The sequence below is a fragment of the Chiloscyllium punctatum genome, chromosome 10, assembly GCF_047496795.1.
Source record: "Chiloscyllium punctatum isolate Juve2018m chromosome 10, sChiPun1.3, whole genome shotgun sequence".
Lineage (NCBI taxonomy): Eukaryota > Metazoa > Chordata > Chondrichthyes > Orectolobiformes > Hemiscylliidae > Chiloscyllium > Chiloscyllium punctatum.
The window spans coordinates 12,819,410-13,065,818 of NC_092748.1; the positions used below are offsets into that span (position 1 = coordinate 12,819,410).

Sequence of the window (246,409 nt, forward strand, 5' to 3'; positions counted from 1 at the left end):
TCTTCTCATCCTGAGAAGACAGCCCCTGTGTTTTCCAACTTCTCTTATCGTTTAGAGGCTGAACATGGACCTTTTTCCCATATCATGAATACCCCTTCCGATGCCAATGGGGGTCTTCTGGCTTCGAGGCAGCGAGTCACCTACTCACCCTCTGGGTGCCCATGATCAGTCACTTGCTTTTTCCTAGTGACGTGTCCAGCAGCACTTTGAAACGAGATTCTCAGGCAATAAATGTTGATAGAAATTCCACTGAATTTCAGAACTCCTTTTCAATCTTCCAGCAGCAGGTAAAAGTTGAAAGTTTATTATATTTGAGGAGGGCTCAAAATCCTCAGTCACTAAAATAGTCTGCAAATCACACACTGAACAAGTAGACTGAGACCACCCAATTTCCTACTTTATAAATTGTGTGTAAATAGGGCGTTTGAGGGTTACAAAGAAGTCAGGAAAGACCTAAAAAGAGAGCTCAGAAGAGCCAGGAGGAGACATGACAAGTTGTTGGTGAATAGGATCAGGGTTAACCCTAAGGCTTTCCATAGGTATGTCAGGAATAAAAGAATGACGAGAGTTAATTAGGGCCAATCAAGGATAATAGTGGGAAATTGTGTGTGGAGTCAGAGGAGATAGGCATTCGGTGTCTTGGCCTTTATTAATAGAGGGATTGAGTTCCGGAACCAGGAGGTTATGCTGCAGTTGTACAAAGCTCTGGTACGGCCACACTTGGAGTATCGTGTACAGTTCTGGTCACTGCATTATAAGAAGGATATGGAAGCTTTGGAAAGGGTGCAGAGGAGATTTACTAGGATGTTGCCTGGTATGGAAGGAATGTCTTACGAGGAAAGGCTGAGGGCCTTGAGGCTGTTCTCGTTAGAGAGAAGAAGGTTGAGAGGTGACTTAATAGAGACAGAGCTGAAAATGTGTTGCTGGAAAAGCGCAGCAGGTCAGGCAGCATCCAAGGAACAGGAGAATCGACGTGAGCCCTTCAGGAATGAGGAGAATGTGCCAAGCAGGCTAAGATAAAAGGTCGGGAGGAGGGTTAGATAAGGTGGACCGGGAAAGCCTTTTTCCAAGTTTGGGGACAGCAAACACGAGGGGACACAACTTTAAAGTGAGGGGAAATACGTATAAGACAGATGTCAAAGATGGTTTCTTTAATCAGAGAGTAGTAAGGGTATGGAATGCTTTGCCTGCAACGGTAGTAGATTCGCCAGGTTTAAGTGCATTTAAGTCATTGGACAGGCATATGGACGTACATGGAATAGTGTAGGAGGGATGGGCTTCAGATTAGTATGACAGGGCGGTGCAACATCGAGGGCCGAAGGGCCTGTACTGCGCTGTAATGTTCTATGTTCTATGTAAATGACCGTGAACTTAGTGAATGCAACCTGACCACACATGATCTGTGGAATTGAACACAATGCAGTTGGCCTTTATGAGCGGCATGGTGGCACAGTGGTTAGCACTGCTGCCTCACAGCGCCAGAGACCTGGGTTCAATTCCCATCTCAGGCCACTGTCTGTGTGGAGTTTGCACATTCTCCCCATGTCTGCGTGGGTTTGCTCCGGTTTCCTCCCACAGTCCAAAAATGTGCAGGTCAGGTGAATTGGCCGTGCTAAATTGCCCATAGTGTTAGGTAAGGGGTAAATGTAGGGTTATGGGTGGGTTGCGCTTCGGCGGGTCGGTGTGGACTTGTTGGGCCGAAGGGCCTGTTTCCACACTGTAAGTAATCTAATCTTTGTTTATTTTCATGTAAATTTGGGACACCTGCATTTTAGAACATAGAACAGTACAGCACAGTACAGGCCTTTCTGTTGTGCCAGACTTTTACCCTACACTAAGATCAGACTAACCTATGCACCCTTCATTGCATTATCTTCCATGTGCCTATCCAAGAGTTGCTTAAATGTCCTGAACGTATCTGACTCTCATAACGCTGCTGACAGCGCATTTCACACACCCACCACTCTCTGTGTAAAGAACCTACCTCTGACATCTCCCTTAAACCTTCCTCCAATTATCCTAAAATTATGTCTCCTCGTGATAGACATTTCCACCATGGGAAAAGATCTCTGGCTGCCCACTCTATCTGTGCCTCTCATCATCTTGTACACCTCTATCAAGTCATCTCTCATCCTTCTTCACTCCAAAGACAAATGCCCTAGCTTTCTCAGCCTTTCCTCATAAAAAATGCCTTCCCCTCCAGGCAGCATCCTGGTAAATCTCCTCTGCACCCTTTCTAAAGATTCCACATCTTTCCTATTCGGAGGTGACCAGAATGGAACACAATATTCCAATAGTGGTCTAACCAGAGCGCTTTAGAGCTGCAGAATAACCTCACAGCTCTTAAACTCAATCCCCCGCTAATGAAAGTTAATATACCAAGAAAGTTAATATATAATAGAGATGCCTCCTTAACATTTCTATCAACTTGGGTGGCAACTTTGACATGAACCCCAAGATCCCTCTGTTCCTCCACACTGCCAAGAATCCTGCCTTTAACCGTGTATTCTGCATTCAAATGCAACTTTCCAAAGAGAATGACTTCACACTTTTCCAGGTTTAATTCCATCTGCCACTGATCAGCCCAGTTCTGCATCCTATCAATGTCCCATTGCAACCTACAACAGGCCTCCACACCTTCCACAACTCCACCAACCTTTGTGTCATCAGCAAACTTCCACTTCCACTTCCTTATCCAAGTCATTTATAAAAATCACGAAAAGCAGAGGTCCCAGAACAGATCCCTGCAGATCACCACTGGTCACCAAGTTCCAGGCTGAATACTTTCCATCTACCAAAACCCTCTGTCTTCTTTGGGCCAATTCAGTATCCAGGCAGCCAGATGTCTCTGTATCCCATGCCTCCTTACTTTCTGAATGAGCCTACCATGGGAACCTTATCAAATGCCTTGCTAAAATCCGTGTACACCATATCCACTGGTCTACCTTCAATGTGTTTTGTCATGTTCTCAAAGATTTCAGTAAAGCTTGTGAGGCATGACCTGCCCCTCACAAAGCCATGCTGACTATCTCTAATCAAACTATGGTTTTCCCAGTAATCATAAATCCTATCTGTCAGAATCCTCTCCACTACTTTGCCCACCACTGACTGGTCTGTAATTCACAGAGTTCCCCCTATTCCCCTTCTTTGAACAAGGAAATAACATTTGCCACCCTCCAATTATCTGGCACTACTCCAGGGGACAGGGAGGACACAAAGATCATCACCAAAGATGTAGCAATCGCTTCCGATATAAACCTATGGTGTATTCCATCTGGTCCTGGGGATTTATCTATCCTTTATGTTTTTCAAAATTCTCACCACATCCTCATTCCTAACATCAACCTGTTCTAACATATCAGTCTATTTCACACTGCCCTCAGAAATGTCAAGGTCCCTCTCAGCTGTAAATATTGAAGCAAAGTATTCATTAAGGACCTCCCCTATTTCCTCCAGGCGCAAGTTCCCTCCACTGTCCTTGATCAGACCTGCCCTCACTTTGGCCATCCTCTTGTTCCTCACATAAGTGTAGAATGCCTTAGGGTTTTCCTTAATCCTACCCACTAAAGCTTTCTCATGCCCCCTTCTAGCTCACCTAAGCCCATTCTTCTGTTCATTCCAGTCCACCTTGTAACCCTCGAATCCTGTCTGATCCTTGCCTCCTCAACCTTTATGTTTTCTTCTTCCTCTTGAATAGATGTTCCACATCCCTTGTCATTCAAGATTCTTTCAACCTATCATCCCCTTCTTGCCTCAGTGGGACAAGCCTGTCCAGTACTATCAGCAAGTGCTCCCTAAACAACTTCCATATTTCTGTCGTGCATTTCCCTAAGAACATCTGTTCCCAATTTAGGTGCTCTAGTTCCTGCCTAATAGCATTATAATTCCCCCTCACCCAGTTAAATACTTCTCCATACCGTCTGCTCCTATCCCTTTCCAATACTATAGTAAAAGTCAGGGAGTTGTGATCTCTATCACCAAAATGCTCTCCCACTGAGCGATCTGACACCTCCAATCCTAGCAACATCCTTGTAAATATTTTCTGCACCCTCTTAAGTTAAGCAAGACCTATAGAAGCGAGACCAGGATTGTATGCAGTTATCTAAAAGTGGCCTCACCAATGTCCTACTCAGTAGTAACATGATATGCCAACTCCTATGGTCTATGTTCTGACCAATGAAGACAAGCATACCAAAAGCCTTCTTCACTACCCTGTATACCTCCTGCTTTCATCCTATGACATTCCAGCCAGGATTCTCCACTAAGGCTGAAGAGGTAATGGTAAGCTCCTCAAATCCCTAGCCTGACTCCTGAGGTGCTTGACTGATGACGTTGGCAAACACTGCTGCACCTGCCCCCATGCCTGTACCAGGACAGACTTGCCAATTGTGGAACTGAAGCAGCAAAAGACAAGGCATCACTCTGAAGCCAGAAATATTGAGTGGATGATCCACCTTGACCCTTTTTCTGAGGTCTGCAGCATCACAGATATCAGTCTTTAGCCATTTTGATATCAAAAAGTGGCTGAAGACCCAGAATTCAGCAAAGGCAACAGGTTGTGAGCACATTGTTGGCAATTGTATCAAAGACCTTAGCTCTAGAACTAGCCCGATCAGAAACCAGGTAACCCCAGTACAGCTGGAACCCTGGCATCTACTCTACAAAGTAGAAATTTGTCCAGGGAATTTCCATCAAAGAAAAAGTAGGATAAATCAAACCCAGACAATCACGGCAACATCATGCTACCAGTTTCTATACATACAGACAAAGCAGAACACCACTTTGACTGGAACAACAAACACAGCCTAGGACAGGTGAAAGAAAGACATGCACGAGAACTCTTAGAGGCATAGCATTCTAACCAGAGCTTCATCAAATGACATAACGATTTAGATCCCATCTACCTTCCCTTGAAAAAAAACCCAGAAATGACATCAGGATCGGTGCTGGGTCCTCTACTTTTTGTCATTTACATAAATGATTTGGATGTGAGCATAAGAGGTACAATTAGTAAGTTTGCAGCTGACATGAAAATTGGAGGTGTAGTTGACAACAAAGAGGGTTACCTCAGATTACAACAGGATCTGGACCAGATGGGCCAATGGGCTGAGAAGTGGCAGAAGGAGTTTAATTCAGATAAATGCGAGGTGCTGCATTTTGGGAAAGCAAATCTTAGCAGGACTTATACACTTAATGGTCAGGTCCTAGGGAGTTTTGCTGAACAAAGAGACCTTGGAATGCAGGTTCATAGCTCCTTGAAAGTGGAGTCGCAGGTAGATAGGATAGTGAATAAGGCATTTGGTATGCTTTCCTTTATTGGTCAGAGTGTTGAGTACAGGAGTTGGGAGGTCATGTTGCGGCTGTGCAGGACATTGGTCAAGCCACTGTTGGAATATTGTGTGCAATTCTGGTCTCCCTCCTATCGGAAATACGTTGTGAAATTTGAAAGAGTTCAGAAAAGATTAACAAGGATGGTGCCAGGGTTGGAGGATCTGAGCTATAGGGAGAAGCTGAACAAGCTGGGGCTGTTTTCCATGGAGCATCGGAGGCTGAGGGGTGACCTTATAGAGGTTTACAAAATGATGAGGGGCATGGATAGGATAAATACACAAAATCCCTGGGCTCGGGGAGTCCAGAACTAGAGGGCATAGGTTCAGGGTGAGAGGGGAAAGATATAAAAGAGACCTAAAGGGACAACGTTTTCACGCAGAGGGTGGTACGTGGATGGAATGAGCTGCCACAGGATGTGGTGGAGGCTGGTACAATTGCAACATTTAAGAGGCATTTGGGTATATGAAAAGGAAGGGTTTGGAGCAATATGGGCTGGGTGGTGGCAGGTGGGACTAGATTGGGTTGGGATATCAAGTTGGCGTGTACAGGTTGGACCGAAGGGGCTATTTCCATGCTGTACATCTCTATGACTCTGAAACTCTATGACACACCTGAAGAAACCAAGACCCATAAATAGACTGGTTGGACATACCACCAATGCTTCAGTAGAGACTCTCACTGAGGATGTTACCTAGTCATAGTGATGAAACAACTGAAAACAAGCCTTCCAGCTCAGCGAGCGAACTCATGTACTTAACATCATACTACTCTCAATCATCAGCCAAGTGATGGAAGGTATTGTCAGCAACACTTACTCAAAATTGCCCACTCAACAAGGGGTTCCACCAGGGTGGCTCAGCTCCAGTACTGCACCTGTATCCTTTGGTCTTTATAAGAATGAGAGATGATCTCATTGAAACATGCTGAGTTTTTACAGCGTGTGACAGGGTAGATGTGGATAGACTTCTGGATGCAATTGACTTCAGGAGATTATGGAAACAGTTAGGCTTAAAGGTAGATGGTCCGCCATGATTTATTTGAATGGTGAAGCATGCTCCTTGGGCTGAATGGCCGACAACTCTTTCGAGCTTCCTATGTTCAATTCCATTCACAACTTCTCAAACACAAAATCAAACTTTGCCCACCCACATCAAGACCTGGACAATACTCAAATCTGGAATGATAGGTGTCAGGAGTTACTTCCACCACACAAATGTCAGGCTATAATCATCACCAATTACAATCTCCATTTAGCAGTCAGTGGTATAACTATCGCTGAAATGCCTATTATAAGCAATCAGGGAGGTATCATTGACCAGCATCTTAAATAGACTAGCTATATAAATACTGTGGTTGTAAGAGTAGGTCAGAGACTGGCAATCTGTAGCAAGTAATACACCTCTTATCTCCCCAAAGCCTTGTCCAACATCTGCAAGGTACAAATTGAGAATGTGATGGAATACTCCCCACTTGCTTGTCTGAGGGCAGCTCCAACAACACTTAAGAAGCTTGACACCATCCAGCTCAAAACATCCCATTTGATTGGCACCTCATCCACAGCCTTCAAAGTTCAATTCCTTCAAAACCGACCCACAGTGGTGACAGCGGGTCCATCCACAAGATGCAGTGCTGTAACTTACCATGACTCCTTTGGTAGCACCTTTCTAACCCGTGACCTCTATCAGATAGAAGGGTTAGTGCAGCAGATACGTGGAAACACCTTGACCTGCACGTTCCCTTCCAAGGCACACACCATCCTGTTTTGGATCGACATCACTGTTCACAGACACTGGGTCAAAATCTTGACACTGCCTTCCTAACAGCACTGAAGATGTTGTAACAGATGGACTATTGTGATTCAACATGACAGCTTACCAGCACTATCACCCTGGCAATTAAGGATGGTCAATGAAGGCTCAGTGATATTCATGAAAATTAATAAGAAAAAGTCTTATCTTTCTCTTCATTCACACAGAAATACTCAATAAAACATCCAGAGAGTAAGGAAAAGCAAGATGAAGCAGCAGCGAGCTCCACAAAACCTTCACTTTCTCAGGTAATTATTAATTGCCTCAACTTGGATCTCACTTCATTGATCCAATAGTGAAATGATTAACCAATAGGAAGGGGATGTGTGCACTGTTTAACAACGTTAGTCTTTTTACAAGGTTGCTAAGCACTTGAGTTTTTTTCGAGAGAGCAGATAACTGGCCAGGCTTTAACTAGGCTGGGTTTGAAATGTGTATTGGGGCCTTTTTTGTTTACCCCTAACAGATAATGCCTCTGGCCTAAGGCTTTTATATCTTTTAAAAAGAACCCAGTATAATCAAAGGGGAGTGGCCAGTTAACTGTGTAGCTGGCCTTCGATTAGATTAGAGTTTTTGATTCAGTTCAGCAGCAGTGTGTGTGAAGAAAGGCTGCTGGTTCTCTCCCTCCTTCTGCCCTTCTGACTTCATAACCTGTAAGCTTTTTGGGTTATTTTCACTCTTTGTGCTAAAGCTCTGTTTATTGGGACTGTTGCAAGTATTTTCAGAACAGCATCATTAAGTCAGGATAGTCTGTCAGGTTTTTGGATAGAGTAAGCTATCTGATGTTCTATTTTCTGTTCTTTGTGTTTCATTTTATAATTTTGTAAATAAATTCTGTTTTTTTTTAAGTTGGCCGTCTGACCCAGCTAATTCCCTCCGGGAATATCCACTATGCACTTACCTAAAACAAACAGCAAAGTGACAGTCTGGGCTACCTGCTGAAAAATATTTAGAGGGGTCAGGCCTGGTCCATAACAAATTGGAGGCTCTTTGCGAGATTTGTTTGTAGTTCCAAATTGGGATTTGGGATTTGAATTGTTTGGACTCTGAGGCAGCGAGTGGTAGGTGTTGGTGCCTTTGTTCCAGGTGTTGATTTGATTGGTTTAAACAGCACTGGGATAGCAATGGCTCCTTCAGTCACCAAGAGGTTCTAGGGGTGGGAGAAGTGACCTTGGGAGTTTTACAAAATGTAGTTAAGGCCAAGCTGCAGGAATGAGCAGACAAGCTGGAGCTGGAGCTGCCTCCTACTGTGAGGAAAGATGAGCTGATTACAGCAGGAGCTCAGCATTTCAATTTGCTGGAAACACCATCAGGATCTGTAGAGATGGCTAAAGTTCAATTGTAAATGAAGCAGCTTGAGTTAGAGGTGAGAGATGAGGAAAGGGCGGCAGAAATGAAACAGTTTGAGTTATAATTAAAAGCAGAAGAGAAAGAACACGAGAGAATTTGAACTTCAGAAAGTGACACTTAGAAAGGAAAGTCAGCTTAAAAGGCTGGAGATTAAGGTAAATGGTGAGGAAGAGAGTGAGGATGATCAAACCCATAGGAACCAAAGGCCTGGTGAAAAACTGTTTAAATATATTCACACGTTGCCTAAATTTGATGAGAAGGATGTGGAAGCCTTTTCTCATCTCCTTTGAAAAAGTGGCTAAACAAATGCACTGGCCAGTGACCATGTGGGTTTTGTTGATCCAAACAAAACTTGTGGGTATAGTTAGTGAGGTATTCACATCACGATCAGAGGAGGTATCTGGGGAGTATGAGGAGGTGAAAAAAGCCACATGAGCTTTTACCAGAAGCCTATTGACAACATTTCAGGAATCTAAGGAGGGACCCTGGTCAAACCTATATTGAGTTTGAAAGGATCAAACAAAGTAATTTTGATAGGTGGATTTCAAAATATAGCAAACTTATGACGCTCTTAGAGAGACAGTTATTTTGGAGGAGTTCAAAAATTCACTTCCTATAGTTCTGCGAACTCATGTGGAAGAGCAGAGAGTTACAGCAGCAAGGTTAGCAGCTGAAGTGGCTGATGGTTATGAGCTGGTCCATAAAACACGGTTTGGCTTCCAGAATCAATTTCAGGCCATGAGGGATAGAAATTGGGGAAAAGAGAAATCCTCATGTGGAAAGGGGAAGGTAGATCTCGGTGAAGATCATAAGGATAACTTATCACAGGGGAAAAAGGAAACCCTTGAGGGGACAAAGAAGGTAAAAAGCTTCAGTGTTTTCATTGCAATAACGTGGGCCATATGGAATCAGAGGGTTGGTGGGCTAGGAAAAGCACTGGAAAGCCAGATGTAGGAAACCAAGACGTGCCTGGGAGTTTTGTTGGAATGGTAACAGAAAGCACAGTGGAAGCTAGAAAGCTGCAATAGAGTGGACAAGCTGATCGGAGGTTGGTGAGGGAGGAAGTGCCAGATCTTCTTAGAAAATGTACCTGCAAAGGTAAAGTTTATTCACATAGACCAGGAGTAGCAGGTAAAGAGGTGACAATATTAAGGGACACAGGATCCTCTCAGTCTGTGACGCTGAAAGAAGAGGAGATATGTGCTTCTGAAGGACTATTGCCAGAAAAGGTATTGGTAACAGGAATTCACGGTGAGACAAAAAGCGCTCAGTTACGTAAAGTGAGATTGGAGAGTCCAGAATAGAGTGGAGAATTTGTGGTATGAGTACTGGACAAATTCTCAGCTCCAGGAATACAATTTGTCCTTGCGAATGATATAGCTGATTTACCGGTAGGCATGCTGCCTACTCTAGTTGAAAAGCCAGTGGAGACTGAGGCAACTGAAGCAATGCAGGACTCTTACCTGGGAATCTTCCCTGATTGTGTAGCAACCAGGTCACAGAGTCACCGATCGAAGCAGGAGAGATCAATGGGTACGGATAAAGAAGCTGGAATGCTATTAGCAGAAACTGTGTTCGCTCAGATAGTTGAGACAAAACAGGAGCAAATAGATAATCTTTAGCTCTGCAAAACACATTGAGGTATAGCGGAAAAATGAACATTTAAAGCAGTTGTATCAAAAGGCCTGTACAGAGAAGGAATCTGAATGTATTCCTGGGTATTATTACCTGAAAACTGATGTCTTCACAAGGAAATGGAGGTGTTCAATGGTGGGAGAACCACCGACTGAATCCAGATGTAGTTGTGCATTTTTTCATGTCTAAAGTCAGTGAGTTATATGTGTGTTTTAGGGTACTAACCACTATTTTTGGGGGTTTTGAAAAATGGAGCCATCTTTGGATATTGATAGCTCATTTTTTTAAGAGGGGGAGATGTCAGGGGATGAGTGCAATGTTTAACAAGGTTGGTCTTTTTACAAGGTTGCTATGCCCTTGAGTTTCTTTTTCCAGAGAGGGGGGTATAACTGGCCAGGCTCCAACTCGGCTGGGTTTAATAGGTTTATTAGGGCCCTTTTCCTTTACCCCTAATAGATAATGCCTCCGGCCTAAGGCTTTCATGTCTTAAAAATAAAAACCGGCATAATCAAAGGGGAGTGGCCAGCTAGCTGTGTAGCTAGCCTTTGTTTAGATTCAGGTTTTAGATTCAGTTCATCAGCAGTGTGTGTGTGAAGAAAGGCTGCTGGGGCAAGTCCATCCAGGTTCTCTCCCTCCTTCTGCCTTTATGACTTCATAACCCGTAAGCTTTCTGTGCCATTTTTCACTCTTTGTGGAAAGGGGTTTGTTTATTGGGACTGATGCAAGTTTTTCGGAACAGCATCATTCAGTCGGGATAGCCTGTCAGGTTTTGGATAGGATAAGCTATCTGGTATTCTATTTTCTGTTCTTTGTGTTTCATTCCATAATTTTGTGAATAAATTCTGTTTGTTAAAACATGGCAGTCGACTCAGCGAATTCACTCCGGGAATATCCACTCTACACTTACTGCAAATGAATATCAAAGTTTCCTGCTTAAAATTGTATTGAGGGATTGGTCCTGGTCCGTAACAAGTGATTATATACATATACAATACAATGCAGTTTAGGCATACCTCTGTCAGTATCATTTCAAGTTTTGTGTTCCTTTGGTGTTATTTAATTTAACCAATATCTTAAGTAACTGCCTCGGATCATTGATCAGCAGTTTTATTATCAAATGTAGTTATAGGCTGCAGATTGAAAGTCCTGGATTTCTGATCAGGACCTAGAGCAGGAAGGTCAGGATGAGGTGTGTTCTGGCCAGTGTTCGACTTACATAGCATGCACGTGAAATAACTCCACAGAGGCTGGTATCCCATCACCAAGTCACCCTTTATTTACACGTGCATAGTACTTGACACTGGTCTAGCTTCCACAGAGCCAGCTTTCAGAGTGAACAGAACCTCTGGCACTCCTGTTTATATCTGTCAGCCACGTTTCCCTGATTGGACCTGTTAAACTGATCCAATCAGTGAACTCATATTCTACTCAGGCGGCACGGTGGCTCAGCAGTTAGCACTGCTGCCTCACAGCACCAGGGTCCCTGGTTCAATTCCAGCCTCGGGCGACTATCTGTGTGGAGTTTGCACATTCTCCCTGTGTTTGCGTGGGCTTCCTCCGGGTGCTCTGGTTTCCTCCCAGATGTGCGGGTCAGGTGAATTGGCCATGCTAAATTGCCCATAGGTGTTAGGTGTATTAGTCAGGGGGAATGGGTCTGGGTGGGTTACTCTTTGGAAGGTCGGTGTGGACTGGTTGACCGAAAAGCCTGTTTCCACACTGTAGGGAATCTAATATGAGGTCCACCTGGTTTACCTTGTAAAAATCACTGCAGTAATGTGTGGAATGCTATTCATATTCCTGTAGAAAACTTTGTACTTCCCTTATATGTTCACCTCCAGCCTTTTGTCATACGCTGTCTTTGAATCTTTATTTGTCTTTTCAGTTCCCTCCTGACCTTTTATGTTCCGCCTGGTTTGTCATTGTATTATCCACCTGACAGCTATCATAAGCACACTTTTGCTTCCTCACTTTAATCGCTATTTCTGAAACCAATGATATATGGGTTTACTTGCTGTACCTTTAACCTTTGAGGGGCTTGATCTATCTCTGCCCATTCTTCAGATATCATATTTTCTGGCCAATCTTTGATTCCAATTTATTCAGCTCAGATCCATTCTTACCCTATTGAAGTTGGCCTTTCTCCAGTTAACTATACGTACTCTAGATTGTTCTGCATCCTTTTCCATAATGCTACAATGATCACTGTTCTCTAAATGTTCTCCCATAGTCACTTGATCCACCCCATTTCCATGAGCCAGATATAGCAGAGATTCCTTTCCCAATGGAAAATTCCTCTGAACACACACTAACAACTTTTTCCCTCTCTACCCTGTACACTGCACTCCCAGTCTATATTTGAATAAAGCTCCCATGATAACTATTCTTTAATTATTGCGCATCCACGTAATTGCCTGAAAATTTGCATCCCTACACCCTTTCCACTGTTCAGTAGCTTATAGATTACACAAAGTTATGTAATTAGTTCCTTAGCTTTACCGAAATGGATTTTGTCTATAATGCTGACCTTAATCACCATTGTCGCTCCTTCTCGCCCTTTACTAGCTTTCCTGAGTGCCTTGTGTTAAGGAAAATGTAACATCCAGTCCTGCACTTCCGTAAGTCCTGTCTCTGTCAGAGCTAATCCTTTTAACCAAAGTCGGTGCATGTCCATACATACATGCTCAGCTGATTTAGACTTTATTACTATCTCCCTCATGCTGTCCCCTATTTAAGATCTTACTATTCCCTGTTATGTAGCTACCTATCTCTCTTCTAGAATTCTGTATACCTTGGTACACTCCTTCTGGTTCCCATACCCCTGCCAACACAATTATAATTAACACAGAAAGTGTGTTCTCTCCTACCACAAAAGGAACTAACAAAATGGCAAGGATCTCACTGATAAATATCTTTTATGCAAAATAAAGTTGTACCCAGCTCAAGACAGCAGCTGGGAGCAGAAAGGGATGCGCTGGGCTGCCCATTCTCCCCTCCATTGCTGCCAATCATGGGGAGGGGCAGGGTTGAAGCCATGGAGACCAGCGATGATGAAAAAGATGTCACTCAGGGCTTCTTCACCTCTAATCCTCTCTGCCCCTTCAGATTTCTGCTTCACCCTATACTCTCTGTCCCTATGTCTCTTTCTTACTGTCTCTCTTTGCTCACCTTTCACATTAAAAAGTAATCTGTGATCTTCTCTTTCACTTTATGTTTGGAGAATGTGGACATTCTGAGGCCCCTAGGAAAAGACAAGGGCATCCCACAGGAAGATCAGCATTTACTCACGATAGACTTGGTAAGTACTATCTCAGGTGCTTGCTCCACTTTGAATGTTAGAGGTTGAGCTGGTGGAGATGGCTGTCCATTGTCACTCAACAAGGCTGGAGTGCCCAAGAACTTACCAGGTAGATAAACTGCCACAGGTTAAGGGAAGGGAGAACAGTTGGGTGTCTTTCTCTGTGGAGTTTGCACATTCTCCCTCTGACTGCATGGGTTTCCTCTGCATACTCTGGTTTCTTCCCACAGTCCAAAGATGTGCAGGTTAGATGGATTGTCCATACTAAATTGCCCCATAGTGTCCAGGGATAGGTAGGCTATTGTGGTTCTGTTCGCCGAGCCGGAAATTTGTGTTGTAGACATTTCGTCCCCTGTCTAGGTGACATCCTCAGTGCTTGGGAGCCTCCTGTGAAGCGCTTCTGTGATCTTTCCTCCGGCATTTATAGTGGTTTGAATCTGCCGCTTCCGGTTGTCAGTTCCAGCTGTCCGCTGCAGTGGTCGGTATCTTGGGTCCAGGACCCAATATACCGACCACTGCCACACCTGGACCCAATATACTGACCACTGCAATGCCTGGACCCAATATACCGACCACTGCAACGGACAGCTGGAACTGACAACCGGAAGCGGCAGATTCAAACCACTATAAATGCCGGAGGAAAGATCACAGAAGCGCTTCACAGGAGGCTCCCAAGCACTGAGGATGTCACCTAGACAGGGGACGAAATGTTTACAACACAAATTTCCAGCTCGGCGAACAGAACCACAACAACAAGCACCCGAACTACAAATTTTCTCACAAACTTTGAATTGGTAGGCTAGGTGGGTTAGCCGTGGTAAACGCAGGGTTACAGGGTTGGGGTGGGTCTAGGTGGAATGCACTTTGGAGGGATTGTGTAGATGCAATGGGCTGAATGGTGTCCATCCAGACTGTAGGCATTCTATGATTCTAATATGCATCAAACCACTCAGAGTAACGGTCATGAAAATCACATGGTTCAGCCGTGACCATGGTGTCCTGTTTGGCAGACCACAGATCGCACTGGTCTTCCCTGTTCCATGACAACACATCAGGGAATTCTGGGAAAGGGAAGAGGGTAGCCATGGCCCTGGAATGTGGAGGAACAACAGAAGCCATGCTCAGATTTGCTCTGTTCCTTAAGATATTTTCTCACAAACTCTTTATTCTTTAAAAATGAGTTAAACTAACTCAAGAATATACTCTCTCCCCAACGAGTTAACGGTGCCGGCTTATTTGATGGATTCTTGCTCCAACTAAAATCCTATTTTTATGGCATGAGTTTCACTGGTATTAATAACCAGAAGATGTTATTGTGGACAATTTTAGAGTTGTTTGGCCCCTGTATGACTGTATGAAAGATGGATCCCTAGTTACTTGCATCACGCAGTTGGTAATAATGTGGAAGAAGCAGATTAGAATGTCCTGATTTGATAACTGAGGGTCAATACTACAGAGTAATGAAGGATCCAACATCAAAAAGCAAGTTGTTCTATCCATTAAATAAATTTCCTTTCACCATTCTGAAGGTATCTGGTGAACGGGTTTATGAAAAGTGTCACATGTTTGCACTGAAAGTTCCTTGAACAATAACCTGTGAAACAGTCACACCAACAGTTCTGAAAACTGAATATCTCAGTCAGCTTCTTGTTTAACAGTCAATAAACAGACCATATGATCACACTGGTCTACCTTGTTTTGTGTACAAGGCAATGCACAGCAAGAGAAAAGTAGATGCTGCAGTGTTAAAAATAATAATATCTTTCCGTTTAGAAATACTTGAACATACCCAGACATTCAGCATCATCAAGTTCGGGTTCAGAGACTGACTTGGAATTTGATTTTGTTCCTAAAATGGCTAAGAAAGGCTCAATTTCTCAGGTAATTAGTGAACTCTCCTAAACTCGGGCTGTAGCTGAAAAAGGCAAATATGAAGATGTTATCCACAAGATGGGGTAGGTAATCTCTGTGTCTTAAGGTCTGAAGGGGTGAGATGTTTGTGAGGTGATTTTACAATATTTTCAATCAACCAGAGGTATATCTGGGACAAGGTGGTGTACGGACCCGCTCCTTCTGACTCAGAGGGAGACAGTGAGACATAGAAACAAAAGTAGGCCATTCATCCATCCCACCTACCCTGCCATTCAATCCATCCCATCTACCCTGCCATTCAATCCATCCCATCTACCCTGCCATTCAATCTATCCCATCTACCCTGCCATTCAATGAGATCACAGCTGATCTAATAATCCTCAAATCCACTTCCTGGCCTTTTCTCCTCATTAACATTGATTCTCAGAATGATTAAAAATCTTTCTGTCTCAGCCTTGAATACACGGAAGACCTAGCCCTGTGAGTTAAAGAATTTGACAGAATGACTGCCCTCTGAGGGAAGAAATTCCTCCTCATTTCAGTCCTAACTAGGCAACTCCTTGATCAGGGATTATACCCTCAGGTTCTAGATTCTCCCATAAGTGGAAACAATCTCTTCACTTTTACCCTGTCAAGTTCCCTATGAACCTTGCACGTCGAGTGAAGACATGACCATATTGAGCCAGATTCCCGTTGTGGTTTTGTATATGTGCAGTGGAACCTGTTTGAACCCTGAGTGTGATTTCAGGGTATTCCCTGTTTTGGTGAAAGTTAATTTATTCATAATGTTTCGATCCACTGCAATCTCGGCATTGCTAACAATAATTAGCAGCAGTCGACTGAACGATACATTGACATCGGCCAGCCCAGTACAGCAAGGCTTCACAGAGGCTCTTCCAGAATCTTGGATGCAATAAAATAAAAGCTGTGGATGTTCGAGATCTGAAACAAGGAGAGGAATTTCTGAAGAAACTCGATAGCTTTGTGGATAGAAAAGCAGAGTTGATGTTTTGTGACCCTTCTTCAGAACTTCCAGAATCTTACCTCACAGCTGAAGTCCCAGACACCTCCATCATAATTCCTATTCCACCAGAGATGATACAGCGGGAGGAAGCAACACTTGCAGGATTCAGCATTGATTTTCCCTGTAGCGTCGGAGACTGAGGGCTGATCTTATAGAGGTTTATAAAATCATGAGGGGCACGAATGGGATGAATAGACAAGGTGTTGACTCAAAGGTAGGGGAGTCTAGAACTAGAGGGCATAGGTTTAAGGTGAGAGGGGAATGATTTAAAAGGGATCTAAGGGGTAACTTTTTCACACGGGGGTAGTGCATGTATGGAATGAGATGCTAGAGGAATTGCTGGAGGCTGGTAGCATTACAACATTTAAAAGGCAGTTGGATGGGTATATGAATAGGAAGGGTTTAGAGAGATATGGGCCAAAAGCTGGCAAATGGGACTAGATTAATTTAGGATATCTGCTTGGCATGGATGAGTTGGACCGAAGGGTCTGTTTCCGTGCTGTATATTTCTGTGACCCTGTGATTGCACACTCCATAAAGCCACCTGTTATCAGGGCAAAATCAGACATGGAAATCACTGGCTGGTTCTTTCCCCCTCTTCTCCCTCAACTGCTGAATCAATACTCTCTCATAATGGATCACATTTATTAGTGACCATCGAACATTCATGTCACCTTTTTTCTTGAGTCCACCACAAATGGATACATTTTTACCAACTTTTTCATTTCCTTCTGACTTTCATTCCATCATTCCTCATTCCACCTTCTTTTCTATGTATCAGCTTTTTAAGGGAGTGCATTACCATTGAAGGCTGGGAGATGTCCAATGGGCATCTCACATGTCCCTCATCAGATCATTGCCAGGAAAAGCTGCCTCTTGCAGGTTAAGTCCTGTCCTACAGGAGACTCCAGCATTTCAGGACAACTTAGCAGTCAAGGAAGTTAAAAATCACACAACATCAGGTTATAAGACTTATGATCTTATACTCCACAACCACTTGATGAAGGAGCAGTGCTCTGAAAGCTAGTGCTTCCAAATGAGCCTGTTGGAATATAACCTGGTGTTGTGTGATTTTTAATTTTGTCCACCCCAGTCCAACGCCAGCACCTCCAAATCATAGCTATCTATGCACTCTCTGAAATATTAAAAGGTTAACAATGATGGCAAGATCGAAAAGAGATTCCTTCGAATTTATCTCAAACTGCTTGCTATTCTGAGAGATTTCACTGCACAACACTTGAACATAAGACTGACTGAAGCCTTAAGAACTATACAACATCAGTTCACTGTTTCACTGACTCTGACTGTTATACCCAAATGAAAAATGTAACACGTAGATATCTGAAAATGAGGCCAGTCAAAGAGATCACGCACATGCTTAGATGGATAACAAGACAATTATTCAGCAACAGAAAAGGAAAAGGACTGCAGAAGTAACATGGTCCACACGTTCACTTTGCAATGCAGGAGCTACTTGCTAGGTTAACATCAGAATAATAAACAATTGAATTAAGTCCAAATACATCCTGGGAACCAAGCAGGTTTCACTCCAGATCTCAGTGACGTTCTCACTCAACAACACATTGTTCTGTTACACTGCCTTGGTCAGCCCTCCTGATCAACATTCTGATCATCAGCACTACCTTCATCCTCAGAAGACTGATATCAATCATTTTGTCTGCATTCAGGATATTCTCTGCCACACCCCTCCTCCCAATCCCTTGTTGGCTCCAAGCATCGAAATCTCACCCCAACGTGGCCTGTCATCTGATACGCTGCGACCCTATTGGAATGTGAGCATTATATCTTCATTCTGTGAGACCTGCAGTATCTCAGAGCCATGGCAGCTCCGCAGCACCTGGAACAGACTACACCTCCCGCCATGAACAGGCATCGATGGTCACTTACAGAAAGTTGTGTGCACAGCCCAGACCATCATGGAAGCCAATCCCCCCCATCCATGCATTCCAATTCTCGTTGCTGTGGAAAAGGCTGATGACATCATCAAAGACCCCTCCCACCCTGGTGATTCTCTCATCCAACCTCTTTCATCAGGCAGAAGACACAGAAGCTTGAACACATGCACCAACAGGTTCAAGGACAACTTCTTCCCTGTCATTATTAGACTGCTGAAAGGACCTCTCTAACTTCAAATAATATTGACCTTACTGTGTGCAACTCCTGTGCAGCTGGAACCTTGTATGCCTCACTCTGCCTAAGCACCCTAGGATCGTCCTGTACGACCTGGTTTGCCAAGATTTGCCTGTACTGCTCACAAAATGAAACTTTTCACTGTGCTTAGGTATATGTGACTACAATAAATCAAATCAAATCAACCCATACCATTGGAGCATTATGGAATAGAAGTCTCTTCAATCGAGGGACTCTACAGATTGGTGACAGGGTGTTGTCAAAGCAAAATGGGTGCAGTCAGTAGCACCCTGCATCTAGGGGGATGCCAGCATTGCTAAATAGTCCCACTGCCTAGACCGCTCAACTCCCCTTGTTTCAGGGGAAGGAGAGAAACGGCAGTTATCTGCAAAAAAGTGGCATCAGTCATATCCTGGATACATTTATGGGCTAAGGATTGGGAGATTCCACATGAGTTCCCAGTTATTCCTTGAAATGAGCCAGTGGCAGAAAGATTCAGGGCAGCTGTGACCTTGACAGCCATTGGGACGGGATTGCCATCCAATCCTTCTGATAGTTTGGCGATGAAGTTCCAAACATCCTCAGTCGGAGCTGTCAATGTTTTTCAGAGAGTTGAAGAAAGTGATAGTGAGACCTGTGGATCCACACAGCCCCTTGGTGGACCTTCACCTGCTGCTGTACAACAACCAGCCGAGGTTGCAGCTATCACTGGGCTTTCTGACAATGTTCCTGTCTCCTTCTGTGTTACCTTTGAAGTTAATGCAAGGCCATTCAACCACTATGAGGTTCATATCAGATGGATGAGCAATAATCCGTGAGGAATATGAGAAAAGTGACCATTACTGAAGGAACTCCTAAGCCCTCATGTTCATCACAATGAAACTTCATGTTACATCCTCACAGAGTGCAACTGGGAGGCTTTCTGAGGAGGTCAATATCATGCCTCTGTAAGGAGCTCTGAGATGTGTCACCTGATCCAAATGTACATTAAACGACCGAAGCTTGTATGTCACATTGGGAGCTCTAGCAGTCTGCCAGCCAGCCAACATGTTTCCCCAACTAAAGAAATGCATCCATTGCAAATGATAAATGGCATCCATGCATACTTATGTGTGCAAATATGGTAGCTGAGAAGTGTTTTCCAGGACATAATTCTTTGTGTTCATTATTAGAGAATGAATTATCTGCCAATGAAGTACAAATTAAAACCAAACCAATGGGAGGGCACTGCTGAATGAGTGAGTGAAGGCATGATTACTACAATTCTCCCAAACAGAGCCTCAAATTTGAAACATTCTACTCCATTTTAAACTAGCTCACAGGGGAATTTAAACTAATTCAGCAGGCGAAATTATAGTTCAATTATACCAGAGGTTGAGAGTAGTGAAGTCAGAATGAAGATTTCAAGATCACAAAAAGGCACCAGTAAGCAAGAAGTTGGTTTGAAGTGTGTCTCTCAAACACCCTAATTGAGCCATCACATTTCAGTCTAACATAAGCCTTCTTCTTCCTCTTGACAAGAGATTCAACTTCCTGAGTAAACCACGGCTCCTGCGCTCGACCGGCCAGGGACATCCAGAATAAGGTGGGTGAACTTGCAGCATGGGTTGGTACCTGGGATTTCAATGTTCTGGCCATTTCAGAGACATAGGTAGAGCAGGGACAGGAATGGTTATTGAAGGTTCTGGATTTAGATGTTTCAGGAAGAACAGAGAAAATGGTAAGAGAGTGGGTGGTGTGGCACTGTTAGTTAAGAACAGTATTATGGTTACAGAAAGAATGTTTGAGGACTCGTCTACTGAGGTAGGTTGGGCTGAGATTGGAAACAGGAAAGGTGAGGTCACCCTGTTGGGAGTTTTCTATAGGCCTCCAAATTGTTCCAGAGGTGTAGAGAAAAGGATAGCAAAGATGATCCTCATAGGAGTGAGAGTGACAGGGTTATGGGAGACTTTAACTTTTCAAATATTGACTGGGAATACTATAATTCAAGGAATTTAGATGGGTCAGTTTTTGTCCAATGTGTGCAAGAGGGTTTCCTGACACAGTATGCAAACAAGCCAACAAGGGGCAAAGCCACATTAGATTTGATACTGGGTAATGAACCAGGCCAGGTGTTAGATTTGAAGTAGGTGAACACTTTGGTGATAGTGACCACAATTCTGTTACGTTTAGCGATGGAAAGGGATAGGTATATACTGCAGAGCAAGAGTTATAGCTAGGAGAAAGGCAATTACGATGTGATTAGGCAAGATTTAGGATGCATAGGATGGGGAACGAAACTGCAGAGGATGGGCACAATTGAATTGTGGAGCTTACACAAGTGCCAGCTACTGCATATCCTTGATAAGTATGTACCGGTCAAGCATGGAGGAAGTTGTCGAGCGCGGGAGCCATGGTTTACTAAGGAAGTTGAATCTCTTGTCAAGAGGAAGAAGAAGGCTTATGTTAGGATGAAATGTGATGGCTCAATTAGGGTGCTTGAGAGTTACAAGACAGCCAGTTAAGACCGAAAGCGAGAGTTGAGAGCCAGGAAGGGACATGAAAGGTGGATAGGATCAAGGAAAACCCTAAGGCTTTCTATAGGTATATCAGGAATAAAAGAATGACAAGAGTAAGATTAGGGCCAATCAAGGATAGTCGTGGGAAGATGTGTATGCAGTCCAAGGATATAGGGAAAATGCTAAATTAATACTTTTCATAAGTATTCACACTAGAAAAAGACAAAGTGGTTGAGGAGAATACTGAGAAACAGGCTACTAGACTGGATGGGATTGAGGTGCATAAGGAGGAGGTGTTAGCAATTCTGGAAAGTGTAAAAATAGCTAAATCCCTTTGGCCTGATGGGATTTATCCTAGGATTCTCTGGGAAGCCAGGGAGGAGATTCGCAAACCATTGGCTTTGATCTTTATGATGTCTTTGTCCACAGGAATAGTGCCAGAAGACTGGAGGATAGCAACTGTCGTTCCCTTGTTCAGAAGGAGAGTAGAGACAACTCTGGAAATTATAGACTTGTCAGCCTTACTTTGGTTGTGGGTAAAGTGTTGGAAAGGGTTATAAGAGATAGAATTTATAATCATCTAGAAAGTAATAAGTTGATTAGGGATAGTCAACACAGTTTTGTGAAGGGTAGGTCGTGCCTCACAAACCTGATTGAGTTCATTTAGAAGGTGACCAAACAGGTGGATGAGGGTAAAGCTGTTGATGTGTTGTATATGAATTTCAGTAAGGTGTTTGTCAAGGTTCCCCACGGTAGGCTATTGCACAAAACATGGAGGCATGGAGTTGAGGGTGATTTAGTGGTTTGGATCAGAAATTGGCTAGCTGAAAGAAGATAGAGGGGTGGTGGTTGATGGGAAATATTCATCCTGTAGTTCAGTTACTAGTGGTGTACCACAAGGATCTGTTTTGGGTCCAATGTTGCTTTTCATTTTTATAAATGACCTGGATGAGGGCATAGAAAGATGGGTTAGTAAAGTAACGAATGACACTAAGGTCGGTAGAGTTGTGAGTAGTGACGATGGATGTTGTAGGTTCAGAGAGACATAGATAAGCTGCAGCACTGGGCTGAGAGGTGGCAAGTGGAGTTTAATGAGGAAAAGTGTGAGATAATTTACTTTGGAAGGAGTAACAGGAATACAGAGTACTGGGCTAATGGTAAGGTTCTTGGTAGTATAGATGAGCAGAGAGATCGCGGTTTCCAGGTACATAGATCCTTGAAAGTTGCCACCCAGGTTGATTGGGTGGTTAAGAAGGCATACGGTGTGTTTGCTTTTATTGGAAGAGGTATTGAGTTTCGGAACCATGAGATTATGGGGCAGCTGTACAAAACTCTGGCACGGCCACATTTGGAGTATTGCGTACAGGTCTGGTCACCGCATTATAGAAAGGATGTGGAAGCTATGGAAAGGGTTCAGATGAGATTTACTAAGATGTTGCCTGATATGGTGGGAAGGTCTTACAAGGAAAGGCTGAGGGACTTGAGGCTGTTTTTATTAGAGGGAAGAAGGTTGAGAGGTGACTTGAGACATATAAGATAATCAGAGGGTTTAGATAGGTTGGACAGTGAGAATCTTTTTCCTCGAATGGCAATGCCTAGCATGAGGGGACTTAGCTTTAAATTGAGGGCTGATAGATATAGGACAGATGTCAGAGGTAGTTTCTTTACCCGGAGAGGAGTAGAGGTATGGAATGCACTGCCTGCAATAGTAGTGGACTCGCCAACTTCAAGGGCATTTAAATGGTCATTGTATAGGCATATGGACAAGACTGAAATAGTGTAGGTTAGATGGGTTTCAGATTGGTTTCACAGGTCAGTGCAACATGGCGGGCCAAAGGGCCTTTACTGCACTGTAATGTTCTATGTTACCCCCCAAAAAACTAAATAATTCCACTTCTTTGCATGTGGTGTCAGTCATTTTATTTTGTTAGTGCACAGTTGGCTTGTGATTTGATTGTGGATTAGTGGTGCTGGAAGAGCACAGCAGTTCAGGCAGCATCCAAGGAGCTTCGAAAGTGAAGTTTTGGGCAAAAGCCCTTCATCAGAATCTTTTGCCCGAAACGTCGATTTCGAAGCTCCTTGGATGCTGCCTGAACTGCTGTGCTCTTCCAGCACCACTAATCCAGAATCTGGTTCCAGCCTCTGCAGTCATTGTTTTTATCTTGTGATTTGATTGGGCAAGGTTCTAATTTCACCTCAGTATCAGTGACTTGCAAGTTCCACCAGTGACACGAGAATTCTCCCCCTTCCTTCATCTTCCCTTTTCTGTTGTTATCCCAGTGGTTATGATAACCTTCCAGCTGCCCCCTCCCCCATTTCTGTTGAGCCCCTTTAAGTAATTATTAATGTCCCCACTTTATCCCCAGACCCATGACTAAAGACCATAAGACCATGGGATATAGGAGCAGAAAGTACACCACTTAGCCCATTGAGTCTGCTCCAACATTCAATCTTGGCTGATAAGTTCCTCAAGCCCATTCTCCCGCTTTCTCCCGTAACCCTTGATACTCAAGAACCTATCTATCTCACCTTGGAAATTGCCTGTGAAAACACAGGAAATCTTCATCTTGGCTGCGGATGTTTGGAAACCCAACAAGCTAATCATTAAAAAAAGCAGTAAAACTCAACTTAGCTATATAAAAATGCAGTGTTGCCATTGAACACAGTGCAAAGCTTAAAAGAATTAATATAATATAGTTTTGTTTACTGAATTTAAAGCTTTAATGTAAGAGTTACATGTAGAATTGTCATTAGAAAGAAATGAAAATCTTATAGACAAAATACTGCAACATTGCAATAATGGAGATTAAAAATTTGATGAAAATGTAAGACCATAGAATTTAAAAGGCATTGATTCAATACAAGAATACATGTGTGAAGACAGCAGATTATAAACAGCATTGAGATGCTACAGATTCAAGACAGCTTTAAATGAATAAGAATAAACACATTAAGAATAACTGAACAAAAATAATAGTTCACAAAAATTGAGTGCCAGGGATGGGCCAAACAGAATTCAGGATGGGATATCTTGGGGAAGACCATTTTTAAAATCTGGAATTATTCAAAATTAATCATGAAATGTGAAGCTGAACAAGTTAACACGTTATTGTAGTCAGTATTGTGATATTGTTACATTACATTTATAATTTACAAACCCATTCTACCAATTTTTTTAGCACTTTCTAGATTTTTTTCTTGTGCAGTTTTCTATATCACAGTGTTTTCTCAGCAATTTGATATTTTCCCCAACATTTCAATTTTTAAAAAACAATTACTGCTTTTGTACACCTGAGGCCAAACTCCTTCTGTAACTGATGAATAGCAATGTTCCTTGTACTCAGCTCAATGGACCACCCCTTTACATCTACTATCTTTTCTGCTCTTTCTTCCCTGACTCCATGTTTTGACATTAATCACAACACCATTAGGTGGTGGATCAGATTGAAGGTTGATTAAAAATCCAAATATATTACTCCAGTGAATTAATCTTATCTTTCCTTCAAAAAAGGTTCAATAATTTATTTTTCCAGCGTGAATTTGCTTTCAGAAAATCTATTCTGTTCTTCTTTGTAACTTTAATTTGTACAATTTTTACAAATTAACACTTGAAGAAAATTTTCATTTTGCTTCCTACCATGATCATTAAGCTGGTCTGTAACTCCCGATTTATCTATAACTTAAAGCTCACACAGAAAGCATCAGAATGACACCATGACAGGTACACAACACTTCACAAGACTCTCACAAACAGACCTCATTCCTGCAGGAGGTGGGGACGAACATCGTGAGAAAGCAGGTTAGCTCCAGAGGTAATAAAGCTGGCCAGCGAACCCTCTTCCCCCCACTGCCTCTTTGTAGAAGGTGAACTGCCTATCATGGGCAGAGACACCTGCTGACTGCCGGAGTAGGGTATCACACAGGGCCAATCCTCTTCATCCCTTCAAATTTCGATTCTATCCTACAATGGTGCCCTAAATCCTTGGCAATGACTTGTTTCCTCCCAGTCGCTGTTCAGAAAGGGTGTTTGCTCAAATATTAGATGTAGAAATGCTGTGCAGCCTCTTTAATGAGTGTTGCCAGGCAACTCAGTGACAATCATTTCTTTAAGCAACCTCCGGATGGTCATATCCCAGCATGTGCTTCAATTCCCTGACATGGTCGGCACAACATCGTGGGCTGAAGGGCCTGTTCTATGCTGTGCTGTTCTATGTTTTATGGTCACAGTGAGGTAAATCGGTTTGCAGATCAAGAGCCATCTCGGAGGCTCTTTTGCGCATGAAGTATTTGGGAAAAAATTGCCTCTTATTATTTAGCCTGAAAATGAAGTTGTTAACCAAATGATGTATTTTTCATGAATATCAGTGATCTCTGTCTGTTTATACCCAAACTATCTCTCAGCAATATTTTGAACTTCTGCCTGAAAGCCTGTTTTTCTGGGCTAGTCTTCACCAACACCAGCACCAATCTTTGTACTTCTGAATGATGGCTAGAATCCAAGTTACTTGTCTGGTAATCACTTGAAACGAGTCGACAGAAACATCCTGAGTCAATTAACCCTCTTCAACACTCGAGATAAAACTCCAGTCCAATGTGTAATTAATTCTGTCCATTTTACAAACCTCCCATCCCACTCACAAGAAAGCCAATGAGCAGATTTGTTAAAAGGGTTCTGCATTCACAATGAACATTCATCACCCGGGAAACGGGGGATCACTCACCTAGAGCCATGGCTCAGCTGTTACCTCGGATACCAACTTCCCAATGAGGAAACAGATCCTAGAGCTCATAGCTCTGTCTTATTCAATGTAGGAGATGGGGCAGAGTGTTTGGAAAAGATGAAAGCATTGTGAAAAAAAATACCTTTTTGTTTAATGTAGAAATATTCAGATAGATCTCCTGACTCTTCACCAAAGACAAGCTCAGATCATGAAATTGCCATTCTCGTGTCAGGTGGAGATCTCACAAGTGAAAACACAACTGATGAAGATTACAATAAACACAAGGAAACGGTCAGTAACTTATGGTGTTGTAAATGGATTGTGGTCAGGAATGCAGTTTATTTGTCCTCTGGGTGAGATTCTGGACTTTTATCTCCTGTGGTAGAAGTTGATTTATGTTTTGATCTGTTCCCTCGGGTGATTAATTAAACAACAGGTGGATCAGTGACGATATTTAAAGCTGGAAACAGCTGAACATCTGATTGTCTCCAGCAATGGCCATGCAGAGGGTGAGATGTGAACCGCACATGCCTATTAAACTCATTGAGGCAGCATTCCCACACTGCTCACTGGTGTCACGCCTGTAAGTGGTGACCAGGTTTCAGGTATACATGATCCCACCTAAAGGAAGCCAATGGTTCTTAAACAGATGGCTGCACATGCCCTGGAGAAACGTGTGGGTGGAGAGATGTGGCTAACATTACTCCTGAGGGGGCATGGTTCTCTTCCAATGGTGCTCCAGAGGCCCTGGCTGTGAGGAGGGAGGAATCTGTTCTCTCCACGTAGTGGCTGGAGGCCATCCAAACATCAACATCAGTGGGAAGACATTGCTGGGTTGGTGAGCAGTAAGGAGTCTGCCAACTCCAGATCTGTCCTTGTCAATCCTGGAGTTGCAGTGAATCATGCAGACTCCCTTTGAACTGAACAGTCAGCAATGAACCCCTGAGTTTTCCTTGCATTTTCATTGTCCTAGAATAGAAGAGCCTTTCTTGTCACTTGCACTTGAATGAATGCAGTGAAAGGTTTGTAATGTCACCACTCAGCGCCATCTCAGATACAGAGTACCTCGGCACAGATACTTTAACTGCTGTTACTGAGTAAAAAAGTATAGATCAGCACGCGAAGAGAGTTTAAAAAGTCCAGAAAGATCCTGGAAAGTGACCATAAAGTACTTAAGTTCCAACCTCTCTCCAACATGAGCCGGTGCCTGCCATCCCTAGAACACTAGGCCATGCTGCCTCTAGAGGCCGGTCCAATCCAGGACACACTCAGCCACCACTCCAGCTCCGGCTCTGGCCCACTCCACTGCCACTCCGGGAATTGCCTGCTCGCTCTGCTGCCACTGTGGGACAGCTATAAATCAGTCCCTCTCAATCCCTTTGCTCCTTCACTTTGTTTAGATTCAGACTCTCTAAGGAATTGTAACTCCTTCATTTCCACTGCCAAAACACAGGCTCCGAAAAGAATCGATATCAATCCACTTAGTGGTCGAGCTTATTATTCCTCCCGGTATTTTGTGGCAGTCCTCTACAGTAGCTCTATGTCCTGACTTGATGCCAGCCACAAATCTTGAAATCCCACTCCATATTCCTGAGTCCAGATCATCTGTATGACTCACAGGCACCACTTCCCAGAGCACAGGGCACTTAGAGATGACACCACACGTACCAGTCCTGAAAAGAGTGAGATCTCAAACATCTCTCGCTGCGCGGAGCTCTTGGTGCTGATTCTGAGGGTTCTAGATACCAGGCAGATGGCCCGGTTCACTGGGCAAACCAGCCGGTGAGTTGACACACACCACAGCATAGAGTAGGGAGGACCTGGCTTAAAGCTTTACAAATGGAGACCATTCTGTTCAATCTGTACTGAGCTCTAAGGCTGCCTCCATGGAGTGCAGAGATTCTGACCGCCTGCAGTGGATGGCCAAGGTCTGGTAATGTGACCAAAGGAAAGCAGGTAGACTGCAGGGTTACAGATCCAAACTGGGAGACACTCTGTGCTTCTTAGATGTTCTCCAACAGAACTGTTAGCATGCTGTCTCCAGGTTAGCATGAATACGTCTTTTCCTGAAAATATAATAATACCAGTTTTTTAATGTATTTTTTTCTGAGCTATCTCAGCAATATCGACCATTTAATCTCTTTTACTTTGATCCTACTGAAATCATAATTTCAGAGCATATTCTTTTTATGCACTGCACCTGATCTGCACCTGAACAGGATTGGTTAAATATCCTTCCAAGGAGGTGTGCTAGTGCCACTTGAGAGGGTTTAAACAAGATTTACAGGTGCAATGGGAACCTGAGTGCAGACTTCGTGTAGGGAACGTGAGGCAAAGCTTTAGTGTGTGAGTCTCAGAGAAGAAGCAAAGGTCAAATAATATACAGCACTGGAATACTAAAAGCTTTGGATGTAGGTTTGCTTGCTGAGCTTGAAGGTGCATTTCCAGACATTTTGTCACCCTACTAGTTAACATCTTCAGTGGGCCTCATGCGAAGCACTGTTGAAAATTCCAGCTTTCTATTTATATGTTTGGGTTTCTTTGGGTTGGTGATGTCATTTCCTGTGGTGATGTTATTTCCTGTGGTGAAGTCACTTCTTGCCCCTTTTCTCAGGGGGTGGTAGATGGGGTCTAACTCGATGTGTTTGTTGATAGAGTTCCAGTTGGAATGCCATGCTTCTAGAAATTCTCATGCGTGTCTTTGTTTGGCTTGTCCTAGGATGGATGAGTTGTCCCAGTCGAAGTGGTGTGCTTACTCATCCGTATGTAAGGGTAACGGAATGTCTTGAAATTAATCTTCAAGCTCAGCGAGCAAACCTACATCCAAAACCTCAATCTGAGCTACAAATCTTCTCAAAACTCGCTAATACTAAAAGCTATAAAAGTAAACGCAATAAAGCTGATGTGCTGAGGGTACATGCAGCATGCTAACGTTGTCATAATTCATGACTACATTGACTCAGCTTTCTCAAAGGAGAGGGATGTGGGAGATATTCTAGTTAAGGAGGAATAGTGTGAAATAGTGAGAATGGAACTGCTGGATGGACTGACCTTCCGGAGGGTGAATAAATCACCAGTGCAGGATGGAGTGTAACATAAACAGAAATTGTGGGAGAAGCTCGGTAAGTCTGGCAGCAGCTGTGGAGAGAAATTAGAGTTTTGGGTCCAACAGAACTTAGAAATTGGATGTTGTGAAATCCTGCACATAAATTAGTCTATGTGAGAGCCAGGGGCAGCAACATTGTTCACATGATCTTTCGATTGATCAATAAGCAAGTTTAAAACTGTATTCTTCAAAGTCAGGGCGGGAATAAAGACAGCTCTGAAGATTGTTTTGAACTTGAATTCACTTTATTGTCAGATGAGTGGAGTGAAAAGTTTACAAATCATCACTTACGGCGCCATCTTGGGTAGAAAGGTAACTCAGTAAAGGTTCTTCAGTATAAATTTTTAAAAGAAATTTGAAAAGAAATTGTCAGCATTACAGTCCCACAAAATCATAGCAATAAATTAGAAAAATAAAGAAATAGAAGTTCAGAATAACAGTCCTCCACAATAATGTAATTAAAACAATAAATTAAAAGAAAGAGAAAATATGAGAGGTTTTCCAATCCTCACTCAATACAGTCGAGGTCCCCGACACTGGAACTCTGCAAATATTGTACCATTATTGAAAAAAGATGTGAGGGCTAGGCTCAGTAATTAGAGGCTTGTCATTCTGACTTTGATGGTGGGCAAATTATTAGAATCAAGACTGAGAGATAGAATTAGCTGTTATTTGGAAAGGCACAGATTAATCAGGGATAGTCAGTATGGTTTTGTTAAGGGGAGGCTGTGTCTTACAGGCTAAATTGAATTTTTTGAGGCAGTAACATAGAGGATTGACGAGGTCATGCAGTGGATGTTGTCGACCTGGATTTGAGGAAACTATTTGACAAGGTCTGGTATATCAGAAAAATTAAAGCCAAGTGCATACAGGGGAATGTGGCAAAATGGATCCGAAATTGGTTCAGTGACAGGAAACAATGAATGATGTTTGACAATGTTTTTGCGAGTGGCAGGTGATTTGCAGCATTGTTCTACAGGGATCAGTGTTGGATCTCTTGCTGTTGTGGTATATATGTGGTATAGAGGTAACATTGACCAGGAGGCCCATGTTCAAGTCCCACCTGGGCCAGATGTGTGTAATTATTTCTCTGAACAGGCTAATTAAAAAATTGTTCAGATTTAAATATGAGCGGTGTGTAACTTTTTTTATTGTTCTATGTTCCTTGCTGAAATCAATGGTTTCAAAATTAGCAAAATTAGAGGGGAGACTGCCTCTCCTGAGGGGAAAGGGAGAGGGGGGAGATGGGGAGGGAAGACTGACCACTACCCCCCCGACCCATCCTGTGAGAGGCCACTGCAGAGGCCCTGCCATCTGTGGGCCTGGACACATCATCCAGATCAGGAGCAAATGCTCTGGCCTCAGACTCATGTAGTGTGTGTGTCAGGTGGATTAGCCACAATTAAAATGCGGTTATGGGGATAGGGTGAAGTCTGGGTAGAATGCTCTTTGGAAGGTCAGTACAGATTCAATGAACCAAATGGCCTCTTTTCACATTGCAGGAATTCTATGATTCCTATCTGCCCAAGTATTCCAAGATCTCAATGACCTTTCTTGTTCAGAGTAAGAGTCTAGAGTAACAAAAGAAATAGAAGCAACACTGCAACAAATAACCATATTCTTCTCTTTAGGATCTTTCAGACAGCGATCCCACGCTGGATTTAGTCACGAAAATATCATCAGGTTCAATGAAAGAGGCAGATCATCCAATTCTGAAAAAGGCCTTAAAACACAAGGTAATCCTTCAGCCTAAGCTGGGCCTGCAGCTGATGAAGCCAAACATCCTGATACAATGGGAAGGAAGCAGTGATCCCTGATTATCCAAAGTTGGAAGGATGGGAAAGCTGTGCAGTGATTCTGTACATTCAAGCTCAGCGAGGTAGCTTTGTCCCCAGGTGTGATTTTGGACTTTCCTCTCCTTTGGTGAATTTGGTTTATTCACGATGTCTCGATCTATTGCATCAGGGCACCATGAGAGGTCTGGGCATCTGATTGTGACCAGAAATGGACAGTAAGGAGGGGGACACAATCTGCACATTCCAGTTGGAACTGACTCAGGAATCACAGCATCTTCTAATGAGTGGGCTGTGCAGTCAGCACTCCCACACTGCTCAATGGCTACACATGGTCTCAAAAGCATAAATATGGCCTCGATCTGATGGCTCTGTCTTGGTCATTGTAGCAGGAGTTGTACAGTCAGAGAAATCTACATGCAGCATTTCTGAAACTTTCTCTTATCACTGCAGAGACGTTCAGCAAGACGTCACAGTCTGGAAAAGAAGGGATCTGACAAGGACCAAGATAAATCTAAATTCACTAAACCTACCTCAACGTCTAAGGTAATCACAGAACTGCCCAAAACTGGGGCCACACGCGTGTAAGGGCTCAGCAATCTTTGAGTATTAAAGGTTGAAGGGGTGGGAGTTTATTTATACCTGAGTGCATTCCCAGTGTTTCCTCCCTTACGATTAGTTGATCTATTCAGATATCTTGATCAACTGATTTGGGATCATCTAACAGAGTTGCGATCACCAACGATATGTACAGACAGTGAAATGGAAACCATAGCTATCCAAACATTTCAGAATTGAAGGCACACAGAGGATGGGGTATTGGAGTCCTCACTTTCTCCTAGAGGATAGGGTATGCACTGCACCCCCTGGTCAACTGACTCAGACAGCTAGTTCTACTGGTTGTATTGGAGAAATGAGGAAGTGGAGATGAACTTAGACAATCATAAATCTACAGGTGAACAATAACAGTCATTCATAAAAAGTGGTATCACCCAGTTATTGTAAAGAGATATTGCAGATGGCACATAGATTTTCTAAGGCAGAACATGTAGGAATACAGGAAACACAGGCATTAAACACCACTATGTTACATGGCCAGGACTTCATAAAGATGTCATGCAGTTCTGTGGAACATACCATATATATGTCAGATGGTAGGAAAACTTCAACATATAATCAGACCAGCCCCTTTGACATCTCAACGAATTTTTGAAGAACCATTTGGTCAAATGTCAGTAAACTGTGTCAGATTATTCCCAAAAATGAAAACAAGACATCGGTTGTGGATATGACTGCCCGAATCCCAGAAGCTATTTCTTTGAATTACAAATATAGTGAGGATGGTAGTGCAAAAGTTAGTCCAGCTCTTTACTCTTTTTTTCATTCATGGGCTGTGTACATTGCTGGCTGGACACTTACTTATTGCCCACCTCGAGTTACCCTTGAGAAGATGAAGGTGAGCTGCCTTCTGGAACTGCTGTTGTCCATGTGCTGGAGATACACCTCAAAGGCTGTTAAGGAGGGAGTGCCAAGACAGTGAAGGAATGGCAATACATTTCCAAGTCAGAATGGTGTGTGGTTTCAGGGAGGGGATCTTCTTGAGTGTTGCTCTCGCTGCATCCACCCAGGCAAGTGGGGAGTATTTCATCTCAATCCTGACTTGTGCCTTGTCGATGGTGGACAGGCTTTGGAGACAGAGGAGTGAGTTACTGTCTGCAGTATTCCTAGCCTATGACCTGCTTGTGTAGCCACTGCATTTGTATGGTGTGTCCAGTTGACGTTCTGGTCAATGATGTTGATAGTGGGGGATTCAGTGATGGTAACACCATTGAATGTCAAGGGACAGTGGTTAGGTCGTCTCTTACTGGAGATGGTCATTTCCTGGAATTTGTGTGGTTGAAATGTTATTGCCACTTGTCAGCCCAAGCCTGGATGTTGTCCAGATCTTACTGCATTTGAATATGGACTGCTTCAGTGTCTGAGGAGTCACGAGTGGTGCTGAACATTGTGTAATCATTGGTAAACATCTCCACTCTGACCTTATGATGGATGGAAGGTCATTAATGAAGTAGCTGAAGATGATTGAGCCTAGGACACTACTCTGAGAAACCCCTGCAGAGATGTTCTGGAGGTGAGATGATTGACCTTGAACAATCATAACCAACTTCCTATGTGCTAGGTATGACTCTAACCAGTAGAGAGTTTTTCTTTGATTCCTATTGATTCCAGTTTTGCTAGGGTTCCTTGATGATACATTTGGTCAAATGTAGCCTTAATGTCAAGGCCTGTCACTCTCACCTCACCTCTGGAATTCAGTTCTTCTGTCCATGTTTGAACCAAGGCTACAAGGAGGTCAGGAGCTGAGTGACCCTGGTGGAACCCAAGCTGGGCGTCACTGAGCAGGTTATTAACTACCACTTGAGATACCATTTATTCAGGGTTCTAACTTTATGCCCAAAATATTCCAGGAAATCATTAGCAATTTGTGAATAAAACAATCATAGTGAATGGGGTATCATCTGTAAACACAGGGCACTTTGAAGAGATCACATCAGTCTAAAAACCTCCAAAGGATCCTTCCACATCTGGCAGAGATTTTTCTGCACATCCAAACACCTCATCTACTGTATCCATTGCTCCCAATGTGGTCTCCCCTACATTGGGAAGACAGGACAGCAACTCATGGAACGCTTCAGGGAACATCTCTGGGACACAGGCACTAACCAACCCCACCGCCCAGTGGCCAACCACTTCAACACCCCCCTGCCCCCAACTCCGCTAAGGACATTCAATTCCTGGGTCTCCTCCACCACCAAGTCTAGCCGGGAGGAAGAACACCTCACCTTCCGCCTTGGGATCCTCCAACCACACGGCATCAATATCGACTTCACCAGTTTCCTCATCTCCTCTCTCCACACCTCCTCCCAGATCCGACCCTCCAATCCGACACTGCCTTCTGGACCTGTTCTACCTTTTCATCTTCCTTCCCACCTATCCGCTCCACCCTCAACTCCAACCCATCACCATCACCCCTCCTACCTGAATCTAACTATCACCTTCCCAGTTATCTTTACCCCAGCCCCACACCCACCCTTCTATTTATCTCTCAGACCTCTTCTCTCCCAGCCCACATCCCTGATGAAGGGCTTATGCCCGAAACATCGACTCTCCTGCTCCTCGGATGCTGCCTGACCTGCTGCATTTTTCTAGCGCCACATTTTTCAACTCTGATCTCCAGCATCTATAGTTCTCACTTTCTCCTAACCACGTTTAAGGCACATTATCATGAATACCCACACCAGTGAGACAAAAGATGACATTTTTTTATAATTTCTTGCTTCTCACAATAGATTCTGCAAATGAATCTACGAGGTTTTGCTTATTGAATGGATTTGTGGCCATGAGATTAGAGGTCCATTAAAATTAATTCAGGAGAAATTCTTAAAGCAAAATAATGAAGTCTCAGTGTTGAGTTATGTGCCCATGTTTCAGGGAAGACTCATAGGAACATGTAGTGTATCACAAGAGCATTTCAAAGTTTCACAAGTGAAAATAAAAGAATAGATTACTAAACGTTCAATAACTAGAACATTACCAGCAGGAGGTGAATATTGTTACTTTAGCAAAGTGAAACTCTGAAAGGAAAGTTTAGTAGTCGACACAAGCTAGCTGAGGGAACTCGTAAAGAGACGTATCTAATAAATACTTCTGATAGTGGGAAAAAGAATTGGTGATGCTAAAAAAAGGAATTAAGAGTCCACTGCCAAATATAATTACCTTTCTGCTTTCAAACAGAAACCTTTAGGGAAACGTTTCAGTCTTGATTTATTAAGCTATCAACCTTCATTGACATCAATTCTAAGTGTAGAGAGTGATCACGATCTAGATGAAAGGAAAAGCCTCTCCACGTTATCTGCCTCTGATGTCACCAGACTACATTCCAAAACAAAGGCCACGGCTGAGGAAGACGAGCACCAGGGGAGTTCCCAGCAGGAACAGGTCAGTGATGCGTGTTAGAAGTTAAAGGGTCTTGTGATAATTCATACACACATAGCACAATGGAGTTTGTTTGTACTCTGCGCATGATGGAGGAATCATTTTCATTTTTTGATGAAGGTTAAGTTATTTAGGATTCAGGGCCTTGGTTCTTCGAGCACCTTAGTATGGCCAGCAATAATGAGAGATGGCAGTTCGAGAGACCTGGATAGCATGTCATGCCCAGGAATGGGGACACAGGGCATGGGACACAGACTGCATACTGTGTTGTAATTGACCCAGGTAACACATAATATTTGCACCATGTATCGTTATCATGAGTGAAGCAGACAGTGTCTCCTGCACTGCTTGTTCGGATGTGGGAGATACCAGATTGCAGTGGTCCCACTTCTGTCTTCATCTGTCCCCCTCCTGTGCTGGCAGCTTCTCTGCCTTTGGACAGCTCAGCTTCTCCATCTTCCTCTCACGCCCATCATTGCTCCTGTAATTTTGTCATTGTCCAGACCATATCCTTGAGACAAATTGAATTCCTTGTCAAAACTACTTCATGCTTCCCTCTCTCAGCCTCTGCATGGGTCAATGCCACAGCTTCAATGTTTTCAACCTCCATCTTAACTCGTCATCACCTCCCCTCGTTACACTCCTACTCTCTCTTATCTGTCCCTTCTATTATAAGGTCCTCTCTACATATAAATGATCATACACTCCTGCAGCTCTCTACTGACACTAACATTTCATGTGGCCCCGCTCTACAATTGTGACGATCACAGATAAAGCCAAAACTATACTTTCTATACCTCTCCAACATATCCCTCTGCTCCCTCTCAACTCCATTTGCTTTGATGACTTTCACAAATCATTTACAGCAGCACTAAAAATTCCCAAATGTTTTTTGTACCAATCTACTCCCCTTCTACCCTTGTGTGCTCTAGGCTACATTTGCTTCTGATTGGTCCAAGCCTCGGTCTTAAAATTCTCAACCCTGCCTTTGAAACCATCGATGGCCTTTCCCAGTCCTTTGTCTGTCACCTCCTGTGGGCCTCTAACCCTCCAATTCCTCTGATTTCTTCCAATGCTGGCCTCTTGCATCTCCCCAATTTCATCACTTCACCACCAGGGGCTGTCACTCCAGCTTCCCAGATCTAAGCAATGGAATCCCTTCCCTAAAGCTTTCCAAGTGTTCCTCCTTCTTAAAACCCACTTCTTTGACAAAGGTTTAGATAATCCATCCCTAACATCTCCTCACATGTCTCTGTGTCCAATGTCTTCGCAAATACTTCTCTGAAGGGCCTGGAGGTCACTTTACTGCAGTGAAGATGCCACACAAATGCATGTTGCTTTTGTAAAGGCAGTGCAGAGTGATCGATGAGGAGGACTGTGTTTAGCAACGCTGGGTATATCATTTTAATCTCAATACAGAAACACATGGCACAGCATCTCAGCCTGTATTTGGCAAGAATTTTCCCTCATTCGTATCAATCGCAAACTCAAAGAATGGAAGTTTGAAAGAATGGAATCACGACACCGTTCTTGGCTTCTAATTTTAAAAAAACCTGGCCAATGTCAGGGCCACCTGAGGTGAACCCGTGAAGAGAATGGCCAGAAGGAAGATGTTGTTCATCCTAAAGGAGGGAAGCAGGAGGAGGCCATTCGGCCTCTTGAGCACGCTTTGCCATTCAATAAGATCATGGCTGAGTTTCCAGCTGAAAGTGCACTTTCCCCATACCTCAATCCCCTAAAATCCAAACACTGGATCAACCTCTGTCCTGTGTATAATCAGTGAGTGAGCATCCCTTGTATCCTGGGGTAGAGATTTCAAAGATTCATCAATTATCTCCTCCCCTTAGGGTTAATGGAATCATGGGGGACATGGATAAGGTGAATAGCAAAGGTCTTTTCCCTTGGAAGGGGGAGTTCAAAACTAGGGGGCATATTTTTAAGGTGAGAGGAGAAAGATTTCAAAGGCACCTGAGAGGCAACCTCTTCACACAGAGAGTGGTTTGTGTGTGGAATGCACTGCCAGAAGAAGTGGTTCATGCAGGTACAGTTACAACATTTAAAAGACATTTGGATAGGTACATGAATAGGAAAGGTTTAAAGGGATATGGGCCAGGAGCAGGCAAGTGGAATGAATTTAGTCTGGGAAATTTGGTCAGCATGGACGAGTTGGACGGAAGGGTATGTTGCCATGCTGTATGTTTCCAAGACTCTAATTGTCCAACCCTTTATCCTGAGACTATGGCCCTCGTCCTGTAGACACCAACCAGAGTTACAGATCCAAAACATCCATCTGTCAGATTCTCTCTGAATTTTCCATGATTTGGTGAGGTCATCACTAATTCTTATAAACTCTAGAGAGTTTATCCTACCAAATTTCTCCACATGGAACAACTCTCTCACCCCAGAGTACACTGCCCCTAATGCAAATATATCCTTAGACTCCAATACCAAATTAGTATTTCAGGCCTGGCCTTACCAAAGCCCTGTATATTTGCAGGAAGATGCCCTAACTTAAAGTCTTGAATTCTAGCCCCTTCCCCACAATTAAGTCCAACAGACCATTTGCTCTCCTAACTATTTGCTGTGCCTACAAGTTACTGTTCTGTGTTCCATAGGCAATTCCTCTGTATGCCAACATATGTAATTGGTTTTATAAAATAGTCTGCTTTCCTATTTGTCTTGCCAAATTGAATCATCTCGCATTTTCAATTTAATACACTAACCGTCACCACTCAGTTATCTATATCCCCTCAATCAATATGCTTCTCACAGCTTAACTTTCCACCTACATTTGTGACATGAAATTTGAATACATGAGTGAGGCACACAATAGACTGTAAATAGTTGAGACTCCACTACAGTCCCTTCGCAATGGTTTGTTTCAGATTGTCAACCTGAAAATGGTTTGTGCTTATTATTTTCTGTCTGTTAATCAATTCTCTGTCCTTGCTAAAATATTACGCTAACACAGTGAGCCCTTGTTTTATGCAGTAATATTCCATATAACGTATTTTTGTTTGCATTTTGAAAATTTGAATATTTTCCATGCAGTTGTTCCATTTGTCTGGCAGTTACATCCTCAAAGAAACAGTAAACCAATTACCAAACATGATTTCCCTTTCATGTTGCTTCTGCCTAATTATACAATGATATTTTGAATGACTTGTTATCTCTATCTGTATAATGGATCCCAACAGTTTCCTGGTGACTGCTGCCAGTCCGAATTCCCCTGGAGTTTCCTGTTTTTTTTACCTTCTTCCATTTCTGAAAGGAATGAATGTTACCTTTGCCGACCTAAAATTATCTAGGACCCTTCCAGAAAAAAAAGGGGAAATATGAATTCACTGTGTAGGAAATGAGTGGCACCAGTGCATATCGGTGGTACCAGTAATAGTGGCACCAGTAGATATGGCTGGTACCAGTAACACGAGCCATTACCTGCCTAACCAGTAGGGACTGCCAGTAATATTGGTTCTATGCTATCTTTCCATTTTATCCAGCGGTATTCATTGCTGCTGCACTTTTGTGTTGCAGGATCAAATGAAGGCCAACTGATGTCAACACACAACTGAAAGTACTTTCTACTTTGCCTGCGTGCATTATTTGTGTGCGACAGTGAGCGTGAAATCCTCTGGATTAGTAAACGCGATTTAGCAGATTTTGAGGTTATAGCTCTCCGTATGTCCAGTCAAAATATTCAGAATAAAAGTTTAATTCAAAGCTGTGCAAATGTTATTGTGCCGGGGGGAAGAGAAAAATACAGGCACGGAATGAAAATACAGGTACTGTCTACACCAACAATGAGATTGAAACTGACATCAGTCAATAAGGAAGCCAAAACACTCAGAGTAAAGGTTTGGGTGGCGTCAATGCAAGTGTTTTTGTGTGTGAATGAGAACCAATGAGCCAGGTTTTCCTAACACTGGCCCCTTCAATCGGACTGACTTTCGCTAACCTTTTATTTTAATCAAACACGACAGAAGATTTCCGCTTTTCCACCAGGAGGTACCAATCGAGAGTCCTTCAGAAAGGTGAAGCTGCACTTGTGTTCTGATAGGTTCCCCCATACTGCCCCCATTCCCTGTTTCTAGCGGCAGCCACCTGCCTCCTTGTGAAATGTGAAGGTCTGGGAATCTGGGAGAGCCGCTGTGACAGCTCCCTTGAAAGGGTCAGTGTGAAAGGCAGGGGTGAGGTGGGAGAGCTCCTGGCAGGTTACCTGCAACCCATTAACCTGTTGCCACCTTAACTTCTGCTGGTGGAAGCTGCTGCTGGGGACTTACCTCGGAGGTCCCTGCAGCACGGAACACAAAAATATCATTCAGGTGAAACGTCGGGGGCTAGTGTGCCAGGTAGGTACAGTGCCAGGAGGGTAGGGGTCAGATGCCAGTGAGTAGGGTGCCAGGGGGCAAAGGGGAATGGTGGCTTGCACAGGGCAGATCTGGATTGGGTGGGAGATAGCGAGGTGGGCTACTGTTTGAAGAGGGGAGTGTGGGGTCCGGACTATGGGAGGAGGGGTCACAGCCAAGGTGGGTGTGGAGTCTGCTGGTGGGAAGTTACCCCTGGGGCAGAGTGGGGTTTGCAACTGGGAGGGGGGGGGGGAATGGAGAGGAGAGGGAGGTGTGGTAGGTTGTGTGCAGATGCAGGGCACATGCCCAGTGAAATCTTCGACACCACCCCTGATAACGAAGTCTAGGTGAGACTCATTTACAATTCAGAAATGATTCTGCTGGCCGCTAAAGTGTAGGCCTATGTGCCTGGCAGTTGTGCAGTAGCTTCACATATAAACAAGGACATCCCAGCTATGACAGAACTCATCAGGGATGAGATGCTTCTCAAGTGATTATCCAGAATTTAAAATTGGAAGAATAAATCTGAAAAGTGGGCTGGAATGAGCTAAGATAGATTTAGAAATGATCTGTTTTTTTTTAAAAAACTAACTTCGAGTGAATAAGAGATGAAGAGGCTCAAGTTAGAAGAAAAGCAGAGGGAGATGGAATTATAAGAATTTGAATTCCAACCGATAGAGAAATGAGAGAAAATGTTGGCCATGAAACAGCTCGGGGGGGAAAAGTGGATGGTCAAGGTGCAATTAGGTTTAGAAAGCAGAAAGTAATGAAGGAAAAAGGGTAGAACCAAAATGTGCTATAAAGAAACATGATTCTGTTGTAATAAGACTGGACGTACCAAAACCAATGGCTGGAATTTAAGTGGAAGACCAATTGCAGGAATAGGAATGTTTAAAGAATCCTCAGAAAAGGGGTCATTAAGAAAAGAAATAGTTAGTAAAACTGGAGCAGGAACATGAAAACGACATGTGTCCCTATAATGCACTAAAAGAGAGAGACGGCTAAAGACAGTCATGATGATTCCTTTTTGAAGACTGACAAGGAAAATGAGACCCCTGGAGGTTCTGAGTATTTCATTGCAAAGCAGGAGGTATTTCTTTACAGTTTGAATCAAGGAGGTAGACCAATAAAGTTATTGAGAGATGCAGGAGCAAGTCAGTCCATGATGCTGGTTAATGATATTATTTCGGGGAAAGTGAGGACTGCAGTAGCTGGAGTTCAGAGTCGAGAGTGTGGTACTGGAAAAGCACAGCAGGTCAGGCAGCATCTGAGGAGCAACAGAATCGACGTTTCGGGTGTAAGCCCTGATTCCTGATGAAGGGCCTATGCCCGAAATGTCAATTTTCCTGCTCCTTGGATGCTGCCTGACCTGCTGTGCTTTTCCAGCACCACACTCTTGACTAATTATATTATTTGTCTTCCTGAGGGGTTAATGGAGGAGAAATATTAATTGGAGTACACTGAGGTTCCAAACTAGTCTCATTATGCAGCGTTCAGTTAAAAAGTGACTTAGTAAATGGAGAAGTTATAGTTGGACTCATGCAACAAATTCCTGTAGAAGAAGTTACTTTTATTTTAGAAAATGGCCTGGCAGTTTGAGAACAGTGGCAACACTAAGAATGCTAGAAAACCCAGTGGGTGGGAACAAGAAACTGAAATGTTACAGGAGAGATCTCCTGGAAAGCTTTCTTTCCATTGTTAAATCAAACAAAGAACTGCAGATCTGAAACAAACAGAAACAGAAATTGTTGATGGAACTCAGTAGGTCTGGCAGCACCTGTGGAGAGAAACTGGATTTGAAATGTTAACTCGGCTTTCTTTCCACAGATGCTGCCAGACCTGCTGAGTTTCTCCAGCAACTTCTGTTTGTGTTTCAGATTTCCAGCATCTGTAGTTTTTTGTTTCCTATTTCAAAGCTCAATCCACAAAGATTGGCACCAAGTGGGGAAACGGATTAAATTCACGATAAACAATGACAGCGTTGAACCACATCGTAGTAGCTCGAACTCACCTATCATGATGGTGCTGAAACAGTCTGGCTCACAAAGTATCTGAATTATTACAAAATCGACACGGCACCAAAAGTAGGCTCATATCCTGTTCCAAGATTGGAGGATAGCACTAAACAAAGTGGATACGTACAATTTGTCACAAATGTCGACTTGATATTATTGGTGAGTTTCGTTGACTGATTTGGTATGGAATGTCATCTTTTGTAACATCAGGTGGACTTTATCAATGCAAAGTCTTGCCATTTGGAATGAAAAAATGTACAGCAACATTCCAATGATTAACCAATAACGTAATTGAAAGACAACATAAATGTATTTTCTTCATCGACATTTCATCTGTTTTTAGCCAAACTTAGGAAAAACATTTACACCACTCGACTGTTAGGCTACAAAAAGTCAAACTGTTAGGTTCTTTGCCTAACAGTGAAGTCGCAAAAGCAAAACTGACTTACTTGGGTCACACCATGGATCAATACCATGTACCATCTGGGAAAGTGAAAGTGAGGGCTAGTTTGGATTTTCTTGAGTCTAGAACAAAACATGAAGTTTTACATTAGATCGGCATGAATGGATTTTATTGAAAGGTTGCCCCAAATCTCAGCACTATCGTTGCATCTTTAATGAATCTGTTGAAAATTTGAATGGAGTGTCAGAGGTGCCTTTGAAAGCCGTGCTGACAGCTACACATATTTTAGTCACACCAGATTATGAAAAGCCATTCAAATTAGCTGTCGATGCCCATGACAATAGTGTGGGAACTGTTTATTACAAGATGATGACATGGGGATTGAACAGCCTATCAGTTATTTCTTCAAAGAAACTGACTGCAACTCAGCAAAGCCACTCAGAGGTTGAGGAAGAGACATCGAGTCTTATTGTTGGCTTCACAACATTTTGAAATGTACATCACCAATAATGTTGAAGAAACTTGTTATTGATACAGATCATCACACATTGATTTTCTTTGATAAATTTCAGAACAAGAACTTATGAATATCTCAGTGGCGTTTAGTACCCTATTGATGTGATTTTCAAATTATTCATCTGCCCAGAAAACAAAATGTTATAATGGACAATTTATCAACAGCACTTATGAAGGACACAGTGCCCATGGACACTTGTAAAATATGCTTGCTGTGTTACTCATTAATGCCAATACGTTTCTACTGTTAATGTAACATGAGGTAATATTAGGATAATTTTGAAAAATAATGAAAATATCTCTTAAGGATACATTTCATGGTTTTTTGGGCATAGGTGTGATGTAAGGTGTGAGAGTTATATTTATTTTCAATAAATAACTTGTGGATTTTGTTCTGCATGTATGCAGGGTTCTAATGATTAACTTATCAGTATTTTTGCAGCCACAGAAAATGAGTGTTTTTAAGCCAGAAAATGAGTGTGTGTGTGTTTCTGGGGTATGCATGGGAATTTATTTGCACTGTGAGACTTTTACAAGCAGATAGAATAAAAAATAGAATAAATATTGAACAGCATCGGCTTTTTTTCCAGTTTAAATAATCTGGGATTGATTTACTTTTGCTCGAGTAAAACATCCATAGTTTGGAACCTTTTTGTTTTCAGTTTGCAGATGTTCTAGTTGAATTTAGATGAATAAAACATTTCTCCTGAAGCAAGGAGTTAGTTTAGAAAAGGTAGAAATAGGTTACCTCCGTGTAAAAGTTTAGTTTGTAAGTTTCAGACCAGATGTGTTTGGGAACCATCCTGAAGGGCTATTTGAAACTAAGAAAATCTAAGCTCAGTTGTGTGAATATTTAAATAACAAGCTTTCAGACTCTGAAGACCAGGAACTGAAAGCAACAGTTAAATCAAATCTATAGACATGACAGAGAAAGGAATTCACTCTGGTATTGGAATAAAGATAGACTACTGATTTAGATAGGATACTTTTTTACTGTGTGTTTTGACATTTCTCAAATTCTGTTAAATGTAAAATAGCTTAGTTTATTCTCATTGATCCTTTTTTGTGTCTACTAAATGTCAATCACCTACATCACTGCTTTATTGTTCTAGAGAAAGATCACCTTGCTAAATAATTTTTAAAAATCTATTAAGCCAAATTTCAGTCTGGAATCTGATTTGTCCAGTAATAACATCAGCTCATATCACAACACTTTACGAAGCAAAGTAATGGTGACAGAAAGAGAAACTCATTCACTAGTAAGGTTTAAAATTGATAAGGAAGTGGTATTTGACATGATGTCAGTATTTAAATTTGATAAGGCCCCAGGACTCAATAAGAAGCACCTAAAGATATTAAAGGAAGGGACAGTGGAAATTGCAGAGGCACTGGCAATATTTTTCTAATCTTCTCCACATCCACGGGTGGCTCTAGAGGACTGAAGGATTGAGAATGTAACATCCCTGTTCAAAAAAAGTAATTGCAGACCAGTTCATTTAACTTCAGTGGTGGAGAAACTTCTTGAAATAGTTATGCAGGATAGAATTAATAATCTGGAAAAAATGTGTTAACTCGGAAATGCTGGCAAAGATTTCTTCAGGGAAAATGGTGTTTAACTAACTTACTGAATCTTTTTTGAAAAGGTAACAGAGAGAGTTGCTGATGGTAATGCTTAGATGTCCTATGCCTACATTTTCAAAATGCCACACAACAGATTTGTGAGAAAACTAATAGCTAAGAGTAAATGGGACAATAACAATATGGATAACAAAATTGGCTTTGGGATAGGAATCAAGGAGTAATATGAATGGATAATGTTTGGGTGGAGAAACCTTTCCAGTGGAGCTCCCATGTGGGCCCATTTTGGGACAGTGCCCTTTGCTGATATAAACCCAAATGACCTCGAACTTGGTATGCAGGGGCTCAATTAGCAAGTTTATAGTTGATTCAAAACTTGGGAGGCACTATAAAAGGTGAGGACAGTGCAAACGTACAAAAGGATATTAATAAAGTTGATTAAATGGGCAGAGACATGGCGGATGAACTTCAAAGCAGAAAAGTGAGGTGATACAAAAAAACGTGGTGAGACAATACAAAATAGAGGGATCTACCCTAAAGGGTGTGCAGGAGCAGAGAGACTTGGGTGCATACACATGTAAGTTACCCAATGCGACAGGACAGTTAAAATGAGCAATTAATAATGCAGATAGTATCACTGGCTTTGTTAGTGGGAGAATTGAGTACAACAGCCGGGAAGTGATGCTGAGCATATATAAGACACTGATTAGACCTCAGATGTCTACTGTTTTTGGACACTACACTTTTGGAAGAATGAGAGGCTTTGAAGAAAGTGCTGAAGGAGATTTTGAGAATGTTTCCAGGGATTTGAAACTTCAAGATTTTTTGGATAGATTGGAGAAGTTATGATAGTTTTTCTTGTAGAGGAGAAAGCGGCAGGCAGATATAATAGAAATTTTCAAAATCACAAGGGAGCTAGACAAAGTAGACAAGGAGAAACTGCTCCTGCTTAAAAGGATGGAGAACCAGATGCAAAAGAAGCAAATGTAATACGAGAAAAACCTTTTTCACGGTGTGACTATTTAGAGTCTAGAGTGCTATGCCTGGAAATATGGTGGGGGAGGTTCAATCAAGAGGACATTGGATGACTGTTTAAATAGAAACAGTATTCATGGTTACGGGAAAGACAGGAAGGTGGCACTAAGTCACAATGCCCATTCTGAAGGCTGATGCAGCATGGCCCCCTTTCTGCACCTCAACAATTCTGATTCTGTGAAACAGCCTCTCACTGAAATTTTTACCTATTTCTTGCTAGTTAACCATCAAACTCCACTTTCCCCGACTTCACCAATATTTTCACCTCCTTCCCGCAACATTTGCAGCACAGAACCCTGTTCACTAAAATTTGTACTGAAATTCCCAAGTTGCAGATATTCAATGTAGATGTAGGTGACTGGGGATTTCCTGACATCCAGCAATTTGTGTTCTCAAACTGCAGTTAATTTACAATACCTATCCTGCCATCCCTACCTAACCTGGTTTGATAACGTTAGTTATAGACAGTTTTACTGACTTGACAAATTTTAGTTCAGTTCTATCACTTACAACTAAACTACAGATTCCCAATGATACAGATTTTTTATCAATAAGGGAATCAAGGAGAGAAGGGAAAAGGCAGGAAAGTGGAGTTGAGAATTATGGGATCAGCCATTGACTGGTAGAGCAGCTGAATGGCCTAGCTCTGCTCCTATATCTTATGGCAATTAATTTCTCCATTGCCTCCCAGTACCTGCACCCAACCTATCAAACTCACCACCACTTCGCCTTTTTGTTGGCCCAATGTAGTTTGTTAAATCTACATTCCTGCCACTGGAAAACTATGCTCCAAGATTATAGAATCGTACAGAAGAAGGCATCCAACTCATGCCTGCGCTGGCTCCCATACAAGTACCCATCTAGTCACACTGTGCAGCCCAATCTCCACAGCCCTCTAAATTCATCAGTTTCAAATATATACCCCAGCTCTCTTAAAACCTCCAATAGAATCCACCTCCATACTCTCCCAGGCAGCACATTCCAAATCCTCACAACTCTGAGTAAAGACATTTCTCCTCATCTCACTCCTTGCTCTCTTGCTGACAATCTTGAAATCGTGACCCCGAGTTACTTATTTATCAACTAATGGAAATAGCATATACTTCTATAACCTGTCAAAATTGTTCGTAATCCTGAACAATAAAGTCATCTCTTAATCTTCTCTGCTCCAAAGAGAATAAACCCAATTTCTCTAATTTTTCCTCATATCTAAAATCCCTCATTCCTGGTGTCATTCTAGTAAATATCTTTTGCACTCTCTCCAGGGCTTTAATGCCTTTTTTTAAAATAAGGTGTCCAGAACTGAACACAATATTCCAAATGTGGTCTGACCAATGATTTGCACTTCCTTGCTTTTATACACTATGTCGCGGGTTTATAAACACAAGGAACCTTTAAACCAAATTAAAAACCAAAATAACTGGATGCTGTAAATCAGAAACAAAACCGGAAATTGCTGGAAAAGCTCAGCAGGGCTGACAGCATCTGTGAAGAGAAATCAGAGTCAATGTTTCAGGTCCAGTGTCTCTTCCTCAGAACTGATGGCAGCTAAGATCTTCCTAGCGTTAATTTTCCCCCAAACAGAAGTGACACAGGGTTCTCTCAGCAGTTCTCCAATCAGTGCAGAAGACTTTGTAGCATCACTGGAACAAAACTTCACCAATGAAATTGTTCCATCTTGGATTTTTAAAATTCTTTTCCTCTGTATATATTACAGCTTTTCACAAAGCCTTTTTTTAAAAATATATACACCCACCACTGAATCACCTACTTCAATTAAAAGAATAATTAATAATCACTGCCTTCCAGGGCAATACAACAACAAAAATAGGGAGGGTAGGAACTAAATTAAAATGGAGTTGGAGGGATAAATAATACACTCTAATCCCTGTATTGACCATCTCTCTCTTTAAATCTTTTATCTTGAGATGACTTGACTTGACATAATGTGGGTTCATTAGCTTGTAGGATTCCTACACAACTGCTGCAACATTGATTGCAGATGGCAGAGGGTTTGCAGCTTTTCCATATTTCCCTTGTGCTCAGTGTTAAATCTGGCAAGACAGCCAGTAAAGCCAAAGTTCCAACAAGTCAAGGGAGCGAATGACCATGAATGACACTAGGTGCTTAGGATTCAATGGTGAGTCTAGCATCTCTCAGTAGTAACATGGTGTAGATAGTACTCTTTGTTTCAGAGCCTGGCAAAACATTATTATATAGAGAAAAAAATTAAACTTCAAAAGTAAAGAGTATTCTTCCTTCCTGCCAGTATTAATTGCTCCTCCCTTCATAGGCCAGCACTTCTCCTGAATTGAATTTTACCTAAACAGAAAATTACAAGGGAGCCCTGTCCTATTTAAAGAACAGACAATATTTAGAACTTAATGCTAATCACTAGTGGTCAGGGATTAGCGATGAGAATCATAATTTTAAAAAGTCATTTTTAATTAATTCTATTTTGCTAATCCCTTCCAATAATCCTAATTTAGTTGGTTTAGTTCAATCAGTAATCTCTAAACAATGTTCAAAGTTACAGAAAAGCCAGGCATCAAATACATTTTAGTCACATACTTTTTCTGTACTCATTATGTGGTGAAATAGACAAAAAGAACTTCAGTACTGATTATTATTCCCTTTATTTAAAAAAGAAAGGGATCATTTGACAACTGGTAACAGATGTAGAAAAGTGATTTTATTTCCTGAAGTAATGGAGACAGACCGAAAGCTAGGCACCCTGGGCTTTAAAATGCACAGAAGTGTATTAAGACAAGAGAAAGCAGTCGATAAAAAAACACTGCAAAGCGAAGGCAGGATCCAAAAAAGGAGCACTCCGGATTTCCTGATGAAGGGCTCCGACCCAAAACGCCGACTCTCCTGCTCCTCGGATGCTGTCTGACCTGCTGCGCTTTTCCAGCAACACACTCTCGACTCTGATCTCCAGCATCTGCGGACCTCACTTTTTCCCACTCCCAATAACAGACAATGTGCAGATATGTATGAAAGAATGAGCCTTCTGTGGAAAGGCCGGATTCGGAACGCACTGAATATGCCCTGTATAGATAATACAGTCTGTGCCTGGGGTGCTGATGCAGAAGGTGTAGCTAGCATGATACCTCACAAGCAAGTTACCCAGCTAAGTGATGGCGAAGTGGTAGCCCAGAAGACATCATCACAAAAGCCGTTCTAAAAAGAAAGACGCCTGAGATGATGGAATAGAGTTACCTGCAATACAAGATAGCTGCCAAGGAGGGGGCAGATTTTTGCTGAAAACATAAGGATACACTATGACTTAAATTTCTCTATGTAATCATCTTCTGAGATAGGGTGGTGTCTTGTGTTAGTATTTTGACTTTGATAAATCTACAGGGTGTAATGTTAATTGTAGCTTGAATCTTGAACAGAATGTAGTTTTGAATCTTGCTGAAAAGACAGAGTTGCTGGAGCTTTTTCTTTTGTACTCGTCAGGGCAAAAGTAGGAATGTATAAATTTAAAAACTTATTACAACAATTTATAGAATAGCGGTACTAATTGGCTAAGATGCTGACTTTAGCCAAGGCATGGCAATGCAGAAAATAATGTAACAGGCTTCCTAAGCTTGCAGGTGATCCATAAAATGCACAAGGCTTGAATGTATTTCATGTTTAAACAGGTAGAAAAGCAACTTTGTTACCAACTATTCCACTTAGTTATTTTACTTACGAATGCTACGCTAAATGCTTAAGGAAAGCATTATGTTATCTTCAACTGCTTAAGATATACTTGAGACATTAAAATTACATGCATTCACCAATTACTTTGTTTGGCAACTAACTTCTTAATGGAATAAATACCTGGCTGTGGAAAATGCTCTTGTATCATTCAACTGTTGACTTTAATGGGGAGGATGGAGGCTTCCGTCATCTGTATGTTTCTGAAAAGATTGGCAGAGCAAGTGATAAATAATTGTGAAGTTAGTCACAGCCATGGTACAATAGCAGACTTGCAAATACCAACATTTGTCAATTGTGACTATTTAGCACTCTTGCCTTTGAACAGGTTGATCATGCTGGCTGGCTAGCTCAGCAGCATGGTGCTGACACCAAGGTTGCAGATTCAATCACCTCACTGGAAATATTGTTGGCTTCCATGCCAGACTTTAATTATAAAGTCTGCTCTCGTGGTGCAGTCCTTGTATCCCTACCTCTGGACCAGGAGCCCCAGGTTCATGTCCTCTAGAGGTGTGTAATAAGACCTCTGAACAGGTTGGTTAGAAAATATATCAATACTGAAAATCAAGTCCAACTCCAGAGAATAAAGTACAAAAATTAACATATGATACTCCCATAATTAGGAAATCTTTTACTGTCCAAGTTGCCATCTTTTAGCTGTGATATTTAATGGAAGTCCTGTCTGCCCTCTCAGTGGGTGCGAAAGATTACATGATACAACTCGAAAAGTGGGAGTTCTCAGAGTGGCTTGGCAGTGGACTGATTTGCCTGCTCCTCAGATGTTGCCTGACTTGCTGTGCTTTTCCAGCACCATTCTAATCTAAACTCTGATCTCCAGCATCTGCAGTGCGCACTTTCGCCTAATGGATTGAAAGGTCTGTTGCTATGCTGTTTGACTCTCGGTACTTATAGCTCAATCAACATGCCAAAAACATTATCTATCATGTTGTTTGCAACTGCTTCCTACATTCAAACTAACTGCAAGGGTTTCTAATGCAACATATCAAAAGTACTTCATTGGTTATAAAATGTTTTGAGGTATCCTGAGGTTCTAAAAGGCATTAAATAAATGCAACTCATTGTGGAATAGCAGCCGGATCTATTTATACAATTGGACCTTTGAGATAGTAATAATTTTAGATAATTCTCTGATTAAAAGTAGTATAGTGAACTCCTAGCACACTGACAAATGATCACAAACAAAGAGATTGCAGTCCAAATCATTCAATCACACCAGAATACAATAAGTTTATTAGGTCATCTCTACCAGGAAAAAAATGGTTACCACAAAAAAAAATCATTTTTAATAAACCAACTGTGCTGTTCTTCTTAGGGAATGGACTAAATATATATGAGTGTAAAATTAAAATGTTTAAAAAAGTTCCTTTATCTCTCACCAAAACAAACAAAATTGACTGAAATTAGATGCTTTTGTTTTAAAAGTCAGGATCTTAAGCACTTGTCAACAAACACAACCAGCATCATGACATGTCTCAGACATACAGCTGAGGAGAGGCTGTTTGGCCCATTGAGATTATGCTGACCTATCTATACTAATCCCACTTTCCAGCACTTGGTTCATAAACGTGAAAGTTATGACATTTCAAGTGCTCATCCTTGTCCTTTTTAAAAGGTTGAGGCTATCACTGCTCCTACCCTCCCAGACAACGCATTCCAAATTCCCTCCAGTGTCTGGACGGAAAAGACTTTCCTCAAATACACTCTCAAACCACTGCCTTTCACTTGAAAATCATGCCCCTCATTACCGACTCTTCATCTAAGGGTAACAGCTACTTCCTATCCAACCTGTCCATGTCCTTATATACCTCCATCAGGTCCCCTTTCAAACTCTGCTTCAAGAAAACGATTTGGACGTACCTAACTTCTTCATTGCTAAAAAAAGGATTATTCTGCTTTCACGCATCAATCACCCACAGCCAGTCATGAGTTTAGCAACACATTCCACAAGTTGTTTTATTGCATTTTATACAAGTTATATATTGTGCTTACAGTAATACATTTATACAAGAAAAAGAAGTGGTCCACAGCAAGATACAAACTTCAGCATTACTTGTGTTGATCCTGAAATAAGTTTCCTTTTTAAAGTGCAACTTTCCATAAGTTATCACATTAAATCATAGCAAAATTTTAAGGCACTTTCATTTGCAGAATAAAATGAGCAAAGCTTAAATTTACTTTGCAATTTAACAGTTTTGAAATATAAAACATACTCGACAATTAGGTTTACGTATCTCCAACAGAAGGGGCCCATTGGACATAAAGTTAACAACTGAAATATGTTATATTGAATCATTCCAGTAAATAGGCCTTCATTGAGTATCAGTGTTAAATATAAATTCCTTCAGGCTTGTGTGAAGGATTTGTCCCTTTATCTACAACTTTATGGCATACACAGAACTTAAAAGTTGTAAATGCAAGATATTCAAGACAAAGTCAGATTGCTCCTAAGTTGAAAACAGTCTTGTAAACAAATAAAACATTTGTGTGTTTTATCTGCTTGTTAAAATTTGTTTCCTTTCACTACATATCACCAGGTGCATGACAAATAAAATTATATTTGGCAGTAAAATGTAGACTACATCCTACTCACAAGAACCTCTGTGACACCCTGTTTATTTGGTCCGTCTTAAGCATGTATGCCCTATATATCACAAGCTATTATCTAGTACTCTTTATCTATTATGATAGTTGTTATAGCTTAACCCTGTCACAAATACTTAGCAACACAGTGTTGCTGCATATTAAAGTTGTTCAAATGCCTTTGATGTTTTACTGATATTCGAGAATACTCTAAATGTTAGATTGTTTCCTAATGATCGAAGATTACAGTACTTATTCCTATACTGACTACACTTGGAAAATGAGACAAGTAAGCATTTTGAGATACATGGCGGTTGTGGAAGGTGCTATTGATGAAAGCTTTCAGCTCTGTCATAGATGTGTCTGTTTGATTGGAGGTAGGGATGTAAATATCTTTGAGGGTGACCACCCTCAAGGTGGTCTGTCCTGGACTGTGGACGTGATGGTGTTGGAGCAGCAGCAATGGTGGGTGAACAGGCTTTCTCATTTCAAGATTTCTGATTTTTTTGTTTTTCCAGTTTGCTGGTTGAAAGGAAAAAAATATTTATTGTGCAGAACCAACTGTCCTGTGACAGTGTCATGGCTTATCTACTTTCTACCACAACTGGTAAATTTGAAGAGGCCTCGGGGCAACGAGCCAGCTCATATTCATTAAGATTTTGTGACAGAAATGAAGTAAAAGAAAGTTTAAAACACCTTGCAGCAGCATAAATATAAAGGTCAGATGCACGCAACTGTTTGGGGAAGTGATGACCCCATCATGAGGAGGATAGACAAGGGACGGAACACCTGCTGGACAGGTGGGGGGGGATGAGTCTAGGAGTACTGAGTGGGACAGGAAAGATGACATTCACCCCTTCACTGCTCCCGAAGCACTGCAGCCAACATAACATCTCAAAAGTCCACAAAGTGTGTACAGGAGAGCAACAGTGTGTGTAGAGAGTGAGGGAGTGAAACTGTGCATGCTTGTGCAAAAAAAGAGGGAGTGAGAGTGTTGTGTGGGAAAGGGCATGAATGAATGCATGAAAGCACGTGCAGGAGAGTGTGTGTGTGCACAGAAGGGAATGTGCACATATAAGCATGTGTAGATGGGAGTGAGTGGGAATACATGCTTGAGGTAGAGTTTATGTTTCTCTTCAGCTCTGTTTCTTAATCAGAGTGGCAAAAAGAATTTTATTAGTTACCTCTGCTGCCTAATACTTTCCAATGGCCAATTTTGTTATTTATTCAGTTATTAAAATTATTAATGCATTGCTTTAGACATTTTCTTCAAATGTCACATTTACTGCTATGCCAAATCTTATCTGTCTGAAATTTGCTGACCAGCCCTCCTGAATAAAACAAAAAATTGAAACATGGCTCTCCAGTTGGACAGCAATGCTCTTAAATATAATCGGGGAACATATTTTAATGAGAGTAAGATAAACAAACTTTTATACTATAATATACTGCCTGGTTGCATTAGTTCATGTACAACATGCACATGAGCTTGACCAGAAACTTGCATTGTATATTCTTTTTCAAAAATTAGTCCAATTTTGACTGCAATCTGAACCAAAGTGGAATGTGCACTCCATGGTACTTACAAGAACTACCACCAACACTGTTTAACAGCAAGAAGACTCACATTTAATATGGATATCAGCAGATATGTTTTCACTCAGAGGGTCACTGGACTGTAGATTTGTCTTCAGAAAGCTCTAGACTCTGGTCACTGAATTTACTTGAATCTGACAGAAATACATTTTTGATAGACATCGCAGTCAAGGTTCTGAGGGGATGCAGATGGGAGGATGGAATAGACACAATAATCAGATCAGCCACGATCTTACTAAGTGGCAGAGTAGGCTTCAAATATTAATGGCCTACTCTAGCTGAGTGTTTATCTGAGATGCTAAATATTCTTTACTGGACAGAGAATAAGATTATATTTGAGACCATTAAGTTTTTTGTTAGCAATATGTTTAAAAACGTCAATAGTAACCTCAAAAATGATAGAAAAACATCTATTCTCTGAAAGAAATTCAGCATTTAACTAGGATACCAAGATACTTGGAAGACCCTGATTTCACAAAAAGAGAAAATAAAAAATATTTTAGAAGTACTATACTAAAGGTGAACCCATCTGCAAACTTCAAAAAGGAAATGACTGAACTATTTATCGGTAAGACAGTTCAGTTATACATAAAGTAAAACAATCAGGAACTAATTTTACTTTGGTAAAATATAAAATGCGAATAATTCCTGCTCCTTTGACAACTGATAGTGGAAGGGCTATTTTACTGGTGTTAAACAACAGAGACACTTCAGGCCACACTTAAAGTTAGCCCCATTAGGTCATGATTACACACCCATTAGTTCAAACTTCAACCATTTAAACTGAACAGGTTACATATAGGTTTATGCAATTTAACCCCAATTTTCTCTCTTAGCCCTTGATCTTTCTGGTGATTCTGCATTGAACTAGTTCTAAAGCCAATTTTATATCTTTCCTGAGGTTATGACAAATGTCCAAATCTCAAAAGTACAGCAGATGAGACTTCAAGTTTTATCCAAGTGAAGCCTCACTTTTGAATTCCAACCCTTGTGAAAAAGATTAACATTCCATTAGTACTCTTTTACCTTCCAATTAATTTTTAGTTATGTGAAAATGGACACCGAAATTCCCTTCCTCCTCCACACGTAATATGCCCAATTCCAAAAATATTCTGGTGACTTTCTCAAACCCAATGTGAATGGCCTCACTTCCTCAACTAAATTCTTGTCTGCCTTATGGTTATTTGCAACTTCCTTTTCACCCTCATCTGTACAACATATCTTGCTAATCAGGTGTAGCATCAGTATAGGTCCTGCAAACAAAACCCTTCCCACCCCCAATCAAACAATCTAGTCATTACTACGAATCAGCTGGGTTGAACTGGTTAAATACCTTATTTTTAAATAAAATACTTTGCTCATGAAGATGGGTTCCACTGGAAAAATCAGCTAGTGGTATTAACCTGAAAAAAAAAATCCGCATTAATTTCAGGTTTGTGTTTGAACCCAAAACCAAATTTCAGGACCAATTGAAATTCTCATCCTTCCACACAATATCCAATAATAGCCAGGTTTTACAGTAATTTACATCTCACATCAAGAACAGATTGAAGGCACTGTGTACACTCTTGTTAAACAATGCAAAATATAGTGTAAACACAATGCACACATCTTTAAAGTTTGGGTCCCATTTCAAACAACAGAAGCACACTGTACTAACACTTTGTAAACCTCTTCTTCCACTAAACTAGGAGAAAAGGTCCTCACCTAAGCAAATAGATGAGAATGCTTCAGTGTAACCTTCATTTGCACTCCTCTCTCTCAACTTCTGCTCAGTGTTTTTCTTGCTGTGCTTAGTGCCCATCTCAGCCTAATACTAAATCCCAATAAAATTAGAAACCCCACCGGAAACTTCAAATCCAAATCTGTATTTAATCGTCTAGGGCATACAGAGCTCACTAAAGCATCAAGTCAGCATGCTCTCTAACACATTCAGCCCTAACTTTACCGTTAAACCTGTAAAGAAAATACAAAGATAAGTTCAAAAATATATTTATGCACTTGTACATGCAGCCAGTTTCAAGGAAATAATCTAACATTGAACTAGAAAATAAATCCAATCTGACTGAAGGATCAATTTGGATTAAGCTGTGTAAATGTATAGTCTATTTACAGAAGTGAAGAAGATCAAGAACATTTTGTACAATGTACAAAGTTACATACATGGGTAGTAATGACAAATACCCAATTTGATACAAGATAATTTTCCACACTTTCAGTCACCTTAACGGACTTAAGTTGTCTCCAATTCAAGCCCATTTTGCTTTTTTCATATATATGAACAGGGAGAAAAGTTGGAAGATAACAAGAAAATTCAAAATTCCCAGCCACCATCTAGCTCTTGTAAGGGACTGACTGAATCATCCACCTGCGACTGTGGCACTTCTTTGGCAGGAGAACCAGACAGTGGCACTGCTGGTTGAAGCAAACTAATCAGTGTCTTCCTGGTCTGTTTCTTAACCTGTAGAAAGAAAGAGAGAGAGACAGACAGAGAAAAAGTGGGAAAATTAAAGCCAATTACAGTGAGACACTCTGCAAAGGTTTGGGCTTTCAAAATGACAAAAGCAAGTCACCAATGCAAGAGATAAAGTTCTCTAGATTCAAACTTTCGCACTAAGTAAAACATTTGTCAGCATTTTCCAACGAGTGGAGGAGGAGGTTTGTACAATTACAACATGTTAAAGGTACCTAGATGGGTACATGAAGAGGAAGGGTCGAGAGACAGATGTGCCAAATGCTGGCAAATGAGACTAGATTAATTTAGGATATCTGGTCGGCATGGATGAACTGAACCAAAGGGTCTGTTTCCATGCTGTACATCTGACTCTCTCTAGCCCTTCAGCTTTATGAAAGAACATTTCTGTGAGGAGATTCCAATCATTGCTCTTTTGGAAGTGTGCAACCATGCTTCCATTTTGATACCTCCTTTGTAAGGCAGAGATGTCAGTAGAAAGCAAACCACTCTCCATTTTTACTGCAGTCAGCCACAATATTTTTACACTTAAAGGTCCAGACAACCACTTTGACAGTTGCTATCAAACACAAAGTAAATCAGTTAAGTATGATGTTAGGGTGCTAGCTTGAGATTCAGCAGTGTTTAGGTGAAGTCGGATGAGACAGAGGGGTTCTGGTGTGACAGCAAGGGTTGTGGTTGGAAGCGGGGGGTGGGGGGGGTGGTTTTGGGTTGTGTTGGGTCCAGTGATGAAGAGGTGCAGTGGCAGGGGATCCATGTCTGAATGGTTCTGGCAACAAGGATTTCAAGTCAGATCTGGTCTGATAGCAATGAGGGGGCAAGTTGGCTTGAGTGAAGCAGGTGGGGAAGTAGGTCCAGAATGGTCCAGTACAACGGCAGAGGTGATTGGGGCTGTGCTTGTATCAGATCTGATGGCAGTTTGGTTGCAGACCAGAAAAAAAAACAGGAGACCATGCTGGGTTAAGTGGTGTCTATTAAGGGCCAGAGTGGCAAAATGGTGGAGGATCAGGATCTGAAGGAACATAAGGGAGCTGAGGGAGTTCTAGATGGGGGATAACAGAGCTAAGTATGGGACCAGTTGATTAATTTCTCAAGGTTAGTTCTAATTTCATTAGAACTCTCCAAGTTCTTCAATTTAAATGGAGACTTTGAGGGTTCCACACAAAGGAATTGCCCAATGCAATCTTCAATATCCTAGGCAATTCCTTCAAAGTCTGCTAAGATGGGAATTCGGCTTGCACTACTTTGATCTATACTGGAATAACAACAGTCTGGCCAGTAGTAAATACAAGCCAATAAGTGGTGTAGAGCAAAAAGAGTGCTTGCAATAATGAATATTGAATTGTACATCTGCTTCTGAACGACAGTAGTTGAATTCAACACAATTTATTGATATTCATAAGCCACACTCACTGGCCCTCTCTTTATAAATTGTGTTTTATTCACCACATGCATTCTTTATTATAAATTAACTAAATTATGACAAATACCTAGAAAAACATTTATTTTGCCACAGATGGATTAGCCATGGTAAATATGCGGTTACTCTCATAGTATGGATGGGGTTGGGGGAGCAGTGGAGGAGCTGGGTGTGGGAAGAATGCTCTTCCAGGGGTTAGTGTAGACTTGATGGGCTGAATGACCTCTTTCCACCTTGTAGAAATTCTATGATTATCTTTTAGTACTTGGGGATGTAGATCAGTTCCAGGGAATTTATGTATTAAATCTCATTAACTTGTCTATTCATTTGCTAATATTGATATGCTGCAGATCCTCATTTTCCCTATTTGCTTAATCCAATGGTACGTTTGAGAAATTTCTTGTCTTTTTAACATTCTTTGTCATTTCTAAAAGCCACATTACAGATTCTCCCAATTCCCCTTGTAATGGACCCACGGGACTTTACTAATCATTTTAGATACCTATAGAAGTTTTTCAAGTCTATTTTTATTTCTCAATAGTTTAGTCTTGTCAGTTTTCCCTTTTCTTGATACTCTGTCTTCCTTTGTAGAATTCTAGAATGTTTTCGAATCCTTGGGTGGGCCATTTCTTTTGGCAATTACATCGGCTCTTTTGATCTACTAAAGTCCCCTACTTTCCTCTAATATATTTTTCATTAGATTTCTGCATATGTTTGCATGCGATATGTTCTTCAAATGACAATAGTTTCCTATCTACTTTGTAGCTTTTTTTTTAATTTGCTGGTCCACCATTGTCCATTTGCACCCCCTTAGCGGCTACATTCATGGTCTCTTTTGTCCAGATTTAAAATTAGATTAGATTCCCTATAGTGTGGACAACAAGTCCACACTGACCCTCTGAACAGTAATCCACCCAGACCCATTACCATCTGACTGATGCACCTAACACTATGGGCAATTTAACATGGCCAATTCACTTGACCTGCATATTTTTGGACTGTGGGAGGAAACCGGAGCACCCGGAGGAAACCCACGCAGACACGGGGAGAATGTGCAAACTCCACACAGACAGTTGCCAGAGGCTGGAATTGAACCTGGGACCCTGGTGCTGTGAGGCAGCAGTGCTATCCACTGAGCCACCATGCTGACCCTCATTTCTTTCAAATATCACAAGGATGTTGTGAAACTTGAAAGGGTTCAGAGAAGAATTACAAGTTGCCAAGGTTGTAAGGTTGAGTTTTACGGAGAGGCTCATATATGCTGGGGCTATTTTCCCTGGAGTGTTGGAGGCTGAAAGGTGATTGCAGATGTTTACTAAGTCTTCAGGGGCAAGGATAGGATAAAATAGACAAGGTCTTTTCCCTGGCGTGGGGGGAGGAAGAAAGAGTCCAGAACTAGAGAGCATAGGTTTGAGGAGAGAGGGGAAAGATATAAAAGGGACCTAAGGGGCAACTTTTTCACTTGGAGGCTGGTTCGTGTATTGATTAAGCTGCCAGAGGAAATGGTGAGGCTGGTACAATTACAGCATTTACAAGGCATCTGGATGGGTACATGAATAGGAAGGGTTTAGAGGGATTTGGGCCAAGTGCTGGCATATGGGACTAGATTAAGTTAGGATACTGATCGGCATGGTTGAGTTGGACAGTTCCATGCTGTACATCTCTATGATTCTATGACTCGATTCCAAAAACTGTTATATACTGGAAATCTCAGAGCTGTCTTAACCCAGTTATATTCATCCCTCTTTCCTCTCTTTCAGGATTCAAACCACCTCCCCTGTCTCCTTTCAACATTTTTTCAGTCCAGAATAAAGCCAGAGTCAATACTCACCTGTCTAAAAAAGGGGTGGGTCAACAACATACTTGCTGATGGCCTGGAATAGATGAGATGGTTATTATTCATTGAATACAAAATAAGATTATCATATTAGTCATTGCAAAAAACAATACACAACAGCCAAATATGTTAAATGATGAACATACAAAATCAGAACAGAAGGAAGACTGCATGATCTCACTGAGACTTCTTCATTATTTAATATGATCTAGATTCATTTTAGCAAGAGAAATTAACCACGATTAGGCAGACAGTTAGATATTTACAATGCAAACCGCTGTAGTGCCACCGATTCCTCTGGAAAGTTGCTGACAGATGGTTTAATTTACTTTACTTGAATTCAAGGGACCAGTTGCACTTGTCAGTAGGATTTCGTGCAACTGATTCTAGAAACACAAGTGCAATTTTCTTTTCAATTACATGATATGTTTAAATCTATGACAGTCATGGCTTTATGTGTTTGAAATCTTCAAAATCAACCCTTCACGTAACAGCAAATAGAGGCAAGAAACCTACTGCAGGCAAAGAATATAGGCAGATGACACCTAGCTAAAACACATCAAATGTGTATGGAAGAGAAATATTGAAACGGATTTAACCTAAATCAAAAGTTAATATACACACCGATTTCCAGGCTCTCTCTGTAGACAGAGCTCCACAAAGCTGTGAAAGGCTGAGGAGAATGTTTTCTTCATTGAACTCTGAGATCCTTCCTTTGCGCTTGTCCTTAGCCTGCTGCAGGGTGCAACACTCTCCCCAATTCCAGAATCCACTCCGCAGCGATAATTCTTCATCATTACATCCTCTGGAGGAAAACTCAGGTCCACTAGACACAATGAGCCCTTCAGTTTCTGAAGGAGCATCTGTGAGGAATGAAATGGAAAGTTGAAAGTATTTTTCTTCTCTCTCTTTTCTCTACATCCATTGGTCAGGCCCCATCATATGTAACATAAAAGTACAATGCTCTACATTAAAACTTAATTGGTTACCTGTGTGGGCAGCATATTTTGAAAGGGAACTTTGCCTCTAGCTAACTCACACGCTGTGATCCCAAGGCTGTAGATGTCAGACTTTGCATCATATCCATGCAAGTCCTAATATGGAAGAGAAGACAAGTGTATGACACTCAAAAAGGAGCATTACTTTGTATGCTGCAATTCATTCGAAGTGTAGATATTGAAAAGCAATTTATCATAAACCATAATCCAGTGAAAACATAGGCTCCTGTCTGAAATAACTTCAGAGGCTGGCATTCCATCATCAAATCATCCTGTGTTTATATGTCAAGAGACCCTGACACTGACCCAACTCCCTCAGAGCCAGCTCTCAGGGTGGACAGAATCTCTGGCACTCCCTGTTTATATCTGTCAGCAGGGGCTTCCTGACTGGACCAGATTAACAGCCCCAATCAGGGAACTCATTCTATGAGGTCCACCTGACTGACCTCATTACTATCACTACACTGTCTGCACTGAATCAGTCTCCTTTGACTTTGTTAGACATAGGAGAAAGTGAGGACTGCAGATGCTGGAGATCAGAACTGAAAAATGTGTTGTTGGAAAAGCGCAGCAGGTCAGGCAGCATCCAAGGAGCAGGAGGATCGACGTTTCAGGCATAAGCTGAAGGCCTTATGCCCGAAACGTCGATTCTCCTGCTCCTTGGATGCTGCCTGACCTGCTGTGCTTTTCCAGCAACACATTTTTCAGCTTTGTTAGACATAGTTGGGCTCACGTTCTGCTGAACTGTTTTTATCCTAATTGACTTGTTTTGATTTTATTATTGTCACATGCATGGAGATAAAGTGAAAAATATTGTTTTGCATGCTATCCAGGCAAATCATACCTTAAGTATATCATGGTAATAGAACAGAATGCAAAAGATAGGGTTACAGTAACAGAGAAGGTGCAGAGAGAAATCAACTTTAATATTTGAGGGAGCGAAGGTTCATAGCTCCTTGAAAGTGGAGTCGCAGATAGATAGGATAGTGACAAAGGTGTTTAGTATGCTTTCCTTTATTGGTCAGAGTACTGAGTACAGGAGTTGGGAGTTCATATTGCAGTTGTACAGGACATTGGTTAGGGCACTGCTGGAATCTTGCGTGCAATTCTGGTCTCCTTCCTATCTGAAAGATGTTGTGAAACTTGAAAGGGTTCAGAAAAGATTTACAAGGATGTTGCCACGGTTGGAGGATTTGAGATTTAGGGAGAGGTTGAATAGGCTAGGGCTGTTTTCCCTGGAGCTGAGGGATGACTTTTTAGAGCTTTATAAAATCATGAGGGGCATGGTTAGGATAAATAGGCAAAGTCTTTTCCCTGGGGTCGGGGAGTCCAGAACTAGAGGGCATAGGTTTAGAGTGAGAGGGGAAAGATATAAAAGAGACTTAACTGGCAACATTTTCACGCAGAGGGTGGTACGTGTATGGAATGAGCTGCCAGAGGAAGTGGTGGAGGCTAGTTAAATTGCAACATTTAAAAGGCATCTAGATAGGTATATGAATAGGAAAGGTTTGAAGGAATATAAGCCAGGTGCTGTCAGGTGGGACTAGATTGGGTTGGGATACCTGGTCGGCATGGACGAGTTGGACCAAAGGGTCTGTTTCTATGCTATGTATCTCTATGACTATATAGGTCCATTCAGGTGTCTGATAACAACAGGGAAGAAGCTGTTCTTGAATCTGTTGGTATGTGTCCACAAAAATGTTAGTAGGCAAGAGACAAAAATTAGACCATATCCATGCCAAATGTCTTTTTTTTTCAAATTGACCTCTTTGGACATGTGATGGCAAAGCTCTGGGACAGGTGGAACCTGAACGTGGGCCTTCTGGCTTGGAGGTAGAGACCATCACTGTGCACAAGAGCCCCAAAATACCAAATTTCTATGCTTTCCCCACCACCCCCCCCCAAGTCAATACTCAAAGCTCAGTACACTACACTCACTGAAGAAACTAAAAAAAAACCACAGAATCTTTTCATGGGGCATTACTCTCTTAGCGAGTACCTAGAGTTTTAAACTTTCTGGGTAATTCAAGATGGAGGACAGGAAAAATTTCTGCTCCTTTTTTTTGAGATATTTTAGGTGCTGGAGGTGATTTCCTCAAATTCCAGGAGCAGCAATTACTGTTTGAAATGCTATTGCATTGTTTTGGAAATTTGGGGAAAAAAAAAGTCAAAACAACAGCAGTTTTAAAAAAGGAGAAGAACAGACAAAGGAAGCACGTGGTGAGGACAGTGCAGGAGAGAGAGAGAGAGAGAATAAAAAACCTGCACAGTTAATGCCTTTGCTGTTTTTGAATTCATGTATCGCTGGACATCGGAGTGCGTATGGGGAAATTAACAAACAGTGAAATTCACAACTAATCTTAGAGGAACCTGTTTGGGCCAAGTTCACAACACAGAATCAGATAAGTTCATCGTTGTTTTAACTGTATCCAATAGAAAGGCTGCAGTAGTGAGTAGAGTGGGTTCTTTCTTAAATATATGTTTTTGGATATAAGTCTCTTGATTAAACTTAAAATATAAGCCATAACTATTAATTTAACCTGGGACAGTGTTTTGTAAAGGAATAAGACAATGTTATTTTCTGGGTCTGTAGATTGTGAAGGAGTGAAAATGGCCTTTGCAGTGACATGTACTACTTGTCAGATGTGGGAGTTTAAAGAGAGTTTAAGAGTTCCTGCGGATTATATCTGCCATAAATGCTGCTGGATGCGAATCTGATCAGATCGAATGGGTCGGTTGGAGAGACAGTTAGAAGCGATGAGGAATTTGCAACAGCAACAGTATGTGATGGATGGCAGTTATAGGAAGGAAGGGGGGGGAAGTCTCAGATACAGTCATAGAGATGGGTTAACTCCAGGAAGGGTAAAAGAGGTAGGCATGTAGGGCAGGAGTCTTTTGTGGAAATACCCATTTCAAACAGCTAGGCTGTTTTGGAAAATGTAGGGGGTGAGGGATTCTCAGAGGAACGTAGCCCGAACTGCCAAGTTTCTGGCATTGAGACTGGCTCTAATACAACGAGGGGTACGTCGGCTTCCAAGAGATCAGTTGTGTTAGGGGATTCTATAGTCCGAGGTAAAGACAGATGTTTCTGTGGCCAGCAGAGAAAAAGCAGAATGGTGTGTTGTTTCCCTGGTGCCAGGATCAAGGATGTCTCAGAGAGGGTGCAGAATGTTCTCACGGAGGAGAGGGGCCAGCAGGAGGTCATTGTCCACATTGGAACCAATGATATAGGAAGGGAAAAGGTTGAGATTCTGAAGGGAGATTAGAAAGAGTTAGGCAGAAATTTAAAAAGGAGGTTCTCAAGGTTATTAATATCTGGATTACTCCCAGTGCTACGAGCTAGTGAGGGCAGGAATAGGAGGATGAATGCAGATGAATGCATGGCTGAGGAGCTGGTGTATGGGAGAAGGATTCACATTTTTGGATCATTGGAATCTCTTTTGGGGTAGAAGTGACCTGTACAAGGAGGACGGATTGCACCTAAATTGGAAGGGGACTAATATACTGGCAGGGAAATTTGCTAGAACTGCTCGGGAGGATTTAAACTAGTTAAGATGGGGGGGGGGGGGGGCGCCCAGTGGGGAAAGAGATTAATCTGAGACTGGTACAGTTGAGAACAGAAGTGAGTCAAACAGTCAGGGCAGGCAGGGACAAGGTAGGACTAATAAATTAAACTGCATTTATTTCAATGCAAGGAGCCTAACAGGGAAGACAGATTAACTCAGTGCATGGTTAGGAACATGGGACTGAGATATAGCAATCACAGAAACATGGCTCAGGGATGGGCAGGACTGGCAGCTTAATGTTCCAGGATACAAATGCTATAGGAAGGACAGAAAGGGAGGCAAGAGAGGAGGGGGAGTGACATTTTTAATAAGGGATAGCATTATAGCTGTGCTGAGGGAGGATATTCCTGGAAATACATCCAGGGAAGATATTTGAGTGGAACTGAGAAATAAGAAAGGGATAATGACCTTATTGGGATTGAATTATAGATCCCCTAATAGTCAGAGGGAAATTGAAAAACAAACTTGTGAGGAGATCTCAGACATCTGTAAGAATAGGAGGGTGGTATGGTAACTTTCCAAACATAGACTGGGTCTACCATAATGTTAAGGGTTTAGATGGAGAGAAATTTAAGTGTGTACAAGAAAATTTTCTGATTCTGACTGTGAATGTACCTACTGGAGAAGGTGCAAAGCTTGACCTACTCTTGGGAAATAGGGCATGGCAGGTGACTGAGGAGTCAGTGAGGGATAACTTTGGGGCCAGTGACCATAATTGTATTAGTTTTAAAATAGTGATGGAAAAGGATAGACCAGATCTAAAAGTTAAAGTTCTAGATTGGAGGAAGGCAATTAGGCAAGAACTTTCAAAAGCTGATTGGGGGCAGATGTTCGCGGGTAAAGGGACGGCTGGAAAATGGGAAACATTCAGAAATGAGATAACGAGAATCCAGAGACAGTATATTCCTGTTAGGGTGAAAGGAAAGGCTGGTAGGTGTAGGGAATGCTGGATGACTAAAGAAATTGAGTGTTTGGTTTAGAAAAAGAAGGAAGCAAATGTCATGTATAGACAGGATAGATTGTGTGAATCCTTAGAAGAGTATAAAGGAAGTAGGAGTATACTTAAGAGGGAAATCAGGAGGGCAAAAAGGGGACGTGAGATAGCTTTGGCAAATAGAATTAAGGAGAATCCAAAGGGTTAAGGACAAAAGGGTAACCTTTGTGTGGAGCTGCAGAAAATGGGGGAGATACTAAATGAATATTTTGCACCAGTATTTACTGTGGAAAAGGATATGGAAGATATAGACTGTAGGGAAATAGATGGTGACATCTTGCAAAATGTCCAGATTACAGGGGAGGAAATGCTGGATGCCTTGAGATGGTTAAAGGTGGCTAAATCCTTAGGACCTGATCAGGTGTACCCGAGAACTCTGTGGGAAGATAGAGAAGTGAATCCGAAGGGACAGGATGTACATGTATGTGGAAAGGCAAGGACTGATTAGGGATAGTCAACATGGCTTTGTTCATGGGAAATCATGTCTCACAAATTTGATTGAGTTATTTGAAGAAGTAACAAAGAGGATTGATGAGGGCAGAGCAGTAGATGTGATCTATATGGACTTCAGTAAGGCGTTCGACAAGGTTCCCCATGGGAGACTGATTAGCAAGGTTGGATCTCATGGAATACGGGGAGAACTAGCCGTTTGGATACAGAACTGGCTCAAAGGTAGAAGACAGAGGGTGGTGGAGGAGGGTTGTTTTTTAGACTGGAGGCCTGTGACCAGTGGAGTGCCACAATGATCAGTGGTGAGTCCTCTACTTTTTGTCATTTACACAAATGATCTGGATGCGAGCATAAGAGGTACAGTTAGTAAGTTTGCAGATGACACCAAATTTGGAGGTGTAGTGGACAGCGAAGAGGGTTACCTCAGATTACAACAGGATCTTGATCAGATGGGTCAATGGGCTCAGAAGTTTAATTCAGATAAATGCGAGGTGCTGCATTTTGGGAAAGCAAATCTTAGTAGGACCTATACACTTAACGGTAAGGTCCTAGGGAGTGTTGCTGAACAAAGAGACCAGCGCCTTGAAAGTGGAGCCGCAGGTAGATAGGGTAGTGAAGAAGGCGTTTGGTATGCTTTCCTTTATTGGTCAGAGTATTAAGTACAGGAGTTGGGAGGTCATGTTGCAGCTGTACAGGACATTGGTTAGGCCACTGTTGGAATATTGCGTGCAATTCTGGTCTCCTTCCTATCGGAAAGATGTTGTGAAACTTGAAAGGGTTCAGAAAAGATTTACAAGGATGTTGCCAGGGTTGGAGGATTTGAGCTATTGGGAGAGGCTGAACAGGCTGGGGCTGTTTTCCCTGGAGCGTCGGAGGCTGAGGGGTGACCTTATAGAGGTTTACAAAATTATGAGGGGCATGGATAGGTTAAATAGGCAAAGTCTTTTCCCTGGGGTCAGGGAATCCAGAACTAGAGGGCATAGGTTTAGGGTGAGAGGAGAAAGATATAAAAGAGACCTAAGGGGCAACATTTTCACGCAGAGGGTGGTATGTGTATGGAATGAGCTGCCAGAGGAAGTGATGGAGGCTGGTACAATTGCAACACTTAAGAGGCATTTGGATGGGTATATGAATAGGAAGGGTTTGGAGGGATATGGGCCGGGTGCTGGCAGGTGCAACTAGATTGGGTTGGGATATCTGGTCGGCATGGATGGGTTGGACTGAAGGGTCTGTTTCCATGCTGTAAATCTCTATTACTCTATGACATAATACACCTTACAATAATAGTAATTTTAAAAGGTCACAACACTGTCAAGTATTTTACAGGTCTGGATAATGGGACCCACTCAAAGCCCTTCCTCCTGTTCCACTTACAGAAGAAAAACACAAAGCCAGCCAATATCAAATTCTGCAGCTCAGTGAAATGTTATTTCTTAACAAAATAAATTTGGTGTACCTATATTGGATTGCTCAAAATCCATAGCAACAGGCAGAGAATTCTGCTTAAGTATACTTGTGAAAATAATCTGTATTATCTCAGCTTTTATTTCCATTAAGGGGTGATATAACTGAATTTTCACTAAAGAATCTGTTTGGGTAGAGGCAGAGACCTACTCTAATGTAGGAACAAAGAAGGGATAACACCTTAAAATTAATGTGAAGCTATTCAAGAATGATACATATTTCACACAATGTATGAAGTGATTGCAAACACTTTGATGAATTTCTTGGTCACGAAAAGCACTATATAAATTCAAGCCCTACCTATTTATATAAAACTCAAACATGCAAAACAAGCTAAATTTATAGGTTAACACATTATCACTGACATGGATAGAGGACTGACTGGCTAACAGGAAATAAACAGTATAAAATTAGCTGGCTAATAGGATGCAAAGAGTAGGCATAAATGGCTTGTTTGCCTGAGTGGTGTGCCATAGGGATTGGATTTGGGGAATTAACTTATAAATTACATAAGTGACTTGGATGAAGGGACTGAAGGTATGGTAGGTAAATGTGCTGACGACACAAATGTAAGTAGGAAAGTAAGTTGTGAAGAGGATATAAGGATGACACAAAAACAAATAAAAGGTAGATTAAGTGAATGGGGAAAAGATCTAGTAAATTGGAGCATAATATGGATAAATGTGAAATTATCCATTCCTGAAGAATGAAAAGGAAGCATATTATCTAAATTACATAAACTTGCAGAGGTCCAAGGTGCAGAGGGATCTGGGTGTCCTGGTGCGTAAACTACAAAAGGATAGAATGCACGTAGAGCAAGTAATTAGAAAAGCTGAATAAATTTTAGTGGTTATTCTAAGAGTTATGAAATGCAAACATGAGGAGGTTTTGCTTGTTATACAAGGAATTAGTGACACCACATCTGGAGTACCGGGTAGAGTATGATTTTCCCTATTTAAAGGAAGAATGTAAATGTATTGGAAGCAATGGAAAGATTGTTGGAGTTTAGAATAGTTAACAGATGACTCAAGATGTGTTGCATGAAAATCCAGATTAGGCATTACTGTTTAAAACAAAAAAAGGAATTGTCCACTTAAGACAAAGATGACACAACAATTCTTTTTGCAGAAGGTTGAATGTCTGTGGAACACTTTTCCTCAGAAGACAGTGGACGCAGAGGCCTTGGATATTTTTAAGGCAGAGATAGATAGGCTTTTGATCACAAAGGACTTGGAATATCATGGCTAAGTGAGAACGAGGATTAATCAGATCAACCATGACATTGTTGAATAGTGGAGCAAATTCAGGCAATTCCTGCTCGTAACTCGTCAGCTCATATGTAATTCTCCCACAAATAGTTGTTAATGTCACAATAATTGGAAACGTGAAAACTGGACTTGATAAAATTTCACTAAATTTTAGGAAGTAAAATGGAAATAAGGGACATAGACAGGCTCAGAATGATTTCACAATGGAGAGGTCTTGGCTCCTGGCTGCAGAGCTGGAGACAGACCCACATTTGCTCTCTTTGTTGAGGGCCAACACATTAACAGCTAATCAGGTAATTAACGGTCACTAGCAAGGCAGGATATCCTGTTTGTTGAGAGCTCCAGCTTGAGGCATAGGATTGTGAAATAGCTCAGATGAAAGGTAAATAAGGGCAAGAAGGATTTTGCATGTTTGGGTTGTAAGGGAGATCATAGAATTATAGAATCTGATGGAAGTAGGCTATTTGGTCCGTTGAGTCTACTTGGGCCTTCCGAAGAGCACTCCACCCAGACTCACCCCCCTAACCTCCCCCTGTAACCCTATATTTCCCATAGCTAATCCATCCAGCTGCACAGCACCAGACACTACGGGCAACTTAGCATGGCCAATCCATTTAATCTGCACATCCGTGGTTTGTGGGAGAAAACCAGTGCACTCAGAGGAAACCACGCAGTCACGGGGAGAACGTGCCTACTCCACATGGTCACTCACCCAAGGCTGGAATCAAACCCATGCCCGTTGACACCATGAGGCAGCAGTGCTAACCACTCAGCCATCATGCCACTCCAAATAGATTGGTGCAGAGATCAGCAGCAACAGTCGGGGACTGGATAGTGGCTCTCGTTCCCAATGTCAAGTCCTTCAATCAGCCAGTTATGCACTTTTAATGAGGCACCTCCCACCTCACTCTACCAACCCACCCCCTCCCCTTATCAACACCCACCTCCTCCACTGCATAAGCAACAGCCACAGATTTGCTTGTTATCTGCCCTGGTATTGATGGCCTATCAGTGGCAGAAGGATGACTCCCTTAATTGAGCATTAATTGCCCACTTATGGGCTTCAATTTGGTCCAGGGCAGCAAGGCAGTCCAATGGTGTAATCAGGGTAGAGATGGGAAGGCGGTGGATTCCCTACCCATCACTATCCACCCAATTGGATGCCTTCTCCGCCTCCAAATTGGCCTTGGAGGAAGGGCATAAAATACTGCCCAGAGTAAAGATACAGAAATCAGCCATGAACTAATTGAAGAGTGGGACAGGCTGGAGGGGATTGCATATCTTCTTCGTTTTCTTTTATTTGTGAATACAATTATTCCAAGGAAGTTAAAAAATATTGTTTCTATTACATCACACTGTTAAGTCTATTCGAAACCCAGCATCCAGATCAACAATTGCAGACATTGCATTCTAAATGGTGCAGTTATACCATTTGCAAAATACAGTGCTCAGTTAGATAAATCAATTATTCTGTATCCTTCATACAAAGTTAAGTGAGTAGTCAAGATAGTAAGTTGTGATTACACGCAAGCAGACAACTAAGCAGAAAATGTACCTGCTGGAGAATCTCAGGGCTCAGCCATGGTAAAACAGAAGCACTGAACTCTGGGAAGTCGTACACAACCTTTAACCTTTGTCCATCTGTGATCATATTGCAGAGACCATGCAGACCAGTGAGATAAATATGACCCTCCCTAGATATTAGCATGTGGTTGGGTCTAACACATCTGTTGAAGAGAAAACAACATTTTTGGAACCTGATGAGCTTAGCTTGACTGCATCTGAAAGTATTTTCTTAAGAAACACAGGAACACAGAAAATGGGAGCAAGAATAAGGCATTCGACCCTTCAAGTCTGGTCTGCCATTCATGGCTGATCATCCTACTTGGAACTCTATTTCAGTTTTTCCCACTTATCCTTTGATCCCTTTAACCCTATAGTGATTATAGTGTAGAATAAATGTAATACAACTCTCATAATGCCTATCAAAATTCACAGATTGGTCCATATCAGTTCTGTCTCTTGCACTTCTCAACAGAATTCAAGCCTGCACCGCACTATCCTCGAAGTTTTACACCAGCAGACTGCTTCAACTGTAACCAAAGGGAAACTATACAAACTCAGTCAGTCAATGTGAAGGATGTTTTTTGGGATTTTTAAGAAGTCTTTTGTGGGTTATGAGCACCCCAAACAAGGCCAGCATTTGTTACTGCCCCCTAATTGCCATCAAGATTATAATGATCTGCCTTGGATGTCATGTAGTATAGATATACCTGCAGTGCTGTTAGGTATGGAATGCCAAGATTTTGAATCAGTGATCATGAAGGAATAACAATGCATTCCCAAATCAGGATAGCTATAGGAGAATGATGGTGCAGGGTAGATCTTTCCTTGTACCTTTTGCCTTTACCCTTCTAGGGAGAGAGCTCTTGGGTTTGGAAAGTGTTGAAGGAGCCTTGGTGAGTTGCTGCAGTGCATAATGTTGCTGGTACATACTGCTGCCATTGTGCATCTGTGGTGAAGGGAGTGAATGTTTAAATTGGTGGATGGAATGCCAATCAAGTGATCTGCTTTGTCCTGCTGGGTAACTTGACAACTCCAAGCCTTGGACCTGCTCTTAGAGTCATATAGCATGGAAACAGGCCCTTGAGTTCAACTCGTTCATGCCAACCAGGTTTCCTAAATTGAACTAGCCCCATTTGCCTGCATTTGGCCCATATCCCTAAACCTTTCCTATTCATATACCTGTCAAAATGTCTTAAATGTTGTAATTCTACCTGCCTCTACCATTTCCTCTGGAACCTCATTCTATACATGCACCACCCTCTGTGTGAAGAAGTTGTCCCTTATGTCCCTTTGCCCTCTAGTTTTGGATTCTCCTACCATGAGGAAAAGATCTTGGCTATTCACCTTATCTAATCTGCTCAATTTTATAATCCTCTAAGGTTACCTCTCAGCTTCCTATGCTCCAGGGTAAAAGGTCCCAGCCTATCCAGGCTCTCCTTACAACTCAAATGACGGAATCAGTATAGACAGACAGGTTAGATCTGACTTATTGCACAGCAATGGAAACAAATATTAAACAACTATGCTATAATATAGTACATGCAGTTTGCATTTTCATATCAGGCAATTGTTCAAACCAGGAAGACAAGTGTTATCAATGCACCGTTACAAAAATATGTAAATGTATACTAATAGACACATGCTATTTTTGATCCTGGGAAAGCAGCAATGCTTAAACTGCTTGAGAAAAAGCATTGGTTTAAATGGGATAAATTCAGATTTCATTAGCTCCTGACCCAAACTGAACATTCTCCATGATCTTATTGCTCTTATTTCTGTGACCTCCCCCCCGAGTCTCTCAATCCTCCAAGATCTTTGTGCTCCTTCAGTCAGGTACCTTGCATGTGCCTGATGTTCAGCACTCCACCATCAGCAGATGTGCCTTCAACTAACTCCCAAGCTTTCAAATCCACTGTTTAAATCTGTGCCTTTTTGAGTGCTCTTTAAAGTGCTCCTAAAAACCTCTCTTTGACCAATCTCTTAGTCACCTGTATTAGCATGATCTTAGATGCCTTGGTGTCAAATTCTGTTTGCAAGCTACTTTAAGGTATTTTACTATGTAAAGGATGTTAAATAAGTGCAAATTGTCATCGATTGAGCAAGGTTAAGGCCTCTCACCACATCTCTGCGAACTATTACATACTATTTGTCTATTGCATCACTTACCAGCAGCTTTTCTTGGTAATTTTAGTCTAAAAATCTTTATAATGGACAACTACAAGAACACATGATAGGGCAATTTGCATATCTGTCTCTAAAGAGTAGAAGTAACATCATAGAGATGTACAGCACGGAAACAGACTCATCCATGCCGACCAGCTATCCCAACCCAATCTAGTCCCACCTGCCAGCATCCAGCCCATATCCCTCCAAACCTTCCTATTTGTGTACCCATCCAGATGCCTTTTAAATGTTGCAAATGTACTAGCCTCCACCAGCTCCTCTGGCAGCTATTCCACACACCACTCTTTCTCCTCTCACCCTAAACCTATGCCCTGTGGCTCTATTTACCCTGATCATTTTATAAACCTCCATAAGGTCACCCCTCAGCCTCCGATGCTCCAGGAGAAACAGCCCTAACCCATTCAGCCTCTCCCTATAGCTCAAATCCTCTAACCATGGCAACATTCTTGTAAATCTTCTCTGAACCCTTTCAGGTTTCACAATATGCTTCCGATAAGAAGGAGACCAGAATTGCACGCAATATTCAACAGTGGCCTAACTAATATCCTGTACAGCCGCAACATGACCTCCCAACTCCTGTACTCAATACTCTGACCAATACAGAAAACCATACCAAATGCCTTCTTCGCTATCCTATCTACCTGCGACTCCACTTTCAAGGCACTGTGAACCTGCACTCCAAGGTCTCTTTCTTCAGCAACACTCCCTAGAACCTTACCGTTCAGTGTATAAGTCCAGTCCTGATTTGCCTTTCCAAAATGCAGCACCTCACATTTATCTGAATTAAACTCCATCGACCACTTCTCAGCCCACTGGCCCAACTAATCAAGATCCCACTGTAATCTCAAGTAACCTTCTTCCCTGTCCACTACACCTCCAATTTTGGTATCATCTGCAAACTTACTAACTGTACCTCTTATGCTCGCATCCAAATTATTTATGTAAATGACAAAAAGCAGTGAAGCCAGCACCGATCCTTGTGGCACTCCACTGGTCACAGGCCTCCAGTCTGAAAAACAACCCTCCACCACCACCCTCTGTCTTCTACCTTTGAGCCAGTTCTGTATCCAAACGGCTAGTTCTCCCTGTATTCCATGAGATCTAACCTTGCTAATCAGAATCCCATGGGGAACCTTGTCGAACGCCTTACTGAAGTCCATACAGATCATATCTACAGCTCTGCCCTCATCAATCCTCTTTGTTACTTCTTCGAAAAACTCAATCAAGTTAGTGAGACATGATTTCCCACGCACAAAACCATGTTGACTATCCCTAAATTGCCCATGGCGTTAGGTGCATTATTCAGAGGGGAATGGGTGGGTTACTCTTCAGAGGGTCAGTGTGGACTTGTTGGGCCGAAGGCCCTGTTTCCACACTGTAGGGAATCTAATCTATTCTATTCTAATCTAATCAGTCTATGCCTTGCCAAATATATGTACATCCTGTTCCTCAGGATTCCCTCCAACAACTTGCCCGCCACTGATGTCAAGTTCACCGGTCTATTGCTCCCTGGCTTGTCCTTACCATCCTTCTTAAACAGTGGCACCATGTTAGCCAACCTCCAGTCCTCTGGCACCTCACCGGTGACTTTCAATGAGACAAATATCTCAGCAAAAGGCCCAGTAATTACTTCCCTAGCTTCCCACAGAGTTCTAGGGTACACCTGATCAGGTCCTGGGGATTTATTCATTTTTATGCGTTTCAAGATATCCAGCACTTCCTCCTCTGTAACATGGACATTTTTCAAAATGTTGCCATCTATTTCCCTACATTCTGTATCTTCCATGACCTTTTCCACATTAAATACTGATGCAAAATATTCATTTAGTATCTCTCCATCTCCTGTGGCTCCATGCAAAGGCTGCCTTGCTGATTTTTGAGGGGCCCTATTCTCTCCCTAGTTACCTTTTTGTCCTTAATGTATTTGTAAAAACCCTTTGGATTCTCCTTAATTCAATTTGCCAAAGCTATCTCATGTCCCCTTTTTGCCCTCCTGATTTCCCTCTTAAGTATACTCCTACTGCCTTTATACTCTTCTAAGGATTCACTCAATCTGTCCTGTCTATACATGACATATGCTTCCTTCTCTTTCTTAACCAAACCCTCAATTTCTTTAGTCATCCAGCATTCCCTACACTTACCAGCCTTTCCTTTCACCCTAATAGGAATATACTGTCTCTGGATTCTCGTTATCTCATTTCTGAAAGTTTCCCATTTTCCAGCCGTCCCTTTACCTGCGAACATCTGCCCCCAATCAGCTTTTGAAAGTTCTTGCCTAATTGCCTTCCTCCAATCTAGAACTTTAACTTTTAGATCTGGTCTATCCTTTTCCATCACTATTTTAAAACTAATACAATTATGGTCACTGGCCCCAAAGTTATCCCTCACTGACTCCTCAGTCACCTGCCATGCCCTATTTCCCAAGAGTAGGTCAAGCTTTGCACCTTCTCCAGTAGGTACATTCACAGTCAGAATCAGAAAATTTTCTTGTACACACTTAAATTTCTCTCCATCTAAACCCTTAACATTATGGTAGTCACATTCTATGTCTGGAAAGTTAAAATCCCTTACCATAACCACCCTCCTATTCTTACAGATGTCTGAGACCTCCTCACAAATTTGTTTCTCAATGTCCCTCTTACTATTCGGGGTTCTATAATACAATAAGGTGATCATCCCTTTCTTATTTCTCAGTTCCGCCCAAATAACATCCTTGGATGTATTTCTGGGGATATCCTCCCCCAGTACAGCTGTAATGCTATCCCTTATCAAAAAATGCCACTTTCCCTCCTCTCTTGTCTCCCTTTCTGTCCTTCCTGTAGCATTTATATGCTGGAACATTAAGCTGCCAGTCTTGTCAATCCTTGAGCCACGTTTCTGTAATTGTTGTGATATCCCAGTCCCGTGTTCCTAACCATGACCTGAATTCATCTGCCTTCCCTGATAGGCCTGTTGCACTGAAATTAATGCAGTTTAGTTTATCAGTCCTAACTTGTTCTCTGCTTTGTCCCTGCCTGCCCTGACTGTTTGACTTGCTTCTTTTTCTCAACTGTACCAATCTCAGATTGATCTCTTTCCTCACTATCTCCCTGGGTCCCATCCCCTCCTTACTAGTTTAAATCCTCCCGAGCAGCTCGAGCAAATCGCCTGCCAGTATGCTAGAGATTTCAATGATCCAAAAGTGTGCATCCTTCTCCCATGCACTAGCTCATCAGCCATGCATTCATCTGCTCTATCCTCCTATTCCTGCCCTCACTAGCTCGTAGCACCGGAAGTAATCCAGATATTACTACTCTCAAAGACCTCCTTTTGCAATTCCTGCTTAACTCTCTATATTCTTCCTTCAGAATCTCATCCTTTTCTCTTCCTATGTTGTTGGTTCTAATGTGTACAATGACCTCCTGCTGCACCCTCTCCAAGTTAAAATCCCATACCATAACCACCCTCCTATTCTTACAGATGTCTGAGATCTCCTCACAAATTTGTTTCTCAATTTCCCTCTTACTATTCGGGGTTCTATAATACAATAAGGTGATCATCCCTTTCTTATTTCTCAGTTCCGCCCAAATAACATCCTGGCACCAGGGAGGCAACACACCATTTTGATTTTTCGCTGCTGGCCACAGAAATGTCTGTCGGTACCTCGGACTAGAGAGCCCCCTAACACAATCGATTCCTCTTGACACACCTTTTTCAACCATTCTAATCCACAAATGCACACTTGAAAATGAAAATAAGATCACCATGTGGTTCGGTCTCCAAAACATGCCCGTGCAAAGCATAAAAAACGGTGACAGTGATGAAAGATGTGAGAGACAGGAGACAGGAATGAGCTCACCCAAACATTAAGACTGGCTGCCTTAAATTCTAAATTTACCTGTGAATGCATCCCATTCGATGAATATAATCCAGTGCCTTCAAAACTCCATGAAAAATGTGCGCAATGAGACTTTCACTCATGCCTTCAGTAAAATACATCTTTAGGAGACTGCTGGCTGAACCTACACAAATACAGAAAGGCAAGCTTACAGAAAACATATGCATATTGATTAAATATGGCTTTTAAGTACAAAATGTAAGACATAGAAGATCGTAACAGAGGAAGCTGTGTCCACATTTTCTCTTACCGTAAGCTGTGAATGACATAATGACCCATAACTCGCAGCCCTGTGTGAAAACGGCTCTGTGTGGCAGAATGTTTGGGTGCCGGAGTAATTGCCAGAGAAGAAGCTCATTCTGAAAACAAAGTGTAAATTCTTTGGGTCAAAAGCAACATGCTGGGCACTGTGGCTGTGGTCAGGGGAGCATATATCATCTCTGGTTTGCTGCTTATTTGGCAACAATACAAATCATGGCCACCAGTACAGTGGTTCAGTGGTTAGTACTGCTGCTTCACAGTGCCAGGGACGATTCTCGCCTCGGGTGACTGTCTGTGTGAAGTTTGCGCATTCTCCCCATGTCTGTGAAGGTTTCCTTCCAGGTGCTAAGGTTTCTTCCCCACAGTCCAAAGATGTGCAGATTAGGGGGATTGACCATACTAAATTGCCCATAGTGTCCAAGCATGTGCAGGCTAGGTGGATTAGCCATGAGACATGCACGGTTTCAGGGAAACGGGATTGGGTCTGGATGGGATGCTGTTCAGTGTTGCTGTGGACCCGATGGGCCAAATAGCCTGATCTCACACTGTAAGGATACTGTGATTCTATGAGGATAGTCTCTAACTCATTGATTGAGTAAGAAATAAGTCTGATAACAGGTAGTTATCTTGGTTTAGCTCAGGATAATGGCAATTATGATGCTAAGATTGGCTTCAACACTCTTTTATGAGGAGCAGTTTCCATGCCCTGGTCACCATTCAACCATTGCCAGCTATAAAGTCGGCATGTCAGCATCTTCTAAGTAAACAGCCATTGCTCCATGATCAAATAAATCACATCACTCATTAGTGGGTCTCAGAAGTTACATCAATACAGGTAAAATCCTGCAATTATTTAGTGAACAACTGAATGTTCAAATGGGAAATTTGAGGTTATGGATGGTTGAATTATGTGTGAAGGGGGCAAATTCACCATTTGTAATTATCTTACCATGCAAAGTTTTGCATTCTATTCACCCATAACAGCAACAATAATTCCTATTTATTTTGGTCAGTTAATGCTGGAGAAGCTAGAGGGGCTCTCCTTAGAGCTGAGGAGATTGAGGCAAGAGTTGATAAAGGTGTGCCAATTTAGATAAGGTTTAGGTATACAAAAGCTGTTTGCATTAGCTGATGGTACAAGCACCAGGAGGCAGGTTTAAGGTCTTGTGAGGAAGAATTTTAAACAAAGTAAGTGGTGGTGGCCTGGCATTTGCTGCCTTTGAAGGAGGTGAAAGTGTAGAGAAAGAATTATTTCAAACAGTAACTGGATAGACACCCAAGGGAAATAAAATTGCAGGGAGTATGGGAATACTCCAAAATGTGGCTGACTGGATTTCCATGCAGAGAATCAGCATCAATTCGGTGGGCCAAATGACCTACTTCTATGTTGTGATGACTTAATGTGACAAAGGGTCACTGGCTTCAGGGAAGAGGCAGCACGGGACAGTTCAGAGTAGTTATTCAATCTACCAAACTATTCAATAAGTTTTAAAAGATATGAGCTCAATTAGCCATTATTTAGCACACTTAAAATATATATTTTTTCTAAGCATATCGATGATACTGACCTGCAGGGAAGCTAGATTATCTTCAGAACAGGTGTCCATATTAGTGCGTTTCACAACCACCATTTTACCTGATGGGATGTGTTTAGCCAGATTCACTGTGGTTAAATTACTAAAACTCTTGCCTACCACAGAAAAACAAGAACAAAAAAAATGTGAGAAACAGATTCTTAGTTTCCATTGTTGTAGTAAAACTAGAGGCAAAACACTCTGCATAGACAAGATATGTATATTGTCCCTAGAATGATTTCACAACTCTGTGTCTTGAACTGACATATTCTGCCCAGCAGAGTACTGAGAGAATGCTGCCATGATCAGAGGTACAGTTTTTTGAGTGACACTAAAGCAAGGGCCTCATTCACCCACTAAGTAAAACAATCCCATGGCATAATTCAAAGGTAAGCTGCAGCATTCTTTACTCAGGTTCTTTACTCAAAGTGGTAAGGGCATGGAATGCTCTGCCTGCAAATGTAGTTAACTCAGCCACATTAGGGAGATTTAAACTGTCCTTGGACAAGCACATGGATGATGATGGGATAGTGTAGCAGGATGAGCTTAGATTAGTTCACAGGTCAAGGCAACAGCCCCTTCTGCGCTGTATTGTTCTATGTTCTATTCTCACCACTATCATAGAGTCATTGAGAGGTACAGCACAGAAACAGACCCTTCGGTCCAACCCATCCATGCCGACCAGATATCCCAACCCAATCTAGTCCCACCTGCCAGCAGCCGGCCCATATCCTTGTAAACCCTTCCAATTCATATACCCATCCAGGTGCCTCTTAAATGTTGCAATTGTATCAGCCTCCACCACTTCCTCTGGCAGCTCATTCCACACACGTACCACCCTCTACATGAAAAGGTTGCCCTTTAGGTGTCTTTTATATCTTTCTCCTCTCACCCTAAACCTATGCCGTCTAGTTATGGACTCCCCCCAACCCAGGGAAAAGACTTTGTCTATTTATCCTATCCATGCCCCTCATAATTTTGTAAACCTCTACAAGGTCACCCCTCAGCCTCTGATGCTCCAGGGAAAACAGCCCCAGCCCATTCAGCCTCTCCCTATAGCTCAAATCCTCCAACTCTGGCAACATCTTTGTAAATCTTTTCTGAAACCTTTCGGGTTTCACAACATCTTTCCGATATGAAGGAGACCAGAATTGCACACAATATTCCAAAAGTGGCCTAACCAATGTACAGCCTCAACATGACCTCCCAACCCTTGTACTCAATACTCTGACCAATAAAGGAAAGCATACCAAACGCCGCCTTCACTATCCTATCCACCTGCGACTCCACTTTCAAGGAGCTGTGAATCTACACTCCAAGGTCTCTTTGTTCAGCAACACTCCCTAGGACCTTACCATTAAGTGTATAAGTCCTGCTAAGATTTGCTTTCCCAAAATGCAACACCTTGCATTTATCTGAATTAAACTCCATCAGCCACCTCTCAGGCCATTGGCCCATCTGGTCAAAATCCTGTTGTAATCTGAGGTAGCCTTCTTCACTGTCCACTAATCTCAAATTTTGGTGTCATCTGCAAACTTACTAACTATATCTCTTGTGCTCACATCCAAAACACTTATATAAATGACAAAAAAGTAGTGGATCCAGCACCAATCCTTGGGGCACTTCACTAGTCAAATGCCTCCAGTCTGAAAAACAACCCTCCACCACCACCCCCATCTTCTACCTTTGAGCCAGTTCTGTATCCAAATGGCTAGTTCCCCCTGTATTCCGTGAGATCTAACTTTGCTAACCAGTCTCCCATGGGGAACCTTGTTGAACGCCTTACTTAAGTCCATCAAAGACAGAAAATGCTGCATAAACTCAGCAGGTCCTGCAGCATCTATGAGGGAAATCAAAGTTAATGTTTTGGGTCCAGTGCCCCTTCTTCAGAACAGTTCTGTTTTCCAGGGTTGGAACTCTCCTGGGTATCCTCCCAGATACCAGTCTCAGAGTTAACGTATTCAATTTAGGTCCAGTAAGACTCTTTTGTTGTCTCGAGTCTGCATACAATTGCTTGCTGGCCAGGATCTTGAAGACAATTTTAAACATTTGGACAAGCCTTGGCTTTGTTTTGGGATTTTGCTGTGGGCTGACCTCGAGTTCTTCTGATCAGGATATACTCTCTGCGAGGCTATGTACTTGCCTGCACTCACATGGTGGTCTTCAAGCTCAGTCAGACTGGCGAGGGGGGTCTACTTCTATCGGAATTCCCTGCATCTCAAGTTCCACGTGCCACATTTTCAGTGATAAAGCCAGCTGTAGCACTGTTTGTAGTCCAGTTGGGGTTCAGCTAGTAGGAACTTTTACATACTCACCTCACTAATCCCACATATCAAATCATCTTTTTAAGAATTAATCCAAAGTCACAAACTTCTGCAAGTCATCTTAACTTAGTCAAGAATCCCAAAATGGATTCCTCTTGGTTCTCAAATTGCCAAGTAAAAACAATAACGTCTCAGAATTAGAGGAGGCTGAGATAGTCCGTGCCAAAAATAACTTTACACAGTATTTTTACCTAGTTCAGACTGAAGCTCATAGTGACTGGCACTGTTGGAATATATCACGTTAGAATCTTGCAAAGGGCTCTTTGAATGTCTGGCAACTTCATTGCTCTGTGTGGAAGAAAACATTAATTAGAATGATAATGTGCTCAAGAAGTGAAAAAGAGAATGACAGTGCTGTGAATTAAACATATTTTATTATTGATATTACATCCTGCATTAATTATATCCAGGTAGGCCTTGGTGTCAGGCAGATGAGAATGGACAAAAAATTAAACTGTCAGAGTTTGTATGCTCAAGAATTATTGAATAAACCAACATCCTGAATTGTCAGAGTCATAGAGATGTACAGCATGGAAACAGACCCTTCAGTCTAATTTCACCATTCCGACCAGATATCCCAACCCAATCGAGTCCCACCTGCCAGCAGCCGGCTCATATCCCTCCAAACTCTTCCTATTCATATACCCATCCAGATGCCTTTTAAATGTTGTAATTATACCAGCCTCCACCTCTGGCAGCCCATTCCACACAAGCACCCGCCTCTGCATGAAAAAATTGCTCCTTAGGTCTCTTTCATATCTTTCCCCTCTCACCCTAAACCAATGCCCTCTAGTTCTGGACTCCCCAACCCCAGAGAAAAGACTATCCATGCCCCTCATGATTTTATAAACTTCTATAAGGTCACCCTTCAGCCTCTGACGCTCCAGGGAAAACAGCCTCAGCCTATTCAGCCTCTCCCTATAGCTCAAATCCTCCAACCCTAGCAACATTCTTGTAAATCTTTTCTGAACCCTTTCGTGTTTCACAACATCATTCCGATGGGAAGGAGACCAGAATTGCATGCAATATTCCAAAAGTGGCCTCACCAATGTCCGGTACAGCTGCAACATGATCTCCCAAATAATTGCAGTGTACATTGGACTCTTACAGCTGAACCTTCCTAGCCTGAGGTGGGTTAGGAAGCAGGACCAGAAGTAAAGTTGGAAAATTAACTCTTCAGCTGGTTACTCAATGTATTTCCACCTCCAAACCTCCAAACATCAAATACACAGTCAATATGACAGACTGATGCCCTGAAGCAGTGGTTATCCAATTAAGTCTATTGGTGAGCCACTTGTGGCAATTTTGATGGTGATGCCAGGATCCAGCCAAGAGCAGATTGATTCCCTGGTGAATCTGGAAAGCAACAGGAAGCAGCCTATCAGTGATAAGTTGGGGGCCATCAAAGCCTCAATTCCATCAGCCACTAGGATGTGACAACCATGGCCATTGGATGGGGGGACTGCAGCTATGCCTGACTTTTTTCAATCTTCTCTAATGCTGGAGTTTTAAGGCATTCTGCCATTCTCCTGGCTGCTTGAGCAGCATCCACTTTTACCGGTGAAGCTGCTGGTTAGACATCATAATCGGCCATCATTTTGAACCACCACCTTCCATAGTCCATCTGCTGATCTTAATAGGCCTGGCAAGATTGCAACCAACATCCTAATGTAGCCACTTCCAAGTTTCTGATCAACAACTGAAGCTGGTGTCAGGATTGTGGCCCAACCAGCAAAATTTAGCCCTTACTCACTTAGTCCAGATGAAGCCCACAGTATTTTAAATGCCATACATTCATATCATGGAAGAGAGGTTCAGGAAGAGGCCAAGTAGCTCCTCAAACCTCTTCAGACAGGACATCAGTTTTGAAATTAACAATTGATCTAATTTCAATTTCCTTTTGTGGAAGAGAGTTCCAAACATATAGCATTGGTTGTGGGACATGCTTCCTAAATGCATCACAAAAGGGTTCAGCTCTAATTTTCAGATGACAAATTCTGGTCTTACAAGTTTCCAATTAGTGGAAGCAATTTCTCCCAGACTGCCCTATCCATCCTCCTTAATATTTTGAAAACTTCAAACATGTTAGCCAGTCCAGAGAATGACATCATAATTTAACTAATCTCTTCTCATGTCCCAACCCTCAAGACCAAGTATCCTTCTGATAAAGTGACTCTGCATTCCAAGTGCCAGCATATCTGTTCTGAGGTGTGGTACCAGAAATATATACAGTATTGTAAGTGTGATGTAAATTACCTTGTGGCACTCCACTCACAACATCTCTGCAGCTTAAATTCAGGCAATCCCATTATCTCCAGCTGTATCTCCTGCCACTTCACCACATCAATGATATGCTCTGTCTTAGGAACTTCAACTTAACCTACCAGTCTCTCAGGAAGGACTTTGTCAAATAATGTCGAGATGTCCATATTAAAACTATAGATATTATGGAGAAAAAACAATAGACTGGTACTAGGTAATTATGCTCATCTGAAGAGCAGATGCCAGGCATACTGGGGTCAAATAGTCTCCTTCTGCACCATAACAATACTGCGATTCCCCTGCCCAATACTTTAAACATCTCTTCAAAAACTTCTATCCAATTTGTCAAGAATGCCCTGCCCTTTATAAATCCATGCTGGTTGTCTTCAATTAGCTGTCATATTTCAATTTCTTTATTCTTTTATTTGAATAGTGGTTTTCCCAAATACTTTCTATCTATGCTCGGTCTTAAGTGGCAATTTACACCTATGTTCAAAAGGAGAATAATTCACCCTGTAACACTAACTCCTGCATTATAAGAATGCAACTGTTCTTATCGCGAAGAGCATTGTTCTGCCTGTCTCTCTCTCTGATAATATAGGTTTTATTTTCTATATCAAAACAGGCATTTCAAAATGGAATTCCCTTCTAGATCTAAATGGACTGTTGGAGGCAGTGAGACTGCATTCTCAGCCTTAAACCAGTCAAGATAATTCTAGGATAATAGAAATGTTGCTAAAATACACTAAAAATATTCACTGAAAGAATACTTGGCAAAAATAACAGGACAAAAAATGGTTTTCTACAAACTAAAAGGCAAATCCCCCCATTACTATCATTCACGTATGCTTTCCCACTTGCAGTACTGATTTCACTTCAAAACTGAAACATACCCAATGCAGACTTTAATGTGTCACCTACCTGGCTTCCAGCATCAATTGACTCTACTTCTGTCTTGGAAAAACAGGAACAGACCTTGAAAGAAAAAAGTGCAAACGTACAGGTTACATTCATATCATGTAATAGTAGCCTGTGTTATATTATTCAAATGAGGGTACAGGAGATGAATAAAATTTGCTGGGAGTATCTGATACATCAAAATAAAAACACAAAGAGCTAGAGAAAATCACATCTAATACAACTGTTCTTCAGAACTCTAAAGAAGTCATACTGGATTCAAAACATTTAACTAAGAAACAAAGAACTTTAGGTGCTGAAGATCTGGATCAAAAACAGAAATTGCTGGATAAACTCAGCAGGTCTGGCAGCACCTGTGGAGAGAATACATTGTTAATATTTTGAATTCAGAGACCCTTTCTTCAGAAGGTCCAGTTCAGAAGTTTCTAAGGCAATTTCTGTTTTTTGTCTCTCTGCACAGATGCTGCCAGACCTGCAAAGTTTCTCCAGCTCTGTTTTTATTTCTGTTTTATTACAGCATCTGCAGTACTTTGCTTTTATCTGATGCTCCAAATATTCAAGGATAAAGTCAGATTGACAGATGCTTGTGAACAAATTTCCAATCTGGAAGACAAACCAGGATCAAAGTCAAACCACAGACTTTACAGCACAATAACAGACCATGTACCACAACCAGTATGTGTTGGTGATTCAGCTCCAAGCAAGCTTCACCTATCCTAATTCCTCCAAACCTGTCAATATATTGTAGTTATTTTCTCCCTCATGTATCCACCTAAATTCCATTAAAAATGAATTTATGCTATTTTCAACCAATCCATGTGACAGCAAATTCCATGCGCTTCACAAATAAACACATTTTTTCCTGAATTCTTTAAGAGCTTACAGGTTGCAGGAGTAGGGAATTTGGCTGCACAAGCCTGCTCCTCCATTCAATAACATCTTGGCTGATCTGACTGTACACTAAATCCCACATTCCTACCTTCCCAGATAATTCTTCACCCACCTTCTTAACAAGAATCTACCTACCTCATAAGGCAGCCCAAGTATTAATTTACTAAATCTTCTTTGATCTATTTCCAATATATTTGCATCCTTCCTTAAACGGGATGATGAACACTCAGTATTCTAAATGTGATCACATCAGTGCCCAGTATATAACACAAACATAACCTCCCTAATTTGGTATTCAATACCCCTCACAATAAGTGATAACATTCTAATAGGTTTCCTAATTATTTTCTATACTTATGCACTAAACGTTTATGATAGGACAGATTCCTATGCATCTCAGAGCTCTGCAATTTCTCACCATTTAGATAACATGCTTCCTTTAAGAAAAAAAACATTTATGCCTGTCTGCATCCTGTTCACCAGCCAATTTTCTATCCATGCAAGCATGCTAACCCCTACCCTATGAGTTTTCATTTTCCATAAGAGCCTTTGCTTTGATACCATATCCACCTATCTTCTGTGCCCTACTACAATATATCCACAAGTTTCCCTTTACCAACAATATACATTATTGCTTCAAAGAACATGAATAGATTTGTTAAGCATGATGGTCCTTTCACAAAATCATTTTGATTCTGCCTGACTACCTTGAATTTATCTAAGTACCCTGCTGCATGCTCTTTAATAAAAGCTTCAAACATTGCCCATATGACAGGTATTAAGCGAACTGTGGTTTCCTGTTGTCTTCTCTCCCTTTGTGAAATAAGGAATTAAGTTGACTACCTTCCAATTTAATAAGACCCTCCCTGAATCAAAGGAGCTATAAAACTAAAACCAATGCATCAACTATCTTACTAACTACTCTTTTAAGATTCTAGGATGAAGTCTATCAAGATCAGGTACTTGTCAGTCTGCAATTACAACAATTTACTAAGTAACAATTCTCTAGTATCGTAACTTTCCTGAGTTCTCTCTTCCTTCCATTTCCTGGTTTATAATTGCTTTTGGGCTGTTGCCACTACAGTGAAAATCAATGTCAAATATTTGTTCAATTAATTGATTATTGCCTTATTTTCCATTATTACTTGGGCACGTTCACTTCCTACAGGACCAACACTCATTTAGTTAACTTTTCTAAAATATTTATCATAACTCTTATGATCTGTTCTTTTATTTCTGACTTTCCCTCATACTGTAATTTTTCTCTCCTTATTAATTGTTCGGTCACTTTTTAAAAAAATTCTATCCAATCTTCTGACTTTCCTCCATTACATTATTTTCCTTTAAATTCGATATTACCTTTTTAATTATCTAAGGATTGTGGATTCATCCCATGGAGATTTTCTTACTCCTTGGATTGTTTTAGAATATAAGGTTGCCATTGCAAAATCTTCGTATTTATGTTCCTTAATTTTGAACTCTTACAAGTTTAAAAATCTTCTCTATGTCGACCCTATCAAACACGCCCAAATTGAAAGGTTTCAGTTTGATTATCTCTCCGCTACATATCTGCTCGATACTTGCATCCTTTTATTTTTAAAATCAATCCTGTCTTTGTAACCAAATCTTGTATATTGTTTTTGCATAACTTTCCTCTAATAAGCAAAATTGGAGATCCAGATTTTTAAAATACCAATCATGCCAAACTGAAGCTCTTAATTAAACTCCCAACAACTTTGTGTTGCAGAGATAATAGATTAAGAAAGGACCAAAATAACTCATTACAGTGATATCTCAAAAACCCTTTATTGTCTTTAACCTGATTATTCTTAGAACTTTCCCACATCTTGTTTCCATTTTGCTACTTGCCATATTTGCAAGTTTTCTTGCAGATGAGAGCTCTCTTTATATAATTTCCTAGGCCTGAATTCCTTTCCCTATTTCTGTCCTGTATGTTTCATGCGCAACAGTCCATTTTGGCTTTAGTTGTCTTTTATATCTTACCATAAACGTTGGAGAATTGTGCAAAAATCTGTTACATTGCTATATCAGAACTCAGAAGTTGTAAGTGTTGTAACAATATGAACAGGCTAATGCTTTTTTTCCTTTAGATAAAAAGATGATCTAACAGAGGTATTTAACATTATGAAGATACATAGACGCCTGCTGTTTGTGGCAAGGCTTACATGACATAATGGGCCACAAAGCAAAGTGGAATAGAACAGCGGACAAATATACATCTCTCCCTGTTGCGCTCAATGCATTTTACACTCTTTCGAACAGAAGGTTAGTGAAACAATGTCATCTGCCCCAACAGTTTCGGATGCACCTGTTCCCTCAGTCACCGCCGCAGATGTCAGGTCGGCCTTTTTGAGAGTTAACCCACGGAAAGCCTCCAGCCCAGATGGAGCTCCTGGCCGTGCACTCAGACCTTGTGCATATCAGCTGGAGGAAGTATTTGCTGAGATCTTCAACCTTTCCTTACTACAATCTGAAGTCTGCAAGAAGACCACCATCATCCCGGTGCCAAAGAAAACTCAGCTAAAGATTGTCCAACAGCTTTATTTGAAAGTACAAGCTTTTCGGAGCACTGCGCCTTCATCAGGTCACTAGCAACCTGACAAAGGAGCAGTACTCAAACGCTTGTAATTTCAAATTAGCCTGTTGGACTATAACCTGTGGCTGTGTGATTTTTAACTCTGTCCACCCCAGTCCAACACCAACACCTCCACATCAAAGAAAACTCATGCAGTGTGCCTCAACGACTACTGCCTGGTGGCTCTGACCTCCACAGTTATGAAGTGCTTCAAGAGATTAGTCATGGCTCACCAAGTCTAGCCTCACAACCTGCCCTGATCCCTTGCAATTCGCCTACCATCACAACAGGTCCATGGCCATCTCTCTGGCCCTACACTCATTCCTGTAACATCTGGATAACTACATCAGATTCCTACTTATTGCCTACATCCCTGCCTTCAAAACCATGAGTCCAACCAAAATCAATCTACAAACTCTGAGGCCTAAGTCTCTGCTCCGCCCTCTGCAACTGGATCCTTGACTTCCTTACTGACAGACTACAGTCAATGAGAATAGGCAGTGACACATCCTCTATAATAATCCTCAACACCAATGCCCCATAAGGCTGCATACTCAGCCTCTTATTATGCTTCCTATAAACTCATGACAGTGTGGTCAAATTTCATCCTAACTCCATCTGCAAGTTCACTGACGACACCACTGCTGTAGTTCAGATGTCAAACATCGATGACACAGAATACAGGAAAGAAATAGAGTGCTTGGTAGCATGGTGTAAAGATAACAATCTGTCCTTCAACTTCAGCAAAATGAAAGAGTTGGTCATTGATTTCATAAAGCAAGGTGGAGGACATGCCCCGTTTACATTAATGGTGCTGAGGTGGAGATGGTCAAGAGTGTCAAGTTCCTATGAGTGATAATCACCAACAATCTGTCCTAGTCCACCCACGTTGATGCAACAAGTCAAGAAAGCACAACACCTCTACCTCCTCAGCAGGTTAAGGAAATTCGGCATGCCTGTCAAGACTCCACTGATTTTTATAGATGCTCCACGGCTCGGTATGCCAATTACTCTGCCCAGGATTGTAATGAACTAGAGAGTTGTGAACACAGCCCAGTCCAACACGCAAGCTAACCTTGTCAACCATTGATCCCATCTACACTTCTTGCTGCCACGGGAAGGCAGCCAACAACACCGCACCCAGGTTATGATCTCCTACAGAGTCTTCCATCAGGCAGAAGATACAAGAGCTTAAATGCATGTACCAACAGATTCAAGAACAGCTTCTTCCCCGCTGTTATTAGATTTCTGACTGGACCTCTCAAATTTTCAACTTATGCACTTTAGAATATTCTCACTTTATGCACCTTCTCTGCACCTTTATTATTGTGTTCTTCGCTCTGTTCTATTTCTAACACATTGTATGGTATGATCTACCTGTACTGAACGCAAAACCAAAACTTTTCACTGTACAGGAGATATGTGACAAAAATAAATCAAATCAAAATCAAACATGTTTTTGTTCTCCTGTAAACAAATCTTGGCACTGTTGCCAGCCTAGTCTCTATCAGGCTTTCTTCCCTACAAGTTCTACAGTCTGAAGAAAACAAAAATCACAGCAGATGGGGCAGCATCCCTGGTAAGAAAACAAGCTAATGTTTCGAGTCAAGATGACTCTTCATCAGAGACTCAATGACAGGATAGTCTTGAAAACTCTTGACATATGGGGCAACAGTATGAACATCTCTCCTTGTCAGGGCATCAAGGACAGGAAGTACAATAGTTACCTTCAAACTTACCTCCTTATGACCAGGGGTACCTCACCACTGGGTGAGATCTGGGAACACGCCAACAGCCTAGTCTTTCAGCCATGGATAAAGACTAAGGGAAGAATGTTTAGCTGCAGAACTAAGAAAATATATCTATCTATCATTATATTGCTGTCAAACATATCTTATTTATTTCTTAGTGCAAATTATCCATTTCTTCAGGCAAACTGATGAGCAATCTGTACAGCTGCTATTAAATGTTCAGGGACATCATGTTGTAGCTGTACATGATATTGCTGAGCCATTTTTAGAATAGTGCATACAATTTTTTTTAGATTAGATTCCTTTATAGCGTGGAAACAGGCCCTTCTGCCCAACAAGTTCACACTGACCCTCCGAAGAGTAACCCACCCAGTCCCATTTCCCTCTGACTAATGCATTATGGACAATTTAGCATGGCCAATTCACCTGACCTGCACATTTTTGGACTGTGGGAGGAAACCAGAGCACCCGGAGGAAACCCATGCAGACACGGGGAGCAAGTGCAAACTCCACAAAGACAGTCACCCGAGGTGGGAATCAAACCCTGGCGCTGTGATGCAACAGTGCTAACCACTGAGCCACTGTGCCGCCCTGTTCTGGTCTGCCTGCTATAACAAAGACGTTGCTATACTTGAAAGGGTTCAGAAAAGATGTACAAGGATGTTGCTGAGATTGGAGGATTCGAGCCATAGGAAGAGGCTATGGACCAGAGTTTTATCCCTGGAGAGTCAGAAGCTGAGGGGTGACATTATACAGGTTTATATCATGAATGGCATGGATAGTGTGAATCGCCAAGTTCTTTTCCCAAGGATAGCAGAGTCCAAAACTAGAGGGCATAGATTTAAGGTGAGAGGGGAAAAGGAAACTGAGAGGCAACTTTTTCCCCCACACAGAAGGTGTTACATGCATGGAATGAGCCACCAGACAAAGTGGTGGAGGCAGGTATGGGTACAATTACAACATTTAAAAGACATCTGGATGGGTACATGAATAGGAGGGGTTTAAAAGGGACACAGGCCAAATGCTTGCAAATGGGACTAGATCTGTTTAGGATATCTGGTTGGTGTGGACGAGTTGGATGAAAGGTGCTGTTTCCACACTTTATAACTCTATGACTGTGGCTTAAATTAATAAGGCACTTTGATAAAATGGTGGACCAACTCACCAGAAAAGGCATGGAAACTCCAGATATACTCTAACTCACATTGAGCACAGTAACCCTAGAAATGAAAAATTAAGTGTGTGAAGAAAGACCCTCTGGTTGTAGATCAAGCACTGTGCAACATAACGGATGCAGGGACAATTCTCTGGGCTGTGAAAATATACCATGCTGTGCTACTTTCGATCCTATATTTCTTCCATTTTTGACTGTCACGTGAAATCAAATAGCCATAGTAATGGCAATAAAATGAATAAAGAAAACCAGAAAGATAATTGGCATGTGATGTCGTTTAGATCTTTTGCTCCTGCTTTTAAAATAGACTTCTAAGCAGTAAACTAGTCAACTTTAAGATGAGGTAACTGTATGGGTAAATATCACTGTTACATATTCACAGGGCACTTCCTTGAATTGTGGTGTTTGTTTTGTTTTAATTGTTTATAGTGTTCAATAGATCCCTGGATACATTAATTGTTGATATACCACAAACAGAAGCACAAAACAAGAGCAACTTCAGGAGATCAGCGATGGCTCTGTGTTTCGGTTTTTAAACAGGTTAAGTATTATACACCACTCTATCCCAGCCTGGTCAATCCCAACCTCTTTATCCGTTTTTGCAAAAACTTGCCTGACCTCCATAGTTGCTATTATTGTACCATTGGGAACTCTCCAAAGCTGATGAACAAAACAGCACTAAAGAATTCCATACTGAATATCTACTCCCAACTTCCCTCAGACTAACCATTTTAAAAGCAAGAGCAAAAGATCTAAATGACATCACACGCCAATACAGAAGATTGGTGGACTTGCTGCCTAAACATGCAACAAAATGTTCACTTGATCATTAATTTCTCTCTTGGCCAGTGTTTCCCATTCATATTTCAACCACATAAAATTCTTCACATCTTTGAAGAAAATAATGTAGCTGCAGGTTTCCTTTTTCTGAGATTATAGGAAACACCATTCTGTTCACCCTTAAATGTCAACTTCCAAATAAGGTGTGACTGGATCATAAATTATACTGTTTTTTCAGGCCACCCTCCAGTCATCTGTGAACTTAAGCTCATCTGATTCTTCAATAGTGATATAACTTTTGGTTATCCATCACCCTGTGCTCATTCACAAACAGTGGCTCCCAATCAATTAATGCCTCAGTTTTAAAATTCTTATTCTTGTGCTTAATTCCCACCTTAGCTCATCACTTCCCCTAAAGTCCTTTCTGAAACTCCACTTTCCTCCATCATTCACATCTTACTCAACCCCCAATTCACTTCAACCTAACACCGACAGAACCCCAATATTTGAAAGAATTCCTAAGTTCTCTTCCTAAGCCTTACCACCTCTTTCTCTCTCCTTTTGCTCTTCCTCACAAGTTTTGCCTGATTACATTCTGTGAAGTATTTGGGATTTTCATTCCAATAAGCTTGCAACATAAGCACAAAAGGTGCCTCCTTTAATACCAATATTTAAAGGCACACTGGCAGATTGATTCTCCTTCCCAACCCTCCTGCCCTGGATTCCTGCTGCAAGTCACTCACAAACCAAAGTTTAAACTGGCTAACTTCCTATCTTGAAGAGCTCACTATCACTAACATCCAGGGACACAGATGGATTCTTCTAAGGAGCCACCAAAAATGACACATTAATAAAAATTGATTGGTGGTAGGCTGCTTGCTATTTGAGTACATCCAAATGGCAAGTAACTTCATTATCTTCTGTGAGTCTTCTCATAAATGAAGAGTTCATTGCAAGATCCGAATTGATATCCACAGAACTGGTAGTTCAGGCCGTAGTCATTGGTTCTTGGAAGAAATTCTGTAGCTGTGCCAGTCCAGGCCATAGTGAAATACAGTATGTTTGGTGCAGGTTAGTCCTTAAATGCACAGTGATACAAGTTTCAATGCTTGTCTCCACATGGACCAGTCAGCTCATTTTTGCAAGGCTCTTTTGTTTTAAAATGTCCTTGTATGGTTTGCACTGGCTATCATTGATGAGCCAGTACCTCACAGAATATCAGCTGTAGTCATCCATACAGGCGATACAGTCCCCATTTCCAAGTGAAATTTTGGAGAGTGGTCTCCAAGCTGTCAAAGCGAGCTCGATGGAAGACCCAGATGCTTGCAGTTTAGGCCTGCCGATTCTGCACAAGCAAAGTGAGATTTTCTGTTTACAAAAAGCATCCAGATCGCATTGTCCAACATTCATCCTCCGGATGAAGGAAGCATTAACCTTCCTCCACACCACCAGGGAGAAATTCCCCCATTCACTGAGATGAAGACTTTACAAGCGTCCCTCCTCCTCCTCCTGTGCTGGGCCAAGCCTAGCTACATTTCTGTACCTCAAGGGAAGAGGATGACCCACCCGCTTGCTGACTCACTCACTCACTCACACAGAGTCCAGGTGGAGCTCCAGCAGACGCAAACCTCTCCAACATCCAGCCCACCCCTCACACCACCGGCAGCAGATTTACTTTCAAAACCTGATCCCGTTCCGACCCATACCTCCCGCTGCTCCCCTCCCCACCGGCGGAATCCCCTTCTCTCTCATTTGCCTCCTCCTTTCTTCCCCCCCCCCCCCCCCCCCCCCGATGAAGAAGAGAAAGATCCCACCCACTTTCTTGTACCATCACGCAGCCCGCGCCCTCTTTTAACGGCGGCACGGCTTCCTACCACGCCCCGCCCCCTTCCTCGGACACCTCCTCCTCCTCCCCCCCCCAAAAGCGGGCAGCTCCGCCCCTCCCCCAACACCCACGGCCAGCACGGGCACCTCCGCCCCTCCCACCATCGGCACGGGCAGCCCCGCCCCACCGTCATCACGGGCAGCTCCGCCCCCTCCTCCACATCCCACCGTCAGCACGGGCAGCTCCGCCCCCTCCCCCACCTCCCACATACAGCGCGGGCAGTTCGGCCCCTTCCCCGCCTCCCGCCATCAACACGGACGTCGCCCACCCTTGGCCCCGCCCCCTTCCAACTCCTCCCCCCCAAGTGCCGCGAGGAGCGGCCGTTGGGTTTCGACGGGGCGGGTTTTGAATGTGATTGACAGTTTACTCGCCGTTCTCGTGCTCGGCTGATGAACTGGAGATGCCGGTGTTGGACTGGGGTGTACAAAGTTAAAAATCACACAACACCAGGTCATAACCCAACAGATGTGCTTCCAATTAAATCTGTTGGACTATAACCTGGTGTTGTGTGTGATTTTCGACTGATGGAAGGGGACCTTGGTGGCGCCCCTCAATGAAACCTGTATCAAAAAATTGCTATAAATTCTGTGTCTTACAATTGTGTACTCCACAATAATCTGATGAAGGGGCAGTGCTCCGAAGACTAGTGCTTCCAATTAAATCTGTTGGACTATAACCTGGTGTTGTGTGATTTCTAAAAAAAAGGATAAATGATAAATTCCCGAATTGAATCAAATTACTATGGGAAATTTATCGGCTCATAAATTGTATTGTATCTGCCTCCGAATTTGTGATATCGGAGCTCACACTGGTAACTTGACCCTACGGCTCCAGGCAGGCCTGAATTTCCATCTGCCCTCCTCCCGCCCTTGCAATTCATCATGCCACGGCTGAGTTTGCAAACTCTTGTGCCACGCATGAGGAGCGGGCACAGGGATGGAGCCCGAAACATCGATTTTCCCGCTCCTCGGATGCTGCCTGACCAGCTGTGCTTTTCCAGCACCACTCTAATCTTGGCGCAAGAGTGGACCATTCAACCCCTTGAAGAAATGGATGCTGGAGATTCAGAGTCGAAAAGTGGCGCTGGGAGAGCACAGCAGATCAGGCAGCATCCAAGTATTAGATTAGACTCCCTACAATTGTGCAAACAGGGCCTTCGGCCAAACCAGTCCACACCGACCCTCCTAAGAGTAACCCACCAAGACCCATTTCCGTTTGACTAATGCACCTAACACTATGGGCAATTCACCTGACCTGCACATCTTTGGACTGTGGGAGGAAACCGGATCACCTGGAGGAAACCCACGCAGACACAGGGAGAATGTGCAAACTCCACACAGACAGTTGCCTCAGGCTGGAATTGAACGTGGGACCCTGGTGCTGTGAGGCAGCAGTGCTATCCATTGAGCCACCGTACCGCTGTATTTTTTAAATTTATCTGCAGTTCCAATCCATATTCCTGAGTGCATTCCTGATGAAGGCCTTATGCCCGAAATTTCAGCTCTCCTGCTCCTACTTATCCCCACTTGGCCACCCCCTTTACCTGCAGCTCCCACTCAAGCCCAGTCCTGAAGAAGGGTTACACTCAAAAACATTAACTTCTACACCTCCTGATGCTTCCTGGCTTGCTGTGTTCTTCCAGCCTCCTGCCTGTCTACATTGGATTCCAGCATTTGCAGGGTTTTGTTTTTGCCTTTTGGCTGATTCTCAGCTTCAAATCCACTTTACTACTAAATCCTTCAATTCCCAGAGACCAAAATCTGTCTAACTCAGCCTTAAATGCATCTAATGATGGGGGTTCCACAAACCCCACACAGGACATAACTTGGAAGATGGTAGAAGGGTCAATAGCACATGGGACATAGATTTAAGGTAAAAGGTTGAGTGGCGATTTAAGTAAGTTTTCACCCAGAGGGTGAAAGAATGATAAGAGGTGGACATGATCAGAACATTTAATAAATATTTAGAGGTACACATGAAACTCCATAACACACAAGGCTATGTGCCAAGTGCTGGAAATGATGCCAAGTATATAGGTGCTTGATGGATGGTGTGGACATGATGGCCTGAAGGACCTCTTGCTGTAAGAAATCTATGCTCTGAAGAGTCACAATCCTTTGAATGAAGATATTTCTCCTCATCTCTGTCCTAAAGGATTAGCCCTACCAGAGACTCCAGTCAGGAGAAACAAACTCTGCCTTGTCAAGACCTTTCAGAATCCCAAATGTTTCAAAGAGATTACCAATCTTCCAAACCTCAGAGAATGTAGTCACAATTTATTACCCTCTCATCTCAGGAAACAAACATTTACTATATTTACGGGGAAAACTATTTGTCCTTAAATATGGAAGCCAAAACAACATATAATAGTCAAGATTTTTTACTTCAATTCATTCACATGATGTTGGTGTTTTCTGGCTAGACCAGCATTTTTAGCCCATTCTTAAATGGCCAGAGGACAGTTAAGAGTCAACCACATTGTTGTGGGTCTGGAGTCACATGTAGGTTGGCTATTTCATTTTCCTAAAGCAAGTTAATGAACCAGATAGGTTTTCTTACGACAATAAGCAGTGGTTACATGGTGAGTATTCATCTTGGTTTTTATTACAGATCTTTATTGAATTCAAATTTCACACCTACCATGGTGAGATTCAAACCCATGTCTCAGAGCATTAACCTGGGGTTCTGGGTTTCTGGTCCAGTGACGTTATTGCTACATTACCAGGTGGTCTCACCAAAGCCCTGAATAATTTATCAAGACTTCCTTTTTTTTGTAGAAAGGTAGAAACAATGACTGCAGATGCTGGAAACCAGATTCTGGATTAGTGGTGCTGGAAGAGCACAGCAGTTCAGGCAGCATCCAAGGAGTAAAATTGACATTTTGGGCAAAAGCCCGATTTTACTGCTCTTCCAGCACCACTAACCCAGAATTCCTTTTTTTGTACACCAGCAAACCACACAGTCCAATGCCAATTAGAGATGGAAAACAAATTCTGACCTTGCCAACAACACAAACATCCCTTAGTAAGAATAAAGGAATAAAAAATTACAACTGCTTCCACCAACTGGAAAGGTGTCAGGAATTGTGCATGCATACTGAGCTCTCACTGTGGGATGCATTGGTCAGCTTTGATCAGTTATATCTGAGGTTATTGGTATCTTAAATTTATCAAATAGTTCATTATTAAAAAGCTGTCTTAAAATAAACAGGATATACCATGAACACGTTAACTGATGTGCCAACAACAGCACATAAGACATTTAAACCCTGAAATGAAGTTCTTTCAAGATTGGATTGGAAGAGTTAGAACATGAAGTTTGCTGACAACACCACAATTGTAGGTTGGATTTCAAACAATGACAATACAAAATACAGGAAAGAGATTGAGTGCTTAGCAGCATGGTGTAAAGTCAACAAAACAAAGGAGCAAGTCATTGACTTCAGGAAGCAGAGTGGAGGGCATGCCCTTGTCTGCATCAATGAGGCTGAGGTGGAGATGGTCGAGAGCGTCAAGTTCCTGGGAGTGATGATCACCAACAATCTGTCCTGGTCCCTCCCCGTTGATGCAAAGGTCAAGAAAGCACAACAATGTCTCTACTTCCTCAGGAGGCTAAGGAAATTCACAAGTCCATAAGGACGCTTACCATTTTTATAGATGCACCATAAAAAGCATTCCATCTGCATCACAGCGTGGTATGGCGACTGCTTTTCCCAAGACTGTAAGCAACTACAGAGACTCCTCTGCCCTGGTTATGCTCTCCTCCACCCTCTTCCATCAAGCAAAAGATATATAAGTTTGAAAATATGTACAAATAGGTTCAACAACAGCTTCTTTCCCACTGTTATAAGACTTTTGAAAAGGCTTCTCAAATGTTAATTCTGATTTCTCTCTGCACATTCTCTGTGGCTGTCACACTGCATTCTACACTCTGTTCTGCCATCCTGATACACTTTGTGTGGTATGATCTGTCTGTATAGTGTGCATAACAACACTTTTCATTGTATCTCAGTATGCAGCAACAATGAATGAATGAATCAATAAAAATAGTTGACTATGTCATTGAAGTCATCAAGATTAGATTTGTCTTTCTGTACAGAAATGGAAATGAACAGTAAAACACTGTGCAGAAGCAGTTTATATTTTCAGACAATTGTACAATGGCACAAAGCTGATAGTTACTAGTGCAACATTACAAAAATATGTGAATGCATACAAACAGGATTATCTTATTGCATCACAGAAAGGAGCAATGCTTACATTACTGAAGAAAAAAAGAAACCTCTTATTCTATTCTTGAATCAAGAAATAGGTTTTAATAGGACAAATGCACTTTTAGCTCTTTCCGTTATCTCATTTTTCATATGTGTGTAATGTCCACCAGTCTTACAATCTCCCATGATCTTTGCAGTCCTCTAATTTAGCCTTTTGCACATTTATGATTTTTAATTGCTTTTCCAGAGACAAAAGGACCTTCAACTGTTTAGCCACCAAGTAGTGTAAACTGAAAAGTAAACATAAGGTGCAGATGTTTGTTAGTATTTCAATCATCATGCATTGATTAAACCTTTTAAAGGAGAACACCGCCAGGTCCTTCTTCAAGCTCAATTTCTCTCCTCTCCTCTTAAGTCCTCTTCCTCCCTTTGTCAACTTCCTCCCATGCATTTCCTCAAGTATTCTGCCATATATTTAAATAGTTATAATAATTTTGAGGAGTTTTGAGGATTCTTTCTAAGTTTATCAACATGTTTACAAGTTCTTCCAAAAGGTCCATTAAACACTGCTCACATCTCCATGCTGAACTTGTGCCTGTGTTGATGATGCTGTCAGTTTTTCAAAATTCTGTGATGCCTCTCTCCTCATAGAGTCATAGAGATGTACAGCACAGAAACAGACCCTTCAGTCCAACTCGTCTATGCCGACCAGATATCCTAACCTAATCTAGTCCCATTTGTCAGCACTTGGCCCATATCTCTCTAAATCCTTCCTATTCATATACCTATCAGATGCCTTTTAAATGCTGTGATTGTATCAGCCTCCACCACATCCTCTGGCAGCTTATTTCATACACGCACCATCCTCTGCATGAAATAGTTGCCCCTTACATCTCTTTTATATCTTTCTCCTCTCACCCTAAACCTATGGCCTCTAGTTCTAGACTCCCACACCCTAGGGAAAAGATCTTGTCTATTTATCCTAACCATGCCCTTCATGATTTTATAAACCTCTATAAGGTCACCCCTCAGCCTCTGATACTCCAGGGAAAATAGCCCCAGCCTATTCAGCCTCTTCCTATAGCTCAAATCCTCCAACCCTGGCAACATCCTTGTAAATCTTTTCTGAACCCTCTCCTATTGAAATTCTGATGATGCTTTTTCTCTGCAGTAATGTATATCCACCAGCAGAAGACGGTATTACATTACTTTAATCACAAGATATGGAAATAGGTTTGAGGAAGGGGTAATCTGACACTCATACATCCTGAGAGAATAAGGTATGTTGTATGCAATCAGTGGCAGTGCCGACTCTATTCTAACTAGACAAGGGATTGGAGAATAAACCAACAAAAAGCAAGACATTATTGAAGCCTTTGATTCCTATTTTAGTTTACAGCACATCCCTATATTAGATCGGTTGAAGTTCAGTTGGCTCAGCCAGGAACTGGTGAGACTATTGATTCTTTAATAACTGACCTGTCATGCCTCATTCCTGATGAAGGCCTTATGCTCGAAACATTAATTCTCCTACTCCTCAGGTGCTGCTTGACCGGCTGTAGTTTTCCAGTACCACTCTCTTTGACTCTGAACTGCCTCAGTGTCAATGGACAATATTGAACATCGAAAGTGGCGCTCATAAGAGGCCAAGTCATAATGAGTGATATTGTTGACCCAAAGGTCATGAGCAAGGTGCTTTATTTCACTGGCATCAGGTCATTACAAATATGAAGAAAAAATAAGATTGAATGAGAAAGTATTTATATGGAAGTATTCATTTTTATAATAGAGCCTGTAGTTTACATTGGGTTGGCAAATTATTTGTCTGTCTGTCCTCCTTCTTCCCAGAGAAGACACATTCAACTGTTCCAGTTGCCCTCCCTCACCTTCACCATCTGCTGTAGGTCCCAGCACTGTTGCATGAGCTCCTTCACTCAGCACCTTACCTCACCATTACCACCTCCTGCTGGAGGGTCTTTACAGATGCTTTTTTCAGAAATTTTTAATTGTCCAAATAGTACCTTACAATGGGCAAATCAGTGCAGTTTGCTAGGCAGGCTGCACTTAACATGGAAAACAGACTTTTTAATCCAAGGGGCAGGGAAGCTTCCTGGGGTCAGAGTGCCAATTTCAGGTCATCAATCAGAGAGTTACCAATTTACTTGTAAGACACCAGAAACAATGAGAAGAGCTTACAGTCATTGTTCCATGGCCACGTTGCAGCAGGTGAACTCCATATCACTGCTAAGCCTGCCCAGGCATTAATGCTGTAGGAGAAGCCAGCAGTAGAAGAGCTCATTCTACAAAATAAAAATTTAAAACTAGACCACTCCAATCTGCAACTATCCAAGATGTAAATGATACTGAAAAATGAGATATATTCTTCTTAGTGGAACTGAAATTGTAGAATCAATTGTTGATGAAGGAACTCTCTAAAGCAAGAGATGGATATTGCAGATATTTAATTTCTTTTTAGGCAGAGACTAAAAGAGATGGAAATCGATACACAAAGATAGAGGTATCCAGTTGCAAGATGACATTCTATTTTTTACAACACATTTTCAGAAAAGGATGGAAAAGAATGAAGATGATACTTATGCTAATGACTTGTTGGAGATTGAGGCCCTTAATCTTTCCCTTTGAAGATAGCATAAAAGATGACCTTGATCAAAGCAATGTTGTTTCTTTTTGAGGGGAAGCACGTCATTTAAACAATATACTGCCAGTAGAAATGATACCAAAGGCATTTCTGTGTCTAATTACTGTTTTAAATGAAAGTACTAATTCAGCCAACTCAACTTTAGCAGAAATAATTTGTCATTACATAGCTTGTTAATTATGAACTTGATAAAGGAATTACTGTCACTGTCCTGGTGGGTCAGATACCATGGCTGAAGAAAGAGAGGTTACAAAGAAGAAACAAGATGGTACAAATGGAACAATTCCAAAGAGTAGAAAATATTGCAACACAATCAGTGCTCAACAGTTGAAAATCTGTTTGGGTTCACCGTCAACATCCCTTACTTTTGAGACTATAAGTACCTGCCTTTATGCTGTAAACAATGAATACCCTTACCTAACAAAAAGCTAATAATATCAGTTTTGAGGCGATCAATTGACAACCCACTCAACTTGACCAGCGTTTCATAGAGGTTTCTGATTTTGCCTACTCTTTGAGTGAAGTTAGAAATCAGACAACACCAAGTTATACTCCAACAGGTTTAGTTGAAATAATACAAGCTTTCAGAGTGCAGCCCCTTTGTCAGGTGCAGTGAGACAGCAGCGCATACAGACCCAGAGTTTATAGGCAGCGAGATCAAGGGCAGAGAGATCAAAAGATCATACAGTCGATGTGAGTGGGGTGTCAGAACATCAGTCTCTGCAGGTGACTAAGAGTGTTAGATGATGTGTAAAGTGTTTATAAAGTCAATGTCAGTGCTGTGCTGTCATGATAATTAGGTAGAGCAATAGGAATATGAAAAAGGTGACAACTCAGGTCAGACACTGAATTGTAGGTGTGACGCTTTGTTCAGAATCTGTCTCAGAGTTTTAATCTGGAATTAGGCTGGTTTTATTCTGAAAACTGGAATTTATAAAACACCACATTGACTGACCTTGACTACAGAATGCTTCTGAAAATAAACAAACACCTTGGATGAAATTATTCATTTCAGTTTTCGGAATAAAACCAGCCTAAATCCAGGTTAAAACTCTGAGACAGATTCTGAACAAAGCTTCATCCCTACAATTCAATGTCTGACCTGAGATGTCACCTTTTGTATATTTCTATTGCTTTGCTTGATTGTCATGACAGTTCAGCACTGATGTTGACTTTATAAACACTTCACATATCGTCTGACATGCTTGGTCACCTGCAGACACTGATTATCTGACAATCTACTCACACCAGTCCATAGAGTCATAGTGATGTACAGCACGGAAACAGACCCTTCAGTCCAACTTGTCCATTCTGACCAGATATCCCAACCCAATCTAGTCTCATCTGCCAGCACCTGGCCCATATCTCTCCAAACCCTTCCTATTCATATACCCATCCAGATGCCTTTTAAAATGTTGCAATTGTACTAGCCTCCACCACTTCGTCTGCCAACTCATTCCATACACGTACCACCCTCTACATGAAAAAGTTGCCACTTACATCTCTTTTATATCTTTCCCCTCTCACCCTAAACCTATGCCCTCTAGTTATGGACTCCCCCACCTCAGCAAAAAGACTTTGTCTATTTATCCTAAACATGCCCCTCATGATTTTATAAACTTCTATAAGGTCACCCCTCAGCCTCTGATGCTCCAGGGAAAACAGCCCCAGCCTATTCAGCCTCTCCCTATAGCTCAAATTCTCCAACCTTGGCAACATACTTGTAAGTTTTTTCTGAACCTTTTTAAGTTTCACAACATCCTTCCAATAGGAAGGAGAACAGAATTGCACAGAATATTCCAAAAGTGGCCTAACCAATGTCCTGTACAGCCGCAACATGATCTCCCAACTCCTGTACTCAGTACTCTGACTAATAAAGGAAAGCATACCAAACACCTTCTTTACTATCCTATCTACCTGCGACTCCACTTTCAAGGAGCTATAAACCTGCATTCCAAGGTATCTTCATTCAGCAACACTCCCTAGGACCTTACCATTAAGTGTATAAGTCCTGCTAAGATTTGCTTTCCCAAAATGCAGCACCTCACATTTATCTAAATTAAACTAATGCGATTTTGTTTGTTTGAGTTTCTCATCTGCAACTCCTGCCCTTATATTATTTCCTGAAATTGATTTAGGATATAAAAAAAAGGGGTGAGAGAGAGAGACCCCAAAAATACATAAAGACAAAAGACATAAAAACTGACCTACTTTCAGGACCTACTCAAAATTCACTTTCTCTGTAATCCCTTACAAACTCAACAAGAGATGTGCACTTCTCTAATTCTAGATTGCTGAGGATTCCTGATTTTAAGAGTACAGTTTCACAAAAAAAAAAGTGTCTACAGCCTCTGGACTAAACCTCTGCACCTCACTGTCCTCCTTTAAGGTGCTCCTTAATATCTGCTATTTTGCAAAATATTCAACAACCCATTGGCTCATCTGCCCTGTTATCTGTTTATGTAGTGCAGTATCAAAAGTTGTTTCACCTTCCCAAAAGAGCTTGCAGTTAGGATTGGCTTTTCCTGCACATTTCTCTTTAACTTCTTAGTTTATAGTGACCATCAAATCCTGCACCATTTTTATTCCTGTAAGCCTGCTCATCCTGCTTTGTTTTGTTGTCCACAGATACTACCTGACCTGCTGAGTATTTCCAGATGTTGCTCTTGTTATTTCAGATTTCCAGTATCCTTTGGCAGGTGTTGCTCACAGAACCAAGTGGAGAAACCGACAGATCAGTTCAGAACTGCTTTGAATCAAGCTGAATGTTGGTTGCATCAGTTGGTTCCTGACCTCCAGATCAGGTCCCTTTCAGTAAGTCGTTGGACCATTGAGTAATTATAATAGAGTACATAAGAACCAGGAGTAGGCATGACAGGCACTTGAACCTCAATCACCATTTAATATGATCATGGCTCATCTCATCTAGGCATCAACTCCACTTTCTTGTCTTCTCCCCCAACCCTTCAACTAATTAAAAAGCTATTTCCTCCTCAAATTTATTCAACGTTCTGTACCCATCACACACTGAGATAGTGAATTCCACAGATTCATGATCTTTCGAGAAGTTATTCTGCCTCATCCGTTGTAAATCGGTCAGGTTAGCCTCAAATTATGACCTCTCATTTGAGATTGCCTCCAAAAGGGACCAGCTGTATAATCTTTTTATCTCTCTGCCCTTAATCTCTCTGTCTACAAACTCTGGGTCTGTTTGCGCTGTTCTCTCACTGCACCTGACAAAGGGGCTGTGCTCAAAACGCTTGTGTGATTTCAAAGAAACCCGTTAGACTATAACCTGGTTATGTGTACCCCAGTCTAATACCAGAACCTCCATATTTGAGTGAAGTTGTTCTTCCTCACATGGCCTCTGAATACTCTATCACTAATAGTAATGTAACCAATCGTCCGCATCAGCATTAGGTTACGTTTAGGTTTATTGTCACAAGTCTTCACATCAGTACAGTGAAAGGTTTACAAGTCACCACTTAAGGCGCCATCTTAGTTACAAAGGTACTTGGTTACAGAATCTTAATTACAATGCAGAAAATAGGGAAAAACAAAGTGAAAAAGTTAACGCTATAGTCCTTCTTACTAAAAGTAGAAAAACGAAGAAACACATTCAACAGTTCAACACCATAGTCATGCTGGACATGCACTCTTCACAAGGGCTTGACCTCCCCTGCTTTCTGTTCGATCTGCCTCTGTCCCAGGCTGCTTGTTCTCGTCACCTTGCAACCTGCTCCTCCTCTCGCCACCTTAACAGCCTGCTTCCATTCTTGCCACTGGCCAGGCTGTCTGCTCCCACACTCACCACGAGTGCCCTGGGCTGCCTGCTATAGACCAATATCCATGTTCTGCAAACATTTAAAGTGTGGTACTAACGAAACCAGGTATGACCTGCTGAGGCAGTGTTCATAATAATGAAAGCCAATAAATGAAAACAATCTGAAGATGGGTCTTGAAAATTTCAAGAGATAGGGCTATGACTGTTTTCCTTGGTGTTGTGTTACAGTGTAGAATTGCCATTGCAAGGCAACAATGTTGACAAACCCTTGGAAACAAATGATCTCTGGAGTTCCTCAATCGCAGCCATCGAAATTCAAACAGTCCTTAAACTTCCAAACTCAGAGAAAATGAGCCTAATCCATGAAATTAGTCCTCATAATTAAACTTTTAGTTTTGGTATTGTTTTAATTCTGTATGATTTTAATGGTTTTATTCTCAGGAATTTCATCCAAATGTATTGACAAACCTATTATGAGTAATTAGCTGAAGCATGTTTATAGTTCAGAGATGGAAGATTATGTTATTTATTTTAGGTTTACTGTGTACTGGTTGATTGGTGCTACAGAGCTTGAATACTGTTGAAAATAGAAACGTTGTCAAAACTTCTCATATTGTAGGCTTCAGGACAAAAGCCATAACATCAAATTTCTCAATGACTGTTTCATTGAATCAAACAGCCTGTTCTTTCATTTGTTTATGCAGGTTAAAGCATCACCAGTCATGTCTCTCTAAAGAGAGCGTGGCCCCGTGGTCTGGTAAGACTATCGTGACTTTACCTGTACAGGACAGAGTTAAGTCTGCACTCGAACAGCTTACGTATCTAAAATCCAAAACTAAATGTCTACTGTTAGATATGATACTATGATTGGGTAACATCTGTTGAATAATCCTGAGTCTGCTTATAGCAACATGAACAACTCATTTCAGGTGATCAGTTAAGCTCATAGCATGGCTCATTTAAACTTGCTAGAAGAGATGTTTATAAGCAGGGACCCTTTCTGTGCAAATGAAAAGCAAATACACGTACTGGCCTGTTTCGATGCAGTATCACTATGACTCTATGTTCATGCCTTGCACCATCTTTGAATTATCCAACAGTTTGGAGTACCTACTGTCCCCATTGCTTTCTCAAAGGCAATCAGAGTCCATTTGATAACCCATGAGTATTCTTTTTTCCTATAATATAATCTATCGTGATCGTTTGAATTGTGGAACTCTTGCAGTTGTCCTGATCCATGGAAGAGAAAAGCTTCATAAATATGTCTCTTTTCACAGTAATTGTACAATGCGAGCTTGGCTTGGAGGTAGCATTTTCTCATGAGAAAGAATGTTGTGAGTTATAGAGTCATAAAGATGTACAGCATGGAAAAAGACCCTTCGGTCAAATGCCAAACAGATATCCTAAATTAATCTAGTCCCATTTGCCAGCACGTGGTCCATATCCCTCCAACCCAGATGCCTTTTAAATGTTGTAATTGCACCAGCCTCCACCACTTCCTCTGGCAGTTCATTCCATACATGCACCACCCTCTGGATGAAGAAGTTGTCCCTTAGGAACCTTTTAAATGTTTTCCCCTGTCATTCTAAACCTATGGCCTTTGGTTTTGGATTCCCCCACTCCAGGGAAAGGACTTTGTCTATTTACCCTATCCATGCTCCTCATGATTTTATAAACCTCTATAACATCACCCCTCAGCCTCAGACACTCCAAGGAAAACAGCCCTACCCAATTCAGCCTCTCCCTATAGCTCAAAACCTCCAACCCTGGCAAAATCCTTTTAAATATTTTCTGAATCCTTTCACGTTTCCAATAGGAAGGAGACCAGAATTGCATGCAATATTCCAACAGTGGTCTAACCAATGTCCTGTACAGCCGCAACATGACCTATACTCAATGTTCCGACCAATAAATGAAAGCATACCAAATACCTTCTTCACTATCCTACCTACCTGCGACTCCACTTTCAAGGAACTATGAACCTGCACTCCAAGGTCTCTTTGTTCAGCAAGGACCTTACTATTAAGTGTAGAATTCTGCCCTGATTTTCCTTTCCAAAATGCAGCATCTCACATTTATCTAAATTGAACTCCATTTGACACTCCTCAGCCCATTGAATCAAGATCCTGTTCTACTTGAAGGTAGCCTTCTTTGCTGTCCACTATACCTCCAATTTTGGTTTCAACTGCAAACATACTAACTATACCTCCTATGTTCACATCCAAATCATTCATATAAATGGCAAAAAACAGAACCTAGCACTGATCCTTGTGGCACACAACTGGTCACAGGCCTTCAGTCTGAAAAGCAACCCTCCACCAGCACCCTATCTTCTACCTTCGAGCCGGTTCTGTATTGAAATGGCTAGTTCTTCCTGTATTCCATGTGGTATAACCTTGCTCACCAGTCTACCATGAGGATCCTTATCAAACGCCTTACTCAAGTCCATATGGATCACATCCACCGCTCAGCCCTTACCAATCCTCTTTGTTACTTCTTCAAAAAACTTAATCAGGTTAGTGAGACATGTTTTCCCACACACAAAACCACGTTGACCGTCCCTAAACAGTCCTTGTCTTTCCAAGTACATGTAAATCCTGTCCCTCAGGATTTTCTCCAACAATTTGCCCACCGCCGATGTCAGGCTCACCAGTCTATAATTCCCTGGATTTTCCTTACCACCTTTCTTAAATAGAGGTGCCACATTAGCCAACCTCCAGTCTTCCGGCACCTCACCTGTGATTATCGATGATACAAATATCTCAGCAAGAGGCCCAGCAATCACTTCCCTAGCTTCCCATAAGGTTTTAGGGTATATCTGATCAGGTTCTGGGGATTTATCTACCTTTATGTGTGTTAAGACATCTAGCACCTTCTCCTCTGTAATATGGACACTTTTCTCAAGTCCCGCTCCAGGTTTTGAGAATGTAATTTATAGTAACACTGTAGTGCTTTATTGGGGAAATGCTGTATTGCCAGAGTTGACAGCAGCTTGATGAAATGCGAAATTGAAAGCATCCCTCACGCACCCACACATCTGACTGCAGCATCATTTAAAAAAGGACAATGTGTTCTTCTGGTGCACTAACTATCCAGCGCACCACTCACTTGTTTCTCACCCCGATCCAAAACCCATATTATTCACTCATGAACCAGTCTTGAGTCACAGGCCCTAGGAAGTCTCTGTGGGTTTGTGGAGTTCTATGGGCCCCATTTGAGAACCATTGTTATATCAACCTGTCCATAATCTATCACTTATTTCCCATAAATGTTTCCAAATAGTAGCTTGTGACTCCTGGTTTACTGAGTCTGGCATTGTTCCTCTAATATAATGCAGCACTGTGGTTAGGACTGTTGTCTCACAGCACCAGGGACTGGGTTCGATTCTCACTCTCAGGTGACTGTGTTGAGTTTGCATATTCTCCCTGTGTCTGCATGGGTTTCCTCTGGGGGCTCTGCATTCTGCCCACTGTCCAAAGATCTGCAGGTTAGGTGGATTGACCATGCTAAATTGCACATAGTGTCCAGGGATGTGTAGGCTATATGGATTAGAAACAGAGAAACCCATGGGAAATCCAGGGTCACACAGATAGGGAGTGAGTCTGCATGAGAGGCTCTTCAGATAGTTGGTGCGGACTTGTTGGGCTGAATGGCCTGTTTCCATACTGTAGGGATGCTTAAAAAAAACAAAATTTCAAAAGCTCTGATTGACTGTAAAGCACTTTATGGCATGAAAAGTTGAAAATATATTACAAACAACATGGATCCACCCACAGATTGCTATAAATTCTACAGTCAAGCTCCCTAACAGGTAGCCATAAATCCATACCTGGCATTTACCGTAAAACAGTCTTCAATGAGGACTTCACAATCAGCAAATAACATCCAAAGCATATGAGGTTCTTGGATTTCTGAGGAGGAATCTTCAGTATGGCAACAGAAATACCAGCATGGTAGCCCACTAAAGATTTGGGGAAGTTACATCAGTGTCACGTTGTTGCATACTTGGAATAGGATTCACTGCCCAAAGAATGTGAAAAACATGCTCAACATATGCTTTACAATGCGAAATGCACTGGTGGGAATTGACAGAAAAAAAGGGTGCTCTCCATAAATGATAAAACACAAGGAATTTCTCTCCACAGATGCTACCAGACCTCAGTTTCTCCAAATTTGTTTCAAATTACCACAACCCGCAGTTCTTTGTTTCATTATAAAACACAAGGTAACGTGCTACGAGGGCAATTTGTTTCCAAGACACCGTTTCGAGACAATCTTTCTTCCCAAGGACAAACTCACAATGGAGCAGGCCGCCAAATAGGCTGCAGCCCCCGTAACCGGATAATCGGCGACACCTTTCTTTGAAACTATCGAAAAGCTTTTCGTTATCATCGCAGCGGATCAGGCTTGGCCAGTACCACGTAAAACACTGCGGATGCTGGAATCGTGAAACTGTGGCGCTGGCGGGGTCCAGACCTCAGGCTGTGATGCCTGTCACCATGGGGGCGGCACTGTCCTCCAAACGGCCGCTGGCTTTGCCCTGGTCGTTGAATGATGACGTCCGACGTGTTGACGAAAGGCGGATGAAGGCAGGCGTCGATGGTTGATGACGACAGAGGTGGGGAGGGCGGTTGGTCGCTGAGGTCTTTCCCGGGTGTGTGGGTGTGATTTGAGTTCGGCCGCCGGCAGAGCGAGTGTGTAGACACGGTCGGGCGGGACTCGCCGGTAAGTGTCAGCAGCCACCGGGTTCGGGTTTGGGGGGGGAGTTCGGACTCCCGTTAACCGTTTGTTTTTCTTCCTCCCTCGCCTTCCACAATCTGAATGTTGTTTTTGTCGCGGCCGGCGCCATATCCATCAGCCTTTCTGATGAAACCTTCCCACTGTCACAATCTGTCTGACTTCAAATGTGCGGTCACGGCTAGTTGCAGTATTAACGCTGCAGTTTTTTTGCCGAGCTGGGGGTTGGAGGAGGGTGGACCAGATCGTCTCCATCTTTCCAATAGCGTCTCCCACGGTGAGTGTTAGACCCTCGGCTGTCCTCCCACTTACTGCTCTCCGTCAACTTGAGCCCACCTCCTCTAGAGGTGTGTGACTACATCGCTGAGCAGATTGCCCCGGAAAATATCTAAAACTATGCTTTAGTCCGTCTGTTGACTCGCACCAATTTCCCGTTTTCCTCTCGTCGGCTCCCTGCTCACACAACGCCTCGATTTTGAAAATTCTCACCCTGGTTTTCATAATCTCTGACATCAGCCCCTTCCTGCCTTGAGCCTTTGGCAGCCCAACTATCTTCACCTCCTTCTACTTTTTAGGTAAAAACAATGATTGCAGATGCTGGAAACCAGATTCTGGATTAGTGGTGCTGGAAGAGCACAGCAGTTCACTTGGACGCTGCCTGAACTGCTGTGCTCTTCCAGCACCACGAATCCAGAATCCTTCTACTTTGAGCGTCCTGGCTGTCATTTGCTCGAATAGGTGTGCCTTCACTTGTCTTGATCCCAAGCTCTCGATTTTCCTTCTGACACCTGACAGCAAATTTGTACTGCTCAGGATTCATAAACTGATGAATGTTGCTGAGAAATTTGTGTATTGAACATCGAGTGTTTCTTTCCTGACAAAAGTTGCCAAAATGTGAATGTTGCATTTCCTCGGGCTGATCTTTGTATCCTGTCAGAATATGTACAGTTATTTGACATGCAAGGCCTTGAATATTGTGTATCTTTATGCTGACTAAGCCTAACCACCTTACGGATATTTTGCAATAAAGCTTTGTTAATCTGAGTTTTTCTGATGTATTACATCAAAATCAGAAATTACGATCAGATTCTGATATGTAGTTTTCACTGTGGGAAAGTTGGGAGAAGGTGGATTTGGAGAACAGTAGAAAAGGAAATATGAGAACATGAGGCAAAAATCTAAGCTTGCACTAATCTTATGATGTTTCTCCACTCCTCCCATTGTAGATAGAGTGTTGATATATTTAAGTGTGAGTTGTTAATTGATAATCCAATTGAAGTAAGTATTGGGAACACTGCCACCTGCAAATCCCTTGCTATTCAAGTTATTCAGTATCCTCATTTGGAAATATTGTTATTTCTTCAGTATCGCTGGGTTAAAATTCTGGAATTCACTCCCTTATGGCATTGTGGGTTTACTTACATAAAATGGATTTCAGCGATTCAAGAAATCAGTTCTCAACCTAACAGCAACTGGAGATGGACAATAAATGCTGGCTCAGCCACTGATGTGCTCATTCTGTGAGTTATGAAAAATAAAATAAAGGTGGACTTGATAGTGCATTCACAATGCCTAATGGGCTTCAAATAACTTCAACCTCCCAAAAGATTTAACTGTCTGAGATTCAGAGCTTTAAGGATCACTCATCATTGAAGTTACTCAACATGAATTTAGTTGACCAATTTTCTTGGCCACGTGCTACATGTCTGTGTTTTTTGTCTTCATATCTGGATGTGTTCTGGTTTTATTGCATTGCAAACAGATTTTTTGAGTGTTTTCTTCCACAGTCACGTTCCATAATAATGAACTTGACATGACTATTTCAGTTTAAAATGTTAAGATCAGATTTGTTTGGAAACTGAAGGAGGGAGGGAAAATATGCATGTGTGTGAAAGGGAGAAAGAACAAGCCTGGATACAGGGTATAGGACTGGGGGAGGCAAAGAGCGAGAGATGCATCTGGTTGGATGGGTTGGATTAGAGGGTGAAAAAGGTGTTTTACGTGAAAGACAGATAATAAAAGACTTACTTTAATGCCATGCCTTTCTTGATGTGAGATTTTCCCAAAATGTTTTGCAACATTTTTTTTTGCAATGCAATCATTGTTGCCGAAAATGGTATCATGATTTGGGGCATGAGGGGCCACAGCTTTGATCACATCATTGATTAGTCTATTCTTTTCCATTTCTCTTTGAAATAATGGTAGGGAAACGTTTTGCACTCACCTCAGAGGTCAGATGAACCCTTTACATCATATCAGATCCAAAGTGTGGTACCTCTGATAGTGTAGCATCTCCAATATTGCACAGGAATGTTAGCCTAGAGTTTATGCTTATGCCTGTAAAGTGAGGCTGGAATGCACAATTTTGTGACTCCAAGGTGAAAGTAACAGCCACTGAGCCAACACACATGCTGGTTGGATAATCTATTATGGTACCTGGGATGGCAGTGTTGATATTTCAAAACACTTGGCTGTAAAATGTTTTTTTCTGTCCTGGTGTACTTGATTGTCAGTATTCCCGTTTCGCACACTAGATCAAACTTATGAGGTGCCTGTTGTGTGCTATGTGCTATTATTTATCTGTGTTACTCAGACCTTAAATCCATAAGTTTCACTTATAAATTTAAAGAAGACTGTTCAGGTGTTGAAACAATAGTCGAACTCCTGGGCCAAAATAGTTTCCAACTCTCTGCAATGTCCTGGAGCCTGTTGTAATTGAAAATTAATCTTCATGCCATTGCTATAAACAGACCAAGATAAAAGCACCAGAGTCCTAGAAGTATACCTTATTATTTTAGCCTCCCTGCTTTAATAAGAGTCAAGGGAGCTTTACTCTGTATTGTACCCCAGGGTGTTCCTGTCCAGGACGTTTTTGGGGATAGCATAAGGGAGGCTTTACTTTATTTACTCTTTTAAACTGAAAGTAAACAGATCTTTAGTCTGTATTTAATGCTGTGCTGTACCTAACCTGGAAATGTTATTGGAGACAGTGTCAAGGGAGCTTTATCTTCAGTTTAAGATTAGATGGAGCTTTACTCTGAACCTAAGCCTGTACTTTCCCTTCCCTGGAATGTTTGGGGACAGCATTGAGGGGCTTTACTGTCAGTTTAAAAAGAATAGAGGGAGCATTGCCTTCAGCATAAAAGAGTTGATGAAGTTTTACTGTACCTAACCTGACCCTGTGGTAGGAGTGTTCACTGGGAACTGTGGCTACAGAACATTTTTTAATTTAGAAGTATCCAGACAGTACTACTTCAGTTAAAAGAGCAGAGGCAGCTGGTTATCTTCCAGGAATCTCCAGACTCTGTAAGAGTCCCTGCAGATTGGAGTGTGACTAATGTTACTCGAATATTCAAAAAGGGACATAGAAAGAAACCAGGAATTATAGACCTGTAAGCCAAATATTGGTAGTGGGGAAAATTCTCAACTCCATTATAGAGGACTTTATAGCGGAGCATTTGGAAAGCAATGGCAGAATCTGACAGTCAGCATGGATTTATTGAGGAGGAAGTCATGCTTGGCAAATCTGTTGGGATTCTATGAAGATGTAACTACTGGAGTTGACAAGAGGAACCCAGTCGATGTGGTATATTTGGAGTTTCAGAAAGCATTTGTCAAATTCCCGGATAAGAGATTATTGTGCAAGATTAAAGTGTGTGGGATTGGGGCAAGTGTATTGAGATGGATAGAAACATTACTGGCTGTAACAGGCTGCTCCTTTGTTTTGAGATATTTTAGGTGTTGGAAGTGATTTTCTCGAATTCCAGGAGCAGCAATTGCTGTTTATATGCTGTTGCAATTGTTCTGGAACTTTGGAGAGAGAAAAAAAAGTCAAAACAATGGCATTTTTAAAAGGGAGAGGAACAGACAAAGGCAGCACATGGTCAGGTCAATGCAGGAGAGAGAGAATCCCCAGATTGCTAACTGACACAGCAGTGAACCTGCGCAGTTACTGCCTTTCCTACTGAATTCATGTATCGCTGGACATCAGAGTGCATCTTTGAAAATTAATAGTGAAATTCACACCTGATCTGGAGGAATCTGTATGGGAGAGGTCACAGCACAGAAACAGATAAGTGAATTGTTTTAAGTATGGCCTTAAAATAAGTCTGCAGTAGCAAGTAGAGTGGGTTCTTTCTTGATGATATGTCTCTTGAATAAACTTAAAAACATAAGCCATAAGTATTAAGTTAGCCTGAAGCAGTGTTTTGTAGAGGAATAAGACGGTGCTACTTTCTGGGTCAGCAGATTGGAAGAAGCGAAAATGGCCCTTAGTAGGGTGATATGCTGTTCTTGTTGGATGTGGGAGTTTAGGGAGAGTTTACATGTTACTGAGGATTATACCTCCAATAAATGCCATTAGTTGCAAATCCTATCGGATCGAATGGATCGGTTGGAGCGACAGTTAGAGGCAATAAGGAATTTACAAGACCAAGGGGGTGTAAGGGATGGCAGTTATTGGAAGGGAGAAAAATCGCAGATAGAGTCACATAGATAGGTTAACTCCAGGAAAGGTAAGATAGGTAGGCAGGTAGTGCAGGAGTCTTCTGTGGCTATCCTCCTTTCGAACAAGAATGCTGTTTTGGATTCTCAGGGGAATGTGGCACAAACTGATAAGTTTCTGGGATTGAGACGGGCTCTAATGCAATGAGGGGTATGTCAATTCCAAGAGATCGATTGAGTTAGGGGACTCTCCAGTTCGAGGCACAGACAGACGTTTCTGTGGTTAGCAGTGAAAAATCAGAATGGAGTGTTGCCTCCCTGGTGCCTGGATCAAGGATGTCTCGGAGACGATGCAGAATGCCCTCAAAGGGAAGAGGGCCCAGCAGGAGGTCATTGTCCACATTGGAACCAGCAACATAGGAAAGGAAAAGGATGAGATTCTGAAGGAAGAACAGAGAGTTAAGCAGGAATTTAAAAAGGAGATCCTTGAGAGTAGTAATATCTGGTGCTACGAGCTAGTGACAGTAGGAATAGGAGGATAGAGCAGATGAATGCATGGCTGAGGAGTTGGTGTATGGGAGAAGGATTCACACTTTTGGATCATTGGAATCTCCTTTGGTGTAGAAAGTGTACAAGAAGGATGGATTGCACCTGAATTGGAAGGGGACTAATATACTAACAGGGAGATTTGCTAGAGCTGCTGGGGAGGATTTAAGCTAGTAAGGTGGAGGGGTGGGACCCAGGGAGATAGTGAGGAAAGAGATCAATTTGAGACAGGTACAGTTGAGCAAAGAAGTGAGTCAAACAGTCAGGGTAGGCAGGGACAAAGCAGAGAACAAGGTAAGACTGATAAATTAAACTGCATTTATTGCAATGCAAGAGGCCTAACAGGGAAGGCCGATGAATTCTAGGCATGGTTAGGAACATGGGCTGAGATATCACAACAATTACAGAAACATGGCTCAGGGATGGACAGGACTGCCAGCTTAATGTTCCAGGACACATACGCTACAGAAAGGGAGGCAAGAGAGGAGGGGGAGTGATGTTTTTGATAAGGGAAAACATTACAGCTGTGCTGAGGAAGGATATTCCTGTAAATACATCCAGGGAAGTTATTTGGGTGGAACTGAGAAATAAGAAAGGGATGATCACCTTATTGGGATTGTATTATAGACCCCCTAATAGTCAGAGGGAAATTGAGAAACAAACTTGTAAGAAGATCTCAGCTACCTGTAAGAATAATAGGGTGGTTATGGTCGGGGATTTTAACTTTCCAAATATAGACTGTCATAGTGTTAAGGGTTTAAATGGAGAGGAATTTAAGTGTGTACAAGAAAATTTCTGATTCATTATGTGGACATACCTACAAGAAAAAGTGCAAAACTTGGCCTACTCTTGGGAAATAAGGTAGGGCAGATGACTGAGGTGTCAGTGGGGGAGCACTTTAGGGCCAGCGACCATAATTGTATTAGTTTTAAAATAGTGATGGAAAAGGATAGACCAGATCTAAAAGGTGAAGTTCTAAATTGGAGGAAGGCTAATTTTGATGGTATTAGGCAAGAAATCTAATCTAATCTAATCTAATCTAAACTTTGAAAAGCTGATTGGGGGCAGATGTTCACAGGTAAAGGGTCAGCTAGAAAATGGGAAGCTGTCAGAAATGAGATAACGAGAGCCCAGAGACATGTTCATGTTAGGGCAAAAGGAAAGGCTGGTAGGTGTAGGGAATTCTGGATGACTAAAGAAGTTGAGGGTTTGGTTAAGAAAAAGAAGGGAGCATATGTCAGGTATAGACAGGATAGATCGAGTGAATCCTTAGAGTATAAAGTATACTTAAGTATACTTAAAAGGGAAATCAGGAGGGCAAAAGGGGGACATGAGATAGCTTTGGCAAATAGGTTTGAGCAGGATCCAAAGGGTTTTTACAAATACATTTAAGGACAAAAAGGTAACTAGGGAGAGAATAGGGCCCCTCAAAGATCAGCAAGGTGGCCTTTGTGTGGGGAGACAGGAGATGGGAAAGATACTAAATGAGATTTTTGCATCAGTGTTTACTGTGGAAAAGGAAATGGAAGATATAGAATGTAGGAAAATAGATGGTGACATCTTGAAAAATGTCCATTTTACAGAGAAGTAAGTGCTAGATGTCTTACAATAGATAAAGGTTGATAAATCCCCAGGACCTAATCAGGTGTACCCTTAAACTCTGTGGGAAGCTAGAGAAGTGATTGCAGGGACCTTAACTGAGATATTTGTATCATCAATAGTCACAGGTACGGTGCTACAAGACTGGAGGTTGACTAACGCGGTGCCATTTTTTTAAGAAAGGTGGTAATGACAAGCCAGGGAACTATAGATTGGTGAGCCTGACGTCTGTGGCAGGCATGTTGTTGGAGGGAATACTGAGGGACAGAATGTTCATGTATTTGGAAAGGTAAGGACAGATTGGGGTAGTCAACATGGCTTTGTGCATGGGAAGTCATAGTTGAAAAGTGTGGTGCTGGAAAAACACAGCAGGCCAGGCAGCATCCGAGGAGCAGGAGAATCGACGTTTTGGACATAAGCCCATCCTGACACGTTGATTCTCCTGCTCCTCGGATGCTGCCTGGCCTGCTGTGTTTTTCCAGCACCACACTTTTCAACTCTGGTCACCAACATCTGCAGTCCTCACGTTTTCCCGCATGGGAATTCATGTCTCACAAACTTGATTGAGTTTTTTTGAAGAAGTAACAAAGAGGATTGATGAGGGCAGAGTGGCAGATGTGATTTATATGGACTTCAGTAAGGCATTCAACAAGGTTTCCCCATGCGAAACTGGTTAGCAAGGTTAGATCTCATGGAATACAGGGAGAACTAGTCATTTGGATACAGAATTGGCTCAAACATTGATCAGAGGGTGGTGGTGGAGGGTTGTTTTCAGACTGGACGCCTGTGACCAGTGGAGTGTTACAAGGATTGGTGCTGGGTCCACTAATTTTGTCATTTATATAAGTAATTTGGATGTGAGCATAAGTATAGTAAGTTTGCAGATGACACCAAAATTGGAGATGCAGTGGACAACGAAGGTTATCTGAGATTACAATGAGATCATGATCAGATGGGCCAATGGGCTGAGGAGTGGCATATGGAGTTTAATTTAGATAAATGCAAGGTGCTGCATTTTGGGAAAGCAAATCTTAGCAGGACTTATACACTTAATGGTAAGGTCCTAGGGAGTGTCACTGAACAAAGAGACCTTGGAGTGCAGGTTCATAGCTCCTTGAAAGTGGAGTTGCAGGTAGATATCATAGTGGAGAAGGTATTTGGTATGCTTTCCTTTATTAGTCAGAGTATTGAGTACAGGAGTTGAGAGGTCATGTTGCGGCTGTACAGGACATTGGTTAGGCCACTGTTGGAATATTGTGTGCAGTTCTGGTCTCCTTCCTATCGGACAGATGTTGTGGAACTTGAAAGCGTTAGAAAAGATTTACAAGAATGTTGCCAGGGTTGGAGGATTTGAGCTATTGGGAGAGGCTGAACAGGCTGGGGCTGTTTCCCTTGGAGGGTCAGAGGCTGATGGGTGACCTTATAGAGGTTTATAAAATCATGAGAGGCCTGGATAGGGGAAATAGACAAAGTCTTTTCCCTGGAGTGGGGGAGTCCATAACTAGAGGGGCATAGGTTTAGGGTGAGAGGGGAAAGATATAAAAGAGACCTAATGGGCAACTTTTTCACACAGAGGATGGTACGTGTATGGAATGAGCTGCCAGAGGAAGTGGTGTAGCCTGGTATAATTGCATCATTTAAAAGGGATCTGGATGGGTATATGAATAGAAATGGTTTGGAAGGATATGGGCTGGGTGCTGGCAGATGGGACTAGATTGGGTTAGGATATCTGGTCGCCATGGATGGGTTGGACAAAGGGTCTGTTTCCATGCTGTATGTCTCTGATTCTAAAACTGGTCGGCAGAGAGGAAACAGTGTAGGAACTAATGGGTCCTTTTCACATTGGCAGGCAGTAACAAGTCGGATGCCTCCGGGATCGGTGCTAGGACTCCAGCTATTCACAATATATATTAATGATTTGGATGAGGGAATAAAATGTAACATGTCAAAGTTTGCAGATGATACCAAGTTGAGTGGGAGGCTGAACTAAGACAAGGATGGAGAAGTCCTTCAGCATGATCTGCACCGGTTGGGTGAGTGGGCAAATCAATGGCAAATGTAGTATAATTTGGATAAGTGTAAGATTTTGGAAGCAAAAATATGAAGACAAATTAATACCTGAATGGGTGTAAATTGGGAGAGGAGAGTGTGCAGTGAGACCTGGGTGACCTTGTGCACCAGTTGCTGAAGCCTGCAGGTGCGGCAGGCGGTAAAGAAGGCAAATGGTACGTTGGACTGCATTGCAAGGGGTTTTGAGTACAGGAGCAAAGATGTGTTGCTGCAGTTATATTGGGCCTTGGTGAGGCCAAACCTAGAATATTGTGGGCAGTTTTGGTCTCTTTTTCTGAAGAAGGCTGCTTTTGCTTTCGAGGGAATGCATTGAAGATTTACCATGTTGAATCTGGGCATGGCAGGACTGATGTACGAGGAGAGATTGACTAGGTTAGGGTTGTTTTTGCTGGAGTTCAGACAAGTGAGGGGGGGGGCGGATCTCATACAGACTTAAAGAAGTCTAACAGTACTTTAGCAGGAAGAATATTGCCGATGGTGGGTGCATCTAGAACCAGGTGTCACAGTCTGAGGATTCAGGGTGGACAATTTCTGACGGTGAAAAGGAGACATTTCTTCATCCAAAGAGTGGTGAGCCTGTAGAATTCATTACTGCATGAAGTAGTTGATGCCAAAGCTTTGAATGTATTCAAGAGGTGGCTAGATATAGTACTTGGGGCAAATGGGATCCAAGGTTATGGGGAGAAAGTAGGATTAGACCACAGGTACTGAGTTGGATGATCAGCCATGATCATGATGAATGGCAGAGCAGGCTTGAAGAGCCAAATGGCCTCCTGATGCTCTTATTTTCTGTTTCTATGTTTTTGTTTAGCCCTATGCTGTAACTGCCTAGGCATTTGGGGACGGTCTCAAGGGAACCTTACTTTCATTTCAGAAGAGTTGAGGGAACTTCTGGTTTACTTTTGGCTTGAGGGTTAGAGGGATCTTGATCTTCAATCCTGTGCTGTCCCTGTCCCGTTTATTTCTTGTCTGAATGAGTAGAATGAGCTTTACTTTGTATTTAACCCCGTGCTGTCCCTGTCCTCGGAGGGTTTGTGGATGGTTTCGAGGGAATTTTTCTTTCTCTTCACTTCCTGTTTTAAAAATGTAGAGGCAGCCTTTCCCTCAGCTCAAAAGAGTAGAGTAGCTTTACTTTTAGTTTGAAAGAGCAGGGAAACCGTTCTCTCTATCTAGGCTGTGCTGTACCTGGTCTAGGATTGTTTAATGGAGACAGTGACAAGGGACATTTACATCCTGTTAAAGAGTAGAGGTCTTCATATAAAGCCCTATGGCCCAACAACTTTGCACCGGTCAAAACCTTCTCGTGCCATTTCCAGCATTTGGCCTGTACGCCAGTATGTGAATAAAATGCTGTTGGGACAGTCAGGAATCATCCATTTGAGTCAGGAGGAGTCTGCTTTTCATTTGCAATTCTGGGGGAATTGTGTAGATCAATGGTAGCAGCATAGGAGAAGACCATGGAAAATTGGGATATCTTGTGGTGAAACTTCTAGAAAACATCAATTTATTGGCTACTGTAGAGATGATAGTTTAGCATGTGAGTAAGCTCATGCTTCTTTGTGTGACGAGTAAGGGTGAATGCAGGAGAATCCAAAACCATGACCACTACCATCAAGAAAGCCAAACAGCAGAGCATCACCATTTACAAATTCCCCTCTAAGCCATTCACCATCCTTACTTGGAAATATATCACCAGTGCATAATGGACAGCATGGTGGAACAGTGGTTAGCACTGCTGCCTCACAGTGCCAGTTTCCTCCGGTTTCCTCCCAGGTTAGGTGAATTGGCCGTGCTAAATTGCCCGTAGTGTTAGGTGAAGGGGTAAATGTAGGGGAATGGGTCTGGGTGGGTTGCTCTTCGGAGGGTCGGTGTGGACTGGTTGAGCCGAAGGGCCTGTTTCCACACTAAGTAATCTAGTCTAATCATTCCTTCGCTATTACAGGTGTTGGTGTACCCATGCATCAACAGCCCCTGTCCTTAGAGGCCACAGGTTTGGAAAGTGCTGTTGGAGGAGCCTTGGTGAGTTACTGCCAAGCATCTTATGAATGGTACACATGGCTACCACCATACATCTGTAGTAAAGGGATTGAATGTTGAAGGTGGTGGATAGGTTGCCAGTCAGCTGGGCTGTTTTATCTCTGATGTACTTGAGTTTCTTTCTATTGTTGGAGCTGCACTAACCCAGTTAAGTGGAGAGTAATCCACCACACTCCTACCTTCTGCCTTGAAGATGTTTTTAAAAAAAACTTCAGGAATCAGGAGTAGCAGTTTTAAGCAGTTCCAGCAGAACTACTTTTAAGTCTCATTCTCAAGCTAACTTAAGGTTTTGTATAAAAAAAGGTGGCATCTCAGCTCAGATAATATATTAAAGGTGTGAGGTGAGAGTCTGTCTGTACCCCAATCATGAGTCAGACTGGTTCTATTTCCAAAGTAGGAGTTTATAAAATGTATACTATACACTGTCTCTCTCTCACGCACAAGCATAAATACACACACACTCTTACATATTCACACACTCATGCAGACCTCTCTCATACAAACACACACACACCCCTCACAACCACCCACGCATCCTCTCACAGGCTTACACTCCATCACACTCTCACACACACTTTACCAAGCATGCACACGCTCAAATACGCACTCTCTCACGTGTGCACTCCCACACTGTCATGCACACGCACGCGCACACACACAAATCTATAGGGTGAATTTGCATTTTCAGAATTATATTTGCAGATACATTCTATTTTGCTCAAAAAGCGCACAGTCTACAGGCAGCCAATCTATATAACATTATATAAATTCCTACCTTGGAAATAGAACCAGTTTGGGATACAGATGGACTCTAACCTCACACATTGTCTGAGCTGAGATGCCACCTTTTTTTAAATATAAAACCTAAAGTTATCTCAAGAATGTGGCGTAAAGTTCTGGGATCTACATATTAATGAACCTGAAACCTGCAACCCGTTCTAAAAGATGAGAGACTTAACAGCAATTGAGGTCTGTTCAATATATCATCTTAGCTGTATGACAGTGTAATCTTTTGTTATAAATTCTGTGTTTGATAATCTAGCTCCACAGTTACCTGATGAAGTAGCAGTGCTCCAAAAGCTAGTGCTTCCGAATAAATCTAGACTATAATCTGGTGTTATGTGATTTTTAAGTTAGATGGTTGGATAATTATTTCAGCAGTCAATAATAGTTTGTACTGTTTATAATGGCCGTGAAATCATCTCTTCCTGTCTGTCTATTTTTATCTTAATCATTTCCATCCTGCACAGAGACTTCATCCTGCGAAGCTGTATAATGCAGTGGAAAAAGAGTGTATTCTAATGATGCCAGACTGTAGGCTCGTATGGATCAGTTAACACACTCTATTTTGTATGAGCCTTTCACCAGCTCCTTTCTATGTTCATTCCATCTAAAAGGTAATAGAATCATAGAATTGTTACAATGCAGAAGGATGCCGTATCTCCCATTCTATCTGCACTAGCTCCCTGAGCATTTTAACTCTGTGCCAACCTCCTGCCTTTTCCCTATAAACCTGCATATTGGATGATTATTTAGATAGAAATAATGCCATCGTGAATGCCTTTATTGAACCTATCTCCACTTCACATTTATAGGCAGTGTATTCCTTACCCAGGCCACCTACTGTTTTTTTTCTTAAAAAAAAAATTCCCCCCCAATATTTGATTCTTTTGCAAAACCCTTTTTAAAACATCCTCTTGGTTCTTGATCCTTTTATGAGAAGAAACGGTTTTTCGCTATCTACCCAGTTCAGACCCTCATGATTTTGAATGCTTTTATTGAATATACCCTTCACATGCTCTACTCCAAGAAAAACAGTCCCAGCTTCTCCAATCTGTCCTGTTAACTGGAATTTCTCATCTCTGGAACTATTAGTTGATTGAATCAGTAGTTAGGAAGGCAAATGCAGTGATGGCATTTGTTTTGAGAGGACTTGAATATAAAAATAGGGATGTACTTCTGAGGGTCTATAAGGCACTGGTCAGAACACATTTGGAGTATTTTGATCACAGGAAGGCTGTAATGCCCCTGGAGTGGGTTCAGAGGACGTTCACAAGAATGGTCCTAGGAATTAAAAGCTTAGCAAATGAATGTTTGAGGACTCTGGGTTTATACTCCTATGGAGTTTAGGAGGATGAGGGGTGATCTAATTGAGACATAAGGAATACTGAATGGCCGAGACAAAGTAGATGTTGGGAAGATGTTTTCATTGGTAGGTGAGACTAGGACCCGAGAGCATAGCCTTAGAGTAAAGGGAAGACCTTTATAGAACAGAGATAAGGCAAAACGACATCAGCCAGAGAGTGGTGAATCTAAGTAATTCATTGCCACAGAAGGCTGTGGAAGGCTGGTCACTGAGGATGTTTAAGACTGAGATAGATAGGTTCTTGAGGATCAAGGGTTCTGGGGAGAAAGTGGGAGAAGAGGGTTGAGAAACTTAGTAGCCCTGATTCAATGGCAGAGCAGAGTCGATGGACTGAATGGCCCAATTTCTACTCCTAGATCTCATGGTCTTATTATTATAAAACTCTTTTGCAGTCTCTCCAGTGTGTCCAAATCCTTCCTGTAGTGTGGTGTCCAGTACTAAATGCAAAAATCTAGCTCAGATCTAAAAAGTGTCCTTTATAATTTTAATCACAACCTTGCATTTGTAGTAGCTCTATTTGTGAAGTCTAGAATACTCAACTCACTCTACTTATTCTGACATCTTTAATGACTTGTGCACATATACACCCAGGTGCCTCTGCTCCTGCGCACCTTTTAGAATAGTACCCTTGTTTTGTATTGTATTACCACAATCTTTGTACTCCTCTGTACTCCTATTTCTCTGCATTGAATGTCATCTGCCAATTTTCACTCCATCAACTTGTCAATGTCCTTTTGAAATTCTAAACTGTCCCCTGCACAGGTTAGAGCCTCCCAAGCTTTATCACCTGCAAACCTTGAAATTGTTCCCTACACCCCATGATCTAGATTTTTTTTATGTACATCAGGAAAAGCAAAGGTCTCAATATAGATTGCTGGAGAACTTCGCTAAAACATGTCCCTATCTTGAAAAATAACCATTACTCCATTACCTAACCTTAGACAATTTTGTATTCATGTTGCTACTGCCCCTTTTATTCCATGATCTATAACTTTCCTCAAGTCTGTGCAGCACTGTATCAAATGCCTTTTGAAAGTTCATATACACCACATTAACATCCTTACCATCATCAACTCTCCTTTTAAAAATATACTTTATTCATAACAATTAACTTTATGGACATAAAGTGTTAAAACAGTTATGTACGTTCTTGGCAGAAGGAAAAACAAACACATCAGAATTTGACATTCTTCGAAATTTCCCTGCAGTTGCAGCAAAGGAATTTCCAGCTCCAGGATATTAATCGAGCAATAACAAATCCATGCTGATTCTTTCAAAGAACTCTTTTTTTTCATGTGACTATCGATTCTATGCTGAAAATTTTATTTCTAAAAGGTTTCCCCCACTGCGGTTAAAATGACTGGTCTGCAATTACTGGTCTTATCTTATACATCCTTGTCCAGAAAAGGTTGTAATTTACATAACTCCAGTCTTCCAATACCACCCCTTATCCTGGGAGGATCAAAAGATTATTGGCAAAGCCTGTGCAATTTCTGCGCTAGTTTCCATCAGCATCCTGAGATGCATTTAATTCATTTCCTATACCGTCTCAGATTTAAGTACCAACAGCTTAAACAATACCGCTTCCTTATCTTTTAAATCTTTTTGAGTTTGAGTTTCCTCCTCTGTAGACTACTTTGGAGCTTTCCTTTTGTGTTAGCTGCTTATCTTTTTGCCATAATCCATCTTTGCTTCTGCTGCTTGATTTTCACCTCACTTCAGAAACTTTTATATTCAGCTTGGTTTTCAATTGTATTTACTATCTGACACCTGTTATAAGCGCATTTTTTTCTCTTTGTTAACTTCCAACTCCTTTCTTATCCAGGATTTGTTTGTCCTTGCTTTTCCCTATTGAGGGATATACCATAACTGGATTCAAACCCTCCTCTTCGCCCATTGCTCCATTACTGTTTTCCTGCCAACCTGGGTACCAGTCTATTAGGCTTAGCTCTGTTCTTACCTGAATGAAATTGGTTCGTTGCCAGGTGATCATTCTTAAGGTTTTTGCGAAGATTTGTAGCTCAGGTTGTGGATGCAGTTGTTGGTTCGCTCACCGAGCTGGTTGGTTGTCATGCATGCATTTCGTCACCATGCTAACCAACATCATTAGTGCAACTTCCGTAAAGCATTGTTGTTTTGCTCCGCTCGGTATTTATATGATCCAGTCTGTTAAGGTGGGTGGTGTCATTTCCTGTTTTGTTCTGTAGTAGTTTGTATGTGGTGTCTATTTTTACATGTTTGTTAATGGCATTTCTGGTTGAAAGCCAGGCCTCTAGGAATTCCCGTGCATGTCTCTGGTTAGCTTGTCCTAGGATGGTTACATTGTCCCAGTCAAATTGATGGCCTTCTTTGTCTGCTTGTGTTGAGATGAGGGAGAGTTGGTTGTGCCATTTTGCTGCTAGTTGGTGTTTGTGTATCCGGACTGCTAGTTGTCTGCCGGTCTGTTTGGTATAGTGTTTATGGCAATCGTTACAGGGGATTTTGTATATCATGTTGGTCCTGTTAGTTTGCTTTCTTTCCGTGGATGTTGTTTGACCAGCTGTGATTTCCAATATTTTTAGTTTTCAGTCGAGCCCGAGGCAATGTTGAATTGACGTATACAAGAGGAGTAATCAGTCAGAGTTGGAATATCAGTTACTACACAGATCTACTGAGAGGAAATTAGATCACCATGAACATAACTTGAGACATTTCTACAGACTGAATGGAATAGCAAGATCATTCCAGCTTTTGTTTGAATAAATCTTTCATGAGATCTATATTTATTCAGTGGTGTGTACACCTCAGATGGCTAAGCAAACTGTTGTGACATTTTAAGTTCTGCAAAGGTGAAGTCACAGGGATAAAATCACTTAGCACCAACCACCCTTACCATTAGCAGTAGTTTCTGGATCAACAGACCATCTTCAGGGCTACCCTTATTATTTTGCAGACTGGTGTCACATTGTCAGTGATTATTGGAGTTTAATTTAGATAAATAAAGTGTTGCATTTTACTAAAGCAAATCGGGCCAGGTCTTATACACTTAATGGTAGGGCCCAGAGGAATGTTGTCCAATAAAGAGACCTGGGGGTACAGGTTTGTAGTTCCTTGAAAGTGGAGTCACAGTTGGATAGCACAGTGAAGAAGGCATTTGGTGCACTTGCTTTTATTGGTCAGTGCATCAATTACAGAAGTTGGGGTGTCATGTAGCAGCTGTACAGGACATTGCATAGGCCACTTTTGGAATACTGCATTCAATTCTGGTCTCCCTGCTGTAATAAAGATGTTGTTAAATGTGAAAGAGTGCAGAAAAGATTTACACAGATGTTGCAGGGCTTGAGCTGTAGGCAGAGGCTGAATAGATTGGGGCTAATTTTCCTAGAGCGGCAGAGGCTGAGGGGTGATCTTATAGAGGTTTATAAAGATCATGAGGGGCATGCGTAGGATGAATAGTTAGGTCTTTTTCCTAGGATAGAGGAGTCCTAAACTAGACAGCATAGATTTAAGATGAAAGGGCAGATTTAAAAGGGAGCTAAGGGGCAACGTTTTAGCAGAGAAGGTGGTGCGTGTATATAATGAGCTGCGAGAGGGAGGTGATGGAGGCTGGTATAATTACAATGTTTAAAAGGCATCTGGATGGGTACATGAATAGGAAGAATTTAAGTGGATATGAGCCAAATGTTGGCAAGTGGGAGTAGATTTATTTCGGATCTGTGGTCAGCATGGACAAGTTAAACCAAAGGGTCTGTTTCCCTGCTTTACTCTGATTCTCTGATCATACTCAACTTCAGCTGCTGCCAGTGTGATTGTTTGTTGTTTCAGTAATGACTTTTTGTTCTCAACAGCTTTGGTTCATGTTTGCCTGCCCAGTTTTTAGAAACAGATTATTACTAAGTACATAGCTGATTGGATGCTAGTGTAAGCAAACCTACTTTTAAATGGAACTACTTAGGTAGCAATTATACTGAGGTGGACTTTCCCAGTAATTCTAGCTGCCACCTTCTTTATAACCTTTGGTATCTTACTTTCAGTATGTTTGATCAGAACTGTTAGGGTTGTCTCTGTGCATATGTTTTCGATTTTCAGGTGCCACTTTCCAAACTATTCAACTTTACCTTGAATTAAAGGAAATTCTAGGAGCGTGCTGGAATTTCCTTCCTCAGATGTGTGACACATTTTGGAAGGATGATTGAAGAAAGGAATTTGAAATAATTGGTATAATTTTAAAGGACATGCAGGAGCAGACGGATGTTTGAAAGCACCAGAGCAAGCAGTGTTTGTGTTTAAAACAAATGTGATTGTAATCCACCCTTTTCTGTTTTGACTGTCAATAGACTAACTTTTGCCGTGCGTATAAAGGGTTGGGTGTGGAACAGGGTTGGCAGGAGAGCCAAATTTGAGATTTATTCATTCTCATGGTGAAGTTGCCACCGGTGATCAGTCATACAACTTTATAAAAGAAACATTTGTATTTACACAGCAATGTGAAATATGCCAAAACACTTTTAAATCAATGCATTTTTTTTGTGAGTAGCATAGCCATCGTCAATTTGCCCACATGAATTGATAGTAACCAGATTGGCTGTTAGTTTTCCTTTAACCAACAATTCTATTGGTCTGGGCACCAGGGAGACCTTACTGCTGCCACTTTGAAATAATGCCATGAGATCTTGTACATCCTCCAGAGTAGGTAGGTAAGGCCAAGGTTTAATATCTCGTCCAAAGGACAGGAGAACACACTCACTCTTCAGTACTGAAATGAGAGCAGGAAGTGCTGAAGTACCCAGAGGCTCAGTCAACAGCTGGGATGACAGAAACAAAGTTAACGTTTTAGGTGAAGGACCTTTCATCAGAACTTGGGAAAGTAAGAAATATAATAGGTTTTCAGCAAGTTGGCTGCTGGGGTAAGAACAAAAGGAAGCTCTGTGATAGGTAGAAGACAAGAGAATGAGAGAAAAGTTGATATTCCAGTGTGAAATGGAATAGTGATGGGGCAGGCAAAGAAGCAAAAGATGTGCTGAGAACAAATGAACTGCCGATGGGAAGCAAAATTGAGAGAGACTAAAACTTACAAAGAAAAGGAAGCAAAATGTAGTTATGATCCAAAATTATTGAATTTGTTGTTGAGTAGATTTAAAGTGCCTTGTCAAAAATAAGGTCCTGTTCCTCAAGTCTATGTTGAGCTTCACTGGAATAGGCCAATGGCAAAAATGTCAGCTTGAGAGTAAAGTACAAAAAATAAAATGAAGCTCATGTTTGTGCTCGCAGACTGAATGGAGATGTTCTACAATAAACTATACTAAAATTGGTGATCCAGCTTAGATAATGTAAAATCCATGCCTAGCTTTTGGTGTTCACAGTTCAAATCTGGCACCCATTATCTCAGCAGTTGACTCATTCAGTTGAGATATTAAATCTAAGTTCCTTGTGTCCAGTTGTGAATCAACATAGTCCCAGGGGGCCATAGGGCTGCTCTCTCAGAGAGAGATCACTGGTGGTGGTTTTAATGCCTCAGGTGAGAGGTGAGGTTAAGAAGGAGAGTCCCTCATAGTAATACAAGAATTGGACCAACACCCATAATTTTAATAAGGAAGGGTGGAAACAGTTATCTCTGGTGTTCTGGTTAATATTTGCTCCAAATACAGTAGTTTAAAAACACAGATTATTGTTTGTAGCATTTTATTGTACTGAAAATGGCCACTGCATTGTTACATACAACAGTGTGTGCATTTGCAGTGTATTTAACAGTATGCCAATTTGGGAAGTTGTGAAAGCGCTGTAGAGAGAGGAATATTTTTGTTTTGGTAAGTTGAGTTTCAATTGAATATTTACTTAAAGAAACAATAACTTGTATTCCATTGGAAAAGAGCAGGGGAGTGGTATTAGATAGTTCTTTCAAAAGAGCAGCACAGATGAGCTTTCAAGCTCTGAAGGAGACTAATATACTGTCAATGTAACAAACAGTTTAGTAAGAAACAAAATTTCAAACTGTAAAAGAAAACTCGCAAATGTTTTTATTTTTTATTCTTTCATGGGATGAGGGTTTTGCTGGCTCGGCCAGCATTTATTGCCCATCACTAATTGCTGTGGGTCTGGAGTCACATGCAGTCCAAGATAGCAGTTTCCCTTCCTGTAGGACATTAGTGAACCAGATGTGCTTTTTCCTAACTAGCAATTTCATGGTTATCATTAGACTTTTCTTGAATTCAGATTCCACCATCTACCATTGGAGTATTCGAACCGGAGTCCCCAGCTCATTACCAGGGTCTCTAGGTTAACAGTCCAGCAATTACTACCATTAGGCTATTGCCTCCCGTGTCTACTCCTGCTTTATTAATTCACTGGCTACTATTAGTACTTTTTACCTAACTTGAAGAATAACACTGTTTATTCCAAAGTGAAAGTATACTTTCTCTCAAATGTTAATTCCTTCAAATTGTTTCAAAGCATGTCGCTCATGAATTGAAATCAAACAAACTTGTCACTAAAAAGATAATTTAAATTTTATAAGCAGAAAATGCTGAATACACTGGAGCAACTCAGTCACTATCTGTGGAGGAAGCAACTTGTTGTTTTTACATGTAAGACCTTCTCCGAGCAGAAACAAACAAGCATTTAAAAATGAACAAAAGCTAAGATGGAGTGAATACAAGGGAAAGTGCTGAAATGGAAAGTTGGAGATGGCTAAGTGACCAAAGTGATATTAATAAAAGGTAATATGAAGCATACTAAAAGAGATTGAAGATGCTTTAAACATGGGATCTGAGAATAGATGTGGTAGTGGAAAGCAAGCTCTAAAAATGAAACTGAAGTGACACACAACTCAGCAGCCTGAGAAGTTGATAGTAAGAGTGCTTTTGTGGAAGGTTAAATTTCTTTTTTTTAAAATAAAAATGAAATTTAACCAAAGTTGGTATAGTTTCTAGTTTTCTTTGAAATCAGCTGGTATACTGCTGTGTTGTCCTGTTTCTGTAGTGTAGGGAGTTCAGGAAATGAAATTGGGCTGCTGATGAACAGGAACTTGCAGCATCTGCTTAACCACAATGCAGGCAAAGGAGCAGGATTACTTGTTTTTTATTGAATAAAAACCTATTTTTATAGTGACACCCATGTGCTGTTCAAAATGGGGATGATTGCATAATCCTTCTGTCAGTCACTACTGTAACTGACTGCTGTTGATTTTACATACTTTCATAATAGCAGGTGTAAATAACATTTATTTGCCATTGGAAGAACTTATTAAAGGTCTGCAGTGATTTTGGCCATGAGCTCAGTTTGCTGTTGTTGAGAAACTCTTTAAACAGTAATGACTGCTAATGACTCTGTTTACTGAATGAAGACTGGTTCTGTTGGTTCTGTCATCTTCCATCTAATGCTGTTGATAATTGCTTTGGGAAAAGAAATTCCTCTTATTTTATATCCATTATATTAGCAGTAAATGTTAACATATCAGTGCTCAAAGTAAATTTAATTTTGAATTTAAGTGATGCCATATTTGCTGATGCAGTAGTTGCTGTATGCTGCAACTGTAAGCAAATCCTAATGTGCGGGGGGCAAAATTCTTGTGTGTTTATCAAATTTCTACAAGAAGGTTGTGTCTGTTATTTATGGCAAAGATATTATAATTGACATCAATGCAGGAGTTCATCAGGGCAGTTATTTTCTACTGAACCTATTCAGAAATGTTGTTATATAAACCAGAGCAGATAAACTTGCATCTATGCCTTCTGGCCCAGAGGTGGCTATACTACCGCTGTGTCACAAGAGCCTTAATATTATAACACCTCTCTGGAGCAGGTAGGACTTGAAACTGGGTCTTTTGGCTCAGAGAAAGGAACACTACCCTGAATATTACTTTAATCTTCTTGACGATTGGGAAAATCAAATTGGCAGAGTTAGCCAGAAGGAAAGAATTAATTGTGTATTTGGGACAGTTTCCTGGATCCAACCACGAATCAACCTATTTTGGATCTGGTAATATGTAATGAAGCAAATTTAATAAATGATCTGAGCAATAGATTTATTGCCTTTGTTTTTTGAAAGTGCATGGTAGCCCTGTAGGATGTCAAAATCCAATCTTTGTTTCCTTTTTTCTCGCAAAGATTGTATGAGACAGATTGAGAACCCTTTGTGTGTACTTATAGGCAAATGTTTTACACATAAAGTTTTATTTTTGCAACAAAAAACTCTAGAGATAGTAGATCCATGGGTTGTAATTTTCAAAGAATCTTTAAATTCTGGAGAAGTCTCATAGTAGAAAACTGCCAATGTAACACTCTTATTCAATCATGGAGGGAGACAAAAAGCAGGTTAACAATGCGTCAGTTGGATTAATGTCTTTCATTAGGAAAATGTTAGCCTATTATAAATAATTTAATAGCAGAGCATTTCGCAATACATAATCCAATCAAGCAGAATCAGCATGACATCATGAGAGGAAGTCATGGCTGACAAATATGAGAATTCTTTACTAGTTGATCTAATATATATATAGATTTCCAGAAGTTGCTTGCTAAGAAATTGAATGTTAAACTAATTAATAAGATAAATGCAAATGACATTGAAGATGGTATGGAAGTATGGGTAGTGGTTGGTGACAGTGTCCCCACATCTGAGCCAGAAGGCCTGATTCAAGTCTCACCTACTTCAGGGAAGCATTATAACATGCTTAAAGACACTGATTAAAAGTACCTATAAGCATGATAGAGAATTGACTAACTAATAGAGAACAAAGTTGGCTAAAGGGGACATTTTCAGGATTGCAATCTATAACTAATGGATCGCCACACAGATCAGTGCTGGGACTATAGTTATTTACAATATATATTAATCCCATAGATTATAGAAGTGAATGTACTATCACCAAGTTTACAGATGACACAAAGTAATTGTGCATGCAAGCAAATGAGGATCAGACAAAGTCTGCAGAGCTATATAGACAGATTAGGTGAATGGACAAAAATAGAAAAAGTGGATTGATTAAATGTTATGTGGGAAAATATGAAGACAAAAGAGCTGAATTTATTTAAATGGAGAGATACTGCAGAAAGCTACTGACTAGAGGGATTTGGGAGTTCTTGTGCATGAATCACTAGAAGCTAGAATATAGGTTCAGCAGCTAATAGGAAAGGCAAATGGACTGTTGGCCTCTTTATCTCAAAGGCGATGGAGTATAAAAATAAGGCAACCTTCCTAAAATTATGTAATGCACTAGTCTGATCACAGCTGGAATATTGAGAACAGGCTTCAACCCCTTATCTAAGAAGGTTCTCTAGACTGATCCTGGGCACAGATGGATTTTCTTTTGAAGTGAAGTTGAATTGTAAAGAGAAGACCTTGTTGAAATGTGTACAATTCTTGGGGAATTTGACAAGATACATTCCCCTTGGAAGAGTCCAGAACTAGAGGGCATAATTTCAGGGTAAGGTGTTGCCTATTTAAGATAACTGAAACAGAATTTATTCTTTCAGAGGGTAGTGAATCTATGGAATTTCTTCTTGTAAAGGCTGTGTCAGTAAGTATATTCAAAATTGAGATAGACAGGTGTTTAATCGTTAAGGGAATTGAGGGTTATTGGAATAAGGCAGGATGGTGGAGTTAAGGATTATCCAATCAGCCATGATCTCGCTGAATGGTGAAGGGAACTCGTGCCGAAAGGCCTACTTCTGATCTATGTCTTATGTAAAATTCTAGTCTCTATTATTTTGGAAGGTCCTGAAGATTAGGTAATTTGGGCAACAAAAAAAAATCTAATCTTGTATATCTAGGCTACGTACTTAATATAACTTTGAGTACTGGTATGAGTCATTTTCTGAATTGAATTTGCAATTTAGTAAACGGTTTACTTGGAACTTTGCCCAGTATTGGCTGGCAGCTTGTGTATTGCACTGATTTAATCCCAGTCTTCCTTTTCACTCACTCATAATGAAAATGTTGCTGGATTATTCAGGCCAACATCTCATTGAGCACCTGTTCAGTCAGGAGTACACTGATTAATGTCACAATGCTTGTAGCCCTCAGTTCTATTGCACATTATTGCATCTGTGAGGATTTGCAAAATCGCAGGGTGTATTTCTGTAGCAGGCACATGACTAAAGAAGAGGAGAGACTCGCTTTTTATTATCTGTTTATCTTAAAATCTTTATCTTTCTTTTTACCCATTCGCTATCTCATTGTATATTATATCTGTATAGGAGAGATTAAGCAATCCTGCCCTGAGTAAGCATTGCTAATTATGCTCTTTTTCCCTCTGACCTGTTTCCTTTCTTTCTAAACTCCAAACTGTTATCTGTCTTGAGCAAACTATCAGGACTTTGTGTAGTTCCAGAAAAATGTCCTGCTGAATCCACTGCGGTCACTCAAGAGTCCACACTGTAGGAAAAAGGGGCGAAAATACTTACCATCCTACTTTGGCTAAGTTTCATCCCTAGGTTTTTATTTTGTCATTTTAAAAAAAGTTTTTATTCTTTCCTTAAGAGTGATTCTTAATAAATTGTAAACTGGTTGTGGCTTCCTTTATTTTCATTGCAACTTTTTTTTTCTTCATATGCTTGTGTTGATTTGTTTGCAAGTACTGCTGCAGATGGTGTTCTGGTATGCTGTTGAGCTTAACTGATTTTGTTTCATGGCTGTTCTGTCTTTTGTATCGGAATAGAATAGGTCTATGTTCTTTGGTTACAAAAATGAGAGGTGAAATATATAGTTAAAAAACTCAAGGGGCTTCGCAGGTTCATGCTGTAATAATTTCCTTTTGCACAGTGTGTCAAACAGGGGATTGTGGCTCTTGGAGTAAAGGGTCAGTCATTTAGGGCTGAGAAGTGGAGAAATTCATTCAAGTAGTTATAAATCCTTGGAATTCGAGAAAACTAGCTGCTCAGCCAGCAAGTAGATTAAAAACTGAGATTGGAGAATCAAGGAATATGGGATTAGAGTGGGAAAGCGGATTTACTATAAAAGATCAGCCGTTATCATAGTGAATGATGGAGTACGCTCAAGGTATAATGGCCTATTTATTCTTTCTGATCTTTTTGGCTGTCCACACAGCCTTTTTTTTTGAAATTAAAGTCATGCTGATTGAGAGCTAGATATTAGTGAGAGTGCCAGGAAGAATGCCCCTTGCTTTAATTAAGAACTGTAATGTATCTTTAAGTTCCATCTGTGAGAATAAATGGAGCTTCAATTTAATGCCCTGTATGCAAGACAGTACCTCTAACAGTGCAAGACACTTCTAGTACTCCAGGAAAGAGTTTTTTTTTTGCTGAGGTAATGTACTGCAGACCTTGGGTTAGACTTCAAGTCGCACCTTTCTGGCTTGAACGTTGGAGTGCTGTCACTGAGCATGGCTGACAGTTAAAATGCAGGTTATCTTAACAAGTGGATAGTAGAGGAATTTGTTTTAGCAGTGCAGCTATATCCTGTCTTGATGAACTTTTGTAGTAGGAGTATAGTTGATGCAGGCTAAATAATAGTGAGTAGAAAGATATATAATTAGGAATGTGGTGGTTGACATAAGTATTTCAGATATCCTCCCTGAAGTACTCCCTGGGACTGAAGAAATGAAATATTTGAATACTTCTAATGGGCATGTTTTGGATATACTCCAAAAGCTCAGCTTGCAGGATAACTACTGGTCTGTGACCTGTTATGAGTCCATGTTGGCTGCAAATGCGATTATAGATGTACTGCAGAGTTGCTCCTGAATTTCTAATTACAGTTCAGAATGTGGATTTTGAAATTGCTATTATTTAAAATCATAAGGATAGATGTTCATAGATTTGCTCATTCCATTAAGGGAGACTTTATACTGATAAAGAGAGGGAGTGGAGGAATTCTAATCAGTGTAAATGGAAGGATTGATGGGAAGGCTTCTGAATGTGACGTAAGCATGTCATTTAGAAAAGAAGGACAAGACAGAATCAGAGTATGTAGTAACTCTGAAGACCTAAATTGCATTTATTTTAATGCAAGGAATCTTACAGGTAAGGCTATGAACTTAGGGTATGCTTAAGAACATGGGATTGGGATGTCATAGCCATTACAGAAACTTGACTGAGAGATGGACAGAACTGGCAGCTTAATGTTCCGGGTTTTAACTAGGGAAGATATTTCTTACAAATAAGAAAGAAAAGATCATTTTGAAATTGTACTATAGGCCCCCAATAGTAACAGGGAAATTGAGAAACCAATATGGAGGGAGATCTCAGATATATGTAAGCATAATAAAGTTGTAATAATGGGGCATTTTAATTTTCTTATTACTGTAGTAACCCCGGTTAATGTTAAAGGTTTGGATGGTGGATTTTGTCAACTGTCTTCAAGAAAATTTTCTTTATCAACATGTGAATGCTCCTACTAGAGAAGGAGCAAAGGCAGATTTACTTTTTGGGCAGTAATGCGGGACAGGTGACTGAAGTGAGATAGTAGGGGAACACTTTGGGTCTAGCCATCATAAGTCTATTCGTTTCAAAATGGTTATGGAAAAGGATAAGCCTTTCATAATTTCCTTAATTGGAATAAGAAATTTTTTTAATGTATGAGACAAGATCTTCTAAAAATTGATTGGAGTAGACAGTTTGCAGTTACAAGAACATCTGACATGTGGGGGGTGTTCAAGAGTGTGATGACAAGAGTTCGGAGGTGTTATGTTCCTGTTAGAATGAAGGGTAAAGCTGGTAAGATGAAGAAACAATGGTTGAACAAAGATTATTGAGGTTCTCGTCAAGAGAAAAAAAGAATCTTACTTTAGATTTAGGCAACTTGGTTCAATTGAATAGCTTGATCAATGTACGGACATTCTTAAGAAAGAAGTCAAGAAGACAGAGGGGATATGAGAGAGCATTGGCAGATAAGGATAATCCAACGAGGTTCTACAAACACATTTAAGAGCAAGAGGGTAACCTGAGAAAGATCAAGGAGGTCATCTTTGTATTGAACCCCAGGACATGGAAGAGATACTAAATAAGTATTTCTTCACAGTTTTTACTGTGAAGAAAGAAATGCAGGGAAATAAACTTTGATGTTTTAAAAACAGTTCACATTACAGAAGAGGAAGCTGGAGAGGCCTTAAAGAATATGAAGGTGGACAAATGTCTGGTCCTGATCTGAACATTGTGGGCAGAAATATTTGCATCATCTATAACTATGGGTGAGGCGCCTGATGACTGGAGGGTGGCTAATTTTGTACCTTTTTGTTTAAGAAAGGTTATAAGGAGAAACTGGGAACTATACACCTGTGTGTCTGACTTCGGGTGTGAGTAAATTGTTGGAGGTGATTATAAAACAGGATTTATGGACATTGAGAGGCAAAAATTGATTAGGGATAGTCAACATTGTTTTGTGCAAGGAAAATCGTGTCTCAAAACCTGATTGAGTTTTTTTGAGGAAGTTACCAAAACGATTGATGTTGGCAGTGCAATAGATGTTGTTTATTTGGATTTTAGTCAAGCCATTGGCAAGATGATTCTTGGTAATCTAATTAGTAAAGTTAGATCACATGGGATTCAGGGTGAACTTGCCAATTGGATACATAATTGGTTGAATGGGATGAGACAGAGGGTTGCTTTTCGGATTGGATGCCTGTGACCAGCGGCGATCCACAGGGATCATTTCTGGGTCCTCTTTTGTTTTTCATTTGTGTAAATGATTTGGATGAGAATATAGAAGGCATGGCTTGTAAGTTTGTGGATGACACCAAAATTGATGTCATTGTAGAAGAAGGTTTTCGAAGATTACAAAGACACCTTGATCAAATTGCTCGATGAGCTGCAAAATGACAGATATAATTCAACCTGGATAAATGTGAGATATTGAATTTTGATACCACAGACAAGGGTAGGGCTTAAACAATTAATGGTAGGGCCTTGGGTAGTGAAGTAGAACAGTGGGATCTATGGCTGAAAATGTGTTGCTGGAAAAGCGCAGCAGGTCAGGCAGCATCCAAGGAGCAGGAGAATCGACATTTCGGGCATGAGCCCTTCTTTCCTGAGCTCTGATCTCCAGCATCTGCAGTCCTCACTTTCTCCAAGAGGGAACTATGGGTCCAGTACATAATTCTTTGAAGTTTGCATCACATATAGACAGGATAGTTAAAAAGGCGTTTGGCACACCTTCGTTTGTTGCTCAGTCCTTTGAGTATACGAGTTGGCAAGTCATGTTGAGTTGTGTAGAACATTGGTGAGGCCTTTTCTGGGATACCATGTCCTGTTCTGGTCACCCAATTACAGGAAGGATATTATTAAGCTGGAGATGGTTCAGTAGAGATTTACCAAGATTTTGCAAGGTATGGAAGGTTTGAATGAGAAAGAAAGGCTGGAAATTTTTTCACTGGAGCATAGGAGGTTGATAGAGTTAACTATCTATACCCGTTATTAAAGTTATCTTTTAAAGTTTTTTTTCCCCTAGAATGGGGGATTTCAGAATAGGGGCACATATTTAAGGTAAGAGGAGAAGGATTTAAAAAAGACATGAGGGGCACATCTTTTTACACAGAGGGGGGTTTGCATGTGGAATGAACTTCCTGAGGAAGTGATGGATGTTTAAAAGATATTAGAATAGCTTGGAGGGATATGGGTCAGGAGCAGGCAAGTAGAACTGGTTTAGTTTGGGATTATGTTCGGCATGGACAGGTTGGATCGAAGGGTCTGTTTCTGTGCTATACGACTGTGTCAAGGTATTGTACAATGCTACATGCGCAGTAAGTCCAGCTTGGTATCATCAGTTTAAGATGGGCTCAGGGACTAAACTGCACCTCTTGCGTGTTTTGTAAACTTATGCAAAAGGTTTCTCCATTTTTCTGCAGGATGAACCGTCATCCACACAGATAAAATAGGAGTGGAATTCTGGATTTGTGTACATGCTTAATAGACTAAAATCAACATCCCAAACTTCTCTTTGGTTCTGTTTCTTTGATTTATGATATAATTCTCTTATATTTATGACCTTTTATAAAGTATAGTAAGTAATTCTGGTGTTAGCCTACAGCACTAACTAACACCCAGACCTGTCAGATTGCTCAGGGAGATCCAGAAATTCATATTAAGTGCAATCCTTTTTGTTTTGGCCACAGGTTGGATCTGACTAAAAGAGGTAGCATGCTCAGTCTCCTTTTGAGTGGTCTGTAAAGCTCAAGCTCGGACTTTAGCTTGCCCAGCACCATCTTAGCAGAATAAGATGTGATCGACAACGAAGACTTTAATGTGAATCCGAATCTACACAGCAGTATTGGAGATTCAACAGGATGGTATGCTGTCTTCACCAGAGCAGTGAATTTTCTGCCCTAGTGCAAAGTGTTTGCAACTTACAAGAGAGAATTTTCCAGAATGTCTATGGATAAGTGATGCCAGAAAAAAATCCCATGAATGTGAATCAAAAAGAGACAGGAAGCATCACTGGTAAGAACAGAAACAAAATTCTGCATTTGAAGAGGTGAAACCTGAGTTTGAGATTTAATTGTAATATGGGACTTGGATGTAATTGCATGTTACTGAACTCAGTTACAGGCTTGATTCTGACCTAATTAGATGAGTCAGGGCATCAATGAGATGTTAATTTGCCTGTCAGGGAAGTATTCTTAATGTGAAGCTAATGGTTTGCTGGTGTAGTGCTAAAGCGTAACTGAAGTTTTGATGTAACTTCTTTTTAATTAAAATAGAGTATAAAAGATTATTTGATTCTAAGACTCTGGTTTGAATACAATATAATTTTCTTGCTGCGTCTGTACAAGAATTAGGTGTCAGATTTGACTCCACGGCACTGAATATCTATTAATGTAAATTAAGCAAATGCATTGATACAATTCTCTGATTGTGTTTTGGTGTTGCTTGAGAAATTTTTATAAATGTATTTTTATAAATACGTACTTTACCTTAAAGTGAACAAAGCCATGTCACAGCGCGTTGAAAGAAGGATATGAGGTTTTTGAAAGACTGGAGAGAGGTATGTAGGCAGAGGGTTTTAAGGTGAATCTGAGACTCGTGAAACTGAAGCACTTTAACAGAATGTGTAAAAGAATGTTGATTAAAGATTAAGTGCAGGGACACTGGGAAAGTTATAGCCAATGAGGAACATGTGGAAAGAGGACAAAAGTTTTGAAATTTGTACTATTGGGAAATCTATAAAGGCTGACTAGGATAGATGTGATGGGAATTGATGGTGGGGGCATGCTGTGTACAAGCTGCAGTTTGAAAGGGACAAGCATTAGGAGTGAACCGTCCACTAAATTGGATGTGTCCAGGTTTGAGTAGCCCAGTGCACAGGGAAATGTTTCAGTGTCTGCAGGTCAAATGCAGATGGATAACATTACCAAAATAGACTCATGATGGATTAGCAGCTATGTGTGGGAGCCAAATAGAGATGGATTTGATTTTTGCCAATATGGAATTGAAATTGAATTTCTTGCCCATCTAGAACTTGATGTAGGAAAGAGCCTGCAATGCACCAGGTGATTGTGAAATGGAAGTAGACTAGGAAAAGATATGGAACAACATGTTTTGCATTTCTAATTGTTCCTAGTTAATCAATTGGAAACAACTTTGTTCTAGGAGGCACTCCTGATTTTTGGAGTGCTTGAATCCAATGATAAAATGGGTGTAGGTGGAGAAGTTATTGAAGGAGATTGACTGAGCCTGTTGGGCTACTTAGTAAAAGGAGCCAGGGAAATGGAGCAAAGGAGATGCAGTAAAGGTGGATGGAGAGGGTATATCATCCAATGCAATATGATGGTAAATGGGAGGAGTCGGCAAGTACTAGATAGGAAAGTGATTTAACACTGACAAGATCTAACCAGTGGAGTGTCTGAAAAATTGCCCCATGTAGCATCTACACTTAACAGAAAGAAGAGTTTCTTTAATTTTAAAAATAAGCTTTTGCAGCTGAAATCTTAGTTTGAGAATTAAATAATTTGATGCTGTAGGCACGCCATTTCACCATTACTCCATCATCTGATTTGTATTTTGTAATTACTCATGGGATCTCTGGTATGTAACGCATTTGAAATAGGCAAAGCAAGGATAATACACATTGAGACTCTCTGAAATGTGGTCAGTGGCCCTTGTATAACCTTTGAACTCTTGCAATAAAGTCTTTAAAACCTTTTAGATGTGTTAAATTTGCTTAATGTTTTTGTGGGATGTTCTTGTTTTTTTGTTGTTGGTCTGGACATGTGGAAAGGGCTGTTGATCCACTTCATTCAGATACAAATTAACATGAATTTCAGCTTTGTATGTGGCTGCTGGAGTTTAATGGTATAAATTGATGTAACCAATGAATCCAGAATGCTGGAACACCAGTGGCATGTAAGCAAATAACTTACTGGAAGCAGATTAAGCTTTTAATATTCTGTAGTGGACCCAACTAAATTTCAAACCGTTGTCAAAATTTGGGGAGCCAAAATCACCATCTCATAGGTACTTTCAAAGAGATAAACGATGAAGTTTAAAAAGTGCTTGCATATAAACATTTCATGTATTCAGCTCGAAAGCAATATGCCATTTGTAAAGCAATTGCTGCTCGAACAAGGAGGTGCAAGGCTGTGACTCTGAAACAATCTGGCTGCTAAGTTTCCACAACCGGTTTGTGATCCAAGAAATCTGCTTACTCCCTCAAGCATAACCAAAGTGGAGAGACTTAAACTTATTGGCAAAGGAGCAAATGGACAAAAAAGTGATGCAATTTTGTCAGTCGGTCATAACTGAAATGCACTACCTGAAAGTCTGGAGTCAAATCCTAAAGGACCTTTTTAAAAACCAATAAGAGGGGTGCTTGAAGAGGATTAACTTGCAGGTTATGGGAAAAAAGCTGTGTGTGAGACTAAACTGGACTGTGTATTTAAACAGCTGGCACAAGCCTGACTGGCCTAATGAAACTTGCAACGCTGAGGGAGCTCAATGATTATATAGATGGGGTAAAATTAAGTAACCAGTGTTGAAGGAGGCTAGCGTGGGTAAACATCATGACTGGTGAAAACATACTTGCGAACAGTAAAATGCATGGGGTGGATCTAGTTTACAGTGTGACTGAGTCACATTTAATTCCAGCTGGTCACACCCAGGGGTTGCTTTGATCAATTTATTTATTATGTGATGCAATCAAATCTATCCTTGGCTACCCATCAGTAAATACTGGTACCTACGCCCTAGAGAATTGAGCAGATGTATTCCCCTTTTTATCAAAAATGACTCCTGCTCTTCAGTGTTAGCTTGAATTTTACACTGACTTGATTCTCTCTGAGAAGGATTAGTGGGCATATAGAAATCAGTATTGTGTGTATAGATTCTGATCAGTGTCATTTAAATAACTGTCATGTTGCAGTCTCTGTTCATTGAAGCTAAGATTCATCTAACTGACCTGAAAGGAATTATTTTGAATGTGGATTAATGAAATGCACTTTTTTTTAAGCTATAGCTCTTAAAAGCATCTTATTTGGGCTGATTTTGGATCAGAGAGGAGGAAAACTCAGTTAAAAATAACCCATAATATGGAATATTGGGAGAGTTTTCAGAATTTCATATCTAAATATTGTGCCTGAACTTTAGTAATTTTCAATCACAGTTTCCACTTCTCCATTCCATTGGGACTTTACTACACTGTGTATACAAGCTCAATGAATATGATTTCAATAATTTGCTCAGTTTTAAAAAGTCACTGCAGCAATATAGAGAGATTTGTGTACTGTCTGGTTTGATTTTCCATAGCCAGAATAAGTATGTTACCAAGAGAAATTCCCATTCTCAATGTTGACCAATACCTGCATTGCAGCTATGTTTATTAGCATGTTCGACACAGTCAGAGTCACAGAGGTCTACAACACAGAAAAAAAGCCCTTTGGCTCATCAAGTCTGTACCAGTCAAGAATAACCACCTAACCATTCTAACCCTAACCCCATTTTCCAGCATTGGCATTGCAAGTGTACCTTTACAAGCTACTGAAATGTTATGAGAGTTTTGAAAGAGAAAATTTTCTTGGTGTGTTTTTTGTTTAGAAATCAAATAATGCTACCCTTCAGTTGAAGCAACATTTTAAACCAGTTTTAACATTTTGAAGTAACATTGACTTGTTTTCATCTTGTGCATCCATCAATTCTACATGTGTCTGAGGTTCCTCCTACTCAATGCCTACTTTGTCTCCATATATTCTGCAATTCTTTTCATCCTCAGGTACATAACCTACCTATATAATGTGTCTCAACCACGACCAAGTGATAGTGAGTTCCACATCCTTTCTACGGTGGATATAGAAAGGCCTCCTGAATTAATCTTTTGGCTGAAGTGATTATGTATTATATATGGTTTACCCTTGAGTTGAAACATCTCCATATCTATTCCATTCAACCTTTTCATTATTTTAAAGGCTTTTATGAGGTCACTTTTCACTCTCTTCTCCTTTTGAAGAGAAAAGAGCCCATTTGTTCAATCTTTTCCATAAGGAAGTGGAACTTGAAACAGGCGAGCAATCTTTCTGATTCAGGTAAGACTTTGAGCAAGCTATTTACTGCTGTTTACATATTGGAGCTCGGTAGAGGTCTCTGCTCCATAACTTAACCAGGAAGATGTTTGCTCACGTAAGTGTCAGATTGAGAAGATCTTTGAACAACTTTTAAAATCTGTGTGAAAAATCCAATTAGTGCTTTTACTTCACATGAGGGAGTATTGTGGGAAAATTCTGAAATGCTAGAATCATTTAGAAGGTGATGAAACTTATTTGGATGTTTCTGTTACTTAACACAATCGGTGTATGCGTGTCTATCTTGTATAATTTTCTCCAAGGTTTACTACATATTTTGTCAGTGACACCATGTTATGGTGTGACAGGGAGAATGTGCAAATACTGAAGTCCAACTACTCCATTAGTCACACCATTAGCAGAAGTCTGCTGATTTCGTTTGCCAATATGACCATTATCCTATTTTGTACTTCTATCCAGAATAGAAGAAATGTTCACCAAACTTCTTTAATAAACTCAGAATGCTCCTTGAATCATAAACAAAATTTATTCTAAGTGAGTAACATCTAAGCTATGATCGGAGTTAAAACTGTGTCCCCTTAATTTCAACACACGTCCTCACAAAACACAAAAGGTAACTGTTTCTGCAGAATGATGGTTTTTGAGAACAAAGCAAAACAGGAGAAAAACCCAGTTAGCCAAGTGTATAGGAGCAAATGGTAGGATGTCATTACTTCTCATATCCACATGATTTGCCAGTGGCAAAGTTGAATTGCTGACATATATTGACAGATGGTTGAGGTCTAGGTCTGACTGCAGTCATCTAGGATTTGAAAATTGGAAAATTTTCATTGTAAAATTTGGTCACAGTTCAGCTTTTCAGATCTTACAAGGTAGTCAGAAATACTGGTAATTGGAAATGTTATCAAGTTTTCAGGATTTCTAGAGGGATTGGTATAGCATCTGCACACTTCAAAACCACCCTAGGTCATAATGTAGAATTCTAAGTTTAGAGACGGTTGCTAACCAATCATTTGCTTGAGGCCTCTAGTCGCTTGAAAGCCAAAATGTTCATGTTAAAACAATAAACCCTTCCTCTTATCTCCTTAAGCTTTCTTTGACTCTCCTCTCCAAAGTCATTGTTTTTTTTTCAGTTCACAACAGATGACTTCTAATGCACAAACTTGTGACCTGCGAGGGCTCTTGTGCTGCAGTGGTAATGTACATGCCTCTGAGCCAGGAGACCTCTGAGAAGTTGTTTTAAAAACAATCAAACTGAGTCCTTGATACCTGATCTGAAAATGTCAAAACTGTGCCATATTTTCAACTTTTATTCATAAAGTTCTTAAGTATAAATGTGTATTCCCAACACTTGCACTATGTCTTGATTGGTACAGATTGTATTCTTGTCAGAAATGGTGGGAAACTAAAGGTTTGAGTCTGAGGAACTTGAAATAATCAGTGTTAGTAAGGGGAAAATCTACTGGAGAAATTAATGAGACCAACACCCCAACAATTCCCTGATTTTTATGAGCTGTCTTTTCAAATGCTAGGATTACAGGTATCCCCCACTTTTCGAACATTCACTTTACTCAATTTTGCTTTTATGAAAGACTTATATTAGTACCTGTTTTTGTGAATCTGAAGAGGATTCCACTTTTACAAAAAATGGCGACACTTTTTCCCATATAAATTATGCACCTTCGCTTTATGCCATTTTCAGCTACTGAGAGGTTTCGTGGGAACGCTGTACTTTTGGCTAGCAGGGGCTACTTGTACATATAAAAAGATCTCATGAATTGATAGTAATCTTCCAGGATTCCTTAGACTAGTCCCAGTGGACTGAAAGGTGGAAAGTGTAACACTGCTGTTGACAAAAGATGAAGAGGAAACAGAGTTACCAGTCATTGAAAATGCTGGAATCCATTTTGAAGTAATTGGTAACAGGTACTGAGAAAATAATTTGATTAGAGTCAACATCTTTTCATTAAAAGTGAAATGTTTAAGAAATCTATTGCAGTTCTTTGAGGATCTAATTGGTAGCGAGTTTTGAGGAGATATGTAGCTCAAATTGAGATTCTGGATGTAGGTTTGCTCCCTGAGCTGGAAGGTTCATTTTCAGAAGTTTTGTCACCATACTGGGTAACCTCTTCAGTAAGCCTTCAGTTGAAGCACTGGTGGTATAGCCCATTTTCTATTTGTGTTTGGGTTTCCTTGGGTTGGTGATGTCATTTCCTGTAGTGATATCATTTCCTCTGCTGATGTCATTTCTTCTTCTTCTTTTCAGGAGGTGATAGGGTCTAATTCGGTGTGTTTGTTGATAGAGTTTCAGTTGGAATGCCATGCTTGTAGGAATTCTCGTGCATGTCTCTGTTTGGTTTTTCCTGGGATGGATGTATTGTCCCAGTCAAAGTGGTGTCTTTTCTCATCTGTATGTAGGGATACTAGTGAGAGTGGGTCATGCCTTTTTGTGGCTAGAAACACTGACTACATTATTAGAAGAACCTAAAGACACATACACCAAACACCACTGACTTATTCAGCAAGGACAATATCGTTAAGCTAAAGGACTTGTGCCTTACCACCCACTTCACCTTCAACAACAAAACCTACATGCAAACCAACAGAACACCCATGGGATCTCCAAATTCCGAGTCCTTAGCAGAGACAATAATGCAGAGACTTGAACAAACTGCTCTGCCAGTCAACCAACCAACCCAAACTTTGGGCTCACTACATGGATGACACCCATGTCATCACTAAACAAAACAAGTTAGAAGAAACCTTCAAGACCATCAATAATACCCTTACTGGCTTAAAATTCATTAAAGAGGAGGGAAACAACAAAAAACTGCCATTCCTCGATGTCGCAGAGAGCAAACAGCCAATAGGGCACTTCAAACCAGCATCTCCAGGAAAACAACACATACGGACCAAATATTGAACTACAGAAGCAATCATCCCAACATCCACAAACAAAGGTGCATTAGAACATTATTTCATTGAGCCACCACACACTGCAACACAGAGGAAATATGAAGACCAGAGGAAAATTACCTATACAGTATGTTCCAAAAAGAACGGGTACCCAATGAACGCAGTCTGCCAATTTCTCAGCAACAAACCCAAACAAGCAGACAAAACACATCCAGAAATCATAGCCACTCTCCCCTATATCAAAAACATCTTAGAAATGACTGCCAGACTACTCAGACCCCATGTTTGTCCACAAACCACCAACACATGAAAACAGCAGCTAATGAACTTGAAAGACCCGATACAGACAACAAGCAAAACTCATGTCATTTAGAAAATACCGTGCAAGGACTGTAACAAACACTACATTGGACAGACAGGCAGAAAACTAGCCACCAGGATACGTGATTATCAACTAGCCACAAAAAGACACAACCCACTCTCACTAGTATCCTTACATACGGATGAGGAAGGACACCACTTTGACTTGGGCAACACATCCATCCTATGACAAGCCAAACAGAGACACTGATGAGAATTCCTAGAAGCATGGCATTCCAACCAGATCTCTATCAGCAAACACATTGACTTGGATCCCATTTACCAACCCCTGAGAAAAAGTACAGGAAATAACATCACCACAAGAAATGGCATTGCTGACTCAAGGAGACTCAAACACACAAACAGAAAGTGGGCTATACCACCAGTGCTTCATCTGGAGGCTCACTGAAGATGTTACCTAGTATGGTGACGAAACATCTGAAAATGAACCTTCCAATTCAACGAGCAAACCTACATCCAGATCTAATTGATAGTTTAGCTAAAGATAACCCAGTGGAAGTAGCTTATTTGGATTTTCAAAAGACATTTGATAAGGTGCTATATGGATGTTTATCATACAACGTTGATGCTTATTGACCTGGAGGAATGTATTGATACTTATTGAGGATTGGCTAATGGTTGGAAAACAGTTGCAAGAAATGAGTCATTTTCAAGTTAATTGTGAGGTGCGACAAGGATCAGCGTTGGAATCTCAGCTGTTAATGAGTTTAATATTAACAAGTTTGTTCAAGGATAATTGCGATGTATCCTGTTTTGATGATGTGGAGCTCAGTGGTAACAAATGGTGTGCCAAAAACAGAATCTGCAAAAGGATATAAGGTGACAGATTTAGATAATAGGATATTCACATTGGTCCAAAAGAATAGAAGCCAGCTTATTTTTAAATGGTAACAGTTGAGAGGTGTTGAGTGCATAGAGAAATCACACGCTCTTAAACCATCTTTAATGTGCAGGAAAGGTCTGGGTCAGGGTTTACATCAGGACCCAGTAAACAAGGCTTCTGACTATGGGGATGTGGGCTGGGGGCTTGTGGGTCAGGAGCAAAACTAGGATCTTTGATTTCTGCTCCTGGCTCTAACTGAGCAGGCGAATCTATTGTTCACCCTTATGGCAAGCAGTTTACTTCACCAGAGTAAGGAAGTCTTGCTGCATTGTTCAGGGCTTAATATGACTGCACTCAGTACTGCGGTGTGTACAACACAATTGTGATTCTGATCTGACGACTGTGAAGTGGTGATCCTAATAAAATGTTTCTGTTCCTGTTACCAGATGTGTGCAGCAGTGAGGATTTGCCTGAAGTGGAACTTGTGAGCCTGATTGAAGATCAGCTGGCCAGGTACCACCTGCGGGCAGACTCCCTCTATCACTATCAGAACAAGGACTGGGAGCAGGTCCCTGAATACCCTGGCCATGCTTCCAGCGAGTTATCTCCTGCCCAGGCCGAGGAGACCTTCCGCTACATGGGTAGGTAATCTAATCATTGGAACCTTTTCATTTGAATGATTCATTATCCCAGAGTTTATGGGCTGTCATGAAGTGAAGAAACTCACAGCTGACCTTGAAAGAATCTTGCTGTGATATCTCTGACAAGCACTTCACCTATCGGTATGTACTGTCAGTGCAGTCGATTGCATTGTTCTTCGCTGCAGCTCTAGTCCGAGATCTATTATCAGGATGTCCAAGCAGCCAATCACATTAAAAGATTTTAACAGAGACACAAATGAGGGCAGGAAAATAAAACAACACAAAATAAAATCACTTCTTTAAAAAAAAATTACAAAAAACATTAAAATTTGGGACATACACCTGAGGTGAAGGTAGAAGCTGAAATAGCTCAAAAACTAATTGCTCAGTTAACAGCATTCCAAGACACATTCTTTGTTCATTAGACTTGATTAATCAAATTGCAGTTAAATGTCCAGCTACGCATGACTGCTATTTGAAACCCTTTTAAAAGTGTTATATGGGTGCAGGATAGCTGAAATGATTTGTGTTTGCAGTCTCTGGTTGTGTCCCACAATACAACCTGTGACAAACTTCAGGTTTTTGACACTAATTTGTTCATATGCAAAATCCTTAAGTTATGTCAGTTTCTGAAAAGTAATGAGGGTTCATTGTCAACTAAAACTGGTTCATTCCCTCAGTTCAAAAAGCAAATGATCTGGTGATCTGCCCAAGATTGTGCTTATGTAAATGCCTGCCCCTTTTACAGAGCACAGCATCAGTTTTTGACCTCGAGTGGATTTTATGTACTAACCAGGAGCTTTATAACTGGGTGCAAGCAGGAAATACAGGATGTCTTGCAATGAGTGTGGCATCGAGGAGCGCTAGCAAAACTGGAATCAACAGCTATCAGGGCAAACTTTCTGCTGATTGAAGTCTTATTGGTGCATAAAATGATGGTTATGGTTGTTCAAGGTCAGTCACCTCTGCAGGAGTTCATCAGAGTAATGTCCTAGGCCCAATCATTTTCAGCTGCTTCATCACTGACCTTCCCTCCAGCATAAGGTCAGAAGTGGGGATATTTGCCAATCATTTATGATGTCCCATACATTTGTGACTCCTCAGATACTGAAGCAGTCCATGTTCAAATGCAACAAAGTCTGGACAATATCCGTGCATGGACTGACATGGCAAGTAATGACCATCTCCAATAAGAGACTATTTAGCCACCACCCTTTGATATTCAAAGAAGTTACCATCAGTGTTGCTATCACTGAATTCCCCACTGTTAACATATTTGGGGTTACCATTGCACAGAAACTCAGTTGGACTTACCACATAAATACAGTGGATACAAGAGTAGGTCAGAGAGGCTAGGAATACTGTGGTGAGTAACACATGAACTGACTCCTCAAAGCCGGTCCATCATCTACAAGGCGCAAGTTGGGAGTGCTATGAAATATTCCCACTTGCCTGGATAGGTGCAGCTCCAACAACACTCGAGGAACATGAAATCATCCAGGACAAAGCAGCCACTTGATCGTCACCATGTCCACAAACATCCACTCCCTCCACCAGTAATGCTCAGGAGCAAAGGTGTGTACTATCTGCAAGATGCACTGTTGAAATTCATTTAAGATCCTTAGATAGCACCTTCCAATCTCATAACCACTTACATTCAAAAGGGCAAAGGGAGCACAACTGCATCCCAGTTCCCCTTCAAGCCATCAGTTACCACTCATCATTCTGACTTGGGAATGTGTTGCCATTCCTTCACTGTTGCTGGGTCAAAATCCTGGAATTCCCTCCCTCAAGGGCATTGTGGGTCAACTTATTGTGTGGACTGCAGTGGTTCAAGAAGGCACCTCACCACCACCCTTTTCAAGGGCAATTTGGAATGACCAATAAATACTGGCCAGCCAGCAATGCCTATGTTCTGTGAATGAATTTTTAAAAAATGCACAAGCATTTAAAACACATTCTCACTGTCAAACCACTGTGTGATGAAGGACAAAGCTGGTTATCACCCACTCTCACTTGGCATAAAAGTCAGCTGTCGCCTATTTATGGAGCAATTTTGTGTTTGAGACTTTAGAAGTCAGCTTATACACTGGCATCTACAATAAGTATTACAATCCAATGTTAAAAATCACACAACACCAGGTTATAGTCCAACAGGTTTAATTGGAAGCACACTAGCTTTCGGAGCGACGCTCCTTCATCAGGTGATTTGACTATCACCTGATGAAGGAGCGTCGCTTCGAAAGCTAGTGTGCTTCCAATTAAACCTGTTGGACTATAACCTGGTGTTGTGTGATTTTTAACTTTGTACACCCCAATCCAACACCGGCATCTCCAAATCATATTACAATCCAGGTTGGGATGGTAGAAGTGTGGCAGCAAACTCCCAAAACCACCAGTATGGTGAGATTGGTTTACCTCATCGGGTTGTTGTAGGCCGAATGCAATACTATGGATTTTTAATGCCGACTTGAGAGGTAATGTGGGGCCCCGTTTTAAGATTTAATCTGGAACACTGCATCTCTTGCAATGCAACACCTGCTTAGAATGTCAGCCCAGATCCTTTTGTTCATGGTGAGGACAAGCATTGATACTTAGCAGCTGAGGGGAAGTTGCTTTGCATCCAATTCAAATGTCTTGACACTGTTCCTCGACCAATGTGGGCTGTTCCTGTTGATGTTTAAACAAGCGTTTGTTTCATCAAGAAATGACTGAGCTGGTACAGCATTGATTTGTGACTTGAATGCGTTAATGTAGTGTTTAGTGTTTGACTGTTGCATAGAATTAAAAGATGCTTTTTGCAATCCCAACAATTGCCTATCCAGACTGGCTGTGTGAACGTGCCTGCAATATAAATGTCAGAAGGTAGAGATTTCAGAATTGTGAATGTCATGGAATATGTTAAGGATAAATTCCATCTGTTTGCATGTAACTAATCTTTTTATTTTGTATATGCACTTGGAATTTTCAATACTCTTGGTAAATCTCCAATTCTTGCAAGTCTTCCTCACCACCTCCAATATTCTCTTCAATTTGTTAATCACCTTTTAACCAGGAATTATGTTTTGCCATATTGTTAACTTTTTTTGTGGCAAGGTCAATTTGCTGTGGAACTAAATTTTGGCATTGATTTTTATCAACTAACTGAATGAATTTTCTTTATAAAGAATTTTGCTGCTGATAATAGAGTTCTGCAGTCACATAGAGTCTAATGACTTTGAATGGTAAGGAAATGCACATCAAGTCCTTTTTGTATGTATCTGAAGATAGGCCCAGGTCTGTCTTCCTGTGACGTGGTGGAGCCGGTGTTGGACTGGGCTAAACAAAGTTTAAAAATCACACAACACCAGGTTATAGTCAAACAAGTTTGTTTGAAAGTACAAGCATTCAAACCTGGTGTTGTGTGGTTTTTAACTTTTTCCTCCTCTGGTTTGAGGTCATATTATGACTGTGGCATCCACACATCCTGTCAATCTCCAGTCTGTATGTGCACTTGCTAGGGTATGAGCAATTGAAAACTCATGAAAGCTGCTAAAAAGCTAGTGATCCTGTGTAAGACTTTCATGAGAAATTTCTCACAATAACCCCTTTCCATTATATGGAGATACATTAAAGAAAAAAAATCAATGTTTATGACCCATTCTTTCCCATCACTTTCTGTGAGTTATTGTCTTAGGAACGATCTGCATTCTGTCACTCTGTCCTGTTCCAAGGGTGGGGAGAGCGATGAGCACACACCTCTAGAGACATGTCGTAATGGTAATGTTACTAGATTAGTAATCTTGAGTCATCAGCACTATATTCTGCAAATGTACTCTTTAATTGTACACTTTTTTACTGAATTTAAATTTAAACAAAATTTGGAATTGAAAGCTGGTCTAACTATGGCCATGTAACCATTGCCACTTGTTATAAATATATCCATTTGTTTCACAAATGTCCTTTCGGGATGGAAATCTGCCGTCCTGTGTGATCTGGCTACAGATGACTCCAGACTCTTAGCCATGTGGTTGACTCTGAAATGGCCTGGCAAGCTACTCTGTTCAAGGGCATATAGAGATGGTCAATTGAATGCTGTCCCAGCCAGCGGGACCCACATCCCATGAACAAATTTGAAAAAAGGCTCAAAATCTGGCAGAATGTGGAATGATTTTCTAAACATGAACCTGATTAATTGATTTGTGACCAGCCATTACTGTTTCCCAGACCACACTGTTAATCACTCTGACCTCCAGTCTCCACAGTCTGTGGGATGAAGTATCCATTTGAATGAAGGAGGTATTTCACATTAATGTGGCCATAGCATGGATTGCAAGGCCTTAACAACAGTTGCATTTTTGAAGCTGCTGCAGGAATGGAGAAATGACCCATTTTAAGGTATCCTCTACCAACCGCCATCCACCACCGACAATCATCACCAGGCCTCTCAGTTACCTGGAGGACCTGCTATTGGAACTCAGGAGCTACAATGAGGTAAGCTCCAAGGGCCAAGAGGAAGTCAGCGACCCCTACAGACTAGATACTGCACACCAAGAGAATGGAGAGCATCATGATGCAATGACTGGTGAATGGTGGCAGCCCCATGCTAATTGGCTCAGTGTTCTGTTAAATAGCAATGCTCCAGTCTACACATCATTCAGCTCCATGCATATCTGTCTCTGCTGCCCGTCAATGGCAGGCACCTTCTCAGCACGGGCAATGTGTTTCTATCTTCTAGCTTGTTGCAGAAGGCTATGGATTTTAGTCAGTTGGTTTCCCTGAAAAGAGTCGTCTTGGTGTGCTGATTTGGTGGTCCTGGCAAGGTTCAGACAAAGTGAGGAACTCGTGCAATGTGGGAAAGGAGGGGTTCTTTTCGTAATGGCTCAATTGCTTTCCTGCCGAACCCACAAGGATTCCCTGCTGGGATTGCATTGTACCTGGGGAGAGGGTGAGGTTACATCAGGATCCTGGCCCAACACCATTTTGTGGGACTTTCACAGTTTGTATTTTTCAAAACCTAGATTCACTGGGCTTGTGCATGCTACATATTTAAGATGCACTCACAAGATCTGCATGGTGCTGTACTGTCTAATGTTGAAAACTTTTGCTTCTTAATATTTAACAATTATCTGTGCTGTTTCAACAGACTTCATCAGAGTCTCACCTTGTAGACAAGACTTGCATTTATGTAGGGCTTATCATAATTTCAGAATATCTCCGTGTTTTTATAGCCAGGGAAATACCTTTTTTTTTAAAGCCATTGTTGCAAAGATCGGGAATGTTGCAACCAGTTTGCACTCAGTTGGATCCCATGGACAGCCATGTGATAGTACCCAGAAAGTCTGTTTGTGATTTTTTTTTAATGGATAGATAGGAAAGCAGGAGGCCTTCACAGGTATTTTTTTTTAGATTACTTAGTATGGAAACAGGCCCTTCGGCCCAACAAGTCCACACTGACCCTCCAAAGAGCAACCCACCCAGACCCATTTCCCCTACATTTACCCCTTCCACTAATGCTACGGGCAATTTAGCATTGCCAATTCACCTAACCTGCACATCTTTGGTATGTGGGAGGAAACCGGAGTAAACCCATGCAGACACTGGGAGACACACACACAGTTGCCCGAGGCGGGAATTGAACTGTGTCTCTGGCTCTGTGAGGCAGTAGTGCTAACCACTGTGCCCCCCAGTATTGTCGGGGATCCTTTTATATCTACCTAAGGAGGAAGGCAGAGCCTTGGATTAATAACCCATCTGAACAATGACCATTCTGACAGTTCTGTGCTTTCCCTGAAAAGTCTGCATATATCAGCCATTTGTGTGGAATTCCATTATGGAACCTTATAACAGAGCAGTAGCTCACTTTGCCACAGCTCTTTACAAAAAGATTAGTTGCATATTTGGTTTGAGAGTTGTTCTTAAGGTAGACATTATCTTTGAACTGTCATCCACAGCAACATTGTATCTTTCTTTATAGTCTACCGCAGACCACTCTGATGATAATGGATGGACCCATTTCATTCCAAGATAGGTTAGGCAGCCTAGTGATGCGAACAAGAACAAAGAACAATACAGCACAGGAACAAACCCTGCACCCCTCCAAGCCTACGCCGCCACATTTTGCCCTTCCATACAAAAACAGTCTTCACTTACAGGATCTGTATCCCTCTATTCCTTTCCTAATCATGCATTCGTCTAGGTGCTTCTTGAATGCTGCTATTGTGTCTGCTTCCACCATTTCCTCTGGCAACATGTTTCAGGTACTCACCATCCTTTGTGTGAAAAACTTGTCTTGCACATCTTCTTTAAGCTAGCACCCCCAGCCCTGCACTAGAACCTGTGTCCCCTAGTATTTGAGCCCTCCATCCTGGGAAAAAGCCTCATGCAAAAGTTAACCTTTATACAAGGTAATTTTAGGTTCTTGATTTCTCAACAGTGCTTTCTTTAATCTCTTTTCCTAGTAATTACTTACTTGGAACTTAGTAGTTTTTGAAGTGGTCCTTCTTTATTTTCCTGCCTAGGGATAGGATGGAATGTGGGGGAATCTTCTATCTGATGCTGATCCGTGTACAACCTGATGCAGTAGTCTTCATTTCAATACAGAGAGTTGTATTTCTATCATGTTTACCTTTAACTGGTTACTGTTCAAATGTTAGTTAATTTTTAACTCCCAATCTCTTAGATTATGTGCAACTTCCTGTGTCCTTCACACACACCCCTCCGCCCCCAGGGAAGCAGACTATAAACATGCTTGTAGTGCCTATAAATACGCAGCAGTTCAAATGATTTTAAGATGCTCTCGTCCTTTGTTGCATTGTTTAGCAGCACATGCCCACTAGCGATGGGTTGTGAAAGATCGAGACATGTGAGGCAATGTTAGTTAGCTAGCGTTGGATTGTAAAGATTTGTGATGTGAGGGATCTTGCCAATATGGAGCATCCGGATCAAATTGATACTTGCAAGAATTGCAATGAAGAATATCTGGCAATGCTGGTAAAGAAAGGTGAGGCTAAATAATTAGTTCTGTCCTAGATTTAGAAAACTAAATCAATTTCTAAAAATTGTTTGCCTTTTAGGATAATTATGGCAATGTTAAGAGTAGTCAAAGGATGTGTGATTAACATTTTTGCTGCTTTACTTAGACAACATACTAGATGAGGACTGATTCTCTGTCTTAACTGACACTGTCTTATGCTCACACTTTGAGCATATTCTGGCAGCCTCCCAGCTTTAAATTCTTCAGCAGCTGCAATGTACTCTGTTATTCTAAGGTGACCTTGGTGGCTTTCGCTCTGTTTAACCCAGCAGAGTGACATTGTGGTTGGTTGGCCCTGGTTTTGAAACTTGCCTACAATGTGCATCACTTTCCAGATTTCTCTTAATTAGCTCAAGAATTCACTGCTGGGATCACGTTCAAAGAACATCCAAAATCGGTGAGTGGCGAAAGAAATAGACCTGAAAAGGATTTAAAGTGAATAGGTTGAAAGGGATGTTTTAATTTTAGTCTACATTGTAGTAGTAAAATATACTAGAAAACGTGGTTTTATGAATGAATGAAACAGATGTTATAGTGAACAATGGGTTATGAATGAATGGGAACCCAGTAGTAATGAATATAGCAAGCTGGTGAGTGAGTTAGTAAAGATAACCCCTCACACAATATCTCACAATATGGGAGTATGTATTCTTTCAATTAGTGATTCCTGATAAACAAGATTGACATTCCTTCACCCCTGAGAATCCCAAGAACAAGAAATTGCATTCTGTAACACTTTGAGCATGTTAAACATTCCAAGACTCCTTTTGACACATCTTTCAGACCTTTGTCTTCTGAGATCTAGAAGTGATGTGGAAGTGTTGGTGTTGGACTGAGGTGGATAATGTTAAAAATCAGACAACACCAGGTTATGGTCCAACAGGGTTTATTTGAAAGTACAAACTTTCAGACCGCTGTTTCTTCGTCAGATAGCTAGTGGGGCAGGATCATAGAACACAGAATTTATAGTGTAAGGTCAAAGTGTCATATATTTGATGCAATATATTGAACAACCTAGACAGCTGTTAAGTCTTTAATCACTTAGAATGGGGATGCAAGTTTGTATTGATTAAAATGTAAATCCCAGAACTACTTTCAAGTTACAGTCCTGAGATAACTTAAGATTTTATGAGTGAATTTAAAAAAAAGGGACATTTCAGCTCAGACAAAACATTAAAGGTGTGAGGTTAGAGTCTGTCTGTATTCCAACCTTGTGTCAGACTGGTTCTATTTCCAAAATAAGAATTTATAAAATGTCACATTGACTGACTACCTATAGATTGTGGTCCATTTGAACAAAATAGAAGTGGATAGAGAAGTGCTTCAAGCTGTTGACAGCTTAATACAGTCCAGCTTCTGTGACAGGCACAGAAATTCCTGTTGTCACCTATCCCCGAAAGAAGCCACTTGTGATTAAAGTTTTCACTCTTATTTTGTATATTGTTAATAGGGGAAACAAAAAACTTGGCCAAAGAGAAATTTCATTAAGTATCTTAAAGAAAGAAAGTGGGGAGTTGGAGAGTGTGAGGAGGACAATCCGAAGCTTAGTGCCTAGGCAACTGAAAGTGAAAGAATTTAAAATTGTGTAGAGTTTTATAGGTTTGTGAGACTCCTGTGCCCAAAATGACTGACTGCTCTGTTACATGCATGGTGATAGGCATAAGACCATAAGAAACAGGAGTAGGCCCCTCAAGCCTGTTTCACTCTTCAAGAGGATCATGGCTGATCAAACAGTCCTTACATCCTTTTTCATGCCCTTTCATCATAACCCTTGATCAGGAATCTACACATATGCAGGGACTCTGTGAAAAGGAGTTCCAAAGACACACTTCTCTGAGAGAAGAAATTCCTCCTCATTCTCAGTCTTAAATTGGCACTTCTTATTCTGAGATTATACCTTCTGGTGCTAGACTCTCCCAGGAGTGGAAAAATCCTTTCTGCATTTAATCCATCAAGCCCCTTAAGAATCTGACATGTTTCAATGATCTTTCAAACTCTTCAGAAAACCCATTTTATAAGCATTTTCAAATATTAATTCCAAGTAATTGAAAATCTTAATGTATTCATCTTGAATACACATTCACGAACATTTAAAATTATATACAATCTTTTATTTTGGCATAAAAACTGAAAATAATGAGAATCTCACTGAGTGCAAAGAAGTGAGAATCCAGAGAAAGTATATTCCTGTCAGGGTGAAAGGAAAGGCTGGTAGGTAAAGGGAATGCTGGATGACTAAAGAGGTTGAGGGTTCGGTTAAGAAAAAGAAAGAAGCATATGTAAGGTATAGACAGGATAGATCGAGTGAATCCTTAGAGTACAAAGGAAGTAGGAGTATACTTAAGAGGGAAATCAGGAGGGCAAAAAGGGGACATGGCAAATAGAATTAAGGAGAATCCAAAGAGTTTTTACAAATGCATTAAGGACAAAAGGGTAACTAGGGAGAGAATAGGGCCCCTCAAAGATCAGCAAGTCGGCCTTTGTGTGGAGCCACAGAAAATGGGGGAAATACTAAATGAGTATTTTGCAACATTATTTACTGTAGAAAAGAATATGGAAGATATAGAATGTAGGGAAATAGATGGTCATATCTTGAAAAATGTCCATATTACAGAGGAGGAAGTGCGGGATGTCTTGAAATGGGTAAAGGTGGATAAATCCCCAGGACCTGATCAGGTGTACCCTAGAACTCTGGGAAGCTAGAGAAGTGATTGCTGGGCCTCTTGCTGAGATACTTGCATCGTCGATAGTCACAGGAGATATGCTGGAGGTTGGCTAACGTGGTGCCACTGTTTAAGAAGGGCAGTAAGGACAAGCCAGGGATCTATAGACCAGTGAGCCTGACATCGGTGGTGGGCGAGTTGTTCGAGGGAATCCTGAGGGACAGGATATACATATATTTGGAAAGGCAAGGACTGAATAGGGATAGTCAACATGGTTTTGTGCGAGGAAAATCATGTCTCACAAACTTGATTGAGTTTTTTGAAGAAGTAACAAAAAAGTAACAAAGAGGATTGATTAGCGCAGAGCGGTGGATGTGATCTATATGGACTTCAGTAAGGCATTCGACAAGGTTCCCCATGGGAGACTGATTAGCAAGGTTAGATCTCACGGAATACAGGGAGAATTAGCCATTTGGATACAGAACTGGCTCAAAGGTTGAAGACAGAGGGTGGTGGTGGAGGGTTGTTTTTCAGATTGGAGGCCTGTGAACAGTGGAGCGCCACAAGGATCGGTGCTGGGTCCTCTACGTTTTGTCATTTACATAAATGATTTGGATGTGAGCATAAGAGGTATGGTTGGTAAGTTTGCGGATGACACCAAAATTGGAGGTGTAGTGGACAGCGAAGAGGGTTACCTCAGGTTACAACAGGATCTTGACCAGATGGGCCAGTGGGCTGAGAAGTGACAAATGCAGTTTAATTGAGATAAAAGGTGCTGCATTTTGGGAAAGCAAATCTTAGCAGGACTTCTACACTTAATGGTAAGTTCCTAGGGAGTGTTGCTGAACAAAGTGACCTTGGAGTGCAGGTTCATAGCTCCTTGAAAGTGGAGTTGCAGGTAGATAGGATAGTGAAGAAGGCGTTTGGAATGCTTTTTTTTATTGGTCAGAGTATGGAGTACAGGAGTTGGGAGGTCACGTTGTGGTTGTACAGAACATTGGTTAGGCCACTGTTTGAATATTGCATGCAATTCTGGTCTCCTTCCTATCAGAAAGACGTTGTGTAACTTGAAAGGGTTCAGAAAAGATTTACAAGGATGTTGCCAGGGTTGGAGGATTGAGCTATAGGGAGAGGATGAACAGGCTGGGGCTGTTTTCCCTGGAGCGTCGGAGGCTGAGGGGTGACCTTATAGAGGTTTACAAAATTATGAGGGGCATGGATAGGGTAAACAGGCAAAGTCTTTTCCTTGGGGTCTGGGAGTCCAGAACTAGAGGGCATAGGTTTAGGGTGAGAGGGGAAAGATATGAAAGAGACCTAAGGGGCAACCTTTTCACGCAGAGGGTGGTACATGTATGGAATGAGTTGCTAGAGGAAGTGATGGAGGCTGGTACAATTGCAACATTTAAGAGACATTTGGATGGGTATATGAATAGGAAGGGTTTGGAAGGATATGGGCTGGGTGCTGGCAGGTAGGACTAGATTGGGTTGGGATATCTGATCGGCATGGATGGGTTGGACCAAAGGGTCTATTTCCATGCTGTACATCTCTATGACTCAGTGCAGTGCTGTGCCATATTATAACGCAATAGTAATTTCTCAAAAGTCGCATTTTGGCTAACCTGCTTCATATAGCTTTAGACTCTGACTCCAAATTGTCCAATTACTTTACAAACTGCATGTTGATTTAGGATCATCCAGCATTTTTCATTGTACAATCAATGTAGGCGTTGATACAGGTTCATAGTACACACAATATTTAGTATTTGATCTTTGTTCACAGTCCTACAGGTTTAGCAACACAAGTGTGAACAAACTTGATATGAGGATGTTGTTTGTTTACAGGACGAGGTCAAAGACCTTGTTTCATGATATTATAGATAAAAGAGCTTATTTAGTATTTGAATCAAGTTCTCGGGTGATGCACTGGATTGTAAGCCTGGCCGTATCAGGTTTGGCTGGACCTTAATGGAGTTGTATTTATATTGCACTAAGTCTGCTGAACCATCATTTTTGATGGTTCCAGTCACCTGCTGACTCTAACTGAAAATTCCCATCCTCATGTTAGCATACCTCCCTTGATCCCATCCTTCTGTACTTTTGTTAACCTGCTGCACAACATCAATCTGTCTGAATTTTCTCTTCCTCCAGTTCTCAACTTGCGCATTCCAATCCTTTGAAACGTTACCACTGCGTACCGCATCTCCATCTCTCCTTAAAACCCACCCCTTTATTATGGTCATTCGATCTGTTAGATCCTCCTTTTGGATTTAGGTCCACATTTTATTTGCTGTCTAAGGCAGTCTTGCACTGTTTCTGCATTCAAGGCTGTATTTAAATGTGGGTTATTGTTAGTCTTGTTCCAAAGGTGTATTAGAGCTTGTTTTGACTCATTAAGTTAATGATTTCAAAGACTTTGGAAATTCCAAGACCCAGCATAAAATATGGTCTGTATTTGTTTTTGAAATTTGAACTTCATTTTCTGTTTTTAAAGCATTCAGGCTTGCATCCAAAAATTCAAATAACATTCCTTGTAAACTTCTACATCAAAGAAGCAAAATACTCAGACTTCCCTTTATTTTAATCTGGGTGCTGACTCAAACAAGCAAACGAAGACTTGTGTTTATATAGTGCCTCTCACAACTTCAGGATGTGCTGAAGTGCTTAAAGAATGCTACAAGCAAAATCACACCAATAGCGATGAGGGAAATGAATAGAAAAAAGTTTTTGTTTCTTTGATATTGTCTGTTAAATATTGGCCAAGATACTGGGGAGGGCAAATCCTCCTCCTCCTTGAAAAGTGATATCATTGGGATCCTTTAGGTCCACTTGGTGTTTTGTTTAAAATACGGTCTGCCTAACAGTGCAACACCAGAACTATCAACCTGGATTTTGTATTCGAGACTTTGGAGCAGGCCTTGAACCCACAAACTACTGTCTTGGAGATGAGAATGCTACTGATTTAGCCGCAGCTGACCATGTTTAGCATTCTCCAGACAACGCTACTGAGAAATCTGTGTGTTTGCCTCCTGTGAATTGCATGCTTTAATTTCTTAGGGACACATCCGCTTGTGTCTTCCTAGAAAGCAAGCAGTTAAACTAGCAAAATGATGAATTAATGAACTAATTTCACTGCACAATCACTGTCGTATCCCCTCGCAACACTTTGTATGAACATTGCTGGAATTCAACCAGTTGGAATCCTGCATGCCCCTCTGATACTGACAAGTCTAGAAGTATTGAGTATCTAATAAAAAGGATAATCAAAAGAAGCTTGGGGCCAATTAGGGATCAACAAAGGGAAAAGTCACACACTATAAGAGCCTAATTCAGGAGTTCATGGAGGTGATTTTTTTTTAAAAGTTGTCTAGAATCTGGCCAGTCCACAATAACCAGTACACCGTGCAGAGCTGTGAATACATAAGCCAAATGGAGTGGTTTGCAATGTGCATGGTGTCAGGTTGGCTATATTTGATAACAATCTTACCTCTGAGCTACAATGTCATTTTGAGTCACATTCCAGTCTTGAGTGCACAGCCCAGGCTGACACTATATGTGATATTCTGAGAAGGTGCTGTATTTCATGCACAATGTTAAATCAAGGCAGCTTCTGTAAGGTAAACATGAAATAATCCATCATATCATTGTAAAGAACAGGGAAATTTTCCTTTGATGTCTTGGCAGATATTTAGTCTGTTGAAATAGACTTTGTGTGTATTTAAAGCAGGGATGTTAAATTTCTGCTAGATTGATACTTGGACAAACAAACTGAAACCAGTTTGTAAACAACAACAGCTAGTTCAACCTCTCACTCATCTTACAGGATTTGGGACTTCAGTATTGTTGAAGGTCATGAGTACAAAGTCGAGATGATTATATTTAAGTGCAATATGCTTAATTATAAATCCACTGGACCTCTCTCTCTCTCTCTCTCTCTCTCTCTTTTTCAGTTCTTCCCAATTCCCCTCGAGCTGTTTGTTCAATGTTCATGAGTGAAGTTAAGCTGAATGATATCAGCCCCAAGTAATGAATTACTGTTCTATTCTCTTCACCACCCCCCCCCCCCCCCCCCCCCCCCACCACCACAAACAAACCCATCCAATGTCTCCAGCTCAATTCCTACTTGTATTTCCTATTTATATTGGGGGTCAAGGTCCTTGGGGTGAATATTCGGAGAGTTTCTGTTGCAGTGGTACTGACTCCTATCACATTCATCCTCTATAGCCGTACCCAGTTCAACCCACCAGGGCTCAGCATCTGTTTAGAAACTAGCAACGTGTTCTTAATCAGCCCCTCATCAGGTACAACAGAGCAGTGTGAAAATGTAGGGATGTTGCATAAATATAGGTTAGATATAGAGAACTTAGATACTTTACTTCACATGACCTGTTCTCAATCCTTAACAAAGCATATCTTAATTCTGCAAAGGGCAGACAGAGTAAATAGGGAGTGACTTTTCAACAGCAGGAGGGTGCAGATTTAAAAGTATAATTAATTTTTTTTATGATGGCACTTTTTTTGTGTTAATGTAACATCTGCAAAGCTCTGTTGTGCAAATAGAATTACGTTCTCCTTTTTTTCCCTCTTGTTTGTTTTAACCCAAAGTTTAAAAAGTTGTCTATTTTTCTAATTTCTACCTCCCCCAGTTCTCAGTTCCAACAGAGTGGATCAGATGACTAGGACATACAATGACACCGATATGGTTACGCACCTACTGGCTGAGGTGAGCTATGCTTTAGCTGCAATAACATTACCTTAAGTAAGCCATTGTAAAGGGAAATGTTTAGAAATCAAAAAAGGAGCATTAACATCTGGTATGCCAGTAGTGTTCTATAGTATGTAGCGCTGAAACTGAGACACAGACTGGTGTAAATTTGACACCTCATCTCTTTTACAATCAATATTTGAAATTTTCACAGTTAGAATCATTCTGCAGTGGAAGCAATTTAGCTTATTGTAGTTACAATGGCTTTTTGAAAACCTACCCCCAATCAGTCATCTTTGCTCTTCTTCCATTCTGTAGATTTATCTCCAAATTTATTTTTCCTTTTTGAAAAATACTTTTGAATCTTCTTCCAGGCAGTGGTTTACAGGTTATCATAATTAACTGAGTAATAAGTAATCATCTTCTCTCTTCTGAGTCTTCAGCCAATTATCTTAAATATATGGTCTCAAATTATGGGCCCTGCTGCCAGTAGAAATGGTTTCTCCCTTTATCTCTATCATAATCTCTTTCTAAATACTCCCTCTTAGTTTATTCCCTGAGGTTGAACATCTTTTCCTAGTTGAAAAGATGCCTGTACTTCTCTTCATGTTGCGTTCTTACTCGCACCTTCAACTGATTATTTGAACATCATAGAGATTGCGATAATCAAGTAAACTTCCGGTATTTGAGGTTTACAATTTTTGCCAGTTGAGTCAAGAGTGCCAGTTCATAAGATGCTGGTTACAACAAAGTTTGCTGTATTTGTTGGGATAGATGGTAGATTTGTGGAGTTGAAGAAGTGAATTGAATGTGCAACCATAAGAATGTGATGCTTCAAGATATGAACTCATTATACCTATGAAAATGTCATTTTGCATTTGTTTTTATTTGGCAGAGAGATCGCGATTTGGAATTGGCTGCCCGAATAGGTCAGTCCTTATTGCATAGGAACCGGGTATTGACGGAGAGAAATGAGCTCTTGGAAGAACAGTTGGTTCAGGCTTACGATCAAGTGAGTGGTTACTTTCAAATCACAAGTGTGCTTAAGTGTGAAATCAAACACCATTATTTCACCTTTAGGAAAGGAAATGTGTTCTTTTTTCAACCTAGCCCACAAGTGACTCTAGTCCAATGCTAATGCCCTTTGAAGTGGTTTAGCATGCCTCTCAGTCAAAAGAGTAATGACAATAGACAATAGATGCAGGAGGAGGCCATTCAGCCCTTCGAGCCTGCACCGCCATTCAATATGATCATGGCTGATCTTTCCCAATCAGTATCCTGTTCCAGCCTTATCTCCATACCCCTTGACTCCACTATCTTTAAGAGCTCTATCCAATTCTTTCTTAAATGAATCCAGAGACTGGGCCTCCACTGCCCTCTGGGGCAGAGCATTCCACACAGCCAGTCTTTCAGCTCCACATCCGAGAATTAATAGATAAAACAATAAAAATCTCACGTTTTAAAAAAGAACTGAATCAAATGCTTGAGTAGACTTTATAACGTGGTATTAATTTAAACATATAGCCTTTGAAGTCAGAAAGTTTTCATTTGAGTCCAGTATGATTCTTCTTCGGGTCAGAAGAGGAATCATATTGATCTCATAACGTTAATTCTATTTCTCTTCACTGATGCCACCAGAACTGTTCAGTTTCTCCAGTACATTGTTTTTATTTCAAATCTTCACACCTAAAATACTGTACTTTTATCCTTTTGAAATCCATTGTTTTGATGGCAGAAAGGGTGTTGGTAGCTCTGGTATAGACTGCTCTGGATATCTGCTCCCAAGTTTTTCCAATTGATGTTTGAATACTTAATGTACATCCTGTGGGAAATCAGCATCTCCCAGTTTGTGGATGCTGCAATGCAATGCAGCATTCCTGCAGAAGAAGTGCATTCACAGCATGCAGTGGTTGTTCAGGGAGCAAAAAAAAATCATTAACAGCTGCAGTCAGTGGCTTGCATTAAATATGATTTGGAGGTGCCGGTGTTAGACTGGGGTGTACAAAGTTACATATCTCACAATACCAGGTTATAGTCCAACAGGTTTAATTGGAAGCACTAGCTTTCAGAGCGCTACTCCTTCATCAACCTGATGAAGGAGAAGTGCTCCGAAAGCTAGTGCTTCCAATTAAACCTATTGGACTATAACCTGGTGTTGTGAGACTTATAACTTTGCATTAAATATACGCTCTTGATATGTTTTATTTATGTTTTTGAAACATGGTTAAAGTGCCTAGTTTTGTTCACAAAGCAGCTGGTATTTACTGATTTGCAGTAGCTCCCACTCCAAGAGAGTCTTGAATTTTTAAAATTCTCATTTTGATTGTTAGCATACGACTATGGCCTTAGTTCTGTCTGTTTCTGTAATCTTGGCAATTCTTCTGTGAGATCTCTGTATTCATCCAATTCTGGACTTCTGCATATTCCTGATTTTCATTATCCTCCTGTCTACCCCCTGGTGTTTATAGGAGTGCCTTAAGCTATCTCGGCCCCAATGTCTGGAAGTCCCTCTCTAAACATCTCTCGTTCCTCCGTTTAAAATGTTCTTTAAAACTGATCTTGGGTTACATATCCTAGTATCCCCTTCTTTGGTTTGTTGTCAGTTTATGTTTGATTCAGTGATTTTAGATGCTTGGCTGCTTTAAAGGTGCTAGTCAAACAAAAACAGAAATTCTGGAAGTACTCAGTGGTGAGGCAGTATCTATGGAGAGAAAAACAGAGCTATTGTTACAAATCGAAAGCCCGGTTGTGAAGAAAGATTATTGATCTAAAACAGTAATTCTTCTTCTCTCCACTGCCTCTGATGCTGCCTAACCTGCTTGCATCTGATCAGCATTTCCTTAGTTTTGTTTTAGTCCAAATTTGTAGTATTTTGCTTCTGTACTAGAATTGTTCATTTTGTGCATTACACACAAACTTTCAACTTCCTTAAGTCAAGTAAACATACAAGTGCCACTACACATTGTTTGAAGGTAGGTGATGGGCATGTACTTTTTCTTCAGAATCCATAACGTCCAAGTGTGCCTGACCTTTTACACCAGTATAATGTAAGGCATGAATGTCAAACTATAAAGGGGTGAAGATGTAAGAAGGAGTGACTTAAAGCTTTGTAAAAGAGGCTACTTTTGGATTCCAGGTAATCCAAGATGGAGGACGGGAAAAAATTGTGACTCTTTTTTTGAGATATTTTCAATGTTGGAGCTGATTTCCTGATTCTTGAAGCAGTAATTACTATTTTGTAAGCTGTTGCATTGTTTTGGAACTTGAGGGGGGGAAAAGATGAAAACGACACTTCTTTTTAAAAAAAAGAGGAAGAGAGAGGGAGGTGGGAAAAACCAAGCAGTGAACTTTTGCACAGCTGACTTCCTCTGCTGTTAGTTGCCCCAGGATAGGGAAGTTCAGAACTAGAGGGCATAGGTTTAAGGTGAAAGGGGTAGGATTTAAAAAGGATCTAAGGGGCAATATTTTCAGAAGTGGTGTATGGAATTAGCTGCCAGAGGAAGTGGTGGAGGCTGGTACAATTACAGTATTTAAAAGGCATCTGGATGGGTATATGAATAGGAAGGGTTTAGAGGGATATGGGCCAAATGCTGGCAAATGGGACTAGATCAGTTTAGGATATCTGGTCGATATGGATGAGTTGGGCTGAAGGGTCTGTTTCCGTGCTGTACATCTGTGACTGAGTTGAACAGATGATGGGAATGTGGGATCTGGTTGTTGAAAACACAGAATTTGTAGTGTACATTTCCAAAGCAAATTATCTCCAATGAAATACTCTTGTGGTGAAGTCACAATCGTAATTTGTGAAACTCAGTGCCAATTTGCATCGAGCAAGGTCCCACAGACAGCAATGTGACAATGTAACCTGTTTTAGGTCAAGAGCAGCTCTGAAAGCAGAATACTGGGAACAATTCCCCAACTCTCTTCCTCTACCGATGAATGTTGCCCTTCAGATTCAATGGTATTCTGTATTTTCCAATTATCCGTCATTTAGACCATGTTCTTTCTGTTAGGTTAACCAACTGCAGCATGAGCTGACCAAGAAGGATGACCTCCTGCGAGTGGTGGCCAATGCTTCAGAGGAGAGTGAATCTGACTCCAGCTGCTCTACACCACTCCGCCAAAATGAGTCATTTCACCTGTCGCACAGCTTGATGCAACTGGATGCTTTGCAGATTAAACTGCGAGAACTGGAGGATGAAAACCTCTCTCTTCGTTCTGAGGTTGGTGTTGTGACAGAACCCTGAATTTAGAATAACACAGGTGTACCAGACGCATCACAAGCCTAGTTGTATATTTGTTTTGTTTGTGAGAGACATTTGACATGCAAATGATCATATTCGAAGGATATGCTGGTCGGTTTAGAAAGGTATGCATGTAGGGTGGGTAGGAGGCTCGTGCAGCACACCAATTACCCTGAATGGCTTTTTCCTAACATTGTATAATTCTGTGTATTTCATTGGGCTGGTATCATTCTAACCATATGTGATTTACACTTTTTAAACTCCAAGCTACCAACTAAGATCAAATTTGTCTATTTGAATACAATCCTAAAACAACTGCAGTGTAAAGAAAGCCATTCAGTCTGTGTAGACTGTCTTAGAAGCTACACTGGTTTTCAAGTGGTAGATGTCTGCATTCACATCTGAGACAAGTGGACACAGAGGAAGGAGTCTTGAGTGGACCAGTGCTGTGTGTGTTGATGTGAAATTGCCAAGGCACCCTGGCTTGGACAGTGTCGAATCATGGAATCTCTACAGTTTGGTAAAACAGGCCATTTGGCCCATCGAGTCACTCCGAAGAGCATCCAATCCAGACTGACCTCCCTATCCTATCCCTGTAACCCTACATTTTCCATGGCTAACCCACCTAGCCTGCACATCCCTGGACATTATGGGCAATTTAGTATGGCTAATCTACCTAACATGCATATCTTTGGACAGTAGGAGGAAACCTGAGCACCTGGAAGAAACCCATGCAAACACAAGTAGAATGTGTAAACTCTTCACAGACAGTTTCCTGAGGCTGGAATCAAACCCAGATCCCTGGCATTGTGAGGCAGCGGTGCTAATTACTGAGCCGCTGTGCTGCTCTGTCAATTTATTTGGCATTTATTTGACACACATAGGATTTAAACTTTTATATTTTCATCAACATTTTAGCTCGTACCTTATATAGAGTTATCTCAAGATTGTTTACTAGCAAAGTGCATTTGCAGTAACAGACCAGCCCTAATTTAGTTTTATATTTGCATTTTTTCCTCATATAAAATAATGGAAAACATGAGACTGCACCAATTCCAAACAGGTCATTTGACTATGATGTTCCATGGAAAGGAAGTGTGCATGTCTGTAAGTGCCTTTCATCAGGCAAGGGCAAAATGACCCATACTCAATAGAGTGTTTTTTGAAATTCTGTCACAGGCAAGGTCTGTGTTCCCTAGAGTTTAGAAGTAATCTCAAAATGATAGATGCTAAGAAGCTTTTTGCTCTGACTGAGGAGTATAAAACATGGGGATCATTTCAGAATAAGGGATTGACCATTTAAGACTGAAGTGAGAGTAAGTCTCTTTATTTGAAAGAGTTATGGAGTTTGCTACCACAGAGGACCATGGACACATTTCAAGACAGAGATGGAGAATCTTTGGATACTAGAAAAAAATCAAGGAATTAAGGGTTAATTAGAGAAGATGAGGTGGAAGATCAGCTATAGTTGAACCTTTTACTTGGCCTTAACGAGGTGTGGGCTTCGCTCCTTTGACTGGTATTTATTGCCCATCCATAGTTGCCCTTGAGAAGGTGGTGGTGTGCCAGGCCTTGAACTGCAGTCCATGGGATGTAGGTATACCTGCAGTACAGTCAGGAAGGCAATCCCAGAATTTTGATGTAGCAACTGTAAAAGAACAGTGATACAGTTTCACATTCCAAGGTGTGTGGCTTAAAAAGAAGTTGCTGGTAGTGCTCCCAGTCATATACTGCTCCTGTCCTCCTTGATGTTGGAGGTTATGGATTTGGAAGGTACTGTTGAGGGAGGTTTGGGGAGTTACTGCAGTGTGTTTTATAGGTGGTATACACTGCCACCACTCTGCCTTTCTGGTGGAAGGAGTGAACTGTTAAGGTGGTGGATTGGATGCTACTTGTTTTGCCAAGCTGCTTGAATGTTTTTGGAGCTACGCTCATCCAGGTAAGCAGTGAGTTCAACACACTCTTGAATTGTGCATTATAGATAGTAGACAGGTTTTTGAGAACCAGAAGGTAAGTTACTTGTAGAATTCCCAGCTTCTGACCTGCTGTTGAAGCTGCAATATTTATATGGCTGGTCTAGCTCATCAGTAAAGTCTAGGGTATTGGTAGTGGGAGAATTCAGCGATGTTGATGCCATTGAATATCAAGGAGATAATCAGCTGATTGGTTGTCGTTTGGCTTTCATCAGCCCAGTCTTGGATATTGACCAGGTCGAGAGTCTCAAATGATGCTGAGTTGTATTGAACTGTGGAGCAGGGTTGAAGGGCTGAATGAATTATTCCTAGTTCAAATCTATTGTTCTTATGAGGAGAGTTTACCTTTTGTTCAGCATCTTTTTATGGATTCAACGTTATATCTGGGGAACTCGAAGCAGAGTTGGGACCTTGTGTCCCATCTGTGCTCACAGTAGTTTTGTTTTCCTTTCACTGGTTTGGTGTTGCGCTGAAAATATCTATGACTACTCAACTTTTGGATTTCTGCCCGTGAACCAAATTATATACTATTGGTGAATAAACAATTTTCAAAGAGTTCCATAAGGCTACCACAATCAAGGTTTGGATAATTTAAACTTGCTGTTCAGAATTAAATTAAACTTTCAGAACTGTGTGGGCCCAGAGGTAACATGACCTTGGTGAAAAGAGTGGTCACTGTGTAGGACAGCCGCAATCGGTAGTATTAATGCTAAGTAGTGTGACCAAGACTAGGCATTTAGGCACTAGATAGCACCAATGCTGCTAATCTAACTTGCACCAGTTAACTCAACCTAGGCAAGTGGTATGGGATTCTGGGAGCATACAACCTGGATTAGCACCCTGAGGTTGTACAAAGAGCCACCTTGATTAGCAGCACATTGCTAGTGAGTATGACCAGGAATAGTGGTGCATAGAATCCCTCTAGTGTGGAAGTAAGCCACTCAGCCCATTGAGTCCACACCGACCCTTCGAAGAGCATCCCACCCAGATTCACCTCCCTACCCTATTCTTGTAACCATGCATTTCCCATGGTTCATCTATCTAGCCTGCACGTCCCTAGACAATATAGGCAATTTAGTATGGCCAATCCACTTAACCAATGATGCACATCTTTGGACTGTGGGAGGAAACTGAAGCACCCGCAGGAAACCTACACAGATGCAGGTGAATGTGCAAACTCCACAGACAGCCCCCAAGAGTAGAATTGAACCGGGTGCCTGGTGCTTTAATGCAGCAGTGCTAACCACTGAGCCACCGTGTCACCCAATGTAGATGCCCTGGAATTGTCACCGAGATTAGCAGCAGGTCACTTGTTAGTGTGAATCAAATATCACTTCTCTTTGGATTTTCTTGGTGCCAGTCTCTGAGTTCTCCAACTGAAATTCTTTAACAGCAGAGCTGATAGTGGCTGAGGTTCTGTTCAAGGTTAATGACTGTTCGAAATTGCACCTATAATTTTTATTCCTGGAACTGAAAACTTATCATAAAACTGTTGTTTAATTTGCAATATTGTGAATGAATATTTACACTTAATCCTTAACATGCTCAGTCACAGTGCCAAATACTAGGCCTGTTACCTTGAAATTAGCTGTACACAGAGATATAGTACATCCCTTAAAGGATCAGATTAAGGCTTATGACAGATGAGATAAAATGACACACCAGTTAATGTGTTGACCCTGGTTTAAACTTAGTCTAATCTATTATAATAAAAGTACCCTCTGTGATAATACAACTGATATGGAACATACTTGGAAAATTCTGCCTGTTTTTAAGGCATAAGTGTTTCAGGAATAAAGCTGCCACAATTTGTCTGTTCCATTTACGTCCTGATGATGGTTAGAGAGGAAAATGGCACATTCACATCAGTTTGTTAGGTGGGAATTTGCTTTCAGCAGGTAGACAGTGAAAGAGCGTGTTATTGGAATAATATAGGAGCTGTAACTGCAACCAAGGGCCTGGTGTCAACCTTATTCTAAGTTTCATGCAAATAAATATATTTGTTTACAGTTGAGCATTTGTTTAATTCTGTGCTATCTTTCTGACATCGATATTGAACTGTAAGCATGCGAGTGCCAACACTCCCTTATAAACATTGGGTGCTGTCGGAGGACCTGATGCTGGAAAGTACCAACTGCAGTATGCTATGAAGAAATAATTTGTCTATGTCCTTACTTTGTCTGATTGCTGTCTGTTTCTTTGTTCCAAAGGCTTGTCACCTGAAGACAGAAACGATCAACTATGAAGAGAAGGAACAGCAGTTGGTCAATGACTGTGTGAAGGAGTTAAGTAAGTACAATTAAAGGAAAAGAGAGACTTGCATTTATGTAATGACCAGAAATTCAATCGAGGTCAGAAACACTATTTCTGACTGTGATCAGACATTTAAAAAAAAATACAAATACATTTAGATGACTTTGGAATGTCCTAGATGAGCGCTTCTAGTTATGAAACAGGAGAGACTGTCCAGAAATCCTTGCAGCTAGCAGGGGAGAAAATCAGAGTTGAAAGCGCGTCCCCTTTTGCAGCAGTAAAATGTGGTGTTCTGCAATTTTAAACATTCAGTGCAGCCAGCAACTACTGTTAAAGGCCAAGCACATGTGAGAGTTGGGGTAGAATGCCACATGGCTGAAAGGGATTGATTGTCAGGAAATAAAAGCATGTCTAGGGTAGGTCAAGAGATCTGATCCAGGCTGTGAGTAGGGACTTGGGGTTGAGAATTGCTGCAGGATCTGGAAGAATGGCAGCATGTCAAGGTGCGTCTCGTCGGATTGAGGGAGTGTCTGACTACGGCAGTGCAGTGGTGAGATATTGAGTTGGTAGGGGTCAGTTTCAGTTTAATAGATAGCCAAATTTTTAATACTCTAACTTTTCCTGGTAATTACTAAGCTGAAGTAAGTCTGGACTATCTGATGTTTCCCACTTTCTTAGAGGGTTACAGACATGGGAATATCCTGTTGGAAATTTCAATTTCATGGGCAGTTTCAATGGAGTCAGTGACATTGGAATTTCTGTATGGGCTCAATGTTCAACTCCACTCGATACTGCTGCAATGAATATCTTGTCATTGGAATAGTTAGTCAGTGACTTTCACAATCTGATGTTAGAATGACAGCCAGTGAAGTGCTTTAGACTAGTCACCACTGTTATACTCGCCCATTTTTCTTTAAAATTATGCCACGAGATCTTTTACATATATCTACAAGAACAGGCTGGATGTAAGAGGATTTTCAAAACTTAGCACTAGTGTCTCAGTTGGACACGTAGGAAATCTGTCAATCATACGATTTGAATGAAGTTATCCACAATCTTCACTTGTTGAAACACCTTTTCAGTATTAATTCTTAAACTTTCCCAATTTTACATTTAAGGTATCACTTGATAGGTGCCTTCTCTGTCTTGGCAGTCTACACTAAAGTGCCAGCTAGAATTTTGTTAAGAGTTAAATTGAATACCAGAGGATGTATGCAGTCCGTACTCCAGACTGTCATGTCCAACTGAAAATCATGGCTTCTGTGCAAAAAAATTGTCTGTCATTTTATTGCAGCAAATTCTGAATCTGCAACCATGATTTTTAAATCTGGTGATGTTAGTCTTTAAAGCCAGTACAATCTGTAATTGTAAATCTTTAACCTCTCTCTGGGAGTTCATGTCCTGTGGTCAAGCACCGGTCAGTGCAGTGCTTAGTCATATAGATCATAAGGTCCTTTGGTTCAGTTCTTTTTTGTATGTTGTATCATTTTGTTCTTCATCTGGTGGTGTTCTGTAATGCCTTCTGTGTTTGCCCTTTTAAGGCAGATTTGGGAGGTTCTATTGGAAGAAGCCCAGTATCTGCAGTACCTCACGGAATTCGTGTTGATTGGAATGATCTGTCACATTCACGCATTCACTATCACTTTGTCTTCTTAACTTACCTTATCCTTCCATTTCTCTTTTTGTTTTTCCTTTTCTGAAGAAGAAACAAATATCCAGATTTCCAACCTGGCAGACGAACTCTCCAGAAAGAATGATGACATTGCACGTCACCAGGAGGAGATCACCAACTTGCTCAGTCAAATTGTGGAGCTGCAGCTTAAAGTCAAAGAGGCAAGTGTGAAATACTTGTGAACTGTGGCATAAATTTTAACAGAAATTCTATCAACAAGGCTGGTGTGGAGGCCTGCCTACCACTTGGGTTTTGTTTCGATTTCAAAACATGTCATGGATTTTGATGCTTCTTTTCCCAGTGTGCCATTGAAAAAGAGGAACTTAAACAGCATTTGCAGGCATCCAAAGATGCCCAAAGACAGCTCACGGCAGAAGTGAGTATTCCACTTTTTAGCCCTATGCCAATTTTAATGTTTTTACAGTAGTGGTGCATTTTCATGTTTCAGGTTGCACCTGCTCTAACCTCAGGCAAGCAATTCTGACTCTGGTGAAGTGAACATAGAATAAAATGTAGGAGCAGAAGTAGACCATTTGTCATCAAGTCCGCTCTGCTATTCAGTGAGATTGTGACTGATCTAATAATCTAGGAGAAAGTGAGGACTGCAGATGCTGGAGATCAGAGCTGAAAAATGTGTTGCTGGAAAAGTGCAGCAGGTCAGGCAGCATCCAAGGAGCAGAAGAATCGACGTTTCGGACATAAGCCCTTCTTCAGGAATGAAGGGCTTTTCATTCCTGAAGAAGGGCTTATGTCCGAAACGTCGATTCTCCTGCTCCTTGTATGCTGCCTGACCTGCGCTTTTCCAGCAACACATTTTTCAGCACTGATCTAATAATCCTCAATTCTGCTTTCCTATCTTGTCCCAATAACACTCGATTCTCATTTATAAATCTGCCCATCTCGGCCTTGAGTATGCTTAACAATTGTGCCTCAGTACTTTTCCATATCCAGTCGTTCAGTCTTAGTAATAGTGTCCATTTGGTGCTCAGTTATGGCAGATATTGCTTATACTTGTGTACAATGGGATTGATTTAAGAGAACTATATTTCTACTCAAGTCAAATTTCAGTATAGAATGGACCAATCTATCCCACTAGGCGAACTAATCTACTAGGCATGTAACAAGTCGAGTTAATGATATTCCTAGTTTTCTTCAGTTAAAAGTTAGACTTAGATTTTATAACTCCAAAATCAATCTAGAAGCTATGGGGAAGGTGTGAAAATGATTCATGAGGCTGCGACCAGAACTAACCAGGTGCAAGACTGAACAGGCTGAGGCTCTTTCCTAAAGAGAAGGTTGTAGGGTTGATAGGGTAAATGTTTTGATTTTTAGAGGAGTATCGAAATGTGAACCATAACAATAAGACAGTCACCAATAAATTCGATGAGGAATTTCAGAATAAAGTTCTCAACACTGGAGTGGAGTGCATGAAACTTTGTTACAGGGAGGAGTTGAAGTAAATGGTTTAGATGCATTCATGGGGAAGCTACATAAACATGAGGGAAAAGGAATAGAAGGAGATGCTGGTTGTCTGGGATGAGGAAGCTGAGTGGAAGTTTGTGTGGAGTACAACTATTAGCATTGACTATTTGGGCTGAAAGATCACTTTCTTGTAATAGCTAAAGAACATCTTAAAGACCAAATGTGGAATGCAAATCTCTTACTGTATTACTAACCTAATGTATGAAGGTCTTTTCAGCGTATATTGTTCTATCTTTAATAAAGAGTATAACATATATAAATGGTGGCCCCTGTACCAGTTCACGTTTAAATTAGTCAGTCCCTACTTTGATTCTACTGTTGTTGTGCAGTACTGGATCATTCTCAAAAAATCTTGGTCCCTAGATTTCATTAAAATTTCTCAGAGTTGCACTTGAATTTACAAGGTTCTGACTCTGAGGCAAGAATACTATCGACTGAGTGTGAACTAGTCAGAAAAGCACCTTCCGTCACAATATAGAGGGAATTAATGTGCAATTTGGAGAAATCTCCAACAGCAGAACTGTGTGTGTGAATAGCTATCATTAAGGAATTGATTTATACCTTTTTTCCTAATTCACTGTCTAATCCACCTGATTTCTGATCTTGCATTTTAAGATGCCATCATATAAAATAGCCAAGTTGCAAAATGTCTCAACACTAAAGTTGTGTTGTTGGTTTGCTGCTGCCCCTTGCCTTTATTGCCATAGTTAAGGTGGACTGAATGGATGTCATTCCCCATTCCTCCTGTCACACAGCTGAGAATGTACTGTATTGATGGCACCCTCACATTCTGGAAAGGGAGGGTGGGTCACGTTGCCCGATGTGACAGAATGTGGTGTTTCCAAAGTTTGTGGATTGTTCTTTCACATTTTAATCTTGCCCCTGTTCACTGCAGCTACTCGAAGTGCAAGATCGGCATGCTGAGTGTTTAGGAATATTGCATGAATCCCAAGAGGAACTAAAAGAATTGCGAAACAAATCAACATCATCCTCACTTCAGCGGCCCCAGTCCTACAGCATGTTCCCAATGGTATGGAGTCATTGCTTCAAATCCACACTTTTTTTTAAACAGTCAATGCATTAAAATCTTACTGTTTAAATCATGGGTATTGACTTTAGAGCAAAAGATCTGGACAAGGTTTCCAGGTTTCCACTGTTGGCTTGCACACCAGCCCCATGCATATAGCAATGTGACGACTTTGACTTTTATAATAATGCATGGTCTGATGTTATACAAGACTTTGATATTCATATTGGAGTTACGGTACATATTTAATGCTCCTGATATTTTTTTTCTTTAAAATTTTACAACTCTCCAAGGCTTCTTCAACGGCACCTGGCTAACCTTTATATCTCAAAGGTTGAGGGCAACAGTTGCATGGGACTATCAGCACGTGCAAGTTCCCTACAGACACTAACCATGCTGACATGGAACTGTGTCATTATTCCTTCACTGTCACTGGATCCAAATCCCTAAACACACTCTATAACAGTGTTGGGGTGTACTCACACCCTATGGACTGCAGTCATTCAAGAAGGCAGCTCCCCATCAACTCAGGCAATTGAGGAAGGGCATTAAATGCAGGCCTAGCCAGCATTGCCCAAATCAAGGGAAAGAATTGGGGGAGAAAAGGTAGGTTTGGAAACTGAATATGCAATGTGTTATCTTTACAGGACTCCATAGCTGCTGAGATTGAGGGAAGCATGCGGCGAGAGCTAAATCTGGAAGAGTCAACCATTCAAGACCAAAGGTAATTGGAAATAGTTCATCTGCTCCATTATTGTTCCAACTGCACTTTGAATGGACAAAGTTTTGTTTGAACAGAACTTGAGCGTCACAAATCTAAAAATGGATCTCCTTCCCATCCTTTCTTTGTGGAATACAGAGCAGGTTTAGGTCACTTAATCCCTCTGATGTTCCACCATTCAATTACATCATGACTAATCTGTGTTTTAACTCCACCTTTGGTTCCATATTCTTTGATACCATCACCTGATTTAAATGGTTCACCTCGTGCATCTTTGTGTTTTTGCCTCAGGAATCAACATAAACGGGTTTTCCATACCGTCAGAAGTATCAATGAAACTATACAATCCCACAAGTTGGCATCCCCACTGGGATCTATTCCAGGATCTGGTTGCTCATCTGTTGTCATGACAGTGAAACCGCACCAATCTGTCATGGGGACAACTGATACAAAGCTGACAAAGAACGCTGCAAGTGAACAGGGTGCTCACTGGTAAGTAGCAAACAAAAATAAACTGTCCTTTGACTGGCCAAAGTTAGTGAGCAGGTCAGCTAAAGGAAAAGCATATGAATTGCTTTTATGTGCTGGGAGTCTGGTGTTTCAGCACAATGCCTGAAGAATTATTTAATGCTCTCTATCAAGCTCAACAAACTGAATCATAGCACAAAACTGGAGCTGAACTGCGTTCTGTTCCCACTGTGTGTTATTGCTAGCTCAGTTATTAGCGACCTTGCATTTTAGCTGTTTTGCACTAGCATTGGTGCGCTTATTAACTTATGGCTTTATGTGGAGATAGAATGAAGTTCATATGAAATAAGAACAAAGTGAAGGGGAAACTCAGCAGATATGGCAGCAACTGCGGAGAAAGAAACAGGGTTAACATTCAGTTTCCAATATAGAGTCATAGAGATGTACAGCATGGAAACAGACCCTTCGGTCCAACCCGTCCATGCTGACCAGATATCCCAACCCAATCTAGTCCCATCTGCCAGCACCCGGCCCATATCCCTCCAAACCCTTCCTATTCATATATCCATCCAAATGCCTCTTAAACGTTGCAATTGTCCCAGCCTCCACCACTTCCTCTGGCTGCTCATTCGATACACGTACCACCCTCTGCGTGAAAAAGTTGCCCCTTAGGTCTCTTTTATATCTATCCCCTCTCACCCTAAACCTATGCCATCTAGTTCTGGACTCCCCGACCCCAGGGAAAAGACTTTGCCTGTTTACCCTATCCATGTCCCTCATAATTTTGTAAACCTCAATAAGGTCACCCCTCAGCCTCCGACACTGCAGGGAAAACTGCTCCAGCCTGTTCAGCCTCTCCCTGTAGCTCAAATCCTCCAACCCTGGCAACATCCTTGTAAATCTTTTCTGAACCCTTTCAAGTTTCACAACATCTTTCCGATAGGAAGGAAATCAGAATTGCACGCAATATTCCAACAGTGGCCTAACCAATGTCCTGTACAGCCACAACATGACTCCCAACTCCTGTACTCAATAGTCTGACCAATAAAGGAAAGCGTACCAAATGCCTTCACTATCCTATCTACCTGCGACTCCACTTTCAAGGAGCTATGAACCTGCACTCCAAGGTCTCTTTGTTCAGCAACACTCCCTAGGACCTTGGCAGGACTTATACACTTCATGGTAAGATTTGCTTTCCCAAAATGCAGCACCTCGCATTTATCTGAATTAAACTCTCTCTGCCACTTCTCAGCCCATTGGCCCATCTGGTCAAGATCCTGTTGTAATCTGAGGTAACCTTCTTCACTGTCCACTACCCCTCCAATTTTGGTGTCATCTGCAAACTTACTAACTGTACCTCTTACGCTCGCATCCAAATAATTTATGTAAATGACAAAAGGTAGTGGACCCAGCACCGATCCTTGTGGCACTCCACTGGTCACAGGCCTCCAGTCTGAAAAACAACCCTCCACCTCACCCTCTGTTTTCTACCTTTGAGCCAGTTCTGTATCCAAATGGTAGTTCTCTCTGTATTCCGGGAGATCTAACCTTGCTAATCAGTCTCCAATGGGGAACCTTGTCAAACACCTTCCCAAAGTCTATATAGATCACATCTACTGCTCTGCCTTCATCAATCCTCTTTGTTACTTGTTCAAAAAACTCATCAAGTTTGTGAGACATGATTTCCCAAACACAAAGCCATGTTGCCTATCCCTAATCAGCCCTTGCCTTTCCAAATACATGTACGTCATGTCCCTCAGGATTCCCTCCAACAACCTGCCCACAACCGAGGTCAGGCTCACCCGTCTATACTTCCATGGCTTGTCCTTACCGCCCTTCTTAAACAGTGGCACCACGTTTGCCAACCTCCAGTCTTCCGGCACCTCACCTGGGACTGAAGGGGGCTAGAAAATGTTGACAATGGGGAGGAGTAGAAAGTGGAATGGAGATGGTGAGGGTGCCAAGAACAACGACCAAGAGTGTTAATGGCAGTAGAGGAGATACACAGGTGCAAAATGGGAGTCAATGCTTACTTTGAGTATAAGAAAATAGGTCAGCAAACAAGACATGAAGGTGAGGCGGTGTATTTAAATTGGAGGACAGCATTAATTGTTTGGTTGTTGAACTCCTTTTGAGGCCTGAAGGCTGTAAAGTGCCTTAGTGAAAAATCAGTGCTGATCCTCTGGGTTGCATGGGCTTCGCTGGAACACTGTAGCAGGATGAGTACAGAGATGTTAGCCTGAGGGCAAAGTGATTGAGGGTCTGTGTATTTCTTATGGACAAAGCGGGGGTGTAGTTACTCAGTCTACCTTTGGTTTTGCCTACGTAGAGGAATCAGCATTGTGACCAGCCTAGTCTGGATTGAAAGAAGTACAAATAAATTACTGCTTGGACCTTGGACATTGAGGAGGTAAAAGGGCTGGAGTTGCATCTTCTGTGATTGTATGGGAAAGTGAGTAAGTGTTAGGAGTGATAGAAGAGTGAACCAGGGTCCATGGAGGAAATGCTGAGAGGAGAGGAGAATATAGTTAAAATCTGAAGAGTCTCATGTTTGTAGCAGATTTTATAGACTTGTTTCCAATAAAGTAATGGCATTCATATGATGGACGTAAGCAAAAGGGAAGAGTGAACTCGATTGTACAAAATGCATTCAAAACTATTAATTGTTCATTTAAACAAAAGACAATAAACATTGCTTGTGCTTGTCAGTTGATTAATATATAAACTGGCATGTCTAGAATCAAGCTATTCAGCCAACTGATCTAGCCAATAATTATTCTTTGTGAGTGTCCACTCATTCTACATAACCTTTATCCTATCAAAACATCTTTCACTTCCTAACTTCTGCTAAACTACATCTTTGGTCTTCATGATCTGCTCCATGTGATAAGGAACTCCACATTACAATCCACCTCTAGGGAAATAAGTTAATTCTGAATTCACATTTAATATAAATGACTATCTTACATTTGTGGCCTCCACTCTTGATTGCTTCCACAAATGGTAATATTTTCTCTACCTCTGCCCTACCCAACCTTTCCACGACCATTTGATATCACAGGGATAATATTGAGGTGGTTAGTTCAGGTTCCCTTAATTCCGACATTGTAGCAAAGCAGCTGACAATGGCACAAAGCCCAGTACTAAATTGTCAGTGGGATTAAAGAATCCCTTAGTAGATAGAATGATATGGTTTGTTTGATTTACTTACACCAATTTTCAGAGTTAGATTGATCCTTTTCAGATGGCTGAGTAAATTTATTCCTCCCAAGCCGCCACCTTTGTTTACATGGATACTTTTAGTTTGGTTTTTGATGGTATTTTGAAACAGGATAGTTGTTACTGGGACATCTAATGCTCAACTGACAGCCTAATACTTTAGGTGTAAGATGTCACTGGATTGATTTAATCAAGATGTTGTTATCTGCAGATAGCTTGTGAAATATGTTCCGATTAAATAAAAATGTGTGTACGCTCCTCCGTGAATTTAAAGTTGACATGGAATTACACGTTTCTGGCTGCATGTTGCCAGTTGATTCACCATAACCTGTTGCTCGTGCTCTTATTTCTCTCTCAGCAATCTTTCAAAGACCGGGAAGCCTGGTACCCCTGGGGGCAAAGACTTGGCTGCTGCCCTGCGCCGGCTTTCCTTACGGCAGGAGAATTACCTGAGTGAGAAAATGTTCTTTGAAGATGAGCGGGATCGGAAGCTGTTGGCCCTGGCAGCAGGGGAGGAAAGTGGATCCACTACACCAGCAGAGAGTGTGGTCTCCACAGGGACCAATGTCACGGATCTCACAGAGATGTCCTGTATTTCAGGAGTGTCCAGCTGTTTCCGCACATTCCTACCTGAGAAGCTACAGATAGTCAAGCCAATAGAAGGTGAGGGTAGAGACTAATCGACGGTCAGTCTTTATTATTAATTGCATTTGCCATTAATTTGAGCAGAACACCCAGAACCACATGGAGAGGTTTTAGCATATTAGCAGCTATGAAATGGTGTAGAGAAGGATCTGATGAAGGTTGGTCCTTGGCCAACCTTCAGTTCCAGTGGCCCAGTTCCACTATTGGGTTATGAGGCAATCAAACCTTGACTGTAAACATTAAGATTTATTGTATTTGGTATACAGCCTTGATCTAGTCAATGTTTGGATAAACCTCACCCTTTTAATAACTGATTCCTAAAGTTAAACACAATAATTATGTTTAGATAATTAGCTTATTCCAAAACATTCATCTTAAGACTATGTACAGAGCAATGTATGTGGTCCTACATTCACAAACTCCCACAGAAAGAATTTCCTTGGAATCAGGAGCTTTGTCTATTCATGCAGTTCATGGTACCTCCTCTTGAAGGTGACCAGAGTTTCGAATTATAATTTACTTTGTATCTGAATTTTAATACATTCTAAAACCTGTTGTTTTGTTCTTGTTGAGTTTAACTGTTTTATGGCTCTTAGGTGATCAAACAGATTGCTGAACCACTACAAAAGCTCTTGCAAAGCCTGGTCAACTGCTGTTCCATTATCTAAAGATCTTTTCTGTTACAGTGCCATCAGTGTTCTTGCAAGCATTTGCTATCATATCTTATAAATCAACACACACCATTTAAACATAATTACTACAGAGTTGTTCAGTCTTTTTAAGTTGTAAAAATGTATCTGTATTTTTACCACCCGAGACTTTGTTTTTTTTTTATCGATGGTGCATTTATCTGGTTAACCATGTAGATTCCTCTTTTTGATTTTAAAAAAATTGTCTTTTCATCCCACCTGGTAGGTTCTATGACTTTGCACCAGTGGCAACAGTTAGCACAGCCCAACTTGGGTACGATTTTAGACCCACGACCAGGCGTCCTCACTAAAGGCTTTGAGCCACTGTCAGAAGATGACGTGCATCACCTGTCTGAGCTGGAAGAGGACAGTGAGGAGGGGATCACCTTTAGAGCGCAGCTTACCTCTACGCCCGAGGGAACAAAGGAGAAAGAGGAAAGTGAAGATAATGAGAAGCAGCTATCAAAGAGATGGGAGAAACCACCAGATATTTTTCTGCCAATGACCAGCCTCTCTCCTCAGGAAGCAACAGCTGGTGAGTTATGCTTCATAATAACTGGTGGACCAATAAACTGGAACCTTGTGCAACAGGAGCAGATGAGCAAGAATTGGACAGTAATAGACATGATTGTTTTGGGGAGGTTGTACATGTTATCTCTCCTCCTTTCTCATATTGGAGATGATTTACCTTTGTTTTGTAAAAGAGGAATTTACACAAATTGCCTCTAGAGCCTCCAATCGTACTAATATTCCTTTAAAAATTGAGCTACTACCAGAGTCAATCGTGATACTGTCTAATTTAGTTGTATATTCAGTCAGCCCAGCACATTTGTGTCTGTCACCAGTTTATTCCACATATAATACATAAATATGCACTTAATAACATCTCTAGCCACTTTTGAGTTTTAACTAAAGAAATTGCATGTAATGATCTTTGAACCAATCTATCAGGTCAATAAATCACTCTAAATTTGCTCCAAATCTCACATTTTACACCTTATTTCATGCAGTGTGATAAATGACGTTTCATATTAAATGGCACTAATTTAGCGTATTCTGTATACTTGACCACAGTCCCTAATATTTCAGACATAGGCTGCAGTTTTCCCCACACAGGTGCTTAAACACCAATATCCCTTATCCAATGGAATAAAAGGAACTTTTCTGCTTGAAGAATCATAATCCCCATTAACAAACTAATGCTAGAGTCTAACATTCATATTATTATATGAAGAGTATAACCCTTTCATTACAAGAGGAGCTGGCTTTTTTATTTCAGTTCCAGTTAGAAGTTGTGCACGAGAAAACATGATGCTTGGTTCACATCCTTCTAACACTTTAACCATGTAATTGTTGTGGTAGGATGAACTGAAAGTTAGGAACTATGAACAATTATAAAAAGTATGCTGGAAGAATGATATATAACTAAATTGGTGCCAAAATAACATGAAGTATGTCCTTTATCACTTTAAATGAGAAAAAGGGCATTAAAACTGAGCTTTCGAGCAAATTATTTAGAATTCAATTCAGGTCGGATTTGTCTGGAGATTTGGACTCTTTCAACCAAACAATTCACAAGTGGCCAACTGAGTTAGGTGTAGGTTGATGCGTATAAGCATTGATGTATGTAATTTTTTGAAAAGAAGCCCATGAAAAGTTTGAACTGTTGTCATGTTGGAAATCTGTATCATTGCTGGTATGAACATCCTTCCCCTTTCCCTCAATATTTAGTGCGGAATCCTGGCAAATGTCTGTCACAAACCAACTCTACTTTCACCTTCACTACCTGCCGGATCCTCCATCCCACAGATGTTGCTCAAGTCACATCAAGGTGAGTCGTTCGCCCACACTGAGAGATGTTTTCCAATAGAACTGTCATCTCCATTCATCAGCAGCCCTGTTTAATACTGTTTTTTGAAATGGTATGAACTTGAGAGGATAAAATTTGCCAGGTTTCCAATTATAGGATTTTGTGTCACTGAAAGATGCCATTCAGTCCCCATTTTGCATTTTCATGCTTTAAAGTCCAATTAGAACCACTCCCTGCCCTTTCCTACAGAAAGGATTTGTGTATATATGCTTGGAAAGATGTTATTGAATCTTCTTGCACCACGCTTTCACACAGCGTGTACTGATCATAGCAACTCGCTGCATTAGAAAATATCTCACCTTCCCTCTGTTTCTATTTGTAGATCTGGTTATCGATTCTCCTGCTATTGAAATAATTTCCTCCTTATTTTCTCTATCCACTCTCTTAAATTTGAACACATGCCATTCTGCTCTCTCCTCTTAAGGAGGAGAATCCCTGTGAAGCTTGAATGAGGTGATGCCTTTTTTTTGTTTGAAGGCAGGTAGGAAGAAATTAAACAAAATCAAAGTAATGCGCAGATGTTGAAATACTTAGAGTGGCAGCACTAGTGGAGAGAGAGAGAGAGTTAATATTTCAGGCTGATTATAGGAAAGTTGTCATTACTCTTAAGAGGGTGCAGAAGAGACTTACAATGATGTTGCCTAAATTTTAGTGTGAGAGGATGATAGATATGCTTAGGGTTGTTTTCTTTGGAATAGAGCTGGCTGACTGACTTACTCAAATTAGTGAATTTAATATTAGGGTCACACACTGTGTTCATGGTTAAGAAGGTGGGGCCTTCATGGTAGCTTCAGCGGATACAGGATTTGAATCCATGCTATTGGCATCACTCTGCTTTGCAATTGAACCATCTGAACTAACCAGCCCCAGAGAGGCCTGGATATTCTGGGCTGTGCTGTTTATAACCAGGAGACTGCAACTTAAAAGTGATTCAGAGGGAATCTGGAACTGACTATCTGAAAGGGTAGCAGAAACCTTCATAACATTTAGTGTTTTGAAGAGCTGTAACCTAATATGGCTATGGACCAAAAGCAGTAAAATGAGATTAGACTGGGTTGGCACACACCCTGCCCCAAATGATGTTTGGCAAGGAGGTTAGGTGGGATGTTTGGCAATAGTAGAAGACAGTATCCAGAGGAAGTGGTACATGAACGTACGTTTAAAAGACATTTGGACAGGTATATGAATAGGAAAGGTGTAGAGGCAAGCGGAACTAGTTTAGCTTGAGAGATTTGGTTGGCATGGACCGAAGGGTCTGTTTCAATGCTGTGTGACTCTATGGCTACTTGTCAGCTAGTACAGACATGATAGATTGTATTTCCTTGATTATGGAAAGAGGACATTCAATCTATGTACATCAGGTTGAGTTGAATTAAGTTAAAAATCACACAACACCAGGTTATAGTCCAACAGGTTTAATTGGAAGCACACTAGCTTCCGGAGCGCTGCCCCTTCATCAGGTGGTTGTGGAGGACACAATTGTAAGACAGAATTTATAGCAAAAGTTTACAGTGTGACATAACTGAAATTATACATTGAAAAATACCTTGATTGTTTGTTAAGTCTCTCATCTGTTAGAATGACGATATCATTTTCACTTCTTTTGAATGTAAATCACAAAACTTTTTTTAAAAATTACATTCTCAGGTTAACTTTATCTGGGCTGATACCAATTGTTAATGTGTTGAAGGTGTTCGGCCCCTGTGTACTGCTGTCTGTGCTGTAATGTTTAGACTGATTCTAATCTAAAAGATGAGTTAACAGAGTCTTACATGGATTCATGCATGTTACATTGTAAAGCTGATGAATCGTCTAGACTCAAAACATTAGCTTGCTCTCTCTCCGTGGATGCTGTCTGACCCACCGAGATCTCCAGCATTTGTTGTTTTCAGTACAGATTCCAGCATCTGCAATAATTTGCTTCTCCATCAAAACAGACCAGTTAGGCTGAATGGCCTTTTTTTTGTATAGTGAAGGTAAACACAAATATTGGAAGACAACATTTGGAGAGAATACTTTCTCGCTAAACCAAAGAATTCAAGACCAAAGAATTTTACATAAACTTCCCAATTTTGAAAATCTGTCTGAGACAGAATGTCGTATAGTGATCAGACTTAACATGGGCAGTTTTGTGATTGGTGGTAGTGCTGTGCAATGGAAATATCCATATTTTATTTAGAGTGATTTGGGCACAAGGAGATGAGATCCTGCTCTAAGTGAAATACCTCTGTTGTGTAGTTGATGTGAACATTTGTCTGACTTATCTCTCTCACTTTGTTCCAGTTTCACATATGCTGCAGTGCCAAACATAGGGGGCTCATCCATCAACATCACCAATTCCAGCAGTCCCAGTGTTACTTGTCGCCTGAGCATTGGTGAATCCTTCATGAAGACGAGGGAGTCAACTACTACTCTGAGCAGTACCAGCAGCCTGACCAAACTGCTGCACGATCGCGGGATCTCTGCTGGCATTTATCATTGTCCCTTTTTGAAAAGTCCATCTGTGGTTCGCCCAAAGACGTTAGCCGTACCCTGTACCCCACCAAACTCCCCCTCCTGCTCTCCGTGTCAGTCGCCCTTGCCCTTTGACTCGCGGAGTGCCATTGACAACTTCCTGGCTTCGCGGCCAGCTGAGACAGTGCTCCAGGAGGTTTACTGCTTGAAGCCTGGGCGGAGCCGTACAGATTCCGCTCCCATCAGTCTGAACTTGGTCAAGAAGCTGCAAAGGATGGGAATTGCCCAAGTGGTCAAGCCCAAGAGCGCTCAAGGGCACGATGACAGTGTAGAGGGCAGGAGCAGGCAATGCAGGCCTGAGTCGGCAGTGTTCATGGGGACTGGCAGCAGTCTTCTGGGAGGTTTAAGGCGGAACCAGAGCCTCCCCAGTGTGATTGGTGGACTTGGCATGCCAGTACCAAAAATGGGCAACTTAACCGAAGACAAGACTGAAAGCAAGTCCGATTTACTGGCACAGTGATGGCTGATGAGGTAGCACTGGTGTGAATGTTTGCTCCCCTTCCCCACTGGAAGAAATGATGTTTTTTTTTGTTGAAAGACCCCTTGAAAGTCTGAGGATGGTGTGTGTAAGTGAGTGAGCGAGCAGAGGGTGAGAGAGCTGAGGAAGGAAATGGGAATGGTTTAAGAGATGAGAGGTAAATGAAGGGAACTGATTATAATAGATGGGGAAAGAGAAGTGTGGTGAAATCATGCAAGTTTTTTGAGGTTTTGCAGAGAATGATGAAAAAGAGACAGCTTCACACTAATCGATTGAAGTAACTCTGCGGGTTAAGCACAATTTATCAACTTTCATTCTTTTTCACAAGGGAATTATATCATCATACCACAAAATGCCAGAAGCACAGAACAAAGCATTAAAGCACAATCCAGAAAGCTTTATCTGGGTGAAGCACAGTTTTACTGGCAATTTATAGCACTATTAAATGACTGTGAATAAGTACAACAATTGAGAAACCCAAACTATCGCTATCTAATAATTGTGCTTTATTCCTTTACTATCCACACCTTGCGCTGCACTACTTGTTTGCGATGACTAGCGTTTTTAAATCACATGTATTTTGGCATTTTAGAAATCAGTCATCACACCAGAACCTGTTACGCCACGAAATGTAAATAATCCTTTTAACTATGGCCTGCATGCTCATTAATAGTTTGCTTTTGTAATGTCACTTATTAACCCTTCTCAAATGCTCTGGGATGGTTTAGGTTTTCTGAAACCTCTTTCACATGAGTCCTGGCACACTTTTTTTTTTGCCCGAAAATAGAAAGGCTTTTAACCTCAAAGGGTATTGCATGCGTCTCTTTTGAGATTCCCCTGTAATCAATTCTATAATCGTCACATTGTCAAACTCGAAAAGCTGTGCTAATCTATAATATACTCAGTTAGATATTGGGTGCCCTTGACGTTTTTGCAGTGTGAGCACCAGACTGCACAATGCATGGCCTTGGCAACATGAGGAATGAAGGCCATTCAGTTTAAAACCATGTGTATTAAATGAAGTGTTATCTAGGAGTGACTTAGGACTTTGTAATGGGTGCCAGTTTGGGTGGGTGAGGGTGGGGTGCAGTTGCTGAGCTTTATACTTTTTATTGAGTTGTTTCAGTTATTTTATTGTTTTCATACAAATCCATAAGGTGTCCATTTTTTTTCTTGCATTGATTGCTAATCTATTGTAATTGTAATATGACACAGGCAACTGAGTTTCGTTTTAAAATTTTCAAGGTTCTGCAAACCTTTAGGTGGGGTTGCTAGCAATGTAAGTGAAACTTGAGCTGGTTACACTTCAGATTGAAACGGGTTTACTCTGTATTTCTCTGTACTGTGCAGTTTTGGCTTGTTTGGTTTTGATTGGAATGAAAGGGACAGCCTGTGTGGTGCGATGAGTTCCATCTTTTGAGTTTTTAAGGCATCAGATGTCATAAACTTTACAAAATGAGGATGGGAAATCTACTGCAGCCAAAAGGCATATGGTTTTATTTAATTTTGTCATTTCAAAAACAACAAATCCACAGGGTAGAGTAAATGGAGTGAGGGGAAAACTTTAGTCCAAGTTGACTTAACAGAATTATGGTTCCTATTGTCATTGGCTCAAGTAGGTTCAGACTTTAATAGAATTCTCGATGTTATTGGCATGGTGCAGCCTGATTCTGTTTTATCTGCAATCAGGAATCCTTGTTCTTCTCTCACACTCGAGAGAACCCCCTTCTCTTAGTCACAATATAGACTAGTCAGGGGAAGTAGTGAGGTTGCCTTGACTACATGTAAGGTGAGGGTTGCCTACTCTTTTTCCACACATTCCAGGAGGTTTGCCACGTCTTCCACTCGTTCCAACCCCCTGCTCGCCACATACTTCCTCTTGTTAGTATTTACAATGCTCTGTCACCCAATTAGGTATTTCTCTATTGATTCTTCACATAAAAAGGACAGTTTGCCCACCTCTTTATAACCTTATTTTTTTAAATAAATGCTTCTATGGTATCCTGATTTGCTTGTAGCATTGCCCTTGAGATTGTCCTGGATAGTTGGCAACTCCTACAGAGTTCATTTTTCCAAATAGATTTTGGGTAGGTTCACTATAATCTGCAAAGCTGCAGTAATGAGGGGGAAAAAAAAGCCGAGTCCTGCTTTTTTTCTGAACACAACTCGATGGTACATCCAGTATTGGTTCAGTACGTATGGATTCCCTGGAATTCTTTCCAACCCGAGCATGAAAGACACATTACTTCATTTGGTAAAAGACACTATTTTGCACTTTAAAAATAACTTGCACTTTTTGGTTTGTAATCCTAAGTAATATAAAGATAGGGAAACATGAAAATTTAATGCAGAGCAAGCTTTAAATTCTTTTTGCCATTAAAGTTCTTTCATCTTTCAAAGATTTGAGGTTTACCTTCTGCTTGTGGATTTTGCTGATTAAGTGAGTTAATGAGGGAATTGTACAACCCACTATCTCCAGTGTGGACTATAATCTGTGCAATGCTCTATTGGGTTGAACTGAACAAACCCAGGGATCCCTGCTCATCTGTGACTTGTGTATTAGAGAGATGGCACAGTCATTACTTGCAACCACCAGTTATCAAAGAGCAATAAGTAGGAAAATGAAGGCGACATACTCTCAGCTACAGAAAGTCTGCATTGGAGCACAGGAAATATTAAACTGGAGATACGAAAATTAATTAATTAACAGTTGCTAGTTTGGAAACACATCACAATATCAGCTCCATGTGTCTTGTCTTTCAAACATGTATGTATTTTTACATAGAGATGAATCTAAAATGGATCTGCAATCCATTCCTTTCTGAGACTTGTTGCAGCTGAGGAGGACATGAGAGCTTCCATCAACTTGGGAACCATTAGGCAGTCGACGTGTTTCTGCAGAATTCAGAGTAAGGTGCATTGGACAGGGTGAGACAGGAAAAGTTGTTTCAAGCATGTTGATAGGAAGTGAGTGCATGGGAATGTATCACAGTGAACTTTGCCCCAAGTTGATCAGAATATAGAATGTAGAATTCCTTCTGATAAATGTCCTAATTTGTAGCTGTGATGGACCATTTCCTGGTTGAACTGTTGGTCAGTGGCTGCACAGAAATGATTAAATGAGACTTGGAACAGATATTCCTTTGCTCCGTGCTCTATATATTGACGAGGCTTCATATAAAGCTTGTGATTAATGGGACCACAATCTAATTACAATCTGATAAACTAAGTAATTAGATACTGAAAGTATCTGCAAAGTTTGTAAATGCATATTCTATTTAAATACAGAATTTTGACTGGAAATTGGTGATAATCGTTACTTGTATGCAAGTGAAATGGTGTGTACATTTCAAATGCAATACCAACTGAAAGCAGGAGGCTGTTGTTTATAGAGCATTGTGTCAAATTTGATCTGCTGTCCACACAGCAATATCTTGTATTTAGTCTCAATGCTACCATCAGTAAGAGCAAGTCACTGATGCCCAAGCGGCCTGAGGATTCCCGCTAAGTTAGGAAACAGGGGAAAAAAACATTTATTTGTACAGGGCTCAATTGAGTCAATATTCAGATGCCTGTATTATTGCTTCTGGCCTTGCATGCTTCATTTCTTTTATAATTAATAAATATCTATTTGCAGGATTGAGACTGTATAGACTGACCAAAGGTGAGGTAGCTGTGTGAGGGAGGTAGAACATGTCCTAACACCTTGCCTCTCTTTCTTTTGGGGAGTCAGGCCTTGAACTGGATTGTCGGTCTATTTCTGGGCTATGCAGAGATGTGTTTGGATCTCCGGGCAGCGTGCAATGAGAGCAGTTAGTCTTTACTGAACGTAAGCCATCCTCAGCCATCTGTATCATTGCATTTCATTTGCCAGTCTCTGGGAAAATCTTGCACTAAAATTTTATTTTGGGTGGAGGGGGCGTTAATCTTGTCCCAGTATATGACTTGCTTTGTTTGCTTCCTTAGTTATTAAATTTAACTTTAATATTTAATGTGTCCCACCCCTATGTTCTAGCAACAGTGAAATAGAAGAGATGAGTCATGTTGGTACCTGGCTGGATTTCGTTTAATGTCTCAGTCCTTGCAGTTTATATTCTAGAATTACTCAAGAAAAATTGCAACTATTTGTTATGCATTATTTAATATTGTAATAATTGATGTAACTCCAAAGTTACATGGGATTTGAGTCATTTCTCAATTCCCAAATAAAAACATTTTTGTAAATCCTCCTATTTGTTTGCTTCTGTCACTTCCTTTCATGATGTCAGTCCCAGTTTTGGGCTGATCTGAAGTCTTGGATGTGAAAGACACATGAACTGGATTTCTCAAGTCTCATGTGGTCTGGTGACTCTAGTGGCAACAGAACTATTGAGAGAAGGCAGTTTCACACTGAATGTATTACAGGAAACAAATCACACTTCAAGGAGCAGCAAGCGTTTTGCCCAAATGCAAAAAGATAGCGCTGCAACTGATATAAATAAAAGCACCGACCATTGGGACCAAACGGCAATGTATCTGTGAAAATGTCAACCAGAATTCATTTAATTATTAATAGAACTGGACTTTGTTACATAACCTTTCTAATCACTGATAATTGAATTATAAATGTCAAAACTAATCCGTACACTGGGCTACTTTTAAAACATATTATCAAACCTTTGGGGTGGGTTGACTTAGAATCAACATGAGGGGAAGAGTTTGGCAGCAGTGAGACTTGATAGATTTGGTCATTTAAGGACTAATCTAAATCATGTAAAGGTCAAATGGACAAAGATGGTGAGTTTGTAGCTTCCTACAACAGTACATTCTAGAGCTGACAAGAGAAGCGTGTCCTAGAACTGGTATTGTGCAATGAAGTGGGATTAATGAAGGCACCCTGAGATTAATAGCGACCATAATATAATTTCATGCTCAGTTTGAGAGAGAGGAGAGGAGAGACTACTTTAAGTGTAATTGCTGGCAACAGAATTGGCTGAAGTGAATTAGCAAATCAGATTAAAGTATAGGTTAATGGAGATGCAGCAGTACTTGGTTTAAGGGGATATTTCAGAACACACAGTGTAGATACAGTGTTCAAGGGACAGACCCATCATCTGCAGTTAACCAGAAATTTTAAAGATGGTATCAAACTCTTTTCTTCTGAACAAAAAAGGCATATAACTCTGTAAAAATAAATGGCTTGTCTGAAGATTAGATAATATTTTCAAAAAAATCGATTGAAGGAAAAAAAGTGAGAAAGCTAGCCATTGGTAAGAGTATCACCAGGACAATGAGTAAGTTATTCAGCTCCCAGGCCTGCCCACCATTCTACAATATAATGGCTAGTCTGCCTGGGAGTCAACTCCTCCGAATTGCCAACTCCTCTATTTTAAAAAAAATCTATTCACCTTTTTTAATACTTTGATCTAACCTCCATAGTTGATGTAGAGAATTCTAAACATTCACTGTTCTCCGAGAAGAAATTCCTTCACATCAGTTAATAGTGACGTGATATTCCATAAGTCTGTCCTCTAATTTGAGATCCCCCCCCCCCCACAAGTGGAAACATCTCAACATTGACTCTGACGAGCCCATTCAGAGTTTTGTCCATTTCAATAAAATCACTCCTCATTCTTCTCCACTCTAATGAATAAAGGCCTAACCAGTTTAACTGATTTTAAGTCAACCTCTTTATCAGTCTAGTAAGTTTCTTTTGAGCAGCCTCAATGCCAGGATATCTTTTCTTAAATATGGGAACTAGAACTGTACACAGAAGTCCAGATGCGGCCTCACCAACAGCCTGAATTCCCCATCTTTAAAACTTTAACACATCCCACCCCGGCCAGAGTAATAAAGGCCAACATTTCATTTGCCTTAATACTTACTGCTGTCACATGCACAAGAATCCAGACCTCTCCATACTGTTTTGATTCTTCCTACCAATGTGCCAAATTTTTGCCTACTCATGCAACCGATCTATCTCTATCACCATGTGCCCTTCCTGTCTATTTTATGTCAGCAGTATTTGGATACATCACACACTCTCCCTTCTTCCATGTCCTAAATATTGATTGATCATTCCTAGGTCCTCAGTTATGTTCTTTGTGCCAGTCCATTAGTTACGTCTTTCCAACCTGAAAACGACCCATTAATCCTGACTATTCGTGTTAACCAACCCTCAATCTGTGCTAATTCAATACCTTCCTTCAATACCATAAGCTCTTATCTTGTACAATAGGCATTTGTGCAGCACCTTAGAACATAGAACAATACAGCGCAGAACAGGCCTTTTGGCCCTTGATGTTGTGCCAAATGTAGACTTTTCTAGCTCATCCCCCTACACTATCCCAAAATCATCCATGAGTTTATCTAAGGATTGTTTAAATCTCCCTAATGTGGCTGAGTTGACGACCTTAGCAGGAAGGGCATTCCACGCCCTTACTACTCTGTGTAAAGAACTTGTCTCTGACATCTGTCTTAACTCTATCATCCCTCAATTTGTAGTTATGCCAGACTGAATATTTTCCATCAACACCACTTGCTGTCTTCTTGCAGAAAGCCAGTTTCTAGTCCAAACTACTAAATCACCCTCAATTCCATGCCTCTGCATTTTCTCCAACAGCCTACCACGTGGAACCTTATCAAAGGCTTTACTGAAGTCCAAGTATACCACATCAACTGCCCTACCCTCATCTATATACTTGCTCACCTTCTCAAAAAACTCAGAGGTTTATGAGACATGACCTACTCTGCCCTTGACGAAACCATGTTGACTATCTGAAATCAAATTGTTGCTTGCTAGGTGATTATAAATTTGATCTCTTATAATCCTTTCCACAACCTTTCCGACAACAGAAGTAAGTCTCACTGGGCTATAATTACCTGGGTCATCTCTGCTGCCCTTCTTGAATAAGGGCACAACATTTGCAATCCTCCATTTCACAGGTACTGAACCCATACACAATGATGACTCAAATATCAAAGCCAAAGGCTCTGCTATCTCCTCCCTAGCTTCCCAGAGAATCCTCGGAAAAATCCCATCTGGCCCAGGGGACTTGTCGACTTTCACTCCATCTAGAATTTGTAACACCTGTGCATAACTAACCTCAATCCTTTCTAGTCTAATATCTCATACCTCATACCAATGAGAAATGTTCATTCAGCACCTTTCAGATCTCTACAGGACCCACACTCAATTTCCCACCTTATTTGCCTTCTCAAAATTGACATGCACTACATCAACTGGCTCCTCTTTATCAACTCTATTATAACCTCAAAGAACTCTAGCAAATTTGTCAAACACATTCTCTCTTTCATAAGACTCTGTTGACTCTGCTGAAAGCTTTTCCTAAATACCCTGCTGTTTCATCCTCAATGTACTTGAAGTTTCCCAATGAATTGATGTTATGTTAGAATACTGAGGGGCCCGTAAAGAGTGGATGTGGATGAAATGTTTCCACTTGTAGGACAGATAGGAGCCAAAGGCAGTCTCGATGAAGAGACAAATCTTTAGAACTGATATAGAGGAATTTCTTCAGCCAGAACACAGTGGACCGCATTACCACAGAGAGCTGTGGAGGCCAAGTTGTTGTGTCTGTTTAAGACTGAGATCGATAGTATTAGTAAAGGAGATCAAAGGTTACAGGGAGAAGGCATGAGAATGGGGTTAAGAAACATATCAGCAATGTGCGAATGGTGGAGCCAAATGAGCTCATTCTGCTCCTATATCTTATGGTTTTACGATCTAACTGCCTTATAGTTTTCTGCTTTCTGTTGGCCTTCCTTCTTAAACATGGGAGTCACATGATCAGTTTTTTCAATCTGCTGGAATCCTGACTGTTCTGGAAGATGTTGACCAATCTCTGCAGCCAGTACCTTCAAAACCTTTGGATGTAGGTCCGAGTGACCTGTCTGTATTCAGTCCCAATAGTTTGTCAAATACTATGTCGTGGTCGTGAGAGACTTCTCCTTCCATTAGCACCTTGCTCATTAGATACCTTTGGGATCTTTATAGTGTCCTACATTGTGAAGAGTGATGTGAAATAATGGTTTAAATTTCACCTTACCCTGTTCCACATTGTCAATGTTCCAGTCACATCCTCCACGATTTCCTCACTCACTTTAGCTCCTTTTTACATATCTGTGAGAGGTCGTGCTTGTTTATTTTTATATATATTTGCCCATTTATTTTCATAATGAATTTTCTTCCTCTTTATTGGCTTTCTAGTCACCCACTACTGGTTCCAAACCCTAATCTTCTGGCCGACCTCTAGTTTTTATACCTTTGGTTTTGGTTCTCTACTTTCCTTGACTGTCTTTATAAACTAGGGGTGGTTCACCTTTCTCAGAATCCTTTCTGACAAGTATAAATTTTGCCCTGTGTTTTGAAATATCTGCTAAAACGTCTGCCATGGCTCATCCACAGACCTTGCCCTGCGTCCATTTTCCCAAAGCGCTTTCGACACTCTACACCCCTGTAATTACCCTGATTTAAGTTGAGGACACTCGTTTGAGATGAGTTATTCCCACTCAAAACAATTTGAGATTCGACCAGGTGGTTACCATACAAATGCTACGACATTGAAGAGGGGACATGCGAGTCCATCGATCACACCACCAGAAACAGCTTTAGTGAGAGTGCAACTGGATTGGGAGCAGAATACTTCCTCTGTAACCAGGGATGTTAAGTACCATTGTGTCATTTTAAAACAGTTAATTTTGAGTTTTGGTTACAGTTATCATCGATTTTATACCAGCTGATGCTAGGGAAGAAACTTCACCCGATCGCACAGGACAGCTTCTCTGTCAATACAAAAATTCCAGCACAGTTTATAATTCTGAACTTAATTGCTAACCCCGAGAGCATCCCAGTGTGGACTTGTTGGCCTGAAGGACCTGTTTCCACACTGTAGGGATTCTATTCTATGATTCCAATCTAAGCTCCTTAACTTCGAGATCTCTTATTAAACCCACCTCATTACACATTTCTAGATCTAAAATAGCTTGTCTCTGGTAGGTTCTGTGTTATATAGCTTTTTTTCAAAAAAAAAACAATTCCTGTTGCATTCAACAAATTTATCTCCAATATTCCACTTGCTCGTCTGGTTTGCCCAGTCAAATGCCAATTTAAATCACCCGTGACATTTGTAGTGCCCTTCTTCCACACCTCCGTTATTTATGGATTTATACATTGTTCTACAACGAGGCATCTCTTCAGCGGTCTATAGATGACTCCCAACCGCAACTTCTTTCCCTTCCTAGTTCAATATTTTTAAAAAAGAAAATAGTTAAAAAGTGTGTGTTGGTTTTATAAAGTGAGTCTGGAGAATCAATAATGGAAAATAAGGAAACGGCAGACAAATTGAACAGGTATGCATCGGTCTTCTTTCTAAAGCATGTAAGTAACATCCCAGAATCTGTAATAAATGAGGAAAATCACAGCCAAAGAAGTGGTACTGAGCGAACAAAAAAAAGAGTTTTGGAACTCTGGACTAACAACTCCCTGTGGACTTCATCCTAAGGTCTTTCCAAAACAATTGCTCGTGTGATTGTTAATATGTTGTTTTCAATTTTGCAAAGCTCTTCATTTGGATAAAGTCCTATTCAACTGGAAGACAGCAAATGTCACTCCTTTATTCGAACATAGAGTTTGACAGAAAGCAGGAAACTACAGGCCAGTTCGCTTAACATCTACTATAAGGAAAATGCTAGAAGATAGTATTAAAGAAGTTTTAGTAGGGCACATGACAAAGCTCAAGGAAGTTGGGACTGTCAACATGATCTTGTGGAAGAGAATTCATGTTTCACCAAAGTATTGGAGCTCTTTAAGGCAGTCATGTGTACTGTGGATAAAGGGGAATTGGTGGATGTACTGTACTTAGATTTCTAGAAAGCTTTTGAGAAAATACCAAATCACAGGCTTTTGTAGAAAATAAAAGCTCATACTGCAGAGGGCAGTACAATGGCATGGATAGAAGATCCTGGTGAGCAGGAAGCAGACAGTAGGTGTAAACCAGTCTTTTACAAGCTGGGAAACCAACCTTCAGGGAACAATGCCCGGCCCTCATTGTTTACAATTATTATAAATGACAGATGAAAGGACTGGAGATCTGGTGAGAAAATTTGTCAACACCATGATAGATTGCAAAGTACATTGTGAAGGGGACATGAGGATATTAAAAATAATATGGATACACTAAGTGAGCAGGCAAAAGTGTGGCAAATGGAGGAAATGCAGGAAAACATACAAGTATCCATGTTGGAAGGAAGGATAAAGAAGAAACAGATTATCTAAATGCTAAGAGATTGTAGAGCTGAGATGCAGAGCCCAGATTGCAGGGACAACAAATAATTAGCAAAGATAACAGAACGTTATCAGTTAGTGCAAATGGAAATGAATATTAACGTAGGGAGGTTATGTTCCGTTATACAGAGCACTGGTGAGACTTAATCTGGAGTACTGTGTATGGTATTGGTCACATTATTGAAGGAAGAATGTAAGTACATTGGAAGCAGTTGAGAGACGACTTGCCGGACTGATATTTGGAATGGGCAGGTTGTCTAATGAGGAAATGCTAGACTTGTACCTGCAGGAGTTTAGAAGAAGTGAGTTGATTGAAGCATGAAGATCCTGAATGGTCTTGATAGGTTGATGTGGCAAGGGTGTTTCCTCTTATGGGTCAATCAACAATCCCATTTAAAACTGCAATGAGGCAAAACAAAAATTCTGAGGGTCGTAAGGGAGTTCCAAAGACTTAAGAGGTGATGAGAGCAGTTTGAATATTTTTAAGGCAGATGTAGATGGATTCTTGTTAATCAAGGGATGAAAGGTTTTTAGGATAGGCAGGAATGTGGAAGTGAGGTTACAATCGGATCTGTTGAATGGTCTATAACTGCTCCTCATTTGTACTATGGGGAGAAAGATCATCACTTCTCAGCTTCAGTATCGAAGGTCGCTCCGTTAATAAAATGTGTTTTTTTCCCACTCTGAGGGGGGAAAGGAAGATTTGTTTGTAAATTGAGAGTAGCGACACTATGCTGACAGCAGCTGAGCTGACACAAACTGTGAAATAGGACGGCCAAAAAAAGCTGCACACGGCAGCTAACTATAGAGATCCCTACATGGTGATAGGCCCTATAACCACTCACCATGTTAGTATGGAGCAAAGCCAGAAGCAAAATGACATGGCTGAAAGAATTGACGATACTTTGGATTAACCAAACACTAGTGAGACGATGGAGATGGGCAGGAAGAGGGTGTTGCAGGCTACACACGTATGTGCTGGAATGGGAAAGCAGCCTATTCTCAATGTGCTCCTCCACCACCAAGTTCAGCCATCCAAGTTGGGAGGCTGATCATTGACAGCTCCACTGCAGCCATGCCTGTCTCTGAGCTTGTGAACCCAACTTGTGAACAAGGAACTACTCTTGAAAAAGCAAGATGAGCAGATACCTTCTTTTTGGGGTGGGGGGCGGGGGGGGGGTGGTGAATGTTACAAACTGTCAGATCATCTCTTCCATGAAGCTGTTTCTGTGTTTTGCAATTAAAGTGATGCAACACTGTCCTCTGCTGGAGGATGCACATTACTACACACAGAAAGAAGGGGAATATCCACAAGAGTTGGGTAGAACTGACAGAAATATTAAGCCAACCAGAAAGTTTGACATTGTGTTCAGTGTTCTCTTGGCAAGTGTTCAGTGATCTCTTGGAAAAAAATGTATAAGCACTTTGTTTCAGACTTTATCAAAACCTCCTAAAACTAAAACCACTCACCACCCTGACAGAGAAATATGTCGCTGTTCCTTCAGTGCTGCAGGGTCAAAATTCTGGAAGTCCCTCCCTATCAACATTGTGGGTCTGGTTCCTGAAGACCTTCTCAACCACCACCATCACCACCACCACCACCACCTTCTCAAAGGCAACTAGGATTGGATAATAAATACTGCCAAAGCCAACAGTGTCCACAACCCTTGGAATGTATAAGAAAAAATAGGCAAAAAAATTAAGAAAATTAAAATAAACTATTTTTCGTGTCCTTGTTGAAAACTAAAGGTTCATGGAAAATCTCCACTTTGCCCTCTCTCTGAAAGAGGTCTCCCCTTACTTAGGTACTTGTCAAACCTTATCCCACTGAATTTCTGAGGATGGGTCACTGCACCCGAATGTTAACTCTGTTTTCTCTCTGTATCTGGATTAGTGGTGCTGGAAGAGCACAGCAGTTCAGGCAGCATCCGAGGAGCAGTAAAATCGACGTTTCGGGCAAAAGCCATAGCCAATCCAGCTGACCTGCACATCTTTGTACTGCAGGGGGAAACCGGAGCACCAGGAGAAAACCCATGCAGACACGGGAAGACGGTACAAACTCCACACAGGCAGTCACGCGAGGGTGGAGTCAAACCCAGGTCCCTGGCACTGTGAGGCAGCAGTGCTAACCACTGAGCCACCATGCTGCCCATTTTCCGAAACGCTCTCAGACAGGAGCATGGATGGGGATTATTAAAGTGCAATTGTTTTTTTCAGTATTTTTAAACTTGCTTGTCAACATGGAGAAAGTCTGACCAATAGTAACTTCAACAACTGTGACAGAAAACACCAACCAATGTAACAACAACATTTACACTTAAACCCTAAACACATTCAGCAGTGAGACAGAGGGCAAGTCAATATAACTGGAAATTTGGTTCAAAGTGAGATATAAATGTGGGTTCAGAGATTGTTTCAGTAACAGTTGCTGCAACATGTTAAGTCTCCAGAGCACGGGTGAGTGAGAGAGGATGACAGGCAGGGGTCAAGAGGTTGACCTGCGGCGAGAACAGTGGCAGAGTAACACCATGAACCATCTCTGACTTTAAAATAGTCTATGATTGATACTGGTGTAAATATAGATTATAATAAAGTGTAAAGAGTGGAGACAGGAGAGTAAGTAGTTCATAATTTAAATATAATACAATAGTGACAGGTGATGTATTGCTGCTGCAGCATATTGGACTGCTGGACTTCAAGGTGACCCAGAGCAAATACCTCTTGAGTAAATGTTAGCTGTTTGAGGAACTTTAGATCCATGTTGGAGAGCTGCAATCTAAACTACAGGCATTGTGCTGCAATCTAAACTACAGGCATTGTGCTGCAATCTAAACTACAGGCATTGTGCCACATCAAGGAGGGGCAATGTTAGCAGTGCTCGAAGAGATGATCAAATTAGGGAACTCATGTTTGGTCTCTGATCATGGACATGACAGGAAGGTATGGTCACCTGGGGTACTATTAGAAGAGTCTTGGCTCCTGCAATTCAATGACAGGTTTCTCACCAATAGGCCCTCCCTTGTTCAAACCTCCAAGGATCTGAGGGGGCTTGTGAGGCTGGAAGTGGCGGGCACAGCCACCTTGAGTGTGTCCCTGAGAGGAGATTACCACAGGGCATGGGTGGGGTTCTCTTCTGGCTGGGTGCCCTTTGGCACTGCCCCATCACCTTGTAAGGAGGGGCACGTGGAGGGCTATTAATTTAGTTAAGCCTTCAGTTTGTTGGTGTTTTCTGATTTGGACAGGCATGATTTCTCTGAGACCTTGGTAGACTTGGGAACATTTCTCTGCAGAGATTGTAGAGATGCTGATGGTACCTGCAAGACAGAAGAGAAAGATGACTTCACGGCCAATGGTTAGAGGTGGTGTGCAGTGAATGAAAGAGACAATGGGGGTGACTGTGAATGCTGTAGAGGAATGAAGAATGGGAGCAGTGCCAGCGAGAGCGTGTGTGGCACTTATCCTGGCAGAGTGGAGAAGCTCATTGACCTTTTTAGGCTTGTTCCTCTGCACTGACATGGGTGGTGACCTGTGACCAGGCTGGCACAGCCTCCTCTGCCAGTCCTTCAGCAAGAGGATGCCCCCTCCTTTGAACCATGCCATCCACTAGGATCGCCGGTGTCTCTGTCACAGAATCACAGTATCATCTCAGACAGTTTCATCAACGAGCAGGGCAGCTTCACAATACCAATGCTTGCCAGGGTGCACTTCTAAAGATGGCACCGGCACATCGGTGGATATCCGGTGGGTGATCCAGGAACCACAGACGGTAACATGGGGCTAGAATTTATTCACTTGTGGGACCTGGGTGTCATTGACTGGCAATTTATTACCCGTCCCTTAACATCCTTGAGAAGGTGGTGGTAAGCTTCCTTCTTGAACCCCTGCAGCCCATGTTCTGTAAGAGGGATAGAGAGGGCTGTAGGAGCTGGTGGAGGGATCCGGGGGGGTGGGGGGGGGTGGTGAAGGGATCAAGGGGGGGAGGCAAGGTTGAGTAAGAGTTAATGAGCTGAGTCTGGTAAGGTACAGTGAGAAATCTCAGAGTCTCATGGTGAGAATTTGCCCCAAAAAACCCAACAGGTACTTGGCCATAAAAATGTAAGGTTCATCCTGTGATGTTTTCCCTATTGAGTTTGCTGTTAAATTTTGGATGTTGGGGCCCTTGTATGTCAGTCTTTACATTGTGATTGGAAGTTCATGCTACCTATTAACAATTCCAGCAGGAGGAAATTTTGACATATTCACCATAAAAGCATAAGTAAATTCAACAACTTCACCATGCAAAAAAAAACATCAGCGATTATACAAGTTCCAAATCAGAAAACAGCAACAAATATAATAACAAATTACAGTCTATTATAAAGGATGTAGTTGCAGAGCATTTAGAAACCTAATCAAACAGGGTCAGCATGACCTCATGAAGTCCCAAATTCATTAACATTTGAGGTAACAAAGAGAATAGATGAAGGGGAACCAGTGGATGTAATACATTTGGATATTCAGAAAGTGTTCTGATAAGATAATGCAATTTGGCTACTTAGGAAGAGCCCATGGCATTGAGATAGCTTATTAGCATGGATAGACTGTTGGCTAACTCATAGAACTAAGAATTGGGATAAGGGGAGCAAATTTGTAACTAGCAGAGTGCCACAGGGATCAGTGCTGGGGCCACAATTATTTACAATTTATATTAATAACTTGAATGAGGAAAGTGAATGTGTTCTAGCCAAGTTTGCAGATGACATAAAAATAGGTGGGAAGGCAGAGTCTACAGAGGGATATAGAGAGGTTGAGTAAGGGGGTAGAATCCTTAGCAGATGACATATAATGTTGGAAATGGAAGGCTGTGTGTTTTGGCAGGAAGAATAGAGGAGCTCAATATTATTTAAATGGTTAAAGATTGCAAAAAGCTACCAAACAGAGGTGTCAGGGTTTCCTCATCCATGAATCATGAAAAGCTAGCATCCAAATTCAACAGTTTAAAAATAAATGAAGGCAAATGGAATGTTGACCTTTATTTTAAAGGAAGAGAAGTATAAAGGTAGGGAGGTTTTGCTAAATATACAAGGCACTAGTCAGACCATAGCTGGAATACTGTGAACAGTTTTGGTGCTCTCATCTAAGGAAAGATATAATGGGCACTGGAGACAGTCCAGAGTTGGTTCACTCAGCTAAGACAGTGTTAAGTATAGGACGCTGAGACAGATTCTTAATCAGTAACGGAATAGAGGGTTATGGGGAAAAGGCAGGGAGGTAGAGTTGACGATTATCAGATCAGCCATGATCTCACATGAATGGTGGACTTGATGGGCTAAATGGCCTACTTTCTGCTCTGAAGTCTCAGCTTCGTCTTTAGAAAGAACTAAGAAATGCAACAACAATCTCATAATCGAAAAGCACCAAACAGTAAGATGTTGCAAAATACCAAGAAATTGCTTTTTTTGGCAATCCTCCCCCCATCACATTTCTTCACATGTGACCACACAGTGTGTGGGATCTTGCTGTGCCCACATGGCCTGCATCTCCCCCTACGCTACACCAATGACCACACCACAAAAATAAAAGTTTGAGTGAAGACCACGGTCGGAGAGGAGGGTGGAGTGGACAGGTAGGACAGTTCAAAAGAGTGGTCCCAAGTGGGAAGGTTGGATCCCGGATAAGGTGTGGGGGGGGGGGCGCAGGGAAGGGGAGATGAGGATACCGGTGAAATTGACATTGATGCCATGTGGTTGGAGGGTCCCAAGGTGGAAGATCAGATCAGCCATGATCTCACATGAATGGTGGACTTGATGGGCTAAATGGCCTACTTTCTGCTCTGAAGTCTCAGCTTCGTCTTTAGAAAGAACTAAGAAATGCAACAACAATCTCATCATCGAAAAGCACCAAACAGTAAGATGTTGCAAAATACCAAGAAATTGCTTTTTTTGGCATCAGGTGGCGAGGATTTGGTAGTGGGGGTGCCCATGACTTGCGAGTCCTTGGCAGAGTGGGCAAGGAAGTGTTCTGCCACGGAGTGGTAGACTATACCTCCTTACACCCTGCCTCCTGTAAAAACACTATCCCTTACTCCCACTTCCTCCGTCTCCACTGCATCTGCTGCCAGGAGGACTGATTTCACCATAGAACATCCCAGATGGCCTCCTTCTTCAAGGACTGTAATTTCCCCTCCGATGTGGGCAACAATGCCCTCCAGTTCATCTCCTCCACTTCCCGGACCTCCACCCTTGAAGCCCACACCTCGAACTGCAACAAGGACAGAAACTACCTGGTCCTCACCTTCCAGCCCACCAACTTCAGTTTACATTGCATCATCGTCCCCATTTCTGCCACTTACAAATGGACCCCACCACCAGACAGATATTTCCCTCCTTCCCCATCTGCATTCTGTAAAGACCATTCCTTCTGCGCCTCTTCTTAGGTCCAAACCCCCAACAACCCACCCTCCCCTCCCAGCACCTTCCCCTGCCACTGCAAGAATTGCAAATCCTGTACACCCACCACCCCACCCCCCTCACCTGCATCCAAGGCCCCAAAGGATCCCTCCACATCCAGCAGAGATTTTCCTGCACATCCAAACAATGCGGTCTCCTCTACATCACGGAGACAGGATGTCAATTTGAGGAACCTTTCAGAGAACATCTCTGGGTCACATGCACTAAACAACCCCAACACTGTGGCCAAACGTTAACTCCCCCTCCCACTCCACCAAGGACATGCAGATCCTGACCCTCCTCCACTGCCAGATTCTAGGCCACTCGATACCTGGAGGAAGAACACCTCATCTTCCGCCTTGGGATCCTCCAACCACATGACATCAATGCTGATTTCACCAGTTTCCTCATCTCCCCTCGTCCCACCTTATCTCAGATTCAACCCTCCAACCCAGCACCACACTCTTGAACCGTCCTATCTGCCCATCTTCCTTCCCTTCTACTCTCTCCACCCTTTGCTCCCACCTATCACCATCACCCCCCCCACCTTGATCTACCTATCATATCCCTAGATACCATCCCCTCAGCCCCTCCCATTTATCTCTCAGACCCCTTGGGGCCACAACACTCCCCTCCCACCCCCCCCCCCCCCCCCCCACCCCACCCCCAATATGCCCGAAATGTTGACTCTCCTGCTCCTTGGATACTGCCTGACCGACTGTGCTTTCCCAGTGCCACACTCTTTCTCCCCACAGATGCTACCAGACCTGCTGAGTTTCACCAGCAATTTCTGTTTTTGTTTCACAAGAAAGGGACAGGAAGCAATACTTGACAAAGGTGTTAAGCTGTTGGGGGAGGTAGGGGGTTGGGATTTGTAGATTTACCTGATCTGAGCTTTGAAAAGTCTTTCACGGCTGAGGGCTGTTAAAATGATCTGCTGAAGTAGATTAGATGATTAGAATGAGGATTTAGTAAAGGGAGGTCATGCCTGACAAACCTGTTGGAATTTTTTGAAGAGGTAACAAGTAGGTTAGACCAGGGAAACCCAGTGGATATGGTCTATCTAGACTTTCAAAAGGCCTTTGATAAGGTGCCATACGGGAGGCTGCTGAGCAAGATGAGGGCCCATGGTGTTCGAGGTGAGCTGCTGGGATGGATTGAGGATTGGCTGTCTGACAGAAGGCAGAGAGTTGGGATAAAAGGTTCTTTTTCAGAATGGCAGCCGGTGACGAGCGGTGTCCCGCTGGGGCCACAGCTGTTCGCATTATATATTAATGATTTGGATGAGGGAACCGGGGGCATTCTAGCAAAGTTTGCCGATGATACGAAGTTAGGTGGACAGGCAGGTAGTACTGAGGAAGTGGGGAGGCTACAGAAGGATCTAGACAGGTTGGGAGAGTGGTCCAGGAAATGGCTGATGGAATTTAACGTGAGCAAGTGCGAGGTCTTGCACTTTGGCAAAAAGAATAAAAGCATGGACTACTTTCTAAATGGTGAGAAAATTAATAAAGCCAAAGCACAAAGGGATCTGGGAGTGCTAGTCGAGGATTCTCTAAAGGTAAACATGCAGGTTGAGTTCGTGATTAAGAAAGTGAATGCAATGTTGTCTCTTATCTCAAGAGGGTTGGAATATAAAAGCAGAGATGTACTACTAAGACTTTATAAAGCTCTGGTTAGGCCCCATTTGGAGTACTGTGTCCAGTTTTGGTCCCCACACCTCAGGAAGGACATACTGGCACTGGAACGTGTCCAGCGGAGATTCACACGGATGATCCCTGGAATGACAGGTCTAGCATATGAGGAACGGCTGAGGATACTGGGATTGTATTTGTTGGAGTTTAGAAGATTAAGGGGAGACTTAATAGAGACGTACAAAATAATACATGGCTTGGAAAAGGTGGATGCTAGGAAATTGTTTCCGTTAGACGAGGAGACTAGGACCCGTGGACACAGCCTTCGAATTAGAGGGGGTCATTTCAGAACAGAAATGCGGAGACATTTCTTCAGCCAGAGAGTGGTGGGCCTGTGGAATTCATTGCCACGGAGTGCAGTGGAAGCCGGGACGCTAAATGTCTTCAAGGCCGAGATGGATAGATTCTTGTTGTCTAGAGGAATTAAGGGCTACGGGGAGAACGCTGTAAGTGGAGCTGAAATGCACATCAGCCATGATTGAATGGCAGAGTGGACTCGATGGGCCGAATGGCCTTAATTCCACTTCTATGTCTTATGGTCTTATTAGATTACTGACGGTGTGGAAACAGGCCCTTCGGCCCAACAAGTGCACACTGACCCTCCGAAGAGCAACCCACCCAGACCCATTCCCCTACATTTACCCCTTCACCTAACACAACGGGCAATTTAACACGGCCAATTCACCTAACCTGCATATTTTTGGACTGTGGTAGGAAACCCACCACGCAGTCTGTCTGGGGCAGGAATTGAACCCGGGTCTCTGGTGCTGTGAGGCAGCAGTGTTAACCACTGTGCCACCATGCCGCCCAGTAGGGCTTGAACAAAACATGATAATGAACCAAAGAAATTGAACTGTGAACGAATGACACCCAGATTCTGAGTCCTCCCATGTGAAGTGACCGGACTGAAGGCTGCAAATCCCCTGGCCTTGAGCCGGATTCTGCTCGACAACTGAATCAAGGGAAAGATTTAATGATCTCCCTCTCCATCTCCCTCCCCACCCTCGGAATAGTCCGCAGGCTCCACTGTGACTCATGCTGAAAACAATGAGCACCGTGACAACCTTGGTCCAAGTTTCACGGTCACTGGTTACAAAGAATGGGGAGCATTCTGCAGTTGCCATGGTGACCATGTGCTTTTTAGAGCTCCACTCTATTTTCCCCTTTTTGACCACAAGTGATTTGAGAATCTGCCTCCGACTGAATAGAGTGATAGTGCTGGACAGAGAATCCACACATCCTGTATTCATCTGAAATCGCTGCAGGTTCGCCATCTCGGAAGTCAGTTTTCCTTCGCATTCAGGTTTGTACTGGGTTTTGTATCTGAAACAACTAGCATTCCCCTGGGACACTCTCCCCACAATAGAAATTAAGTAATTATTCTTATATGGTTGAGCTTAGATCTGAATAATGAGGGACATGTAGAGACCCCCAAGGTCTATTGAGACTAACACACACAATTCTAATAGCTCCACAACACACACGTACACACACACGCACACAACCCGCAACCACCACCCACTAGAAACAGAGGGTCCTCAAGTGCAGGAATGCTTCAGTCCTTACCAGCATAATTATGTTGGGTCAATTAAGCTTGGCACATTTTCGGTTTCAATGTCTTTAACTCAGAGCATCATTGCCCAAAGACACTCAGCATTTGGTGAAACAGTAACAGCGTTCACATATTCAGGTGAGATTTTAAATGTCTCAGGATTTGAGTGAATGAGGAGGTGGGTGGATGGGTAGGTCAATGGGTGAGTGGGTGGGTGAGTTAATTGTATGGGTAGGTGAATAGGTGAGTGAGTGTTTGGTTGGGTTAATTATGTGGGTGAGTGAGTGTGTGGGTGAGTGGGTGAGTGAGTGTGTGTGTTGGTGGGTGGGTGGGTGGGTGCATGGGTGTTAGTTGGGTTAATCGTATGGGTGAGTGAGTGAGGGTGGGTGAGTGAGTGACAGGTGGGTGAGTGAGGGTGAGTGAGTGAGGGTGAGTGAGTGAGGGTGAGTGAGTGAGGGTGAGTGAGTGAGGGTGAGTGAGTGAGGGTGAGTGAGTGAGGGTGAGTGAGTGAGGGTGAGTGAGTGAGGGTGAGTGAGTGAGGGTGAGTGAGTGAGGGTGAGTGAGTGACTGGGCTATGAGTAAGCAGGAGCTTGCACCAGTGAGTGAAGGGAGAGTGAGAACGAGTGAGTGATTGGTTGGTTGTGTGGGGAATCAGGAATATGTATGTGGGTAGCAGGGTTGAGTTGCGAGGGAACCACGGTGTGCAGTTGGTGAGGGGGTGGAGGGTATCGTATGGATTGCAGTGCTCAGGTCGGTTACATAGGCCGATCTCTTTGTTAGATCAGGTGTAAACATTTTTATCCAACTCAAGACGCTGATCCTGAGTGCAGTATCAGAAACATTTGTGGAGGGTCCCGGGGCAACACAGGTCAGAATAACAGAAGCTCAAAGGACAATTTTTTAAAACGTTTCCAGGACAATTTTAACATGCGTCGGACAGGTGTTTCACAGGGCGCTAACACACACTTCCCAACATTACACACAACTGCAAGCATTGGGATATTGTGTTTATCAATAACGTCATCGAGGGCAGCACCTCACTGGGAAATAGGATGGGACAGGTAGAGAGGGAATTGTCAGAGGCTACAGACAGGCCGAGAAGGATTTACCCTTGTCATAGTCACATCAATGTCATTCGAGACCCTGACGACAGGTGTTTTGGTGAGGAGTGTGGGATGCTGATTGGAGGGATTCCGACATGGGAGTTCTGGGAGTGATGAGCTCAAATGTGGGAGGCTTTGGGCCTGAGGAGAGGACATTGTGAACAGGCTCTGGCCCACGTGGGTGGGATGAAAGAGGGGAGAGGTACAAGAAAAAGACATCTCAGAAAATTCCACCTTATGGAGCAGGCCGAGGGAGGCAGCCAGCAAAACAAGTCTCAATTGTGGAGACTAAGAATTACATGAGCTGGTGGAGGGGGGTTGGAAATGCTGAGGTTCTCAAATGAGGAATAGGGAGATGGAAGCAATGTCATCAATGATCGCTAGACTGCTGGGAGACTCTGTGGGATCAACATGGGCGGTGGGGGCAGGAGGTGTTCAGACAGAATGAAGAATGACAGGATTGTGCCAACTTGACTGGCAGTGAGAGGGTGAATAAGGGACTTGTGGTTGCTGTTTATGAAGAAACAGTGTGGAGTGATGTGTTGAGCTGGTGTTCGCCAAGAAAGTCACAGAGGAAAGTTCCCGAAGGCCCTTTTCAGGGGCAGCCAAACTGTCAGCTAAGAGCAGGAAGGTGCCAGAGCTCTAACAGATTGAGGGCAGGGGTTTGGGAATGCAGGGGGGAGTGGGAGGCAAGGAACAAAAGCAGGCACAATGCTCAATGGCAGGAGAAAGGAGTCTGAGAAGGAGAGAGTGAAAATAGGCGAGGAAACTTAAAGTGGAACCGCAAGGGCTGGGTTTGAATCTGGAAGAGGAGAAAGTGGAGAGACTGGTTAAGCTGCAATTGTCAGGACGTGTAGAACAGAGAAGACAGGAGGCCTTGAGAGACTACACAAATTTCACAGTGGGTCAAAGTTGCTCACTACCACCTTACAATGAAATGTACGCTGGGACAGAGATGATCCTACTTCCCAAATCAGATGGTCAACAGAGAAAATAAAATACTGAACTGAAAAGGTTAGAGTTCTTATTTAAAGCAGTAGGTTATTAACGTGCTCCATCGTTTAATTTTTCAGACTGTCTGGATCTGATATTATGAACGATTTGTGTGATTCTCTACCGCCTAAGACTGGGTAAGGTGGGAAGATCTGGTCATAATCTCTTCAGAAAGATTTTTGCCTGGTCAAGTCACAACTTAGGGAGGGAGGGGCCATTTGAGACTGAGGTGAGGAGGAATTTCTTCAATCTCATGAGGCATGTGAGCCTTTGGATATCTGCAGACCAGAGAGTTACGAATGGTCAATAATTAACTGTACTCAGGACATGGATCGGTAGAGCTTTGTTTAATAAAGGGAACCATGGGCTCTGCGTGGATACAGAAGGTTAGCTGTAAGCGTATTGACTGGCAGAACAGCTGACTGTGGGAGCAACTTACTGCAGATGCTGGAGTCTGTACTGAAAACAAAAAAAAATGCTGGAAATCACAGCTGGTCAGGCAGCATCCGTGGGGAGGGAGAGAGAGAGAGAGAGAGAGAGAGCAAGCTAATGTTGCAAGTCTAAATAACTGTTCATCAGAGCTGACTTGAAATGTTAGCTTGCTCTCTCTCCAAGGGTGCTGTCTGACCCACTGTGATGTCCAGCAGTTTTTGGTTTCAGCCAACAGTAGGCATGAGGCTTACTCCTGCTCCTGTTTCTTATTTCTTGGAGTAACCATTCCTACAGAGTCTTTGTGACTAACGGGGGGAGTGAAGTTATTTAATCAGTGCAGACACGCGGAATATTTGATTCTCAAACTTCACCCAGTGGTTTTCACACACTGACCACAGAGCTGGAGTCAAAGCTGGGAGGTACTTTGGGAAGAGTGCAAGAGGGACACTTTTAGTTCCTTTTTAATGCAAAACATGACAGTGTCTGCATTTCTACAAAACAGTGACGGTAATAAAACTGCACACAAAAAAATGGCTTATTTGAAGCTATGTGCACATTACTAGAGTCATAGAGATGTACAGCATGGAAACAGACCTTTCATTCCAACGCGTACACACTGACCAGATTTCCTCAATTAATCCAGTCTCATTTGCCAGCATTTGGCCCATATCCATCCAAACCCTTCATATTTATACACCCATCCAGATGCCTTTTAAATGTTGTAATTATACCAGCCTCCACCACTTCCTCTGGCAGCTCATTCCATACATGCACCACCCTCTACATGAAAAGGTTGCCTCTTAGATTCCTTCTAAATCTTTTCCCTTTCACCTTAAACCTAGACCCTCTAGTTCTGGACTTCCCACAACTCGGGGAAAACTCCTAGTCTACTTACCCTATCCATGCCCCTCATGATTTTATAAACCTCTAAGGTCACCCCTCAGCCTCCGACGCTCCAGGGAAAACAGCCCCAGCCTGTTCAGCCTCTCCCTATAGCTCAGATCCTCCAACCCTGGCAACATCCTCGTAAATCTTTTCTGAGCCCTTTCAAGATTGACAACGTCCTTCTGATAGGAAGGAGACCAGAATTGCACACAATATTCCAAAAGAGCCCTTACCAATGTCCTGTACAGCCACAACATGACCTCCCAACTCCTATACTCAATACTCTGACCAAGAAAGGAAAGCACACCCAACGCCTTCTTCACTACCCTATCTGCCTGTAAAATGCAGAGAAAATCAGATATTCCTTCTGTCTGCTGTAAAAATAATTTCTTCTTGGGGGTTATGTCACATTTAAGAACTATTGCCTCTCTTGAAAATTTGGACATTATTCTATCTCAAAGACACATATGTATGAATTCGACAGATTTTGCTGTGGTTTCATTCCCGGGAATTGGAGTAGTTGGTCAGTAGCTTATAGGATGCTCCAACTAGGTCCGAACAGGTTGATTTAAAATAGGGTGAGTTATCTCAGTTGACTAACTGGCTGGCTGGTTTGTGACGCCAACAGCACAGGTTCAATTCCTGTATCGGCCAAGGTCACTGTCAAAGCCCTACTCTCTCAACTTCACTGGAGCTATGGTGACCCCAATCCCACTCGCTAATGAGACCAGGGCTATGACCAATCTCACTTTGCCATGTTGAATTGGAGCAGAAGTGCTTAGTTCAGCTTTTCAAGGTCATTGGAAGTGTCCATTAGGAATGTTAAATAAAAACTGAAAGAACTGCAGACGCTGTAGATCAAAAACAAAAACAGAAATTGCTGGAAAAGCTCAGCAGGTCTGGCAGAACCTGAGGGAAGAAATCTGAGTTAACGTTTTGGGTTAAGTGACCCTCCCTCAGAACCCTTCCCCAGTTCACTCTGATCTCTCTCTACAGATGCTGCCAGACGTGCTGAGCTGTTCCAGTAATTTCCGTTTTGATTTCCATTAAGAATATGTTATGATCACAGGTGATGGAAGAACTGAACCAGTCACATCCCTGAATGGAATCTAACTTGATAGGTTTTTTTTTGTTTTTTTTTAATAAAGAAAAGTTATTAAAATAGCTGCCAGTCACTGAAATAGCTAGTGAAACGTGTTTAACAACAGACCAGAAGTTTATTACATAAAAGACAAAAATATTAACAAAAAGCCCAAACTACCTATTTGTAGAAGACAGTTTAGAAAAGTTGTAATATGGAAAGCAAAGCACAATAAAGTCTCCATTATTTGGTTCTCCGTTCTCCAGAATTGTCATACAGAGGAAGTTTCCTCACCCCGGGACTGGTTAATTGGTCACCTCTCTCTCCTTCCAATCAAACCTTGCAGACGGTATTTATAAGCAATCCTGTCCACTACCAGCACAGTCATGTACCCCCCCCACCCCCGCACCCCGGCCCCCCCCCCCCCCCCCACAAACTGGGCAGATTACTGAAACGCTTTCCTGACAGTAGCCATTTAGAGATTCAAATCCCGAGAAAGTACGTCCCATCTCAGCTCCTGAGGATGCTACTTCACTGATTTCTGACTGTTTCGTTCCTGTGGAGCATGGGGACAATTCAATGAGTCCTTTCCAACTCCACTGACAGGACTGCTTTACAAATCTGGCAGCCTAAATCTTCTCAGTTCTAACGGCCTGCAGATTTCTGACCAAACTCTCCTGGTTTGCAAGTTTGACAGCTACCCATTTGCTGTGGTAGATGTATTTTATCTGACCTGTTTTACATTCCCGCAAGGAGAAAAGAATCTAAACTAGCTTCTGACCCCAGTCACGGCTCTTCCAAACCACCTTAAAAATTATCAGTCTGGGTTTTTTAAAAATAAAAATCAGCCCTTGATTATTCTGACATGAAAATAAGCCTTTGATGTTTACCACCTCTTGTAAACCACCAACATATTAAGCAATTGTTCAGCAATACTCCGATGGGTCTACATATATTTGCTGCCTGAGGCAGAGTCAGTGTTTCAAATCCAATACAGTCAGACTTTTCTTCAGAACTTAACTCTGTTTCTCTCTCCACAGTCCTGTTGAGTTTCTCCAGCATTCTCTGTCTTTGTTCCAGAAGGTTGCATTTCACAGCTTCCCTTTTCGTTGCTTCGTCTGCAGCACGACAGAAAACGCTGTGGAGATGTGTAAAAAATGTGGGAGAGGCATGACGTTCCCAGAATTGTACAAGGTAAGAGATCAGTTATGCGCACAGACCCACAAATCTGTAGTGTGGCAAGCTGCAGGAGGTTCCATGTGTGAATGGTGACAATTAAGTTCAGCACTTCAGTACCTGGCCAGAGAGGAATTAGTGGGCTCATACAGCATGGTCAACTCATCCATGCCAACCAAGTTTCCCCAACTAAACAGTCCCACTTGCCTGCATTTGGCCAATAACCCGCTAAACCTTTCCTATTTGTTACCTGTCCAAAGGTCTTTTCAAATGTACCTGTACTTACCACTTCCTCTGGCAGCTCATTCCACATATGAATCACTGTGTGAAAATGTTACCCCTCTGGTTCCTTTCACATTTTTCTCCTCCCTCCTTAAAAATATGTCCCTAGCTTTGAACTCCCCAAAATCTAGGAAAAAGACCTTTGCTGTTCACCATATCTATGCCACTCGTGATTTCATAAACCTCTATGAAGGTCACCCCCTCAACCTCCTACACTCCAGTGAAAAACGTCCCATCCTATCCAGCCTCTCCTTATAACTTAAACCCTCCATTCTCTGCAATATCCTGAATGCCTTCTTAACCACCCTGTCTACTTGCAAAAGAACGTTCAAAGAACCATGTACCTGAAACCCTAGGTCTGTCTGTTAGACAACACTACCCAGGACCCCACCATTACTTGTGTAAGTCCTGCCCATGTCTGTTTTTCCAAAATGCAATACCCTGCATTTACCCAAATTAAACTCCTTCTGCTGCCACTCAGCCCCTTGGCCCAATTAAATCAAGATTCTGTTGTACACTTAGATAACCCTCTTCACTGCTGTCTATACCTTTATCATCAACTTTGGTGTCATCGGCAAACTTACAAACCATGCCTCCTAAATGCTCATCCAAATCATTTCTATAAGTGACAACAGTGGACCCAGCACCAATCCCTGCAGAGCACTGCTGGTCTCAGTCCTCGAATCCAAAAAACAACCCTCCACCACCATCCTCTTTCTCCTACCATCAAGCCAATTTTGCATCCAATTGGTAAGCTCTCCCTTAATCCCATGTGATCAAACTTTACTAATCAGTCTACCATCAAAGGCTTGACTAAAGTTTATGTAGATGTCTGTGGCTCTATCCTGATTATTCATTTTGGCTATGTCCTCAAAAAACTCAATTAATTTTGTGAGCTATGATTTCTCACGCTCAAAGCCTTGCTAACGATCCCTGATCAGTTCTTGCCTCTCCAAATGCTTTTAAATTCTATCTCTCAGAACCCCTCCAATAACTTACCAGCACTGAGGTCAGACTCACTGGGCTGTGGTTCCCACGGCTTCTCCTTACAGCCTTTCTTAAATAAAAGGCATAACATTGGCCATCCTTTAGTCCTCCAGCACCTCACTCGTGGCTCTAGATTTTACAAATGTGTCTGCTGGGGGCCCCGTAATTTCTTTCCTAACTTCCCATAACATATATTTTATCAGGTCCCGGAGACCTATCCACCTTCGTAATCTTTGAGACCCCCAGTAACACCTCTTCTGTAATGTGGACTGTTTTCAAGACATCAATATTTATTTTTCCCAAGCTCCCTAGCCTCCATGTCTTTCTCCACAGTAAATACTAGCATGAAATATTCATTTAGTGTCTCTCCCCTTTCCTGTGGTCCCATATAGAGATGACCTCGTTGATCCTTAAGGGGCCGTATTGTCTCCCTAGTTACTGTTTTGTTTTTAATGTACTTGAAGAATCTGTTTGGATTGTCCATAACCTCACCTATCAAGGAGATCTCTTATCCCCCTTTTGCCCTCCTGATTTCCCTCACGATTTGCCCTACACCTCTTATACTCTTTAAAAATTCTCAAAATTTGAATGAGGAAAACCAGAAAAAAATACAAGATAACCAACATTAGCAAGAGAACAATATGATAATAGTGTGCCACCCAGTTAAAAAGAGACAGAGTGGTTTTATTTTTCCAAGTGTCACAAGAATTTGGAACTCTCCTGGAAAAGTGATGGGAGCAGAGTTGTTGAATATTTTTAGGACAGAGGTGGATAGGTGCTCTAGTACTTGTCATAAATAAACAGAATGATGGCAATATTTATCTTAGTATCCCTGTAAAAATGTCTAATCAGTCAAGCCCAGGTTATTTGGAAGTGTTGCTGAGACTGAGGTCAAAATGGAGCTTCACTTTTTGAGTTCAGGCCCTCTGTGTGGGACATTGATGAAACATGGTCAGTTTGAACTGATGTTTTAAGACAGCAGATACACAAAGATGTTCATTTTACACAGAAAGGGGAAGCAATCGTCATTGCACCAGGATATGAGTTATCACGTACCAAAAGTAACATTGCTGTCCACCTGTGTGATGAATTCTTCAATCGGATTCAATCTCCGAAGTCACTTGTTTCAAGGTAACCTCACTATAAATTGTTGAACTTCTTATTGTGGAAGGAGATGGGGAGAAAGAGAGTAAGTTGTGGGGTTTGATTTGTAACATGCATTGAAAAACATATGCAAACTGTTGTGCTGCGAAATAGCTCAATCGAGGCTATCTTCAAACAGCTGCATCTCTTAAGCAATTCATTTCATACAGCTTGCTTTACCTTGTGGTGTATAGCCTGTTCTTGTCTCCCTGTACTGTACACCTTGCTGTACCGTCCCACTCTCCCTGTACTGTACACCTTGCTGTACCTGTCCCACTCTCCCTGTACTGTACACCTTGCTGTACCTGTTCCGGTCTCCCTGTACTGTACACTTTGCTGTACCTGTCCCACTCTCCCTGTACTGTACACCTTGCTGTACCTGTCCCGGTCTCCCTGTACTGTACACTTTGCTGTACCTGTCCCACTCTCCCTGTACTGTACACCTTGCTGTACCTGTCCCGGTCTCCCTGTACTGTACACTTTGCTGTACCTGTCCCACTCTCCCTGTACTGTACACCTTGCTGTACCTATCCCAGACTCCCTGTACTGTACACCTTGCTGTACCTGTCCTGGTCTCCCTGTACTGTACACCTTGCTGTACCTGTCCTGGTCTCCCTGTACTGTACACCTTGCTGTACCTGTCCTGGTCTCCCTGTACTGTACACCTTGCTGTACCTATCCCAGACTCCCTGTACTGTACACCTTGCTGTACCTGACCCGGTCTCCCTGTACTGTACACCTTGCTGTACCTATCCCAGACTCCCTGTACTGTACACCTTGCTGTACCTGTCCCGGTCTCCCTGGACTGTACACCTTGCTGTACCTATCCCGGTCTCCCTGTACTGTACACCTTGCTATACCTATCCCAGACTCCCTGGACTGTACACCTTGCTGTACCTGTCCCGGTCTCCCTGGACTGTACACCTTGCTGTACCTATCCCGGTCTCCCTGTACTGTACACCTTGCTATACCTATCCCAGACTCCCTGTACTGTACACCTTGCTGTACCTGTCCCGGTCTCCCTGGACTGTACACCTTGCTGTACCTGTCCCACTCTCCCTGTACTGTACACCTTGCTGTACCTGTCCCGGTCTCCCTGTACTGTACACCTTGCTGTACCTGTCCCACTCTCCCTGTACTGTACACCTTGCTGTACCTGTCCCAGTTTGCTTTATGTTTCCATCTCCATTTGCTTGCTATATCTGTCTAAGCTCTGCACTTGCACTTACTAATTATTGGAGTTCAATTCATATGATGTGTTAACTTGTCCTGTCTTGTCCAGGCTATGTTTCATTCATCGTGTTTTAAATTATGGTCTTTCAGGTTCTGTGAAGAGGATCCAGAGTGTCTCTGGTTTCTGTAGCTGGCGGTTTGATGTTATTTCCATTGCAGAATCGCGATATTACAGAGGATTAGAGTTTATAACTAGTACCCTAGATTTACTTTCTACCATTAATTCTTTGTTTTTAAATTAACTTTTCAGGCCTCCATCTGAAAGCCAGACGTGAGTGTTTGTATGGAGAACAACTCTGACTCAACAAATTGAATTCCATTAATCAATCTCCCTCTTCCACCAGATTCTGAAATTATATTAAAACGATGTCAGTAGTTTTGGGTATGAAATTGACTTGTGAGTCAAAGGCTGATAGGAGAGGGGGGGGAATAACTATTTTTCTCACTGGACAGAAGAATGCAGTGGGTTTCCCAAGGATTGGTATTAATACAAATGCTTTGCTTATAAATGGTCTTGATTTCTGTGTATAGAGTACAGTTTCAAAGTTCCTGAATAATTCAGAACATCACAGTACAGGAATTAAGTTGTAATAGTAGTGGATATCAGGAGGACAGAGAGAGACTGACGACCTGGGCAATAAATGGCAAATGCCAATATATGTGCGTAACTAGAGCAATGATATAGAATCACAGGATCCCTACAGAGAGGGAAAAGACCATTCAGCCCATCGAATCCACACCGACCCTCCAAAGCGCATCTCACCCAGATCCATTCCCCTACCTTATAACCATGCATTTCCCACAGCTAATCCACCCAACCTACACATCCCTGGATACTATGGGACAACTTATCATGGCCAGTCCACTTAACCTGCACAGTTTTGGACTGTGGGAAGGAACCAGAGAACCTGGAGGAAACCCACACAAACACAGGGAGAATGTGCAAACTCCACACACATACAGTCGCCTGAGGCAAGAATCGAACCTGGGTCCCTGACACTGACAGGGAGCAGTACTAGCCACTGTACCATTAAGAAGAGCAGTATAATCAAACTGCTCCTATTTTCAGAGGAATGTGGGAATAGAGGCTCCTGGGATTGGGATGGGGACTGCTGTGTATTCCCAAATCTTTGACAGTGGCAGACCACATGATAACAAAAGCACACGGATAACTAAGTGTTTTAAAGGGCTTTTAAGAATAAAAACAAGGAAGTCACACTAAACTTACATAAGCGTCTGGTGGATCTCAGCCCAGTTGTGGTCCTGGCACATTAGGAAGCAATGTCATGGATCGGGAGAGTTAAGAGTTTTTTCCCCTCTGGCAAGTGGATCAGACTGTTCAGATATAAAATAATTTGCAAAGAATTAGTGGAGAAACAAGAAGAAACTTCCCGAGAGTGTTAATAAGACCTGGAATGCGAGAGCTGAAATGGAGATAGAAACAGACTCCACAGGAATGTTTGAAAGGTAACTAATTAAGTACCTGGAGAAGGCTAATTTGATAAATTATAAAGAAGCTGGAGTGAGCAACTAAGTTGGCTAGCTCTTTCAAAATTCCATTCTAGTTATGATGAATTGAATGACCTCCTTACGACTCAAAGCGATCAACTATTCAACTACTCCAATGATAGCCAGTTCAGCCTTACCATCCTTTCTGTAGATCTCTCCCCTTTCTCTGGGTTAGCTAACATCCAGCTCTCCATGCCGACTTAACTACCTCGGCCCTGAATTTTTGAATTCCTTCTTTCAACCTCTAGCCTCATCTCCTAATTTTAAGACAGTCTTTAACTCCTTCCTAGTTGACCGAACCATCCCAAGATCTCCTTCTACTGCTCAGTTTATTTTTTTTAAACCCGATTGTGCAGCTATGAAACATCTCGAGTTGTTTTACTACTGGAAAAGAGTTATACCAACAATAAGATTCTATTAACAATTGGTAAAGAACAAGCCAACTTTGCTTCCTGCAATGAGTTGAAGCCCATTTCAGCTGCACTCAGTTTCCTCAGTGTAGACCAAGGACTGAATGATGCCGGAGCCAACTTGTTGCATTGTTTCTCTCTCTCTCTCTCTCTCAGGTTTTCATTCACTTCATGCCCTGACCCATTGACCTCCAACAGGTCAATTAGTCCACATTTTCTTGGCACTACACTGTGTACGTTGTGGTCAAAGTGGGATCCACCTGAACATTGCCTTAAAGTGGTTTGAGGGCTTTTGCCCCTCTCATGTGTAGCTCAGATTCTACTTGGACCTAAGATTTCTGATCAAACTGCCTTGAAATCCGCAGCCTTGATTAAATATACGAATTGTGTACTTTCCAGAGAGCAGCTGGTCACCGACCTACAGAAGCAGATCACCGAGCTGGTGAACTTACTGGAACAGGAAAGTCTCAAGCAAATGAGCATCGTAAACAGGGTGAGTTAAAGAGCTCTCCACCTCGATGTGAACATAAGGACCAGACTCCGCTGTGCCTCAGTTCAGAGCCAAGGATGGCAGTGCTGAGGCATGAAATACTCACCATCTTATACAGACTCGCAGTTCCCCTCTATGGACTGTAATGTCATTGTTTAAAGGGATTTTGTCAATTGGTAAAAGTAAGAGTCAGTCTTTTCTACAGAAGGGATAAGAGCCAGATCCGCTCAACTATGGATGGGCAAGTGTTTGACCCACTTCCGATTTAGGATTTCCACTTCCATATTCTGAGCAGTCCTAGGAAGTAGAGGATAGATCTCCCCATTTGAATGCTTGTTTGACATGGAGTAGGATAAATTTCTTGTGGGCAAAGGCTCTCGTAATATGGATTGGGAACCCTCAATCCATACGGGGCTAATTACTCTTTCTGTTGACAAGGTAATTTTAGCTAAAGTCTGCAAAGGACCATGGGTATTTCTCTCCAAGCTGGAGGGGTACCACTCCAGATCAGGCATGGAACAAGGAGAGGAAGCCCACCTCCATGAGCTGCCACAGCCAGTTTCAGAATTGGACCTGCTCCTGGCATCATTCTGTATTACAATCTAGTCATCTAGCCAACATAACTAATTGACACATGGAAGGTCAATCACCATTGTAGCTTGTCAGACTATTAACCAGTCTGTAAATCCTTCCACTGCTTCATTCCCCTCTTCAGGTGTGTGGAGGTATGGAAATTAAGTATTACTTAACAGTATCTCCGCTGTTAACTCTACCAAGGTGTCATAATGAAGGATAATCTGTTGCAATTATTTGATACCCATTTGCCATCCTGATCAAATTGGTACAAAATCTGAGAGAAACACAATGATTAGAACATGAAATTCACTATCACAGACTGAGGCGAACAGCAATGATACCTGTAAGGGAAGCTAAGTATGTACACAAGGGTAAAAGGAACACATGGTTACCTCTCCAGTCTGGAAACCTATTGTTCAGAAGCACTAGTTGCCAGTGTATGTTTTGAGCAACCACTTTCTTTTATGCCCTTCCAACCATTTGTAAAACAAAACAACACATGAAATCTTCTGTTGCCCCAAAATCATGGGCATTAGTGAATGACTAATTCAATTCTGTAAAGCCAAAAATTCCAAAATCCAGTTGATTGGTCCCAAAGACTCCAAACTGGAGATCTTACAGCCTATAAGGATATGCTGATAATCATCTGTATTACCATCATTCAATTTGCCTCCATCAACACCCTGGAAAACACTATTGATTGGAAACCTAACCAAGCTAATCCCGTAAATATTGTACCTGTATTGAACAGGTCAAATACTGCGTATTCTGTGACAAGTACCTCACTCCCTGCCAAAGCCTTTTCACTATCTACAAAGTCTCAAGCGTAAGAGAATACTTTCCATCTTTCTCACTGAGCACTAAACACAAAAAGAAGCTTGGCACATTCTAAGACACAGCAGCTCAAGAGATTGGCATCACCTCCATCATTGGCACACCATGGCTGGGTACATACCAGCTACCAAATAAACCTGAGCAACTCAACAGAATCGTCCAAACCATGATCTCTACCACCAATAAGAATAAGGCCAGTGGGCAACATTTTAGCACCATCATCTGGAAGTTCCCTCCAAGCCACACACCACAATGACCTGGACTACATGATCATTTCTTCATTGTCACAGGGTCAAACTGCTGGAATTTTCTACTTATCTGCACAGATTACATGGTTTAAGGACGCATTGACAAGGTGGGATGATGTTGGGTTGGCGAACTGGCCTGCATTATAAATCTCAGCATAGGCCAGTCAGGCTGAATGGGCTGTTTATGTGCTGGAAATTGTATATAATGAACATCAGCATATAATTCATGTTGGATTGGTACTGAAGCAGTTAAGCTTCCAGTACACTGAAACATAGTTACTTACTGCAGAATGTACATCAAAACCCATCTGTGGAGTTAAATGATTTCTATGGGTCATGTATGTTCTACATGACTTGGTAGCAGCACTATAATCCGGGTCCTCACCCCTTTGACCATCCCCTGGCCCTGATTGGAACGGCATATGTGAGTAAAGACAAGATCAGACCAAGGGAGGTGACACCAGCCATTTTAGAGAGTAAGTGGAAGGAAACCAGCAATTTTGCCAGAACTGGTAGGTTAGAACTCAGGAAAGAACAAACAGCCTCGTCTTTTCTACAGAAAGTTGACCGAATAGAGACCTTTAGAATTATGCAGGAGTTTGGTTTAATTAACTTATGCAGATGTGTTATAACACACCTCTGAAGCAGTGGAACTTGAGCCCAGAGGCAGGGAGAAGTTTGGTAGAGCACATACAGATATGTTTCCAGACGTGCGGAATCCGTAGTAGGTGGCAGTAAATTTAATACTTAACAATCAACTCCAATAAAGAACTCAGTTGGTAGTTGAAATGTGGGAGTCAGGAGTAGTGCAGGTGAATAGCAAAATTTCCTGTAAAGGAAAACTAGATCAACAGGTGAAGGAGAAATGAACTGAAGAAAGTGCTAACAGGTTGTGATGAAGTAGGTGCAGATGGAACTTCACATGGAGCAGAAACAGTTTAATAGACCTGATCAGCTGAGTGGTCTGTACGTTCATTGTAATTCCATATCACTTCGAATCCCTATTTTCCCATATAACTCAATTTGTTCCTATCCAGACAGTCATTTAGATTTATTCCAAAAGCCATCTCTCAAATTTTTCTTGCTGTAATTAATCAAAAATGAATATGAAACCACTTGTTGAAGCATTGTGTAGCGTGCTGTGTGTTTGCGTGAATGCTGGAGAAACATGAAGTATTCAACAAGTTAATGCATATTCAGTTTCAGGCCGAGAATAAAGAAGCCAGCTTGATGATGCAGAAAAAACACGAGGAGGATTTGAGGTAAGACCATTAACTGCATGCAGCGAGGTTGTGATGCTGATTTTAAACATGCTTCAGCAAACAATGCAATCAAGACTTACAGTTGTGTAGTTATACCGTATATGGGAAATAGGAAATAGAACATGACAGCGCAGTACAGGCCCTTCAGCTCTCAAAGTTGCACTTGCCCTGTGAAACCAATCTGAAGCCCATCTAACGTACACTATTCCATTCTCATCTATATGCCTATCCAATGACCATTTAAATGCCTGCAAAGTTGGCGAGTCTACAACTGTTGCAGGCACTGCATTCCACATCCCTATTACTCTGAGTAAAGAAACTACCTTTGACATCTGTCCTATATCTTCCAACCTTCAATTTGAAGCTATGCCCCCTCATGCTAGCCACCACCATCATCCTAGGAAAATGGCTCTCACTGTCCACCCGATCTAACCCTCTGATGACCTTATATGTCTCAATTAAGTTACCTCTCAACCTTCTTCTCTTGCGTTATATCTAACCTAGAAGCATTAAGGTTGAATAAGATGATGATTTGGCTGGTCCATTACTCAGTGAGATCTGTGCTGCATTTACTGGATTGTCCACTCCACTGCATACACTCTTGAAGACGACTGAATAATGGTGGCAGAAGCTGGAGCTGTCTTTCTAGGCTGAAGTGTGACTTGCCTTGGTGAATTGGGACAATCCCAGCAAGCAAAACACATCCAGGTTTCTGACTCAGTGGTGGGAAGATGGGTAGAAAGGAGTCAATTCTTCCTAATACAGGTTTACTTTAATTTCAGAAAGATTTCGGAGATGCATGCTCTCGAAATCGAGGAGATGCAGAACAACTTTGCTGAGATCCTGGAGGCAGAGACAGGGAAAGCAAAGAAGAAATATCGTACGTCCAATCCAACAATACAGGAGTGGATCCATTTAGAATCCCTTCAATTCTGGTCTTTAAATCTCTCTCAAAGTTAATGAAAACTACATATGGACAAATTAGCCTTAATCATAAAAAGGGTGTTGTTGATCCTAATTTGAAACCCCGTCCTCTGGTAATTTTATTTGTTCTTTTAGTTTTCGTCAGTTGTATTTCAGAATGTCATGTGATCCTACTTGGATGACTGGGCTTTCCATTAGAGTTTCTTGGTAGGATTTGAGTGCACTCTGTGTGGATCGAGGGATATAATATCACTGATTGTTCCTCACTGATGACTCCAGCTCTGCCATTAAGCCTGCCTCCTGAGCAGGGCAGTACAGTTTCTATTTATGTCAGAAAGTGTTTGTTTGCATTTTCGTGAGAAGCTTTAGTTAACACCCTCGACCATCCACATTACTGTGTGATATTATCATGAGCAAAGTCATGATATGAAATTAAAAAAAACACATTGCAGTGGAATTTGTTCATTAATTCAGCTAGTCATTGCCTCATTGGCTATGCTTTCTGTACCTGTTTTATGGTACTGGACTGGCCTATGGTTCATTCCAGAACTAGACTGATTTGCTCTGTGACCTCGAGTGAAAGAAGATCCTCTTTCCTTTTGTTCCGTAGATGAGCTGAAGGATCAGTTTCAAAGTTTACAGGCTGCATTTATATCCTTTAAGGTAAACTGTTAAGTTCTGTTAACATGTATTAATAAATAATAATATGCTATAAGCGTGGTCCCTTCATATGTCCATGACAAGTCAGGAGCTGATACGCAGACAATCTCTATAGCTCCAGCCTCAGTACAAACACTTTATGCACATTACCAAAAAATGTCTCGACTAAATTGTGAATTAACGACCTCAAACCCCATAAATGTGGAAGTTATTGCTTGGTTCCAGCAACTTGCATTTGCTATAAACTAATAAATAACATACAATATTTAAATTGATATAGAGTCCTCCCATGTTAAAATGCCTCTGTGCTGAGGGCAACCAATTACCTTTGGAGTGCAGTATAAGGACTAGGAGCAGGAGTGAATCATTCATTATATATCTAAGTATAGCTTCCTTGCCAACTCATGATAGCAACATTTTTTCCTAACGTTGCACTCACCGTCCACATGTCCCCTGCCTGCTTCTTCCCATGAAACAAATAAAACAGCCCCTTTGAAGAAGGAAAAGTTTTGAGATGGAGTAGGGCTGAAGTTCTAGTGCAGCCCTTTTCTCTCTCACACGACCCCTAGGAAGGTGACTTAAATCTTGGCTTAATAACCTTCAAATTCCTGCATGATCCCTCTACAATCTAACACTAAGCATCCTGCAGTTTTCACTTCTCTCCATGTTGGAGTCTCCTCCTTTCACTGCCCACTGTCCTGCTTAGTTCCCTCCAACATCAGCACTTTAAAGTTTGTTTCCTCTAATGTGCTTTGCATTTTCCAACCAACTTTCCCCCTTTGTTTAGTATCCACTCTTCTGCAATTTTCAATATAAAGTGCTAAATGATGTGCCACCACATATAAAGTGGCATCGAGCTGCGAGTTTGTGCTAAATTGCCTATTTCACTAAGTATCAGTATTCTACATCACCACTTACTAAATCATTTCAACAGAATATGAATGGGAGGAACAAGTCATACCAATAACTGAAATATTTCCCTTTTATGGGTGAGGTCTACATGTATAGCGATCATTGTGTGGAACAGTCTTTGGGCCAGAGGGTCTCTGCCTGTTAAGTATGATGGTGGCAGCATAAATTTAAAAAAACACAAGTTTTTAGGTGATAGCAGCTATTCCACTGTATATTAACACATTAAACTGAGATAACATAAGGTCAGAAATGGGAAGGTTTGCTGATGATCACAATGTTCAGCTCCATTCACAATTCCTCAGATACTGAGGAAGTAGACCATACCCATATGCAGAAAGACCTGGACAATATCCAACTTTAGAATTATAAATAAGAAAGTGCCATGCAATTATTATCTTCTATTGAGTGGCACCACCATTATTCAATTTCCTATCATTAATAATCCTGCTAACTATCATATACTAGAAACAGCCAGAACCCAATCACATATAATCTGTTTTGTGCGCTAATCAAAAATTACAGCAAGTAACTCAACTTCTGTCTCCCAAAACTGTTACAATATGCTATGAACCCCTCTGTTAAATAAACTAAACACTTAGAAAAGCTCACCTTACCTCATAACCTGTTAAAATATGAGTGACAGAGAACTCCCAAATTCCACTATTTAAAGAAAATAATATCAATGTATTCTTTAACTCTAAAAATGAACTTTGAACAACATTTCAGAACTCTAAGCCACCGTTTCTCTTACTGCTTATTATCTGCCTCCAACTCTATAACAATATGCTGGTCTAATAAAACACTTATTAAAATTACATCAACTTAATTTCAAAACCATACAGTAGTTGTCATCTCCAGTGTCTGTCTTCTTCTGGCTGAAGATCTACCTGGGTCATTGTCCTGCTTTTTACTGTGAATATGTTTCATACAAAAAGGTACATTTGGTAGAGTATGTTTCAAATGGCAGTTACTCTGTCTGACTTTCAAAATGACTGCCTTTTTATACCCCAACATTGGATTACCTCATTGTTTCAATGTTGGCAAAAACAACAAATTCAAACTTGATTGGTTTTAGTATCCTGGGGCATAATTTAAACTGACTGGTTAAATTCGAATTGTTGTCAAAACTGCAACAAACACAGGTAACTATTTCACAGCCTAATGTTATATATTTTCAATTTTCCAGTGCACTCAGGTGCTTGTAAGCTCTGAGTGCAAAACAGCATTGACTCTCAAAGGTACAGTACACATTTCAACTTCATAACAAAACATTTCTACCACAAAGGCCCAAGTCTCACATGCTAAAGGAATGCTTTCCACCTTCCAAGAGGAGTGCAGCTCCAAAACTCAAAAGAAGCTTAGCACCTTCCAGAACACATTTCTTCACTGCCACAAAGCCTGAATCCTGGAATTCACTAGTTAACTGCATAGAAACCTAGAGCTTAGGAACTGCTCCACTATTCAACGAGGTCAGGTTAATCCAATTATGGTCTTCATTACACTTTCTTGTCTGTGCTCCATTACCTCTAACACCTTTGCCTCTCAAAAATCTATCAAAACCACCCTTCAATATATTCAATAAACCAATATCCCCTGCTTTCTGGGGAACAGCATTCTTTTCAGAGTGTACTTTCGTATTGTGGAATCCAATTGTTCTAAACCATAAGATTGCAACACCTTCAAGCACAATTAGATAAAGGCAAGCTTTGTCATTAATCATATCAATTAATATTTTTTAAGAAAAGCCCATTCAGCCTCTCAAGCCCATTCCTTGATTCACTAACAGCACTTAAATCATACAATTCTTGTAAAAACCCATCTGGCTCACTACTGTTCTTTTGGGAAGGAAACTGCTATCCTTGCCTGGTCTGGCTCACATTTGATTGCAGACCCATAGTAATGTGGTTGACTTGTATTTGCCCTCTGGGCAATTAAGAATAGGCATCAAATGTTGCTCTAGTCAGTGATGCCCACATCCTATGAACGAATAACAAATTATTTCATATTACAAATGGAAATTAAACAAATAATACATAAGGTCTTTTCATACTGGGTGACTTTAAAATACCATACAAATACAATATAGTCTCTCCAAGTAAACAAGAATTCTTTTGTGACTTAGGAATCCATCACTGAAGAAATGAATGAAAGGTTAGCACAGAAGGAACGTGAACTCAACGAGAAGCACAGCGTGGAAATGAAAAGGGAACTGGCTTTACAGAGTAAGTGGCTCAACGAAAAACTCTTAACATATGGGTATTTTCCTTATAAACCTATTCCGAGAATTTACTACACACGTCCGGAGCAAGTGCGACTCGAACGCAGCCCTCCTGGTCCAGAATAGGGACACCCTTAAAAAGAGAACCCTTCACGGTAACATTAGTCCATGTAGAAATTGAACACACGTTGTTAGCCTCATGCTGCATTGCAAACCAGCTATTCAGCCAACTGAGCTAAACCGATATACCTGAGGAGTTGGGATGAAGGCAATGCTCTGCTTGTTTTTGTTTTGAACATTGAAAGAAAGTGACAAGACAGACAGGAAATACTAGAAACACAATAGTTCTGCTAGTACCTCCTGGAGAGAACAGAGAGACAGAAAGCAACAAATAACCTAAAACTTAATTTTGACATTTTAAAAATCTCCAGCGATTAGTATCTGAAGAATTAAGAAACTGTGCTTTGACATTTTCCATTCTAGAATTGAGTGGCAGTAACTAACAGTGAAAATGTTGTTGTAAAGGTAGTTATAGAGTCATAGAGATGTACAGTGCAGAACAGACCCTTCAGTCCAACATGTCCATGTCGACGAAATATCCTAAATTAACCTAGTCCCAGCAAGTTTTGAGAAGATTTGCATCTCAGGTTCTGGATGTAAGTTTCCCCGCTGAGCTAGGTTTATTTTCAGACATTTCGTCACCATACTAGGTAACATCATCAGTGAGCCTCCGGTGAAGCACTGGTTGTATGGCCCGCTTTTTATTTATGTGTTCAGGTTTCCTTGGGTTGGCGATGCCATTTCCTGTGGTGATGTCATTTCCTGTTCTTTTTTCCCAGGGGCTGGTAAATGGTAAATACTCAATGCTCTGACCAATAAAGGAACACTTTCTTCACTATACTATCTACTTGAGACTCCACTTTCAAGGAACAATGAAAACAAAACTTCCAGCTCAGCGAGCAAACTTACATCTAAATCTCGTCCCATTTGCCAGCACTTGCCCCACATCCCTCTAAACCCTTCCTATTCATATACCCATCCAGTTGCCTTTTAAATGTTGTAATTGGACCAGCCTCCACCACTTCCCTGGCAGCTTATTTCATACACGCACCATCCTGTGTGAGAAAGTTGACCCTTACGTCCCTTTTAAATCTTTCCCCTCACACCTTAAACCTATGCCCTGTATTTCTGGACTCCCCCACCCCAGGGAAAAGACCACATCTATTTACCCTATCCATGCCCCTCATGATTTTATAAACCTCTACAAGGTCACCCCTCAGCCTCTGATGCTGCAGGGAAAACAGCCCCAGCCTATTCAGCCCCAAACCCTCCAACCCTGGCAACATCCTTGTAAACCTTTTTTGAACCCTTTCAAGTTGCACAACATCCTTCCAGTAGGAGGGAGGGACCAGAATTGCGCACAATATTCCAAAAGTGGCCTAACCAATGTCCTGTACAGCCACAACATGACCCCCCAACTCCTATAATCAATGCTCTGACCAATAACGGAACACTTTCTTCACTATCCTATCTACTTGAGACTCCACTTTCAAGGAACTATGAACACTCCCCAGAATCTTACCATTAAGTGTATAGGTCCTGCCCTGATTTGCCTTTCCAAAATGCAGCACCTCACATTTAGAGATTACTTACAGTGTGGAAACAGGCCCTTTGGCCCAACAAGTCCACACCAACCCTCTGAAGGGCAACCCACCCAGACCTATTCCCCTAAATTTATCCCTTCACCTAACACTACGGGCAATTTAGCATGGCCAATTCACCTAGCCTGCACATTTTTTTGGACTGTGGGAGGAAACCGGAGCACCCGGAGGAAACCCGCGCAGACACGGGGAGAATGTGCAAACTCCACACAGTCAGTCCCCCGAGGTGGGAATTGAATCCGGGTCTCTGGCGCTGCAAGGCAGCAGTGCTAACCACTGTGCCACCATGCCACCCACCTAAATTAAACTCCATTTGCCACTCCTCGGCCCATTCGCCCATGTGATCAACATCCTGTCGTATTCTGAGGTAACATTTATTGCTGTCCACTACACTGCCAATTTTGGTGTCATCCGCAAACTTATTAACTATACCTCCTATGTTCACAATCTAAATCATTTATGTAAATGACAAAAAGCAGTGGTCCCAGCACTGACCCTTGTGGTCACAGGCCTCCAGTTTAAAAGACAACCATTCACCACCACCTTCAAGGCAGTTCTGTATCCAAGTGGATAGTTGTGATCTAACCCGTCTACTATGAGAAACTTGTTCGAACGCCTTACTGAAGCCCATGTAGATAATGTGCACCGCTCTGGCCTCCTCAATTATCTTTGTTACTTCTTCAAAAAAGTCAATCAAGTTAGTGAGACATGGTTTCCCATGCACAAAGCCATGTTGACTATCTCTCCTTGCCTACCTGAATCCTGAGAGACAGGATTTACAATAACAATGACTACTTTCTGTTATGTGTTTGGTTTGTATCGACTGAAGTACAGGAAACTCAAGCTGCTCAGCAATTTGCAGCTAGACAGTGAGACGTCATTTCCATGAAGTTAAAATGAGAGATGCACCTTAGATTTCCATGTTTAACCTTGATCTGCCCTCGTTTAATAATTTGCATCACTGCCGCCATAAGGAAATGTGAGCACCATTAACATCACCATTCTCTAGGCAGTAAAGATAGAAACATAGAAAGTAGGAACAGGAGGAGGCCATTCAGCCCTTCAAGCCTACTCTGCCATTCATCATGCTCATGGTTGCTTTCTCCCCATAACCTTTGATCCCATTTGCCCCAAATACTATGTCTAGCTGCCTCTTGCATACATTCAGTGTTTTGGCATCAATTATTCCCTGTGGCAATGAATTCCACAGGCTCACCACTCTTTGGTGAAGAAATGTCTTCTCATCTTCATCCTAAATGGTCCAGCCAGAATCCTCAGACTGAGACCCCTGGTTTTGGACACACCCACCATTAGGAACACCCTCCCTGCATCTATCCTGTCTAGTCCTGTTAGAGGTTTATAAGTCTCTATGAGATTACCCCTCACTTGTCTGAATTCCAGTGAAAACAATCCTAACCTAATCAATCTCTCCTCATACATCAGTGCCGCCATTCCCGGAATCAGCCTGGTAAACCTTCGTTGCATTCCCTCAAGAGCAAGAGCATCAATCCTTAGGAAAGGAGACCAAAACTGCACATGATATTCTCGGTTTGGTCTCACCAAGGTCCTGGATAAGTGCAGCAAGACATCCCTGCTCCTGTACTAGAAACCCATTGCAATGAAGGCCAACATATCATTTGCTTTATTTATCGCCTGCATGCTTACTTTCGCAGGCCAAAGTCTCATCTCTGTGAATCAACACAAAAAGAGTATCCTATCTCAGCCACTGTGCTGGAAATTGTTTAATCAACTTGTGTAGAAATGTTACGGCACACCTCTGGAATAGGTGGGATTTGAACTTGGACAACCTAGCTCAGAGGTACGGGGAATACCACTGTGCCACGACAGCCCATCCAGCTATGTGGCTGGGGAATCAAGGAAGTGAACAGGATCTTGATGTGCCTCTTGCAACTACTCACGTTATACATTAATGATCTGGATGAAGGAACTGAGCGCAGTATTGCTAAGTTTGCAGATGACACAAGCGTATGTGGAGGGCAGGCAATGCTGAGCAAGTGGGGAGGCTGAAGAATGACTTGGGCAGGCTAGGAGACTGGGCAAAGAAATGGCAGATGGAATACAATGCAGAAATGTGTGAGGTTACACATTTTGATCGGAATAGAGGCATAGACTACAGAGGAACCTTGATTATCCTAATATTGGATTATCTGGCAAGAACGCAAGTCCCGATGCTTGGCTAAACTATGTAATCCGGTGTTCGATTATCCGGAATGTGATTAACCGAATGAAACACTCCCCGCCTGTGTCCTTTGGATAATCGAGGTTCCTCTGTATTTTCTAAACTGAGGAAGGTTTTGGAAATCTGAAGCACAAAGGGACTTAGGAGTGCTGCTTCAGGATTCTCTTAAGATTAACCTGCAAGTGTACTTGTCTTCCTAGCTGCCAAGTGAAATGTTAGTCTTCATTCTGAAAGGTCTAGAATGCAAGAGCAGGGAGGTACTGCTAAGGCTGTATAAGGCTTTGGTCAGACCACATTTTGAATACCATGACCCGTTTTAGATTAGATTCCCTACAGTGTGGAAACAGGCCCTTCGGCCCTACAAGTCTACACTGACCCTCCAAAGAGTAACCACCCAAACCCTGTATTTACCCTTGACTAATGCACCTAAGACTATGGGCAATTTAGCATGGCCAATTCACCTAACCTGCACATCTTTAGACTGTGGGAGGAAACCAGAGCACCCAGAGGAAACCCACGCAGACACGAGAATGTGCAAATTCCATACAGACAGTTGCCAGAGGCAGGAATCAAACTCGGGTCCCTGGTGCTGTGAGGCAGCAGAGCTAATCACTGAGCCACCGTGCCGCCCCATATCCAAGAATAGATGTGCTGACATTGGGAGAAGTTCAGAGAAGGCTCACAAGAATTTACCAGGAATGAAGGGCTTGTCATATCAAAAGCAGTTGAGATCTCTGGGTCTGTACTCAATGACGTTTAGCAGGATTGGGGGGGGGGGGGGGGGTTGGAGTGGGGATCTAATTAAAATTTACAGAATAGTGAGAGACTTGTGTAGGAAGAAAATGGATATGTTTCTACTAGTAGGAGAGACTAATTCCCAAGGGCACAGACTCAAACCCTTTACAGCAGAGATGAGGAGGAATTTCTTCAACCAAAAGTGGTTAATCTGTGGAACTCATTACCCTAGAGGGCTGTGGTTGTTGTGTCACTGAGTGTACTTAAGGCAGAGATAGACAGGTTCTTGATAGGTAAGGGGATCAAGGGTTATGGGGAGAGAGCAAGAGACACATATCAGCCATGATTGAATGACAGAGAAGACTCTGTGGACAGAATGGACCAATTCTGTTCCTGCATCTTATGGTCTGAAATCTCCTATACCTTAGGCCCTGAATAAATTGCCCCTTGGACATTGTCATGACTGTGCCACTACATGAAGAAAAAAAACTGTGAAAGGGCCCTGTACTTAATATAAACCAGCCGCAATTTAGAGAACATGTTGGTTTGGATCTGCGACCATCTGAAACATAGGAAAATGTGCATGACGACAGGCTAACAATATTAACATCTCAAAGTAAAAAAGTAGGAAAAGTAGATAACACAGAGCAGTCGTTATACAGTGTAATATTCAACAAAGACAGTCTTTGAATGAAAGGTCTATTCTGACCAACAGGGCACGCTCTGGAACGTAAATGTGATGACGAGAAGCAGTCAATAGTCGACAATTATGAAGAGCAGATTAACACCATTATCAATAGACACAAAGGAGAGATGGATGTGAGTAGAATTTCTCATACTGTGCCAGCTAGGATAAGTGAAGCATCACTTTTTGATCATTCTCCATGATTTGAAAATAAGAATTACTTTGAATGGTGGGGAGGGAATGTCTAAAGGTGTGATGTACTTGCATGAAAATGACTGGAGGGATCAGTGAGTCCTTTCACAGCTGTTGGAATTATGGGTACAATACCCACAACATGCACTTATAATTTGTTTTAAAAATGAATGTGTTGAACATGGTACCTCACACTTCCGAGGATATGAATCCAATCCTTCTGGTCTAGAGGCAAGGAAACTACCAGTATGCCAGAAGAGCCATAACTTACATTTATGAGACAACTTCCCCCCCCCACCCACCTCACCTCCCCTCCCCCCCACCCCCCACCCCCCACCCCAACCCTCAACAGAACAAAACAGCCAAGGCGTTTCACTGTAATTTCTATCTCGCCAAATCTGACACCAAAACACATAATGGGGGAAGTGACCAAAAGTTTGGTCAAAAAGTTTAAGTTGCTTAAATTAACATTAAGTAGGAAAGACAGAGGCAAAGAGAGACTCAGAGGTTTCAGAAGGAAATTTCAGAGTTCGAAGCCACCAATGGTGGGTGGTGAAAATGAGGGATTCTCCAAGAGTCTGGAATTGCAAACCTTCTGCAGGCTTGTGAACATAGAGAGGTGAAAGGCCATTAAAGGATTGAAGGATCATAATCATAATTTAATCAAGCAAGGTCAATATGGTTCCATGAAAGAAAAATCATGTCTGACTACTTCATTAAAGTTCTTCGAGGAAGTCTCAGAGTGGATAAAGGGGAACGAGTAGATGTGTTGTACTTGGACTCCTAGAAGGTGTTTGACAAGGATCTCGCAAAAGGTTATGTCATAAGCTAACAGCCCACGGTGCTGGATGTAGTACATTGCTGTTGATTAATGGGCAGAAACAGCAAGTGAGCTTAAGGGGTCCATTTCCAGGTTGGTGACCTGTGACCAGCTGGTTCCACAGGGATGGGTGCTGGGACCACAACTGTTTACAATATATATTAATGACTTGAAGGAAGGAAGTCAAATTTGCAGATAACACTAAAATAGGTGGAAAGGCAGGTTGTGAGAGGGATACAAACAATTAACAGAGGGATATTGATTGGTTAACTAAGTGAGCAAAAAGATGACAAATGGAGAATAATGCAGGAAATGTGAAGTTGTTCATTTTGAAAGGGAGATCAAATGAACACAATATTATTTAAATGGAGAAAAAGACTGCAGAAAGCTGTGACACAAAGGCACTTGTAGGTATTTGTGACCAAAACACAGAAAGCTAGCACACAGGTACACTTAGGAAGGCAAATGGAATGTTGTTCTTTATTTCAAGGAGGTTGGAGTATGAGTAGGGAAACCTGACTGCAACTATACAAGATTCTGGTGAGACCTCATCTGCTGTACTGTGGACAGTTTTGGTTGCCTTATCTAAGGAAACGTATCATTTCATTGGAGGTAGTTCAAAGAGGATTCACTGGAATCATCCCCGATATGGAGGGATTGTCTTATGAGCAAAGACTCAAGATGCTGAGACTCTACTCAATGACGTTTAGAGGAAAGGAGAGGTGATCTCATTGTAAGTTGTAGATTCTCAAGGGGCTTGACAGAGGAAATACTGGGAGGATGTTTCCCCTCATGGGAGGGTCTAGGACTTTGGAACTTCCTGCTACAGGGAGATGTGGGAACAGAGTGCTTGTGTACATTTAAAGCTGAGACAAACATGCTCTTGATCAGTAGGGAAATCAAGATTACGGGAATAATACAGTAAAGTGGATGTGAGGAATGTCCAATCCAACAGAGGAAAGAAATGGAAGTGGTCACTCTGTTATTGACTTCTCATGCTGGCGGAGATAAAGTTTAGGTCAGGCCACTCTTGGAAGCTTGTTTCTATTGCTTTATACTAAAAGGGTTATCTCAACATCCTGATAACATGAAGCAGGAGTGCGATTGCCAAGATTGTACTGTGTGACTTTGCACCCACAAAGAGATGAATTAATTTTTTAAAAAATTCTTCCTTGGTGCAATCTGCCTCTCCCCCTTACTTTTAATCTTCTCTCTTTATCACCTCAAGGCTTTTTGGAGTTAATATCCAGGCAGCGGAACATGAGAAACATGAGTCAGATTGCTTAATTGCAACGCTCATGACTGGATAACTTATCTCATAGCCATTATCCTTAAACCCCCATGAGAAACATACCCCTTTGAACATAATATTTCCTTTGCCCCCACTCAAAAAATTTGGGCTCAGCAGGATTTGCAATCTTTTCTCTGTCAAAGATTTATGGGTTTGAAATGGAATCCAGTGGATCCTTCTGTCCTATGCTTTGAAGAAAGTCATTTGCCAGTCCCATCACGACCACAGGAGTGGTGATTGTTAATACAAATGGTAATGATTGCAACAGCTAATAAATGGATCATGTTATTTGAATGTGAGAGGTAACAGTAAGTTCAATTCTGCTCGAGCTCCATGCCCACTCTCCACCAGGGGTTGGGGTGGGGGGTCTCTGATCAACAATCAGAAAAAGGACCCCCTTGTTGATTGCTCCAAACCCCATCCCACTAGCACCACTTGGTTTTTCCTGACCACATTGATACTGAAGCTAAGAGTATTGCTCCCTTCCTGCACTTGCAGACATGACTTGGACCATCTGACTCAACACAGACTTAGTGGCTTCCTGTTTTAGATAACCCCGTACCATTAAGTTGTCATAGTCCCAGAAGAACATATGGCTGCTCTCTCATTAGATGTATGTTTGAGAGAGAGCAAGAGAGAGTGAGCCTGAGACAGCGAGCACGTGAGAGAGAGAGAGAGAGAGAGATAGATAGAGTGCATGCGCGAAAGAGAGACCACGCACGAGAGAGAGAGGGTTTAACCTGACCATCACCACGCCTCAGGTAAGGGTAAGAAGTTCAGAAGTTGGGACCTTCCTGGTGACCTTATGACCTCTCAAAAGTTTAAAAACAGTTGCAACTAATTCTAACTGTTAATTTTATCTCTACTTCAAAGTAGCCCAACAAAGTCTTCTTGATCCAATAAGATAACTGCAGCACTATAAAAGTAATGGATACTTTTGACATGTTCCCATTAAATTAGCTGCAGTCCAGATTCAGATTTCCCAGTTTGCAAGATGCAGAAACAAAAGCTTCATTTTAGCAAATGGCCTACCTCAGATTGTGAGATGGAATCTAATACTATGTCTCTGCTTTCTCAGAATGCTGCAGAGCAGTATAGTGCCATCATGGAAACGGTTGAGGAGCTGAGAAATGCAAAGCTACAGATCGAGGTATAAACCTGTTAACACAAGAGCAGACGATGATCACCTCTAACAAGCAAAAGCCAAGTTATCTGCCCTGATCATCAAAATCAGCACAATCCCACTGGGGAGGTGTCTTTTCTTTTTGTTTGGTGGCCAAGGGGAGGGGTGGGGGCAACCAGGAGTCAAAGTGCTTTTTTTGTTGAGGGGTCCCGATCAAATATTCTCCAAGGTCAACTTTGCAATTTTTAGGGGGTGATCGTTTGGTTGTCAGTGGTGCCTTTTTCACTCTAACTACATTATTAGGTGATGAAGTCAAATGGTAAGATCACCTTCTGTATTAATGTTGGAGGATGTGGACTCTCACAGAAGCAGTATTAGGAGAATTCATTAACATCCTCACTAATCATTACCACTCCATTAAACATAAAGCCACAATTCATTGGTGAAGCAGCCATTTTCTACACGCTGCTGTATTTAAATTAGCACTTAGGCTTAGGTTAGCAACAGATGATTTATCACAAAATAACTTGTACGAACTTCCACACAAAAAGCCATCACCTTAAAGATGCTTTCTGGAGACTGGTCTGGTCATCACAGCTAAATGTGTGTTTCAGAGTGCTTTAAGTGTAATCTTGGAGTCAAAAGTATGACTACAAACAGAAGCTAGATGCCTCGAAAAGAATGGCTATTTTCTTAACTGCATCTGTCACTCCCCTCTAAGTATCTCCATTACTTTCAAGTTTCAATTCAGGAGAAAAGTGAGGGCTGGAGATCAGAGTCGAGAGTGTGGTGCTAGAAAGAGCACAGGTCAGGCAGCATCTGAAGAGCAGGAGATTCAACATTTCAGAATTCATCAGGAATTCCTGATGAACGGCTTATGCCTAAAACGTTGATTCTCCTGCTCCTCTAATGCTGACTGACCTGCTGTGCTTTTCCAGCGCTACACTCCATTCTCGATTCAGACATGCTAAACCCCAAATCCTCGTTATGGACAGAAACAGTGATGGCTTTAAATTTTGATTTGGTTTAAAAGTCTATTAAAAGTCCATTAACCTTACCATAGAGTGGGTTTTGTAGGAAAAGAGCATTCACTTGGACTAAATAATGGAGGCAGACATAAAGGGCACATTCACACCCTCGAAAGCAGCTTGGAATATTGCAAACAGAATGTTCCCACTGGCAATGGACTCAGACCCTGGATGCATACAACTCTTGCTTATTCCTTGTTCTGGAAACAGCCAGAGAATGGGCACTTCATTTTCACACTTACTTTGTTTTGAGGGGTAGAGCCAAAGAGAAAGATTTCTACTTATTGCAACATTCCAGTTTCCAAAATACAGGGAGACACCCTCCCTGTAAATGATTGGCTCAAGAGCTGTATTCTCATGGGACTGGGAACAATCCGCCTGTCAAATTCTCAGACAGGAACCGTCATGCAGGAGAAGGGGAATCTTAAAAAGTGGGGAATAACTTACATTGGTCAAAGAGGTAGTAACATTTGGCTTGTCATTGTTTCATAGGATCTGCTGCAGCAGCTGGAAAAGAAGAATGAAGAAATACAGAATCAGTCTGAGTATCTGAGCTTTCTTGAGACACAGCTGGCATATGATGTAAACTGGTATTCTACCATCTTCTAGAAAGCTGTTCCAGCCCTGAGCTCTTAGGGCTGGTTTATGGCATGTGGATTCTTGATATATGTTTGTCGAAAGCTGGTGACAGGAATGACAACAGCTTCATTGTAAAAGCAAGCGTGGCGGCCTTGTATGTTTGCTGGTTGGCTGGCCTCAGTCAAAATAGCATAGGCACGAGCCTCATGGAGATATAAAAGTGACTCAGGCTCCAGGACAGTACTGCCTGCATGGTTAGAGGGTCCTCTGTCTGCCTGATCAAGTGTGTATCAAGAATTACATCAGATTATTTGAAAGGGATCAAGTTCTCCAGCGTCTTGGTCAAATATCTCTCTGTCGACTGAACCTGTTTGGGGCGGGGGGGGGGGTGGAGATTAACTAGCCATATGTGGGATCTTGCTGTGTAAACTAGAGTTGCTGTATTTGCCTACTTAACCATGGTAGAGATCTACCACACAGAAAAACGGCTCTTCCATCCATCATGTCCATGCCAGTCCAAAGTAACCGCCTAACTTTTCCAATCCCACATTCAGCAGTTAGCCTATAAGCCTTGCCTGCCTTGGCATCACAAGTGCACATCTAAATACTCGAATGTTATGAAGGTTTCTGCCTCTACCACACTTAAAGTGAGCGAGATCCAGATTTCCCACCACTGTCTGGGTGAAAACGTTTTTTTCTCACATCTCCTCTCGACCTTAAATCTACATCCCCTGGTCATTGATCCCTCTTTCAAGGGGAGAGTCTCTTCCTATCTATGCTCCTCACACTTTACTCCCAAGAGAAAATATTCTGAATTGTGACTGAGAACTGTAGTGACTCCTCAAATTGTTTGACTTCCAGTACAGAGAAATAGCTGCACATTCAAGAGCCTTTGAAAGCTCAACGTCTTTACTGCAAACAAATCCATTTGTTCCTGAAGTAGAGAAGGATAAATCAGATATTTATAGGTCTAATTTCAGTCATGCTAACTCTTAGGATCCAGAATTCAAGCTGGCAATTTACAGAAGAACAGAAGGACTCAGAAAAGGAGTAGGCCATCTGCCTCTCTGGCCTACTCCACCATTCAATAAGATCATGGCTGACCTTCTTGTGACCTAAGCTCCACTTTCCCGCCTGCTCGCCATAATCCTCGATGCATTTACTGTTCAAAGATCTGTCTTTGCCTTAAAAACATTCACTGAGGTAGCCTCAACTGCTTCACTGGGCAGGGAGTTCCACAGATTCATAACCCTGTGTGTAAAGAAGCTCCTCCTCAACTCAGTCCTAAACCTGCTCCCCCTTATTTTGAGGCTATGCTCCCCTAGCTCTAGTTTCACCCAACAATGGAAACAACCTCCCTGCTACTATCTGATCTATTCCCTTCATAATTTCTATAAGATTTCCCCACTCCCCACTCCCCTATGTTCTGAGTATATTCCCAGTCTACTCAGTCTCTCCACAGAAGCCAACCCTCTCAACTCCGGATTCAACCTCCTCTGGCCTTTGGTGCCAGTGCATCCATTCTCAAGTAAGGAGACCAAATCTGTACAGAGTATAGTACTCTGGGTGTGGACTCATCAGCACCCTGTACAACTACAGCATAACCTCCCTGGTTGGGTTCATTCCAGCCTGGGAGCAGGCTCCGTTGGTGGCTAGTCTTGTTTGACAAGCCAGCAGTCAGAGGAATAACTGATCAGATAGAGAGAATGGAAGTTGTGTGGTGAATATGCAGTCTCCTTTGATAAGGGCCAAACAGGAAGCTCATAGCAAAAATTCAGATATCTATTACATGAGAAATGATCGAGGAATTAATAGAAAGTTGTGTGGGAAGGGGGGGGAAAAGAAATAGGGTTAATTGTTCCTCCAATTAGACAAAGACTGAATGAAAATAATAGAGCATTTTTAAACTGGAGATATAAGACAGGAGAGAGAAGGACAGGGAATCATAATTGTCTTGTTGGAATACAGTCCCACAAATGCCATGTGCCTCAGGTGTTCCAAGTAGCAAGGTTTTTTTGAAACCGAAGAGGGCAATTTCATTGACAGACCAACGTACAGCTGTTTTAACTCTCTCTGGGAGAGCAAACAGGTTCCTTCTCAGTTTGGATACGGCTCTTACAGAATCTACTTCCATCACCACCTCTTTTAGGCCAGTCACTGTGTCCACAACCTGTTGTAAATACGGTGTTTACTGTCTTGAAGGAAAATGTTTTGAGATGGTTTTCTTTCCCAATTATGTTGATTTCTATTCCAGCGAGCTAGGTTGGCTGAGATTGAAGGAACTTACAAGTCAAACATCGGCTCCATGAAGAGGAAATACGTGACGTCCATGAAAGCCTTAGAAGATCAGAACCTTGATCTAAAGTAAGGAGCAAATTTATGCCCTGCACTTTTCTCAGTAAGAGCACAACAGCGTGGCTACTGGAAATCTGCTGGAGAAAGTTGGCAGGTTTGGCAATGTATATGGAGAGAGAAAAACAAGGTTAAATGTTTTGAGTCCAGGGTACTGCAAGACCTGCTGAATTTCTCCAGTATTTTTTCTTCTTCTTCCTGCATTTCCGTACTGCTGGTTTCAACAAAAGCTCTCGGAAACTTAAAGTTCACTCCAAATGTTTCATTTTTTAGCAAGTTTTATTTAGGTAGTTGTATTTCTTTGTTTATCGTCATGTACATGCATTTCTCCTTTGGGGATTGAGTGGAAGGTAAGACTAGGGGGCTGATTATTGGCCTGGCTAACCACATCACGAAGACTCCTTCTGTGACAAACGCTTCCTGCTGTGAGACTTGAATTCAGAGCTTTTGGTTCTTAGACACTACCCACTGAGCCTGTTTCAGTGTGAGAAATTTGTGTCAGAAACTAGAGTTTCAAATTTAAATAAAGGCATTACAGAAGTATGTAGTGAGTATCAGCTAAAGTAGAAAGGGAAGTAAGTTAAACTGGAGCAGAAATTTCAGGAGATGTTTCGTAAATCTGAAAGGTATACTCCTTAGAGAAAGAAAGATTGCATGAGATTGAGTTACCATCCAGGGATAACTAAGGAAGTGAAGGATGGAATCAAATTGATAGAAAGTGCATAAATGCTGAAAAGGTTGGCGTTAGCCCAGAAGATTGGGATATTTTATAACCAGCAAATCTAAACACAGAAATTGGAGCATTAATGAAAACTCCACCACTAAGTATATAAATAGACATAAAAACCTCTACAGGTGCACGAAAAGGAAAATAATAGCTAAAGCAAACATCAGTCTCTAACAAGGATGAGAATAGGGGAATAGAGAAATGGCAGAGTGTTTGAAAAATTATTTTGTATCTACCTTCACCGAAGAAGAGACAAAAACACCTCAAGAGTGGAAAAAAAAATGCAGTGAGCAAAAAGTAGGGAGGAACTTAAAACAATCACCAGAAAATGTAATGGGTTGACTGTCTGTACCCCAGCATTGTAAATGAAATGGCTGCAGAGATGGTAAGTGAATTTGTGTAATTTTCCAAAACTCTCTAGGTTCTGAAAAAGTTCAGTGGATTGGAAAAATTCAAAGCTAATTCAAGAAAGGAGGAAGATAAAAAGCAGGAAACTATAGGCTAATTAGCCTAACGTGTCATTAAGAAAATGCTAGCATTGATTATTAAGGAGGTATATCAGAGTCTTTAGATAACCATAGTACCTAATAATAATAGTCAGGCTAAGAAGACATGGTGTGTGAAAGGGAAATCATGAGTGACAAATTTATAGGAGTTACCTGAGGATATAACACACATTTGCATAAAGAGGTACCAATAGATATAGTGCATTTGGACTTAACTAAAACGTTCAATAAGGTGCACCATAAAAGGTTATTGAACAATGTCATGATTCCAGCTGATGGTAATACTGGGAAAGTCATTCATAAGCTTAATTTTTGAAGACGGTTAACGTGGCAGGTAGTTATGGAACATATTTGCACAAGGCAGGCAGTGTTCAATAACAAAAGAACATGGCTTTATTGTACAAAAACTAAAAAACAAATAAAGCTAAATGTATGACAGTTTTAACAGTCTTCACATAATCCACAAAACAAACTTTCCCTAGCAATATCCTTTACAGATATTCAATTCCAACAAAGTGTTACTTCTTAACTCTAATTTCTTACTTACCTAACTGTTTCAGGTTCAGTTGCGGAGAAATTTCTTTCGAGCTCTGATGACTGAGTTCTGACAGTTGGAAACATCTACATAGAGTTTCACAACTTAGACACTTCACAAATTAAAACCCCTTTGCTGCGTGAAACTGTTCTCCCGAATTGTTCTGAGGAAGGGTCACTGGATCTGAAATGTTAACTCTGATTTCTCTCCACAGATGCTGCCAGACTTGCTGAGCTTTTCCAGCAATTTCTATTCTTGCTCCTGAACTGGAACATGACTCTGTACTGAACTCAAATCAATAGTGGCTTCTGTCATAAGAATTGAACTTTGTAAGCACTTCACCAGTTCGCAGCACAGGGCATTCAACTGAAATCACATGCTTTCTTGAAACTGATGTAGACAATTTACTATTGTAAATGACTTCAATTCTAACTTCTTACCACTGAGGAAATACATTTGCTTTTCGTGAATCAGATGACCTTGCACTGAACCTCAACGTCTTGGCTCAATCATGCTAATTTGTGGTCAATGCAATGGTCATAGAAACAACTGGGAAAGTACAGGAATATATGTGACACATGGTACTCCGTGCACTCAATGGTGGCTAACATTCAATGGGCATTTTATGCAGTGGCCAGGGTTATACCTTAAAGATGTTTGGAAAGTCACTAGAAAGCAGTGTACATAGCTTGTTGTGCTATGCTACATAGATATTTATATAGCATTCAATCAGTAAAACAACACAGTATCTTTTTTGCTTATCCATTAAGTAAGCTGTATTTATAGTCTCTAAAACACTGACATACCATACTCCAGTTTCTTTGTGTTCACCAGAGGTATACGTGACAAAACCCCCTCCCAACTTACTTCTTGCACGTGTCAATAATTTCTCCAAATGTATGCTACGATGTTGTAAAACATGGCAATTTTCAAAGCTGTATCAACTTGGCTCTGGTAAAAGCTGTCATGCAAAGCAAACACTGTGGAGCCCTACCATTCTGTGGTCACTGTAATCCATTAATATTGTTATTAGACAATGGGGGAGGAAATGGCCTAGTCGCATTATCGCTGGGCTGTTAATCCAGAGACCCAGATAATTTTTAGATTAGATTACTTAGATTAGATTAGATTACCTACAGTGTTGAAACAGGCCCTTCGGCCCAACAAGTCCACACAGACCCTCCGAAGCACAACCCACCCATACCCCTACATTTACCCCTAACCTAACACTACAGGCAATTTAGCATGGCCAATTCACCTGACCTGCACATCTTTGGACTGTGGGAGGAAACCGGAGCACCCGGAGAAAACCCACGCAGACGCGGGGAGAACGTGCAAACTCCACACAGTCAGTTGCCTGAGGCGGGAATTGAGCCCAGGACTCTGGCGCTGTGAGGCAGCAGTGCTAACCACTGTGCCACCGTGCCGCCAATAATGTTCTAGGGACCTGGGTTCGAAACCCGCCACGATAGATGGTGGACTTAAAAGTCTAATGATGACCACCAATTCATTGTCGATTGTTGTAAAAACCCATCTGGTTCACTAATGTCCCTTTAGGGAAGGAAACTGCCATCCTTGCCCGGTCTGACCTATATGTGACTCCAGACCCACAGCAATGTGGTCAACTGTCAACTGCCCTTTGGGCAATTAGGGATGGGCAATAAATGCTGGTCTAGCCAACGATGCCCTCATCCTGCAAATGAATATAAACATAGACATGGCATGTAATAGCTGCCTGTGAACATAGACAAGGTATTATTTGGCTCAGAAGCCTCTTGCACCATTTAGATTATGATTGATTTCTACGATCCTGTCTGAAAACACATTTTTAGTTTCAAACAATGGAGCCATGGTACTTACAATTTAAACAAACTGAACAGTGAACTAAGAAATCACTGAGCAACCTACTCAGCAGGAACAAGCAGACCTGCTCAGTTATGACCGAAGCACTGATTCCAGGCTAGATCCCACATTTGCTGTTTTTGGGCTAGGTACATTTTGTCAATATGACATTAGACCAGGGTTCCACCTAAGAGCTGCAGATCCCTCTGATATTTCCAGAAATTTTGCTGCACCCCTAATGATACATTTGAAGCCATTCTGGTCAATTAATTTGTGACCCACTGTAGATTAAAATAGTTAATAAGGAAGGTTCCTAGGTGTCTCAACCCGTAGCTAAGGCTAAGACTAACTGTATCATGATGTTTTGTATCAGCCACGGCTCAGTTGACACTGCTTATGAGTCAAAAGATTCTGGGCACAAAGTACACTCCAGGGTTTGCACTTGCATGCAACAATGAGGGAGATTCACTGTTAGAGATGTTGTTTTCAAATGAGGCCGCAAAATAAAGTTTTCATTTATTCTCTTGGGTGAATATTAAGAATCTCATGGTGCTATTTGTAAAAGAATTGAGTAAGCCTCCGGGTATGCTGTCTAAGATGTATCCCTTAACTAACAGCACTAAGTCATCTTAGTTTTATTGCTGCTTATGGTATTAGCCAAGACCAAATTAACGACACATTGCCTACATTACAGCAGAAACCACTCTTCAACAGTACCTCATGCAAGCAAAGCAATTTAGGAGGACCTGAGCTTGTGAATAAAACCGCACAAATGTAAATCTTCCCTTTCTTCACCATAGAACGTTTGTTTGAATGTAGTGCATTATTAATATAAATTACATAAAATCCAGACATAAATACCTTTACTTACTGACAATTGATTCTTGGTGTATACTTTCCACACTGGGCTTTGAAGTACAATAACATTTTGTATTCTCCTGCAAATAGAAATATTTAGTATTTCAAACAACATTGTTTTAATTCTACAGCTAAACAGAATAATAATAATTAATATAACACTTGTGCGGATTACCAATGAAAAGATTTGAGGTCAGTTTCATGTCTCAATGGGCAGATCGAAGAACACTGATAAGTTACACAACAATCCCTCATTAGTTACTATAAAACAGTACTTAGTAGGAACATGTCTAAAAGGGTTACTAATTTAGTTGGTAGATGTGGCTGCATGTTTGTAGAAAATACACATCGTAAAATTAGTCAAATTAACTATCCATGATTTCTTTCTCCTCATCTTTCTTCAGACAGCTGTTTGCTATAAAGGCTGAAGAACTTTGTGCCCTTCGGGCAATGATTGAAGAGAGAGAAAGAATAGAACAGCTTGAAAGAATGAATTCCCAGCAATAACAAAGAGTCTTTGCAACTAGCAGTCCAGCCAATATGGACATATTACAGCCAGCATCTCTTCCAGCATCAAACCAGGGGACTAGAATTTGTCTACGTGCATCATGCACAGAGGAAGCTGGGATTTGGATTTGTGGAGCAGAAAGCAGTGAGGAGCTTCCTTGATTTTTTTTTCAAGAAAATAATAAATTAGCTTGAATAGAGAGAGAGAGTCTGGCAGCATTGATTTGTTTTGTCAACAGAATAAACTGGGACTTTGCTGCTCACCACTTGTTACGTGATGTCAGTTTCCAAAACATCTGGCCCCCAGATGCGTCTGTTCTTCACATATAAATGCTGAAAAATTTGGCTGTAATGACAAGAGGAAACTTCCAAGTTAAACATAAGCCACTCCTCCTTTCTCACATTCCACCAGGGTGTTTCTGTACATTCTGCTTGACATATCAGCAATTTCAAGTGAATAGAAAATAAAATAATTTGAGTTATGCAAGTAGCATTAATTGATTCAGATAGAGAAAAATCTACACGATAGTAACAAGTAATAACAGATAGTGATCAACATTACATTACAGCAAAACAGAATGCATGATGATGCCAGAATAAGGATTACATCCGGATGTAAAATAAGTGAAACTTAAAGGAATATAACACAGAATTATTTCCCTATGTATCCTCATGGGGGATACAAGTGATCACAAATTTTCACAAACAGATCAGACTTTTTTTTTTAAGTACTAAGAGAATCTCTCTGGAAAGCAAAACGATATGACCAAAATTCTAGAATCATGGAATCCCTAGAGTGTGGAATAAAGCCATTTAGCCCATTGAGTCCATAGTGATCCTCCAAAGAGCATTCCACCCAGACAAGCCCGCCCCCACCCCCCTGCCCCCCTCCAATATCCCCGTAACCCCACATCTATCCTGTCTAATCCACCTAGCCTGCACATGCCTGGTCACTATGGGCAGTTTGGCATAGACAATCCACCCAAACTACACATCTTTGGACTGTGGGAGGAAACCCACATAGACATGGGGAAAATCTCCACACTGTCGCCTGAGTGGAATCAAACGTGGGTCCCTGGTGCTGTGGAGGCAGCACTGTTAACCACTGAGTCACTGCATTGCCCTTCTACGTCTAGTTACTATTAAAAAATGGAATAATATCAAAGCAATAGAAAACGAAGGAAATGGGGATGCGTTTTTTGAGACAAGTAGTTGGGTAATGCACAAAATTAAAGGGGAAGTTAAAACAAATACAGACAAATGAAAATTTGTGGATAATCACCAAGAGACATCTACAATTCATTGGTTTATTAGGAGGGAAAAACAACTGATAAAATTAAGAGTAGCAGTGAAGAAAGGACACTAACAGATTAAGAAGTAGAATAGATGTAAGTATTGAGAAGACGCCAAGATGTTGGCTGATATCAGGAACCATGAACGTTGAAGAGCTATGATCATTAACATTGTAAGACATGACAACTGAAGATGGATGATCTAAGAATTAGAATTCCTACAGTATGGAAATAGGCCCTTTGGCCCAAGTCCACACCGCCCCTCCGAAGAGTATCCCACCCAGATCCATTACCCTAAACTTCCCCTGACTAATGCACCTAACCTATACACATCCCTGAACACTGTGGACAATTTAGCATTGCCAATTCACCTAACCTAATCCAGGTTCCACAATCAAAGCATGCATTCCAAAAGCTGTAGCTATTACATCCAAGCTCAAGGAAGCAAGCATCAAACTGACAGTGCACCAGACTCGAGAGCCTATCAATCTTGTATCCTCAACACACTCCTCTACGGTAGGGAGGGTAAAACTGGTCAGGCTCTTCTCTGACACCTGTTTCTGATATATTGTTAGCATTTCTTGGCAAGGACTTTTTTTTTAAAATTACCAACTCCAAGAACATGTCTATTCCATGAGCACATACTCATTAAGCCTAGAGCATCTTCTCTAACCTTGGCCATGTTCACTGGATGGATAATGGCCATTTATTTAAAGAGCCTCCTTTGTATGATGAATTGGGCACTGAGTCACACAGTCTGATGAACATCCATCCCTCTACTACAAGGAGACCTGCATGTGAAATGTGAAGATGACAGGCATTGGCACTACCAGCTGTGACCTCTGGAGCCTGGCTGTTGGAAAGGACTTTGGAAGAGGTGAACGGAAATGAAAACCTCAGCTGGTGAAGAGAGTCCAGAGAATCCCGAACCTGCTCAGTCTCGTCAAATATGGCAGAGACTATGTGCAGGTTCATAGCTCCTTGAAAGTGGAGTCGCAGGTAGATAGGATAGTGAAGATGGCGTTTGGTATGCTTTCCTTTATTGGCCAGAGCATTGAGTATAGGAGTTGGAAGGTCATGTTGCGACTGTACAGGATATTTGTTAGGCCACTTTTGGAACAGTGTGTGAATTCTGGTCTCCTTCCTAGTGGAAGGATGTTGTGAAACTTGAAAGGGTTCAGAAAAGATTTACAAGGATGTTGCCAAGGTTGGAGGGTTTGAGCTATAGAGAGAGGTTGAATAGGCTGGGGCCGTTCTCCCTGGAGCATCAGAGGCTGAGGGGTGACCTTATGAGGTTTATAAAATCATTAGGGGCATGGATAGGACAAATAGACAAAGTCCTTTCCCTGGAGTGGGCAAGCCCAGAACTATAGGGCATAGGCTTAGGTTGAGAGAGAAAAGATATAAAAGGGAACTAAGGGGCAACTTTTTCACACAGAAAGTGGTGCATATATGAGATGAGCTGCCAGAGGACATGGTGGAGGCTAGTACAATTGCAACATTTAAAAGGCACCTGGATAGGAATATGAATAAGAAGGGTTTAAGAGGGATATGGGCCAAGTGCTGGCAAATGGGACTAGATTGGGTTGGGATATCTGGTCAGTATGGATGAGTTGAACCGAAGGGTCTGTTTCTGTACTGTACATCTCTATGACTCTACGACTACCATGCAATACCTCTCATCTGACCACAGCAGTGAAAAACATTGTCTCCTGAGTTGGAAGCTGCCAGGTTAAGTCTGTGGAGTAACTGGGAGCTAGAATTCCCAACTATATTCCAGAGGTTGCCAGTGAAAAGCAGCCAAGGAGGGTTCCGAGAGAAGTTGGCTCACTACCATGGTGGAGAAGGGGCTCACAGAGACCAGAGTAAATAAAAAAAAAACAAGAGCATGGGCGTTTTTGCTGATTTTGAGTAGCAGCCTTATGCTGCCCTTGTTGTGGCGGGCGGGGGGGAGGTGGGGGAAGAGGTGGAAGATTGTGGACTATCACACATCTCCTGCTGGAATGTGCCTTTGTGAAGGAGGTCTGGAGAAAGATGCAGTGGCTTCTGTCAAGGTTCATCCCGAGCAGCTCTGTGACTCAGGACTCTGTAGTGTATGGGCTGTTCCCTGGGACACACACAGAGACAAGCATCAAGTGAGAATAGGGCCCCTTAATCACCAAAGTGGACACGTATATGTAGAACTGCAGGAGATGGGTGAGGTCCTCAGTGAGGCGAATATTCGCCTCTGTGTTAACCAAGGAGAAAGATATGAGGACTTGGAAACTTGGGGAAGTTAGTGGTGATATCTTGGGGAAAGTCCATATCACAGTAAAGGAAGTGTGGGACGTATCAGAATGTATGAAGGTGGATTCTGGGCGGCATGACGGCTCAGTGGTTAGTATTGCTGCCTCTCAGTGCCAGGGACCCAGGTACAATTCCAGCCTCAGGCAACTGTCTGTGTGGAGTTTGCATATTCCCCCCACATCTGCATGCATGTCCTCTGTGTTTTCCGGTTTCCTCCCACAATCCAAAGATGTGCAGGTTAGGTGAACTGGCTATACTGAATTGCCAGTGATGTTCGGGAATGTGTAGGTTGGGTGCATTGGTCATGGGAGATATAGAATTGGTGGGGGTGGGGGAATAGACCTGGGTAGAATGCTCTTCGGATGGTTGGTGTGGACTTGGTGCTGGCCTGTTTCCACACTGTAGGGATTCTAGGATTTTATGATTAATCTCCTGCTCCTGACAGATATATCCAAGAACACTGCAAGAGGCTAGAGAAGTAATTGCGGGTGGCCCTGGCTAACATTTTTGCATCATTGTTAGCCAGGGTTGACGTCCCAGAAGACTGAAGGTAGCAAATGTTGTGCCCTTAGTCAAGAAGGGCTGCAAAGAAAAACCTGGGAACTATAGATCAGTAAGTCTAATATCTGTGAGAAGATTTTGAGATAAGATATACATGCATTTGGAAAGACAGGGTTTGATTAGTAGTCAGCATGGCTTTGTGTGTGGGAGATCATGTCTCACAAATTTGTTAGAGTTCTTTGATGAAGTGACCAGGAAGGTTGACGAGGGCAGGATGGTAGACATAGTCTACATGGATTTCAGTAAGGTCTTTGATAAGGTTCCACATGGTAGGCTGCTCTGGAAGGTTCGATCGCATGGAATCCAGGAGGAACTGGCAAATTGGATACACAGTTGGATTCATGGATGGAAGCAGAAGGTAATAGTGGAAGGCTGCTTGTTGGACTGGAGGCCTGTGACCAGTGGAGTGCCTCAGGCGTCGATGCTGGACCCATTGCTGTTCATCATCCATATCAATGATTTGGATGAGAATGTATGAGGCATAATTAGTAAGTTTGCTGATGACACTAAAATAGGCAGCATTTTGGACAGTGAGGAAGGTTCTCAGAAACTGCAGCAGGACCTGGATCAGTTGGGGGAAGTGGGCCAAGAAAAGGCGGTTAATATAAATAAGTGAGGTCTTGCATCTCAGAAAGTCAAATCAAGGTAAGGGTTTCATGGTGAATGGTAGGGCCTTAAGGAGTGGAGTTGGACAGAGGGACCTTAGAGTTCAGGTTCACAGTTCTCTGAAAGTGGAGTCACAGGTAGACAGGCGAAAGTGAGGACTGCAAATGTTGGAGATTAGAGTCGAGAGTGTGCTGCTGGAAAAGCATAGCCAGTCAGGCAATATCCAAGGAGCAGGAAAATCACCATTTCAAGCAAAAGCCCTTCGTCAGGAATGAGGCTGGGAGCCGAAGGGGCTGAGAGATAAATGGGAGGGCGGGTGTGCCTGGAGTGGGGGGGGGGGGGGGAAAGAAGGTAGCTGAAAGTGTGATAGGTAGATGGAGGTGTGAGTAATGGTGATGGGTCAGAGAGGATGGTGTTGCAGATAGATGGGAAGGGAGATGAACAGGTAAAGCTCTGATGGATGTGGAAGTCTCCTTTGGGGCCTTGGATGGAGGCGAGGAGGAAGTATGGGCAGGTTTTGCAATTTCTGTGGTGGCAGGAGGGGAGGTTTGATCTGAGAAGAGAGTCGCAGAGGGAATGATCTTTCCGGAATGTGGATAGGGGTGGGCAGGGATGTTTGAAGGTGCCGTAAATGGCAGAGGATGATGCAATGTATGCGGAGGTTGGTGGGTGGAAGGTGAAGGCCAGGGAGGTTCTGTCATTGCTGCAATTAGAGGGGTGGAGATCAAGGGTAGAGGTGCGGGAAGTGGATGAGATGCGCTGAAGAGCATCATTAACCACGTGGGAGGGGAAATTGCAGTCTTTAAAGGAGGTTATCTGGTGAGTTCTGTGGTGGAACTGGCCATCCTGGGAATAGATGCGGTGGAGGTGAAGGAATTGGGAATAAGGGATAGCCTTTTTACAGGAGGCAGGGTGGGAGAAGGTGCAATCCAGGTAGCTACGGGAGTCGGGTTTGTAGAAGATGGCAGTGTTGAGTCAGTCGCTGTTGATGGAGATGGAGGGGTCCAGGAAGGGGATGGAGGTGTCCGAGATGGTTCAAGTGAACCTAAGGTCGGGGTGGAATGTGTTGAAGTTGATAAACTGCTCAACGTCCTCATGGGAGCATGAGGTGGCACCGATGCAGTCATCAATGTAGCGGAGGAAAAGATGGGGAATGGTGCTGGTGTAAGTGTGAAAGATGGATTGTTCTACGTAACCGACAAAGAGACAGGCATAGCTGGGGCCCATGTGGATGCTCATGGCTACTCCTTTCATCTGGAGGAAGTGGGAGGATTCAAAGGAGAAAATATTGAGGGCAAGGACCAGTTCAGCCAAACGAATGAGTGTGTCAGTTGAAGGGTATTGGTGGGGACATCAGAAGAGGAAGAAATTGAGGGCTTGAAGGCCAGCAGCCATAGCGGATGGAAGCGTATAGGGACTGGATGTTCATGTGAAGATGAGACATTGGGGGTCAGGGAAACACAGGTAGACAGGACAGTGAAGGCAGCTTTTGGCACAGGTGCCTTCATCAGTCAGGGCACTGAGTATAGAAGCTGAGAAGTTATGTTGCAGATGTACAGGATGTTGGTGAGGCCGCACTTGGGAGTAGCGTGTTCAGTTTTGGTCACCTTGCTTTAGGAAAGATGTTATTAAACTGTAAACAGTGCAGAAGAAACTTACAAGGATGTTGTCTGGACTCAATGGTCTAAGTTATAGGGTGGGGTTAGACATGCTAAGATGTTTTCCTTTGTGTGTAGGAGTCTGTGAGGGGATCTTACAGAAGTATATAACATCATGAGGGGCATGGATAGGGTGAGTGCACTCAGTCTTTTTCCCAGGGTTGGGTAATTGAGGACCAGAGGGCACTAGCTTAAGGTTAGAGAGGAAAGAATAAAAGGGAACCTCAAGGGCAATTTTACTTTTTACACCGAGGGTAGTACACATGTGGAATGAGCTGCCATTGGAAGTGGTTGAAGCGCAGGTACATTAACAACATTTAAAAGGTATTTTAACAATACATGGAAAGGAAAGGTTTAGAAGGATATGGGCTAAGTGCAGGGAAATGGGGTTACAGTGGATGGTCATTTTGGTCAGCATGGACAGGTTTGGGCCTATCACTGTGCCGGGAGGACCGTCAACCTGGTGAAAGATGCTCTTTGACTTGTCAGAAACTTGTTGGTCTTCCAGATCAAGGAGTTGACCTAGTCTGAATGATGCAGACTGGCACATTCCAAGGTCGAGAACAATGTGCTGAGGGACGCACTAAACCTTGAGGCAATTGCTGTTCGGGCACAGTTAGGAAAGACCACTATCAGAGATCTTGCTGCCAAAATTAAATCAAGATATTGGATCCTCCCGATGCCTCAAATATACGCAAATATAATCTTGTACAAGAAAGGAATAACTCTGGTTTGTTTGCTAGATAGAGTCAATCTCAAAATGGTTGTTTGTTTCTTCATACGCTACTGTACAGAACTGCTTTAGCAAGTATGCATACGAAGATATTTTTATGTCTAAAATATATTTTTGAGATTAAAATAAAAAAGCAGCCTTACCTTAATCATGGATTATCGTGGCATCTGCACTTCACAACATCACAAATTCAAAAGTGAAGCTTTGGACAGGACTTCGGACCGCTGATTTCCATCATCTTCAATTCCCATTAACTCTTTTCATACCCGAAAGTTTCTGGAGCAATGGCATTAGGCTAGTGGTTCAGTTGTACAATACTGGGATTTATAATAGTACCTAGACTATTGTTTTAAAAAGTATTTTTAGTAAGTGAGAATCTAACACCAGGGACCATCTAGTTAGCTCCAAAATATTTTAACAGAGATTTAATTTTTTATTAAATAGCTTCAAGAGAGTAAAAAAAAATCGCAGTCGGGAGGGTGGTCTTCTTCTCCTGCAGAATGTGGGAAGGCAGAGACCGTTTGAATGTCCCTGACAACTACATCTGCAGATAGTATGTCCAATTGCAGCTCCTGTCAGGCCCCACATGGATTGGTTGGATTGACAGCTGGACACACTTCAAAGGATGCAATACATCAGAGGCAGGAGTTTTTGAGATGTGGTCACACCCACGATTCAGGCTGATAGACAGGCAACAACTAGAAGGGTTAGGCAGACAATGGAGGAATCCCCTGTAGCACCACAACTAGCTCTGCTGTACAGCAGGCAGGGTCAAAGTGCAGCAGTAATTGAGGACTCAATAGTCACGGACAGATAGGTGTTTCTGTGGCCAAAAGCAAGAGTCCAGGGTAGTGTGCTGCCATCTTGGTGGCAGGGTCAAGGATGTATGCGAGTGAACAGAGGACATTCTCAAAAGGGAGCATGAGCAGCCAGAGGTCATGGTCCATGTTGGTACTAACGACATAGGCAGGAAGAGTGACGAGGTCCTGCAAAGGGAGTTTGGGGAGTTAGACTGCAAGTTGAATAGCAGGACCTCTAGGGTTATAATCATGGGATTAACTCCCTGTGCTATGTGCCAGTGCAACTAGGAACAGGAGGATATTACTGTTAAAAACATGGCTAAAAAGCTGGCATAGAAAGGAGGGCTTCAGTATGTGCATCACTGGGATATCTTCCAGGGAGGGTGGGACCGTACAAGGAGGACAGGTTGCACCTAAATTGGAGAAGCATGAATATCCTGGAGGTTTGTTAGTGGCACCAGGGAGGGTTTAAACTGGTGTGGCAGGGGGATGGGAAACAGAGAAGTAGGTAAGCAACTGTCCTGGCATATCTCGATAGTTTTGTTGAAGCAATATATAA

The 246,409-nt window shown here is 41.7% G+C and overlaps 3 protein-coding genes across 19 annotated transcripts; 2 read left to right on the forward strand and 1 right to left on the reverse strand.

Moving 5' to 3' along the window:
• Positions 1-50,125: 50,125 nt before the first annotated feature.
• Positions 50,126-106,197, reverse strand: stradb (STE20 related adaptor beta). 4 transcript variants are annotated; one of them, XM_072578539.1, is made up of 12 exons: positions 90,825-90,879; positions 88,218-88,272; positions 81,818-81,871; positions 78,826-78,922; positions 76,305-76,426; positions 74,726-74,834; positions 74,476-74,599; positions 68,404-68,575; positions 59,098-59,202; positions 58,733-58,971; positions 58,103-58,145; positions 50,126-54,839 (listed from the first exon to the last, which is right to left on the reverse strand). In XM_072578539.1, the coding sequence occupies exons 2-12, from the start codon at positions 88,227-88,229 to the stop codon at positions 54,693-54,695; spliced, it is 1,224 nt and encodes a 407-aa protein (XP_072434640.1). In that variant the 5' UTR covers positions 88,230-88,272; positions 90,825-90,879; the 3' UTR covers positions 50,126-54,692. The 4 variants fall into 4 exon arrangements, with proteins under 4 accessions (XP_072434640.1, XP_072434639.1, XP_072434638.1 ...); XM_072578538.1 differs by lacking the exon at positions 90,825-90,879 and adding an exon at positions 90,214-90,706; XM_072578537.1 differs by lacking the exon at positions 90,825-90,879 and adding an exon at positions 89,916-90,706.
• On the forward strand, positions 106,148-185,194 carry trak2 (trafficking protein, kinesin binding 2). 3 transcript variants are annotated; one of them, XM_072578534.1, is made up of 16 exons: positions 106,148-106,272; positions 134,172-134,496; positions 143,133-143,327; positions 157,649-157,725; positions 158,603-158,719; positions 161,721-161,930; positions 166,135-166,213; positions 167,880-168,010; positions 168,151-168,225; positions 170,227-170,361; positions 171,006-171,082; positions 171,371-171,571; positions 175,125-175,429; positions 176,327-176,635; positions 177,832-177,931; positions 180,254-185,194. In XM_072578534.1, the coding sequence occupies exons 2-16, from the start codon at positions 134,442-134,444 to the stop codon at positions 180,942-180,944; spliced, it is 2,757 nt and encodes a 918-aa protein (XP_072434635.1). In that variant the 5' UTR covers positions 106,148-106,272; positions 134,172-134,441; the 3' UTR covers positions 180,945-185,194. The 3 variants fall into 3 exon arrangements, with proteins under 3 accessions (XP_072434635.1, XP_072434637.1, XP_072434636.1); XM_072578536.1 differs by lacking the exon at positions 134,172-134,496 and having other exon boundaries at positions 106,169-106,272; XM_072578535.1 differs by lacking the exons at positions 106,148-106,272; positions 134,172-134,496; positions 143,133-143,327 and adding an exon at positions 150,125-150,309.
• Positions 185,195-200,482: 15,288 nt separating this feature from the next.
• Positions 200,483-238,158, forward strand: LOC140481897 (flagellum-associated coiled-coil domain-containing protein 1-like). Of its 12 annotated transcripts, none has more exons than XM_072578552.1 (15): positions 200,483-200,666; positions 203,092-203,240; positions 206,534-206,603; positions 208,864-208,985; positions 210,481-211,697; positions 212,549-212,642; positions 215,498-215,559; positions 216,342-216,439; positions 217,094-217,146; positions 220,178-220,277; positions 225,585-225,688; positions 228,936-229,007; positions 230,501-230,590; positions 232,842-232,951; positions 237,812-238,158. In XM_072578552.1, the coding sequence occupies exons 5-15, from the start codon at positions 211,660-211,662 to the stop codon at positions 237,912-237,914; spliced, it is 924 nt and encodes a 307-aa protein (XP_072434653.1). In that variant the 5' UTR covers positions 200,483-200,666; positions 203,092-203,240; positions 206,534-206,603; positions 208,864-208,985; positions 210,481-211,659; the 3' UTR covers positions 237,915-238,158. The 12 variants fall into 12 exon arrangements, with proteins under 12 accessions (XP_072434653.1, XP_072434648.1, XP_072434650.1 ...); XM_072578547.1 differs by having other exon boundaries at positions 210,481-210,501; XM_072578549.1 differs by having other exon boundaries at positions 203,092-203,153; positions 210,481-210,501.
• The last annotated feature ends 8,251 nt before the right edge of the window (positions 238,159-246,409 follow it).

Coding starts and splice junctions, on each gene's coding strand:
- LOC140481897 (XM_072578541.1), top strand. CDS start 203,111: ATGAACGATTTGTGTGATTCTCTACCGCCTAAGACTGG. Junction 203,149..206,533: donor TCTCTACCGCCTAAGACTGG/GTAAGGTGGGAA, acceptor CTTCGTCTGCAG/CACGACAGAAAACGCTGTGG. Junction 215,560..216,341: donor AAACACGAGGAGGATTTGAG/GTAAGACCATTA, acceptor CTTTAATTTCAG/AAAGATTTCGGAGATGCATG.
- trak2 (XM_072578534.1), top strand. CDS start 134,442: ATGCCAGAAAAAAATCCCATGAATGTGAATCAAAAAGAGACAGGAAGC. Junction 168,226..170,226: donor AAAGACAGCTCACGGCAGAA/GTGAGTATTCCA, acceptor TGTTCACTGCAG/CTACTCGAAGTGCAAGATCG. Junction 176,636..177,831: donor TCCTCAGGAAGCAACAGCTG/GTGAGTTATGCT, acceptor CTCAATATTTAG/TGCGGAATCCTGGCAAATGT.
- stradb (XM_072578539.1), bottom strand. Junction 76,427..78,825: donor TGAGCTTCAGTCTGAACTAG/GTAAAAATACTG, acceptor TTTCTGTGGTAG/GCAAGAGTTTTAGTAATTTA. Junction 54,840..58,102: donor CCCACCCCTTTTTTAGACAG/GTGAGTATTGAC, acceptor TTCTTTCTACAG/GTTAAGAAACAGACCAGGAA.